The sequence below is a fragment of the Hippocampus guttulatus genome, chromosome 9 (assembly GCF_054856545.1).
Source record: "Hippocampus guttulatus isolate MCC_2025c chromosome 9, RoL_Hgut_1.0, whole genome shotgun sequence".
In the NCBI taxonomy this organism is placed as follows: Eukaryota; Metazoa; Chordata; class Actinopteri; order Syngnathiformes; family Syngnathidae; genus Hippocampus; species Hippocampus guttulatus.
In genome coordinates, this window is record NC_141269.1 from 15,134,340 (window position 1) to 15,396,326 (window position 261,987).

Below are 261,987 nucleotides of genomic sequence, written 5' to 3' on the forward strand. Positions count from 1 at the left end.
GGGAAGAGCATGCCAACTCCACACAGGAACCATGCACCTCGGCACTGTGAGGTGAACGTGCTCAGTCACCTAAAGATAAAACACAAAACAAAACAAAATAATTCATATTGCAAACAAGGATACCTATGAGACTTACGCTTTTCAAGTATTCTGAATGCATTTAGATTATCAATCGGCATTTATGTGATTTTTATTTTATTGTATCAAGTGATTTGAAATGAGTATCAATTTCAAATAAAAAAATGTAAACAACGGATTTGATTTTAGAAATTTACACTTATGGATATGAACTCTCCCCGACAAAATTTACGAATTACATACTAAGTAAAAAGTAAAGTTTTTTTTTTTTAATTTGATGGCTTTCCAAAACGATCGAATCCGGCGACCAATCAATGAGAGGAGGCGTTCCCACCCGCACCTCTTCAGTTCCTGCTTCACAGTTAGAATAGTTTCAATAGCGTGAGTATTTTGTCATCCCTGTCACTTTAAAACATGATTCCACCGACTGTTTCATTTGGAGTCGTGTGATGCTTGACACGACTGCGTGCACGGAAGATTTTTGTGTAAAAGCAGCTCCAGCAAGCAATCTTTTATGTAGAGTTTGAAAAAGTAACAGTATGCATATGATTTGTTGAGAATGACGGGGAGCGTTTTGTTCATTCTAATCGGGGACGCCCTTCGCCGAAAAAATGCAATATGAACAGGAACATAACGATTATGAATAGGAGTGTTCAGCCAAAAAAAGGAGGAGACCTTTCCAGCACACAGCAGCATCCACCCACAGTCACGCGCAAAGCCAGTGCACAGCCCCACTCAGCTCTACATGTGGCTAAACAAAGCTTCGGGAGTTTTCATCTGCAAAGGATTGAAGAGCACGCAGCGGTTTTCCCAAAGGAAGGTGAATATAATGCACTCTTATTTTTATTGATGTAAAATGATCTCATTCGTGTTTACTCTGACGTGTAGGCTATGTTATTTTGATTTGTTCTACTCTAATGTGTAGGCTATTTCAATGTGTTCTTTATACGTTTTAAAGAAGTATCTGTCATGTTACTAGTAACCTACTATATCCTCCTGACTACCAGTAGTTCAAATTTGTCCTCTGTAGAGGACATTTGTGAACCTAAATATCTCCCACTCAGTGCCTCCAATCGCATTAACTCCTTTTGTTACTCTAAAGAGGACATTCAGTGCTTTCCAATGATACCAAATTTGTAGGGGTTAGAAAAGTAAGAAAATGGCTTCCCTCAGTGCAAGCACTTTTTATGGGAAGAGGAAAAGTAATACTTTTTATCAAACACATTTTGTCTTGAAATGCTGTTGGCATTTTAATTATAAGACTCTTATGAACACGTTAACGTGTTGTTTGAGTTGTTTTAAGTGTATTTGAGCCTGTTTAAAAAATGTAGTGGGATTTCAAAAATTTCTTTTGGAGTAGTCCAATTACTTCACATAGATTGGGGAATGTCAAAATAAAAGTGATTGGACAACAATTTTTTTCCTGGTAGTCAGAGGTTAAATACAAAAAAGCATTTTTTTCATGTATTTATATGATCTCTCAAATTTGATATTGTTTAGAGTCTCGTGTATCTGAAACTACGTAATACAATATGGTTTTACTGTATTGGTATTTAAGTGTCTTGGTTCAATTATTTCTTACCTAGTTTTGGTTTTGCTTTTACATTATGTGCTGTCATTAAAAAATCTCATTCGCGTCATTTTTATGAAAAAACACTTTTGTGAAATCTATTGCTGCGTGTCACATATGGTCTCATGTCAATGCAGCTGATTATACATATGATTAGATGTAACATTTATTTTTATGTAATAGTTCATGCTTATTCACAGTTCTCAAAAGATGAGAACTAAATTTGAAATAAGGCTCACACGCAATTTAAGAGAGGGCTTCGAATTCAACCATTCATGTAAACAAGCAAATTGGCTGAATTTAACATGAATGTTACACTCGAGCAAAGGATAATGTGCAAAATGGCGCCACACTATGTTCTTATCTTTTTTTCCCTCCAGATGAGGCATCAGGTGTGGGTGAGATCTACCGAGGCGAGTGGGTCTGCGTGGCGTGTGTGACATGGTGTGGGAGATGAGGACCGTTCTTGCGGTGAGCGTAGGCAGTGATGGAGGGGAGTCCTGCTGCCGCCGCATAAAGGTGGGCAGGATGAAGAAGCTACTGGGGCTGAAGCAGAGTCACTCGGCGGACGCACACGCTGACACAGTGCCTGGAGTGTGCCTGAGGAGTTTCCAGCTGTTGGGTTCTGATGAACAATGTGAGGTGAGCTCCACCTGAACAGAAACAGACCATTCTGGAGAGGTATTAACTTGTTGACTTTCTCTCATGTTGCTATCAGTACTTTCATTACAGACATACAGTAGTGTAGAGTATATCTCGCGTAGCTAAAGCTAGTCTTCATTTGTAAATAAAGTTTGTCCGATTTTTCGTACGGAAAATCCTGCGGTTCTTTCACTTCTGCACAACATTTCTTTTTAACTAAGAACGTCATCACAGCACGAATGGGCACGCTCGCTCCCTCGGGAAGACATAACATATAACGTTGGGTGTAAGGTTTATTTTCGGCTCAGGCAAGTCTGGTAAGCAGGTGGAATGTTTGAGGAAGCACCACTAACTTTGGGAAATTTGTTGTTTGCTTGTCACCATTCAAGTGACTAATCAGCAATAATTGCAGTCTTTTCTGGCTCGGTCTGCCCTTTTGTTTGCAAAGAGCGCATGGTCAAGCATGAAAGAATGATGCTCGATTCATTTGTTAATTCATGGCCGGAATCTCGTTAGGGCAACAAAAGGCTCATTCTTGGACTTACCATTGGCCTGCCTGATTAACATTTCATCTTGTCTCCTTGTCAGTGTCGTCATATGTGTGGCTGTGTAGAATTGCTTTCATTTTAAATGGACATATTCAAGGCATATTTACGCAGCAACGAGCTAGCAAAAAGGTGAATGTGTTTGAAGGTATTTTGATGTTGCTCATTCGAAAATCCCCTTTGAATAGAAGCAGTAGCAAGTAATTGTTGGAGAGATTGTTCGAAGCGCAAATGCATTACCTGCGTTGACTACAACATGACTCCTTAAAGAATTTTCTCCATATGCTATATATTTTGATTCTTTCAAGTGATGGGGCTAAAGTTCCTTTTGCAGATGGCAACAGACCAGTTTCATACTGTGGGTGTTTCCCCACCACTCCCCTGACACCACAGGCAGGAACGCAAGCTACTACCTGGCAGAAAAGTGTCCAAACTGGATTCTTGAGAGGCAGCAGTGCACTAAACCTAGCAAGTTGACGTTGGCCTGCTACTGGCATGGCCAATGATCACGGGGTCCACATACTTTGATGTACAGTGCATCTTCAGTCTTAAACCGAGAAGTTTTTGAGAATAGGTGTGTGTCATTATTTTCAGGCTTCACATATTTGGTCACCGTTCTGTTTTCATTTTCATTTGGTTGTTGTCTTAATTGTTGAATGCAAAAAATAATTGGGGGGGAATCGCCCTAATCTCATTACGTTAGGGAGATTCCCTGATTGCAGTGGTAAAAAGGGCACAGCAAGTGATACACAAATAACATGACACTGTTTTGTCTTGTTTGAGAACTAGTGCAGTTTTTTTCTCAATTAAAAGAAGATATAGTGCTTTGGTTTTGTGTTTGATACCAACAAATTTACTGTGTGAGCTCAGATCTGTTGGTCTTAACTGATTTCCAACAAAAAGGTACATATCTGAATATTTAACAGTCCGAGTCCATCCATCCATCCATTTTCCAATCTACTTATCCTCACAAGGGTTGCGGGGTGTGCTGGAGCCTATCCCAACTGTCTTCGGGCAGTAGGTGGGGTACAACCCGAAATGGTTGCCAGCCAATTGCAGGTCACACACAGACGAACAACCATCCACGCTCACACTCACAACTAGGGACAATTTAGAGTGCTCCATTAACCTGCCATGCATGTTTGTGGAATGTGGGAGGAAACCGGAGTACCCGGAGAAAACCCATGCAGGCACGAGGTGAACATGTAAACTCCACATAGGGAGGCCGGAGCCAGTATCGAACCCTGCACCTCTGCACTGTGAGGCCAACATGCTAACTAGTCTCCCTCCGGGCCGCCTCACAGAAATATCTATCACATATTAACTGCTTAGCAGTTTCATCAAGAGATTATTTGGAATTGTTTGTAATTTAAATATTTAACAGTTTGAGTTATGGCACTATCAAATACTGTTTAGCAGTCTCACAGAGAGATATTTTTTTTAATAATAATTAAGTTTAAGACCTGATGCATCAGACAGTTCCCAAATAGTTTGTAGTACAGCCTTAATTCCAGGTTGTTTTGTATTTATAGACTCATTTTTACATTTCCTGTGGTCAGTATTAGTCCGTTGTGCTAGCCCCGCCCACACCTGGCACTTCCCCGTACCGGCCTCTCTCACTCTGGTCTCTTTTACTAGTTTTGTCTCTTTCTCATTTGCTACCTGCTGTTTGCAGCCAAGATGTATATTCGATGTATTTTAGAGTTTGTCACTTGTCGGAGCAATGCGCATCCCCTTTTTGGCTAAACGTGGGCGCGCCCCATGCAAAAATGGGAACTCCGGGAAAATGGCAGTTGACTATGGTGAGTTGAGCAAAAAATACAAATACTGTACCGTCATTATTCACGTTCTCTCTGTTTGACTTGCCATGATCGTGAAGAACTTTTTTTTTCTTGCCTGTCTGTGCTCGATTCACATGTGTTAATGCCGACGAACCGTCGTTTCATCACTTAAAACAGAAATTGAGAGGAATTAAATTTGCCTGCGTTGAGGGGCTGGGGAGGGTATAGCATCATTTTTCGAAAACAGCGCCGTGTTTACACTTCCCTGCAATCGTGCTTATTCCAAGGCTTTCTCGTTCATTTTATTTGTACCTCATTTGGAGTTGCAATGTTATTTAAATTAGTATGTGTTAATTTGATAACCTTGGAATTAGCAACTTAATCAAGTATAATTTGAGGTGCGACATTGTTATTGCCAGTTGGAAAGAACGTCTGTTAGAATTTTGACAGTCGGTCACTGTGGTGACCGCTTGTTCCTGCACAAATGGTGCACTCATCGGACCAGGTCACAAGCTAAATCGCAATAATTGGTTGAGATGACACGCAATTCAGGCGTTGTCATGACTGAGTCAGTTTGTCATGAGTTTTGCGCTGCACACGAGTAGGTTTGTCACTATGTTAAATTGTCGCTCACTGAAATGGTGCGTGGAAAGCATGTAATTGTTACTTTTATCATTTTGAGTTTATTGCTAGTGTTTTTTTAAAAGGGGGAATTAAATTTTTCATTATTTTTGATGGGAAAAACTATGTTTCAAAGTGTTTTGAAAAAAACACTTTGCAAACATTTGCTTATTCTTTGCAAAGGGAGCAAAACAAATCTGAGAAAAATCAATGTCGCCGACCCCACATGTGTATTGTATCTTATACACTAACATGACTGCTTGAATTTACCCCGACAGGACCAAGTACAGGAATGGGGTGACGAAGAGGAGAACGGGGCTGTGTTTGGCATCACGGTGCGACGAGAGCCCGTCATGGCAAGCCCAAACATGGCCATGCTGGCCGACCATATGGCCTGCAATTCTGTCCAGTACCACACTGTGAAGCTGCGCAGACTCAAAGCAGGCACCCTGGAGCACTTGGTCACCCACCTTCTGGATCCCGAAAGTCAGGAGCCTGACTACGTCCATGTTTTCCTCTCCACTTACAGAGCCTTCACCTCTACCAATATTCTCATTGAGCTGCTTTTTCATAGGTGAGACTCTTTCTTTTTTTCACTCTCAGGCTTCTGAACTTTGGCAAACGGAAACCAAAATGTGGGTTTAATATCTGTCTACATGTCAACGTATTCACTCATTGTTACCATTTTACACAGAGATCCTTGTCTTGTGCTAATGTGCAGCTAAGACGAGAGTGTCCATTTCAATTGCTGTGATGAATAATAACAAAGCTCCCACCCGTTTTAAAATTTTAACACACACTCACTGGGCATTTCATAGGGGTGCACCTGTACAATCTTAATTAGGTGCATTCCGGTTGTGTCATCTTTCAAACCAATCACCAAAATACTAAACAGTAGTAACCTTAGTCTGAAGCAGTCTCCTAACACAACACTACAATTTATAGCCGGGCTGATGAACAGTTAAATGAATCCAACTCTGAGCATTATTTTTTAGGCCTGTACCTCTTGTTTGTGCAGATGTGGCAATACTGTAGTTTCACCCTTTGTGAAATACATAATGAAACATACATCAATAGTTCACTTCAAACAGTCTTTGTACATGTATCCTATATAGTGTGACTTCTGATTAGCATTAGGTAAATGTTACTTCCCCCATTTAAAGTAGGGTACTGGAACCTGGAGGTTGAGTGCAATCTGATCTGAAACAATGGATTACTTAACATGTGTTCGGATTTCAAAAGTTTTTCCCCCATTGTGAATTTTCACCTCCAGGGTCTAAATGTTTAACCATAAAATTCATTAACTATGCAGACTTGCTTAACCACTCTTTAAATGTGTAAAAATATGTTAATAACTTGCATATTAATGCATTCAAACACAATTCTTTTTTTTTTTTTTAACATTCACTATCACACAAGTGTAAAAAGAAGTTAATCACGAATGTAATACATATGACCTGACTTGAGGCTAGTAATCTGGGTATGCCTCACCTGGTTGGACTGCCTGGCAGGTGACTCATACAGTACATCAAGGTTGAAAGAGGCTATTGGACACCTAGCGACGTCACTCGAGCTATGTGCAACGAAACCTCTTTTGTAATGTTGAATGGATCAGTGACGTTTATTCTTGAGGCAAATTTTTACAATCTTTGTCCTCATGTCACATTCCCCATAGAGTTTCCTCATAGAAGCTCAGGAGACAAAAATAAACTGCCTGGCTTCAACTATTTTCATGATAATTTCCAGCCAGTTTGAGGTACTGTATATATTAAAAAAAAAAAAAAAAATCCAGACAAGTTTGCTATTTTTTTTTTTAAATCTATGTCGCTATTTGTTTTTCGCATGCCACAAGTGTAGTTGTAATGTTATTTGTCAAACAGTCACCCTCATACCTGTGCTGCTGGTGGCAACAGGTTTGCCGTCACTCTGAGGACACTTTTGGAACATTAACTCCCTCCTTTGACTCACAGGACAAACTGAATGACGCCCAAGTTTTGCGTGAATAATTTTTTGAATGAAAAAAAAAAAGATTTTGGAAGTGATTTCCTTGCTAAGACGTTTATTGTTTCATTTTCCGATGGCCTTAAGTAAGACAACAACATGGAGCAATCCTATAGCCTTATGATACCTTTATTGCGGACGGAAACCGTCCGTTAACAGCCTCAAGGTGAAGGGCTCGCTTGGGAAATGTTCTGTGATGGTCTGCATCCTGCTGACTGGATGCAGAGTAATGCAAGGTGTTTCCGGACAATCCTGATTGATCAATCATAATACATTGTGAACCTCACAATAAGTTGTGCAGTCGCTCAAATGGATTTTAGGCACTACCTAGCTAAGTTGTGACTGACGTGCTGACCTTCCCCTTTTAATTTCTTCTATTTTGAATGTTAATGCCGTATAACTAACTGTTAAAAGCCAGGGAAAATGTTAGAGCAGAGGAAACATGAAAAAGTTAAACCTCTCAGTTAAGTGGATTCTGTATGTGAGATGAAGACAAAATGACAAAAATGTGTTTTTATCCAAATAACGCAGACTGTTTCCCTTTTTTTAAATTCCCAGAGATGACACAAACGTCACATGCTCGCATAGGTGAGTTCATTAACTTTGTTCACTTGGATTTTCCATTATTCCATGCGAATCCGGCACTTCGAGGCTTCATTGTGTCTCTGGATTCAACCCCCCCCCCCCCCCAAAAACCAAACCCAAATCTGATTGGATTCATTTCCCTCAATTCCTCCTCAGTGCTTTGCATCCGGTAATCAAGCTCTGGTTGGGGGAATACGGCGCAGATTTCCGTGAGCCCTCTCAATACCAGTCTCTCCGACTCTTATGTGCCAACTTGCGCCGGCGCCTCTGCTTTCGACGCTTGGCTCAGACCGCAGAGAGTCTGCTCAAATCGCTCAAGGAACAAGGTAGAGGAAACTTCAAGTTCTGTCACTGGCTACTGCTTATTCACTCACAACCACAGCAACCAACACACAGAATACAATCACATTCTGCCTTTGTGGGGTATGTAATAGTACCGTATTTAACGCAGTATAAGGCACTTCAGATATAAGGCGCACCTTCAGTGAATACAATACAATACGATACAATATAGCTTTATTTATATAGAGCTTTCACACACGCTGCAGCTGTAACAAAGCGCTTTACAGAACATTTAAAATACTACGTCCAAGAAGTCAGAATATTGATCCATACTTAAGGCGAATCGAATTAAATCAAAGTTGGCTGTTAAGCGGCGAAAATATAATTCTTTTAGGCGCGCCTTATAGGGCGGAAAATGCAGTTTAACTTTGCTGGAGAAACATTTTCAAGAGCAGTATCTTCAGAATCACACATGCATATTATTTCCTTTTATTTTAATAACTTTTGCCAGAGGTCTGTGATTTACTTTAAGAGCTTTTATGTCTGGTACATATCTTGGATCACATTAGGCTGTGTAGGAGTGCCTAATTTCTGATCAGAGTATGCGATGTCTTTTTGTCATGTCGATGAAGTAATTATTGTCCTCTGTTTCCTCTTGGTACAGCCTAATTGCATGTGGCCTGTTTAATGTGTTTTTTTTTTGCCATTCGTGCTTCCATGTGTTTTGACAGATCACAGCCAGTTTGTGCCAGTGGATGACAGAGCGCTGCTCTGCAAAGAGAAAGACAGAGACATCTTTTTGAACTTCCATGTCACTGACGTAGCGGAACAGCTCACCAGATTGGACAGGGTGGGTTTGCCTTACTGCTTATTGCAATGTAGTGACAGATAAAGTATATGGCAATTCCCGGGGTTGTTATTCATGGTTTATTTTTTTCCAGGAACTCTTTGTCCAAGTGTTACCGTTCCACTGCCTGGGCTGCGTGTGGTCACAACGCGACAAGAAGGAAAACCGCAATCTGGCCCCCAGCGTCCGCGCCACCATTTCCCAGTTCAACGCAGTCACCAACCTCGTTATCACTTCGCTGCTTTGCCCTTCTTCTCCGAGCCCCTCCACTTCCTCTCCCATTTCATCACCCAACTCTTCCTTGAGCTTCCTCTACCCTTTGGGTGCCTCAGGGCTACCTCATTCGTCTCACACCAGTCCTTCCTGCAGAGCGCGCATCCTTGAGTGGTGGATCAATGTGGCACAGGTCAGTGGGGGAAAGAAGCATGCTTGGATGACATACTGTAAACGACCTTGTCAAGCAGTCCTGCTACAGTCATTTTCTCATCCTGACTTCTTGCAGGCATGCAGGCAGCTGAAGAATTTTTCTTCCTTACGGGCCATCCTGTCCGCCCTACAGTCCAATGCTGTGTATCGCCTCAAGAAGACTTGGGTGGCTGTCAGCAAGTGAGCAACCGTCAAAACGCTTCAACTGCTCCATAAGAAAATACTAATCAATACATTTCTAGAGGTTGAACATGTTAAATGGGATTTTCTAGTGTCATTACAACCGCTGATTTTCTCAAGACTTTATTTCCATTGATAATCTGTCCAAAAAACATGTCATTATAAGAATCTGATTATGTTAAACAAATACAGATGTAGTAATGACCACGCAAAGAAAAAAAAATTACCCTCACTGAAGAAAGCCCTTAATCTTGTCCAAGGTCATATATGGAGGTCAATATGATAATACAGCATTCTAAGCTTTCATTTTACAGCTTCAGTCAAGTAACACAATTATGTAAATTTACGGTGAATTTATAATGCTAACTTGCTGTTTTGTTTTTCATTTTTTATAATTGTAAAATACTGTTAAATATTAATCCTTGGCATATAACAGTTCAATTATTCACTTAAGAAGAATGTTAGACAATGATAATTTCTCAACATAAAACTATGGGTTGCTGTAAATTTTCTGATGTTAGAACAGTATGCAACTGTATTTTTTTAAATTGTAAAATGCCATTAAATAGTCATCCCCACGTGTAAATTGACAAGTACCGTTAATGCTTGTTTAAGAATAACAAACTGTAATACATCAATATAAAACAGTATTTTTTGTCATCGCTGATGATGGGAAGATGAAGCTTCAAATTTGCTTAATGAACCACTTGTATTTTTGATTCCTCAATGTAGCACTCTGTTCAACATTTTGCTGAAAGCACGCTTGCACGCCATTTCAGGAGCCCATTTATTTAAGCCAACATTCCATGCTTGTTGCTGGATGCGTTTGTGATTAGTTCACACTGGAAGCACAGGAAGGTCCACAATTTAAGTCAAATACAAGAAATGTCAATCTACGCAGCGGCTGTGTGGGTCAAGAGGTCGAGAGCGTGTTGTCAAGTGACCGAAGGGTCAGCTTTTCGAATCCCGCTCGGTCCAAGTCACGTGTCGCCGTGGCAACCTACAATGTTCCGCCACACCAGTGTGTGAATGTGCAAGTACTTGAATATCCATTGTGAGCTATTTTACTGTTCCGTTAAAGTAGGTGCATGATAAAATAACAGTCAATTACTGGCGTCCCCATTAGAATTTTTTTACACTGCAGGAAAGCACTCAACAAATCTTTATGTTCTGTTTTCAGGGAATGCATGGCTAACTTTAAGCATCTGTGTGAGACATTTCCCGATGAGAACTGTATGCTGGCCAACCAAGAGATCCTAACAGAGGCAAGTAACATTGTGTACTTGAATATTACTACCAGAATGGAAATTGTGTTCATTTATTTGTTTGCTCAACAAGTGTCATGTGTGAAATTTTTCCTTCAATGTCGTTGGTTATGAAAACAGACTTTTTATACATGACCAATTTTATAACATTTATTATTATACAAGTAGAATACCAAAAAGGAGACTTGAAATTGAACCTTCGCGGTGAGCGGTTCTTTTAAACTTATCTGTGCAAAATGTTCCAGATGCATTATGTGCCTAATCGGTGTGTGGACTGCAACTGTGTGCACATTGCCACTTGCCAGCTGATCCTCTTGTCCACACAACACCTTTTATGTTTGACCTTTATTTTACATTGTTTGGTGAATGTCCAAGCTCCGGTTTCAACCGCTTCTCAGCCTCTATTATTCTCTCTCTCTGTCGGGGCATGTGAGTAACAACTTAGGCTCGAGTATCTCATGACGATGCCTTTCTCAGCAGCCCATAGAAATATCATAACCCACAAACACTGAATGTGAGTCCCTTTCATGGCTCACCTTTTCACACCCAGCAACAACCCTGTCATCAGGTGCCCAACCCGGGAAAGAACACTTATGTAATATGTCTGCCGTGTTGTTCGGTGAGCTGAGTGTCATTATGGTATTCAATCAAAGCGGACTTGTGTTTTGTTCCAGGGTGCGAGGCAGCAACAGGTCAACGCCAGTTCTCGGCCGCCCCTGCTCTGTTCCAAACAGAGGGTAAGTAAGGGCCTAATGTTTCATCCACTACATTGATGTATTGATTTACAGTATATTCTGACAATCCAACTACATAGATCCATGCTCATGCAGCCAGTTGGCCTTCCAGATGAAAAATAACCAGTTTACCAAATGTGTGCATTTTCATTTGAAAATACACACGGACATTTTGAATGGGGAGGTCAAAGCCGCATTTGGTGAATAGTTTAAAATTGCAATGTTTTCTGGCCCTAATATTCTGGCCCATTTGGCCACCTCATTGTTTTTGGGGTTTTTTTTGCTTTTATTTTGAAATAATTTTTTAAAATGCTTTAGGGGTAAGATGAATAGTTTACAGTTAGAACGGATTGAACCGGTCAAAAAATTGTGGAAATTAAATTATGGAGAAAAAAAAAAGAATCCATGTCCTCCTTGAATTGACTCGGGCAAACACAAATCTTGATACGAGTCGAATCGTTGGTAAAAACAAATTGCTTTGGTCACAGTCTTTGCCACACAAACACACCAGTCATTTGTATTTCTTGCAGAATTTTCATCAAATGGAAGAAATAAAGCATCAATATAATCAAAGGGCGATTCTTTGCTCAAAGTAGTACAGGTGCATTTGTGTAGATCTGAATATCATGGACAGCTTAATTCATTCCAATATTTCGATTCAAAATGTGTCTTTCATATTTTAAAGATAGTTGCAGCACACAGAGTAAATATTTTATGGTTATATTTTTAATCATTTGTATTATAATATCTTACAGCTAACACTGGTGTCGTCCAGAAACCTTGCATCTCCAAAACCAATAACCGTACTTTTCAGACAAACCAAAGTCATCATCAAAGTGCGTCAGACCCCGGGGGCTGTAGTTTCGATTTGAATTTTAATCTTTTTTAAATTTTTTTGCGATACCAGTCCTCAAGCTTTTCTGATGCATCCCATGTGCTGGAAGTACATAAGACCTGTACTAGTTGTCATTTCGTAGGACTTTGTGTCAATTTTCGTAACATTATATCCACTGCAATGATTTGTGTCTCTTCTGAGCAACGAAACATTGCCTTGTTGTCTTTAGAAGTATAAAGATGGAATTGTACCTTACCTGGGCTCCTACCTGACTGCCCTCACGATGTTGGACACGGCTCTCCCTGACTCTGTGGAGGTGAGTAGAAATCACGCCTGCAAGACAACCTGTTTGGACGTGTCCTTTTCATGCAACTGCAGCAATTGAACACTTTCTGTTGTTTCCTGTCCAAAGGGTGGACTGGTCAACTTTGAGAAGCGCAGGCGGGTACGTTTTGTGTGATGGCTTACTCTACTGTGGTTTTGTTTTTGTTTTTGTTTCTTTCTTTTTTTTGGTCAAGTGGCTGCTGAGTTCTCAAATTGATCCGGTTGTCTTTCTCTCTAATATCTGCTTCAGGAGTTTGAGATTCTTTCTCAGATTCGTCAACTGCAGGCTTCCTGTTCTCACTACCAGCTCCCGGTGAACCCTCGCATAACCAACTGGCTGCAGGCGCGCACGCTGCTCCTCACTGATCAGGAGAGGTTAGAACACTTTGCTGTCATTACAACGCACAGACAATCAAGGGACGCGGTCATGCTGATGGATCATCTTTTTCTTCTGGCCTGAAGCTATGAACTGTCTCGTGAGCTGGAACCACCCGTTGATCCGTGTCCCACCTCTCCCAATTTATGGAGCGGTCGATTACTGACAAAGAAGCTCCCCTCGTAAGTATGGTGCTTTATCTTCAAATGTTGTGCTGCAGCCTTCACATCCGTCCACAGTGCAGACCAAATGTCCACCCACATGTTTCACATATGATCATTTTCACTCAATAAGAGATATTGGAGTTCGTACTGTACATGGGTCAAAATAAAGTTTTTTGTATTGCCTTTTGCAAGTCAAAATGAGCACTTTGCTCGTCATTAAATCACATTGTATAGCAAAACTGAGAATGACAGATTTTCTAGTTGTTAATCGGAGACTGTCCCTGCACTGGACTGGAAGTCTGATTGGTTGAAAACCAGGAAATGATTGATAAGAACAAACGTCTCCTCTTCTCCTGCCTTGCCGCCCAGTGTAGAAAGTAAATACTGTAGTACAATGCAGGCAAACTACCGGTACATGAACCATGTCATATGTTCATTTTAGTCTCAGCTGCAGGCTCTTAAAAAATGGATGGCCATAGTTTGGGCAACCAATACTCAGCTTTCCAAGTGTTCATTAAAAATGAGGCAGAGGTTTTATTGCTAAACATTATATAGTGTTTGAACATTAACACTGCAACTGCAATATCAATACAAGAAAATACCGGAAAATAATGAACGGTTATCAAATGATGATTCAAAATGTAGAGCAGAGTAAAGGTTAATTAAAAATGGAACCAAAATAATTGTTTGAAAACAAAACGTTATGAACGATTAAGTGCAAATGTATTTGACTTTCGCATTAAAAACAAATCAACTGTAATTAACAAATCGATTGTACTGATTTGAAAAGATGTTTTGTGCCCTGCGATTGGCTGGCGATCAGTTCCGGGTTTACCTCGCCTCTTGTCCAAAGACAGCTGGCATAGATTCCAGCACACCCACCACCCTCGTGAGAATAAACCGTACCGAGGAATGGATGGATGGATGGATTAAGCTACTGAAACAACAACATGCATGGGTTGAACTGATTTTCTTCTTTTTTTGAGCCACCAGAGGGAGACTGTTTCACACTTTGAAAATTCCGGGCATAGACAAAATGTCTTTAGTTTGGCCACCTGAGCCAAGCAGCATAAATGCTAACTTGATAGCTCAGTGCCAATCAAAACTGAGCTTAAGTGTCTCTCTAAACGTAGCACTTATATGACGGCATTGCTCAAGCTTTGGATTAGATTGCCTAAAATGTCGTCATGACGCTGCGGTTGGTCAGTTGTCCTCATCATATCTTCATCATTCTTTGAAGAGAAAAGCAAATATTTTTATGTGCAGGTCACGAGCAACCAGTGACGGTTCCCTGGGGAAGACTCACGTTGACCAGATGAGTGTGTCGTCTTCGAGCTCCAGCGGCTCGGACATGGACGACCTCTGTGTCCCTCATTCGTCACCACTCAGACTCAAACTCAAGGTAAGAGCACTTAATAATGTATCTGTGTGTAATTTTATGATAAGGATTGAAACATTTGACATTCAAAAGTTTACACAAGGTCAAATGAACTTCAACCTGAAAGGTTACAGGGCGTTTTTTTTTTTTGTTTGCTTTTTTTTCTGTTTTGCATTTTGGAGCACATACCCTTTGTTAAAAATGTTTTGTGTTCAATTTCCTCTTTTTGCAGTCGCTCTCCAGCTCAATGCACAACATCACTGAGGACTACGCCTCCGTGTCGTCGTCCTCCTCTCCCATCCTCTCCAGCTCCTCCTGTAGCTCCTCCAATCCCGACCTGAGCAGCAGCTCTTTGGGGCTGAGGCCAGACTCCTCATCATCCTCATCCTCCTCCAGCGTCTCTACGCAGTCTGTGCTGCCTGTCTACAACAAACAGCTCGCCGACTCGTGTATCATAAGAGTCAGCATGGAGTGTGTCAACACCGGCAACATCTACAAAAGCATTCTGGTGAGGGAGAGCACACAGCTCCTCCTACACAGTATTGGGCCACCAAGAGCTCTTTTTGTTTGTTTTAAAGACCTTTTTTTAAATCTGTTTAGACATCGTCAAACAGTGAAGTAGAACACAAGGTGTTAGCAGGATTGTGCAACAAACCTTTGCAGTGTGCCAATAGTGGGGATCCACCGTATGTCGTTTAGAAAAGCACAAATAAAACCTACGATGTAGCAGCTTGAGCAGTAAAATTAAAAGCAGCAACATCAGGAATGTAATCAGAATCATACAATGAAGTGCTTGTTGCAGCCACTAAAATGTAATACAATGTGTCTTTTTTTTTTTTTTACAACTAACTTTGTCCCTCAGCTGACCAGTCAGGATCACACACCTCAGGTCATTCAGAGGGCTCTGGACAAACACAACCTGGAGGACACGTTCAGCTGTCAGGACTTTAGCCTCTGCCAGATGCTCAACAATGGAAATGGTACGCTTCAAAACAATATGAGAATTGATAATCATTTCAGAACAGGTGCCTTGACTTTGAGTTACGTTTCACAAATTTGCATAAGCTTCAGAAAGTCTTATAATAGTTTGGAATTCCTCATTATAATTCATTCTTTTTCATTTCATTTTGAGTTTTGTTGTTTACATTTTTTTAGTTTTAATCAGTTTTCAGAGCGGGTTTATATTAGTCTTATTTTTTTTAAGTCTTTCGTTTTAATTCATCACAGTAAGTATTGTGTAGTAAAAACTCAACAAAGAATATTGAATTAAAAATAACCATCCATAAATCAAATCTGGAGCCATATAAGGTAAAGGTCACTATAACCTCCTTTGCGTTTCAGAGCTGCACATCCCCGACAACGCCAACGTGTATTACGCCATGTGCACCACCTCCAACTATGACTTTATCCTGCACCAACGCTGGAGGAGCCACAGGAGACATGCGGGCTCCTCCTCCAGTCCCGGAGCGCCTCGTGTCCGCCACGCCAAGTAACAAACGGCTGTCATTCAAACTAAATCTGCCAAGGAGAGCCCAAAACTCACAGTCACTTTGTTTGGCTTCACGCGCGAGCCACCCTGATGCCTGCAAGCTTTGCCCAGATGTCTTCTGTCAGTGCCTCAGCTGCATTTGAAACATTTGGACATCACACCTGCTCCTCCCCAGCATGCTCCAGCCTCTCAGAAGGCATGTTTGGAGCTTTTGCACAAGTAGAAGATGTGTGAATGGAACGCAGCAAATGGACGCTCGCTGCAACCTGCGCTGCGATTGGAAGTCGTGCACATTGTATTAGACAAACCATCCCGACCTTCGACATCTGCTTTGGGTATTTGTCTTCTTTTTAAAGGTTTTCATATAACTTCAAATCAACGTAAGAGTTGAAATGATATCAGTATTCTGCTTTGTAGCGAATTGTTTTATTTAAATTTGTTTGTGAGCACCCTTTCAGTTCATTTTGAAACAGGAGCCGAATGTAGTACAAAAATGAAGGATGAAAGCTTGAGCAGCCAAGGGAAGGTGATGATGTGATTTTGCAGTGTTGCTCTTAACGGGGTTGGGACGGTGATGATGGTTGAATGGGGGTGATGTCACTAATACAAGATGGCATCCTTCATCTGTGACGCTGTCAACGTGGTTGGCGTGAAGGATGGTTTTCGTACGTGAAGGATGAAGCGTCCCAGTAAGTGAAAGGACATGCCAGTGATGTTCAATCCTTGCTGCTTTTAAAACTGTTTGCTGTGATCGCTAACCTTTTGTTTGCAATGAGTTTTGAAACGGTGGTGAGTCGCACGCAGAGTTTTGTGGAGGATTTTGCATCACTGCCAGAAGTCAGAATGGTCCCCCCCCAGTAGTTTTGATCTATTCGCGCACTACTATTTTCAACTCGTATCTAATATTGATGTTTTATTTCCTTTTTACCTTTTCCCAAGCTCTTAGTAATTTGAAATACTGTCTAATAAAGATATTTTTTTATTTATTGCACAGATTACATTGTATTGACAACTTTGATCTAAAAAGAAAGGCTTGTAGACTAATGACATGATCATGAGTCACTGCACACTATTTAGGCAAGAATAAAGGGACATCTGCCTATTACGGCAACTGAAAATGGAATTCATTACTGTGTAGAATTGGTGAGAATGACAACTGAGAATAAAATTGTTTCAAGTCACATAACCCAAAAAGTCTTTGGGCACATAGCCATTACAACTTCGGTGAAAACAAAGTCACTGATTTATCATCAGGTTCCATCGATAATGTTCTGATGGGCAGATGTTGCAGCACCTGAAGGTGAATAAACCAACACGACAGTGACCAGAAGCACACAGCCAAGAGAACAAGGGAGTGGCTTCAGGGCAAATCTGTGAATGTCCTTGAGTGGCCCGGCCTCAGGCCAAACTTGAAATCCAATTGATCGTCTCTGAAGAGCTTTGAAAATGGCTGTGCACTGATGTGTCACATCCAACCTGATGGACTTTGACAGGTCCCGCAAAGAGGAATGGATGAAACTGACCAACGTTAGGTGAGCCAAGCTCTTGGCATCATATTCAAAAAGACTCCAGGCTGTAATTACTGCCAAAAGTTGCACATCAATCATAGTCCCAGGCTGGATCTCATCATTGGCCAACCACTGGACCAGAGACCCTGGCATTTGCTTTCTTGAATGTACTCAGTAAAAGCAGTAAAACATTTGTCGACCTTGAAGTGTGCCGAAACCCGCAAGCAGCAGGAGAGCCAGTGAAACTCCAAACATGTTGGGATATGATTCGACCATCAAAAGTATGAAAGTCAGGCTATTCTACACAGACCACCATCGGTCTACCTTCTACCTATTCCAGGGACTACACTCCACTCGAACGGTGACGCATTTCCACCTGCACAACTGCTACCAAGTGGAATCACCTTGCAGCCATAGCCTCTGAAATGCCCCCATGAACGGCTTGTGGGGTTGGATTACTGATTGGCCACGACTGCTCCAGAGCACGAGCATCACACCAAGTTATTAAAAAAGGTGACAACAAGTCTTTCGCTGACTGTGAAAGACTTAGGCACCTGAAAAACAAGGTAAACAAGAATCCTAAAATTAATCATGATGATGTGAACTTCATGGAAGGCCCCCCCCCCCCCCCCCCCAAGAATGGTGAGGCAGATAGTGAGTCAGCGCTGGGAAATGTGTGGTATACCCCACATCAGGGGGTCTGTCACCACAGGAAGCCGGATAAGATCAGAGTCTTTTGCGACTGCTTTGCTAAGTATCAACGATCACCCTCTCACCGGACTCGATCTTAAATTGCTATACACCTAGTATATCTTAAAACGGAATTAACGTTTTTTTTTTATACATATTTATACAGTGTGTGTGTGTGTGTGTGTGTGTGTGTGTGTGTCAGTGGTTGTACAATTTTGGGTCTGTGGTGTAACTGTAGACAGATGGGAGAAATGGCTGAGACTAATTGATAGAGTATTGACAAACTCAAAGTTATTATGTTGAAAAGTTTTATTTTGTTGTATGCTTGATTGGCCTCGAACGCGTGTGTTCACAGCTTGTACACAATTAGAGCTCACAGAAAAAAGGGCCAATTTGAGCTGAATGGAAGCCTTGTTAACTGATAGTACAGACAGGAACTTCAGGTGGGCAGCACGATAAGATGTTTTTGAGTTTGTTACAGTGTCTCAATTCATGCGAAATATACCCATTGAATTCAGAAGGTATCCATTGTTTGTACAGTGTCTTGGTCTAAAAATGTCTACCGAGGGGCTTATCGGAGGGCCGGCCGAAAAGCGCGACATGCAAATGAGGGAGAATGTTTTTCTGATGTGTTACTTATCATTTGCAAATGTTCCCAATAAAAGTTCGGCATGGAGCACAGGAAGTCGAGTTTCAGTTGGAGAAGCGAACAGTGAGTGGCTTCATCGATAACTGAGCTCCCTGCCGGCAGTAAAGACAATCTCTTCCTGAGTCTGTTTGTTCAACTTGTTCGAGGCATATCTCTGACACTAATCCAAATGGGTTAATCCACTCAATGCCTGCGGGTTTCCTTACTCATCTTCTGTGTGTTGTTTGTCTGTTACGTCTTGAGGAGGATCAAGACAGTGGACAGGACAGGACCTTGTTGTGGCATCTGCCCTGAAGACCTCCAACTTCAAATTTACTCCGCTCATTGTGACACAGATAAGAATACAAATACACAGTCACAGGGAAAGCCTATACATGCACCCCTTCAGGTCGTTTAAGAGAATTCAAACAGTGCGGGGTTTTTGTTGTTGTTGTTTTTTATGAGTCCATTTATTAAAGGTGGGGCTCAAAGGCGAGTGCATGGTGACAAAGCAGAATGGGATCCACCTCAAGCTGAAGGAGTCCTTGGTTCTTTTGAGCCTGTGGTACTCCGGAGGCAGATGATGGGTACCAGTTGGGCAAGCTGAATGCAGCTTGTCCACCATCCGACATTGGGAAATTTTAGTGTCTTCAGTTAACCTAAGAAGCTTGTTCTTGAAAAGTCGCTGGAGAAAAGAAATAACCAAACCCTGACGTCTCCTCATTGTGTATTGAAAATTTTCCTTAAAGATAAAAAATAATTAAAAGATGCTTTGTGCTTTCCTTTAATCCAATGTTTTTGTCAGTGCACATGCACACACGCGCCATCCGTTAACGTGTGTTTGGAAATGCTTTAGCACTGTGTAAATTTTGCTACCAGATGATGGATTGCGTGCCAAAATGTTGTTATCCACGCTTCCCACTTGTACAAACTCACATAGATGAGCAGGTCACTTCCTGTAGCACAAGGCCACAAGATATGGTAATAAGGCCTGTGGGATGGTTTCATATTGCGTAACATGACGGTGATTCATCTCTCTCTCGCTCTCTCTCGCTCTCTCTCTCTCTCTCTCTCTCTGAATGTAGTGGCCTACATTCAATTTAGAGGTGCACAACTCTATAGCCTATTTCTGTCATGAATTGAGAGAGGTCAGTGTCTGTCCATTTGTGTGAGTGTGTTTGCCTGCACGTCACTGAGATCACGCGTCCTCTAATCATTTTTCTACACAGATCCAGAGCGATGTGCGCACACACCGACACACTGACCTAATTTTACAACGCCGAGCAGAACAAAGGCAGTGACTGGATGGGTCAGGACAGGCAACATAACTCTCTGCTGAAACAGCCAAGCGACCACACAGAAATTATTACACAGCCATCTGAATTGCTCTTGGTTCCAATGTAAAATAATGATTTACAGTGGGCTTTGCTAGATTTAGAAGAATAATCACTTTTATTTGACATAATCATCTACTCAGTTCTTATTACAGGAGATGTCGTGATCCACTCACTGGCCATATCACGTTCGATGTCCAACCTGAGAGGATCCAATGCAATTGTTATATCAAGCCTTTCCAGAGAGAATGATGGTCAATTTTGATTGACACTGACAGTGAGGTATTCGATTAACATGGTTTTTAACAATGTGGTTATAGTTTACAATTCTAGAGCACACAGGCCTTAATCATACAGGCCTGTTTCGAAAATCGATGGAATGTATTGGGGGGGGGGGGCAAATAAAAAGCAAATCAACCATTCGGTTGCTTTGCAAGTTCCACTTGAAGAAAAACAGCTGCCAGCATGATGTAGTTGCACAAAACAAGCATAGACTTGTTGCGCTGTTCCTATTTAAGACTGTTACGTGCGATGTCACTGCTCGTACCCTCATTAGGGAATGAAATGTTCCCAGCAGTGTGATGGCATTGCAAATCTGCTCGACATAAGGACATCGAGCTTGAATAACACTCAAGGACGCGCAAGCACGCACACACACACACACACACCCACATACGCTTCTCACTTACAGCTTTACCCTAACCCTGCCTCTCCTTGTTCTGCTGACCTACATACTGCAGCATCCTGGTTACATAACCAGCCTGTGCTGTTGATCACTGCAGGCGATGCAGCGCAAACACGCTCAAGCTCCTAAATGACAACCCCCACCACCACCAACACCACTCCCCCCCTCCCCCCTCTGTCATACAAACTGGCGATGATACGGCCTCCAATCTCTTCAGCTTTCTTTTTAACTATTCTCGGTCAGTTCATTCAACAGGAGTTAAATGCGAGTGTGGAATTAATGATTGAAAAATGTTCCAAACGTTGAAGTATATCATGGGTCAGTGTGAGTTCAAATACCTGTACGGAACATTTAGGCCACGTTCCGTTCCCAAAAGGTATGCCACAAAAATCTAGCATGTCCGAGGCTTTGTTCCGCTATAACCTGCTCTCTCAAGCAGCAACAACAGGACTCACTTCTGAATAGTTTGTCCGAATGTACTCTGTAGAGGCAAATGATGTAAGCCCCCTCTCTCTCCTCCATCCTCCCCCTATCCCTTCTCACTGACCTACTTTTACTCTCTTAGCCCTTTACCCCCCACCAAACAGCCTCTGCACAATGCACAGCACCATGGTGGGCTGGAAAAAGGAGTGAAGTGAGTCGAGTGCAAACAAGCGTGGAGATGATGTGAGAAAATTCACTGCTATTTTCTGGAGTCACCGTAATAATGGGCAAAGTCATATTGTTTGAATAAAGTTGACCTGGCACTGTTCTTCTATGACAATCCATTACTGTGCGTGAGAAAGGGAAAGAGATTGTAATGTGGGTTTGTACTTAAAAAAATTGAATTTGAAACCCGAGACAAGGATGTTTGCTCAGTGTTGTAACAACACCTCTGCCAGTCTTTGCCTCACATTCCTGCACTGACTCGTATGCGAGCTGTGTCAGTGACACCTCGGCCATGGCAACAGCTACTGATCCATTCAAGCCACATAAGCGTTGCGTGATCTTCACAACGCTTGTGTAACTCTACTTGTTGCTCAGCTACAGCGGGCGGTGGGACAATATGTTCATAGTGCTGAGCAAGACCGGGCAACTCAAGACTAATAATAAAAGTTTCAATTTCTTTCAAGCCTTCTCATTCACCAGGTTCCGTTAAATCCTAGGGACATTTGTGTGTTGTGTGTGTGTGTGTCTTTTTTTTTCAACTAAACCTATTTTATTTCAAATGGATCTTTACCTTCAAATATGAGTTGAAATGTAAATGGCACTTTCTGTTAGATTGTATCAAACATTCTCATTTGCTCAATGGCGAACCAACTAATCCCTTTTTTTTTTGTGGCCAGATAATCCTGTAAAGATATGAAACCATTAATATAGCGATAATGTTTCAAGATTGTAAGGGTGTGACTTTTATGCTAGGAAGAAAAGGTTTAGGAGCATGCCAAAAACTGTTAAGGCAAATATTGACACACAGACAATAAAAACATGCTGATGGCCTGAGAACTTGAATTTTGGATTTGTTCTTCTCTTAGCAAATTAGTACCGAAGCACAACCATATCATATTCATTTTTGCAAAATCCTTCTACCACATTTCTAAAAACAACAGTATGCTTGTTTGCGTTAGAATTAAGTAAGATGTTGTGCAAAAAGTAATGTAGCATACAGTAATGTGGAGATACATGCTTAGGGTTCATTCATGTTTTTCTTTTTCAGAAATGAATGTTAATATCCGAAGAATTGGCTGTTTTGTAAAACACCAAGTTTGTTTGCTCCCAGAAATCCTTAAAAGCAACTTATGTGTTATGGTCAGTGTATACCAATTTATGTAATATGCACAGTATAATATCTAATAAAATTACCATCGGGTCGCTGTCACTGACGGTTCACTCGCCCGACTTCAATGCAGTCAGCTTGCGTCAGTTCGTTGCCACTCAGTGATCTACAGAAGACTGGCTGATTGACAATTACTGTGTTTTTGACTCTCAGGAGTTACTAGTCAGTGGGGTAATATATGGCACTTTTCAGCATCAAGTTGGGACAATTTAATTTTACTTCAGGGAGTTAAATTAGTTGATGAAAAAAAAAATCCTGTACACCTCTGTTAAAATGCCAAGTTTTTCTTAAGAAAAATGGAAGCCAAGATAAAATTTCCAATCTTATATATTTAATGTCAAGTCATGCAGATTGCGTGTACGATGATGCACTGAATTGTATGGCTAGTATTAATACAGTATTTTGTCGATAGAATTAATATTCTCCTTTGCTGCAGGAGCAGTCGTTGTTTCATGTATGAGATTTACCCGACCCCAACTATAATCACAGTCAACTCAAAAAGTTCTGACATGACAGCTGACGTTTCAACAACCTTTTATTCTTCCCCATTTTCAACCTTTACAATCAAAATAAAGCACATTTTGTGTTCAACCATTGCACATGTCCATGTGAAGTAGAGCCAAACATTTTCACTTATGGACAAGCTTGGCTTTTAGGGGGGGGTCTCATTTCCGCACAAGGTTTAGGCCAACGATACTGGTTATACAGTAACACAGAGTACAAATCGTTGCATGGGGTAGCATGAGCAAATACACAGCACAACCGGGAAGAGCAGAGAGCAAAATGACACAGAGGACGACAATAAAATTACATATAATAGACAAAATATTAACCAAATATAAAATATTAATAAAAATAGTGACCGCAGTATACAAGTGATCAAGACAACTTTACATTTATACATCGTGGCCAGAGGCAGGCACCTGGAAGGGAAACTGAAACTGTTGAAAAAAAAAGTTGTACGATTCAGATTTTGTGTGGCGGCTTAAGCTCAGTGCACAGTGGGCTTTGCTCAATCGTCGGCCAATGTGACGGCACAATAAAAGAGGCACCTTATGAGGAAAAACAGCGCAGCTTTCCTAGTTTGGGATGGGTGAGTCATCTTTTTATTCGACAAATTGTATCCATTCTGTTGTTGCAGCCAGGAAGGCTCGCCTTGTGCTTGTCAACATCGTACGACTGCATACCCTTGACAGTTAGGGGACTCAAATGTTTGGGCCGTTTTTGGTGTTGTATTCAGATTCAGAAAACTTTATTTATCCCCGTGGGGCAATTAGAGTGTTTTGATTGCAGAGGCAATTGTAGTGATCAAATCACCCAAAACAGATACCAAAGTCATCCATATAACTAAATGCGTTTCGTTTTAAATCAGGGTGTCCAAGTTTGGTCCTCAAAAGCCCCCTATCCAGCCTGTTTGAGATGTCTCCCTCCTCCAACACGCCTGATTCCGAATTTGAAATAGCGGCTCTTGAGCACCAGATTTGGGCACCCCTACTTTAGATCTTGGAGGAATTTGCTTTGTAATTGTCCGAACAATTTACCACATTAAAGTTCAAGACAGATGCATCCGACAGATTTTTTTTTAATTATTTTTGCCACATTTTCTTTTCAAATTAGATACCTTATCTATGCAAATGAATGTCACAACATTTTACAATCTAAGTGCTTGAAGTGAAAGGACTGACTTGTTATTCAAAGAAGACCAATATACGCCGTTACTGTACCAACAAAAGGTGACATTAAAGAAAAACGAATATTCTTTGGTCAAAGAAATGTTCTTATAATGCCACAATAAAATGTGTCCGCTGGCCAGAAGTAGCTCAGACTCAAACTATTTCATTCTGTTTCCTCCCTCAGTGAGTGATGTGATTTGAACTGGAGGGACATGTGGGAGGTAGGAGAGAATAAAGGGAAACAGGTGACAGTGAAAGTGGATGGAAGTCATTTCCAAGCTCGGCCTCATTTTTGCTGACAAGATGAATGGGGCTGTAGTTGCAGAAACTAGAGCACCTCCAAACTGTACTTAAACAGGCCTCTAACCACTGCCGGCTGCCTTTTGTGAGTCCAACCTCTCATCCGGCTGAGGTCTGACCTCCTCGGTGTACTCCAAATCATTCTCTGCCTCTCTGCTGACCTGGCTGCTGTTAGAGTTGCTTGGCAGTGCCAGGTAAGGGTGCTGGGGCAGGGTGGGGGATGGGGACATGGAGACGCCCACGCAGACCTCCATCTGTGCTTTTGTCGCCCCGGTGGACATTGCTCGGTTCTTGAGGCGCAGCTTGTGGGGCAGGGCAGTCGCTTTGACCTCAGCTTGGCACTCTCCGTGGGGCCCGGTGGTTGCCGAAGCTTTCTGGTGGTAGCTGCTAATGTCTGAGGACGATGAAGAGGGGGATTCGTCATCGGTCAAAGCCTCCTTGTCGGAGCTCCGGGGGTCCCCGTCACTAGATGACGTATCTTTAGCAGAGGAATTTTCTTGGTCAAAGCCATCGTTTCGAGGGCCTCCCTCATAGGTGAGAACTGGAGGCTCTTCGTCCATTGTGTTGAGGTAGCCATTGTGCTGCGAGAACACCGCCATGCCCTCCTCGGTGCTGTGGATCAGATTGGGAGCAAAGGGGTTCCGGCTCTCAGCTTGCTCAAGGCTGTTCTCCTGAGTCCGAAAGCTGTAGTGGGTCTCATGCTGTTGGCCGTTGTATTGTGCCTGCAGTTCCTCAGAATATTCATACTGCTCACAGTCCATCGTCTTTGTTCTCTCCAGCTTCTCGGCGACCTCGGCGATGGTCACTGAACATTCGGAGAACTTGGAGTTTGAGGAGTGCTGGCCGTAATGCGTCCTGCTCTGTTGCTCATCTGGCCTCTGGCTCTCCATGGGGTAACACCCGCTGCTAGAACGATACAGAATGACACTCCTTTGTGAAGAAGTGGCCTGGGCAGTGGAAGAAGAGGCCTCCATGTGGCTCGGCTGCTGCTGCTGGTAGTCTATGACAGCTTCAGCCAACTGTGTACTCTGCTGGTGAGGAGACATCAAAGCAGGATGAATGTCATGGTAAGCACGGCTTGGCAATCCATTGGATATACCACCAGAGAGTCCAGTGCCTTCCAATCTTGCCATCTCCATGTTGGCAGGCTCCTTCTTTATGCTGTAGCCCAAAGGCTCGGGGCTGTCCCTTGAGGAGCCATCAGACAAGTCCGACACAGATCCTCTGGGAGAATACTTGGGGAGCGCCGAGTGGCGCTCACCGCGGCTGGGCTGTTCGGTTTCCGAAGAGTCTGAGTTCAGCATCACCTGGGATGCGCTGGAGTAGCCGCTACTTGAGAGGTAGGCGTTATTGGGGGTGCCACTGGTGCTACTCCCATTGCTACTTGCGTTCCCAGCAGCCGCGCTACTAGCGATCTGCTGGCTTTTCTCCATGTAGGACGCTGTGGTGATGAGTCCAAAGCGCAACTTGAGCTGAAGTAGTTCCGTTTTTAGACGAACATTCTCCTCATTCAGGGCCATGACCCGGTTCTCTAGAACCATGTCATTCAGGCGACGTTTTTCCCTTGAGCGCTTTGCTGCTTCGTTGTTCTTCCTCCGTTTTTCCCAATATGAATCATCCTTTTTCTCATCAGAGATGAACTCCCGCTTGCGACGGGACGCCACAGTCGGCTTGGAGCCTTTAGCCTGGCGGCTGGCCCGTGCCCCGCTCTCAGGAAGAGGGGATGGGAGATCGCTGTAGGAAGTAAAACTGTCCACCTCCATGGCATTTTTGTTGCTGGTGGTTGAGATGTGTAGATTCAGGTTTTCCATTTTTCCAAGGAAAGGCCAGAGTGGAAATAGAGCAAGTGTGTCGGGAAAGATGCACAGGTATAACAAGACTTTGTGATGCAACTTTTGCCACTATGTTGCGGGATCAGCAAAGACTTCACATCTAAGAGAGAGCCTCATTGATTTCTCTTGCCAATTGTTTACTCGATCAGAATATTCAAGTGTCCAAATTAGCCAAGAAGATTAAAAACAGGTGGAACTCCATGAACACCTTAGACATTGAACTTATTTTCTCAACAAACAATCCGTCAAAAAAAATGATCAAGCTTGTGTTTCAAGTTGTTTGGTTTTCTTGGCACACCGCAAGTCTGTGGAGTCTCTCGGCAGGTGAACTGGAGTTTACTGATGTCTTCCCAAATGTTCTGCACAGCTGCGGAGCATGTCAGGCCACAGCGCTTCTCATCACAGTGTCGTACAGAAGATGTAGGTCAGGCTGTCTACTTCGGGTCTCCCTGAGGATCCGACTTGAATGCCGTTGCTGTTATGTAGAGAGAGAAAGAGGGAAGGGGGATGGGGGGTGGAGTACAAAAAGAGTTAGACTTGCAGTAATTGTCTGAGTGGTCAGAATAGTCAGTGTATCATTGTAGTCTATCAAAACTAATTTTCAAGTCTTGTTGGTGTTTACAATAGAGCTGGCCGCACAGCAGAGAGAGGAAGAGCACACTTCCCAAACTTGATGCGACTCTTTTTTTTTGGGGGGGGGGGGGGGGTTGAACACAATACTGCCTATAATATATAATTAAGTGTCAAATATGTATCATTTTATCACCTACTATTCATACCGCAATCAGAGCAAAACATTTTTTATTTACCGACTGACACGAGACCATAAGCTACTAGATTTCCTTGTACTGGCTCAACATGGTTACTCAAACCACCCAACATGTCTTACACCAAAAAGGTAAAATTGATGAAGGGCTGGATAATAATTTAATAAATATGTACAGTATATGTAAAAAAGAAAACACACACGAAATACTTATATCATTCTAGCCTTCCAACCATATCGTCTAGCTCTACATTGAATGCAGCTTACAAGCCAACTGCAATTATTTGCTCTGATCTGCAAAGTGCACAGTGGTCTGCAATAACCAGTTGACTTCATCTACCGTACTTACAATTCAAATAGCGGTCACCGCTGTAATTGATTTTGTGGCCAAATTAATCACTGGGTGCGTTGTCCATCTTGATGAATAAACACCGCACTTTAAATCAATAGGAAGAAAATCACTTTCCTGACAAATCTGTTGGCGTGTACTCAATCATGCTGAGGGAGTTTACCGGAACTATTGTTTGCATTATGTTTTCTTTGTTGAATAATAGTACACAAAAGATCAAGTCTATGCCATGAAGATGAGATATGAGGCATGAAAGCACGAGTACATTTTTTCCATGTTTGCATCACCGGGTGACTTTCAAACTCAAAGCATCTCATAGGTTACTTTCTATCTCTTTTAATGTCTTAGGCCTTTGACTGCATTTCTTTGATCAACTACGGGGAAAAATGAATGACAAGCAAATAACTTTACATTTTAAATCGTAAAAAATGTCAGGGAAGATGTTGAACAACTTCTCATGGAGTTTCTTTCGGCAGCAAACAAGTTGAGACTAACAATGCTGCCTCAAATTCTTCAAGACACGATGATTAGAATTCCACACACTCAACAAGTTTTAAAGAATCAATTATAACACTCATGCCGAATGACGGCTTACAAAACATATCACTTTGGTACTTGTATTGTGCCACATACCTATTACATGTGAGCATCAGGTTACTGCATCATTCTACTTAAGACGGAACACGATGAATTTGTTACATCATCTAACAGCGAGGGAGGGCGGAGTGAACAAAACAAAACTATGCAACCTTGAAGCTTGTGTAATCCCAATACCGCAGCACTTGTTTACTCACACCTGTTTTCTTCATAACTAGGGGCGAAAGACAAGGTTTGCTACCAAACCAGTATGACTGCCTTTTATCAGTCGCTCTTCCCCCCACCCCCTGATTTTTTTCTTAGATGAACTTGAGTATTGCAAAACAGAAGAGAGAGAGATTTGGTCACAACAGATGTGGAAATTTTTAGGGGTCAACCCCTCCTCCCCACTACGAATCATTTTCATAAAGACCGCAGAGGGAGGGGAGGGAACAAAGGCGGGTGGGAAGGAAGCTTGCATACGTCTGCGCTGTCCCACTGACCTAGAAACAATGCTTAGCAGTAAACACTCCTCCCGTCTTTGACAGTACGCCATAAAATAGGTCAGTAGGACTGCAAGAGAGGGAGGGCGCGTGAAGGAAGGAGTATTAGAGTGCACTCTATAAATAGTCCAAAAGAAAGAGGGGGGCAGGGGGGGGGGGTGGATGACAGGAAGGAATCCAGGAGAACGATATTAAGAGACAAACTGAAATCTGTAAAAAGCATAACATCCCGATTATGGATCAATTTGAACGCAACACCAATCCCTGGGCACGCTACAAAGAGCCAGTAAAGCAGCACGGAACAATGAGCATCAGAGGCAGATGAAAAATTGTAGCTGGAGATGGCATTGACGTCAGAGCACACACCCATCTCCGCAGCCAAACTCACACATAACAGCCTCTCTCTGGATTGCATGGGGAGGGGCTGCTTTTATCCCTTCTTGGGTATGTGCTCTGAATCGCTCTTGTGTAATGTGGACATCACGGCAGTTACAGTTGACTGACTTTAAATTCCCCGCTACTTCCCTCTCAGCGCAAGTTTAAAATCGAACTGTTCAGCGGTCGCGCTTAACTGCTGTAATGTCAGCCCTAGCACAAACAGGACATGTTCTGTATTTTTGCTTCCGGCCTCATTAAACCCTAAAACTATTTCCAGGAACTTTCTACTTCGAGAGGAATGCTTCACCTCTGACCCCCATTGGGACGAATGTGAGTCAACAGTGAGGTATCCCTGCTCCCCTCCTCCAACTTGTTAAGAGATCCAACCTCACACGTGGAGCGTCCATTTTGCCCCACGGCTTTGTGCCTATGGATTCAAAGGAGGAGATTGGATCGAGAGACTGTCACCACTACTGGAGAGCGAAAGCACCCCTGCATGTGCTGATTTGTGGCAGCCTGTAAATCACTAAATTGTTTAAATAATTGTACCAGATAACATGTCAAACAAAAAAAATAACATTGGGTCCTCTTTATATTAACATTTTCTTTGCAACTGATGGCAGATGTGCAGCATTTGAATACATCCTCAGAGAAACAGTTGTAAATCTAGAAATGCTCATAATATGGCTCAGGAGGACTTAATAAAAACTAGATTGGACATGATGGGAAGATTTTAGCTCCACATCTTTTACTAGCTTGGGCACAGAAAAATTGTTAATAAGAATCGCTTACAGTTGTTAAACGCACATCACTTTGTACAGCTGCACGAGCCCTCCAGAAAATGTTTTTTTTTTAAATTCAGTAGAGCAACAGACTGAGAGGTCAAAGCCAAAGTCTGAGTAGCCTTGTATGCAGTGTGTACCGTCACCCAAATACAGGTCTGACCTACATTCAAAAGCAGACTGGGAAATGGCAACGCAGACGCTCTAAAAACAGACCAGCTGGCAGCAGGCAAGCTGAAAGGGCTCACCAAAACCCTGCCTGCCAGACAGGCCTTTTTCCATGCATTGCATCACATCCTGAATGTTCACTTGTTCCTTTCTTATTTCAGTCAAGCCACGACAATGCCATGTTGGGAGTCTTTGGGTGGCCGGCTATTGTTTTAACTCACATTTTCACTCAACTAAAATGCCTCCCATTATTATTCCGCATTAGCACAGGTGTGCTGACTTGTTTTAAACGTCTCCTCTCATTATCACATCACGAATAATAGACAGGGTGTAAACGGGAATCAATTATAGGACCTTGTGTCCCAGGAGAGAAATTTGTAGCTCCCTGCTGCGTGCCGGTTATGTCATCCCTTCCGACTCCTTAGCAACACTTTGCGCCTTACTTAACAGGCATTTTGAAACGAATTAAGTCATTTTGGGGGAGCTTTCTGGTGAATGGGCAGAAAATTAACCGACTTGTATTTTCTGCCGAGACACGTTTCTTTCCGAGGACACCGTTTCGCTTCGCTAAACATCCTCATGCAAATTTATGACCAAAGCTGTAACGTGGTGGTACTTAAATGATCTCCATTACGCTAGCTAAGCATCATGTGCGGGGATCAAGTGCGTATTATTAGCATTATTAGCCGCAAAACGGCAAACGAGCTGCTGCCTCGGTCGACTCGCTGGAAAACACCACCGGGAGGAAATTACCTCATCTTGACTTTGAACATACACAATTTGACTTTGAACATACACAATGTGGGACACGCGTTTCCAGTCTATATTTGGTCCAGCTAATAACGCAGGAAAGGGAACAGAGAGACATAAACTAGCGCGACAAAAGAACCCAACGTGTTGTTTGCCCAATGGAACGTCTCGAAGTGACGGGCGGGTTGCCGGCTCAGTCGCCATGTGAACAATAACCAGCGTGTCCTTCTCGCTAAAACCAGTGAATAAAGCATGAAAGCACTAACATTTAGAATTGGTAATTATTGGACGAATTGTTAGACATAGAAGGCAAGAACAGAAGAAATAAAACAAGAGAGAGGGTCGAGCCGTCAAAACATACCTTTGAATGGTGGAGGAGGGGAAAACAACCTTCAGGCTTCCCCGACACAAAAGCTGTCTCGCTCCCGTTTCCTCCTTTTCTTTAGACAAAACCTATCCAGAAAAAAAAGTTGTTCCCTCTTTGGTGTCTGTGCGCGTTCGGGTCCCCGGTATCTCTCTCCTTGGTCGAGTCGCCCCGTGTCGTGCGCCGGCGGACACTTTGCTCCACTTTGTTGCAGCAGCCTTTCTAGAAATATGTGTTAGTAGGTCAATGGTTGCGTAACAGCCCATCGGCTGCCTCGTCACGTTTGTGTCCTCTGTGTTTCCACGCGAGAGTATGCGTGTTACATACACGGCACCCGCCGCGTGTTTCTCTCTCTCCTTCAGCCGTGGAGCACATCCATTTTCCAGCGTGGAATCTCTTTACAACACGGACAGTAACGCGAGCACACGCGCCATGTGAGCCACTACGTGTGGTTGGGGGGGCACTGTGTGTTGTATACAATCCTTATGTAATTATTCGACATAAAATAATAGTCACAACATGAAATAGAGCGTCATTGTGTCAGAATATATTGATAGACAGGTGTCGACCCCCCACACACAAAAGCCAACCATTTTTATAACGTTTTAAATAAATACAAAGAGCACTCTATTGTAACATATGAATGATGATTCTAAAAACACGATACAAAGACAACAAAGAACTAGTTTTATAAAGTGTCATTAAGACGGAAGTCTCAGACACATAAACACATTTGAGTTGATGTGGGCCTTTCAAGGGTGCCATCGAGTACGTGACGTCAGAAGATGGAGCGAGTTGGGTCAATTTTTTGCATTCCAATGTACTACATGTAAATTGTAGTGACTGATATTTGTTCTATACAACACCAAAATGCTTCCAGAAAAATGAAGTCTGAGAAAAAATATCTACTCCGACTTTGTTGCTTCAATCTGACGTCACTCGACAATGGCGACCCCCATGGACACACAGTTCATGCAAAACAATTTATAAGATTAAAATCAGATATTTAAACATCTTTATTTATGACTACAATACGTTAGGTATTCAACATGACTTCACCTAACTCATTTTTTGGATTGCTCAGATTTGTTCTGATTGTGTGCGTGAAGATATTCTGTTATCTCCATGCATGAAGTTATTCGGTGAAATCTATGATGAAATTCTTTTAAGATATTGATTTATTTGTATAAATAACGCAAGCTATGCAAAAGGATCAGAGAACAATCAAGTGCAAACTGGCATATGTTACACTGGAAGTAACCTTTCATATTGCTGGCGTTGGTGTACCTCCATAATAGTCACTTTTCAGAAAACCCCTAAATTGACATGTTTTTTCAATTATTAATATTGCATCCTCAATGAGAATAAGCCCTTTTCAACATTTTAGATCTGATTATACTGTATACTTTAAATTTAGGGCATTTGGAGGTGGGGCAGTTTGTTTTATTTTAGGTTGGCGACCGAAATCAATGACTTTACATAATAAACTGGAGTGCTGGCACAGATTCCGTAACAAGTATTTTTTGAATCAGAATCCTTATTTCCTAATAAGAAATTGTGTTGTTAAGACATAAATGATTGATTATTTGAGGTATTGCCTTTTTCAATACACAGTACTATCTCACATTAATATATTCTGAACCTTCATCCTTTCCTCCTCATACTGACCAATCAGTGTCCACCCAAGTGGTTTCAAAGTTAAAAATAGCTTTTCTGTGTCTGACGTGATGTTATGACTCATGCAGCGTCTTGTTCCTCTCCTCATGTCTTTGCACCATCACTCACATCTACTTCAATATCAGTAGCAAGGTTAGTCGAAAAATAAATATTGTACTGTGGAACATTACGAGGAAAACGTTTCCACTGACAGATCATCTGAAAAATATGCAATTTTTGTCACACCGAGCCTCTTTTGTTTGAATGAATGAATGACAAAATATTTCAATGAGTCAATCTTGCTGCTGAAGACTGCAAATTTCCCCAGTTTGGGACAAATAAAGGTTATCTTATCTTATCTTATCTTAAATGACTCATTGAGACTATCCCAGCCATCTTTGGCCAGTAGGCGGGGGACACCCTGAACCAGTTGCCAGCCAATTGCAGGGCACACACAGACGAACGACCATCCACGCTCACACTCACACCTAAGGACAATTTTAGAGTGTTGAATCAGCCTGCCATGCATATTTTTGGAATGTGGGAGGAAACCGGAATACCCGGAGAAAACCCACGCAGACCTGGGGAGAACATGCAAACTCCACACAGGAAGGCCGGAGCCAGGATCAAACCCACGACCTCTGGACTGTGAGGTCGATGCGCGAACCACTGGACTACCGGGCCACCAGCTTTGCATTGAAATGTTAAATTCAGGTACGTCTTTGACGCAGTAAAAACAGATCAGAGGAGGGAGGAAGCATTTCAATGAGTGCCTGTTTGTGTTGAATTCATCGTGCGTTTTGAATGAGTCATTGAGATGGATAAAAATGACTTGTGAACACACTTTCTTATAGTAGATCTTTTTCGTCACGTGGTTATAGGCTAAAATGAGGGCTCAAATTTGCTATAATTGATGTCAAAACACTACTGTAGCAGCATGCAATTGCATAGGGTACAATAAAAAAAACCTCAGTTCAATCAGTACATAGATAGATAGATAGGTAGATAGATAGATAGATAGATAGATAGATAGATAGATAGATAGATAGATAGATAGATAGATAGATAGATAGATAGATAGATAGATAGATAGATAGATAGATAGATAGATAGATAGTGAAGTGTGTCCTCTACCCATATTTAGTCATGCCTGTATAACTTTCTCAGGGAAACTGTTTTTTTAGCCAGATGTATCATTAACTTTGTTACACTGCTTACTGGACTTTGTGGTGACGCATAGGGCATAGTGCGCGAGTTGATACAAACTAGAATCAGTGTAGACAAAAACGAAAGTCCCGATGTCGCACAACAGTTTGGATAACGCCCTTCTGATCATATAAATATGGTGTGAGTCGTGTCTTTGCACTTGTGATCTACTGACTGTAGCTCACGTGCCCAGAATATTCTGCAAATAAAACCTTTGAAGAAACTGTTCAATATCTCCAGCCTGTATTCCGATAACCAACATTCTCACTTCTGAAACGAACACACAGAGGAAGAAAAAGGCCACCTTCCTCCAACAGTAACAAGGTAAGAAAAGCAATTTGCTTTTCATGCATAATAGCAAGACTTCATGATTGCCTGTTATTCACACCTAGTCAACCATTTTTTTAAAAAAATGTATGAATTTCATGGTTTTTCTTTCTCTTTCGGGTCGAAACATGGCTAGTATGGGGATGCCAAGGGGAGTATTACTGTTTCTGACTTGGCAGCTCATAACAAGAGGATCAGGTATAGTGTTAATATTATCCATCCATCCATTTTCCGAACCGCTTGATCCTCACTAGGGTCACGGGGGGTGCTGGAGCCTATCCCAGCCGTCTCCGGGCAGTAGGCGGGGGTCACCCTGAATCAGTCGCCAGCCAATCGCAGGGCACACCGAGACGAACAACCATCCACGCCCACACTCACACCTAGGGACAATTTAGAGCATCCAATCAGCCTGCCATGCATGCTTTTGGAATGTGGGAGGAAACCGGAGCACCCGGAGAAAACCCACGCAGGCCCGGGGAGAACATGCAAACTCCACACAGGGAGGCCGGAGCTGGAATCGAACCCGGTACCTCCGCACTGTGAAGCCCACGTGCTAACCACTGGACTACCGGGCCGCCGTGTTAATATTATTTTTATATTATTTGGTTAGATGTCCTCTCACACTCAGTGACAGAAGAATAGAAGTACTTCAAAGCAAATTCACCAACTACAGTATACAAACAACAATAAATGCATTCTTCCAGGAAACATGGGGCCTATCATTGTCACACCCCCTTTAAAAGGTTACCATAGTTTTTTTTAATGTACTGTATGAGCAAATAACTGGCGTCAGTAGTAAAATTGAAAACAATGTGCTTTGTACTTTGCCTAAGTCGCTGATGGTGTAGTTGTACGGACAAAGATAATCAAATTTTAATGGTCTGCTGGCGTAAAAGTTTTGTGGAGTCATTACACAGTCTAACAGAACTCTTTTGTTCTCAGCGGTGAATGGAAGTTATTTTACCCCACCTGAACCTGATGGTTTTGGAATGGAGCCAACAACAATCGCCTCTGAAACAACGACCGGTGTCATGGGTACAACGACAGAGGGTCACAGTCATTCAACAACAAGAACAAGAACAACAACAACCACTTGGACAACACCTCCTTTCCCAACACCACCAGCACAACCAGTTGATGAGGGGGAGGTCCGTCTGGCGAATGGTGCAAACAGCTCCTGCTCCGGCAGAGTGGAAATCCTCCAACGCGGACAGTGGGGAACGGTGTGTGACGACATCTGGGGCGTGAAGCATGCACAAGTGGTGTGCAGGCAGTTGGGCTGCGGCAGGGCTCTGGCGGCCCCCCTTCGTGCTCACTTTGGAGAGGGCAGAGGGCCCATTTGGCTGGACGACGTCAGATGCACCGGAAGTGAAGCAAAGCTGGGAGAGTGCAATCACCTAGGGATCGGGTCGCACGACTGTGGTCACCACGAGGATGCTGGAGTGGTTTGTGAAGGTAACTTCTTATAGTTGGATTCCATTTTGGCATTATTGCACTGAAACCTGGCGTAAAGGGTTTGTGGAGTCATTCAGTCTAACACAACTCTGTTGTTCTCAGCGGTGAATGAAACAAGTTATTTTGTGACTCCTGAACCTGATGTTTCTGGAATGGAGCCAACCACAATCGCCTCTGAAACAACGACCGGTGTCATGGGTACAACGACAGAGGGTCACAGTCATTCAACAACAAGAACAAGAACAACAACAACCACTTGGACAACACCTCCTTTCCCAACACCACCAGCACAACCAGTTGATGAGGGGGAGGTCCGTCTGGCGAATGGTGCAAACAGCTCCTGCTCCGGCAGAGTGGAAATCTTCCAACGCGGACAGTGGGGAACGGTGTGTGACGACATCTGGGGCGTGAAGCATGCACAAGTGGTGTGCAGGCAGTTGGGCTGCGGCAGGGCTCTGGCGGCCCCCCTTCATGCTCACTTTGGAGAGGGCAGAGGGCCCATTTGGCTGGACGACGTCAGATGCACCGGAAGTGAAGCAAAGCTGGGAGAGTGCCAGCACCGAGGGATCGGGTCGCACGAATGTGGTCACCACGAGGATGCTGGAGTGGTTTGTGAAGGTAACTTCTTATAGTTGGATTGAGTTTTGGCATCATTACACTGAAACCATGTAATTAATGAACCCATGCATTTTTCTTTTGTTTAGATGACCAACCTTCACCCAGACCTTCACACCTTATTTGTGGTCCTGACAAAATCCAAGTGGGCCTGAATTCCGTTAGCACAACAAGTGCTGGTTACAACCCACTTTCTGGCAACCTAGCAGTCCACAACTGTTCCTGGGTCAAGGTGCAGAGTGGCATTGTGTGGTATGAGGCCGACACTAAGGCAGATGCCTGCGGAAACACACTGACGGTAAGAACAAAACAAAACAAAAAACACTACACCATAACACATCTATCTGGTGGGTCTCTTGTTGTGTTGTCTTTTGTGATGCTAAGGACTTTGAGGATTTTGTTTGGAATGCAAAATTTTCAGTGAACGAAATGATATGAGTACATGAACAGAAGTACCTCAAGGTCATGGTCCGCATACTCACGGGTCGGCGCACGTGGATTCACCTTTTCGCAGATATTATTTTTGTCAATCTTTTAAAATATTTATATAAATATTTATATTTTTTAGAGGGTAGCAATTCTTGTTTTTTGGGGGAGGGGTGGGGGCAGTGTAGTTTTTGCCTGCTTATTCAAGAATTTTGGGGGATATATTTATTTTTTCATACATGCATGATGACTGTCAATTATATGTGGATTTCACGATTCATGTGCTAGCCCGATGTTTATCATCGGCGAATAGCGGGTTTTTCTGCACTCAGCTTCAGGGGATGAATCTGTTCACTTTGACACATCCCCCGAATAATTAATTCACTTTTCCTGTGTATGATGATACAGCACTGATGACAATCGTCTCTTGTTAGTGCCATACAAATGCTAATTTTCAAGAAGTACCGCAACACACGAAAGTACTTAGTCAGACTGAAGTCCTTGTTTTTCTTGAACTCTATCACCAAAAACAAGGCTGTGATTGAATGAAATGTTAATCTTCTATCTTATGAATATTTGTCTTGCAGACCAACCAGACACACGCCATCTACTCCAACAGTCTATTCATCTACCCATTGAACAACGCATCCTTCTCTCCTCCTCTGAAACTTCCTTTCTCGTGTGCCTATCCCCTGGATACAGACAGCAGGCTAAATGTAGCCGTCAGGCCGTACCTGGAGTGAGTATATCATAACTAGGGCGATCTTTGCTGTGAATTAATTGATTCAGCTCTCATTTAGGAAACTGTGATTTAATAAGAAACAATGTTGCAGGTGTACAGTTATTGCATGTCTAGTCAGCGTTTAAAATGGGAAATATATTGATGGAAGTGTATTTCTATTTGGCTGCTTTTTAAGATAAAGCAAAAGCATTTCTATGTTGTAGATATGGTCAATATTTCTTGCTGTAAAAAGGTAATTGTACTATGGGAAAAGACAAACTCAATGTTCTCATGTTTCAAAGTTTCATTTTGTTATATGCTTGATTGACCTCGAACGCGTGTGTTCTCACAGCTTGTACACAATGGAGCACACAGAATCAGGGCCACTTTTGAGGTGAATGGAGCCAAGGTGCTTGGGGTGGACAGGATGTGCTCCAGCATGATAAGATGTTCTTGAGTGAAGTTACAGTTGTCTCAATTCATGGAAAGAGTAGCTATTGAAATAACAAGGTATCCATTGTTTGTACCGGGAGGTGTCTTGGCCTCCAGGTGCGGACTGAGAGGCGTATCGCAGGGTGAGAACCACGGCATGCAAATGGGGGGGGGGGGGGGGGGTGTTCTGATATGTTACATGTAATTTGCAAAAGATGTGAATAAAAATGTTCACTGGGGGTGCAAAGTTGGGGCTTCGATCTGAGAGGCAAACACAGCTTGTGCTGCTTCGAGGAACTCCGCCCCTTTGCTGATCAGCAAAAGACAATCTGTTCCCGAGTCGAGTCTCTTCATTCAAACTGTCCGGGTGAATTCCCTGACAGCAGCGTATTGATATTGTAAATCAGTAACAATTTTTTGTGTTATAAAGATTTAAGTAAGTCTCATAAACGATGTTAAGGGCTGTCGAATAGTCGCGAAGAGAGACACTATCTTGATTGATGATATGTACTCGTTCTCGACAGTCTGGAAGGTGCTCTTGTTGGCTCGGGTGACAAAGCCAGAGCCTCCATGGTCTTGTTCCGCAACTCCAACTACACAGAGCCTTCTGCAGCGGGTGCAGTTTTCCTTCCAATGGGCTCACCATTGTATGTGGGGGTCTCTGTGGACAGAAGAGATCAAAGCTTGGCACTTGTTTTGGAGGATTGCTTTGCTTCTCACTCCCCAAACCCTGCGACCGCTGAGCAATACTCTCTCATCCACAACAAGTATGCGTCTCCTCAGTTGGAATGACTATAGATTCATGACTAAAACAGGATGATAACCAATGATGTCCCCTCGGCTGTTTTAGATGTCCCGCTGATCGCCAACAAGTGTCGGTGGTCGAGAGTGGCTCATCGCTTCGGGCTCGTTTCGCTGCCCTCTTCTTCCTGCTTCAGGGAGCATACCGAGATGTTTACCTCCACTGCAGCCTCAGCCTGTGTGACCGCAGGAGGCACTCTTGCATTCCGGTCAGTAATATACTCTATTCTATTTGATTCACAGCATGGCAACTACTTGTCCATTGTTTATTAACCACTTGGTTGCAACGTTTTCTTATTGCTTTTCATATACTCCCACCACATAGACTTGCACAAGGAGGGCACACCGCTCTGTCTCAGACTCTACCCGAATGAAGCCAGTCACCATTGGCCCAATCACTTGTAAGCATACTCATTCGGATATCAGGCTATACAGTGTGTTGACAAAATAGAAATAATTGCAAAGGCCTTTTCTCCCTCTTTCTTTTTTTTTTTTATCTTCAGGGAATAAATCATCTGAGTGACATCCACTAAAAAAGAATGACCTGGTTCGGAGGTGGGGTACACCCTCGACCATTCAGCAGTCAAACACAGGCAACAAATCATTCACACTTTGATTCAAACCTATGAGTATTTCATTAACCGAAGAAAGTTTTCGAGATGTGACGGTGGGGGCAGGTGGGACTGGAGAATCCGGAGAAGATCCACTCAAGCATGAGGAGAAAGTGGAAACTCCACACAGAGATGTTCCAACATCGATTGGATTCGGACGTCCTGAGTGTGAGGCAGAAGGGTTGAGCACAAAGGTCTTTGAAAGCAACTCATAATAATCAACAAATCATCTTCAAAATAAAGGATACAATCATTTTGAAAAGAATGTCTTGTGGTCTTCATTAAAATGAAAAAGGGCGTGTGAAGCGTGTTACTTTACAAAAGAAATGCTAAATGATTTCTTGGATGTGATAATATTGCCATTGCCAAAAGTGGAAAATAATAAATGTCAGTACTCCCCTTATTCGCCTTTTGCCAGATAAATTAAAGCAGGGGTTAAAGCAGATCATAAAGTTAACCAATAAATAAATATAACAGATAACAAATCAACACATACAGTTATCCATCCATCCATCTATTTTCCAATCAGCTTATCCTCACAAGGGTTTTCGGGCAGTAGGCGGCGGACACCCTGAACCGGTTGCCAGCCAATTACAGGGCACACACAGACAAACAACCATCCGCGCTCACACACACACATATTTAGAGTATTCCATTAACCTGCCATGCATGTTTTTGGAATGTGGGAGGAAACTGGAGTACCCGGAGAAAACCCACGCAGGCATGGGCAGAACACGCAAACTCCACACAGGAAGGCCAGAGATAGAATCGAACCCGGTACCTCTGCACTGTGAGGTCGATACGCTCACCAGTCGACACCAGGCCGCTCATCGATATAACTCCTTCAGTATATTCGGTACCTCAAAAAAATTAAATTAAATTACATATAAAACAAATTGAATCTTAGCAATAATAAATTTATGCCAATGCAATCTGGAGAGCCTCCTCTCCAGATCTCCCTGATCTGGAGAGGGGGCTAGACGGCGATGACCCAATTGGATGTTGCTGTACGGATTCTGCTCCGAGCGAGGTGGACCTGACTTACACCGACTGAATTGGACATGAGCTGGATTGACCACTCGGAGGCACTGTTATGAAGATTTCTTCATACATACTGTTCAGGTGTCCGGCTCTGGCCTTCCTGAGTGGAGTTTGCATGCCCCTCCTCCCCTCCATGCCTATGTGGGTTTTCACCAGGTACTGCAGTTTCCGCCTACATTCCAATAATAAGCATGGTAGGTTGATTGAGCACACTAAATTTTCCACATTTGTAATTGGGAGTGTGAATAATCCCCCCCACTGCCCCTGGCAGCACCCCCCCCCCCCCGCCCCTCCCTCTCTCTCTCTCTGTCTCTCTCTCTCACTCGCTCTCCCTCACACTCTCTCTATCAGCTCACAAAGCCAACAACTAAATAAATTATACATTAAACACCACACGAAACTGGGTAGTGGTACTTCAGTTAAAAGTGGTATCAGTCTTTATTGGAATATAAACAATGAAAGCAAACAACAATTTCAAGCAAATGTAAATATGAAAAAAGCAAGATAATAGTCATTTAATATCTAGCATGTAAAACTTGTTAATAAATACGTTAGTCACTTGACAAAAGATACACATTCAATGTGCATTTTTCTCCATTCAGTCAAGATCCTTCCAGACAAACGTAATATTACACAACCTGAGTTAAATAATTAATCAAATAATTCAAATCTAAACAGCTGCGGTGGAAGGGAAAACTGAAGGAATTGAGAGAAATGGAACATTCGGATATCATCTCAACTGTGGTCAAGACTTCATGTGAGTGCCTAATCTTAAAACCTACTCACCTCTCAATAGGTCTTGTGTTAGTGTTCAAGTTTACTGTCTACATGCACCATATACGTGTACAGTGTTTGCTCATGTTGGGTCATTCATCAAATCGACTGCAGCTTAAATAAATGGCTCTGCTTTTGGGCCTGATAAATATGGGAATTTAAAAAATACAATTGTTGAATAAATTACGCATACTATGTATCACAGGAAATGTACAGGATGCAAAGATGTGAAAACAACATCAAAGTGTATTCTAGCAACTACACAATCGAAAGCCATTTTGCAATACATCGCATTACAATTTTCATTGTCTTGTCAACCAGGAAATCAGAGACAATGACGTTGACATTCAACAACATTATGGAAATTTAAAAGAAATAAACAGAACACACATAGGGCCCGATTTTTGAAAATGTTTATATTTGTAACTTCTCTAACTGTGTGCAGGGGTGGAGTTTTCTTTTTTTTGGGGGGGGGGGGGGTTCCTTGACTTGGCACAGGTAGAACAGGCCATAACAGGGCATTTGTGCTGTTGTGGGATGGAACATAGCCGATTCCCAGCCAATCGAAGTGGCTCTGCTCAGCGCACATGGTGGTTGACATTGCATGACAATGGCGCGTGCAAAGTGCGTTTATACAGGTAAACTGCAAGATCTCCCCTTGCAAATCATGTTGTATTAAAATATTCTTAAGATGACCATGATTATAATTCAGTCATTAAATTGATTTCTATAATAATCCGCAGGCATTGTCCCACGCTGTTGTCATATTTATGAATGAAATATAGTCAATGAAATACACCACACGTCTGCGGAGCGCCGAATCTATCTGTCTGGACACAGATCAAATACGCCAAAATCACGTTCCACCACCTGCGCCACAAGTTAGACTTTGGTTTTAGTCTAAAATTGTGTATACTATTTCCTCACCAAATTGGAAGATGTGCTAGAACACCAAATAACAAGCAGTACGGTCTAGCAAATTCACACGCATGCTAGATGTGCCCCATTACAAAAATGAAGTTGCCGGGCAAGAGCAGTCTACTTTCTGTGGCTACATTGTCAGGTGTGCCGGGGGCAAAGTAGCCCCGTGCACCGGGACTCCCTGTGAGGTGCAAGGCAGTCCCAAACATGCTAAACTAGACTTGCCCCAGCATGAAAATGAAGTTGCGCCTCATTTTACGCCAAACGAATGGCTGTCTGTCGACTAAAATAGGACCCATACTGGCTGGCTGATTAGCTGAACCTGTACATATCTCAAAGAAGTATGTCTTTGCCTAGATAATTACAACGCTCCGTTCAGATTGACACTGCCAGAGAGGTATTAATTTAGAAAATATGTTTATTTTAATCATAATTATAATTATTGGTTTAATATTACAGTGGTGTTGAACTGAAATGCATCATACGCAGAGATGTATATCTTCCCCATTTTACGCAGTTAAATAAGGTAATGCTGTTGTAGAAGTGCCTCTCACGATGATGTAGTTGTACATCTGTGGAAACTACATCAACAGTAATGTTCCTCTCACAATTCGCTACATGTGATTTCACCTATTCGCAAAGTTGTTTTAAGGGGGAACCTCAGTTATTTGCTGAAAACTCACCTACTCGCTGTTTCTGTGCTCTTTCAGGAACACCCTGAGATGCCAAATGTTAGAGCCAATCCATGTTGAATGAAAAAGTAGTGCTTTGGCACCCTCCTGGGGCCATGTATTTATGTTGAACTGAGGGGAGCAGTTCGTTCAGCCTAGGAGGTGTAAGGAGAAGAAATAGGCATGTACGCTTGCACTTGGAGGCAATTTTTTCCACAATCAAAACATTTTTGAAGGGTGCTGCTGTAAGGTGAATTTGAAAGGTTATTAAACTGCTTTGGGATTATAGTTTGTTGTCCTGTATATTAACAGTATTAACAATTAATAAAGGTGGTTCTAAACCTTTCTTTGGATGTGTTCATCACCCATGTTTTTTTTCTTACACAAGTAATTGACCTTTCTTGGGGGGGGAAAAAACTTTTATAATTGCTTTTATTAATACTTTTAACCTTGAGAGAATACCTCTCTGGCAGTGTTGATTGGAATTTGCCATTATTATCTTCGTAGAGGAAAAAGTGTTGATTTAACTCCTGTATAGGATTTCATTCAAGAAGTGTACCTAAGAAAATGGCGACTGAGTATGTATCTGGATGCCATACTGAGCATCAGGCGTGTCTCTTCATATGCAGAGCCAGGTGGTCTGAACGGGAGAAGGCCCTCTGACAGAGCACACATTCGTAGGGTTTTTGGCCCGTGTGCTTGCGGTAGTGACGTGTCAACTCATCAGAGCGGGCGAACTTCCAGCTGCAGCCTCCCCATGAACAATGGTATGGCTTCTCCCCTGGAGAAGTACCAAATATATGATACTAGTCAAGAAAGTGACGATAAGGAGCTCTGTGACTGAGCCACTGAACTTACCAGTGTGGGTGCGGAGGTGAGCCTTGAGGTGCGAGCTCTTGGTGTAGGTCTTGCTGCAGCCAGGATATTCACAGCTGTGGATGGCGGGTTTCTTTTTCCCGGTCGACTTTCTCCCGCGCTTCCCTTCCGCTCCTTCAGGGGGCAGCTGCGGTCCGACCATCTGTTGCTGTACGGCCAAACGGCCAGTGGCCTGGCTGTTGGTGTAGTCACAGAAAAGGCTAGCACCGTGGGTGAAGTGAGAGGGGTAAATGTAGTGTCGGGGGTCGGAGGTCGCTGCTTGGAGCGGGATGAACCTGCCGTCAGGGAAAGCCACTAAAGAAGGATGCTGTGGATGGTAATAGGAATTGAATTCCCATGACGTGACTTCATTAAGGCTCCCTGCGTTGTGTCTTTCCTGGGAGAAGCCAAACGGCTCGACATGACTGGTAGCTGACCTTCGACCTGCTGTGTCGTTATTGTAAGCTTGGTGGTACACTTGTGGCTGGTATGATGCAGTCGGGGACATGAACTCGGCCATGAAACTACAGTCCATCTGCTCCTGACCCATTTGGTCCTTAGGCATGCCTGGCACCTGGTACACTCTTTCTTGGTTCAGGTGTTGTTGGCAGTTCTCATCACTGCGGTCCAGGGAAGGGCTGAGGTCCGGCGAGGGGCTGCTCCACTCAGACAACAGCATCTCTATGTCCCAGGAAGCCTGGCTGTCGTCGTCGAGAAGCTCCTCGCTCATTTGCTGGGAGAGATGCAGCTGCTCGGGGCCTAGAGGTGCTGATCCGTCTTCACACTTCCACACCTTTGATGTTTTTGGCACATTGAGAAGAAAACGTTAAAATAAAGCAATGGAGTGCAAGAATTTAAGAACATTTCGTGACACCTGCATGATAGATTTGCTCACTTTTGTTGTCAAAACAAAACTGGTAGTCGGGGAAATTGGGGCGATTCACCATCACATATAACTGCAGTGGCAACATTGTGTCTTTGATATGGACCAATATCAGTCGTGTCTCGGGGCCCTCAGCTCGGCATGCATTTGGGGCTGTGAGCACATTGCCCCGGGGCCACCAACACCATGTGGCCAAATTATGCTACATTATATCACATCACATAGTAATGCAGCTAAGCAGCAAATGACCATGCAAATGTCGGACATGACATGACGTTAGATTATGTTATTTTGAATTATGCTGTATAGTGAGTTCAAATGTGATGCTGACCTGAACAATAATGTTTAGCTATTGTTCTCTGGGGAATTTTATAACATTTTAACCGAAAGACAAATCGGAATATAACGTTTCTGTGCGCAACATGTCACACCACTAGGTGAGGTTAATGTGCTCCCCGGTGCACATTTTAACTCTTGAGAAGGCCTTATTTTTAATGGCGTGCTTAGCTGCTTGGTCACTAGTTGAGCATTATTTCCAGAGCAATCACATGTTCAACATTAAACAATCCTCTCTGAATTCCAATTCTCTCTATTCGATGTCTTTTCAGAGTCCCGAGGCTTTCCTGTCATTATGTGTACCGGTGTTATGTGTATAACAAATGAGGTCCAAGCAATACTTACTTTCATGTCAGGGAGGTTTGAAAAGGAGCTGAAAGAAGGGAGCACAGCCTGGGTGGCAGCCATGAAGCACTTGGATAGACAGTAGTCAGCAGAAGCAGTTTTAGTTTTCTTTCTTTTTTCTTGTGACTTTTTCTATGCTTTAATATCCTCTTGGCCCTCAGCTAAACGACATTCACTCACAGGCTCCCCAAGCTGCTCATGGCAGTTACAGTTCACGCAGTGACCTGAGAAGCAGTTTGTTAAAGTTGCCCCCTTTGCACCATTCGTCTCTGCTATCTCTCCCTCCTCGCTCTTGTCTATCTCTGTCAGCTGGAACTCACACTTCAAATCTCTCTTTTTCATGTTGCTTCAGACCGTTAGGAGGTGGAGCAAGGCATCAAGATTTGGAATTGCACCCCCCCAAAATGTATTTCAATTTTACATCTACCTGTTCTCTGCAGTCGAGATGCTTGGATGCGGCCCAATCACCAATTAAAAGCGATTCCCGTCAACCAAATTATGCACGTTTTGAGTGAGTTTTATTTTGTAACTAGCTCTAAATGTCGTACTAAATACTGTCGGAAGTTATGTTACATGATATTCGTAAATAATACACTTTATGAATAAATGTATAACCACGACTTGAAATTTATAGTTAATTTGAATGCTTTTTGCAAGAGTATTCTATTTCAGGATCCTGTTGGATGATGTAAATTTGCATTTCCTCCAAATTGTGTGAAGTCTCATTTTCAAGGGGCGAATAATGTCATATAGTAGATTTGCCATTTAATACGGATGTTGTTGTTACTCATTCATGCAATCATTGGGAAATAACAGATGACTGGCAATAAACGGTGTGATTTGGCATAAAGTAGTGCACTGTGAAACTTGTGCACGTCACACAAAAGTTGATCTGTTGGTCATGAATTCGCATCTCATCTTGAAGATATAAAAGGTAAATAGGCAGACAGTTCATGAGCCATTATCATAGCATCACCAATAATAATACTACTAATAATAATAGTAATAATAATAATAATAATACTTGGTGTTGGTGTTATTCCACAAAACAAAACACTTTTGATGCCACAGGAACAGCGACTCTTACACACAGCTTGGGGTTTACTAGTTTGTTAAAACAAAGCAGTTGTACAAAACACATCAAGTTCTATGGTCGAAATGATCGCATGTTCGTATGGTTAAAAAAAAAAAAAGAAGAAAAAGAAAAGTCGCTTCTATCATGAGCTGCTTCCTCTGCACAACATCCAGCTCGGTCCCAATCAGCTTACACTATCGCTAATCACACAAATACTTCCAATAAAGACACATAATAACACATTATCTCATTGAATTATTTTAAACAAAGGAAATATTATACTGTACAGGTATGAAATAATCGGGACAATGTGCAAATATGAATGTTGTGTATGCATATGCATATATATATATATATATATATATATATATATATATATATTCCTTAAATAATAACTTGTACAAACACGAAGGTCATTTAACTTTAATTTCTGAGAAGTCGTGTGTATGAAAGGTGATTATATTTTCGTAGTATCTGTCTGCTGGCAGACAGCTGGCTCTGCACAGATAATGCATGACCAGCCCATCACTGATAAAGACTCCCTTTCTCTCCCCCCAGGCCACGACTGCACAGACATCATCTTCAAGGTCCAAAATTGCGGTTGGTAGCCTCACTCAAAACCTTGATTCCAAGAAAAAGAGAACATTCTTTAAGGGTCTTAAGATCAAAGGACTGTTTTCAAAAAAACCTGAGATCATATGTGGTTTATTTTCTTATGTACCCAAAAAAATGACTTTTCAAGGGAGGAATAAAAGCCGTCATTTGTAAAAGCCGTCATAAAGTAACTCAGAAAGTATTCGTGTGGAACCCTTCGTGCATTTATAAAGAGTGGTGAGACCTGTGAAAAGTACTTTTTTTGTTTTATGTGCCCACGTGTGGACACTCGTACGTGGAACGTGGGGATTCGTTGGTGGTTGATGGAACACGCTTTTTAAAATGAGAGCGCAGGGTCGAGACTGATTTCTACAAGTTCGCTTTCACTTTTCACACGGCAGCTGCAGCACCATACATTCTGACGCACACATTCATCTGATTAAAATTAACTAATGAACCAATGAAGTTGCAGAATTTAGGCAGATGCAAGTGAATGAGAATAGCAGATTCAAAACATCAACTCAGCTGCTTGCACAACATGGAGAATATGAATATGAGTGTATGTGTAAATTTAATTCTGCAAACCCAAGTGTAAAGACATTCTAACACATTAACTTAAAAATATGAATGAACTTTGATTTTTCGTTATTGTTAAACCTGATATTTCTCAGTATACATTCATATTTATTTCTGAAACACAAGAAAAGTAGCGAGCAAGAGTTTCGACTCGTCTCCAGTGTTGCCATCGTAGAGAGATTTTCGCTATACTTAGTTAATGTTCTGACACCTCCACCAACTAAAAACATCACATCGAAATGTGAACCTAACCTGTTAGTCACAATTTACAATGCTGAGAAAATATACTCTGAATAGTCGATAGAAACAGTGAAATACCTTCTTTCACGGGCTCTCATTATTCTTATAGGGATCCAATCGTAAAACACGCACCCACAACGTTTTCAGCAAAAAACGAACAAAAGTTGTCAGTGCCAGTGGCAACGTAAAATGGCTACCCTCTGGCTTCATCCGCGTTATTAGTCCGTAATGCTTGCCATACAATTTTTTTACGTGTTAATTTTTTTAACTAATAGTACGTGTTGTGTGGCGTCCATTGTGTACGAAACGTGCATGTCACAGGTGAAATTGTCTTTCAAAAAAATATCAGGGTTTAGTCTAAACATAGGCCTCACGGGATGTTGCGTATTGTTTCTTGGTTGCTATGGATCCCGAACACCAGCACATTCACGCCATGGACGCCTGAAAATAGGTAAATTACAACTGATAGGTGGTTCAGAAAACATATTGATGGATGTAGCTTTTTCATAACTTGTGTGAGCGTGTTCAAAAATTGTCTTTTCTCCACACGTGAACCCATTTAGCATGGATTATACAAAACGCTATCTGTAGCGAAATACAACAGGCCGATTTAATGTGAATGCTGTATGCTCAAACTGTTATTTCCCCATCTAACATCTATATTGTCCTGCCTGTTTTAGATCCCTCTCTACACCAACGCACCTGATTCAAACGATCAGTGCATTAGCAAGCTCTGGAGAAGCCTGAAATGATCATGATCAATTGAATCAATTGTTTTGGATTAGGGAGAGCTCAAAACATGCAGGATATGGCTCTTAAGGAACCGGAGTTTCCTACGCCAGTTCTACAATGACAATAAAGTAATTAATGTATTGAGTACATCTGTAATCATAAACTCACAAATTCATTGGCTTAAAGCACATACTCGTATATTGCAGATGTGATTTGGAGGGGGAAAAGACTGAGTCGAGAAGTGTAACGCACAGATGGAGATGTCGTCACACAGCAGAGTCAGTGGAGGGCTGCGGAAGCACCCTAGAGCCATACAGTACAGCAAGGAGACCCGGGACCTACTGACATGTAAAATACACAAAAGACATGCGCTGTTTTGAAATCAATACATTTCGTATCTATGCAGTTATATTTGTGGTGTCACTGCATGTACACCATTTGTATTCATCCCATTCTGTGCACAGCAATGATGCAGGAGTTCACTCTCAGCAACCTCCAAAGAAAACAGATCAGTGACTGTCTGAAGGGTAAGTCTTTTGAAGAAGCCAACAGCAGTGAAATCGTACTGGTATAGTTCATGAATGGGCATGGTGAGTCCACCATCCATCACTACAGCTGTTTTTCCAAGTCGTCTGCCTCATGAGGCCGATGTTCTGTGAACATCAAGTCGGAATCCTATTTTACCTGAAATTCACCATTTGCTTGACCTAATGGTGTCTTGATGAGAAGCCAGGAGTCTCTTGTCTCATGTACAACTAACTACAGTCTTGGATTGGAGGCGCTGGCAAGCGATGTCTGCCATCTAGTGGTGAACACTGTTGTTGCAATTTAAGATTGCTCGTCTATTGTAAACATTTTTCATCCATTCGTTATCCAAATCCGCTTATCCTCACGAGGGTTGCGGGCGTTTTCCCAGCTTTCTTCTGGCAGTTGTACGTATAGCCTGAGCTGGTTGCTAGCCAATCGCAGTTGTAAATATTCATTCATTCATTTTTTTCGATCCGCTTATCCTCACAAGGTTCGCGGGGGCTGGGGATGCCGTAGCCTATCCCAGCTGTCTTCGGGCAGTAGGCGGGGACACCCTGAACTGGTTGCCAGCCAATCGCAGGGCACACACAGACGAACAACCATCCATGCTCACACTCACACCTAGGGACAATTTAGAGTGTTCAATCAGCCTGCCATGCATGTTTTTGGAATGTGGGAGGAAATCGCAGTACCTGGAGAAAACCCACGCAGGCCCGAGGAGAACATGCAAACTCCACACAGGAAGGCCGGAGCTGGAATTGAACCCAGTGCCTCTGCACTGTGAAGTCGACGCGCTAACCACTGGAACACCGGGCCGCCCGGTTGTAAATATTTTTTCTTTTAAAAAAGTAATAATAATAATAATAATCGAGGGCCACAAGCACCACTTTGTTGACCCCTGCTATACAGTGCGCTAGAATCAAAATATACACTTAATGGCCTGAATGAGACACATCAGAAAAGTACTTCTTACTGAGGTTGTACAAGTTGTTTACAGAAGTGTGAAACTGCACTGTGATGATGCCAACTTTGCACTTTTGATGCTAGATTTGGCAACATTTCAGGCTAGCCTTGCACTTCCCAAAAGCGTTTGACAAATGTAGCTACTTTTAAACATTTTGCCACTTTTAGGAAAAGTGACTCAAATGCTAAAATACGCACATTTCCAATCTAAATGACACTATGAGTTGGGTTTCAAGTCCTTTGTGTCAAATCCTCTAAAAACCTTCAGTTCAGACTCAGAATATAATTCTTTGGTTAAGACGTCGCAAAGTAACAGAGTAAGTAGCATTAATTGCAAAGGGTGAAGCCTTCAATGAATGATACTCGCTAGTTACTACTAAATGTACTCGTGTTTAACCCTTTCATTTTTTATATTTCATATTTGATCTTTCCTACTGATACAAAACAATGACACAGTTACAGCACTCCTTACATTCGTGGCTGGATTTAGGAACCCTGTAATATTGTTGCAATAAAATCTTAATCTTTCACCCACAGATGGCTCAGCTTTGCCACCGATCACTGAGTCTTTATCATCATCGTCCTCACTTCAGCTGAAAGCCAGTCAAAGCTGCCAGAAACTTCTCCCCGTTCGGCCTCTGAGACGGAGTGCCGTTTCTTGTCGCTCTGCAAACAACTATGTCCGAGAAAAGTTCTGTCCTGCTCCCACCAGTACGTTACCGAAGCCGCCCCCCCCCCCAAAAAAAAATCGACACAGGAAGCTATAATAACAAACAAAAAACATGAAAATGCATGTTCAAATGTGAATTTTGGGGCGAAAATAGTGAACATATGAAAAGTCTCCACCCCTGTTCAAATACCAGATTTTTGGGATATAACAAATGAGACCACGATAATCCATCAATTCATCTTTAATCTGAACCGCTTTCTCCTCACGAGGGTCGCGGACGTGCTGGAGTCTATCCCAGCCGACTTCGGTCAGTAGGCGGGCTAGACCTGAATTCTAAATGCCGTTAACCTATAACAAATCGGAGGGTGGATTTTAGAGTGAGGAAGTAGAAATAAACAACGGAGATAATGCGGTTCTAAGTGTGCACACTCTTATAGCTTGAGTTATGGCCATGTTCAGAACTAACCAATCATTTTCAAACTCATGTAAATGGGAACCAGCACACACCTGTCACTATTTAATGTGACTGATTCACCACGAGTAAACTTCCTTTTCTTGACATTGTGTCCTCTTTTGACGAAGTCTGAAGGTTTTGTGCGAATACTGGTATTTTGGAACTGTTCATAATTCCCTCTCCAAAACAGCCCCAAAGCACGATGCTGCATCAACATGCTTTATCGCAGGTATGGCAGTGTTGTGTCTGTTTTTCGTTGTAGGATAAAACTCCCATCTCACCACTCGAACCCATAGAACTGTCACGTACGTATTTGTCAGACTTTGCTATAGCTCCTACAGTGTTGCTGTTTGTGTTTTTGCAGGCAGCATCCCTGACTCGTCTTTTAGTCCTCTCATCAATTTTGGAGACTTCTCCTCTCAATTTTTTTTTTCCAATTTAGCTGTACAGATTATAGGTTACATCAATGATGGGAAAGGTTCTGAAATGATTTATCTCTTTTTTACAGTATATCACAAAAACCTGGCATTTGAACAGTGTGTAGATTTTATTCACTCTAATAAGTGTTACTGACTGGAGATTATGAGAACAAACCATTTCATCATTTCAAAAAATGCAAAAAAAAATTAATGGGTTGTGGGGAATATTTTGCACCAATTAATTTTCTGTAACTCCTCCAACATGATCTAGGAGATTTAGAAAAAGAGAAGAAAAGGCTTCAAAACATCTTGGCAACAGGACAAGAAGAGGAATATACAGCCTCCCAAAATGTTGCTGGGAATCGGAAGCCTGGAGTGACAGAGGAGACAGACCACTATCAGGAAGGTAAAGATGCATGCACAAAGCATGGCTTCATGGAGTACGTTTTAACTCTCAAGTTAAAACTTGGACCGTGATCGCAAGAGCTGCATCATTCTGGTGCTCAAGTGTCACGAGTTCAGAAATATGAGAGGGTGGCAATTCGTGGCGAGCTGGGAATGTGACGTGTGCGGTCATGCTGCTGCATTCTGTTCAGCTGCATATCATCGCTGAAGACAAACGGAGTAGGAGGTCCAGTAAGGCAGACTTGCGGTTGATGGTAAAAATGTGTTCTCTTGTAGTTCTGGATGAGATTCAGGAAAGAAGACAATTCCTGGTTGATATGGCCTCATTAGGACAGGAGAGGCAGTATATCCACATCATGAACACAGAGATATCACAGGTAAACAATTCAATGTCAAGATGCATCCATTTAAACAATGACTTTATGAATGGCTTCCAAGTAGTTATTCATAAGAAATGCTTCTGAACTGTATTCTAGAAAATCAGGGAACTGGAGCTGCTGAATGGCAAACATCCAAATCAGGAAGCGGTGTCTGAGCTGAATGTGGAGCAGAGATTGTGACATTTGCAAAGACAAGTTCACAGCGGCCAATCCGCTGTGTCTGAAGTGTGATATGACATTTACAAGAAATAAACAATTGTAATGTACTTGTATCAACTTGCTTTATTTGTCCGCCTTCCAGTCTCACCATTATTTGTATTTTCTTGCTGCTGAAATTGCGGTTTAAAAAATAAAAGGATATACGTGACACGGCAGAAGCGTCTTGATTCACTGAGGGAAATGATGTATCCAGTATAAACAGTTAAATACATGGCAGTTATGCACCTTATCTTTCCCACCTTATGCCAAAACACACGACACACATTAAAATATAAATTAACACAGGGCTTTAAAAAAAGAAAGTGTTGTTTTTCCATTTCTAAAAATCAGATCTGCATGTGCGACATTTCAACACATTCATGAGAGTTTCGGAGAACTTTTCAACACTGTTTTGTGTGGATCAACTGTTGTCCTTGCGAGGACTTTTTCCAGGTTCTCCTTTCTGACTCAGCCTCTTCAGAACCTTCATGGGTTTGAACTTTGCCCCTTTTTTCTTCTGGTGGTCTCCATCCGATTCCTTGTGGAAGTCTGATGAACGGGGGAGTTGAAAGTTAGTGAAAGTTAATGAAGGTTAGAATTACGTCATCTTATTGAGAAAAAATGTTTCATTAAAGAAATATTTATGGTCATTGGAAATGGCGATTCCTGGGCAAAAAACGGAGAAAGAGCTTTTTGTAAAAGCACGCATTTCAATCACATGAGGCACCATTGCCACCTACTGGTCGCTTTTTTACATGATTTACAATGCAAACGGCTTATTCTCATTCACAGATTGCATCAGACCCTTCTCCTCTCTATGACGCAAAAAAAAAAAAAAAGACTTAAGAGCACAAGTGCATCCTTGGTAGGTGGGGCCTAATTTTAAAATGACGTACAAGTACGTCTTGTGGAATGAAAGAGTTAAGCATTCCATTTTATTGAAAAACTTGGGAGAGACATGATGTGATAGGAGTGGCTCTTAAATTTCTGAAAAGCTACTTGGACAGTATTAGTTATCACTATACACTTTTACTTTCTCTTTTTTTTTTTTTTTAAATCTAAAATGTTCAATTTTATAGAATTGATTTTGGTTATTATATACGACCTGCACATTTACGATGATACAGCATCATGCGAGTAAAACAAACAAATTCATTGATTAAATATTTTTTGATCCACAGCATATCCACATAAGCACAGAATGCCATCCTGTGCTTAATTCCCCAAAACGTTGGTATGCCTGAGCCAATTGTACAAGTCCTACGGAAGGGTTTACGAGCCAAATATTGGCTGTAAATCCATCTTTAAAACTACAACAAAAACTGCAGTCATTGCCATGACTATAATTCCGTATCGATGGCAACACAACACATCAAGCAGGTGTGCGATCCTACCTTTTTTCTTCAGCACGGCTTCCATGAACTTATCTTCCTCTTCTTCCCTGTGAGAAATGTGCTGTTAGATTTGAGAGTATAGTGGCATGTCATAAATCAGCAATTGACAAACAGGGTGCCTGCTCAGTTCATCTATCTATGTCAGCGACATGCAGTTACATGCTCCTCCAATCAACTTGTTGTGCCTATTGCCAGTCAGACCACGGAAAAAGTCCAGGCTTCCTTAGAATTTGTGTATCAGTTTTTGTTCAATTAAACAGTCTGAGCATTCACACTAAGTAAGCAAGTTTTACCTTTTTTTTTTTAAAACATTTTGTTAACCTGCAATGAACTTAGATGTACAGCAGAGGTCACTATTGACTGACCAACACAGTATCAATACAGTTTGTGTCAATACACTCCTTGAAGTATTGTCGACTCATCACGAGCGCCATGGCTAAATAAATGCTGAAAAACACTCTAGGACAGGGGTGCCTAAACTTTTTGGATCGAAGATCTACTTTTCGATCAACTAACCTCTACCCTTACCGGCACGCGCGTTTCACGCGCATTTCATTTCCTGTCTCAATGTCAATGATACACACACACACACACACACGCACATGCACGCCATGATGAGAAACAGCCTGAAACGGAGGCATGCGACGCACTTTTGCAGCCTGTTAACTATCGTAGCTCACACGTACCGTTTTAAAGTGCTTCCCTGGGCCCTCCTAGATTCCTATTCTTTGCCCGTGCCCTCGGTGAATTGTACACGAAGCAAACTCTGAATGAGAATCATGACGATAAAAGATAGAGCGCAACAGTTCTGATCACAAGCTGCAATTGCAAACTGCTGAGCGCTAACAACTTCCGGTGACGTAATCACGCGCCACCGTAAATGTAAGATTTACCTGCTTTTATTTTATTTTTAAAATATTTTTTTGGTGAAAATGAGACTGATAAGATGATTAGGGTGCAGTGTACATTAACACAAAAAATATATTACTAACATGTACAAAGACACACAAATGGTTGTTTTGTTTTTTTCTCCTCGACACTCCTCGGATCTACTTGGGACCTGTCTTAGATCTGCTGGTAGATCAGGATCGACCTAATGGGCACCCCTGCTCTAGGATTACCTTTGCCTGTCCTGATCCATGCTGTTGACTATCTGGTTGCGTTGTTCAATGATGGTGACCAGCTCAGCCATCAGCTGCTGCTCTCGGCTCTTGTCCTCCTCAGTCCAATCTTTCTCTGAGGGGAGGGGCAACATGGACTCATTGTAACTTTTTTGTACGGTTGAATGAACATAACTTGGTCACTGAAAATGGAAAACACTTTAATTTTAAAAAAGCCAGTCTGTTTCTCACCTGATTTATTTTATTTTATTTTTTAATGAAAGATGATATAATGTATCATAATTATTTAAGAGATTTTTTTTTTTTGGTGTGTCAAATGAGCAGTTTATTTCTCTGCACAGCAGCAGAAGCCAAGTGAATGCTTGGCATGGTACATCTGGATAGCATTAATGTAGCTTATTTCATATTTACATCAAGCTGATATGATATTAATAAACACAATAGGTACATCCTGTGCTGCCACACAGGAAGGCTGCAGTCACGCTCAGATGGAGCAGATGAGCTTTGCGCAGCTTTGAAACCCAAGCAGATGGATAACAAAGGAAGGCTTCTCTTGAGCCTTCGGACCAACCTGGTTTGTTGAGAAGACACCTCAGCTCGTATTCCACGTCCGCCTGTCTCTCCTCCAGGTTCTGCTGCTTCGCCCTGTCAGGAGCATTCAACACATTGAGTCGCAAAGGGTAAAAAAGAAACACAGCCTTTTCTGACAGGAAGCAGTTCAAAATGTGGATGGTGGTTTCATACTGAGGTCACAACATTCTAACAATTGCATCTTGCTGCATTCTGAGGCTTACGTGTAGACCAGCTCAGCTTCACGCCGGACTAACTGATGTTTCTCGTGAATGAGTGTGAACCAGTCAACCAAGAGGTGCTCCTCATCCTCATCTGAAAGCACAGACAATCACCCCGAAACTTCTTCAGAATCATCAACAAAATCATAGACACGGCTGAATTGAATTTGACCTTCTGGAAATATTTCAATCCGTATTTCCAATAGTTCCACATTTCAGTATTTATTTATTTATTTTTTTGCACAACTTGTTTGTTGAAATTTTCCCAGGGTGTCCACGTTTTGCCTTTCTCTGACTCTTCCAGTCTTTTTGCATCTCTGTTGCAACCTGCTGATGACACTCTTAAGATCAGTGGCCACTTCCCTCTGAGAACATCCTGTTGGAAGTCTTGCAATGGCAAGGTACAGTTGATGAACCGTTAGGCTTTGTCTTAGTCTCATGATCTCAACATGTGAACAGCATGATGAAGAGGAAATATATCACCCTATTCATTTCTCAAGCACCCGTTCAAGCTCTTTGTTGGAGGACAGCAAGTTGAGCAAAAAAATGGCCAAGAATTGAAACATTTGACATGTGCATTCAAAGACTACAGAGGGCCCAATTATTTTAAACTGCTAAGTTTATAGTGCAGTTTGGGTTCCTTTTGAAATGTCAGAGCCAGATAGCCCTAACTTTTTGTGAGTCGTGTCATATGTTGTGTTCTAATCTATTTTTGTGACAAAGAAAATCTTTGTGGAATGTTCCTTTTGCACAGCCTCAGAACAAATTGTTTCAGATCAATCAAATCGCTGAAAGCCACTGGTTTCATACCATTGGGGTTGTCTCTGAGCTTCTTCTCTAGTTCCACGCCTCTTAGTTCCAGCTCATCCAGCCGTATCTCCAGTTGACTCATCTCCCCGTGGATGTCTTCCACTGGGATGTACTGATCTGATTGTACCTGGTCAGTATTTGCATGGCGACGACCACTTCAGTGCCACGTTTGAAATACTCTCTTTAAAAAAATGTCAATGTTTTTGTACCTTGCGTTTAATGAGCGGGAAGCCATGACCTGGAGCTGGGGGTCTGGAAGGACGAGGACCTTTTGGGGGTTTGCTTTTGGATTTACCACAGGAAGGAGAAACTTTCCTGTTGAATGGATTTTCCTTACAAATGCGCTAAAAAAAAAAAAAAAAAAAAAAAAAAAAAATCAGTAGTCTTCATGAATGGTCTGTATTTGTAAATGGTTATGTTACCTTGTTGTGCGAGGAGGTGGCCCCTGAGGCTAATGGGCTGGGAGTGGTTGCTGGCCGTGGGGGAGAGGGTCCAGTCGCTTTGGTCTCGTGGCTGCGACTGACCTGCGGGGTGGCAGGCGCGGAGCTTGCATTTGATGCCGCGGGAGATGCATTGGGGCCCAAGCAAGAATGAGGCAGGCGCTCAGTGGAAGAGGAGGAAGGCAAGGCGGTCGATGGCGAACAGATGGAAGGTTCAGAAACGCTTTTGGTGAAACTGGGTTCCTGGTCACTGCCTCCACCGGAGGCCGAATGGGGTTGGGAGGAGCTGTGTTCGGAACCAGAAGACAGACTCTCCACACTGAGAGCTGGAGAGCAAGAAGATTGCAGAGAATGTGGGTGAACTGAGAGGTAAACAGGGAAGGACGAGGAAGAAGAAACCAAGGGAGCAGAAGTAAAACAGGTTTGAATGTATATGGAATAGAATGGAAAGATTTGAGGGGGCAGAAACACAAAACACTGAAGAAATTTCAATCAATTGAAGGAATTTGACAGTAAATGCCCCAGGACGGCTCTACAAGTGATCCTTTAGCAGGCTTTTGAAAAAACAAAAACACCCTTACACAGAATAAATTCACGGGAAAAGTATACAAAGATCGCCAAGCGTCATCAGCGGGGCAATGACAATGAGTGAAATAATGTATCGTGTGCATGCTGCATTATAAGATTCTAACCTTGGTTAGCAGCAGGTGGCTGTGGCGCACGAGGGGCCGGTCGTTTCTTGCTTTTGGCACTTCCCGGGCTAGCCGAGCGGGAGGAGCTTCCTGTGCTAGGGGGCGTGTCCGCAACAGAGGCGTCAGCCACCTGTGTGATGCTGTACCACGGATGACTTGCCGCCAGGGCTGTTGGAATCGCGCTGCCTTCCTCCTCGTCCTGAGCCTCGTTCTTTTCATCCTCTTCATCATCAAAGGGGTTGGAGGGTGAAGAGGACCTGGGGCCCTCCTCTTTAAGAGAACAAACAGAGCCGGTGTTGGGGGGTGTTGGCAGGCCTGTGGGGGGAGGGGGAGGAGGTTTCTTCTTCTTGGTTTCTGATTGCACCAAGGCAAGCCAGGGTGGGTCTTTGGGTTTATGCGTGCCACTGGACAAGCTGGGCAGTGAGACAGACACATGGAGGTATCACAGACAGGAAGACCACACGTCAAAAATGAAGGCATGAAGTGGTCAACGTTTAATATGATGCGGTTCAGACAGGGAAAATGAATCATGATGTGATCACAAAAAAACCCCAAAGAGAAGTGGGTTTCAGACAAACTCACATACCTTCTTGGAGATTGGGATCTCTCTCTGGGTTTTGGAGGGGTGGGTGGCTTCTGATGTTCACCTGCCATTCCAGAACAAATGTAAGCATCACACATTTGCACCCCTTAATAGTTTTTGCAGCAATCTTGATCACGCACCAGCTGCTTGAGTGTCTGCTGTCCGGGGTAGCTTCACCCGTGGGGATGGGCGGGGTGGAGGGCTGGGCTCCGAAACCCGGCGGGGCGCTGGCACCGGTCTGGTGACAGTTTCATTTTGATTGACAGGTTTAGTGGGGAGGTCCCCATTAGCCTTGTTAATGGTTTGCGTGTCTTCCACCATTGCTTGTTCATGATCTTCCTCATCACTCTCGTCAAAAGGGTTAGGAGGAGAAGAGGGGCGGTCTTTCTCTTCTGCTTGTCCGCTGTCATTGAGCAAATCTGCGTCTTCCAAGGAGACCTCGTTCGTTGGTACAGGGGTGACTATAACAGTCATATTAGCTGGGATGTTATTGTCATTCACTTCCCCCACGGGGGATGGAGTATTAAGCTGGTCTGTCTCAGAGGCTGAGATGTGGGGGATCTTGCTGCGACCCATCCTCATTGATTGGACTGCAATGGGGCTCTTGCTAAGGTCTGGCCGGCCATTCTGGTTTGCTGAAGCTTGCCTTGTAAGGTGGTGGGTGCAAACCAAGGCCCCAGAATCACTTCCTACTTTGTAAGATCCAGGTAGCAAAGTGCTGCGACACTCAGTGCATCTGGAAGAACAGACATAGGAAAAGGCTAATATTCACATCAAGATATGAAATAATTGAATGAACTGAACTCAACTCTATCATGTGTCACATGTAAACACTGCATATGTGCGAGTCTTGGGAAATGTCTCCTGGCCAACTGATTTATTAGTGAGCAACTGATTTTTGTCACAAACCTTTTTCTGGTCGTAAGCTTGCTACATAGGAAAACTGCCAAATATTTTTACACTAAACCGGGAAAGCAGGATACACCAAGACATGTTTGAACAAGTTCTGTGTGGAAGAACTCATGAGACCTGGCCTCGATTGCATCATACCTTTGGTATGATCTTGAATAGACATTGTGAGCCAATGTTTGTTACCTCTGACCTCCCAATATTATACAGACACTACTAATGCAAGAGTGGACGGTAACTTCATACATGTTTCAATTTTCTATCCATCCATCCATTGTCCGATCCGCTTATCCTCACAAGGGTCGCGGGGGGTGCTGGAGCCTATCCCAGCTGTCTTCGGACAGTAGGCGGGGTACAACCTGAAATGGTTGCCAGCCAATCACAGGGCACAGGTAGACAAACGACCATCTGCGCTCACACTCCCACCAAGGGACAATTTAGAGTATTCCATTAACCTCCCACGCATGTTTTTGGAATGTGGGAGGAAACCGGAGTACCCGGAGAAAACCCACACAGGCCCGGGGAGAACATGCATACTCCACACAGGGAGGCCGGAGCCGGGATCAAACCCACGACCTCTGCACTGTGAGGTCGACGCGCTAACCACTGGACCAACGGGCCTCCTGTTTCAATTTTCACTAGCTGTAATTTTCAGGTTCTAATTTAATTCGAAGAACTAAATGTTATTCAGAAGAAAACAGACATGCACCAAGCTAAGATGAATTAAAACAAAACTTTCGTAAAAATTGTAATTAATCATCATAAATTCATTATTGCTGTAACCCACATTTGTAATTGTGTGATATTTCCCCAGAATTAATTTGACTCATGGCAGGTCAGTGCTTACCTGAAGCAGTTTCGATGGTATAGCTTGCCGTTCACCAAAAACCGCTGCACCAAATGAACGTGCTGCTGACAGGCAGTGCAGGTGCTGCTGAGTGTTGCCCGCTTTGACTCTTCCAGCCCCGCCACCACCTTTGTCTGGCCCGGCTAGTGCAAGCAACCGGAACGTATTTCGCAGGCAGAGGACAGGGAGGAGATGTCATGGGGTGGTGGGAGGGGGGTGCAGAGTAATGAAGGAGGGGAAGAACACACATGGAGTCAGGATTTGAGGATGTGGATTCTTCATTGTATTAACTTCACTACAACTACTTCCTGCATCATCTACTGCTTCATCAAACAGCATTATCATTTCAAATGTAAGTAAATAAATAAATAAATACCAACACTTGGTTTTTAAAACATCCCTTAAATGATATGAAATACACCGACTGTATTTTAATTATCTGAAAACGAGTTTAAAAAAACCATCACCCAGCTTGAGTTAGTAATGGTAGTTTTAAATAAGATCATAAATTAATAAATTTGCATTATGAAGGTCAAATATACAGTATTATTTGAGGGTTTTTTAGATCGGGGTAGAGAAGATTAGTGATTAGCAGCAGCCACTTCCAACGAATGCCACACAGTGTTAGGGGAATACAACACTACTATATTATCTACAAGAGCAGGTTCAAAAGACTAACCTATCTGTTTTACTTTCATCTCTTAGCACCCCCCTCCCACCACCACGTTCACCACACATCTTACTCCCCAGGCTCAGGAACAGAATGTGGAAGGAGGGTCATGTTTGGGGAGGGGGAAGTACATGAAGAGGGGGTGGAATGGCTTTCCACCTGAAGAAATGATGGCGCCGGTACATGGGAGTGTGGGATGCAGGAAAGCAGATGATGGCATGCCACAGAGAAGAGAGACAGGATACAGAAACTATCTTTATGGACTACTACTCTTCTTGCCCTCATAGAGAACAGGGAAATATGAAATACACATTTATGTTCAGAAAAAGGGAGAATGGGATTTTGTATATCAGAGTTAATGATATCACCCACAAATACCCACAAAACAATATTGCGAACCTCCTTGGTATGCACTAAAATATTGGACAAAGATTCAGTGTGTTTATTCATCTACTCAACGACACAACTGACCTGAAAAGTAAAGCGGGCAGTTTTAGAAGAGAACCAGATTGGCCACAGAAATCACAACCAGCACATGCATGAGGAGAAGTCCTATTTGTCTGTCTGAACATGCTGTCACATTTTCCTCAGGTGTCGCCCTTACCTCAGACTCAACTTCTCTGTCCTCTAGTGGAGTCGGAGGCCTTTTCGGGGCAGGCTCATTTGGACTAACAGAACCAAGCCTCTTCGTACAGGGAGGGTTGGCTGTAGGAGTAGATGATGAGCTCATCATTTACTGTAAACTGTATGGTCATCGAGTAAATTGTCACGGACGGCTATGAGTTGTAGCATTCCAAAGTACAGCACACGGGGCGGGAGAAGTGAACCGAACCAATCTCTTTTTTCGTCGATGTGCGCGACAGCTTTGTGTTTCCTTTCAAACTTAGCTAGTAGCAGCTGTGAGCACATTTTGAGCATGGCTTGTTCTGATTGGATGACTGTGTCTTTAAGATATAAGATAAGAATGTGTTATATTATTTTGTTATGTTAACTGTTCTGTCAAAGCGCTTTGTTACAGCTGCAGTTGTTGTGAAAGCGCTATATAAATAAAGATGTATTGTAATCAATATATCGGCAAATGATCATTTACACTGAGGTTCACGCCAATGGACAGTGCTTCAAGTCTTAAACCTAATCTTAACCTAGAGTGTGTGTGTGTGTGTGTGTGTGTGTGTGTGTTTGGAATGTCGGAATGTAGGCATGTAGGAGGAAGCTGGATTATTGCTGGGACAATATCCATGTGAGTGTGTGGAGAACTCCGCTCAGGAAGGTCGCATCTAAAATTTAAACCCAGACACTCTCGATTGTGAGGCAGACATCCTAACCACGACTCTACCGTGCTGTCACCTCCCTGACCATGTCGTTCAAAACGAAGCATGATCGTCTCTTTAAAGGAAATTTTTCTGATGTACTGTAGCTTTTATCATATGTGATGTCATGCAGTTGTGCTTATGTACAGAAGAAGTTGAAAAACAATGTTGTACTAACCTTGAGACTTGTTATTGAAGAAGTTGTAGTACTGCGAAACATAGGTGATGACACTGAGCCGGTCAGGAACCTTCATGGATACCATGTCTTCTGGGTCCAACAGCGCAGGTATCCCGAGCTGTGCCTCAGCTACTTCAAAGGCCTATGGTACCAACAACAAAATGGCCAACACAAGTCTCTCATTTGTCTTAGGCAACGATTTGTAATCATCCTGGAAGCAGGCCTATAAATGGAAACAATCACACAAGCTCATTCTTGGCCAACAAGCAGTAAATACTTTGGACTTCGAAACTACTTTGCGAACCATTAGTGTGTTACACAACTGTTAACTGGTCATAAAGGCGTGCTTTGTTCTTAGGCTACAAGGTGCTCTACAGTAGAAATTAGAGGCCTGCTCCTGTTACATAACATCACAGATACCGTGTGATCCTGGGCAGGCGTATACATACAGAAAGTAACACACAAGCCAGTAAACTACTGCACACAGAAGTACAGAACGGGATTGTAATAAAATGCATTATAAATATTTTACAAAAAGGATGCATCTCTCAGCAATGGATGGGATAAATTCAATCATTTCTAGAGAGTAACCACCTAACCTAACAAATTGTATGTGAGCACACCAAACCATTCTAAATGGCGGTCGCATGATGACAAGACATGTGACAGCAATCTTATGAAAAGGTTGAATATGGGCCTATTGTTTGTTGACACGATTTGTTGGGAATGATAACCAAGAAGGCAGGAGTTCATGAAAGCTAGTACAGAAAAGGAAAAGACTTAAATAGTTGCATGTGCTCCTCGTTTGCAGTCATAAATGACTTACTCATGCTTAAGCCTCTGGGATAAAATGAATGACTCGCTCTCACTTAGTCATCAGATTTTGTTTCTGGTTCTTTAGTGAGCTTCACTCTCTGAGGGCTTAAAAAAGAGGTTGGTGGCAGCAAAGCCCTGCCAAGATTTAGCTCACACAATGAGGAGACTCCAATTTCAGTACTGTGTATTCTTGGTTGACTGACAGAGTGAAACATCTTCACAAGAAAAAATATGTTGAAAGTTTGTGCTGGTTTCATTGTCCGCAGTAACGTACAAAGTTTAACCGCTGTATTTTTTCGGACTTTCAGCCACTACAGTACTTCTTTCCCCAAACGGAACCCTGCAGCTTTCCATGTGACGTGGTTTATTTATGATTTTTTACTTCAAGCAATCAATAGTGAAGTCAAATCAAGTCAATTTTATTGTCAAATGTGCTCTATGTGCAACATACAGCACGGATGAAATTTCTTTCCTCTCAACCACAGGATAGAGAGGAGCCATTAGATTTACCCATTTCCTCATCACATCAGACCAATGAAATTACCGAACACGTCAGTGAACCAATAAAACTGTCCAAGTCCGCCCTGATACTGAATATTCAGAAGCCATTTCCGGGAGGAGGGTGCACGCGAAAAGAAGAATCTTGAGTTGCGTTGAACGAGCATCGGGAACAGGTGCCATAAATACAGGCATCTCTGCAGTGCGACTCCCATCTCTATGTTGTTTGTTTGGCGAACGACTCCCACCATTACTGGTAACAGATGACAAGACAGCAAGTCTGGCCATGGAGCGACAGCCCCTCATCGAGTTATATACAGTATGATAATTCCCTGCATCTTCCAACACGTAAGAAACTGGTTTCCAAAGGCTGCGTTGCATTTGCCTCGCGTGACTAAGAGAGACTAAGAGAGACTAAGAGAGGCTCTGGGACATCACCGTGTAACTTGCTGTGATTGGCATAGTTTGGGATTTTTTTTAAGTGTTTATTGATGTTTAAGGCCAATAAAGGTTTTTGAAAAAAATACATCTGTGACCACTTTCTTTGCAAATATCCCCACGGCTGTAACGTGGAGATGCACGGTTATAATAATTTTTCTACGTTGCTTTGGTTCATTTCACAGAAACAGAAATGACACTCTGAAAATAACATGGACCAATCCCCAAACCCCTTGCAAAGGAATTTCTCATTTCTTGTGACATTTGATAAATGTTCATGGAATGCACTAGTTACTACCACCATACTCTCCTTTCCTCAAGGCAATTGAGGATTTTTTTTTTCTGCTTGGAGGTGGAGAGTGTATGGCTTAACAGCAAACATCCTCACACAAGGAATTAACTTACCAGTCGGTTGTTCTCATAGACGTCATCTTTAGACAATGAGTCAAAGTCTCTGCAACGAGCAACACACACACAAAAAAAAAAAAAAACATCAGTTTGTCAGACAAAGTATAACTGGGGCAATTTACCAAGAGAAAAATTACTACAGCGGCTATTTCGTGACCTCATTCTATTGAGAACCTCCTATAAAGGTGTCTGAACTGCATGATGGACAGACCTGCTAAGCAGTTAAGCTTTGGAACTGTGACCGTGTGATACTGCAAAACTAAACTACACAGCAATGATCCAGGCTGAGAAAAAGGACAAAAGGGAAAAAGTGCCGGTGGTGCCATGATGATTACAAAGGGCCAGGAGCTAGGAAGCCAGGCTCTCACCAGTAAACATCCTGCTTTCAAGTTGAAAATATCTGAAGTGTTCCTGGACCATGGAGTTGAGTGTAGAAGTTTAAATAACACTTAAGCTGGAAAAAAAAAAAACAGTGAGAGGACTTTCAGAGACTACCGAGGTGGAAATCCCAGGAAGGCCAACGCCCCAGGACAAGCTCACACAAGTGACCTGTGTTCACAAGTCAAAACTGTTCACAAGCACAAAAACACAGCAAGCGGCATCACTGATCAATTTAAAGGCTAGTCTTGATGGGTCTTTTTCACATTCTGTTACGATGCCAAATCTGTTCATGATAATGGAAGAGAATCAGAATCATCTTTATTGGCCAAGTATGAAGAACACACAAGGTGTTCTACATACTTGGCCCATAGTGAAAAGTGTCTTTGAACACACAGATGATGGATAATGAAACCAATCCACCATGACTGCGCTTCATTCCAATTTATTTTAGGCGGCGAGTGGAAATGGTGTTAATGCATTAAGATTTTTTCACACTGGGGGTTAGGGGGTATTTTCACCCATGTAGGTTTCGTTGTAGAGGAGTTTCACAGTAATCGACAGATTTGCCTATTTTCTGATTGCTTATCGCCCAAGCCATGAAGATGAATCACAATTAATGTTTGTGCATTTTTCTGCACTATTAATTTGAAATAATCTCCAGGTTTTTAACAGAGGGATGGAAATGAAACATTTTTTGAATCCCATTCATTGACAAAATAAGAACAGATCAATCGATTATGAAATGATCATGAGCTCCAGCCCCAAAATAATCCTATATTGTATATCTATAGTGATGAAATTTTTTGCTGTTCTTTGCACTTCCCAGGAGACCTGTCAGATATTAATGGGGATGTTTGTATAGATTTTTAAGCGGATTTTGATTCTGTGTGGATGACTGAAAATCCCAAAATAAACCTCAACTCGTACACTTAATTCTTGTTAACTTTAATATTTGCAAATGTGTGATTATGATCATTCCACCTAGGAAAATAAACCCTTAAAACTCCCAAACTAATAGAGAATATCACACTCATGTCCATGACTTGTGTAAACATCTTAACACAACTGTGTAACTCCATGAGAACATAGTAGCTTCAGAAGCTCACTATAATGGCCACCCCCCATATTAGAGAAGTAAATCCAGTTTGACAGGCAGAGGCCTCGGCTGCAGATTACCCTGACAGGCTGTCTGGATCAGAGCGAGCCGGTCTGGGTGACTGCAGCTATTACACACGTTGGGGGGGCAAACAGGGAGCCATGCTGGGACACAAATGGAAGAGACCGAGCTCAAAAGATGACTACTTAATTCTTCTAAACTGCATTACTTGCAGAGTTCAGATAGTTTCCATTTCATTGACTTAGTCACCCGGGGGATGTTTGCTCGGTTTTCTCGTTTTGTGGACCACAGAAGAAACTTCCTTCGCCTCATATTTCCCTATAGAAGACCAGTGAGGAACTATTGTGGACTCATTTCATACAACACACCAAAAACAACTGGTAAATGGGCTGCATAGGCAACACCTTTCACCTTAAATGCTGCCACGTAAAGAAAGTAACCAGATAATGCACACGTGGAGTAATTACCGTTATAGTTGTCCCAATCTGATCACGTAATCAGAAATCGGAGCAGATTAAATAATTTTCAGAAAAATGGTATTGGGTGAAAAAGGCCAGTTTTTTTTCCCCCCCAACTCAGTATTTTTTAACACATTTAATGCCAAAACATAAAAATAATGCTTGCACAAACCCAATCGTTAAAGTGCCAAAACGTATACAGACGTTTTGGGTGTTTTTTATTGAAAAATCAATAAAGGCCTTAGCGCACCTCCTCAGTCAGTATCGAAGAATGATTTCAGTCATAAATCGCCACTAAATAGCAGGAATGGTTTTGATCAGATCTTGGTCGCACACAGTGTGAGTGGACGTGTGGGCTGTGGGATGGTGATCCTGCGTTCGGAAGCAACGCCACTAGAGAAAACATGGATAAATACCGGCAGCTGACCCGAAAAGCTTTTTCATATCAAAGAAGTTGACCGTGTCCCATCGTCATCCTTGACGACCACGTGTGCGCACACGCACGCGCACACGCGCGCACACACACACACACACACCACACACACACACACACACACACACCAAATGCAGCAGAGACTGTCACTCAAGAATCATCTTGCACAGTCACAACAACGCCGCTTACAGAAATAGAGACAACTTCTGGCACATCATCGCATTGTCCTCCAGGACTGCACTGCCAAGATACATATCTATATAAAACAATTATTTCATATTATTATAGTACTGCATTTTTACACATTGCGGCCCGCAATCAACATTTTACCCCCAATTGACGTCTAGTATTCACTGCAGCTGAATAATGAATACTGAGGACATACTGTAACAGCAGATCGACTTGCAATCAAATAATTGAATGTGTGACTAACACATTAATTGGTGGTCGCGTTCCATTTAGATGAGCCAGTTCACAGCACATGACTGCTGACTAGGCTGGCTGGGATTATTAATGGAATGGAGTCCTCTTTAACACTCTGACTCACACCTTCACGTCTTCTGTTCCAACAACTCAGACACGTCTGATGCGGAAAGGGCCAGCCATCACAAAGCTCTCAACACTGACCGTGTTTTTGTATTCCATCTAATGTGGGTCTGTGTGTGTTTATGAAGGCAGAAAGTGGTGAGTTGTTCCGGGCAACACAAAGCTTGTCAAGCTGGGTTAATTACAGCACATTGAGCTTCCAACCAATGTGTATTACAGTTCATGTTGGTGTGTCAGGTGATCGGTTACACACATATTCAGAGTTCCAAAAACAATGGCAAAAATGTGGCACAGATGGTTCCATATCCTATTTCAGAATTACAACTAATATATAATCATTTGGGTTGGGCAAGTACCATTACTAGGTATCAGTATCGGCCCAATACGGGCCGATACTGATACTGATAGTTTTCGAGTTTCGTGGGGGCTGCTGATACCAGCCACTAATACTTCAGCCCAAAAAATCTGACATTGAGTAGGTCCTCCTTGGCAGTAGTTGCCGTTAGACTGCGGCGGTTTGACTCATCAGCGAATCTATGTCTGCGTTGGAAAGAAAGGTCTTTGTTCACAATTTTTTGTCATTGTGTTAAATGAAATCTTACACATCAAATGTACTACAGGTATAAGTATAGTATTGGTGAATACTCAAACTATGTATACTCATACTGGTGTTGCTTTGGAAAAAAAGTGGTATTGAGCATCCCTAATAATCCTCACAGCAATTCCAAACTTCCCTAAATGTGTGGTTTAATAGAATGCACACAACTGTATTCAATTTGTACAATGGTAGGAGTGTGTATAGTACTTTACATTTACACTGTCCTGTAGTGAAGGGTGGCACCAAACACTAAGCCGCCCTGAAAGGCTGTCAAAAGAAATCACTGTCATTTATAGCTGTTCAAAAAGGTGTATTCATACATTAGAAAATCTCATACACAACCAAAACCACCAATGACACCAAATGGGACTAGTACTTTCGGGACCTACTTCACAATGAACTTGATTACATTTTTTTTGTCCATCGTTTTCAAAGAAAAAAAGTCATCTCATTGCAGACTTGTGCAAAATGTCTTCACACTGATCAGCTTTCACAATTTTTACTGGCTTAAACTGTATTTGTATTTTGCATGTTTTCACACCAGTCCCATGCTTGCAGTCAGACTTCTGGCTCACGAAATCCACATTTCTCAGGAATGGGACTCCCGAATCATTACAATTCCAAACTGCGCCAAATGGCTGGTTGAATAAATGCTGTCCTATTTTATTTGCACAACCACTGGAATGTGTACTTACATCAACTCTGGCCTGTAGCGATGTATGATGGCACAAAATGCCAAGCCGTCCCGAAAGGACGTCGACATGTCCTTGATTTCCACATTGTGATAATTTTCACACTGTATCCGACACCACTCCTGGAGAGCCTTCAGAGATCCCATCATCGTGCCGAAGTGTTCTTGGGGTCAGTCATCAGAAGAGTTTCGCCAAAGGCGGACGGAGGTGGAGATACGTCACTTTTAACCAACGATGCGACGCTGCGTTAACGAGCCAAATAATTGCCAACTTTTTGTCAATAGAAATTGCATTGTACTTCCCAAATCATCTGAACTCCGAGGTCATGGTGACAATGATGATATCGTCACTGAACCTTACATCCGAACAAACAGATGGAAGAACACCGCTGATATGCCAAATTGCTAGCTCCAAGCTTACCGGCAGTAAAGTTCTTAGAGCAGGCAACTTTGCTAGCAGGCTAGCAGCGTCCCAGACAGTTCACTGTGCTTCCTTAAAATCACAATTCAGCATTAGAACAGGGGAATGATCATTCAATTCCAATCCAACCAGGGCTCACAAGTTTGCTCACACTGTTCGAGCTGCGGACCGCAACACGCTTTTTTCTGTTTTTCCACCGTCTCCCGCAGCGGCGATTATCGCGTTGACTGAAAAGAAAAGTCCATTGTTATTGCAAAGAAACGTTGTTAAAAATCGCCACAGAAGCTTGCTGCCGATGCCAGTCCATCCTCGCTTGCTTGGATTGCAGCGTTGGCAACCCTTAACCTACACAATGTCACGCTGTTTGATTCCGCACCGCACCCCACCGGGGGCGCTACGGAGAAACAAGACGCCCATTGGTCATTCACGCGATATTACAAAACCACGCGAGATCAAAACCTCCCGCTTGGGAACGGTTCCCGAAAGATGGCAGGGCCCCCTCCGGAAGAGGAAATCATTCAGTCGCGTATCAGAAAGTAAATAACATGCACATCTATAAACATATCAAAATGACGTACTACTGATGCAGTAATTCCTAATTTGTTGCTTTCCAGTGTGGCTTTATCGGAAATGATTGATGGCTAACCTAGAAAGCAAGTGTGAGCAGCTGCATTCTACAATAAATCAAAAATAAAATAATTAGACTCGTACAAAGTTACAATTAAACTTAAATCCTTTAAAACACGACACTATAATTCACTGTCATCCGTAGTAAGGTGTTTGTCTTAGAACAGTCTGAAATGAATCTGCTTCCTTTACAAACGCACACGTCAAATGTTTTTGTGAGTTACGCGAAAGTGAACCTGAAGAGTAAGCAATTTAACCATTTGCATCCGTCCAACAATTTCCACATAAATTGTTACTTAATTGCAAACCATTGTGCAAAACTTAAAACTGTCACATTAAAGGTCTGAATTTCTGTATTTGTTGAGTCCTAATATGTGACTGCGATCATCACATTATTAGGTTTTAGACCATCTTTTGTAACATTTCACAAGAAAATTCACAAAAATTGTCATTCAAATATTGCACAGGCACAAGTACATTTTTTTTTTACAATTTTATACCAAATTTTACATCCAAACATTTCACAGGCAGATAATACTGACCTCACCTGGACATTGTCCCAAACCCAAACAGTCCTACTATTGTGAGGCCCAACAAGAGCAGAATTCCAGTTATCCCTAAAGAGTGAAAACACAACAGTGTGTGCAGAGCTTGTATCAAATCATCATGATATATAAATGATGAAGGCTACAAAAATAGATGATTAAAGTGGAATACACTGATCAAAGACATAATAAGTACAGGCGTGACTTAAGATAGGGATGACAGAGTCCATAATAACTATGTACACAACACAGCCAGGTTTGAATGTCATATTTGATTGACGAGTTAAAAACAAAAACCAAACATTAAAATGTACTCTCTGTTGCACATATACCCACACACAAAAGTAGATATAAAAATAAAATGTTGTAAATGCTGCGAATAAGTAGTGTATCAACTTTGGTAAGACGTGAGAGACATTAATGGAATGTTCGTAAGATCTCTCTAGGCTGCAGCCCTGTGGTTGGAGATGACTGTTCAACATCTACAGACCAAAATATTTTTGGGGGATGGGCGAGAAACTCCATACAACAGGAAGTGCTTGCAAATATGACATCTTTTTCAACAGAAAATATAACTAGAGCAAAAATCATACCTGAGATTTTAAGATATTTTTCCTTTTTAAGTGTACTCTGAGCCAAATTCATTTGAACTAGAACTGTACTCTCAGCAGAGGGCAAACCTCCACCATGGCTAAATAAAGCTTAATAGACCCCCACCCTCGTGCGTGTGCATAAAGGTTTTAATTCATGGCATACATAGAATGGTCACCATCCCAGCGCCCTATCCCTATGTTCTTTTAAGACCATTCAAATCTGGCATGGTGCTGGATATACAAACCTCACTCACCATTGTGGAAACATTTCTTTTTGTCCATGACGTTTTAGTCGAGACTAAGAAAATTGGGTAGCCACAGAATCTGACCAAAAGTTAAAATGGTACAAAATACCGAAAGGAATTAAAACTACTTCAGAAAAAAAACCATGAAGGACTATTTGCCCCGAGCTTTGAGATCAATGTACCAGCTAGTTCATTGACAACCATGTTGAACCAGACCAGGAAAATACACGGGATGACGCCAATTCCTGCAACGACTCTATTAGACACGTTATTGCAGTTTATGTTTACTGAATAAAAGTGGTACAAACTGCATAGAGTGGTGTAGATATGTTTTTTTAGATTTCACTGAGGTCTCGGAGTAGCTTAATACAAACTTCAAACAAATAGTCCCAATCATTTTACTACTACAACGATTGGCTCGAAACCAGTCCATGGTGCACCCCATTTCTCACCTGTGACCCTGAACAAGCATTCTCGAAAATGGATGGATATTACTATTAATGGGGAGAAGGGTCAGAAGGAGGGGGATGAAACTGGTAAGGCGGTTGCCCCACGAAGCCCATTAATGGGGGCTGTGGTGGCACATACTGCTGAGACATGAGAGGCTGTGGCCCAGCTGGCGGCACAGATGGAGGAAGAGGCTGGGCAAACTGACCCTGAAGATGACTCGAGTGATCCATCCCTCCACCCGTAGCAGACGGGCCTCCACTAGGGTCGGAGGTGCAGCTGCCACTGTAGCCCTGGTACTGATCCGAACTGTGGCCATTCCTGCTCCGATCTCTGTTCCGGTCGCTGTAGGATGATGAGGGGGTGTCATCATTGCGGTCGGTGCGGCCGTAGCCAGAGCGGCTGTCTCTGCTGCTGCTGCTTGCCTCCGCAGGACGCATGCGACGTTGACACTCATCCTGGTACATCGTATTGGGATTGTTGGAGCTGCTGCCACGGTAACGCATTCTGCCACCTGTGAGCAAAAACAGGAGCATGCAAAAACCACAGTGGAAGACAGGAGCGCAGATTCAAACCCCCAATCTCAGAATTGGGAGGAAAATCTGTTTATGTGCCACCGACAGCAAATTAGTCGAAATTAAATCAACAGTTGGTCACAGCCAAGTAGTTTTCATTTTGCTTCACGACAAATATCCATTGCACAAACTCAACCGAATTTTAACATCTAACATAATTATTATGTTGTTTCCCCCTGCCCCTCTCGTTACTACTCACTCAAACAATGGTTCCCCACCAATGTGCCAAGGATCGTTCTCAAATTTCCTTTTATTGGTCTGAAAATCATTAACTCCAAATAACATATATGTGTTCAGACCAGTGACATATCGTGAAAGGCAGAACAAATATATATTCTTCCACCAGGCAAAGGGTATAAAAGTAACCTACAGTGCTCTGAAATCGTTTTTGCCCACATCTTGATTTCTGTGTTAAGGCACAAAAAAAAATTAAAATCCTGCACAGCGATGTGACAGACTCATCACCAATTATGGCAAATGCTTGATTTCAGTTATTGCTGCCAATGATGGCACAACCCATTATTAATTTCAGGGGCAATTACTTCTTCACATCGGGAGAGTTAGTTGCCTAAATAAATTAAATTGGCACTTAGAAACAACATTTTGTATTTCCTTGGGTAGTTACCGTGTCATATTAAAATTGGTGTGATGAACTGAAATCTTTGTCTGTAGTAAGTATGCAAAAAACACAGCAACACAGAACACAAATCAGGAAGAGGGCAAATACTGTATGTGTGCACTTTCTTGATATTTTGTTTGGTGGGGGGTTGTCAGATTTTTCTTTTGTAATATGTGCACTTTGGGAAACGCTGCACCACAAATGTTTCTCCAAACCAAAAGGTTTATATTTACCACTTCCTCTTCCGTGGCCCGAATCCACCATCTGAAGCAGTTTAGGGTTGATAGCCTGATTTGCCTCCTGCAGAACTCGGACAAGGTCACCGGCCTGCCGTGCATTACCAGGAGTGAAGAAGGTGTAGGCAGTGCCCTTGTTGGTACTGCGGGCTGTCCGTCCAATACGGTGGACGTAATCTTCAGAGGAGTTTGGATAGTCAAAGTTGATGACGAACTTGATATCTTCAACATCTTTTGAATAAAAAAAATGTTTTAGAAATTGGCAGATATCAGAATATTTTTGCTGCATTCAAAAGATGATGATGATGACACATTTGTGGATATTTTGCATCAGATTTAGATGATTGTTGTTGATGAACTCACTTCTTGCAAAACAAGACAGAAATTACTTTCACTCGTGTCTCCTTTAATAGAGTTTCCCCTCAGTGAGTGTACAGTGATTTAAAATCTAGAAATCATTCATGGACATAGCACACTGTATCCAGATGATATCTTGCTGACAATTCGCCAAATATTTTTGAGACTGAATATACGGTAGTGTTCAGAATAAGTTTACAAGATACATACACCGAACTCTTGCTTCTTTGCCCACAATCAACACCCAATGGCAAATGTGTATGTTGTTCTTTGTTGCTGTTATCTGTTTTTTGACCATAATCTTCAAGCAAGTGGCTTTATCTTTACTTGTGAAGGAGAGGCAGTGCTTGTAATGCTGCACCGACCCCCACTGGGATACAATAATAATTTAAATATGTTAAAATTAAAACAGAACTGTCAAATCACTGAGTATGGTTGTAATGAGAATAGGATAACTATCATGTCTAGTGCACCAGCTAGGAATAATGTTACTGTTGTGTGCCTATTTTTAGAAATGATAACACTTGATACTGTGTAGCATGTGCAGATTTTTTTGGCATATCAAACAGATTTAAATGTTACTCAAAGACAACACATGTAAACACAAAATGCAGTTTTTAACTGAAGGTTTATATTATGAAAATTATGGGTAAAAACAATGGACCGTTGGCTTCTGTAGTAGTCAATGGTAGTTAATGATTTAAGGGAAGAAAAAAAATCAAAACCTATATGGCCCTATGCGAAGAAGTAATTGCCACCCAAATCTAATAACTGGTTGGGCCACCCAGCAACAGTCTGACTTTGACATTTTGTTGCAGCCTTTTGAGAGCTTTTGGCCGACTTCATGTTGTCAGACAGGTTCTATTTAGATGATTTCTTGATTGGATGGGTCTGGAAGTAATCAGGATTAAGTGCCGTCAGTGAGAATGAACTGAAAAATGTGATAAGGCACTGTAAATTCATGATTTAACAAGTAGGGGTCGGGGCGGGGTCAAAGTACTATTTCACATCGGGTCAGGAACCTTTGAATATTTTATTCCCTTAATGAATCAAATCACCATTTCAAAGCTGCATTTAATGTTTATTGAGGTTGTCTTAATTTTTTTTGGTTGATCTTAGTGGGGAAACTGGAAACTGCAAAATAAAACCCATCACGATTTTAGAAGGGGGGGGAAATACTTTTTCATGGCACTGTAGATTATGTTTCTTTAGCTTCGTAACTTCACAAATGAATACATGTTCACAGTTCATTTCTGGGTCAACCACAGGAGCTGTAACAACATAAATACACTGAATACACAACAGTCGGGGGAGCCCCGAGTGCAATAAAACAACTATTATCGCCTATTGTTGCCTTGAAGTGAAACACTAGCAATAAATTCAACTTTGATTTTCACCTACAAGACACTAACTTCCCAGCACTGGCCAATCTGTGTGAACACAAATTGTCTGTTTCTCATTACAGAGTACATAGGGCTCTGACCGCACTGCTGAGTCTGATCAAGAAGTCTCCCCTCCATTGTAACCGAGAGACCATTTTATCAAACAAACAATAGCTAAACTTAGTTCAAGTATTGATTCAAAGACTACAGAAGATGGATGGAGGTAGCTGTATGTCGCTCATGGTGGGGTTAAGAGAAAGGGGCGGTGCAGTACTTACCCCCTTTGTGTGGTGATCAGTCCTGGTTCAGAGGGAGGGGCTGAGGGTGAGGGAGACCGGATTCTTCCCTCACCTTCTGCACACACCAGCAACGTCAGACGGGAGCAGAACCGCTAAACCTCAAGCAACACTAACGCAGGTTCTGTTGCTCTCTCGCCACATTGCAGGACCCTCCTCGCGGCCCCAGGACTGGATCCAGACGAGCCCATCTAAACGCTCACTGTCTGTCTGCTTTTTTTGGGGGACGGGTCGCACAGCAGACAAACAGGCACCTCCGGCGGCTCCAATGACAGGCTCGTTGGATTCACACACAGACAGTATCGGGCTGGGGAAGGGGCTCTATGTTACCCATGGGAGTAACAGGGGCTTTAACCCCACAAAACTAGACAAACATTTACTTTTAACGGGACTGAGCGTGCAGCGACAGCAGCGGCGCAGACTGTTATAGCTGCCGCACGCTGCCAAATCCTAAGAGGAGAAGAGGGGACAAAAAGGAAGAAAAATATAATAATGGGAATTTTGGCAAGTCAGAAACCCTTCACTTATTCCCCCCTTCTCACACATATTGTTATGTCAACAAAGATCACCACATCATTTTCTTCCCGTTTGTCATTTCACATTTGTACATGCAGTACCTGTCCTCGACACCACACACATACACTATGTATGAGTGAGTCATGTTTAGCGCTTTGGCGTGTCTGCCCAACATAGACACTCCATTGCGTTCAGGCCGTGTGCCAAAGAGCCCCGCTTAAAGGATGCTTTGTAGCTATAGCAACAAGAAACAGACCAGTGGACCAGAAAGCCAGCAATCTCCATAATGGACACTGGAGAGCCCTTAAGATGTCAGGCTCTAACACGTTGCGAACCTCCTTGTGATGCCTATCAATCATTGAAATTCGCATGCTCATTCTTCAATAAAGAGGAATCCATCGACAAAAAAAGAAAACAACTCTAGACTTTTAATAGGAGAGAAATTCACAGAGTTGAGGCACTGATCAACGGCAATACAATACTGTAACTCTTGTTCGATCTGCCACTCTATTCCACTGCTTATTTACCTAGTGATCACACTCACGGGGGTGAAGTGGGGTGAGGGAAGTGAGTGGCTGGGGAGGGACCTTAGATAATTAATTTGTCTAACAGCCTCGTGTGCGGGTGAATTCAAGTCAATTCTAAGACAACAATAGAGGTGAGAAATGATTTGTAAATGTGAGAAGACATACCCAGACCGCGAGAGGCAACATCTGTGGCAATCAGGATGGGAGCTTTCCCACTTCGGAATTCTGTCGAAATTGAGAAACAATTTGTGAGCCAACTCACCAGCAACTGCCAGATGAGGTCTAATAATAACTGATGATGTGTTTGTTCAACCTGTGAGCACCCAGTCTCTTTCTGGCTGGCTCTTGTCTCCGTGGATACACATGGCTGGCCACCTAGTATAGAAAACAGCATCAGTACAGTCGCCTAGCAGGATGATAGACTTGCAGGGTTCCTACAGGTTTCCTCAAGTTTAATGTAAGGCTTTGTCATAAAATTATTATTCTTTTTTAATGGCTTAGATCGCTAAGACCTTAAAAAGAAATACCTATTTCAGTCATTTGGCAAATAAAAATAAAACGCATGAACTTGGACAGTCACAGTGAAACACCATAATTTACAACCTGGAGAAAACCCACACAGGCAAGGACGGGGAGAACATGCAAGCCCCACACTTGAAGGACGGAGCCGGAATCGAACCCCCTGACCTTTGCACTGTGAGGCGTACGTGCTAACCAGTCTACCATGCCGCCGGTATTATTTCCAAATTCATACATTCAGTGCTTTAGAGACCGTTCCAGCCCCTGGGAATTCTGCGTTTGACATCATCACGGTAAATTGTCAAACGAGCAGTAATATTGCTCACCCATCCCGTCGCATCCTTCTCGTTAGCTCATCACAGCGTTTCTTGGTCTCCACAAAGATGATGGTTTTGTTCTCCTTTTCTGCCATAATCTCCTCCATAAGCTGCACAAGTCTACAGTACACACAGGTAGGGAAAGAAGCTATATTATCCATCCATCTATTTTCCTCCACTGATCAGGCATCGAGTCACAAGGGCAGCAGACTAATGAGTGAGAGGCCCGGGCTTAGGGTATTTGCATAATTTCTTCTGCTAGCAGACAAAATTTGAAACATTTTTAAAAGGGCTTCCTCATTTGGAAAAAAAAAATGCTATGAGTTGCGGAAACAGCACTGCTTCTCCCCAGCAGTTAAACATTTTTAAACAGACTTTTTTGCTCATTGTCCAACAATGCAAACCTGTTCCATTAACAATTTACTGTTGACACTGTGGATCTTTTGCAAAAGTGCAGCATCTTTGGACTACGGAAGACGCTGAAAAAAACCCCGTCCCAACCTCAAAACTCTGAGTTAACCGATAGAATCAAGGCTGGCCTTAAAAGGAGGGTGAAAAGGTCAACGCAATGGCATAGCCATAGATTTTCCCCACTTCCTTACTTGTGGTCCTTTTCGCTGTCCATGCAGACATCAACAATTTGCAGGATGTTATGGTTGGCACTGAGCTCAAGGGCTCCAACGTTAATCTGGATGTAGTCCCTCAAAAAGTCTTCAGCGAGTTGACGGACATCTTTGGGCCAAGTTGCACTCCACATAAGTGTTTGTCTGTCAGGCTTGGATGCAGAACAGAGGAAGATGAAAGATGAGTAAGACTTGTAACTTACCGGTAATCATATCAAATCCGCCCATTACAGCAGTCTTTCTCCTACCCTGATTTGTTCAACTATCTTGCGGATCTGTGGTTCAAATCCCATGTCCAGCATACGATCAGCTTCGTCAAGCACAAGGTAGGTGCAGCGGCACAGGTTAGTCTTCCCTGACTCTAAGAAGTCAATCAGGCGACCAGGCGTGGCAATGCAGATTTCAACACCTAAAAGAAGAACGCAAACAAAAACTAAAAGCAAAGAAAGGACACACACTCCACGTGGGATGAAAAAAGGCATGGAGTTCAACATGCAAATCATAATGAAAAGGGAGTCATGAATGAGCTGAACTTTTTGATATCGTTCTGTTGTTACGACTGTATTATTGTCAATGTTTTATGTGATGTGTTCAGTTGTACTGTTATTTCATGTTAAATGTTTTCAGAGCGCTTTGTTACAGTTGCAGCTGTTGTGAAAGCGCGACAGAAATAAAGATGCATTGTTTTTCAAAGTCGCCAAACATCATTAACTGAAAGGTTAATTACAAACTTCTTGCATGGCGCAGCCATTGTCCTCTCACAGCATACCCACCCCTCTCTAGCTCTCGAATCTGCAGTCCTTTGGGTGCTCCACCATAGACGCAGGTGCTTTTGATTCTGGAAGACTTGCCATACTCAGAAGCCACTTGCTGAACCTGCTGGGCCAGCTCTCTGGTCGGGGCAAGGACCAAACACTATTTTAGGGGGAGAGACTTAGTTAGAAACTGCCTGACAACAAAAAAGAAGCACAGCGGATCCCTCAAAAGTCAAACGGTGTTGAAGTGGACAAAGTTTAAAATGTGCTGCCAATGTTGAACAAAAACACAAAGCCCGAGCAAAAATTACACACCATAGTAACGGTATTGTCTTTATGTGCTTTTTGAAATATGTTTTGGCCTTGTGTGTGTTTACCCTTTCAAAGGTAACGGTGATGCTAAAACGAAGAGGAAAATGCATGGTAAAGACCACAACAGAATTAAAACCTGGGTGTCTTACGAAAGAGTGTGCAAATTAGCCACATGACAGTCGTAACAGAAGACCCGGTAATAAGCTGCCTTGGCCTTTTACACGAGCCAGGGACGCGAGCTATCGTGGCAACTGTGCATACTGCTACTTCTATACAGTAATGCGGCATCTTGTCTTGTAATCAGATAATCAGATGGGTGATGACATCAGAGCCAACTTCAAGTGTGACAGTGAAAATAGTTGTCAGACAGAAACAATGCTTTCAACGGAGAGGGTCAAGTACTGAGCCTTCATTTTGCATCACAGATTGTAAAATATTAGCGGGACTGTAAAAAGGTTGACAATTTTCATTCATATGCATTCTAAGTAAAAATGGATCGAGAAAGCAGTATTCCTCAAAGATACATTTTGCCAACAATATGAACAGCTATAACCATTTTAGCACGTTCCTATATTATCATATTTTTATTTCATTATAATTTGGTTATATTATGAATGCCCTTGACTTTGTGACCAATTTACAGTGAATACCCTTGCCAAAAAGTCAGCGGGGAAAGGTTCCAGCTCACCCGCAATCCTGAAGAGGATTAGCAGTAGAAATTAGATGAATTCTTCAGTATTTTCATTATTTCATATGGGGAAAATGACATTCATATAGAGAAACAGCCTGTTATGATGGATTATGTTTGATCTGCCTTTCCAGCAGCTCCTATATTTTGTTGTTCTACTTCTTCCTTTCATAACTTTGCTGCTGTGAATTGGGAATTTCTCCATTGCGAGACTAATAAAGGTTTTCTTATCTTATCTTATCTTATCTGTGAGGTCCACTGTATTCATTTCGCAAAAACAAAGCAACACACGAAGCACATGAACTTACAATAGGACCATCTCCTCTCTCAAGATAGGGCTGATGATTAATGTGCACAATTGATGGAAGAAGATACTAGAGACAAGAGAAAAAGAGAGGCAAGTGCAGTGTCAGGAACTACATGAAATCAAGCACACGTTGAAATTCAGCAGTTGTCTGAAAATGTTTGAGAAATGCAGTTGAGTTGACAACAATATTGAATTATTTATATTTATGATTAGCATCGTGTATTAATTAGTAAACAAAAACAATGGTTGCAGACATTCTTACAGCGAGAGTCTTTCCAGAGCCAGTCTGCGCTATCCCCACCATGTCCTTGCCACTCAGAGCCAGAGGGAAGCCCTGAGCCTGAATCGGTGTGGGCTCCGTGAAGTTCTGCTGCATGAGCACGTCCATCACATATTCTAATGCAGGGAGGGGGAAAAATAAGTGTTACTGGACCAACTCCTTTGGTTTATAAGCAATAAAGCTGACATGTTTTGCTGATGTAACACGCAGTTTACAGCTGGTGTACTCACGTGGAAACTGTGCCTGTTGAAAAGTGATTACAGGTTTTGGACAGTGAGAGCCTTTGATGGTGATCTCTTTCTTGCTACGAAACTCTTCAATTTCATACTAGAGGTGTAAAAACAGGATGTGAATTACACAATAGTGACTGCTCATGTGACACTAAGTTTGATTTATGTTTTTATGTGTTATTTGTTTACTCTGTCCTTAAACTTAAACAGCACTTTGCTTCAACTTTGTTGTTTTAAATAGAGTGGTATGGTACAAGACTGAGTTTTTAGCCAACTATCACATGTCATTTCAACAAAGCAAATAAGGGCAGAAAGATGATGCTGAATTCAATCCAACGAAAAGGTATGTACCTGAGTCAAACGTTGGACTTCTGGGTGCTCAGTGTAGAAGTTCTTCTCAAATTTCGGCAGCTCATCCAGATTCCACTTCTTCTTGCGGAGACGGTCGCCTAAATTCCCAATCTTCATGGGCGGGGGGCCAAAACTGCGACTCCCAATTGGTCCAGAACGAGGCCTATGAGGTTATAACATATGAGTCGGACTGTAGAATCAGTCATACAGCATGCAGCGACAACGTCACATCATTTTGGGTGATTTTGCAAACAGTTTTTACTTTAAACAATTTTCAAAAGCTGAATTTTCTGGATTTGACTGTACAAAATTATATTATTAGCATAGGGAAAAACGATGATTACACGAGTAATGTCTTAAATCATAATCTTAAATCACTCGTAAAGTTATTTTTAATCTATTCAATATTGCAGTTGCGTTTCGCGCCAGCAGGTGTCAGTAGTTAAAGGTCTCAACATTAGACTACAAATATTTGCGAAAAGAACACAAGTTTCCACTTTCCAGGCCTGAGTGCATTTAGCAGAGGCTCAAGGATAATGACTTGAAAAAATGTCATTAAACAAATTGACGATTATTACTACACGTTTTTCTGTCCCCAAAAAGAGTTTTCCCCACTGAATGATTACGTTTTGCATTAAGTTAAACGGCATTTCATCTAAAAAAAAAAAAAGTCATCTTGTGTGTGAGTGTGTTTCTCGATAATATACAATATTCAGATTAGTTGAACTTTAAACGATCTACGCCCGAGACACCCCCCACCCTAAAAAAAGATCAACAACACCGAAGACTGCGAGCCTTGCAACTGAATTTATTGAAGTAAACTTGAAACTTCGACACAACTACGGGATCTGTTCCAAGTTCCAGCAATGCAATTGGCGTAATAAAACATTTCATACATGATATCAATACTGTACCAGATTTTAAGATATTAAAATACCTGTCTCGTCCACGATCCCTGTCTCTGTAGTCATAAGAAGAACCCCGCCTCATCGTTCCAAAAACAAGTGCGTGGAACTTTGGCTCGTTAGTCTTTTCGACAAGTCTTTGCGCCGTAATTTAGCACAGAAGCACGCTTGTCGACCAGTAAACACGTGAGACTAATTTGGCACACAAATAATACACTTTGTGACCAAAATTACGATTAAAATTTGTCTAGGTTTTGACGCGTCACGTAACACAGGCTAAACGCAACTTATCTATACGCAATTATCCCCGCCCTCTTCTGAGGCGTAATGTCAACTGGTCATGCAGCGTATCTCGAGATTTTGGTGAATTGCTGCGTGACAAAATGTACGTAGTGATAATGCTGAATATAATTTGTTGTTTCGTTTCACAAGGGAGAGGTGTCACTGTAGGGGTTAACTCTCAGACATTAATTTCCGCGTAGAAGAAGAGTCTTTCCGGGTAAAAAGGAAGTTATCGGGCCCAACAGTTATTTTAGACATCAAGCGATGTAGTCGCTCGTTATTAAAGTACCAGTATGTCAATCCATCGATTTTAGGGACATGCCTTTGCTAATTCAAAACATACGAGTCGAGCGGATAACTTCGACCGGAGAACTCTTCGACAAATATCCAAATTTACAGGTTGGTCTCCACAGTTTGGCTAAAATAGCTGTCATCACCAAGCAATAATAACCTCGACTTTTTTGGTAGACGATTACCTGTACTGATATATAATTTGATGTCTCTTATCCCAGCAAGATTTTAAAACATTTGCATTCATCGTATGTCACTGATGATCAGTGACATACAGTATTTTGCGCATTAACTAAATTGTTTTAAATGTGGTTGAGATGATATAAGATGATAAAATCATGGGGGGAAAAATCAAGGATATTTACTGATTTATATTACTTGGGTAATTTGTCTTTCTGGTCTGTGTTATTTGTACTGTACCTTGCATCATAACTAGGGCTAAAGTGAACTCGAGCTCCCTAGTGTAATGTACTTTGTCAAATGTTCAAAAATTCTGACTACCTTACCTCTAAATATTTGTTCTTGTAACAGGAAAATGCTAAAGCCTTTCGTTCTCAGCCGATCAGTAATGTTGACCCCAAGTGTCTCCTGTACGTCCAACAGAGAGAGTTTGCTGCAACGACACCGGCAGATAGTAAGGGGAAAACTGTTACTCTTAAAATTGTTTTAGAAAACAACATTATTTATAAATGTTTCTTCCAGAGACTGATAAAAGCAAGCCATGAAAACATATTGATCGCACTGAAAGTAAATGGACTTAAAACATGACTACGGTAAAAAAAAAAACATTTTTGTGTAGACCTGTTTCATGATTTTTAAAAAAAATTATTCTATTGGAATCATTGGTTGAGTTTCATTTTTTCCCCCCATTAACAGGGGGACAAACCCTTTTGTCAATGTGTGTAATTGGACGTGTTCTGTGAGCCTGACACCATGATAGCAGCTGAAATGCTAGACTCTACCTTAACACCTGTGTCTTATATACCTTGCCAGATAATGTTTCAGTGATTGGGTCTGACGATGCCACCACCTGCCATTTGGTTGTGTTACGGCATACAGGTGAAACTTGTTTTCTGGTTTTCTCACTTGTGTCCCTTTTCAGCCTGCATCCAAGTTTAAATCATGTTTCTCATTGTCAGGAAGTGGAGCTGTTTGCCTTGCACACTGTGATGGTTCCAACACTTTTGCTGAAGTCCCCCTTCTAATCAAGTCAGTCACATCACTGAGTGCCTGCTGTAATGAGGGCAGGTATGAAGCAAACAGGCAGTACAATTCACAATGCATTTACTGAACCTCCTCATCCCTCCAAGTAGACTTGAACTGCATCTTGTTGGTGGATTTAAGGATGAGGCAATGACATCCCATGAACTCAGCCTTAAGATACTGGGTATTGTCTAATTCCCTGACCTTAAGTTGCCCTGCTAAATGAGAAAATAAGTATGCTGAATTTAACTTTTCATTTTCCAGCAGCTTTCCAGCAACTGAAAGATGATATCCATCTGCAAACATGTTGCATCACAGGTGACCTAATGTGAACACTACATCTTGTTTACAAATGTCATAATTCCTGTTGAATCCATTCTTCTCTGCTCCTTTTCTCCCCAGAAATGAATGATGTAGTCGTCAATGCTGTTCATAAACCTGCAGTTTATGGTGTTGGTATGTGAATGCTGCCCAAGAAATTATGCTGTTCTAAGTGCACGCTGCTACTTCATTTTCCTTTATTTTTATGTTTTTAAGGTGTAAACGTTAAGACAGGCAAAGTGTTCCCTGCTACTTTTCCTTATAAAGGCCCAGCAGAGGACCTGCGGTCAGCACGCACCTTCACAGGGGGACAGGTACCTCCAACACACCAATTATGATGTGTAAACTAATAAACCATCAAGAAACCTTTTGCAGGGTTTCCACGTGCTACTGAAAAGCATGAAGTCATTAAATGTATTTTGCAAAAATGAAGGCCTTAAATTGCACTAAAAAGCATCAAATGCGATGTCCAGAGGTATTCAAAATGAAATGCAATTGATGAAAAAACATTGTTACCAATTCAGTTGCTTCTTTAGATATGAAGCACATTTTATCGAGCAATTCCAGAAGGTTGCTCAAAAAGCAGAGCATCATCTGTTTTATTTGTGGTTCGTCTGCTGCAAAACTGTCACTAATGACAATGAACAACCCTATAAAACTTAACAAAATTGTGCAGTGAGTCACTATAACACAATTCAGCTATAATGAATATGCTAAAATTATTTATAGTTGTCGAGATTGGTGAATAGTTGTAATTTACAATGAAGAAAATTGGGCAGGGGTCCACATGTTCCATGTGTTTGTTTGAGAAAATGAAACCACTATTTTTCTCCCAAGATCGACTGAATCAGGTTTTTATTCTTGTACAGATGGTTGACATTTATGACTCTAGTCGAGGACTTGTAGAAGTCGGCCCTTGGAAGTGGTCACCTAATATGGAAATTGCCTTTTGGTTGTCACAAGACGATGCCGTCATTTTACAGGTAAATGATCTCGAAACGGCTCTTATGATTAGCAATTCAAGGTGTGCGGGTTGCTTTGCAGTGTATATTAAATTCTGAATTTGTGTGTCCCAATTAGTACTTGTCCACATCACCAAAGGCTGAGCCACCGCACTTTGTCCACCACATCAAATCCACCATCCAGTTCCTCCTAAAGCACCCAAACTCTGACCGCCTCTTCCCTGGCGGTCAGCCGCAGCTCTACCACAGGTCTGAAAATGGAGACTGGGAGAGGTTTGCCTCTCAACTTGATTCTTGATTCTCAATGACCATCCATTCACCATCTGCTATCTCATTGTGTCTTAAACTCTACCTTAAGTCTATTGAACGGCTATAATAACTCATCTGGCTGGCCCAGTAGAGAATCAGACACAAACTGCATTTTGTAATTGTCTGCAGAAGGTAGATTATGTTTCCACTCATGCGAGCTGATGGAAAACCTGCACCTTCCGTCTCCTTCTGTGTCAGATCAATGTCTCACTATGCCTCATTAGTGTAATTACATTATTTGTGAAACCTTATTGTCTTTATTGCAATCAATAAAATTATTTTACGGATGAGTGCAGATTGATTTAACAAAACCTCAGGACATGATAGCAAAATTACACACACTGTCGAGATGTAGTAAATGATGAGATGAAGAGACGAAGGCAAATTGTATCTGTTACCACACAAAACTGACTGTTTTCACAACAAGCGATTCCATTCCACCCCTTTTATCCCTTTCTACCCAGAAACGTGTCTACTATCCCCCCTCCCTTAAAGGTGCGGGTTCTGGGTTTTTGACTTTTTAACTGGACTTTAGAATATTTTCAATTTGTGAATTAAAAAAAACACCACTTCAGCTTCAGCTGACGACCCTCCCAATTACAATGCATATTTTGCATCTTTGGCTATCAGTGGCAGTGAATTGTTAAAACACTTCTACATATTAGTGTACGTACTACGTTCATGAAGGGCAACTGTGGTATCAACTTTAACTTGTGTGGTGATCTAATATATCTGTTGCCTCTATGTATCATTTCATGAATGGGCTAGATGAAGAAACAGTTCTTTCATGTCTATATCGTATTTACGATTTGAAAGAAATGAGTACAGTATAAACTACAGTCCTAAAACGTGACATTGAAAGTAACGTGACACTTTCCTGATGGAGTATACGTTCATTTAAGTTACCGATGCAATTAAATTCGCCAACTTATATAAACATTTTCGTCACGTAGAATATAATGTCAATATAAATACTGTATATAGATGTGATACTATAAATAACAAGACTGTTATTGTGAGAATTTCATCTGTCAAACACGTGACGCGTTTTTAAATGCACACATCTCCCCCACTCAGCACCCCGTGAATTGATTTAGCCCCGCCCAAAAGAAGATCCAGCCAATCAAAATGTAATATGTGCCAGGCCGCGCATCCTGACACACCCCTCGAGTACCCACCTCGGTGCCGAAACGGAGAGTGCAGAAGCGGCAAGGGTCCATCCAGCTACTACATCTGTGGACGATTCAACGAGTGACTGCTGTATTACATGAAAGGCTTAACATTTACCTAGCCAGATGTGTAACACAACATGTCGTTTGATCATATTGTGAGCGTTTTCCATCGGAAATAATTCTGTTGTTTGGATGCCGGGAAGCTCCTTGGGTAAATACGACGCACGCCATTTGTCTTGTCATGACCGAATAGCATTGTGTGAATGCTATGCCGGCGTACACTATTTGCATTTTGGGGTTGATGTAAGTCATCATCTCCCTCCACGATGCAAGTTAATTGTGTAGTTGTCCTTACCGTTTTCACGTAGCACCGTGTGCCTTCAATATAAGGCCCCTATGATGATAAAGGCGTTTATTAAACATGTCCGTCGGTTCCCCTGGGTCACCAATGTGACATTGTACGGTTGCCTGTTTGCTGGAGGGGACTTTGTTCACCAGTGGTTTTCGCAACGGGACAAATTGGATTGGAGCCATACACGGAATGTCGCCGTAGTCGCGTTCAGTTTCCATGGCAACTTCAATTTCTTCTGGATGCGCTTTCTGGAGCGCAAATTCCCGGGCTATTCCGCCGGGATGGTGATGAAGAAGCTTTTCTTGGATCAGACCACGGCTGCGCCCTTGGCCACCAGCGCATTTTACACAGGTCAGTTAATGGCTAACTTGCAAATGCATCGCTCTTTGGCTGCTTACTACGCGATACCAATATGCCTCGTTCTTCTGTCCCTGCATGAAGTCAAAGGAATTGGCGGGTGTCCTCCAAGACTTTGGATGGGCAAATGCTCAAAGTTGAAACATGTAATAGTTTAACTCAACTGCCAAGACTTGTTTGTTGAACATTAGATCAGCTCTTTTACGATTGGCTGGCAACCAGTTCAGGTATAGGCCGCGTCAACGTAATGACCACAACAAAGCAGACTATGTAGAATCTCTCAAATTGTTTCATCTACAACATGACTTGAACTGGGACCCTCAGTTTCCAAATCCCTTTCCTTCTAGATGAGATACTGCCACCCAAAACGTGTGTTTCAAATGTGTACTACATTCTAACAATTCTTTGGAAAACTGTGACACGGATGTTGTTTAAAATTGATACTGTGGGGCAGGGGCGGTTCTGGATCAATTTCACTGAGGGGGCCGGGCTGGGGCCAGGGGTTTTGATGGGGGGGCACATTCAACCCAGGGCTAAAAAGACAAATTAGAAATCTTATTTGACTTTTTATTTCTTCAGACTTTGAAATTGTAGTCATAACATTACAGTGATGAGACAAAAAACAGTACTAGGAGGGCTAAAATGTGCAAGCGTAACAATACGTCTGTTGAGAATATTCAAGCCAGGGCATGATATGGTACCAGCCTGCCGGGGACAAAAATTGCAAATACACTGAAGCTACATGTTTTACATGCATTTAATTATCCAAATTTTAAAAGGCAATGTCTTATATATTGATCCTGTTAAATAAAAATTTAAATAAAAAGGGAGACTAAAAAAGTTACACACACACACACGCGCGCGCACACACACACAAACACGCGCGCACACACACACAAACACGCGTGCACACACACACGCGCGCGCACACACGCACGCACACGCGCACGCAAATAGCACTCGTGTGGTAATTTCCTTCTCTGCGAACTGCTTCTCATTTTCCTGCTCATTTTTAAATGGCGCAGCGCACTAAAGGGTCCGACTAGAATGTTAAATCACGCACTTTGGTTCCACCTTTCGCGTCGGCGACTCGGCACGACTGCGTAATCTGCGCTCGGAGGGGGGGCCAGAATCGGTGCTACAGGGGCACTGGCCCCCGTTGCCCCCCCCCCCCCCAGAACCGCCACTGCTGTGGGGTGTGTTGAGAAATGGTTTCTTTTCACATCACATACCTGTTTTTGTTTTTTTAATATATTTTTTTAGCACGGGATCCAAAAATGGCCACAGAATTTTATCAGTCATGATACAAGCGATAAATACCCTGTAAAATAGATGATTCTGAATAGGTGTATGAATATATATGTGTGTTTTAAATTTGTCAGTCTGATAGTGAGGTTTTTTTTTGTTTGTGTTCAACAGGTGTCAGTTTTTTAGAGGGCAAGGAGGATGTCATGGAGGACTGGAGGGACAAATTCCTGAACACTTACAAGGTGAGTAGAAAAAAACTTATGTGGGCACATTGTAATCACCCAATTTGTGATGACATTGCTGCTTTTCTTTTTCGCCTTTGATTCTCATGAAGAAAATGTCTGGTAATTCAGATCTGATAACACTCTAAGACTGAGAAACATACAGTGGAATCTCCGAAGTCAAACAGAATCATTTTAGTGACCAGGTCAAAACCTCCGGACTTAATTGTATTCAGTAGTTCAATTGTCTATGTTTATAGGACTATTTTTTTTTCTGTACAGACACATTTGAAAGCAATATTTTTACCCCTGTTAACCGTCATTCACGTGAAAAAAAAGATTGGCCGTGATATAATAAAAGTAAAACAAAATCACTCCGCTTTTCATGACGCATGAAGGAAGCACATGTGCTGCTCATGGAAGTAGAGAGAGAGAGAGAGACAGTTGCAGAATCCGTGTTGACCTCATGCGTCACACTTTAATTATTCTTGACTGTCATACAAGTGTAAATATGAAAGCAACTTGTGTATGCACTGCTTACAGATGACAATGTGAGTCTCTTCACATTAGCGTGAAACAGAGTCAAGTAATTGTCGCTTTAGCCACACCGTATTATACTGAGCAGCCAAGACTGCGACGTTGATATCATTAGTTTGATTTCCCGTTCAGTGCTCGCTATCATGTTTCCAATTTTCTAATTCAGTTGCACCTCTGTGTCGGTTTCACGCACACGCACACAAACACAGAGCTCATCAAAAGTAAAAACACTTTTGTGCTAATCCCTGCGCTTCAAACTCATAAAATAGGTCCCACTGTAATTCTTCTCTTGAATGAGCCCGTTCAGTGATAACATTTTATTCTCTGCTTTCATTTCAATTTGTTGAGAAATTGCATAACTTTAAGACTGTTTAGTAACTACACACAGATCTCGCAAATTGTTCGGAATGACAATCCCAGACAGTATCTCTCAAATTTTTGTTGTAGTTTTTTTTTAACTTGAAAACGAATCCTTCTCTTTGCCTTTCCACAAGCATGGATGGTTCAATTTGTGTTATTTCTCTTTCCAGACTGGGTTAATGTTCTGGCCCTTCATGCAGGTAAATATTACATCTCCTATTCCAGGGATAGAATTTAACTCTTGGCCGTTACTGGCAATATATGACCACGAGCGGTGAATGCTTTATAGCTCCAAGTTACATCGCTCTGCCTCGAGTTAAAGAATAATGATCAACAATTACCTGTCATACTTGTCTGATTGATATTAACCCTTTCATGCACCCTGTGACCCGATAACATGATAAACTGTCCACTGAAAGGGTTCAAATTTTTATAGTCAGAGTGTTTGACAAGAACATCCTTTTAAGTTGTTCACAATATTCAACCAGTGACCCACATATTTAAAAAAAAGTATGCTAATTCCAATCTCTTCTGGGAAAATTCAAGAGTCTATTCTTCAGGGGTGTCAAACTCATTTTTATCATGGGCCACATTAGTAGTTATGGTTTCCTGCCGAGGGTCAGTATGACTGTGAACCCAAATAAATAATCGCCTCACCTTCCATGTACGGTACCAACAAATTGATAAATGACTATTTTTGAAATCAGAGCCCACCTGGGCTGTACTTATGATGGATAAAATTGTCCAACAAAAGTGTTTTAATTCTGTATTTTTAAATTATTATTTTTTTAATCCTGGAGAACCAAGAACCCTTTTCGTCTTTGGAAAATGATGAATTATACATTAAATGACTGCTATATGTTCAGTGAACACCAAAATATATGTATTTTCAAATATTCAATGCTTTAATCCTAATTTAGGATTAGGGCCAGATTTGACCCTTTGGGATTTAAGGGTAGCATTTGAGTAGCAGAATTTATAGGGGCCAAATTTGAACCCGTGGGTTCTCCAGGGTTAAACTAAAGTGTCAACTTGTGTTTACGTATAATAATGCAACAGTAAGAAAAACTAAATCTTTGTTTGTCTCCCCCAGTTTCTGAATTTCGCCTTGGTGCCTCCGTACGTGCGAACAACCTTCAGTGGCTGCTGTGCCTTGATTTGGGCCACTTTCTTGTGTTTTTCGCGTCAGAGTGGCGACGGCACCGCCGGTGCTGCCCTCGAGTGGATGTTCCCCTCCAAAGGGGACAGAGCAGAGCAGACAGACAAGGTGAAAAGTAAGGTACTTGCTTCGAAAGAGGCAGCCCTAAATCCTTCATCCAAACAGAAGTGAAAAAAAAGAAAATGATGGAAAATACAGTGGGAGTCATGGTAGAAAGCAGCTCATGAATTACTCAGGGGGTCAACGTTGGCCTTAAGTTGCCACGGTCGTTCAGATTTCGAAGCCACACTCTCGGCCGCAACATAAGGGACACATGGACAGCTAGAAATAATTAAACATATGTCAATATCAATACAAAATTCATCCATCTATTTTCAACACAACTTATCCTACAATAATCTTTAAAAGCGTCATCAGTCTTGTTACAACTTCTGTATTGTATCTCATTGTGGCGGTGTACCTAATGCTGTGGTCAGCGAGTTAATGGTCAGAAAGTGCTCGGCAATACGATAGGAGATAGTCTTCCAGAAACAGGGTGAACAAGCATCATGTTTTAACTGTCATCATGTCTGCGAGGCTTCTCACTCTCACTCGCATTTGCTCTCCAAAAAGGCTCGAATCACAGGTCATAGGTCATCTTGGTGGCTGATACTTGAAAACTGTCCACAATCTGCTTGCTCTATTGTGACCAGAGCATATCATCATATTTAAGAATGAAACAACTAATAGCAAAAATATGTAGTCATGAGACCTGCCACAAAGTTCTTTAAACGGTACACTGGCTTGTTAAAAAGAAAAATACCATCTCCCCTATCGCCATGGTGACCCCTGATCACCTACTTGTTGTGCAGGGCTCGTGCAAAGTTGCTCCACATCAAAACAACCAGACATTATTTATTGCAAGCATTAACGTTTACCACATACATTTAGAAACTATTTTTACTTCTGATCTTTGAAGTTCAGGTAATGAATATGCAGCTCGTGGTAGATACACTTCTCAACTGTAGGGGAAGCCCACAAAACAAGCTGTTGATGTGACCCTCTTTTTTATTTTTTACTTTATTTTATTTTTTTGTCCGAGCAGCTCAGGCTGTCATGACGATGATCATGATTGTTGAGCCACTGAAAAAGAAAAATTGGAAACGTGAAACTAGCTTGAAATGGTTGGTGCTAATATCTCTTTGCATTCGATCTGCTACTGTCACATAATAGGAGCATGGCTGATTATCCCCAACAATATAAACGCATCGACGTTACCTGGGGCTGCCACCACAGCATATATTGGAGACAAAAACATTTACAGACCCTTGTTCAAATGCCACGTTTTTGTGATTCAGGAAAAAAATATGGATCTTGATGAATCATTTCAAAACATTTTTCAACCATTAATGTGAACAATTGAGATAATGTGGGCACCCGTGTTAAATGGGAGTCAGAACAAGGTTATAATTGTTTCCCCCCACCTTTTTTTAATTTACTTTTGACTTTTGTTTTTCAAATTAAGTTTCCGTAATCAGTAAGTACTTTTAAAAAATATGTTTTTTCACCCTGCATAGCATTACGGGCTGAGTTGAGTGACAAAAGAGGAGCAATATCAAAACACGACAGGCATCTCCAGCTACATTTGTATTTGCCGATGATGTCGCTTTGAGGCGACACCTCGTAAGTGAACGATGATTCCCAATATGACAGTTCAAAGAACTGCGCATATTTCCAGAGCTGATGGAAAGCGATTCAAACAGCTGCCAAGTGCCCGACACCAAGAGGTTAGAAGAGGAAAGGTTTTGATCTAATTCTTTTTTCTATTTGTATTTATTCACATCTTTTACATTTTTTTTTTGCATGACAAAGAACTGGCATTTCAGCAGGGGTGTGCAGACTTTTTGTATGCAAAGTTTGTGCTTTGGCACATGTTGACATTCATCACAACCAGGTCACAAAAACCTATTAGTAGGCGCGATAATGTAGGAAGTATCATATGCTTTCCACTGTGTACCCCTTTTTGAAACTGAAAACTACGTCTAATTAATGCGAAGGGCTACCAGTCCGACACACACTTCTGAAGTAGCAAATATCCTCAATTACCTTCAACAATTTTACCATGATTCGGTATGGTATGAATAAGGAATCGCATTCATTTTTTTTTGTTGTGAAGACACTGATCATGTTAATGAATTCTCAAAATAATAAGGAAACGACTGAATATCAGTAGTCTGTGACACCTCATTTCTAATAAACCTCTGCCAGTGTTTCCATTTTCAAATGATCACATTCTTAGAAAATCACACTGTCCTACTCATGTAGACATTGGTGATCCCCTGATATCCAGTGCGTGCATAACATATGGTAAGTATATACATACACACGTATTTATATGCAAATATCTACCTGCATATATACCGTATGTATGTAAATGAATGAACACGCATACTATATATAATAAAGACATACACTTAGGTTTGCAAAAACGATGCTCCTCTCTGTGTTGCATGAATGTAAAAATATCATCTTTGCATCATTCCCTCATTTCATCCAATTTTTTTTCTTTGCATTCCACAATGTTTTTTCATGCATGCTGTTATTTTGAGACAAATCATCATTTGTACAAACATCACTGACTACTATGTAAACAAGAATCTGTTTGTGCGTAAATCGTAAGCTAAGACCTCTGCCAAAAAGCTTTTTTTGGGGGGGGGGGGCATGAATCGCCGCACTCGCGTGTTCGCTATCATATCACAGGAAGAGTTGGTGACAAGTGTCCTTTTACTACAAAGTATACTAATGGGATTAGTTGTATTTGATTTGTCTCACTGACAGGAAGGAAAACCTGTTGATTGATTGTGTTAAATGTTGATGTGAATTTCATTTAAAAAAATAAATAAGAATAATCCTTAACACTATTTATCAGACACCTTTAAACTGTGCTGGAATTTACATTTTTTGTTGTATTTATAATTATATTGCAGAAGGTTAGATTTGTTGTGTGCTAATGTCTACTACATAAGTCAAATGACTGAATTGTTTGTTTTATTATATCGGCTGGTGAAGCTAAATAAATGCTGGGTTGATTTTGATACCACAGCGACATTTTTGGATCAGTGATGTGGTTGGTGATCATATTCGAAACTAGTTAAGTGATTGTGACTGTGATGAAAAAAATCATTTATATTAATGAATAAATACAGATGAACGTACTACAGCACTGTGCATTGTGTGAGTTTTTACAGTATATTGGAGTACTTTAGAAAATGCCAAAACTCATTTGGGTCCCAGGTGAGCTGGAGTCTACTCCTGCCGCTGACTTTGGGCGAGAGGCAGGTTACATCGCGGACGAGTCTCCAGCCAATTGCAGGGCACAAACAAACATTCACACACACACACACACACACACACACACTTACACATATCTATTGATAATTCAGAGTCTTCAGTCAACCAAACATGCATGCTTTTGGAAGAGCGAGGAACGCCAGAGTAACTCACAAACATGCCAATACCTCATAGGAAGGCTGGAGCCCAGATTTGAACCCTGAACCTCAGAACTGCATGACGGATGAGTTAACCACTCATGTTTTTGGAGCCAAAAGCTACTTCTTGGGTATAATAATGAATGCGAGGGGAAAACAGGTTGAAACACAAAACAACACATTTTCCGAAATCATTAATAATTATTGCTATCCATTGATGTGAAAAGATCATGAATATTGCTCACAATACTGTACATCGATAACGATTTAACAAGTTAGGAAACAAATATCAATACACCAAACTTTATTTCTCTGAATTTCTGCAAGTGTTTGCATTTTTAAATGACTATCACAATGCCCCTCACTGGTGAGCTGCAGTATTGAACAGGCTAGTGGGCAACGCATATGGTGACTACAACTTGAAAAGATTTAGAACCAAGCAAGTGGAAGCTTAAATCAACTGAGCGGACGCTTTGAGTGATGAAAATGAAGACAATTAAATTTAAAAGCAGTTGCCAGCAAACACACAGTTGTTATCGAGAACGAATAGTGAATCACTTGCTTTGGATTCTCAACTCCAACTCCGGCTGATTTTATATTTATATAACACTTTGTTCCAGCCGCTTTATTTAAAATGGGTTATACACGAAAAAAAAAACCTTGTGAGAGTCCTCTCGAAGCCAGTGGGCGTTTCCCCGCTTTTCGTTTCCTCGTCTGCAACGCGCATGCTCCCTGCATCCCCCTCCATCCGCACGTCGAGGGACCGAGGAGCTCGGATAACTATGCTCGGCGTCTCAGGCTCAGCCGGCTAAAAACTCGGCTCCAGAAGGCATTAGACTTGCGTAAGACGTGTACATTTAGGGTCAGGCAGTTCTCGGGGCGAACATGGAAATGAAGAAGTCTTTTTCGGCCACAGAGCGGGCACTCAGGAGCTACGGCGCGGTGTCGCAAACGGCGTGGACGACGGACAAAGGTGAGCAATTTCTCGAAGAAACACAGTAGTGCAAGGAGATGGGCATGTAAGGTTAAGTCCGATCTGTCGTTTGAAGATAGCGGCGCGTTGTTGTTGTTCAAGGTTGCAACGTGCATGCTTGATTTAGGCCCATGAGTTCGCCTGCACGCTGACATGCGCGATTTGACACACTCGAGCGTGTTTGCTGTATCGGAAGGTCTAGATTTCACATTGAAAGAACACTGGTGTTCAAGATTGATTGATATATTGCGGATTCATAAAAACGTAAAACTACAGGTTATATTGTCAAACCAATTCGTCCAACGCAGTAGCATTTTGGGGTTCAATTAATATTCTTCAACGTCAACCTATTCAATAGTTTTTCTAGCAAAAGGAACATATATTCGTGCGCTACCAGTGGACACAAATGTATTCATATTATGGGGATTTTTTTATTTAATTTATTTCTATATGCATGTGCTTTAATAGCTACATGGCGAAGAACTATGGAGAGCAAGAAAATAAAAATAAAATAAAAATAATAATAATGTCTCACAGGCTCATTATGATGAAAGAGTCCATCTCTTTCATCCAACTGAGTAGAAACAACACGCATATGTTATATTCCACACACAATGCAGACAATTCTCACCTTAAAAGAAGCCATGAAACTACACTTGTATGAATATTGGCAGTAAATCAATAAGGACAATAGTTTCAGACATTATAGGTTCAAAATGAAAACTACTTTTTATTGTAGTTATAACTCTTATAGGTGTTATTATTTCCACTGCATACCATGTTTTAATTTTTTTTATTATCATTATTACTCAACCCGAATGATGCAAGTAATGACACCCAATGCGATAATCCCCACTGAGGACAAGTCATCACGAGGGAGCCTGGTGTGAACTTTACAACAGAAAAAGACGCAGCTACATTTTCCACAGACTGTCGATCGAAGGCTACCTTTCCTCTGTGTATATAAACAAACAGAAGCGCTGCCCCCTTCCCTGGGCAGTTCTCCTTCAAAGAGGTGGGAGTGCGGTCCAGTGTGTGTGTGTGTGTGTGTGTGACTGCAGGATGTGTCATCAGCTTGATGTCACGCAGATGCTGACATTCACCTGTTGTGGAGCCCCCCCGCCTGCTGCCGACCTCATTAAATCCTAATCCTGGGCTACACTGATAAGGCGGTTTGCTTAATGACTGCAGCGTGGGATGTATTAATTAGCAAGCACATACCGACCGACATGTGTCTGCAGCTTCTCATGCTGGCGTCAAATTTGTTTTATTGTAAATCTCGGAAGTGGTGACAGTGGTCATTCCTTGTTGTCTCGGCTCTTCGTGTGGAGTGTTGAGCAGGCTGATAGGCAGCTTTAAAAAGTCCATTCAGCTCAGCGGGCAAAAAGATGTGGAAAAAGCGTGAGTTTAAAAAGCACTCGGGCTTGGTTTGCGTCGTGCCGCTGCTGGCTACCGTCAAAACTTTGATCTGCTTTTCAATGCTGGCGACGGAACAAACAAGCCCTCCTTTTCTGTTTGAGGCTTGTTTGCTTGCCTGTGGTGAGTCAGCTTCATACTCACTGACTGCAGTTAGGCACCCTGCAGGAGCCCCAGCTGTCTCACCACACTGATGTGACCCACCAGGAAACATCTCAGATCAGCACTTGGTAAATTTGACATTTTATAATATTGACAACTGGTGTCAGTGCCAATGTGTGCATTGACTTTCCTTTTTCTCTTTATCATGTTACGGTTTCATTATTACTGTCATTGAACTAAGGCAAGGTATTGGAGTCTCACATTCTAAAGGTTCCAGATTTAAAGCTCAGCTCAGGTCCCTCCTTTGCAGATTTGCGGATTTTGGATTTGCATGGGTCTGCCCCAAATACTCGAGCTGCCTCCACAGAAAACATGCTTCTTATTCCTGGATTGTTTTGATTTGTATTTTAGATTTTTTTAAGGAATTTTTGTCAAGGTAAAATGTTGTGTTTGGGCATGTGATATCTTTTTTTTTTCAAAAAGTACACAAAATAAATATAGTATGTAGTGATGGCTATCTCCTTCGTGTATTTTGTGAGCCATGTCTGTGAAAAGCGCTGTATAAATTAAACCATCGAAATAATATTCCCTCTACTTGCTTGGTTACTTTTCTAATCACTGCTATTTGTATTTTTCACCGACTTTTGTACTTATTTCCAGCATATCCATGATGGGGCCTGTCTATGAAAATGGCCAATTTGGTGCTGGTCCAAATTAGGCATGTCCATTCTTGACCGAAGTCTGTGCTCTACTCCGACATGAAATTTTGCCAAGTGTTCCCGTTACTTTGATTGAGAAACTCACTTTCACTGCATCACCCATCACAGGATCTTACGGATCATAGTACATGCAAAAAAAAAAAAAAAAAAAAAGGGGGTCATGAGATGGTTGAAGGGAAGGTCAGCATTGCGGTCACTGTTGCATGTGGTTCTGCGGCATTCGAGTATCATGAACGCTTGCTTGGTTTAAGTGTTTCATAGCTGAGGCGCTTTGTGAAGTCGAAACAAGACAATCAGTGTGACGACACAGCTGTTCTCGTCGGTCCACAACATCAGCAAGCCTCTCTTTAGTGCATCAACACTTAAGCAATCTTATTGAACAGGCGTACAAGTTAGCGCCTGCATGAGTCCATAAGAATGGTCTTCCTTTATTCATGTGCATATTTTGGAGAATCACTTACCTCCTCCCCTTCCAAATCCGACACTCCCATTAGCAGGTGGCATATTTTGGAGTAGAAACCAATGTTATTTTTGACTTCTTTTTGGTCCAATATTTTTGTTGAAAGTGATTCTTGAGTGTGTGATGAAGCTGTCACTCTCTTAATAAAAGTCTGTGAAAGGCGCGACAGTATGATCGTTTCCCGTTTGTGTTTCCCAGGTCACTGTGACGTTTCAATGGCTGAGAGCACCATGTGTCCGGAAGAGATTGAGGTGGAGATGGCTCGGATCCAGCGCCTCAGGGAGGTCCTGGTGCGTCGGGAGTCCGAGCTACGCTTCATGTGAGTCGCAAAATGTTTTTCGGAAGATCGGATAGAGGGGGAGCACTGCAAAGATCTAATCACACAAAGGTCATCAAAATGCCAACCTCTGTCCTTGGCTGCTGGATGAGGCGGCATCCTGCCCTGACATGCCACACTCATTTTTACATTGATTATCATTGGTGAGGAGTCACGCGTAGCAAGGCCTTCTGTCGGCCTAGATGCCATCACAAGCACTGACCTACATTTACAACCCATTTCTTCCATGAAACTGTATTCCTTTATTCTCACCTTTCTATTCTCTTCATTTCATAGTGTTTCTCTAAACAGTAACAAACGTACTGCCCACCCCAGTTGAGTATACATGCAGTTGTATGAAGAATTTACTGCATCCTCATTAACATGAGCTTCAAGGATTGCAGTCGATTTACCACCCTCAATCACCACATCATCCCACTTGACTCTTTGGCTTCACAGTTTTACAGTTTATTGAAGCAGCTGCATCGTTTCCTTGTTCCACCCACTCTCCATTTCTTTTGCTCAATTTTAAAAACAGATCACGCCGGCACACAGAAGGCCCTTTACCTGAAATATATGACTCAGACATGAATCAATGTCGGATTTACAGGAAGATTAGAAATGTCGGTGTTTAAAATACATGCAATTTGATATGTTACATTGTTTCGATTCACTCCCCGGCCATGTTAGATACACCAAAACAACAACACAAACATCGTATGATATGATGGATGTACAGTACATAAAATATTACATTTTGCCATGAACATTGCATGGTCAATATACATGATCTTTTCATTAAATACATTTTTCTACAGCACTTATCTTCATTAGTCCTGAATGGAATCTTCACATGACCTTACATGCAAAGTTTTTGCAATCTGTGAAGAAGCTGGAGGACGCAGAGAAACGTCGCGCTAGCGCAGGGACAACAGTCAGACTCCACATTGGATGGCGGCAACCGCGATCTGAGCCCGGAAGCACAAAACTGCAAACCATACATTCTCGCCGCTAAGAGATTGGACTGCACAAAATATAGACTCAATTATCACGTAGGATTGTATCAGACATGCGTTGTAGGTTGCGAATGTATGAATGGCCATTTTTGTTGTCAAATTTAAGGTAATGGAGTGTGAATCGTTGCTTGTAGTGTGCCCTCACGTGACACCGAGTGATTTTGTGGAGAGTTCAAGACGACAGAAAGGCTTCACTACGCTGCTGCCGTGCAGTTTCTCTCTCCCTGTGTTGGACTCCAGCTGCCACACAAACACATGGACACGTGTGTAAAACTGGCATTCGGAGAGCGGACGCTTCTGGAATCCGCTGATAGCACTGAGAGACTTCAACACCCAGGCTGCGAGAGGGAGGGAGGCTGCGAATAGAGCAGCACAGAAGGGAGGGGCGACTGTGCATGAGTCATCAGGCCGATGTATCACTGGCGCAATTAAATGTGTGGCATCCCTCACAGAGAAAGAGAAGCGAGGGGGTTTGGGGATGAACGGGTGTTGATGCCGAGGCCCTGAGACGTCAGTACCGCGTGAAGTGATCGGTGGTCGCATGCTCTCCATCTGCCACGCGGGTTGATGTCATGACGTCTTCATGACAAGCTCAACGGGCATTCGAGCTCACAAGTCATGTCAATCTGACAAGTGTCACCTATGTTTAGACACGCTAAAGAATCTGACATCCGCTATGTCGAAAGGAAGTAGAAGTGGACTCATGGACAGCCAATTAGGGCCAATCGTTTACTGTTGGCGCTGCAGTTTGCAGTAGTGTAGAACCGCTTTAAATCACAGTAAGAGCTGTTTCTAGTGGGCACATTTTGCTCCTCCTCATTAAGAATATAACCCTACATTATATGTAAGAAACACAATATAAGAGAGGTATCCCTATCTGTTATGTCGTCGCTATTCCACTAATAAATTGCCATCGCTAGAAAGATATAGAGTCAAATATTGCATCATATTATAGGATGGTGTTCTCCATACCGTACAATGACAATAAGTCTATTGTAATGGAAACATAAAAGATCCGGTTTCTCCTCACTGGAAAAAAACAAAACAAAACAAAACAACTGAAAATACATTTAAAACCCGAATGAAAGATATTCAATTTGGGTTGCATTTATCACAAAATCATACTAATAATAAATCACATTTATAGGGCAGGTTTCCGGACACTCAACTGTCTATATTTACTCTTAAGTGTGATGAAACCAGTAAATGTCTCCTTTTCTTGTAGGATGGACGACATCCAGCTGTGCAAAGACATCATGAGTTTAAAGCAGGAATTGAGACAGATTGTTGCAGTACCAGGTACATCTTCAGCCCAAACTGATGAATGCATACCCTCTCTTGTCAGCTTCTTTGTGTGACACGGTACAACAAGAGTGGAAAAGAATGACAGCGTTTGGCAGAAAGCATGCATGCATGCGTCACAGTGATATATAAATAGGACATCCACGGGATGGATGCGAGTGACGCGCACGGGCGAGCCTTTTTCCACACCAGAGCACAATTTGAGCTGCTTCGTGTTGATTGCGCTGCCGCCGGTGAACGCAACACAAATTAGATGTCACATTCATCGGCACCTTTAGGCACACCTGTGTGATCTCATGTGATCTGACAAAAGCTGTACCGTATACTCAAATTTTTCAAAATGATAATCTTCAGACTTGTATTCATATACCTTGCCTTCGCAAGCCTCATTTAATGCAACTCTACCGCATCAAACCAAGAGCTGAAACTTGTCTCCCGATGATGCAGTGCAACATTGCTCCTAAATTCATTAGTAAAATTGCGAGAGCAAAGTTTAAAATTGTACTTAATTAATGCATATATTCTATTATATGCATGTAAAATGTTGATACTAATACAACAATGAATATAGAGACACTTTTCAGTGTAATCATTCAAATTTAATATCTAAGTGTTATAATAGTTTTGGTAAAGGACAATTTTTTTTTTGAATCGGATTCATCAAGCATCGATGCATTATTTTTGCTCCAGCAAAATAAATTGATTAAAATTGATTAATTCATCGGCTAATGTTCATTGATTTGTTGTGAAAATGATTTAAACATATGCAACCCCCCCCCCCCCAATTTTTAAATGTGGTTAATAAATTATATTTAATTACATAATGAAAACTGGGATACCACGTGAATGGTTATGCAATGAAAAGAAAATCATGAAAACAATTATATACTGTACATTTTAACTATATTTGGCCTCATCTACAAATGACCTACCTGGCCCATCTGTCTGATTTAAAGCACAAAAGTTCACCCACCCGTGTGTTAGATGGTGTTGATGTAACTAATGAAATGGCCTGCCAATGTGGTAACATGTTTCAGAGAGAAAGTGGAAGATTGCGAAGCGGCATCTTATAGTCATTCCAATAGCCAGCTTTAGAGGGCCTAAATCCAGGACCTGATTGGGTGGTTGGCATCAAAGGGATGCATGAAGCCTTATTTCAGTTGGAGGCGCGCTTAGCTTCCCTGCAACCTCAGCACACTATTTCCTGCAAAAGATTGGGCTGCATCATAAATGACGCCAAAAAGCCACTGGGGCCACAGCAGCCAAGACCACCTCCGTTTGCTGCTTCACGCAAGAGAGGTGTTCAGGCCAAGGGGCGACACATTTGTGATGTAGACATACTTGCTGAGACTGCAGGAGTTCCCAGCAATGCGACTGCACTTTTCCAGTTCCATCTCTAAGCTCTTCAATTGCTACATCCCTCTGGCAGTCTATACTCATTTAAAAAACAAACAAAAAAAAAAACTTTGATGTTTATTTCTGTGTACACACACACACACACACACACACACACAGAGTTGGCAAGAAGATACAAAAACCGGGCATCTGTGTCATTTTCAAGGACACAGAACACACACACACACAGGCACACGCACGCGCAACCATTATACAGGGTGTTCCAAAAGTCTTGGGCACATTTTGACATTTGACATTGACATTATAAAAATGCATCTGGTACATTCAGAAAGCGTGTAATCTCAATTTTTACAGGGAATGTTCAAAGATGTTCAATGTGAGCACCATTGGTCACACGACACAGATCAAGCGATAGTCAAATTCTTGCCAAACGCGTCCCAGCATTGCATTGTCAATGGTTGCAACAGCTTCTGTTATTCGTGCCTTCAGTTTAAAGCATAAGCACCCATCCGTTATGAATTTACCATGCCATCTCACTATGGACTTCCTCTCTGGTGGCTCCTTTCCGACTTTTCTGCGAAATGCACGTTGAACAACAGTCCATGATTCCGTTTTTGCAAATTCAAGCACACAAAACACCTTTTCTGGTTGAGTGAATGCCATTAATGGGTCTAAAAAAAAATAAAAAGATCAATAGCCTTACGAAAAACTTAATGTAATTAGCTTTAAAATGACACGACTTTTATCTTGCTACCATTTGTAGTTAAGGAAATATGGATACTTCAAATGAGCTCAAGACTTTTGGAACACCCTGTATTATTAGTGAAAGGAATCAGTTTCTTTTTCGAACCATTTTACCCGACTCGTAGGTCAATTACTTGATTGTCGCATAAGCCACATATAGAATGTACTCAAGCATTGTGGATTCGTTGCTCTGCTGGCAGATGGCCGCACTCATTTTTCAAGCTACCGGTAAGTTAGTCAGTAGCAGACACTCAAACAGTGGCTGCTGAGCAAGGCTAATTATTCCCAATTCATTTTCATACGCACGGAATGACACAACCAACAGAGCTTTCATATTAGCATTATCGCAAGCTCTTCTAAGGTCATTGAGAGGTCAATTCATCTTTGGCAGCACAATGTTTATTTGTCATGGCGACATATTGCGGTGACTTACCGTCTCCTGTTCCTGCAGAGAAAGACAAAAGTAAGAAAGACAAACAACAGGAAGAGGAACTGATCCTAAAGATCCATAAACTGGTGCAGAAGAGGGATTTCTTGGTGGATGATGCAGAGGTGGAGAGATTAAGGTACCGGTAGATCTAAGAGGGGGGAAATGCAAGCATGCGTGTGCACTTGAAATTCAATGTTAATATCACTGCGATATGACTCAGGGAGCAGGAGGAGGACAAGGAGATGGCAGACTTCCTCAGGCTGAAATTGATGCCACTGGAAAACAAACTCAAAGTCAAACAAAGTGAGTGGACATATTTATTTACATACAAAAGCACACACACACCCAAACCTCCCCCCCCCCCCCCCCCAACAAACAAACAAATACACACAACTGTAAATGTTTCTCTTCCATTCCATAATTAGTACACCAAGATCCTCCAAAGCCCAAAAGACAAGTTCCGGAGCCACCATCCAACAAACCCTTCGTCACGAAATCAGGTGTGGCCATCATTAAGGACTGCTGTGGCGCCACCCAGTGTTCCATCATGTAATTACCGGAGACCTTCAATACCCCCCACCTCGCCCACCAACAAATTCAGCAAACATCACTTCCTGTGAATAAGGTGAACCTGTCCAGCTTTATGCTCCACTCGAAGGTGTCTATAAGTCGAGTCGTGTTTGCAATGCAAGTACACAATGTCAGGGAGGCCAGTGTTGATGCGTTCCGTAGTTCATCGGGTACAGGATACCATCCAGTAATCTCCTGCATATTCGCAGTTCAATATTCACAAAACCACCACTTGATCCCCCCATGCGGAATCAATCCTTAGCCATTTGTTTAAAAACAAACGCAGATTGTGGCAAGTCTACAATACCTCAAGACAAATTCCCATCCAAATAAGAAAAGCTGGGAAGTTTTAGGTATGAAGCATGTTGAAGAAATCCATCGACATAGAGACCAGCTTTGTATGTCAGGGCGGAGCCAAGTTTAGCTTGGGTTGTAAGTGGAGAGTAGAATCTTCGCCAATATCAAATCATTTGTAATTCATTTATTGATGAGGGTAGTGTTAGATAATGACTTTGAAAATAGAACAAAATCTTTTTGGATCATAGTTTGTACTTTAATTTTAATGGTTAAAGCGGGACATTCTAAACAGTCTGCGGAAAGGCTAAATTTTTATCCTTTTCCAAAAGTGGCGGATTACTGTAGTAGGCTTACAATTGTAAAGTCAAACATGAAAAAAAGTTCATCTCCATTTTTCATTTTGCTGTACAGTGGCAATAAAATCTAGAATCAAAAGACGGGACTACAAGCACAATGGCCATGTAGGGAATTTTATTAAATACTGTATGGGGCTTTCTAGCTGAGCATGTGGTGAAAAGAACAAACAAACAAACAAACAAAAAAAAAAGTCAGCTGCACATTGATACAAATGATGCCCTGTGGATGCTTGGTACTAAAACTGACTGAGCAGCACCTCCAACGTCCTCTGTTGTCAATCAAAGTGACATTAGCCATCATTATGCAACTTAAAGGGATGCTTTACAAATTTTGCCATATTCAACACAAACAAGTGAATATTTTATCGATAATGAATTTGATTAACTTCAATACTTTTCATTTGACATTCACAAATTGAGCCGTGAATAGTCTTGACCCGACCCCTGAGTATGTGAGGTCATTTTCAGTCGACACCAAGTGGCAAAAAACTTGTTTGTGAAGGTGTTAATTGTAGATGGAAGATAATAAAGTTATCAAATTCATTATAGACAAAATATTCACATTTTACTGCCGAAAATGGCAAAATTAGTAAAGTATCCCTTTCGAGATTTGCTTGAAAGTAGGGTCACATTAAGCCAAGCTGTTTTGATGCTAGAGTGACGACAACGACGAAAGATGTTGATTCACGATTATTGTGCTCGTTCCTTTTCCTCAGGTGATGAAAATACTAGCTTCCCCACTCACAAAATTTTACAAATACAATTATTTATAACAGTTAGTGCAGATGCGTGTGTATTTTCCCAAACACTATTCTCTAAATGCGTAAATTTAAATTCTAAAATGTGCCCGGAAAGTATTCCCAGCGCTTCACTGTGCACTGATGCGGCCCATCCAACCTGCAAAGAGCAATGGGCAAAGCTTCATATTGAAAAAGACTTGAGGCTATAATTGCTGCCCCCCCCAACAAAAAACAACCTTTTTTTCACGATATCATTGTAGGGTGTTGCGTGTAGAATTTTAAGGGAAAAAATGAATTTTATCTATTTTTGTAAGAGGCAGCAACACAAAATGTGGAAAAAGTGAAACGGGAATACTTTCTGGATGCACTGTACTTGCAGCTTACAATGAATGACTGTCGGCCACCTAGAGGTTTATAACAGTTGTCCTTGGCAAAAGAAACCTTCAGGTTTAAAAAAAAAAATAAAATAAAAAAAAAAAAACCCTTCCTGAACAACACTAGCTCACCCATGACTCTCAGTTGTAGCATTTTACTGCAGACTGGTCGTCAGGTTTATGTATGCTTCAGTAATATTTTGAATATTTATTGTACGCGCAAAAACAACAAAATATTGCGGGTAGGAAGCACGGACAATTATTGCTTTGTGCACACCTAACGAGCCACACTGACATTATAATCCGGAGAATTACTGATTGTGATAATCACAGTTTGCCTGCTTTCATCTGACAAGAAGCAACTTGATAATCAGATTTGTTTTAATGATGCACATTACCTATATAATGCAATCTTCTTGTAACTACCAACATTTCCATGTATGTTTGAGTGTTATATGAACATCTGCCAAGCCGTTTGTCTCTTCTTTATAAGCATCTATCGTGCTCGTGAATTCATGAAGCTCCTCATGTTGAAAATGCAACACACATGCCAAAAGTAAGCTGAAACTTCCTGTACATACATGTTGAAATAAATGTCATCTTTCAGGAACTTCCCAGTAGATTGCATCTTACTGTCAACCTGAACCAACCAAGAAACTTAAGCCGAGACGTAATGCTTAGTTAAGTTTATTAACAGAACTGGATTGGTCCCTTAAACGATGTTTGACAGCAACAAGTTGTGGTGAGGCTTTCGAACTGTAATAGATTGGGAGCTTGTGTGATAGTAAGAAAAAAAAAAAAGATTACAATGCAGCAGTTTTAAATGTCAGCTTTGAATTAAAACTACATTTTTCTTTTCAGTTCTTGAATACAGAACAACTGGTGCACAAATGGAAAAACTTAAGCAATACAAATTGTGTTAGTACAAGATGGCTAAGAATTCATGAATTTCTTTCTTCAAACATATTCTCGGACTCCAAATAATTGCGCATTTCAGAAATCAAAACTATGCAGATAAGCATATTTCAAGAGCACTTTACAGATGAGACCTGCACAAAGGAAACGCTAAATGCGCTACTGTGTCCATTATGAGATAGATGCCACTGCACAGAAAAAGCTCAGATTTACTTAAAAAAAGTTTGAAATAGATGTTTATCGGAAGCATTAAAGCTATTGGTGTCAAATCGAAATCAGTAATTCGGTGAGCTCCACATTCCTTAATCAAAGAGTGTTCAACTGGGTCTGGAAAGGGCAGAGGAGCCGACGCTGCAGCAACTGGAGTTAAAATAATTTGGATGAGTGGTCAACAGTTGGGGGGGGGGGGGGACTAAAAAAAAAGTCATGTCACGACGCCAGGCGAACGAGTCAACTGGTAACGGTTGCCCACTGAAGTAATGGGCTCTTACCCATTCTCTGAATGTTTTTCTCTGAACGTAAACTGTCACTCGTCACATCCGCGGCGCATAACAAACTGACAGCAGACTGGAAGCAAACCAAGCAGCCAGCAGAACCAGAACACAGGTGATGGCAAAAAGGGAGGAAACCAACACACGGGGACATCAAAACATATTGGCTGTGGAGGTACTATGGCCATTCCTTTGTCAACGTGGCAAATACAAGCCATTGTAAAAGCCAGGCAAAATCCAGAGAGCCACAGAGGGTTCTCTACGTGGATGTGAGACACACATACAGGCTTCACACAGCCCCTGTGCCACTCCACTAACAAGACCACCTCCTCCCACCTATGTCTATATCCCGAAAACTAACACCCACAGTGCACCTTTGTCATAAAAATAAAAAAAAATCTCCCAGAGTGCTCAGACAGGAGACCACGACAGATGCTAATGGCAACAAGGCTGAGAGGGAAATAAAAACTAAAAGCCTTGAGTACATCAGTAGCGGCCACAAAGGTGGCCCCGCCTCCAAGAAGCCAAAAACAAGGTGGAAAACGAAAGACTGATCACAAAGAATGTTTGTTTTTCTTCTTGTATACGTTTCCCGTCCGCTGCTGCTGGGCTTATTGCATCAAGCGTCAACTCATGTATGCACACCGTGCATATGTCAGACTGCCTCCAGTGGAGAACCACACACTAACAGCTAAAAGAACACAGAGACACTGGCTGCTGGCTTAAAAGCTTGTCCAAATACGCACATCCTGCCTTAGGGCGGGGGACATTTCACTTTCTGGCGCATAACCGTTGACCAAACTAGCACCGACTTAATCAAAACGCAACAACCGTTCACTTGGTGATAATCTCTAAGAGGCAACCTGTCATGACACCCACAAATGGGTGGTGCTATTCATCTTGCGCATCTCTCCAAAAGGTCGGTGCGCTGTATACAGTGGCATCTAACTCGTCGGGATTTCCCATGTGCACGTTCTTGGGGATAAAATTTAACTTCCTTCAGGATGGAATGAATTTCTAATAACCATAAGTGGGGTTTACGTTTGTAAATTGCAGAAAATCTGCAAGAGGTAAAAAAGATCAAAGCTCTGTGAGAACCACTGAATGAAATAAACGATTGCGAAAGAACAGATCCAAAGGGTTGCAACAGAGAAATGCTGAAGATTATAATGCAACGGCAGAAAGCAGCAACGCCAAATGCCCTTCGAGAGTGGTCATTCTGCAGCGTGACTAGTAACGCTACTTACTCAACTCTCCTTCTCAGAGTTGCGCTCTTGGTTCAGCAACCTGAATTGAATGAAAAGTTGGCAGCTAGCTTGATTCTATTGCGGGGCCCTCTTCTGCCGGGACTGTCCATGGACAAAGGGGGCTCTGTCTCCGTGGGTGCCGCAGGCTCGCCGTCTTGGGCAGCAGATCCCATGTGGAATTCTTTGCTCTCTGAAGACATAAGCACAGATTGAGAAGGAACCTGATGAAAGGTGAAAAAAAGAAGTGTGATATGCTCATCCAAATGTGTTTTTGTTCGCTTGTTACAACTCGTCAACTTTAATCTAATGCAAATCATTATTGAGTCAAGGCACGAGGATTATTATAGTTTGGGAATTTTAACGACAGTTCATTTTTATTTTGTTTTGAGTTTGAAATTTGGCTGTTAGTTTTTTACGAGTTTTAATTTTTTTCAAACACTTCGTATTAGTTTTTGTTTTAAAAAAAATGGTAACTTGTGTAACAGTTCAACAAAACTAATATTTTAAAACATTTTGTATAATACAGAGTACAGTCGACAGACTTTGAATTACAGTAAATGCAGTGCAAAATACTGCTTCTAATGATAGATGCATGCACACTAAAGCTAGGATGCCAAATTCTAAACTGGATTTGTGGCTTGAATTCTTGGTGAGAAGTTTCAAACCCAGTTGTACTACGGATTTTCTTTGGATAATGTGTGTGTTAAATTTATTTTACTAAGCCAAGGCACCTACATGGCATTCGGAAAAATCTCACTGCCTAACAAAGGTCACAAAAGTTTCATCTCCTGGAAAAATTATCTTGTCTCAACATCATCTCATATTTACTCTCATTCTAGTGTGAATCTGGGCCTGTTTAGATCCACACAAAGCTATTATTATGTTCTATGAATGGCAAAAGGCACGGGTTAATTGTACCTTCTGTCATTTGGGGGAAAAGCATTTCATTGTTATGCCGATGCCCCTGGCGTAGATAGATCAACAAAGATGCATTTGTAATAAATGATATTCGCACCAATGGAATGAAATATTGATGATCTCTCACAGCACTTTTTTCCACACTAATGCTGACCTGATGTGTGGGACAATGGCGGAGTTTTCTCCTCAAAATAAATCAGATTGGTCTGCTGCATTAGAACAGGGTCAGGGTGGAGCTGAGGTGACGGCAGGCAAGACGGTACCGGGCCGCAGAGAAGGTCGACTGGGGATGTCAGACACAGTAGCTCAGACTCAGGTGTTGTGGCGGCGCCTGGAAGGTAAGGAAGATGTGCCTTCATTATTGCCTATTATTGATGGTAAACTAAAAGGGAATACGTTTCGTCAGATGTCTTTTTGGAGATTAGAATGCAAATGTTACAGACACAGCAACTGTATATGCCAAAATACAACATGCTTCTGTTACTGTCTTTTGCGGCCCTGCATCTCAACATATTATATACGCTTGACTAATATGGGGCAAGTAATGTGAAGTGATCAATATGGTAGGTATCGAACTAGTATGCTTGGAACACAAGCCGACCAGATAACGTTTCTAATATCTGCTTTTACAGAAGGTGAAATCTCAATTTAATAGAAACAGATGAAACATTGCAAAACAAGGCACAGCAGACTGATTTTTGGTTGTTGTTGATCCCAGGTATGAAGGGCAAATTTTTACTTGGACTGTGTCCTTCAGAACGGGTGGTGATGGTTGGGCTGTCTCTGGGGCTCTCCACGTTACCTCCGGACTGAGGGCTGCTGGTGACTGAAGCGCTCACCCTCTCTGCATGAGACCAACACACAAGCCTGTTATCATTGACAGCACACAAAGATCGCATTAGCGCAATGAATGGATATGCACTGAAGCTTTTGCCTTTCATATCGTTCTTCAAAACGATAATCCTCTTGTGACCGTGCCCTTTGATCCAGACCACCTGATGATGCCACAAAATAAAAGGTGAGGGGGAAAAAAAAAAGATCCATTTATAATACACTAAACATATCAAATCCAACAGCAGTGCAATAATGGGATCGTAACTGAATTGGCACCTGTGGAATGGCATTGAGCAGCTCATCAGTGCTGATGTATCCATAGGAGCGAGACTCCAGGCCACAGCCAGTAAACTTTCTATAAGCTCCTTGGAACTCGGACAGGAAGATCTGGTTGTAATGGTAGGTGTGGAGCAGTGCACGTACGTTACGGGCAAACTGGTAAAGCCTGGTCAGCCTCACCCACTCCTCACCGGGACCGCTTGTAGTGCTGCCGGCTTGAATGCCTCCGTCAAGCCCTTCACAGTAAAGCTATGAAGGAGGACAATTAAAACACGGCCCGGTCCGCAGGAAAGGATGTGATGTCATTGAATAAACGGCTTCTCTCACTTCCACAAGGTAGGGCAGACTCTTGAGTAGCTCGCTGAGGGAGAGGAAGCCATATTCACAAGGGTTGAGTGGGGCTTTGTAGACCATCTGGTAATGCTGGCGCAATTCATCCACCCTGAGACCCTTGTCGACATGTTTCTCTTGAGACATAAGCAGTGCCAGAAGTTGCGATGTCAGTAAACGTAGAGATTTCCTGTTGATAAGCTGAACTTCCCGTCCGTCTGTGCCATCCACCACCTTGAATAGTAAAGAAAATAGTTTAATAGATGACTGGACTGATGTTTGCAAACCTTTATTGAGCAAAAGGCACATATTATACATAGTAAAATCTCAGCGTATCACCAAACAAAAATGACACGTTGTGCTTGACAGGAGAACCTATGCAGTTAAACAACTCTTTACCTTCACAACATGGCAGAGTTTGCCGAGTAAGGCCGGCAGGGAGCTGGTGTCGTAGTCCTGCAGGCGTACACCATAACCAAAGGTCTTGCTGTACTCTGTGAGCAGCTGGCTCACGGGAAGGCTGCAGTTCTTCTGAGCTCGAAGCAGCTTGACCAGTTGAGCTGCCAGAGCTTTAATGCGCTCCACCTCTGTGAGAGAAAGCACCTTCTCCTCGCCACACTCCAACACCTGGCAAGGAAAGCGGGAGGGATGTTAATATTCAGAAAAGTTGACATGAAGCGCACACAATCACACGACTACTAGTGCCAATCAGAAGTCTAGCATACCATGAGCACCTCAGGGATGGCCTCAAACAGCTCCATGAGCTTGTTGAAGCCGTAGTAGCTCAGCTTACACTGACGTCCAAAGTGGTGGTGGTAGGTGGGGATGAACTTGCTGAAGGGCATTCGGCAGTGAGGTTGGTGACGGAGGAGGTCGACGACCTCCTTTCCAAACTGCCTAGTGCGCTCTATTTCATCCCCAGTACGCTCTGTGGTGAAGCAGTTTAGTTGCGAATATCCTTAAGGTTTTCATCCATTTTAGACAGAGTATCATCCGCATATCACCGACTGAGCATCAACGGGGGTTCCACAAGTTTATTCCCCCCCACCTTCGAGCTGCTCACAGTACACGTAATCGTTTCTATCGGCTGGCTGAAGGAGAGGCAAACTGAGGGGGTTTTTTTCTTTTTGTAAAAAGATGTATGAAGCCGACCATACATTGAACAAAGAATCAACTCACACCCATTCTTCTAACAATTTGTCACTGTGACGTATTTCTGAAAAATTAGAGTGCGATCTTACCGGTGTGAAAAGAAACTGCTGAGTGTATTAAAATAACTGCAGGTAGTGAATCTAGCAGTACCTCTCTTGGGAACAGAGATGACTGTGTCATTGTCATGATGCGTGGTGGTAATGGTGGTATCGGGAATCTCAGAGAGCAGGTCAATGAGGTCACACGCGCCATAGTCTGCTATATTCCAGTCTCTGGAAAAGCACCTGATGAACATGGCATTGAATACATTCAAACCGGTACCACTCTGCATCCCCAAACCCAACTTAGAATTACAACTCGTATGATATGTTGACGGACCAGTGGTATGCTTGCATGAAGTCCTTGACAGCCACTTGCTTGCTGGCTTGAAATTTGAGAAGTTTTAACAAGTCTTGAGTGAAACGTTTCACTTGGGCTCGATGAGTAAGGGTCAGCAGACGTTTGGTACCCATGCCCAAGATCTGAAAAGTAAACATGTACTGGGTCAATTATGCAAGATCAACGACAAGGGGAAAAAGCCCTGATCTGCAGTCTGAATGAATCTATTTTGGCTCATTTTCAACCTGTCAGACACTCAGCCCTACACAACGATAGTGTTATGCTGGTAAGGTACATAAATATCACTGTAAAGCAACCTCGGACCTGTTCGAAAACCGTCCGAACTTGAGCTTTATTTGTATTTAGACGAAAACAAGAAACTTAAAGTGCGTAATGATATAGCATATCGGACACGAGTAAATTTGTCAAAAACAATGCGGTTAAGGCACTCCTGTACAGTACCTGCAGGACATGCGGCACTGCTTCCAGCAGCTCAAACAGCTTTGAGTAGCCATAGTCAGAGACGCGGCACTGCTTGGCAAAATGATGATGGTAAGAAGGTATAAATTTGCTGATAGGCATGATGCAAGATGGTTGACTCTTTAAGAGGTCAATAATCTCTCTGCTGAACTGAATGAGTTGAGGGTTGCCAACGGGACTCTTGCATCGGTGGAGCCACGGCTCTGGAGGCAAACGAAGATATTAATCATATGAGATGGTAGAGAGTCCCTTATCCCTCTCTCTCCAAAATTGTTCAGTGCATAGAAGAAAAGCTGTCAAAAGTTTGATTGAGCAAAAGTTCTCACCGGAGTTTGGTGCTGGTGGTTTGTTGTGAATCCACTTGATGACTTTGTAACCGTTCTGAGCTGTAACTATGGTTATACTGGGAACACATGCGATGAGGTGCTCCAAAGGAACACCACACTCCAGAGTTTCATTGCCCAGCTCCAGCCGACTGAACTTTGCTTCATAGCAGTCTGGAAAGCTAGAAGAGAAAAACAACACATTGATTTATTTATTTTATACTGCGAGAGAAACACGTTGCAACTAACCTCAAATATTTTAAATGAGGTAGAATAAATAAAAGCATATGTTGTCACCTGAGGAGGGGAAGAGTTCCTTCGTGTGATTGAAGCAGTTCACGAACCTCAGAGGCCAAAGTTCTGAGAGACATCACCACAAAGGGAATTGTGTACGAGTCTGGGTCAAAGTCTGCCTCGCTACGGAATACAAAGGAAAAGCACCAGAAATCACTCATCGGCCATAGCTTCTGGGCGGCACGGAAAAATCAATCACGATAAAGGCAATTTTATACCACGATAACAATATGCCATGACATATTTTCAGTTATTCTCAAAATAATGATAAAATAAAAATTTTCTCACTTTAGTTTGAAGTAACATTAAACAGACTTGCATCAAATAAGAAATGCATCCAGTAGTGCTGCTGGATAAAATTGTCAAATTAAAGTGCGCACGGCGACGCTTGGCTATTCTGATTGAATTGTTTACATGACGCTCATTCAGCGTGGCAAAATGAATATACCACCCACCCTGAGACCCTTGTCGACATGTTTCTCTTGAGACATAAGCAGTGCCAGAAGTTGCGATGTCAGTAAACGCAGAGATTTAATCAGAATGAAATTCCCTCCGAACTCGCTCTTTTTATTCAGACGGGTGCTTAATCGAAGCATTTTCATTCTGTTTAGTCACTTGAATTTGCTCTAATTGAAAAACAGAGCTCAATGTAAATCCGGCTAAAGAAATAGCAAAAACAAACATTTGCATGCGTGCACGTGCAGTGTGTCATGTAAACCAGATTCTTGCCTGAAGTTGTGCTGGGTGTAGTGTTGTCTGCAGATTGGGTCATGGTACTCCAGCTCCTCAAACACAACAGGGCTGCCGCTTGCTGTGGAGGAGCTCCCCTGTGACTGAGAAGATCCAAGTGGACTCTGACGGATTTGGCTGCTCGGAAGAAGGCACACCAGCCTCGTGCCGCCCTGTTCCCGAATAGCCACTACATCCGGCAGCCTGTGCAGATCGCTCATCAAAATCTTACGGTGGTACCTGGAGGTAGGAGGTATGGAAAAGCAGTCCATGTAAATGCGGCAAAACCCAAAAGCTTTTGTTAGTTGGCATGGTTGATTATGTTTACGTGCTGGGAGATTAAGATGCTTACTTCTTCTCATAGATCTCCGTGAACTTGAAGAGAGGAAGGCAATTTGCAGGTGCTTCCTGAAGAATGCTGCTGATCTCGGAGCTTGAAAACAATGACATTATCAAATTAACCTCCACACAGGTCCTCAGCAATAAAGCAGAGTGTCCTAACATTTGTACCTGAGCATGACCAAGGACTTGTTATGGGCACCTGTGATCAAAGACACTTGGATGCGCTTGCCTCCAATTTTGTAACGGTGAAGTCCACTGACAGCACTGATAGCCTGCTGTAAGGACAGCATCTGGATTGTAGCCTTAAGCTGATAGTCTGTGTGGGGACTAAGCTCGACTCCTTTCACCTAAAAAAGCAGAACAACACTAAAAATAAACAACTCTCTAAAAGTTTTTGGACTCAAACCAACTTAAAAAGTGTTAACACACAGGGTTGACTATCGATAATATTTTATCGATATAACTGCTCTTAACAAGAGCATTGAATTGTCTTGAACATGATATGTGCTAAACAAATAAACTTGCCTTATTTTATCGATCCGGTGTAAGTATTCTAATAGATACCGTTTCGAAAAACACCCAAATCTTTTTTTTGTTTTAAATAAATGTACTTGTCATGATTGAATAGTCATGCCTACAGTGAAATACTCAATACTAAAATACTATATAGACGACAACAGCTTGCACTCTGTGAGTGTACGTTCTTAAAACCTCATTCCTCAGCGCCTGGAAAGCTGTCGACTTCGCCACCCATGCTCTCAAACCGGTGGCGCGGCTTCGAAGCCCGAGTACATGGGACTTGGCCAGCAGAGTTAACGACGGAGACATTTATCCAAAACCAAAAGCAGGGACGCAACTTATCGATACTGCAGGTCCCCCCTCCCAGCCACGGGGCCAGTTTATTACCGGGGATCGGTACTCATCAACATGTTTATCACAGCGATACTGCCAATTATGACGGACATACCCGCCCATATCGGAAGAAGGTGTCACGTAGAGTCTGTTGTAGCTCCTTGCGGGACATTCTGTAGTCAAGGTTAGCCACCTGGATTTCAGCTCCATCTGAAAATGGCTCTGTTGGGTACTCTGGACAAGGGCTTCGAGGAGCAGCAAGCATGGGAGAAGAGCGGCTAGAAAGGCAGGGTGATGCAGTCCTTTTGGAGGGGAAAACAATCAACATTATATCTGTATGATGTACTGTAGGTCGAGATACCGTGTATGTTCAATTTACAACCATTACTCGCACATGGGTAGGGTTTGTTCATAATCGGAGCGTGCATATTCAATAAGATCACCTGGAAGACCAAGAACCCTGGGACAAGACAAGAGGGCTGAAGCTTCTGTGCAGGTTCAGCTTGCTGAAAGCAGAAGGAGTGCTGATCTGAAACTCCACTGATCGTCTCTCCCTTCCAACAGGAGACTCTGAGTCACTGCGAGGATTGGAACTATCCCTTCTACATGGACGAGACCAAAACATTGAGTCTTCAACACTTGTCAGGCAGAAGAGCTCATTTTAAATGTGTTTTACAGTCACCAAACAAAACCTGACACTGCACGCGTTGCTTTTCTCTTTCAATGTGTACCTTTTCTTGTGTAAGGTCTCCCCAGGGAAGCCAGGTTTGGAAAGCTGTTCCGGCGATTCCGTGTTACCATTACTATGAGGGGTGGAGGAGGCTGGCCGTCCTTTATCTAGGTGGAGGAAACCCGGTTTAGGTTTGCTGTCTGCACTACTCAAATCCTGCATCAAACAGAGTGGAGTTTGGTGTTAACAGATACAGAATGAAGGTATGCATGCACTGTTGGCATCGGCTTGAAATCAAAACAAACAAACAAAACAACCAAAGAGTATAGAACGGTCGTTTCTGGGAACATCAGTCGTCATCAATGAACAGGTTTTTTTCATTGAGAAGAACTGCAAGCATGAGGGTCAGCAGCCAGAAAGCTAAATGCAGTACACGAAGCAGACTTTGGCTAAAACACAAAGAAGGCCTCACACACATACACACAAAAAGGACCAATATACAGTACAGGCTTACGCTTCGTCGAAACTGTTCATTTTTTAGTTTAATTCACACATCAGTACAACAATTCCAAATGTTAAAAAAACAACAACATGCAGGACATAAGATGACACACAAAGCCATGGCTACGAATACATGCCAATACATGCCACAAGAGATGCATGAAGGAGCTACAAGCTGTTAGTCAAGCCAGCACTTAGGAAGACAGGGGCGGGTGGAAAAACCTGTAGTGCACAGCAGCAACTACAGGGAGAGAGGGCAACGGAGGTGAATGGAGAGCAGGCACTGACGAGTCTGCTGACCTGATGGGGCTTTGCAGGAGCGCCACCCGGAGGCCCCGAACATCCCCTCTTGGGGCTGTAGGGCCTTTCAGGCAGGGGCCTGGGGGTGTAGCATGGGCGGGTAGCTCGCCGTGACCTCCTAGGCGACCTGGGCTTCTCCAGTGGCAGAAAGGAGGAGGATGTGGCTACAGGAGTGATAGACATTGTGTCCTGGCTTTGATTCGAGAGGGGCAGTGTCTCAGGCAAGGGAAAATGACGGGACTGAGACTGAGGGTCACGCTCAAAACATGCGTCGTCTCTGGGCCACGGGGAGACGGAGAGGCTGATTCGATGGCCAAACACGTCCTCATTTTCCATTCGCTTGCGGGCACGTGATGCTGCCTCGGGGCTGCCAAAACGGAGGACGGCTGTGCCATGGGACAATCCCAGCACCTTGCCACCACAGTTGTCTGAGAGGCGGCGGAGCCTGAGCTTCACAGCGTTCCACAGGCTCTTGTCACAGTTGACAGGAAGGTTGTGCACATAGAGCAGGTTGTAACTGGGCTGAAGGAGGGGAGGAAAAGACAGCGGACCCGTCTGGATTTGTAAGGTTTACACTTAAATGTTGATGTCCTCGTGGGTAGAACGAAACGGGCGACTGTTGAGCGGTTCGTAATGGGACAAGGTGTAAATCGAGGATCAGTTTTAGAAAAGAAATGTCCTCTTTCGAGTCTACACCATGAGTCTCCTTTGTTTGAGGCCATCACTTACCTTATTCAATACCAAATACCTGTCGTTCAAAACAGCACATTTTTAATGCCTACCTGCATTTCGAGAGGCATGCGCGGAGGCAGGTCAGCTGTGATCTCTTGAAAAGACACATGAACGTGGGCGTGCTGCAGCAGCGCCTGGGATGTATGGTTTCCATGGACCAGGATTACCTGGAAACCATGGCGATGGCGCAGGTCGCTCAACTCACTTGCAAAGTTTACATCAGCTGTTGAAATGAAGAGATAAGTGTTGGTGAAACCAAGCCTTATGAATGTTTACTGAGAATGTGACCAGCACGCACATGATACAAGGACAACAGTTGCCGGTGCAGTGTGAGTCTCAGCAAAGCGCCGTAAGCTCTGGCGGAGCTTGTCATCAGCAGCATTCTTAGCTGTGGCATTGATGTGTGCCACAGTAACCTGACGAAGAAAAGTGCATTCTCATGGTGTCCTTCTAATCAAGCAGTGTTTTCCATGGTTATTTATGACATGTTACCTGGCAGTTGTTGAGCTCTTGGATGACTGCTTTATTCTCCTTACTGATATCACACACACACATGAACTCTGCCTCACGGTGGCCCTGGAAAAAACGGCTGCGTATACGCTGCACCACCTCTCCAGCAGATTTTCCACTCGGCACGCTGCAGTTCTCTATGTCCCAAAACACTCCAACTGGGGGATTGTTCTCTGTACCACCATTTTCTGGTGAACCTGCCCAAGAGATAAGACGTTCCTCAAACAAAAAAGAGATCTCTTACAGGAATGCCATGCATTGCTCTTCAGTCAAAACCTGGAGAGAGATTTACAAAGTCAAGTGTTTCAATATTGTGAAGTTAACACCATTCACTGTTCATTTTGCTATGCGTGTTTTATCCGCTCTTAAAACATGCTGTGTGAAAACAAGCAACGCAGGATGACCGTGCAGTGGTGATTTTTTTTAATAATAATGTCACATATCACCCGTTTGAAAAATATCAAAGTTTTATAATCTGTTTTAAGTGACGCTTCAGTCGCCTGTGGATTGCAGTGCACTGCAATCCACCAATTTATGTACATACATGGATGTATAGATCACTCACAGCTGTGATGTTTTTTTTTCTACAAGTTTGTCAAGCGTTGAGGAATTAAAGATTTTTAAATCAGGGGGTGATCAAACTTTTTCCTGAGAATCACATCACAAAAAAAAAAAAAACCCCCGCCCCACTAATATTATTTGACTTTAATTTATAAAAAATGCTAAATACAATTGTATATTGTTTATACAGTGCTGGTTGCTTTGAAAAACTTCTACATCAGTTTTCTATTAAAGTTGACAACGCTAAAGCTTTAAGATTTTGGGGCAGCCAGGCAGCACTGCATCCCACTAGAATAGAGCCACCGGCGCACTGAACAGCAGCCGCATCCTCTCTACATTCAGAACTAAAGCAAGAGCAATTTGTAGTAAACTGAACGGTTTTAATGGAGCAGTTTTAATTAGTACATGCTGGAGGAAGAAGTGGATTCAGGGGGGAAAAAAGGCAAGATTACCATCCATCACAACAATGTTTTCAACATTGTTAACTGGGATTCCATTTTACAGTTGATGACTGTTAGCTATGTTTGTCAGTTTGTGTCACTAATGAGTTTTCCATGCATGGGAAAACAAGTGCGGTCCGAACAATTTGCTGTGAACGCCAATGCTTGTCTTGAATCATGAACTGCTGACTACACTTTTGCATTCTTAAAAACAAATAACTGCGAAGATTACAGACAAAGGACAAGTGAATTAAAAAAAATAAATTCAGTTTTAATGAATGAATTCAAAAGTGCACTAACCATACTTCTGGCCAGTTTTTCCCTGACTGAGCGCTGCATTATCAGATGAGGTGCCACAGCCGTTACAAACGGGAATAGAGACTGGAGCTGTTTGGGAAACTGGAATATTGGGCCACACCTTTTCTGACTTGGACACAAAACCATTCATGGGCTGCAAATAGATGTAAACACACACACACATCAGGAAATACAACGAGACTCCCCAATAAAAAACACATCTAGGTTACCTTAAGTAATGTTCAAGAAATAACCAATGTGGAACATCACCAACCTTAAACAAGCAATCCTGGCAGTAGTGCACCCCCTTCATAGAAACTGTTTGCTCAACATTTAGGTGCATAGGATTAGAGTAGAGAAGTGCTGACGTGGATGTGGTGTTGATGGGGGTACTAGCAGGGTGATGACAGAGTGCTGCACTTGTCTGGGTTCTTCTGACCATGGGACTGCAGTCATTACCACAGATATAATGGTCAGAAGAGGCTAGGCAAGAGTCATGCAGAAAAGTGTGACTAGCAGAAATGGGTGGGAGTGAAGAAGCCAAAAGGGGGTGAGGTGGGAAGGAGACTGGGTTGATTGGAAGAGCTTCAGCTGGGTGGGTGTTAAGAAGCCGTGGGCAACAATGAATGTGGGGCTGTGCTGAGATGGGCTGGGAGGTGGTGACTGAAGAGAGCCTCTGAGGTGTGCAGCCACAACTGAGCAGCGGACCACAAGCATCATCTTTAGGTCCACAGCTCTTCCCGTGTTTGTACTGAATAAAAGGTGAGGCTACAGAGCAAGGCCCAGATCTGCCAGTGTCACTACTGCTGTAGATGGGTGTTGTCAATGAGTCAGAAGCTGCATAGTGTGGGACAACACTTGCTATGCTACAACCAGCAACACCTCCACCATCTAATAATCCATAGCCTTCTGTGATGCAGTAATCACAGTAGGCGCATGCGCTTACTTTGGGGCTAGGCCCCTCTTGCTGCTGCTGCAGTGGAGGCTGTTGTTGATGGCGGTCTTGTGTAAGCTGGGGAGAAAGCAAACGAGAAGGAGCCAAAGGGAGAGGTGGTAAAGGGAAGAGCGGGGATGGTTTGGAGGATGAAGCATAGTGCATAGGGGGAGGAGGAACATCCTTCAATTCCAGCACTGTTTTCTTGCTGTCCATGTCATTGCCCTAGCAGGGAGGAGAACAGTACATTTACATACATTTATGCAGTACTTTGGCAAAGCTCTGGGTTTCTGACTTGAGTAACATTGTATTACAATCCGAAATAATAAAATAAGAATACATTCTTTAAAAAACGGTGCTACTTTCTGGACTTCTGAATTGTGCACAGGTAGGTAACTACATGCTGTATACCTTTTTATTCGTTTCAGGAGGGACAAGTGTATCATTGGTCGTAAAGCAGTCTTTAACTTTCCAGAGAAGAGTCGAGGCTTCTTTTTTAGGATGTCCGATCCACGGGGAGGTTTTTGGGCTGCATACGGATCTCTCCTTTCCCAGTCCTTCCATCGTCCAACCTCGAGAGGTCTCTCACCATACCTGGATCTCCCTCCTCTCTCATGCTTTCGTAATAAAAGAATCGAAAGTAGGCGAGTTGTACAAGTCCACTGATTACACAATTGCGACGACACTTTAACGCTGGATAATCTGCAGTATCGTGCATGTCGCACTTTTAGAAGATCACGTGGATGGTCGCTGGCGCCAATCGTGTTTATCAACTTAGTAAATACGTTGTTTGCGCCTAAGTTAGCAAAGTAAATTGCGCTTGTCCTTGTGCATTTACAATTAGCTAACGTAAACGACGAAGCCCAGCTACACGTCACGGACAGTTTTATCGTTTACTTGGCGAAGCAAAGGTTTCGTTTGAGCTAACGATGGCTAGCTTCGTTATCGGCTATCACACAGCTTGGAGCGCTTCCCGTTTCATGTTGTATTCATAATGGCACGACCGTAACGACCATTTGGCAACGGCGGTGTCCATCTGAATACCTGATAAGGTCTCGTTTGTCACATCTTTCTCAGGTGGATTACACCATTCCTGCCAGCTTCCAAATCGAAACCCCGAACCTTTTTGTAACCAACCTCTGCCAGAAAGCACTCACAACCGTCGCAAATTCGTTCACAAACACTTTTAGATACAAACGTTAACGACAGACAGACAGACAGGCAGACGGACAGGCGAACAGACAGGCAGGCAGATAGATAGATAGATAGATAGATAGATAGATAGATAGATAGATAGATAGATAGATAGATAGATAGATGTTTTCTTTTAATTCTTTCAAATCAATTAAACAAACAACTTCGATTGATTTCATTGATCAGATTGTGTGCCCTGCGATTGGCTGGCAACCGATTCAGGGTGTCCCCCGCCTACTGCCCGAAGACAGCTGGGATGGGCTCCAGCACCCCCCGCGACCCTAGTGAGGATCAAGCGGTTCGGAAAATGGATGGATGGATGGATTTTTTTTTTGGGGGGGGGGGGGGGGTTGTGGGGGAATATATTATTAAAATAATAGGCAAAAGTGTCTCAAACCATCACTTACCACAGCTACACTGCACACTTTATGGCCAACCTTTATTAAAATGGATATGCTCCTCTTCCTTCACTTCATCTTTGGCATACTGCAATTTTTGTTTGTTTGTTTGTTTTTTACTTGATATAGTTTGGGGGATGTTTTCATTTTAAATCACGCAATCTTGGGTGTAAATTATAAGTAGGCTACATTTCAGCAGATGCTGGAACTCAGGGGTCAGCAACGTGGGGCCTGCAGATACCAGGTAGCCCCCAAGGACCACATGAGAAAATAGTCCACTGGGGCATTGTGATTTTCTATGAATGGTGTATAAATTATCATTTGAAAATGGAAACAATGGTGGAGATTCGTAGAAATAAAGTTTTGCATATTGGTATTATTTATGTTTCCTGATTCCTTTGAGAAATCATTCACATGATCAATGTCTTTACATAAATTAATATCATTAATCCTAAATAATATCTAGAAATGTCACTAACACATTATTTAAGAATTGACAATCCTATCATCGTTAGTCGGGTAATCGACCTGCCCCCTGTTTCGAGACAAACGTATTTGTCAACCAATTTTGGTGTTTGATGTCACACGTTTTTAGCTGTAGCCCTGTCAATAAAAATAAATAAATAAATAATAATAGTAACAATAATAATAATACATTATCTGATCTGGTTCATCCTCACAAGGGTCACAGCCGTGCTGGAGTCTATCCCAGCTGTCTTTGGGGTACACCCTGAACTAATTGCCAGCAAACCTTTGGGTACACATTGAAAAACAAACTTTAACACTCACAATCACACCTAGGGATTATTTGGAGTGAGCAAATAATTTAGCAAGCATTATTTTTGGAACGTGGGAGGAAACCAGAGTACCCGGAGAAAACCACACAGGTACAGGGAGAACATCCAAATGCCACACAGGAAGGCTGGGGCTAGGAATCGAACCCATGACCTTTGTGCTCTGAGGCGGACGTGCCAACCAGTCGATACCATGCTGCTCAGTGGTAATGGTGATGATGATAGTAAGAATAAGGATTAGAATAAGAAGAATTTGGTGGTGTAATAAATAGCAACCGGTTCAGGGTGTCCCCCACCTACTGCCCGAAGACAGCTGGGATAGACTCCAGCAACCCCGGGACCCTAGTGAGGATAAAGTGGTTCGGAAAATGAATGAATGAATAAATAAATAATATTCAAGATAATTTGAGCACATTTGTTGTTTCAGAATTAATTCAAATAGGTAGGCGTTTCTCGCTAATCAGCAACTAAGTGGCTTTCAGTTTCAAAAAGGTTGGTGTCCCCTGCTCTAAATAGTATTAAAATCTAGACGTCAGCTGGTGATTACTAGCGCTCCTGGTGTCTGTGGTGTGGGGGCGACAATAGCGGGACAGCAGGTTCAACCGTCATCCCACCGGTGAATGGAGATGCGTGAACAATAGCGGCTCACAGTTCGATGCCTTATTGGTTTATTTCGTCTTAACTCAGGCACATTATTTAAACTATAGCTACTTTTTTTTCATCCAATTATTACTGTCTTTGTGCGCCATGGCGATTGCCCACGTAGCAACAGAATACGTTTTTTCGGACTTTTTGTTGAAGGACCCCACGGATGCAAAATACAAAGGAATGCGACTGGAGCTGGCCGCAGACAAAATAGTGACGTTCCTGGCTGTGGGACTACCTTTGTTTCTTATCTCGCTCGCGTTTGCTCAGGAGGTTTCCGTGGGTAAGCTCCTCTGAAAACGCGTGCATGTCTTTGGAGTACAGCGTTGTCGTGGAAATTGTGATAAATAACGGTGTTAACTTGTATCACATATCCTGCTATCTGTTAGGGTTGCTATGCAAGCTCTTGGTTTTCCTGTGCTCTAGACACGTCGCTGCAAAACAGAATGAGCTGCAAACAGATGTCAAAATGGGGGGCACCCTCCCATCTGGTACTCATGTTTCTCAAAAGTCGAATATGTATGACTCATGACAATTAAGTACTGTATAACATTACCATATTGGCAACATGTTTACATTTGTTTTACACTTTAACCCCTCCCAAGAAGAAAAAATAGTATAAGAGGGGCCGCACCCCGCTGCTTGGGGAGTCGCTCCTTCACAGATATGGAAATGGTGTTTCTTTCAAATTAAATTAAACCAAAAAATATATAATCGAAACATATTGCATTGCGTATAGCAATACAAAATACAGCATTTGCGTGTCTTTATAGAGGTTTGAATGAAATGCTAGTGTGACGTAATGCTCCACCCTTTTCCTTAAATCACGCCCAGTTGCGGGACGCGTTTCAGCTGCAGTTTGTCCCAGTCCCAGTCTAGAAGTCGAGTATGGAGAAGTATATCACGTCGATCGTAAAAATAAGACATGCATTTCCACACCTCCGTGAACTGTTCAGCCGCACTTTTTTGTAATGCCCACAAACGTGCATTGCCAAATTGAGCAGATTAAAACATAATCTAAGCAGCATCGCCTTGCTGCTTCATTCCACATTTTCTCATGAATTCGTCATTATGGGTCTGGCTGGCCTGTATAATTAATTACTTGTCAATCCTATTTCTTCAGTTTACCAAGACATTTTGACAAATGTATGGTTATTGTATTCCCGCTTTGTGGGGCTAGACCTATTTTTGCTGCCACGCTTCATCAAAGCTGGTCGATAATGAATTTGGTATGGGAAAAATTGAGAACCCTGACCTAAGTCTCACCATACTTGGTCAGTTTTTCTCACTGAATGGACACAATTTCCCACAGACACATGCCATCGTATTTTATAATGTCTTCCTAGAAGATTGGAAGATCCAAAGTGGAGACCAACTCTATAATTTTAATGGTAAGGTGAGGCAATAAATGTTTTATATTTTATTTGTGTGTGTGCCCAGATGTCATGGCAATGTGGCTAGGAACAGCAATTACCATAGCTTGTGTATTTCAGTGACCAAATCAGCATAGTTTTGTATGTACTAGGCTTGATGTTCTCACATTTTTCCTTGTAGGAGTGCAGTTTTATTTTGTGTTGCATGAACCAAGGTCTCAGCAGATACTGTAGCTACATTGATTTATATCATCCATCTGTCTTGTATATTGCTTTCCTGTTCAGGGTCACAGAAAAGCTGATTTGAGCCAGGGTCTGCCCTGGACTCACACGGCTGACACTACATAGTGACAGACAGCTACCGTAATCACCCTCACATTCACACCAACTGACTATTGAAAGCATTGAAATGAATAACATGCATGATTTTTTCATACTCTCATAAGAAGATCAGTATGGGACAATCCAGTTCAACACCATTGCACAGCACAATAATAAATATATTTATAAATCAACCACCTAGTATCAGCTGGATGTGTAAAGAGAATGTTTTAATGTATGTATTCAACTTTCTTACTCTGTGCTTTTTCAGGTACACAAATCAGCTGCTTTGCTCCCACTAACTTCTCTTGGAGACAAGCAGCGTATGTGGATTCCTTTTGCTGGGCAGCAGTACAACAACAAGATGACGGTTCACCATTATGGCTTCACAAGGTACAGTACCTGCCTTCTACACAACATTCACAACAGGAAGGGGAATCATCATTGCTGCACCCATTAATGCCACAATGTCAATCTTTTGTGATGGTACAAAAATGCTCATGATTACCTCTGCTTGAGGACATGCAAATTCCAGAAATGTTCCATCATGACTCCGAAAAGTTAAGTTTATATGCTCTCTCTCTCTTTATTTGTGTAGTTCTTTCCATATATCCTGCTCTCGCTGGCCATATTTGTATACATCCCTGCGCTTTTCTGGCGCTTCACTGCAGCCCCACATCTGTCCTCGGATCTCAACTTCATAATGGAGGAGCTTGACCGCTTTTATAATCGTGCCATCAAACTGGCAAAGAATTTGGCATCCTTGGATGCTAAGGATAAGGATGTTTCACAGGACACACAGAGGTAAACGACCTAATATTTCCATCTTCACACTGAATTTGAAAAATGTTATGTTATACAGTATTCTGTGTATTTCCATAAGGTTGCTGATGATTGAATGTTGTTGTGTTTTTTATGCGGACGAGGGCATGTGCAATTTGATTGTGTTTTTCTGCAATGAGAATAAAACGAAACTGGAACTTGAAATATTAGACAAGAAAACATTTGCATGCAAGGTATGCCATGCCCTGACCAATGGCAATCGGCATGTTTTTTCTCTTTGGTACTATTTTAAATCCATCATTTTTGTGTTGTACTAGCCTCATCCTACCTTAGCGCTAAGGTAGTTCATCTCTCAGGTCTGACTTGAGTTTGCGAACTCCCTTTCTTTTGTTACTTGGACGGCGCTCAGCTAGCTGTTAGTTGGCTGACAGCTATGCAAATACTTCAAAGCGGGCCGCTCAAATGTAAGGCGTACAGCGCTTTCACTCATGTGCAATCCCCACGTAGACACGTCAGAGTTAGGGAGACGGGATGTGGTATCCAAATATTCCTGCCTGACTACAATATGACTCTGACTCGAATGGGAAAATTCAGATTCACCATTCATTTCCAACATTTTCTATCCTGCCAAAACTATTGATCTCAGTCTTCTACCTGAGGTCCTGCCTTCTATGTCTGCCTGAGGCAAAGTGCAAGTCGCTCCTTGTGCTGGTCTGTATGCTCTCTATTACCCATACCATGTCTACTAAACATCTGTTCAGACAAACTACTTTTGCACATGGGGTGGGGTGCGTGGGAATGCCCAGGAAATTGGGGGTGCTCCGGGTGGAAGGAATTTGATGTCTTTTTCTATACAGTACTTGTTCTGTGAAGCACTTTGTCTTACATTTTTAAGTGTGAAAGGTGCTACCGGTATGTACATATATAAAGATTGATTGATTGGTTGGTTGATGAATCACTAGTGGTATAGTGGTAGACCTGGTCTTGGGTACAGGCAGCATGAATCTCATGGGCCCTGCGATTGCGACCAGTCCAGCATGTACTCCACCTTTCACTTGAAGACAGACAGAATATAGGCTCCAGTTGACCTGTAAATGATAAGCTGTATATAAGCAGTATAGAAAATAGATGACTGGTTGACAGATTTTGGTATTAGAATATACTGTATTGCAAGCGGGCGGCCCGGTAGTCCAGTGGTTAGCACGTCGGCTTCACAGTGCAGAGGTACCGGGTTCAATTCCAGCTCTGGCCTCCCTGTGTGGAGTTTGCATGTTCTCCCCGGGCCTGCGTGGGTTTTCTCCGGGTGCTCCGGTTTCCTCCCACATTCCAAAAACATGCGTGGCAGGCTGATTGGACGCTCTAAATTGTCCCTAGGTGTGAGTGTGGGCGTGAATGGTTGTTCGTCTCTGTGTGCCCTGCGATTGGCTGGCAACTGATTCAGGGTGTCCCCGCCTACTGCCCGAAGACGGCTGGGATAGGCTCCAGCACCCCCCCGCGACCCTAGTGAGGATCAAGCGGTTCGGAAAATGGATGGATGGATGTATTGCAAGCATTCACCACTGAGAACCATAATTAAAACACTCAGGGATAAGTACTTTATCAAAAAAAAAATACATTGCATCTTGATATGCGCTAGAAGCCACATGTATTTAATTCACTTGTTTACACTGGGAGTGTATGGTTTAAAACATTTTTTTGTGTGTTCTTTGTAGCAATGCTCTGGAGCTGGCTGAGGGTTGTTTTAAATACCCTTTAGTTGAGCAGTACCTAAAGACCAAGCGGTTCTCTCACCGCCTCGTCATCATGTACTTGGCATGCCGGGGCTTGACTCTACTCATCCTGCTGCTCGCCTGCCTCTACCTGGGATACTACATCCGCCTGGCCTCCCTTACGGATGAATTTCCTTGTGACCTGCGCACAGGGGTGCTGACCAATGACAGCAGGGTACCCTCAGCAGTCCAGTGTAAGCTCGTGGCAGTGGGAGTCTTCCGGCTTCTCAGCTACATCAACCTCGGGGTATATGCGCTACTCGCCCCAATGGTGGTGTACGCCGCTGTTGGACCTGCACGTCAGAGTTCCAACTTCCTCCGGCCTTATGAGATGCTGCCAGGCTTTGGAGCTTTGGGGGTCATCACTCCCTTCTACAATGACCTCAGCATATATCTGCTCTTTCTACAGGAAAACCTAAGTGAACTGAAATCCTTCAAGTGCCTGCAGGTGAGTCAGTTTGGAACAATAATAACAATTTAAAGTTGAACTCATTTCACACGCCAAATTAATAGGTGCTGGAGTTATTGCAAGAAGCTGCTGAGGAGGGCTTTGATACCATGTGCGTACTGCGAACTCTGGGCCAGGTGAAGACAGATGTGTTGGATTGTAAGAAGGCATGCCCTCGAAACAAAGATAAAGAAGTGACATCATAATCCCGTTGAGGTACGCAAGAATATAGTAACAAGTAAGAGTACAGTATGAGTCCACATCCTCAAGGTGCAATATATTAACGTATCACTTTGTACTCCAAGGTAGAGCGCTGTCTACCTCATTAACCAAGTCCTGCTGTGAACAACAACTGACCTGATCTCCACTGGTGGTTTGAAATGTGATGAATTTAAATTACAGTAACTCATACAATGTATTTTCATCTCTTAGAATTACTTGAATTGACATTCTTTTCCATTATTTACACCTAATTCATTATGAGAAAAAGCCACCAATTACATTTGCAACAGGTTTATTACATCATATGCCTCCGGCTGCAGGGTTTTACATGACGGCCTCACATTTCAGAGGTCTGGGGCTTAAAGATCGGTTGTGGCCTCCCGGTCACAAAAGACCTTTGAAGTACTTATCATCATCTGAACATGCTGGCACGTACATACATTTGGTTGGTTTTCACAAGTTTCTCTCTTTTTTTCAGTCACTGCACTTAAATGTTGTTTACTGTAATAACACAACTGTTGTATAACACAAAATCGGTCTTAAAGTGTCCTTTATGTGTTCAGTCTTTCTCGTTTGTTCTAATCTAGACAGTGATGAAGTCAAGGTTTTATAGATAATTTTTCTAAATACATTTTCTTTGGTATTTTATGACACATTGCTTTTCTCAAGCATATTGTAAAATGCCTTTTTAGCATTTGTGAATGTGAGCAATACTTCTGTTACAAACTTTCCTGTAACTTATATGTTGTGTATTTCCACTGTACTTTGTAGCTAAGAGCCCATAGCATTACTTGATTAATAATGTTGATTTCTTTATTTTATATTTGGACAGCGCTATATTCAATCTTAGGAGACAAAAACGGAACATTTGTTACTTGCACTGTAACAACTACAGCCTTGATGGGATGTTAAAAATGATAGATTTCTTCAGACATGTAAAATTCCACGAACAATATGTGCATGTTAAAAAAATATCCTGGTACAGTATTGGACATTACATTATTATGGAAATGAAATGCGTTAAATGGCCAGTTTATACTGGACGCTCAATAAAACTGTTATTCACTGTAATGGCATTTTCATTACCAAATCCAGTACAGTATACAAGGAAATATATGCTGTCTCGCACACATTTATTTCACTCCACAACCCTTGAAAGATGACTCCAAACTGTTCGTTATTGCTAAATACACCGATCACTGAATTTTTAGAACCATGCGAATAATAGCGATGTTGATCTCATAAAATATCCCACTGATACCCCTTTATACAACACTAGATAGAGCCTGGACAAGAAGAGCGAATAGGAGCTACCTGCAGCGTGGTCGTCACGTTGAACCGGTAGTCCCGCTGTGGTCCCTCGCCTCAATTTCATCACAAATCGCTGAATTTTTAAGCGATTTTCATGCGTTTTATTTTGTTGAAATCGTCAGACAAGTGGATGCAATACAAAACAAACGGTGTGCTTTGAAAATGTTTCTTCATTCAATAAGGTTTACTTTAATGAAATAGTTAGCAGTCCAACAGACACTAGTTAGATGCGAGACCCGCATGTACCCACTCTTATAAAATATGCATTAATATATATACATATATTAATGTGTTTGATTGTAGATGTATAGTATTATCTAGATTATTTATATACTATTCAATACTGTGCAAATACATTGGGAATTTCTCCACTGTGAGACGAATAAAGGTTTTCTTATTCTTATTATCTTTTGCTTCCCGACAGAAACACATGGACAATGCGCCAAAACAAGCGAGACATTTAAGCCGTACAACTGTCAGCAACGCAATACTACGGCGTCTTTCAACCTCAGAAGTCCTTCACGAAAAATTTAAGTACAGTGACGTTATGAGAGCCCGGTTCAAGATGGCGGCAAGGTCTGCATGTCCTCAACCAGCCAAAGGGTCTCTACTTATGTCTTTGGAAGCCCCCCCCCCCCCCCCCATTGGAGCCGTTACGTCAGAACGACTCCTCCACTACAGCTATAAAAATGATTGGGTAGTCGCTTGTTGTCGCTCTTCGCCTCGACCAATCGCGTCTCCGATTTCAAGCTTAGTTTGTAATTTATTGGTCGCTGAATGAAACGGCAGTGTAGTTTTGAGCTGGCGGGGAGCGAGCTAAAGTAAGTTTGTTCGAGCTACACACATTACAAGAAAAAGTGCATGAGAACTCCTAACCAGGACTATAAATATAAATTTTAATACCTTTTAACATTTCCCTTGCATGCAGGTAACTCTATTTAAAACATCAATTTTCCTTATCTTGGGATAGCCTGATAGTTTAGCTTGATTAATGTACTGGCTAAGCATGTTTACTTGTAATTTGAACAATCATCATCTCTTCCAAACACTTGTCAACATTTCCCTATGTTTTACATTTACTTTATGTGTTAAACGTGAACCATTGTGGCAAATGTTATGTGGATATCTCTACTTCTATTAGCTTGTTAGCATCAGCAAACAGCAGTGACGGTGTTGTGAGATAAAAACATTGGTAAGCGTGTTGTGGGATGCAGGTTTTAGCACGGACCCATACACCCGAGCACCCTGAGGCATGGGCGATCCAGCAACACGCAACTTTGCCACCCAGCAAGAGGAGTTGCGCTTCTGGAAGGAGCAAGCGAATGGACACCAACAGAGGTAATATAGTTCATCGCTAATCCCGTACAAACACCGCCTTTCATAGATTATTATGATATGGTTTTCTGATACTCATTCACTCAAACGCTCTTGTCTTCATCTTGAATGTAACAGTCATAAGTGATGCTTGGAGGTTGATCTTGTTTTGGAAACGCGATGTCTTTAGGGCAGATGAAGTTCAGGAAGAGCTGCAGGAGTTTCAGCAGATGAGTCGAGACTATGAAGCAGAGCTGGAAACTGAGCTAAAGCACTGTGAAGCTCGGAACAAGGAGCTGCTACAAGACAACAGCAGACTCCGCCTGGAACTGGAAAACATTAAGGTTTGATTGATACGTGAAACTGGATTGGATGATAACAGTTGTCGAAATGCTGCATTGATGATCAAACTGATAGCAGACCGTATCTGAATGCAGTCAGTTGTGACCTGAGAGTGACCCAACTTACAATTATTTGTACTAACAAGCTGTCATATGGTGATGTGAATTTTTTTACATGCATTTGTTAGTTTTTTGTTTTGTTTTGGCCAGGATTCTCTCCATAGTCTTTATCTTCTACGCAAAAGCCGTGCTGATTTCAAATCCAAAGCGATGCAACACGATGCATCAGCAGGGATATGTTCATCATCATAGTTTTTTATGAACTTGAATTTTACTGACAAGTTAGGAAAGATAAAACACCTTTCAGATCTGCATTTCCTTGCATTTGTTCATTTCAGCGCACTGTGACTTCACAAGCCCACAGATGACAAATCTTAGCATCGTCCCTGATTTAAAGACTGACTAATTTGCTCAATTAATTCACAAATCAGATTTTCCATCCCTTTATTGGAGAACAGGATATATTTCAAATTGAAAGTGCAGCAAATGGATAAACATTGATTATGATTCAATTACTGTTCAATTACTGTTTTGGTCCATAAAATCCGTCAGAAAATTGGCAAAAATGTTGCTCATTGTACTCGAAAGTAGAAGCAGATGCTGAAGACTGTGGTTACACTTGTATAGTAGTTTGATAGGCATTTTTTTTCCTTATCATTGCAACAGAGATGTTGAGTGTAAAAAAAAACAACAACTAATAAAATCACAACCTATTTTTGCCAGATGATAGATCACAGAACATCTCAAAAATATTTTTTGCAGGAGAAATTTGAGAGTCAGTACACTGAAAATTTTAAGCATATCTCCAACCTGGAGGAAACTCTGGCAGAGACAACAGCAGTTAAAGATCACCTGCAGAAATATATCAGAGAACTAGAACAGTCCAATGATGACCTTGAGCGAACCAAAAGGTCAGTACTTAAAACTCAATGCTATAGGTTTACATACATACACAGGGCCACAGTGATCATCTCAGTTGCTCTACAGGGCTACCATCATGTCTCTGGAGGACTTTGAGCAGAAGATGAACCATGTCATCGAGAGGAATGCTTTTCTCGAGAGCGAGCTGGATGAGAAGGAGAACCTGCTCGAGTCTGTTCAGAGGCTCAAAGATGAAGCCAGAGGTAAACACATGAGCTGTCTCAGTGGGCTTCAATTTCAGCCTTATTAGACAAGATCCGTTGTCGTGTCCTGGCTGATGAAGTAGTCGCAATGAATGTTGAGTATACAGTGTGCTACATTTCAACAGATTTGTTGGAAAAGCTTGCTTTTTTTTATTTCAGAGGAGGCTGGAACAGATGAATGGTATTTCACTGACTGATATTAATTGCATAAATTTGAATATTCATCAATTGAGTTTTGAGCTTAGTCACAAAATTAATTAAACTTGTACAAGGTACCACAGAAAGGCAACCAAATTCCTTAAAGGTCACTGAGAAGTGGATAAAAAGCTTACTTCTCAAAGTGGATGGTCTCATTTGTTGCACTTCTGCAATGCAAACGGGTTCTTTGGTCACATTCACACTCGCTCACACACTTTGCCGTCGGTGTTGGCATGACAAAGAAAACGCAAAACAAGTATTTATTCTTTCAGATGCTCACTGAGCTGAAGTCTCCTTATACGAGATCTCCAAAGTTGTCTTGGACTCCAGGAAGGTTTTGACAAATTCCGGATTGTACCAATGTCAAAGGCATTTGACTTGACACTCTCGAGTTTGCACATTTAAGGCTGTCCAACTTTCCTTTTGGTTGTCCTGTTTGACGCAGATCTTCGGCAGGAACTGGCTGTGCGTCAGAAGGAAAGGCGGCCATCCAGCAGCATGTGCAAAGACCCCGATCGACCAGACCTTCCGTGCCCCTCAGCTAGCAACCCCACCACCCCAGTTACTCCGTCTAAGCCATCCAGCTCGTTTGCCACACCCCCTGCATCCAGCATCTGGCGAGGTGAATAGGGATACTTATGTTTTACGAAAGAATTAATGATATGCTCCGTATTTTTTTTTTTTTTCCACCGATTGTTTTTCATGTGTCAGGTGATGGTTTAACAGGTACTCCTCTCACAACATCTGCAAGAATATCTGCACTGAACATTGTTGGGGAGCTGCTGAGAAAAGTTGGGGTAGGAGATGCATTTGTCTCATTACTGCTGTACTGCGCCATGTTCGTATCATTCTGAAGTTTGTGATTCATGCATTTGTGGTGTGTCAGAATCTGGAGTCCAAGCTGGCCTCATGTCGAGACTTTGCGTACGACACATCGAGCACCCGAGTGGTGCTGCCACCCGCACATGCTAGTCCATGTGGTCTAGATGGGGGGGCTGACATCCAAGCCAGCAGCATGAGCCCTCCGCCACAGTATGACAGGTGAGAGGGATTCAGAACCATTTAACCTTGCTTTTATGCAGTTTAAACTAGGGCTGAACGACTTTAAAAACAAATCCAGATGCGATTTTTTTTTCTCTTCAATGTTGCAATTGTCATTTAACGATGAGGAAATGAATGATGCAATGACATCGACGAATCGAAGATGAGGATGTCTTACAAGTATTTGTGCTTGTCTTGTACGTAGTTTAGTGAAGCGGTTAGAGTTTGGACCAGCGCCTCCGCGGGGTGTCTCTCAAGGTGCGCAGTCTCCACAAGGTGGAGTCAAGATGCTGCTGTGAGGAAACCGCACCTCCTTCCTTCACCTCGCACCAACTCCCTCCCCGTCACAACTGAACTATGAACATTGAGCTCGTTGAACCTGAAGCCCGGTTTCTTTGCTCCTCGCTCCAGATGATATGTGGAATTCTGCTGCCTAAGACACATTCGTATTATATCACACCACATCATGGGACGCAAAGCACCGTTTCATAAGCGTTAACATCCATGCTCACTCATGTCCATGTGACGAGGAGCTTCAAAACAACGCTGTATTGACTTGCGGCCTGAATGTGAGGGATCACTACCATTTAACAAACGTCACAAACACGTGAGGGACCCGAATATCAGGACCATTAAATGACCTAACAACAATACCAAGTTGCTGTTTAAGTACAAACCAAAGCTGTGATAAGGGAAATATATATTTTTCACAATATTTTAGTTTTGCTTTTAATCTTTGAAACATAAACATTAGGACTAATCAACAGTGGCATCATTTAATTTGCATCTGTGTGATGCCGCGGAGCTTGATTTTGGAGATAATTTAGAAAAATGATGCTGCCGGGGTTCGGTTTTAAGCCAATGCTGCCTTCCTCCACATTTTCTTGATTGGACGTGACTGTTTAATTTTGATTAGCACACTCACTCTACTGAATGTAATATAATAGCTCTCCTAATAACTCTGGACTCATCCTGTGGGGAGGGGGAAGAAAAAGCAATAATAAATCAGGTTATTGAGATGCACTGTTTGTAGTCTAAGTTGTGTATATTGGAAAACACTTTACCTACTTTTTGGGGAGAGATTGTGAAACGGAATTAGAATGAATAAAGCTTTAATGTAGCTGTTTCCCCCCCTTTTAAGCAGTTTCTGGTTATACTGGAGTCTTCGGTATGACCGCTTAGTAATGATCTGTGCTGTGACCACTGAAAGTACTCTATGTACTGTTGCGTTCGGTTCCCTGGTGCCTTGTATTCATCTGATGCACTGCACCAAACCATGAACACTTTTGTTTTGGATTGTTTATCCTGTGAAACTGCTTCAATTTGACTTGTGAAGTTACTGACCTCCACTTAAACATTAAAAGAACAAAATGGTTGGTTTTTTTTTTGGGGGTATAGAGTTTTATTTTTTGTGTGCAGGTGGTTCAACAATTAGTAGGAAGAAATTGTGCAATGTAAACACAGTCGGTTACATAACTGTATGGGACAGGCGCAGGCATGTCCAACTCCGGTCTTTGAGGGCCGCTTTGCTGCATGTTTTATATGTCTGCCTACGCCAAAAACCCTGATTCAAACAATCACCTCATCAGCAGGCTCCGAAAAACCCTGATCCTGATCATTTGAATCAAATGTTTTGTCATACGGAGACCTAACGCAGGACAGCAGCCATGGTCTAGGGTGATTAGCAGGGAAAAAACTTTCGAAAGCAGATTGAGTTGCTGACAATGGTTCAAAAATGCAGCAAATTTGACAAGGATATGACCCTAAACCATTCATAACCTTTTACATGTTAAAGAATGAAGTAATTATCGTACAGAAATGTGATAGGCTAGTTTGGGTACAAAAAGCAAACTGGGTGTAGACCCCCCATCTACATTTTCAATCTAATAGGTCAACAGCAGTCACAGGCAAGAAGACAAACGTAGCTGTAATAGTTCTACATTTCCACAAGGTGACAGACTATCCAAAGAGGTGATCAACAGTGTTGGCTCTGCTGGCAGGTTAGCACAGTAATTAGCGGCACCTTTTGCGTACAGAATGTTGCATTATTAGTCATTCAGTGCAACACAAAATGGTGTAAATAAAACCAGTAAATCACACAGCCGTGATGCCACCAAATAACCCCCTTGGTTGATATTTTGTTAAATCTATGCGATTTGTGTCAAGAAAAAGTGCTCTGAAACGAGAGGACAGATGAGTTTACTACTGAAAATGGCAGAAAAATATACGCTACCTGGCCCCTTGAAAAGAAACACATTGGGTTGCACTGAGCATCGAGATTAAAGCAGTGCATCAGATAATTACAGGAGAAATATTTGATGTTTAACCCTAACTGATGCAATTAACAGCTTCTCGATTCTAGATACAAGAGATTGCGGATAAGATATTCAGATTTCGTGTCCAAATATGAGATCAGCTGACTACATGAATTTGCTGAATGGACATGTTTTAATATTGATGGATTGTTTTTTTCTTTTCTTCCATGGGCACATTCCAAAATGACGGGTACCATTTGGCACAAATACTAAAACCTTTTCACACATGATTGATACCTTCACCCAATGAGGACCTTTGACAGCTCTCCCATAGTCAATACAAGAGCTTGTCTGAAAATACATTTCTGCGTGGCAGAAAATGTTGTGAAATTGCATGAACTTACTTAAATGCGAACAAGTGAATGTGAATTCAAGGCTAATGGCAGCCAAACAAAACAATGTGTAACTTTTCTTTGGCCAGGTACAGTGTATTTTGAAGTCAGGGTGAACTAGGGTGATTGGGGGGAGGGTGTAAAAAGTTAACCTCCATTTTCAAGAGGCAGTATTGTCGGGAGATTCTAAAATCCGCTTCGTTGACGTCTCATCTCTCAGTCTGCTGACTTTCCGTTGAAGTCACTTTGGGAGTCCGCCTCCTCCTCAGACGCATCCTCAACTGCCCTCCGGCCTCCACCTAAACGCCGAGGTGTGCTGCCAAAGGAGGGCTCGTTCCCACGCCTGAAAAGTCACCGGCACAAGAAGAAACAGCGGGGACATGAAAGAAGTTTGCTGAGCTGTTTTCCTTCGGGTGTGTCACATGGTGAAGGAAAAAAAAGGCGGTACGCAGGTAACGTGCATGGAACATACTGTACATATTTGACTGTTTATGGCATTTCAGAAAAGCTGAAGAAGGGATGTTTTCAATTTGAAAGCTGTTGACAAATTCTCTCGGGCTCAATAAGCTGGAAGGAAAAGTGTGCATTGGAAATGAATAGAAGTTGGGGATTTCTTTGAGATAATGAGGAGAGAGTAACTTTTAGATGTATCGGTACCTGCTGTGTTACTTCTTCAATTAGAGGTAGCCTCTGGAATACAAAAATAAACACGTTTGTATTGCCTGGAGAGGTGACTTGAGGTACTACTGTGTACGTTACCAGAAAATGTTTTCATCCACTCAAGGAGCTGTATGAAAAACAATTGTAAAACTTCTTTGCAGGAGGCAAAATAAGGTAACCGCGTTCGAAACAGTTCTCGGCAGGATGCAGTGCAGTTCTATAATTTCACCACTGCAAACTACAAACAAAAGAAATACATCGCTGTCTATCGACCTTGAACAATATTACCGCTACACTTGTGTCTTCGCAGATTGTGCAGTTGCATCTAATGAAGAAATCAGTAAGCGTATAGCAGGCAGGATGATGGAATTGAATTTTTTCTAGTGTTGTCCGAGATGTGCTGTCAGCTCAGCGGTGTATTTCAAAGGCGTACATTTGACTCTCCTCATGACATCGATTACGACGCAACCTTGACCCACTGCTCCGGCAGTGCAAAGAGCAGCAACTAGGAATCATTTGTTCATGACACAAAACTATTCGCACCTGAGTTTACTCTTGAGAGAGTTGACCTCGCGACTCATGGCATCGTTGGCCTCGGTGGCTTCATCCAGCTCCCGCTGCAGTTTCCTGCGGGCGGCTGTGGCTCGCTGAGACTCCTCCTCCGACTCCTCCAGCTGCCGCTTCAGCTGCTTCATGCGTGTGTTGGCCTTCTCGGCCTGGTGGGGGAATTGATTGAGGAAGCATTCATGTCAAGGGTGCGTCACATCCGCTGCCGCAAGGAGTCTCGAAATTCTTGGAAAACTAGTGATCCTACCTGGTCTTTGTACTGTTCTGCCTGTTTCCTTTCATCCTCCACCTGCATCATCACATCCTTGAGCTTCTTGTCCTTCTGGCGCACACTCTTGGCAGTAGCCTGCTTTTCCCTGGAAAGAAAGACAAAATGTTTTTTGATGTGATTCACGTCAAACTGGACAGCGGGTCTTGCAAGGAATTGACATTGGACTGCGGGAGTTGCAGGTTAAAGACCAGCTGCTGATCAAAATACGGACTTAACATGCTTACGTGAGAAAATTAGCTTTCTGCTGCTACGATATTACAAAAGCAGGACAAAAAAAAAGTCGTACAGTATGTTGTGTCACGTTGTCATATTTTTAAAAATCATTCAAAATCAATAAAATAATAGTAACATGTCCTTGGTTTTCCTTTCTGATTGCTTTCTTTCTGGCAGAAATAAATCACAGAGTACTTTTTAAAGTTTATAGTTTGATGTGCAGTGTCCATTTTGACTAAAGTTGAAGTTATAAAATGTTATGCTATGAATCATCACCGTGCTTCTGGGAACAGTAAGTGCAGCATATTCTTTTGGAGCCTTGCCCAGATCTGCAAGGATACCACAATATTGTCTCGGAGCTCTGGTAGTTGTTTGGTCATCATGGCTTTGTTTTTGCTCTGACATTGTAGTTCAGCAAAGGTTTAAGCAAAAGACTTGTGTCCAAATGAAGTTTAATTTTAAAAAATGGAATACATTTAGAAGTGGGACAGGAGAAGTGAACTAATCTCTTTTCGTCAATGGACGCTACAGCTTCATGTTTGCTTTCAAAACTTAGCTTGTAGCAGACGTGTGCACATTTTCAGCATGGCATCTCTGATCCACTGGTGAAAGGACACTTTGATCCTCTCCTCTTTCATCTATAACTGCTTCAGACAAGAAAGTGTATGCAGAAAAGTGGTGAAGATTGCACGACTGTCTGTGTCCTATGTGTTGTGTTGTGTTATTTTGACTTCAAAATGGCGCCGCGAGAGTGGCTGCCTTTCCAGCAGCTCCTATATTTTGTTGTTCTACTTCTTCCTTTCATAACTTTGCTGCTGTGAATTGGGAATTTCTCCATTGCGAGACTAATAAAGGCTTTCTTATCTTAGCATCCCAAAATTACAATTTTGCTTGGCCATTTTTTCAAAAGGCTGTATAATGTCAACAAGTAATTGCGGCAACAATACTTTCTGGATGCCGTATGATGATGGACGGATAATTAATCTCTCTCTCTCTCTCTTTCTGTCTCTCTCTCTCTCTCTCTATATATATATGTATATGTATATATATATATTTTTTACTTATTTAGGAGCTTCCCCGTCTCTGACCTGCTCTCCTGCTCCAGCTGCTCCTCCAGTTGGGCCACCTTCGCCTCCAAAGCGGCGATGGAGGATTTGAACTTGGACTTGACCTGGTTCTCCATCTCGCTGAGCTTGGCCTTCATCTCCTTGTTCTGGCGCTCCATCTGTTGCCGGGCGCTCTCGTTCTTCTGGGAGGCCGAGCGCTCTGTTTGCAGCTCGTTGTTTATCTGATCCACCTGTCGGGAAAATGCAAGCTTGTACCAGGTGCGCAGGCCGTTTGGTGTGGCTGCTGTTGATGTGATCTTGCTTCTGCGGCAACCTGTTGCGTGTTCTTCCTCAGCCTGTCGTTGAGGATCTCCATGTTGCTCTGCTCCTCCTCGAGTTCCTCTTCCAGCTGGGAGATCTTAGCTTCCAGGCGGCGCTTCTCGTCGGACAAGGCTGACCTACACACGAGAAGCGCAAGTGTGGTCAGATCGGATCATGTGATTCTGACTCAGGGCAAAACATGACTGACTTTCCGGAGGAGTTGCTCGCCAGCTCATCTGCCATCTCGTCCCTTTCAGCCTCTGCTTGCTTCCGCGCCCTCTCAGCAGAGGCCAGTTCCTAAAGAAGCATGACATGAAACATGGGTTCGAGCCATTATTTTGCACCCCCCCTTACAAACAGGATGATGTCTTATTACGGGAAGGGCTTTCGGAAATTATTTGCTATCCTGGCGGTCCACTGAGTTGTCCATGTACTAGTATGCTCTTTGTCCTCACTTGTATGACATTTCTGCAGACATCATGTCGTAGAGGAAGCCGGCAATGGAAAAAATGTCTCTTGGAAGACAGTTGCTGTACGAGTGTGCCCTCGCTGTTCTATTTGTGGACTGTAGTTTTTCTACTACAGTGTCCACGAGTGTGAAAAAATGTCATACAGTCGTAGAAGGCAGTAATGGAAAATAACATCACAAGACAGTTGCTCAACTAGTGTGCCGAAATGTATTAGTAGTGCGGATAAAGATAATTGAGAGCACCGGTAGGACACTGAATAAGTGCTCAAAAGCATTCCATAGTCTTGTTGCCTGCCACCGGTATTACCTCTTGCAGCTGCATCAACTCGGCCTCCAGGCTCTTGGCTTTCCTCTCACTCTCCTTCGCCGTCGTCAGCACTTCCTCACGGGCAGCACGGGCATCCTCCAGCTCCCTCTGGAAATCTTTCATTTGGGCCTGGCGAAAAAGGAGAATCGCACACATCAGCATCAGTACAGCATGTTTTATTTACACACATGTACCCATGACGGCCTTAAATCCTTCGACTGGAAAATTTAGACAACTTTCAAAATCGATTTGGGGAAGGCCCTTGCTTTTTGAACACATTAAATGTTCGGTAAATAAGTCTTCTACTTCTGTTGGGCAAAGAAAACAGGAGCCCGAGTGCAAAGAGGTAAAACCATGAGCGGGGAGATAGGGGAGAGGATGTCAATTTTCACACAGCAAAGGCCAACACCTGTTTGTACCCAGAAGCTTCACCAAATTGAGTTCAAATATTCCGGCCATTATTTAGCTCTCACCTGAATCTTTCGGAGCTGCTTTATGGCTTCATCTCGTCCCTTATTGGCTGTATCGATCTGGCCCTCCAGATCTTTCATGTCCGTCTCCAACTTCTTCTTGGCTGCTGCTGCTGAGGCCCTCTGCTTACGTTCATCCTCCAGCTCGGTCTCTAACTCACGGACCTGCAAGGTGCGCAAAGTATCTCCATTTCTGATGTCACCGGAGTAACTTTCGGGGATAGACGCTGCAAGGGAGACAAATGTGTTTGTTCACCTGCTTGACCAGCTGTCTCTTCTTTTCCTCTCCCATCTCATCACGCCCTTGCAGATCCCTCTCAAATTGGGCCTTCAGGGCCTGCATGTTGACCTCGAGACGCAGTTTGGCATCCTCGGCCGCCTGGAGCTCATCCTCCAGCTCCTCCAGCTGAGTTTTCATCTCCTCCACCTGGGCCTCCAAGCCTCGCTTGGACTTCTCCAGCTCATGGACCTGACAACAACGTAGCATCAAATTCACAACCATTGATTCTATTTAGGCTCGAGGGTAAGCCGGAGCTCATCCTAGCTGAGCGTGGGCGAGAGAAGCACTGTCGACAGCAAGGCGGTGATGATGCATTCAACGACATTCTGAATCCTAGCCCGTACATTTTTCCCAACATCATCCTTTGAGCTGATCAGATCCTCCATTTCCACCCTGAGGGCTTTGTTGGCTCTCTCCAGCTCCTCTCTGGCATCCTGGGCCTCATCCAGAGCCCTGGTCAGGGACAGAGCCTTTGTCTCCTTCTCTCTGGCCTCAGCCTCGGCTCGGTCTCTCTCATCTGCGTATTTACTCGAGATAGATTTCTCCTCTGCCAGCATCTGGAGGCCAAATAACCACAAGTAAATGACACAATATGTCAAAGCTTTAACAAAGCTCGTCAGGTACGATATAGCGGTACAATGGCAACAATAACAACGTGGACAAACCTGGTCAAACTTCTTTTGTTTCTTCTCGAGGTTTGAAACATTCTGCCTCTGGTTGTCGAGATCCATCAGTGTGTCCTCCAGCTCCTGTTGCAGGCGGTTTTTAGTCTTCTCCAATTTGTCATAGGCAGAAGCTTTCTCCTCAAACTGGGTGTTGGCTGCCTCCAAATCTCTCTGCAGGCGTTTCTTGCCTTCTTCCAGTAGCTCAGCGTTTCCGCACATTTCCTCCAGCTTTTTCTTTGCATCTGACAGCTGTCAAAGAAGAAGAAGGAAATGCACTGTTTGGATTGCTTGACAACATTTTGATACCATCTCAAACATCAGTCTAGGTGTAAACTCATCTCCGACCTGGATGTTGAGGGTGGAAACGTGTCTCTCAACATTCCTTTTGGCCTCCATCTCCTCTTCGAGCTGCTCCTGTAAACTGTTCTTGTCGTCCTCTGCCTGTCGAAGCTTCGTAGAGAACTGCAGCTTCTGTCGCGTCTCCTCAGCTAGCAACTCCTGTGGGTGCCAAGCAGGTCAAAGGTCAGAACGAAACCCTGCTGCTTACTATCTGAATCCTGAAGTTCAACTGCAGTGACCTGTGTATCCTGGAGTTGGGAGCTAAAACTGGAAACGTCTTTGTTCAGTTTGATGTTCTTGCCCTCAGCGTCATTCAGTAGATTTGTCACACTCTCCAGTTCAACCTGTTTGGGGGGGGGGGGGGTGAGCATGTGTTTTTATGGATTTCTACAGTTTTACATGATTAGGATAGACTTCGTAAAGCCAATTACAGTGATCTTAGAGCAGCGTTCTCCCAGTTCAGCTTTCTGCTTCTCACTGTCACTGAAGCGGGATTGTAAATCTGTCACTTGACCTTCCAACTTCTTCCTCTTGTGCTCCCCGTCTTGTTTGGCTTGAGTGAGCGAGCGCACCTCCATGGTTAATTCAGATGTCTCCTTCTCCAATGCTTGTTTGGCCTTCTCCAAGTTTGACTTGACCTGGTCGTGGAGGCATGTTTTTGCTTTATTTTAAACAAGGCAGCCGTACATTACGCACATCAAATAAATCGATTACAAATCATTACTCGTTTTGACTGTTCCAGTTGCTCTGTGAGCTCCTCCACAGCCTGGGTGTGTTTCTGTCTCATTTCATGTATTTGGGCTTCATGGGTCCGGTTCTCCTCCTCTATGGCTCTCTTCAGTAAGGTCACCTCCTGCTCACGTTTGGCTCTGCAGAACAGACGACGAGATTATATCGACTCTACTTTGTACTAGGGAGAAGAAAGTGACACTTGGCTTCTCCTCATTTGTGTCTAAACATCGTTTTTTTTTTTTTGCTTTTGCTTTCACTGCATGTAGGTTTTTGTGAAAGTCTGTGTGACCTGAGTTCCTGCTGGGTTGCAGTGCTGTCCAGGGTATCTTCAAGCTCTGATTTCAGAGCCTCCAACTCTTCTCCCAAGTCACGTTTGATCTTTTCTGCTTTGTTCCTGGCTGCTCTCTCAGAGTCGAGGTCTTCCTGCAGGTCAGAGATGTGGCCCTCCAGCTCACGGATTTTCTTTAGAGCGTTGTTCTTTTGAGCTGTCTCATCTTCTAATCTATACAAAGGAGGAACCTTGTTAAACACACTGGTAATTTAATTAGAGTTATTGTCAAGTGTCATGGTTCATAAAAGTGATGCTCATTGGATAACATGCATCATTCTTTGCCCTGTAAATTGTGAGCTGTCCCAGACAATTTCAGAAGACTGTTCATTTCAAAAGGAGATGTTGCTTTGTTTTGATTCTGCCCATGTTAAAATACAGACCATTTGATAAAGAACTCATAATGAGACTTGACCTGGCCAAACAATTCTGTAGCTCCTCCTCTTTTTTTGCCAGCTGGGCTTTGAGGTCAGCAATCTGGGCCTGCAGGTCCGCTACCTGCTCCTGAAGATCATTTGACTCGGCCTCTAATTTACGCTTCACCTTATCCAGTTCCTGCCGAGTCTTTTCTTCCTTCTTCAGTCGGACTGGAAGGAGAGCAAAAGGCAAATTACCCAACAGGCTATCGGTTATAGGATAGGGCTGTAAATTGTGATGTTTCTAAACAGTGATCACCCTCCAGTTCTGATATCATGGACTCGTGTTTATTTTTCAGTTTGGTGAGGTTCTTTGACTTCTCCTCTTCTTCAGCCAGATTAGCACTGTAGTCTGCTACCCTCTCCTCCATCAGCTTTCTCTCCTACAAAATGAAAATGCACGTGTCTCAATCGCTGAGCCAAAACTAGCACTTCAACTTCATTGTTTGTGTTCTCATTTACCTTCAGCAGTTTGTTGTTATGATCTTCCATCACCAGGATGTCATCTTCAAGCTTTTTGATCTTTCCTTCACAAGTGACCTTCTCCAGCTGCAGCTTTTGTCGCGCATCCTCCTCCTCTTCTAAATGTTCTTCCAATTCCTACACCAACAAGGCAATAACAAGATACTGTGTGCATGCTTGCTTTTCCTTGGAAAGCTCGATATCAGATAACTGACAGCAACAGTGGACACACCAGAAGAAGAAAGCCAAATTCACTACCTGCATCTGCTGTTGCATTTTTTTCTTTTCCACCAGCAATGTCTGAGAACGTTCTTCCTCTTCGTCCAGTCTTGCCTCCATCTCATGGAGGATTTCCTCCAATTCCTGCTTCTTAGCTGACAAACGCACCCTCATCTCCTCGGCTTCCGCATACAACTCTGTCTCAGCCTGAAGTTGCTCCTGCAGCGCATTTCTCTCCTCCAAAATCTGAAACAAACAGTCAAAATCAGAGTCAGTTTGAACACTTGAAATGGAGCAACCCTGCAACTGAGTGGCAATCTGTCTTGGGCTTGGTTGGCAAAATGTTAAAAAATGGATGAATAGACAGTACATCAAACGAGAATGGGATGTCAATTGTCATGGAATTTAAACCTCTTCATTTGTGTCATTTATCATTTACCGTTGTGTGCTTCAAGGTGATCTCGTTCAGCTCTGATTCATACTTTGCAGCATTTTCTTTTGATTTCTGCAGCTCTTCCTCCTTTAGACTCATCTCCTCCTCCTGACGTGTCACTTGCAAAAGAGGCTTAACCTTTTGCGGAGTGGAGGAAAGTGGTATAAATATAAAATATCAAGAACTCTAACGATAGAGGAGAAGAACCCAAGTTACGTGGGCCTAGAAGGACATGCTGACCTTTGTGAAGAGTCTCCACCACTGCCAGTTTCTAAGTTTGAGGTAGGCGGCACAATTCCTTTGAATAACTTTCATGGCTGTAAGTTGCTGCTGCCTCTTTGCAAATGCCCTTTAAGTGGTCAACAAAACAAATACCATCATTACCGTCATAATATCATTTATGGTACAATACATTCACACACCAAATACCATCACTTATACCAGGACCTCATCCAACATGAAAATATTTGTCAAATCAGTGCAAATCCCAAAATTGAACCTATTAACTTTTTCCCCAATCCAACAGAACAGATTTAATGAGATACCACAGAGGAAAGCGTCTGAAAATGTTTCATGGGATTTTCCATCCCAATTTAAATTGCTGCCAAATGGGCAGGCTGGATTAGGTCTGCTGATGTTACAAGCTCTTACCTTGCATGCACATAGCTACTTTTTGTTCAAATCAGATAAGACCTGATGAAAATTTCATTGGTAGTGATTCATTACAACTGAACGCAATCTTGACTAGACATTAGCATCATGCTACAAGTCGTTGGCTGTGAAACATTTGTGAGAGCTTGCATGTACGTACTTTCTCGCCAGGAAGCCTCGAGCTTGGGCCTGGAAGGCAATGATGATCACAGTTATCTTCAAGTCTCTCTCCTCCTCCAGCTGGGCCAAAACTCCTGTGCGGAAAAATATCTTGCTCTGCCCGATTCTGTACAGATTTGGATCCAGGTCCAGATGTTTGATCTATATTGAAGGACATTGATAGCTCTCATTGTGACCTTAAATTCAAAGCAGCAATTATTGACTGAATAATACCACTTTACCATGAGGCAGCAAGCTTGTTTTCCATCCATAAAACCTTTGGGAATGGCACTTGCTGCCAGAATCTCATAGCTATAAGGAAAGGGTTTACAGAAACGATATTTGAATACAAAATGCATGCAGTGGCACAATACTGTTTAGGTACAGGCACATCTGATCTAACTCACCGCTGGCGAAACTCCTGGAAGACAATTCGATTCGGGAATCCTTGTCGGCAGATTCGAATCCCCTCCAGCACGCCGTTACACCTGAGTTGCTCCAGAACCAGGTTGGCATCCAGCTTCCCCGCCTGAGGAGAAAATAACTTGTAAGATCAGTGACATATTTAAAGACTTGATATACTGCAGAACAAGGGTCACCGAAGGACCACCCAAGTAGCCCACAGGCCTGCTTAAGTCAAGTTCACCAGTGATGGGACAAGGTGATTTTCGAGGAATGTTGTAGAAGTGATCATATGAAAATGCAAACACTGGCAGAGATTTAGAAATTTAAAAAAATATATGCAGTGTTCGATATCAGCTGTTTCCTAATTATTGTGAGAAATTGTTTACATGATGAGTGTCTTCATATAAATGTGTATAACAACATACATCAATAACATTATTCAAAATAATCCTAGCAAACTTGAGTGCGGATCAAACTGGTAGCCCTTTTTGTTAATCGGTACCCAAAAAGTACCTCTCTATTTCAAAAAGGTTGGTGACTCCTGCTGTAGAGGGACACGTGCACATTGTAAAAACAAATAAAAACAATATATTGACAAAATTCAGGGGCACACTCGAAACATCTTCCTCTCCTCCGGGGAGACATTTAGTAAAATTTAGTCATGCATGTAACCATGTAAATGTTGTATCTTCATGAAGTCATTTGAGAGGTCAGAGGTTACTGAGGTCACTGAACTACAAAATGTTCCCAGAAAGTTGGAACCACAGATATCATGAAGAAGAATTGAGACTGGTGATGAAGGGGAGTGTGACTAAGAGCATTATGGGCTTCTCAAACGACACGACTTTTCATGTCACATTACCGTATGTGGCAAAATGAACAACATTTGTGATGTGTCAGACTTTCGTTGAGTATGTCACACAACATGGGCTACGGTGCGTCAAGGCAACTCAAAATGGGCGATGAGACACTACATTTGTTTGTGTCACATCTGTCAGCTCAAAATCGGTAATGATGACTTTGTCGGAATGAGTGGTGTGTTCCAAGGCAATCGTCCACAACGACGAGTTGGTTCAACAAATACGTTTCTATTCATGATAACGGGGATATGAAGTAAATCATGTTTTAATTTGAAAAAAAAACCCCAAAACACTTGATGTAAATATTTTTTTTTACCCTCTTCTCGTGGTTCGGAATGATGCATCTGACAAAGTTGGGCTGGGTGTTGTGCAGTGTGGTCATGAGTTTGGCGAGGGACTCCTTGTAGAGTTGTCCCACCGTGCGGAACATTCCCTTCTTGGTCTTGGATCCACTGGCCATCGAACTGTCGGACATCTTGGCAATGGTGTCAAGACCCACCACTCTGTCAGCTGAAGCACACAACAAATCAGTCACTGAATCATATACAACAGACCACCGTGTATTTGATCATTATTCAGGACTTGATATTATCTACGAAATGTACACAAATCAAAGCTGAACACCTCTACAATAACACATAAATTAGTAATATTGTGTAACACCACTGTATAGACATCTGCTGAGGTAGGAATTTGCCCAAAGCGTGTATGTCAGTGATCTCACAATCTTTCCAGAGGTCTTGCACAAATGAGCTGGAGGAGTTGTTGAGAAGTGCTGTGACATTGTCATTCAGAGGGTCCATGTTCTTTGTCAGCCAGGCTGTGGCGTTATAGTCCACCTAAAACAAACAATATCGGTTTCATTTTATTCAGCAGCCCTGCAACACTTATTTCAGCCACACCAAAATGCATAACCCTAATCCTATCTCAAACGTAATGTTCACGGAGCGCTTTTCCTCTTATGCTCACCTTTCCAGCATAGTGAAGAAGAGAAAACTCTGTCTTGTCTTTTAGTTGTTTTGGTTTTGCAAATTTAACATGGTTTCCTTGGGTGCTCATGAGTTTCTCCACAAAGGAGACATCTGTGGCTTTGGGGAACCAGCACTCTTCATCCAGCAAGGCCAGAATGCCTGGAGGGTTGTTCTGCAAACAAGATGTACAGATTTACACGAAACCACGCCATGAGGAAGAAAAGCTCATAGTCACTCTCTCAAGGCCACTTACTGGCCTCTCGATGAGCTCTATGCAGGGCTGTAGGTCCAAACCAAAATCTATAAAGTTCCACTCGATGCCTTCTCTCTGGTACTCCTCCTGCTCCAAGATGAACATGGTGTGGTTGAATAACTGCTGCAGCTTCTCATTGGTGTAATTGATGCACAGCTGCTCAAAGGAGTTGTCCTGCAACAGCCATGAGACAGAGTTGAGAATGCCCATCGTCCACAAAAGGTTTTACCTCGTCACATTGCACATGAAAGGCTCATGTGTCCATACCTCAAATATCTCAAAGCCAGCGATATCGAGAATACCCAGGAAGGAGGCCCCTTGACGTTTGGTCTTGTCCAGGGCTTTGTTGACTCGGCCTAGGATCCAGCGGAACAGGCGCTCAAACACAGCCTTTGCCAGGGCTTCAATAGCAAAGTCAGCCTGTGAAGCGCACACACATGCATCAAACACATGAAATATCGTTTATTTTATTCCGAGCATTGCACGCTGTGTACTACCTGCTCTTTGGTCTGTGCTTTTTGCACCACCTCTCTGCCAACTTTGATTCGAGGCGTGAGGATGGCACGAGTGAAGTCTGTCACATTTATGCCCTGCAGGTGACACACCTTCTGAGCCGCTACAGGGAGGAGGAATATCTAAATATTAGACAATAATACCATCATACCAGAGTGCTCTGCTTTTGCTGCTTTTCTTTTGTTACATTTTTAACAGCATTTATTTTTTCATCTCATGTTTGTTTGTCACTATTTAATTACCGTAAGTGGCCTCTAATGTAAAGCCACACACATCTCCATAACTCCGTTTCACACTACAAAAAGGTAGAAAAGACAAAATACTGTATCTAACCTGTGTTGTCAGGCATGGTGGCCTGCTCTTGGTTCCTTTCTTTCTTAAACTCAATGTTTCCCAGCTGCATGACCGTTGAACACACCTTCAGGATATCTACAGTAACACAGTGACAGTCTTGGTGTGATCCATCCATCCATCCATCCATCTCCTACAGCGGCCGTCCTCATTTGTGAGCTGAGTCCGATCCCAGCTGACAAACTATCATTCATGGTAACAGTCACGCGCAAATTAGAGTCCTCCATGACTCTAAGAAGCATGTTTGGAGAATGTGGGAGGAAAACTTATGCAAGGGGAGAACTTGCAAAGTCCATGCAGGGGAGGCCTGAGCTGATAGTTGAATTTAGACCAAGTATAGACAAATAAAAGTGTTACAAATATGAAATCAGTTCTGCAATTTGTTATCATTAATTTATGTTCCAAGTTGCTGAAGCAGTAGTCACCTGTTAGCAGGTGAGCAGGTTACTTGGTTTAGGCTTTAATCACATTCAATTTGCTTGATTAGATTAACAGACTCAAAGAGGCAGTTGAGCCCCACTTAGAGCCAACTATATGTATGTGAACGAGTGGGCATTATCATCCTTCTGCATCCTTTTATAAAGCAAACTCAGGTTGCATCAGATTTGTGATACCAATTCGCTCCTCATCCGTAAAGCCCATGATTGTCATGGCCTCCATGGTCTCCTCATACATCTCATCATCCTGCTGGCCCGGGATCTGGACATGGCCCGCAACTAGGAAGCGGTAGTTACTGAAGGGCTCCAGAAGAAGCTCCTCTGTAAGGGCAACAATAAATTACATCAATCTTTTTCAGATTTTGATCACCAAATCTTAATGTTACGACTTCACAAATGAATTACTGAGAAGTATTCATAGTCCACAAAAAGTCATTAATTTGAGTCATAATTGTCCCCGATCAGAAATCAAATCCCCAGGGCACATTTGAAGTATGTTACCTCGAACTTTGTCCTTGGCACCAGCAATCATATAGTAGAAGATATGGAAGGCTCTTTCTATTTTTGCCTGTCTGATACAACGAGACTTCTCCAGGAGGTCTGAGAACTCATTCATTAAAGAACACAAAGTACTTCTCAAGTTCATTCTAACTAACTCTAATTGTGACAATGTCTTCAACCTTTGTGTGTTGCCTACCTTGTAAATCCTACTGTGCTAATTAGCTAGATGAGCACTTTTATGGCCATATCACCAAGTCCTAAACTAAATATGACTTAATTTTAAAGCTGCAGATCTCAAACAAGGTAGGATACAGGTCTCAATATTGGCTCCAACAATGTAGCCTGTCACATCAAAGTTGATTCGGATGAATTTGCCCTGTGTTAACAAAAAAGGAATAAGAAAACGAGGAGTTAATGAAGAAAATAATCAGTCTTATAGAAAATACACAGTTAAAAATTCATGTAACTGTAGATATGATTTTTCAGAGCTATTTTAATCATGACATCTAATCTTATCAGGAAAACTCACGAAGCGGGAGGAATTGTCATTTTTGATGGTCTTGGCATTCCCGAAAGCCTCCAGGATGGGATTGGCCTGTAGAAGCTGCTTCTCTAGCTCTCCCTGGTGACAACAACACGTTGGCACAATTAATGGCCACCGATGTGGAATGCAGACGGGATTGATGGGTTAGGTTCCCAGAATATAATTCATGAGTATTGAGATTAAGGACCAAAAAAAAAGACTAGCATAAATAAAAAAGCATAAATAAAGCATAAATAAAGAGCAGAAACTATCCTTACTAATGCACTTCAAACTACCTGCATAAAGTCAACAGCTCAGCATTCCAGTAAGTTATGTAACCAACATCTGACCTGAAGTTTGGAGGTAAATGAGGGGAAGCTGATATATAAACAGATAAGGAGGTCAGGTTGGTTCAGCTGAAATTAATATTACCAGCACATACTTCTGAGGAATCCTTCAAGCGACTACATTTGTATGTGCATGATGCATGCGTAGGGAAACTACAATGATCATGATCCGAAAATAAAGAAGGTTTTCTCTCAATTAGCATCGCTGAGCATCTGTGGCAGGGGTGCCATTGCGGAAAAACTTCGACGCCAATGCGTTAATTTGAAAATATTATTTTTCCAGTGACTCAGTCATCATCATCTCCTTCACGATGCCACTGGTCTGCAGGCTCGTGTGTGGAACCAGGTCAATGAAAAATGAGGCAGACCCCTCCTTAATGTGCATTGAGCTAATTCACTGCATCAAAAATCTCTCTGTCACCTTTGAGGCAAGGTCAGATCCTCCACCTACACCTGAAATCACTGTTTCTATCTGCCCAAATTGGCTAAGACTATCTATCAGGTGAGGAGACGGGTAGCAATGACTGCAGCCTGAATGAGAATAGTGACATGATAATGATGGAACACGTGCAACATGGTGGTAGATCCTGTAAAGCTGAAAAGACTGACAAGATACAGACCAGCTGATGTACTGAAGATCAGAGTTATCAAAGCAGAAAGGATTGTCTTGCTCTTTTAAGCTCCTGGCATAGGTCACTGGAGAAGAGAAAATGAGAAATAGAGCACAGCAGAGCAGCAAGAAAGGGAATGAGGTAGCTAGCACACAGCAAAGCTTTTTTTGTAGGTTTACTGCATATTAAATTCAGGGAGTCAAGCTAGAGAAGAGAGACGAAACAATAGTTTGGTTAAGGCGAGGTCTATGGGAGACACCGACAAACCAAAAAGAATTGCCCCCAAATTAAATTGAAATCACTTTTTTCAACGGGTATCAGGAGGGTATGGTGAAAAATAGTTTAAGTCTTTGCACACGCTTCCAGCAATTATCTTCAAACATAAAATGAATTTATCAATTGAATTCACTGTACAGAGTCTTATGTGTTATGTTGTGTTATTTTGTTATGTTATTTTGACTTCAAGATGGCGCCGCGAGAGTGGCTGCCTTTACAGCAGCTCCTGTACTTCTACTTTCTTCCTTTCATAACTTTGCTGCTGTAAATTGGGAATTTCTCCATTGTGAGACGAATGAAGGTTTTCTTATTCTTATTTAACACTCTCTTATTAGATTGTGCACCTTATGAGCACCAGTGAAATCATGTTGTGACCGCTGAATGTATATAATATCGCAGGGCGGCTCAGAAAGAGATTTTTTTTTTTAAGATGTCCAACAATGAGTGATCATTGTAAACCACAAGACTCAACTAAATGCATCGGGGCAAACAAACAATTCTCCTGCAGCGTCAGGGCAAAGAGAGGGAGGTTGGATGAAGAGGAAGAGCAGAGGGAGAGGACGTGTTGGAGACATGGGAAGAGGAGATGGGCATGCTCACACTGTGCACGTTGATCAGTGAGAGACCCTTTAACTGCTGGGGAGGCTTAATCTCATCACCACCGGCAGTAAAGGGTGTTCACTGAAGATTAATACCAAACTCAACATAGTAAACCAGCAACGCTAGTTGTCCCTCACGAGGCATTCTGGAGGTTTCAAATGTGACTACGGAGTACTATGATCATGCAAATCCACTTTCACTGGGTAATACAGCAACAACAAATGTTAGGGGAAACACTCTCGACCGTAAGGGTCTGAACCTTAGTGTTGAAAATGGACGTCAAAAAATGGTTCTTTGGGAACTGAGTGACACTATCTTCATGCACGTTTAAATCTCAGGAAGAAACAGCAAACAGAAAACCACACTTAAGGCATTCCCCTTTACTCACGTAGGCAAACTGTGATCCTGATTGTTGCTATTTGGAGGAAACGGCGATATACAGAATTAAAGTGTGCAACATCCTAAATACATTAAGAGTGAGGGAACTGGCTGACAGACCCTTACTTTTCATGACAGCATGGTCACTTTGCATGCATACTTACAGCACTGCTGTCTTTCTTGCCTTTGTGCGACGAGGCCACTACAGCCAAATACTGGATGACTTTCTTGGTGTTCTCTGTCTTGCCAGCGCCAGACTCCCCACTGAGGAGTAAAAAGATGTCACGGTGAGACAGTCAAGAGGATGAAAAAGGAGAGCTACCTCACTAGAAAGGAACAGTATCATCCTGGCTCAGATAAGCAGTTCAGGATTAGTCTCACAGTAATTCATTGTATAATTGTGATGCTTTTAAACAGAGGCATACGCTCATCCCTTTTTCCCTCCATAAAATGCGGCCTGTGATCTTAGATCCTTAAGACAAAGTCTGAGTTGAACAATCGCAGAGCCATCAGCCATCTAAGTCCATGACGATTTGTTGAGTTTTCCCGATAAGATGAGATGTCACGATCCAAAAGTCCATAAAAGGCATGGGAGGCTCCGTATTAGGGCTTGAAAGCTCGGAGAGCATTCAATCTATTTTCTCCTGTTCTCATCTGGCATGGAGCCACAACATCCAGTCCCCAACTGGAGGCAGTTCTGAGTGCCGGATAGATTACAATGGGACTTATACCTCCACTTGGTCCATCAAACAAAATTCATGTAACGTTCAGTATCAGAACATTGCTCATAAAATAGGAAACAGACAAGCTGGTCACAGCATCAATTTGAACTTGTTTAACGATATCTGAGAAAAGCTACAACAGAAACCCAATTAGCGGCATCAAAAGACTGCCTGCCACATTGAATTTTTGAAAAAGTGACCATGCTTGGAACACAAAGTGCAATATTCTGCTCAAAATCCACATTGACCTGTTCCACTTTTGTTGAAGTTTACAGATTCACGGCCTTTCTGAGCCACTCAGGGCCCAAATGCGAGAAAATATACAACTGTCTTACGATACACATGTGCAACATTTATTAAGGTAAAATAAGTTCCATGAAATATTGTGCACTCATAATTGATGCTCAATTTGCAATCTTTTGAAAAGGATCTAACTCTAACCCTGCATGTGGGAGCAATTCAATTACATGAATTCAGGTACAACCCAAAAGCAGATAGTTATCTTTCACCTTTCGCTTCTGTTGCATGACTTCATCATCACATACATCTGTTTATGTCTACTTCTACAACCTGCTTTGGTCTGACCGATAAAACATTGAGTTCACATAGAGCTATGTTTCAATGGGAATTACATCCAAATTAGATGCAAAGGCTTCCCAAGTGACAACAAACCTTATGAAGCCACCTTTGGCATTAATACTGTAAAAATAACGCTGACAGTGTACATGCAGCGCACGCCCACACACGCACGCACACACACACACACACACACACACACACACACACACACACACACACACACACACACACACACACATCATACATGAATTTCCATGTACTTCACCAGAAACATTTCTACCATATAAGGCAGGGACTGCCTGCTGAGCTTCGGCGCAGTTGTAGTTTTAACTGAAATGGTAATGTTGACTACTGAGACATTACTGGGCAAGCGTTCAGCTCTCTTGTGTCATTCCATGTTATCAGTTTAAAATATTATTAAATCAGACGTCACACGGATTGGATTTTCTTCCACTAATTTAACCTTGTGTATCCCAAACTGTTTACACTTGTGAAAAAGCTGTTTTCTAATCTGCCTCGCACATATGGGGCCTTATTGTGGTAGATTGGAGCATGTGCGCTCGGTGTAAAAAGGGGCATAACTTCATTTTCATGCCGGCACAAGTCTAGTCTAGCATATTTAAGGCTGTGTTGCGCCTTTCATGGCATTACGGCGCACGGAGTCATCCCGCCCCCGACTCAGTCGATAATTTGGTATCAAAATGTAGTCTGCGTTTGAGGTAAAAACAGGTGCATCGTCATTTTCAGGGCAATGTCTTCTTTTTTTTTTGGTAAACGCGCTACGCCTCATGGAGCGTTCTTATCGCGCCGACCGGTGCCTCTGCAAATGTGGTTGCAAAAAGCAAATGACATTTTGGACCCACAATAAGCAGGTTCAACTCTTTAACTCGACAAGACGTACTTGTACGTCTTTTTAAAATTAGGCCCCGCCTACCAAGGACGTACTTGTACGTCTAAGTCTTTTTTTTTGTGTCATAGGGAGGAGGAGGGTCTGATGCTATCTGTGAATGAGAATAAGCCGTTTGCATTGTAAATCATGTAAAAAAGCGACCAGTAGGTGGTGCCTCACATGCTTGAAATGCATGCTTTTACAAAAAGCTCTCTTTCTCCGTTTTTTGTCCAGGAATTGCCATTTTCATGAAACTTAGCCATCTTGAAATACCGATTGCTGAAGAATGGAAAAACCAATTTTTTTCTGCTGAAAGAAGAGCGTCTAAACTTTATTTTGGTAGGCTCCATGTTTATATAGCATTAGAACCAAATATTCTGTGGGCCTTGCAAGATCAGTCCAAATCCAGTAAAACACTGGGATTGAGGGGGTTGCTCCAGTGAAAATGGCTGGGATTGAATGAGTTAACTCGAGATGCAGGTGGTGCAACGCAATTTTGGTGTACAGTATTTGATCGAGGTGCGGGCAGACAAATTTAGAGCTCCGCAGACATGTGTGGTGGAAGGCATCAGATTTCATTGATAAATATGATCACTCTGAATCACTGTAGAAATCAATTCACTCATTACTGTATAGTCATTATCATCTTAAACATATTTTAATAGCATCCACGTCACTGTTGCTAGGGGGGGGTGGGATATGCAATATGACGTTGAGACGCAAGATCAAGGGTGCAATGCGGTCTCCAGTTGCCTGTGTCACGTGCTACGTCAACCGCAAGGGGAGAGTGTGCAATTTAACTGCCAACTGATCCCAGTGAATCTGTTTCGTTTTTCGTCTACCTGGGCCTGTGCATACCTGTGTTTAGAACACCCTGACTTTGATGCAAATGGGGAATAGCGGTAGGATTGGCCAAAAAAAAGACTTATTCTTTTCCATGACGGCTCACAAAGGCGCAAAATGCTCCATTACGCCCAATTTTACCAGTGTAAAGTTTCGCAAAATGTCAAAACACTGAAAACTCCACCCATGCGCACATTTAGACTGCACTTTGCGCCACACTTGCGCTCGATATGAAAATAGGCCCCATCGTGAGATGTAGACAACCAAACGCAACAAATCCTGGAAAGGGTGTGCTAGATGAGGAAGTGGTCTGATTTTTATCAAAGTTTATACAACATCCTGGCAACAGTGCAACCATTTTGGATTAGAGGATGCCTAGAGGGCATCACGGCATGGGGAGAAGAGCACTTGGAATGCCCAGATGAGAGTATTTGCTTTGGCTCCTTGTGTGCAGTTAGGTATTTGGATTAATGACTAGAGTTCTACAGGGATTTTGCCTTATTGTGTCACCACAATGGATTGGAAATAAAACAATCAAGAATGTGTTTGAAGTGTCACCTTTTAGCCATAACTCGAGAGGCTTCACCAAAATATGACATTTAACATTTTGGAATTCGATCCTTTTGGTAGCGTGCATTTCTGAGTAAAATACTTTGAAAATGTACAATTGTAAATGAAATCATTTACCAGACCAAGTCTATAGTTCTTAGACATGAAGATGCTTTTCCAGACCTTCACTATCAGCAACTTCACCTTCTGCTTGTTTGTGCTCACTTGTGTTTATCAAGAGAAAATGTTTCCTGTATTAGGTTGAGCTTGCGTGACTGACTTGGCCATTGAAGAATATTACATTTGACTCAAAAGCATACAAATTATGGATATATTTAGAACTGCAAAATTTTGTTCAAATAAATGGAGCCCCGTAAAATTGAGATAATCTGCATAACATGTCTGTAATTTCTCAAAGACAAACCCCGCAATTTTTGTCAAATCTACGGTACTCCTAAAATTTAAAGTTCCAGCTTTGCCAATGCTGATTATTGTACACAAATGCAAAAATAATCAAAACGTTGCCATTGTCCTATCCATACCTCTGGTCCTAATTGCACATATCATCCATGTTTAAAAGCAAATGTTAGATAGTAAGCCATAAGCCAAATCATAGACAGGTGTTAAGCATTGACACAAAATACATAAAGAGATTTGCTCAAATTTGATTGAGAACTTTATGCCGTTTAGCTTGAAGCAAATAAATAAGTAACATGGAGGTCAAACTTTAGGGAGGTTAATCTGGTTTTCCAATCATTATAAAGGCCAAACTTCCGGACCAAAGGTCTGAGCGGAAAGCCAGCCCACAGTCATCGGGGACCACAGCAGTTGCTATAAAGCATTTCCAAAGGGACTCTATGGATTCAAATGGCATCGCAAAATGTAATATTTGTTGACAAAATTTCTGACCCCTCTATGATTTCAAGCTCACAGTTACACAGTATTCCACTCCTCTTTTACCTCTTGAAGGGCAAAGAGGAGTTTCATTTGATTGGATTTGAATACACGCAAGCATTTTGTAACAATCCAGTCACGGAAAAAAAAAGTGACAATAGTGAGTTGAAAGGTGCCAGATTTTCACTTACGTGCAGAGAATGGATTGGTCCTCCCGATCTGCAGACACAGAAATGTCATGAATTTAAAAGTTTGAAAAGGATTTCTTTTTTTCCATCCCTTATGCTTGGTAGTTGTATGTGTACATTGCTTTTTCCTTGCACACAACAATACACGCTATAAAATTTGAGAGTGTCTTAATGACAATGATCCATTTCAGAGAATGAATATATAATACTCAATACATGTAAAAAGGCCAACTCCATGAGCAAATTTCACATCGATTCCCCGAGCATGAAAGGCTGATGCAAAAATGCAGCAAATTGGATCACAGTCACGATTGAAGTGTTTCCACAGCTTCATTTGAGTTATGCACCACTCTAACTACTCTCTTGTATAAATTGTGAATAGTTTGGCACTGGGTGGAAAACATTGTTCACATCATGATAAATTTCACTGGTTCATTGAAAAGAACAACATTGAGACAGCTGTGCCTTAAATGAGGGCTACTTAAAGAAATGGCTGATTTATTAGCGATGGGAGAATTGTGGACTGATGGCAGAAGTAGGAAACGACACTGGCCCCCACCCCACCCCACAAGAGGGTGTCATTTTACATCAGGACAAAACAACATAATGGTGTTGGTTCAAAATGAAAACATTTTCTCCTACCCTCAATTTGAGCGATAGGCAGAGCACACCCTAAACAGGTCGCCATCCAATCACATACATACCAACTCATGTTTTATGAGACTGTGAAAGTCTATCTGATGGTGCTGACAGGTCCACTTTTAATCGTGAACAAGTTTACTGGGTTGTAACGTCTGAAGACTTAGATGTGTATTTAAGGGATGTGCCGGAGAAAAGAATCTCATGGGGTCTTTTTGTCCAGTAACCAAACACCCACGCAAACGTAAATCCAACCATTGTGATGTTTATGTTGCACAGCTGTAGCAGTAAATACAATACGATGACCCGATGAAAAATTTCAGTTCTCTACTTGTGACAGAAAGGAGCTTGATCTCTCTGGTAATGAGTTGGATTTTGTCCAACAGATAAAGTACATAGGAGGATTTGTGTGAGACTGGAATAAAAAATATATACAATGAGACTGAATTAACCCTTTCAGGGACAGCGTTTACCACAGTGGACAGCTTATCATGTTATCGGGTTACAGGGTGCATGAAAGGGTTAATAAAATTTTTATGAAATTCTGTTTCAAGAAAAAAAGTCATCCGTCTATCTATCGATTCTCTTCCGCTTATCTGAGGTCGAGTCGCTTAGCAGATTTGGCAGGGAAGTCCAGACTTCCCTCTCCCCAGCTACTTCTTCCAGCTCTTCCTGGCGGATCCCGAGGTGCTCCTAGGCCAGCTGGGAAACATAGTCTCTCCAGCATGTCCTGGGTCGTGCCTCCTGCCGGTGGAACGTGCCCAGAACACCTCACCAGGGAGGCGTCCAGGAGGCATCCTAATAAGATGCCCGAGGCACCTTATCTGACATCTCTCAACATGGAGGAGAAGCAGCTCGACTCTGAGCCCCTCCTGGATGACTGAGCTTCTCACCTTGTCTCAAAAGGAGAGCCCGGACACCCTGCGGAGGAAACTCATTTAGACCGCTTGTATCCGGGATCTCGTTCTTTCGGTCATGACAGAGAGTTCGTGACCATAGGTGAGAGTTGGAACGTAGATGGACCGGTAAATAGAGAGCTTCGCCTTTTGGCTCAGCTCCTTCTTCACCACGACAGACCGATACAAAGTCTACATCATAGCAGACGTTGCACTGACCCGCCTGTCGATCTCCCGCTCCCTCCTGCCCTCACTCGTGAACAAGGCCCCAAGATACTTGAACTCCTCCGTTTGGGCAAAATCTCATGATCTCTTGACCCAGAGAGGGGCCTCCACCATTTTCCGACAGAGGACAATGTTTCAGATTTGGAGGTGCTTATTTTCATCCCAACTGTTTCACACTCGGCTATAAACCGCTCCAGTCAGAATTGGAGATCCTGGCTTGAAGGTCATATTGGGAGAAAAACTCGTGAAGGTTACGAGCACAAACTTTGCAGAAGTAATGGCACTCTTCAAATCTTGTCAAGTTGAACAAATAAAAGTTAAATGATAGTTCGTGCAAAATCCAATCACTTTTTTTCAAATACATTGTTTTTAAATACAAATCGCAAACAAGCACAGAGGAGAAAACTTCATACGTTGGAAGAGAGAGAGATGGCCAGTGTGAAAGCATGTAGGTTTGTAATTTGGCATCAAGTTTAAATTTCTTCTTCCTTTTCTGGGCTGTATTCATTGTACCATTAAATGCACTTCAGACATTTGGCTGAAAAGTTAAACATACAGTATATTCCAATTCATTTCCACTTAACTTTCACATAGCTATTTTGCTGAAAAAAAACCAAGCTTTTTTTGTTGTTTTTTTACTTTTTTTTCCCTTTAACATACACCTTACAAAAACATATGTTTGCCAAATTGGCAACAATGTCATTCCACATTCTTACACTATTGATTTTTGTCTGCCAAATAGCCAGGGTTTAATGAAGGACAGACAGACTGTTGGGACAGGAAATTCTTCACAGACCCCCCACCCATCCCTCAACATAGATGTCAGCTCCTCAGAGAAAACACCCTCACGTCATCAAGCGTTTCAGTGGGCACGACCCCCCCCCCCCCCCCACTGTCCTCTCCAGGCCCACACAAAACGGATTCCATGGGAAAGCGGCCCATATGACGTCGCACCGGGGCCGATCTAGCATAGATTCATTTACTGTAATCACAGCTCTGCCACCAACACTCCTGCCAACTCTACGAAACACTGACTCTCCAATAGAGCGGTACATTGACAGTGCTCCTGCCAAGATAATTTAGGGTCAGATTCTCACCAGTACCGTGCTCGTATTGTCTTTTAACCATTTAATCCTGGTAAGACACTGGAATAAAGACCCTACCTTGCATCATGTTTCTGTAGGCGTTGTCTGTGATGGAATAGATGTGTGGGGGAACCTCATGCCTCTTCTTCCCTTTGTACATTTCAACGATCTTTTCGGAGTAAATGGGAAGCATCTTGTAGGGGTTGACCACCACACAGAACAGGCCCGAGTATGTCTGAGAGCAGAGGCCACGAGGAAGGATGAGATGTTTGCGCATCTTTGATAACCATCCATATTTGATTTTGTTTTGTAACGTGATCCGAATCGCCGATCAGATTAGGGTTAGGGAAGTCAATGAAGTTGTTTTGAAAGAATGCGTTTTGGTGCATACTTACATAAATAAGGCCTGAGAAGTACCTCTCGCGGATATTATGCAGCACCGAGGCCTCGTTGAGGCAGGTGAGCTCAGCCATGTCTTCCACCTTGCTAAACTTGGGTGGGTTCATCTTTTGGATGTCATCCTTGTTGACTGTCACCTTCTTGCCATTGTCAGCCAACACCACCAGGACCTCGTCACCGTGCTCCTCCTTGATGCTCGCAGCCTCAAAGCCATGTCTCTCCGAAGGAATCCACACCAGTTTCTTGGCGGCCCAGTCGGCCTGAGCCATGGGGCTGTTCAGGAAGTCCTTGTCAACAAAGAGGAACTTCTCATCCTCGTTTGGGCCCTTCTTGGACATTTTTGGACCAGGTGGGGGAGGGGGCAACTGGTAAAGCAAAGAAATAAACAGCATTGAAACAGAAATTAAACAGAAGTGAAGCAGAAAATGGGAACTGATCTTGTTAAGTAAACATTTGGTTGTGGGAGAGGTTTTAACACACTATTGAAACAATACGTAGGTAAGTGATGACTAGAGTGTTTATCTATTGTCGGTAACAGTCCATCACCACTGCATAGAGTACAGAATTGTGTAAAAAATCTGTCATTTTGCTACAAGAAAAGTGTAGGATGGATACAGGCTTTGGCAATGTCATTCGGTCTAGGTTACATTCCATGCAGGTTTTGGAGGCAGCTTCCTGCTACTGTGTGTGACAAATTTTGTGTGTTGTCTGTATTTGAATAAAAACATTTGAGAAAAAATATTTGTGTCATTAAAGTGTTGCTAAAGTTAAGCAAATACATTGATATCAAAGATATTTGCACTGTACTTTAAATAAAGATTAACCACAATAATTTGGGCAAAAGACTAATAGCATTCTCTGATCGTCTTTGTCCAGGCAGTTTCAACATATCCCATTCACTCGGACTCCATTTTCAGACAAACACAGTCAATTTCCCGTGAATGTTGCAGATGTGGAAGTGACTTTGTCCTTTTTTTAAAAAACGGATTTTTCCACGAAAACTCCAAAAACAACCAAGCTCCATGACATTTATTAACTCTAAGTCATCATTTAATTGACAATATCCATTTTTACCCCCACTCTCTCCCCCTCTCCGTCTGTCTGCTTGGAGGGGGCTTCAGTCTCATGTTGTGATGACCATATAAGGGCTCCTTCTCTGGAGCAAGGTTCTTTTCTGCCTTCTTCCTAAACAGCAAGGCAAGCGAACTCCCAAACAAAGCCCATATAGGGAATAATATGCCTCCAGCTGCCCTTGTCCTTTACTCCAAAATGATAGTAAGGCAGAAAGCTAGAGGCTTGCAAGGGCCTTTAACAGTCAAGCTTCATGAGAGCCGATGGAGGAACCCATTTTTATATGAATCAGTCAGAGATTGAATTAGAAGGATCATGAGAGCATTACTGGAGAATGTAAAAAGCTCGACATATGTAACACTCCCCTCTGATCATACTCCTTTGGTCCAGTGAGCATCTGAGCACGAGCTTTACTGAAGTGTCAAATGAGATTGGCCTTTCGACTCTCGAAGACAATTGAGTGATTCTAGGATTATGTATGTAGAGTCAGCTGTCCACGGGCTGTTGCTTTGACCTCCTTCCCCTTCATCTCTCTATATATGACTGACACTCTTTAATAGAGTGGGAACTATGCACAAAAAGCCCCTAAAGCCTTTTGAGAAAACAAAACTAGACCTCAGGGACATGGCAAAACAAACCAACCAAAAAGATGTATAAATATTAACAAGAGACGGAGACAAGCAATGAATGAACATGCTCGTCAGGAAAGCAATGATGATGCTTTGAGCTGATAAGACCAAACAGACTTTTCCTGTATGAGCAGCCCGCTCCTCACACTCTTGAACTGTCCTCACCGCTGTGACTTGCGATAAAGTCACCCCTTGCTCTATTGTGTCAACATAACCAGTGTATGCTGAGGACAGATGTCTGGAATAGAGCTGACAGGAATATAACTTGATATGACGGATGGGCAGATTCAGTGTTTTTCAACACTGACTCTAATGCCTCAATAGGTGATGCATCAACAAGACAAGAAAACAACAACAAAAATAAAATATAAAACCAATATACCACCAATGCCTATGTTAGATCACCAAAGAACGGAACAGGTACAGCTGCCTTCAATCACGAGGATTGGCAATTACCCGCACAATTGTTTTATTTTTTTGGGTGTACTCACGTTGAAATTCCTCATTACTTTTCAAAATGACAAAATGCTGAGAGTTCAGTGCAATCGATTCTGCTATAAAACGTTTTTTGTGGTTACGATGCTCTCTTCCCATTTTTATGACAATCAATCCAGTAAATTCGTGAAGCAATATAACTTCATGTGTAAATTAATGTGAAAATTCAGGTAAATGCAGGACATGGGTACCTGTATGTTTTTGTGTATGACCTGCTGAATTTCTACTGATTGTGTTTTATTGCTTTAGTGTTTCTAATGATTATAAATAATCAGAGAATAAAATTAACAAATTTTCTCTTGTATCCAGTTGGTCTCAATTAAAATATAAATGAGAATACAAACAGAGCGATGTCAAACCAGGGCATAAGGTGAGACATTTGTGTGGTCTTTGGGCCATGTGAAGGATTTCACTCATTTCCTGTTTTCTGAACAACATTCCTCCTACATCTTTTTAATAAACCTGAAAACAACCAGATCTAAATAGCTCTGTGCATAAGATGACACATTTCAGTTTGGGAAACACTATTAATTAATGAGCAGCTGACCTTGAACTCCTGAGGGATTACAGTATTACAATGTCTTTAGGGTTGCAATATGTTCGTGTCATAGTATATTTGTGCAAAGTATTTTTTTTTAATCCTTGGGGGTGTCAGTGTTTAATTAGCTCATTTATGTAACCGGTCTCCAGGAAATTGAGTTTCGTGACTGCACAGTCATTGCCACAGTTGTTGGAAAAAGCCGGAAATAATGCCAATAATAATGATAATGGTAATAAATATTTTGTTATGGTTTAAAAGTTTATAAAGACACTTCACTTATGATTGGTGGGGTCACATTGCAATTGGGAAGTAACTATTAGCACAAATGCAACCACATTCGAACAGACATTTCTGTATACATTCACTTAGACCAATCAAGTTTGTCACAGAAGAAATAGTAGAAATAATAACGTTTTACTTTCACTGAATATATCCATTGTGTATCGTGTCTGACACCAAAACAGTCTCGTGTTTTCCTTCAACAACAACGAGGGCTTCTCATTTTGTGTACCAGAGGAAATTAGTGTTCAATATTACGACAAATTTTGTGTTCCTCAAACGTCTCACAATAAATTCGCTTGACAAGAGCATGAGCAGCTGAGCTGCGACGCTCTAGAATGGAGTATACTCACTGAAAGGGAAGAAGAGGTGTGCCGAGGGCAGAGTCGGATGCAGAAAGCGGTCAAACTGACAAGGTACTCCGCTCACGAACAGTCCAAAAGACCCCTGTCAAATTACGAGCCCTACCATTTAAACTCGCGAGATGCGCGCGTGGGAGGAGCTGCGCGCGTGGACTGACCATCCTCCTTGGGTTTTCTTTCCTCCACCAGGAAGTCTCATCCCCAAGAGGCAGTGGGCATGCGCACTGGTCACTTAGGCAAGATGGAAAGTGATGGCATGAGCCAGGAGCTGAATGGAGACAAGAGTCTTGTCTCCATATTTTAGCTCAAGTCTTGTCACAAGACTTGAGCTAAAATATGCAAAGGTGGCAAAAGTAGAACAGGCGAGCTTGTAAAAAAAAACCTAAACGAAAAAAAAAGAACAACAAAAGCAAAACTACAGATTCAACAACTCGTACACTTAAGTAAAAGTAAGAAGGTCGACTTGAAATAAATACGAGTTAAAAAATGTTTTACTATGGATTACACAATGCCCGTTATGATAGGAGTCTTTAAATTGTCCGCTTGAATGTGACTGTGAATGTTTGTCTATTGTGCCGTGTGATTGGATGGTGACCAGCCTGCAACCCAAATTCCGTTTAGATGTAAAATGTATCATATTTGTGAGACTGAAGTTTTTAAGAGCTACAGAACTTGAGTTACATGAAAACACCGATCCATCCACTCATTTTCTGCATTCAATTCAGGATTGAGGGGAGCTGGAGCCTATCCCAGGTGAGTTTGAAATGGCAGACTACAAATCACTGAGTGGGAATTGAATCTACACTGCATGTACAAAACTCAGGCAAATGAACCACTACATTATCAGTGAAAAAAAGACTTCCTTTTTTCATCATTCTGAGATTTGACTGACACTCCTACAAAAGTACAGATTAAGAACTTCAGAGAACATGTTGACATGACCAGAACACTGGTTATCTAGCTAGGGCATTTTTCATGGCAGCGTACAGGATTCAATCTACAACGTTGAACTTTCTCATTAGAGAGCGCTCAATAGCCGCGACAGTATGTATACACAGTCTATAGGTGATGTAATCAACTTCCACTCCTCATAAGGCAAGTCAGTTGTCCCCTGCACAGGAATCCCCCTTGACTGGAAGTCCAGAAAGACCTCAATAAACAAACTCATAATTTAGATGGTGAGTCCACTGTGTGTGTGTGTGTGTGTGTGTGTGTGTGTGTGTGTGTGTGTGTGTGTGTGTGTGTGTGTGTACAGATCTTTCAAATTCCACCACCACAAAGAGTGGGACCCCACCTCCTACATCCCACATTACCTCCCCGCCCTCTTTCCATCGTCTTTCCAGTGGAACTTCCTATATAAGGACACCATACTGTTTGCTCCAATAAATCAAGGTGCGAGTTGATAGCTCGAGCCTGTTCTGGGCCAGAGAGTGGAAGTGCCGGTGTGTGTGTATTTGTGTGTGGACCTACATGGAGGACCTCAGCGCACCCTCTGGCAAACATCAAGGAGGCAGCGGTGATGCTCTTCAATTGGGAAGGCGGGTCGAGCTACGAGACGATGGGGCAGGGCGGCGGAGGTGGAGGCAAATAAAGCAGGAGATACACTGAACAGGAGTTCCAGTGTGTGCCATATAAGGAGAGAGGTTCTGTTTGGAATCTCGGCAGCTTTCTGTGTTACTGTCAAAGTGGAGCACAGACAAACACGAAGAGCCCTCGTGACTAAATATGGTCCAGTGGCATTTGTGTTGCAATAGTACTGGAAATTATCTTACATCAATGGGGAGAATTCTTTTGACTTGGAGTTACTGGAGGTGTGGCAGACAAAGGGTGTATTCTGTCTCACATCAGCTGTGATGTCTTTTTCTCCCCGTGTCCAGATTTGCATTCACTTAATAAGTCAAGAGGGTGTCATTTTTATTCAGTGATTCCCAGTCAGTGTGCGGTGAGATGATGATCAATGATCAAATTTCCTTTAATTTGTCTCAAAATTATATATTGGCTAATTGCTACATGCAATGCATCTTTGTTCCTCTACACTGCAATAAAATGCTGACATAATTAACGCGTGACATTTTTGTTTGGTCAAGCGCCATGAGATTTTACTCATGTGCCTTGGCTCAGTGAAGGTTAGGAAACACTGCCTTTGTGACTCATTTCCTCCAAACAAAATTTTATCACTATTAATGTCGGCTTTCTAGTAATTTCCTCGATGAATATGTTGCTCTATAAAGATCGCTTCATCATCTGAACTACGCACAGCAGCAGTCCAATCTAGACTAGAGGAAAATGTATCCTTCACATTGGGATTCACCAAACTGACAACTCCATGCAGTCCATACAATTCCTAGACATGTTCAAGTGCTAGGATGATGGCAGTTGTTGGAGTCCATCCCAGCAAACTTTCGTTTGAGAGGCCGTCGTTGAGAGGCCGACTTTGAAGAGCACAAGAAACGGAAATGGACTCAATCAAGGTCAGCTGTGAGCCTTGACACTGCCAAATACTCTGAAATTTGTCAATTTGGTGTTGCACAAACAGCTCCTACGAACAAAAAAACATCAAGGTGCAAATATGGTGCACCTTTAACTCGATTTTGACCTCTAGTTCCAATTCCAGTTTGACTTCCATCATCCACCAATTGGACATGGATGGCTAGTATTACGTCTTCTTGGGCATTAGCTACGAATTTGTCAGCATCTTGCAGTTGACATAAACTGCTAAATAAATGGTAGCATGATGGTTTAATGGTCATGTCTGTCTGACAATCTATAGGTACTCAAAGTCTTCATAATAGGATAAGGATTTTGTTGCCATGCTTGTATGGGGTTTTCCCAAGGTAGTCTGGCGTCTTCCCACGTTGCAAAAACATGCATTTTGAGTTAACTGAAGACTGTAGGACTAAATCTCATTTCTTGGACAAAGCCTATAGAAAACGAAGAGATTGGTGATAAATGGATGTCTCCTTTTTTTCCCCCTCACCATCAAAACCATAAATGGCCATCTACTAAATATATTTGTGAATATGTCTGACCCCCATGGAATTCATTCGAGCCCAAGGGCAAACATGAACATACTGTTTTATAGTCAAAGAACACTACATTTATTATTTATACAACTGTCTGTTTCACACAACTGTGTTATAGTGTGGAGGAGCAGTCCCATCAATCATACGGCTTACTGCCAACTGACCAACCGCTGTTACTCTTCCTCCACATATATAGCCATTAACAAGAGAGCCCTCATCTCAACCGCCAATAAATTAGGCGACTCTGCCACTTCAAATAAGGTTTGCTCGAAAGATGCTTGGGTCCACATGAGAAGCTTGCAACAACTCAATGTCGATTTGGCCTTAGGGGAGAAAATAGTTTTGGACATTATGAGGCCCCCAATGTACAATGTTGTTCATCTCAGAGGTGTATGATGCTGTTGAGGTCAGAGCTATTGATTTCTATTCCAATGAGCTCCTCTATATCCATACACGCTCAGACATCGCAAATGAGGAAAATGCAGCAAAGGCATGCTTAATAGGATTGCTTCAAAACTCTTCACAGTTGAATGATGTTAGTGAGGGCAGAAGTCTAGTGTCTCCGTTTACAGCTGATGATCAGGCCCTGAAATAAACGGTCCTCTCTGTAAATAAGCAGTACCACAAGTTGTGCGCGATAAGAATGTCAGGTTCCCTTAAATGGCGAGGGAGGAGGAAATGCAAAAACTGTGAGCTTGTTGCTCTCAGTGTTTGTAATGTGCAGCGTCACTCTTTGCCATTCACTGTGGCTGTTTTTTTTAATGAACGTTTTGCAGATCTCATTTGGATTGAAGGCGAGCAACTAGTCAAAATCTCACGTTCCCATCACAGGAAGGTCAAGCTGATCAATGTGAGAATTTTCCAAAAGGGATTTTGAAAGGGAGGCACAGTTGTAATGGTCCAGTGGCCTGACTTAGTTGCAGGCAGATGGGTGCTGTTCCCACCGAATGACAGAACGAATGTATGAACGGTTGGCTGTCTCTACACATGCCCCCGTGACTGACTAGTGAGCTGTCCGGGGTGTAGTTTGCCATTTGCCCGATGTTAGCTGAGACAGACTTCAGCTCCCCGCAATCCTGAAAAGGAGAAGCGTTATAGAAAATGCTGGGTGGATTCCCAGAAGGCATTCACGAGCTTGAAATAGAAGAGGTTGCTTATTGACTGATTTCCGTGTTTGAACAGGGGGCACAAACTGTAAGATCACAGCAAACAGAACGGAATGTTAAAGAGACTATGAAATTTGCAACCTATCCAATGATTGTTTCCAGGTGTACACAAAATAATTTCACATTTTTAGATTCAACTAAGATAAAGAAAATGTGTTGCTCAGGTGTTCAAACTATAAGCTCACGTGCAGTGAATATCAGAGGTCAAAAGACGAGACTCAGTTCACTTCTGTCACCTAGAGGGAAAACTCAAGATGACTTATTTTCTTCATAGATTGATTTGTTTTTATCATAAATTAAAGAAGTTTGACAAAGGTGACACGGTGAGGGAATGGTTAGCACATCCGCCTCGAGTTCAAATCCAGGCTATGGCCTTCCTGTGCGTAGTTTACATGTTCTTGCCATGCCTAATATTCTATTCTAAAAAAAGGATGGTAGGTTCATTGAAACCCACAACTGTCCGTAAGTGTGAATGGTTGATTGATTATACAGTACATGACCTGTGATTGTCGGGCCAGGAGTTCAGGGTGTACCCTGCCCTTGCCCAAAATCTGCTGGGATAGGCTTCTGCACACTCGTGATCTTAGTGAGGCCAAGTGGTACAGAGAATGGATGGAATGGAAGTCTGATGATTTCCTGAGCATCAGGTACGTGAATGTTACAGCAATACTATCGTTTGAAAAGTTTGGAAAACCTGCTTTTGCCTTATCTTGGGTAATAGTGCCATCGTGTGGTTGGACTCAACAACAACAGAAAAGCTTTGAATGGCTTTAAAAAACAACAACTTTATTTTAAATAACAAAATGGAAAAACATGAAGGGAGCAGAAGAGCACAAGCAAATAAATAAAGTGTCAATTTGAAAGTACAAAGCTGCACATCAGCACGACTTGTGAGCTCTCTGCTGATGAGATTCGAAAAAAAACAGGATGATGATGATGATGATGATGATTGAATGGTGTGAGTCTCAGTGTCAGCTGTCAGTTCTGTGTCCTGTATTGCTCGTACAGGTGCCCTTGAGGAATACCTTGCTTCCATCATCACCACTATTCAGGAAGTGCGACACCAAACCATACAGAAGAGGCCTGGAAAGTCAAGAAAAACAAATATATTAACGCCGTATATTGCTGTTTTTTATTCTTCAGAGAAAAAAAAATTGCTGAGGTTTGGTGACTAAACTAATGATCAGTGAAGTACAAAATCGAACTGTCGAAGAAAAAAAATGTAATGTGGCAATGACACAATCCCTTAGCTAAGGTTGGAAGCTAAAACAAAGATGTGGTAATGTAATCTGTATGTGTGAAAATATAACAATGGTGACGACTCACAGATCTCTCCAACAAATGACCAAAGCTCCAAAAGATGCATACTGGGAGTTTTTGTGTCCTGGCAAATTCACTTACACTGATTTGGAGCTCATATCCTCAGCGACTCTCAGCTCACTCGCCAGAAACTGTCTGTCCAGGGGAACTTGGGGTTGGCCTGACTCTGAGATAACAAACAGAGCAGAGTTTGGAAATTCTAAAAAAAAATAAAAAACCCTCTTCTCAACAATAGAGATTGGTCATGTTTCAAAAAAGCGCAACTGTAATTTGAAGTCAAAGCCCTGACAAGTTTTGTTCCACTCTGTTTCCTACTTGGCTTTGCATGTTGCCCAGAGTGCAAAGCATCCAGTAGGTTTCATAACAATCTTCTTGAGCAAAACAAGTCAATTGTGACTCACAGTTTCATCTTACCAAATATGCAAATAAAGACAAAATAAAAATAAACACCCCCTTCCCCTCCCCCACAAAAAAAAAACAAAAAACATTCAGTGTACCCCTGCTAGTTGCAAGGGATAGGGAATGGGCCGCTCCGCAAATAGCAAAAATCTGTGGATGGATGGAAGGATAGGCAGAAAAAAGACAATACAGAAAGGCTAAGTCAACAACAGATGAGCTGTTGGTTGATTGTTTAGTTGCGATCTTGGGTAAAAGCAAAAAAATAATAATTTTAAAAAAAACACACGGACGGCAGCAACCTGAACCAACATGCATTAGCGATCATAACACAACAGATTTGGAGAGGCAAGATATTCACCATCAATGGACATACATGAATACTATTTGATGTTGTCTTCTTCTAGAATGCTTTGTGGCTACTATGTCTTGTATCACCCTGACAACCACAGCAGCTTCTGACATGCAAACAATTCCCTTGTCAAATCTTAAAGACAAATACAAATAGGATGTTTTCTTTAAAGTTGTTTATCATTTGCTATATTAATTTTGCTTTGTAATTTCTTCACGCTACCAAAGCATAGGGACAAAGTACAAGCATAAAGAGGGAAACTATTTTGTGTGCAGACTAGAGAAGGTTCTAATATGTCCATTCTGTTAAGTTATCAAAAACAAGTATTGTGTATAATTAACTGTATGAATAAACGTTGACATTTGTACTTTTTGGACACTCTTTACTTAAATCTTGTAGCCTTAGGACAGGAATCAGTACGTCTACTCTTGAGTATCTGTACTTCCAGTACAGAGTGTGAGTATTATACCGTATTGTATATAAGTGTATAAAAGTGTAAAAGAGCTGCGGCTTACCTGCTATCAGAACCGACGCTGTGTGTCGGTATTTGTTGAACTCCAAATACTCCCGGATGAGCTCATTGATGAGCAGGTTTTCGTGGGACAGCGGCGGCCGCTGTTCACGTTGGTCATCGAGAGCACCGAAGACTTCAGCCCGGATGCGTGCCTTCAGTTGTCCCAGCACGCCGCGACGCTCCAAAGTTTCTCTCACGGCTGGAATGTGTGCAATTCAACGCAAGATCAACATCATATAAATATTCCACATTGAAACTCGTTTTCATGATAGTGGCACAGGCATGTTGAAAAGCTGCTAACTTTCTGATGCGTCATAGCGAGCAGCTTGGCACAGTCGTATGGACAACGAAGTACGATAACAGCCAGCTGCGTTTTTAGCAGTTGCTCCAAGGAAGGGGCAAAGATTAATAATTTAAATTAAAAGCAACCAAATAATAACAACGCGCACATACCACATTTAAGTTCGGCGATGGTAGCCATTACAACAGAAGTAAACAAACCACCAACTTTTCTTCGTGTGTCTGCAATGAGACTAACTCGACGTCTTTCGCCATCTATCGTCTGTTATAGTCTAGTGCTACTAAAAGAAAAAAAAACGTTTTCTGTCATTAAGTAGAACAGAAACTTGTGTAAAAGGGTTCTGACACAAGCAGGACTGCTTTAATTCTTTAAGTACCAATAAAACATTGCAGACCTCTGCACAACAGAGTAAAAAAGCAGAGTAAAATTAATTGTTATGAACAGTCATGTACTATATTTATTGTGATAATTTATCACCCTCATCAAAAATATCCATCCATCCATTTTCCGATCCGCTTTATTCTCACAAGGGTCGTGGGCCTGCTGGAGCCTAAGCCAGCCGTCTTCAGAATCAGAATCAGAATCAGAATCAGAATCATCTTTATTGGCCAAGTATGTAGAACACACAAGGAATATGTCTCCGGTAGAACACGCTGCACTAGTATCATCATAAACAAGGACATGACAAATAAATAAGGAAGGACATTCCGTAATGTAAGTGTACTGTTGTGCGGTGGTACCACCCAATGACAACTGTGAGACAATGTGCAAAGTATCAAACAGTGCTAAAGTGATCAGCGGTAGAATACATTACTATGACAGTTGTACAGTTGGTGCAGAAAATCAGTGAACCATTTTAAAGTGACCAGTAGCAGTATTTGGAGTACAACAAGTGTGCGATTATGCAGATGTCCTTGAGCGCTTTACAGTGTCTGGTGCTGTGGAATATAGATCAGTGACAGTGGTTCATGTGAGTACAGAGCTGGAGCTACAATGATTATAACGGTAATGCTGTTCCACAGGACAATAGGCGGGAACACCTTAAACTGATTGACAGCCAATCGCAGGGCACATCGACAAAGAACCATTCACGGTCACACTTACACCTAGGGACAATTTAGAGTGTTCCATTAAGATGACATGCATGTTTTTAGAATGTGGGAGGAAACCGGAGTAACCGGAGGAAAATCCACACAGGCACGGGGAGAACATGCAAACTCCACACAGGAAGGCCAGAGCCGGAGTCGAACCCTGCACTTCTGCACTCTGAGGCCGACGTGCTAACCAGTCGATCACAGGGACTAAAGGTACAGTATTAGATGTTAAATGCCTGAAGTAAAAATAAAAAAATGTCGAATAAATACTAGTAAAGTGCAGATACCTTAAAAATCCATTTAAGTACAGACTTCCCACGATTGCTAATTATTATACAGTAAATTAGCATGACAGACTTTCAGAGTAATGCTTAAAAGCCTCAGGCCATTACATTTTATTTAGTATTTCCTTTCCTTGATGATTCATTGTTTTAATGAAGTTATTGATGTTCTTTAACAAATATTAAGTGCAACACACTCATGCTGTTGAATCAAATACATGTTTATTATTCAGCACAACGCATACAACAATACATTAATCGTAATTAGTCAGTGAAAAATGAAAACAGCTTGTTATAAAAACTATAAATATAATACAATCCTCTGTATTGTAAGGACAGGTTTTTGAAATACCACATAAATAAACTATATGGTTTCTCTTTGAAAAGATTGTCTAAACCAGTAAGACAAAAACAGCATCCTGACTTTTCTCCGCAAAAAGCTCATAATTCTTTGAATCAAGGATAAAGGTCGTTGAGTACTATCTACACTTTGTACCGTCAGCAAAAAACAAACAAACAACAACAACCAAAAAAATAGAACAATAGTGAAATCTCTCTCCACATATACAGTATATATATGTATGGCCTGAGTTGTGCGGTGGTGGAGAGAAATTCACTCACAGAGATTTATTACCATTGTTGAGAAGAGACATTCTCTTCATTCAATGTGGGTTTTCACATATAGGCATCAGGTTAAATCTGACCAACAACATTTCTTTGGACTTTATATGTTTACTTTGACAGAAATAAACAACTGCCTGCGCAATGACTTGGCTCACCCAATTGTTTTCCTCCTATTCTCTGATATAAAAATAATCTAAATTGGCTACTTCAAACTCATTTCTGAAGGCTCTGAAAACCTCAAATCCCTCACATTCGCAAGGTTGAACCCTCCAGTTGGTCAGTATGTCAGAGTCATTTCTGTCCTCGTTCTTGAAAAACAAAGCAGTATATAAATGCACATGACCTCTTTTTGGCATTCAAGGCTTAGTAAACATCAACATCAAAGCCTGAGAAAACATTAAATATGTGTCATGTGCTTAATGACACGTCAATAATACTGCTCCCATTAACAACAGGAATAACAATCCATATAAATTGTGGTCCTCTCTCATTCCAGGCTTTGCCTTAAGCCTTAAATAGAATGAACTCTTTGCATCCATTATTTATCCCTTGCACGCTCCCAGCAATCCACTGTAGCTTCATTTAGAGGTTGATCATCTGAGTTGTTTTTTTTCCCCCTGATTCAGGACAGCATGTTCATATGTTGTCAGAAACCTGGTACTATATTGGTAGCATCTCTGGACCCTCGTTGACAATGCCCTCAGTTGAGCTGCCACAAAGCTTGGAAGGGCCAATTCAACTTTTGTTGAAAAGCCATGGGAAAAAAAAGGTGCCGAGTTTGCACACAAGCACCATGGTCCTAGACTAGCCCAGCTTCCCGGCACATGCGGAAGAACTGTCCCTGCTGTGCAATCAGGTTGGTTGGAGAATCCATCTCAGAGATGTGGCCTCGGTCCATAACAATCACTCTGTACAACACAGCAAGAAGGGGGAACGCTTTAAGTGTCACCAACATTTACATTTACTGGCCAAATGATATATTGTAATCAACCTTTATTAATTTTATGATTTTATTTATTGAACAGCAGCAGAATCAGGACTCCACATTCAGAACCAAGAAAAAAAAGAGCAATGTACATTAAGATTGACTTGTTAGAGAGCACAAAGTGGAACAAACAATGACAATTGATGCTATTTACTGCTGTAACTGAATTATTTGTATGGAATGAATAGAAATGCCCCCCTCACCCCCCAAAAAGATGCCCGCCCCCGCGCCGTACTTTCATTACATTTTTACAAAAGGTAAATTGTGTAAAAAGACCACTTTGTCCTGCTTTTGAGATCAGTTACAGTTACCTGACAGCTTAAGTTCACTAACTCACATTTATCACAATTTTTAAAAAATATGTTTCTCACCAACTAAACTGTATGAATTAGAGGATTTTCTGGGTATCTATTTCGAGTGCCCTTAAACTTTTCTTGAGGATTATTATGTAACAAGTGAATCATCCAAACACTGAGAACATCAATCAAAATTTAATATAGTTTACCATCTCACCTGTTTCCTCTTGACATATCTTTATTGTAGTTTGAACACTTCCAAAACTATATTTAAAGGATATTTGTCTTATTCGTATTCCTAGTTAGCTGGTCGAAACTCATAAACGCACAGCCATGAACCTTTTGTTTCATTATGTTGCATGCTAATGCTAAAATGCTAACTACTTAAGTGATAGTGGAAAAAGGATGTTTAAAAGCGTTTTTAAAAAAAAATTAACACCTGTTTTTGATACAAGAAATTTAAGTTTAAGTTTAAATATGTATTTGTTTAAAGTTGTGCCGCTGAAAACATTTTTATGCAATAAAATACAGTTTGCTGCAATACACAATGTTAATTTCAGAAATCAAACTGTTGATTTCATTAAAAGAAAAGGAAATATTTTGTTTTGCTGAATACACAATTATTGAATAGAATTTCAGTAGGATATTCAAATGCTGAAATATTCGATAGCTGCAGCCCGATATTCAACATCCCTTGTTATGCAGTATGGTCGTATTTTTATTGTTGAATAAAACCTTTGCTTCAGGTCCCTGGGGTTAATTTTGTGAAATTAGTAAATGTCGCAGGCCTCTAAAAAAAAAGATTGTTGGATAGTAATTTGTTCATCCCGGATGGAAAAGACAAAATGTGTATTCTATTTTCATTCTCCATGAAATTGATAGCATACCTTGTGTAATCCATGATAGTGTTAAGGCGATGAGCGATGGTAAGGACAGTGCAGTCTTCAAACTGGGTGCGAATTGTGGATTGGATCAGAGTGTCAGTTTCCAGGTCCACAGCAGCTGTTGCCTCATCCAAAACCAAGATTTTTGTTTTCCTCAGCAAGGCTCTTGCAAGGCAGACCAGTTGGCGCTGACCCAAGCTACACAGATGATAACGATTTGGAGAAGGTAAGAACCCATATTAACTGGGTTATGCAACATGTAACATTCACGTGTACCTGAGGTTTTCTCCTCCTTCTGAGCATTCATGGTTGAGTTTATCAGGAAGGTTGGACACAAAGTTCTTGAGGTGAGCAAGCTCTAATGAACTCCAGACTTCTTCATCGGTGTAAGTGTCAAACGGATCAAGGTTCATCCGGAGGGAGCCCGAGAACAGCACAGGGTCCTGAAAAAAGACCCACAGATAATTTTGGTCACAGATCATATCGATTTGTTATTATTCCTTTCATATAGTGTCACCGTATTTGATGTAATGTCAACAGTTCATGTGCGGGAAGACAGAGCTCAGTTTCAATTGTTAATAACTTACCTGGGGAATGATAGTTATGCGTGACCGAAGATCATGGAGTCCAATGTTGGCTATGTCGACTCCATCAATAAAGATCTTTCCCTTTGCTGCTTCTAAGATTCTAAATATTCCCAGGGCAAGTGAGGACTTCCCAGCTCCCGTCCTTCCCACAATGCCCACCTGGAACACATTAGACAGGTTTAATGTCTCACAAAGTCCCATACGAGCTTCTTTAGGTAAAGATCACATGATTTAAAAGGACTCACCTTCTCTCTTTCATGAATCTGCAAGGTAATGCCTTTCAAAGCCAACTCCAGGCCTTTGCGGTACTGTAACCCGTAGTCCTGGAACTCTATCGTGCCTGTCTGGGGCCAAGACAGAGGCAACACACTGTCTTCTATACTCCAGCTGGCCTGTATGATGTGAAGAGAATGAAATAAGTCACTGTGGTGCATAATTTCATTTTTGAAAAAAAAAAGACAAACAAAAGCCATTTTGAAGAAAGTGCATGTGTGGTGGAAACGCTGACCTCCTTCGCAGTGTCAGCATACTCATTTACTCTTTCCACAGAAACAATGTTGTTTTCCACATCAGTCCACGATCTAACAATCCAACTCAGGATTGCAGTCACCTGCAAAACGCAGCACAATCAAATCAGTTTATTATCATTACAACTAAGAAACATTCACTGATTCTGAAAATGAACATACAGTATTAGCCTTACAGGTATGTGTTCATTACGTTTTTTGCTAAAACAAAAATTCCGGGTGGCTGTCCTGAGGCTTTTAATTTAACAGTGAGCGTATTTCATCCGTAATTGCCACTTGCTGCTCGACCTCTGTGGTTTATGAACATATTATTAAGACAGTACAGCAGAAGCAAAGCCTCTTACCTGGAGGGAATGGGACACAGCCAATCCCACAATGCCGGGACTCAGGGTGTCCCTCCCCATTACGGACAGAATGGCAGCTGCTAACACCACTCCATTACCAACAAACTCCAAATTGACTGCCAGCCATCTGTGGATGAAACACAAATTGAATTGTCCTCATTGACTAACAATGAAACTAACCAAGGTATGCTTGAAATAGTTTTAGCCCTAAGTATTACCGCATTGGCCCGAATATAAGACGGGCCCCCTCTTTTTCAAGACTCAAGTTTGAAAAAAGACTTTTTGAACACCAAATTAATTTTTATACAGAAAATAATTACAGTACATCTGAAACAAATGATTCTAACAATATAGTTGAGAGAAAAAGCATGTTATTTTGCTTCATTCAAATCTTAATATCTGAACATTTAAATATGTAAACTAAAGTGCAATCACATTTGTAAATGAATGGCTTCTGATTTTTGAAATGTAAATTATATCATAACTTCTCTTCAGCTGCCGGTTAACCTGGCCGATCTTCGACCCATTTTTCTCCAGATTGTCGCTACATTTCTCCATTTTCTGTTATCTCTTCTATTTTTTTCTTCTCTTTTCTTCTCTTCTATTTTTTATTTTTCTTCTTCGTGCTACCGCTATTTTTATTTTTATTCTTGTGACGGGTTCGCTTTGGCCTGGGGAGTCAAGTTCAGCATTCGCTTCAATGGTATCTGGCGCCATCTAGCATCGTGAATGGGTATAATGTCTAGACCTCGAATATAAGACGACCCCCACTTTTTCAGTCTTATTTCAATGCCAAAAACACCGTCTTATATTCAGGCCAATACGGTACTCAAAAGACAACAAGGATTTACTGCACAGCAGCAAAGGGGCATTTTGGGTGTGAGTCCAAGCTCTACTGTTCCTGGTCTTGTTTTTTGTGATATACATTTTCCCCAAAAAGCAATTCATACTCTGGAGTGACTTATATCTATATTTTTTCTTCTTCATGATGCATTTTTTGACTAGTGCGACTTATGCTGTGGAGCAACGTATAGTCTGAAACATGTGGCAGTCATTGTACTTCCTAAATTTTTTTTAAAAGAGACAGCACATTATATTCAGGACGGATACTGACCGGGTGGCAACAAATCGGGGGAAGTAGGAGGTCTGGTTGAAATCTACCCTGTCATTGGCCTGCAGAATGAACCGTGACTGATCGCCAAAGGCCCGGATGACGCTGGCGCCCTGGACCGTCTCATTGAAGTGGGTGTAGATGGGGGAGCGGCTCACAGCTTCTAGCCTCCTCAGCTGACAGGATGTGGCAACGTAGAAGCTCTGTAGCCCACAGGGGGTAAATGAAACATATTAATAACAGCATCAAGATAGGGCGCTTGGGGGTTCCCCAGAATTCACAGTGAACTCGTGCAATCAACTTTTCTATAACACGGTAAAACGTCTCAGTCGTGTGAAAACTCAAAATCCTGAGTTGGGTGTTGAAATTTGGGATGGGACGTTACCTGCACAAAGGCGTAGAGAAATGCGAGAGGCAAGATGATCACAGCAGCAAAGGGTGTTGCCATGAGCACAATGATGCACACCTCCATGAGTTTAAAGACGTAGCTCAGCATCATCTTCAGGCCCTCGGGCACCATGCAGTCAATAGCGTCAATTTCTTTGGCAAAGCGGTTGAGCAAGTTGCCGCTGGGCGTGCATTCAAAGAAAGACATAGGTGAATGCAGCACATTGAGTAGTAGGTCCATGTGCAAGTGGCGGGAGGCTATGATGCCGCAGATGGAGATAGCTACAGTGGTACCAAAGACCGCAACGCCTGAGGAGACAAAAAATATGTTTGGTTATGTTTACTACAGAACATTGCTTCCACAGTACAAAACAATAAAATAAAAACGGAAATAACAGGATTTTTTAAGTTTTCAGTCAAATAATGGCACATTACCTTGAACAAAGCCCAGTGCTCCAAAGACAGACAGTTTCAGGTCGGCATTAATCTGGGTACCGTTAACTATTGGGTCATCAGCCCACATGCTTAGCCAATAGTTGTAGGCCAGCGAGGCTCCCTGCTGAAATGCGTACAGGAAGACAATTGGAATGATGATGGCCAGGCCTATTGTCTTAAAATACTTTTGGTACATCTCCAGCCTCACCTGTAATGAGGGGAGGGGAAAAATCATCAGTCAACATTTTTTTTAAAGGAATCTTTGAATTATTAACCAGTCTTACTCGTCCAGTGTGAGCCTTATCAACCTCTGTGAGCTTGCCAAGCTCCTCAGGAACCTGTTCCTGCTCTGTTTCAGACACAGGCTCCATATTCTGCAAGTTTGTATTTGTTGTGTCACCCCTGGGCCGAAAAAGGAGAGAGCAGAAGTCAGTTTCATTGAATTGAATAAGAGCCTTGCTTCGATTGTGTCAAAGCAAGATGGCAGTCCTGTAGTTTTAGGGTGCTCTGCTTTTCCTACCCAATAAGCTGCTCCTGAGACAAGTCTCTGGAGAATGGCATGAAATCAACCATACTCAGGCGAGCATTGGACCTCCTCGAGCCAGCTATGAGAAAGTCATGTTTTGCATTATTATAGGTTACAGTATTTGTGCTATTACATGCTGATCAGCCACAATGTGAAGACCGCTTGAACATTCTAATGGAATTCAAAAACTATATTTCAAAAACACCTTCGCAAAGATGATAATGCTCAGTTTTGATTGAAACCACTGTATTAATATAAAATGGTTCATTATTGTCGGTGTAGTTTACAGCTGTCAAACTGCACTTCATCATACTGAGAGCCGATATCTTAACTCCCTCATGAAGCTAAACTGCATGTTGTTCAAGTCAAACAGTAAATGAATTGCTTTTTTAGGCTGTACAGAAAGACACATTTCAAATATTTTGAAGATGGCTAGACTTGTCACCTCTTTGTATGGCACTTTCTTTACGGTCGGTGCTAGCAAACGTATGGATGAAATATGCAAAGGCGCCGCGGCGGCTGAGGAGTTCTTGGTAAGATCCGCTCTCTGTGATTTCTCCGTTTACGAGGACAAGGATGAGATCAGCTTGCGGCAAGAAGCTCGTCCCATGGGTCACCAGGATACGGGTCTGGAGAGCCACACAAGTGAGAGAAATTGGATGAGTGCAACAGTACACTGTGGCTGTCTGAAGACTAAATGCTGCCAAAGTGGCGGTTTTTGTTTTGTTAGAACAACAATGAAGGCCACATTCTTGTTCGTGGTTGAGGTGTCGTGGAACCACAATCTCTCTACGGGAACTCAGTTGGACTCTACCTTGTCTCTAAGCACTCCTTTGGGTCCGATGACTTTGTCAAAGATGTGCTGACCGACGTGTGCGTCAACAGCAGAAAGTGGGTCATCCAGCAGGTACACATCTGCCTTCCGATAGACAGCTCTGGCCAAGCTCACTCTCTGCTTCTGTCCACCTGAGAGGTTTAGCCCCTGTAAGGGAGGACTGTGAGGCAACGCTCATCGAAATTAAGAGTACAATAAATCATCTTTACCTTCTCTCCAATTTCTGTTGCATCTCCAGCAGGTAGGATGTTAAGGTCAGGCACCAGGGCGCAGGCCTCCAACACACGGTGGTACCACGTCTTCAGCTTTTCACGGCCAAAAATTATATTGTCTTGGACTGTGGCATTTTGTATCCAGGCTTGCTGGGGCACATATGCTGTCGAACCCTTCAAAGAGATATATCAGAGAGAGGCTCAAGGCATTAACATATTTACAGATACAAACACAGTGAGGGCTTGACTGTGGAGAATACTGTGTCATACCTTCACAGCGACACGGCCGCTTCTCTTCTCTGTTTCTCCAAGCATGGCAGACAATAAAGATGACTTTCCGCTGCCCACATGTCCAACCACAGCCACAAGCGAACCCCGCGGCACTTGGATGGAGATTCTGTAAATAGCAACAACAAATGTCCTGTTTGTCACTCCCGAGCCTCTTATGGATTTTGTCTTTTTTTTTTTAAATTAGCCATGTTGATAGCTCTTACTTTTTCAGACATGGAGGGCCCTCCGCAGACCAGCTAAAAGTTCCATTTTCAATCAGCACATCTTCCCCGTCTAAGCAGAAGCAAATAAAATGTGCAATCAAACGCTGAATACCTGTCATGATCTTTAATCCCAAATACCAAAATAAAATGTTTACAGAAATGTCCCTTCAAGAGATTCATCAGCTGTCTCTCAGGCTGTAATTATAAGTAGATTTACTCCAGCGTACGAATTCCAGACTGTGAGCGAGTGTTGACAGATGTGAGACAGAAAAGTGGAGCATGTTTGTCTAATTTGTCTCACCATAAATCAAAAGTTTGAAATCTTGTGCTGATTTATGTTCGACCACTAAATGGGAGCATCCTGTCATTACTTTGTCTGTCTGTCATCCTGGAGGCCCAGGAGGTGACAGTGCACATCATTTATGTCAAACTGTTGTGCTCAACATAACACAAACAACTAAATCTTGCGGCATGCCCACGTTTATTTTAACAGTTTTTATAAGGAAAATAGCAGTTCATTCATCCAGTTTAATCATTCAAACGTAGGTGGGGTTCTTACCAGAACCTAATGAGGCCTTTAAGACATTGTCCTCTTTGAGTTCCTCTGAGCACAGATATTTTCCCAGACGTTTTAGTGAAATCACAGCCTGGAACGGAGAAAATAGTTTATCCTTTGACATACACGGGCCGGCCACAACATTATGATCTCTTGTAAAATCTATGAGATCTAATAGAGCTGTTTCAAAGTTTTGAATGGCTCTGCCGGAGATGTTTTAATTTAGCCAGAGATGTTTAAAAAGTTCAGGGGTGGAAACCAGTTAAGAGCATAATTATTCAGCAATTTTGTTTTACGCCACTTGCCTTCAGATTTGAGTCAAGCTCTTTTCTGCATTTTTCCCGGGTACCTTTGCCTTACCAGAGGCTGTCTCAAATTCGTATGAATTGAGTTCCATCATCCAAAATTTGTACTACAGACCAATTGAAATTATTGACACAGTGACCGAGAAGAGATTTGATAATTGCAGTCGGACTGTTGTCTGGCAATGTATCTGTTGATAAAATCATTCAACATACTGTGATGCAAAAAAGTGTCATTTGATGATTTAGATGTAGCCACATGTTTAGTTAATATAGACATATTGTAGAGGATACATCCACATTTAAAAAAGCAGAGTGTTAAATTGATAACTCAGTAGTTTATTTATGAAAGCATTATGGGAGCCTAAAAACAATGATCTTGACAATAATATTATGCCTACCTGCATGGTTGTGCTTATTGCAAATGGAAGCTGGCTTAGTGGGGTCTTCAGAATGTTGATAAGTGCCATTGAAACAAACACTTTCTGCGCATCCAGGATGTTTTTGTCATCAAGCATTACGTAGACTCCAAACATCGCAAACGCAATCTGGAGGACGGCAACACATTCGATTTAAAAAATGTAGTTGCAGCATTTTTGTTTCATCATGAGCAGCAAATCAAACCACTAACCAACAGTCCATCAAAGATACAAAGGTAATGTCCAATAACATAAATACGCAAATAATAAACATTTGTAGGCATGTGTGGAAAATAAAAAGGAACATGATGGTGTGAGTAGGCTTGGTCAAAATTCTTTGCTGCGAATAGTTCATTCATTTACACAGGTGGGCTTTCCGTCAGTATTTCAGGCTGACCCACGAGAGCCCTTGTTAGCGACAGCCAATTGTCATTTCATGGCGGTCTGTGAGACTGAAAAGTATACAATTTTGTTTCTTTTATTTATTGTTTTTTGTATTTGGCTGCCTGTCCCAAGTACGGCACCTAAACTGAAAACGCCACCCCCCTGTTATTTTCTGAACGCAGCCTATGTTTTAAACCAATCAGCAGCTTGTGCTTGAACTGTTTCCATCTGTACTCTATGAATGCCCTGGCATCGGGCACTCCTTTTTTGGGGCACTCCAAAAAACTGAACGGCACATTTGAACAACGCGCTCAGTGCGTATTTCCGAAAGCACCCACAATTTGGGGACGGGGATTTGGGGTGTGAGTCCGAACTCTGCTATTCTTGGTCTTGGTTTTTGTCAAATAAATTTCCTGCAGAAATATGTAACTTATACTCCAGAGTGACTTATAGAAAGATATAGGGTGTGTATATTTAATGATAGGGCAGCCTGGTGGTCCAGTGGTTAGCGCGTCGACCTCACAGTGCAGAGGTACTGGGTTCAATTCCAGCTCCGGCCTCTTTTTGTGGAGTTTGCATGTTCTCCCCAGGCCTGCATGGGTTTTCTCTGGGTCATCCAGTTTCCTCCCACATTCCAAAAAAAACATGCATGGCAGACTGATTGCATACTCTAAATTGTCTCGAGGTGTGCGTGTGAGCATGGATTGTTTGTCTGTGTGTGTCCTGCGATTGGCTGGCAACCGGTTCACCTACTGTCCGAAGACGGCTGGGATAGGCTCCAGCACTCTCCGCGACCCTTATGAGAATAAGCGCATCGGAAAATGGATGGATGGATGGATGGATATTTAATGATGGCTTTTGTGTTTTTGCGGTGCTTTGTTGACAAAAAAAAAATACCATCTGTTGAGTCCAGTGCTCTTACCATGAAAGAAGAGGAATTGAAAGATGCAATGGAGATAGAATAAAGGATCTGGGACTTCTTCAGGGCCTTTAGCTCTTTTTCTCTATAACCCAAGACCTGCTCCAGGAAGGCCTTCTCCCAGGCGTAGAACTTCAGAATCTTTATCCCATTCAGGATCTCGTTCATTAGTTTGATTCGGCCATCCATGAACTTCATTTGAATCTCCTGTTAACCACAAAAAAAAAAAAAAAAAAAAAAAGAGGTCAGGGAAATCCAAAGAATCTTTGTGAGCATAGATCTATTGTCACAGTTGGGTGTCACAGGCTTTTCTGAATATAATTAAATTTATGAATATTGTAATAATTCATGACAAGTCTCCAATCAAGTGCCAGAAATGTGGTCACAATCTGATGCTGGTTTTCCTAAATTACGACTTCTAGCTCTTAAAACCACATGTCTCAGAGAAATTCAAAGTCGTGTGTGACTGCATTTTCCAGTCATTGTTGTCGTCACGGTTTCAAGGGTGGACTGACAAAAGACAAGACAAAGTGGCCCCAAACCCACATGGCTCCTCAGCTGCTATCTAAACCAGCTGTGACAATCTGGACCCAACATGCAACACTAGAGCTGCTCTGAAAGAAAAGAAGAAAGATTCCTATTTTATTATTATTCAAATGATAATTTTACCTGCAGCTTGCTTCTTTTCTTTGCTATCAGTCCATTCAGTGGGAAAATGAGGATGACCGTGGCAATTCCTGCCAAAGCTGATGGTCCAAGGTGCTGCCAAAAGGAAGGTAAACAATGGTTAGTAGTAGTAAAAGTATCAGTCCGACAAACCAGACACATAACATTCTACATTCACATACTTGCCACAGGAAGAAAAGACAAAGGGCAATTTCAATAGGGGCTAGCCAGACAGCGTTGAAGTAGACGACAAAATCCATAAGCTTCTGAGTATCTGCTGAAACCAGATTGACAATTTCTCCAACAGTGCAGGTCCTCCTGGCAGCGCTGTTGATCACCAAAGACTGCATTGATAACAAAAGAGACATTATTGTTGAATACACTGTCATACAGGTACTTTTTTTTTCAAGTGAAGATTTATGCTGATTTATGGATGTGAATGGTACCCTACATGGACAAGTGTCTTGGTAAAAATCTCTTGTAAATGAATGAATGAACGGGTTTGGGCGAGACATCTTGACCGCACATCACATTGAATGCTAAGTCTTCATTTGGGCAACACGACGCACAGTGCAAATATCTTTGTCCAGATAGTGTACAGTGTGCACTGTAACCTTTTCGTTACAGTACCTAGAAATCTGTCTTAATCTGGTTTAAAGTTGTGGATAAGGATATACAATGCTCACCTTCCTGTAAACCAGGCCCATAACAGCTGTCTTGACCCTCATTCCCACTGTGAAGCAAGTGTACATGTACTGATGGTTGAAGAGGGACTGGAGGCATGAGAGCAGGAACATGAGAGTGGCGTAGAAGTAGCCCTTCCACAATGGCGCTTCCTCATCTCTCATAAAGCCCAGGAGAAGACTGAAAACATAGAGAAGATAGAACTGGATGGCTCAAAAGCAGAATTTGCACATTTGCACGCACAGCTGACACAAATCAAAAAGGAAGAGATACGGTTTCACTATCAACATGATTCTGATACAGACTTCTATGTGACGAGTGACTGTCACACAAATTCACTTCAATTCAATTAAAACAAAGCGGCTTTGTTTGCGCAACATTGCTCAGCCTGCAGCCAGCCTGCCCTCACACCATGCCAGCAACTGTCTTATTGTGGTCTGTCTGTGTCTGTGCCACTCCGAGACCTATGCTGTGTAAGTTACTGAGGCAAAAGGCCTGTGGTTTCGTCTACTTCTTGCTTACAAATCCATGACCCTAATTAACACTTCAAATAATTCAGTCTTTGTGCCTCAAAAACAACATTCCAGTCCCACCACTGGAATACAGTATGGTCAGAGGGGGCCTTGACTTGTTTTCATTGTTGCCAGATTGCGGAGTTTTGTTTAGTTGTCTTTGACACAAATAGCTATAAAACACAACGATGACATTGGTATCCGGGATAAAATACGGTAATTATTTATATCCGAGTTTAAATTTGAACGTGATATTTTTTGCTCGCTGTATTTTGATAAATCCTCATAACAAGGACATCTCTTTCTATCCAATTGAATCCCATCCAGGTAGGTTCAATCCAACTTGCGGTTTGGAGATTTTGGCAGCTGCTTTACGCAGCACATTGAACTCGGTGTCACTGGGTTTGTGGGACGCAGGCACTGGAAATGTGTCTCAACAGCACTAAGTCAACAGTTTCTATTGCTAAATATAATGACTTACATAATTGCAACATTCCGCAAACCTTATTTTTGTTTTTTAACTGAGACTTGCTCCTCTATGTTGGACAGTGAGTTAACAACATCTCCACAACAGATTATTATTATTATTATTATTATTATTTGTAATGCTGGAGCCTCCAATGTCTAAGAGCATTAACTTTGTTAAGATACACTGACATATGGACAAAAGTATTTGGACACACCTCTGAATCAAAATTAATTAAATAATCAGTCGAGGACAGAACCCCCTCCTGCCCCCCCCCCCCCCCCATCCGTAATTCTATGTTGCTAGTTTTGTGAGAACATCCCGGTGCACAAAGAAAGGTCCATAAAGGTATGCTTGGATGTGTTTGTCGTGAAAGAATGTTCAAGTTCTAACCTCATCCTCATCAAACACCTCTGAAATAGGAGAGATTGTGAAACAGGCCACCCCTTGTAAATGTTATGAGATGAATGGATGGACAGAAAAATGCCACGGACAAACTGTAAAACCATGTGCAAATTCAGTGTACCCGCATGTGTACATCCAGGTGTCCAAATCCTGTACTTTGATGCATATAGTCTATTCCAAAGTTCTCATGTAAGAGAAACTGCTGTGTCTTACCTCAACACCTGGGGAATAGCAAACATGAAGGCATCATGCAATATGATACACATGGTTCCAGTAAGGAAGTATGGACCAAATTTGCGTGCCAGAGTTCTTAGCAGAAAGAAGCCAGAGCTCTGCTCTTTGTGAAGCTTCCTGAGGAGTTGAGCTTGGTCCGGCAACCTGCTCCCCAGTGCCACACCTGATGTCAAGGCCTTTTCCTGCCTGTCATAGAGATGAAAAACATAGTTACACACATGACCTCTGTTGCTGGGGCCCAGTATTATTATCTGTTATAGAGCAAATTGGCTCCATCTTTATTTATTGGACAGGATGAATATAATCTTAGCACAGCCATACTTTGCCGGACCACTAATTCCAAATGGGTCAATTTAACAGTTGTCTCTTTTAAAAATGAGAAAGATTCCTTTAATTGAGAAATTGCTCTTCGAGTTACGGTGTGTAAAATGCACCTGCCATCAAGTGATGAATTACCAGAATGAAAGTTCAAAGTGTATGCATTTTGAAGCACGCGCGCCAGGGTGCCTCAGAGGGACCACTCTTTGCAAGCCTACTACCATTTTCTTCAGCAGAGGTGCAAGCAAAATGTCATGGCAAACGACTTCTAGTGTTCTCTTAAGTGACAAAGTAAGTGCACTGGATTTGCTACACATGTTGTAGTCATTTACCCAGCAAATTTGTGATCGGGTGATTTATCTTCTCACTTGCTTATTAAAATTTTTATTGTGATATTACAAGGAACTACTGCTTACACTAATGCCAGGGGCTAATTACGTCCACCAAACCAAGCATACAGAGAACACATGCTGAGTCGTATTAGTGTTTTATAACACATTTGGACTTTCGGGTGTATTGCGACAAACACCTTTCCCTTTTGGAGATGAGGAGAGGGTAGAGGTGCAAAAGGCTCACCGAATAGAAATCTCAGAAAACTTGGCTGCACGCAATAAGCAAAACGGCTTTGAAAATGCATTGAGGAACTCCGCTCACTAAGTATGTCTATTTTGGGTATACGTAGCAGAACGATGGCAGTGAAACAATGAGAAGTGTGTTTTACAAAATGACTGAAAATTGACAAAACAAGAATTGCTACACTGTCCCTTTCACATTGATGAGCATTGTCTGTCGCTTTTGCCTGCAAACTGGATTTATCTAATCATTGGCATAATGCGGGGGTCGGCAACACGCGGCTTCGGAGCCACATGCGACTCTTTAGCGACATCTAGTGGCTCCCTGGAGCGTTATAGAAATGTTTGAAAATGGAAAAAGATTTTGATAGTAGGCTAATATAGCTCAAATAGATATAGATACATGTTACAGCTCCGAAAAAGGAGAACTGTGGTGGTGTTTTTTTTAAACCTACACTTTATTTATGCTTTAACAGTCTCCACAAACACAGACACGTGTGCCTGACTCCGTGCCTTCTCTCCTCGTTCGACTCGAGAGGCGTTCAAAGACAGCCTGAGAAAAACGGAAATTAATGATCACTTCACTGACACTAAGAAAAGCCAGAATGATGCACCAAAACAAAAAATCAAGCGAGGAAATTACAAAATATATTCTATGGGGGCGTTTGTGAACACACAACAAAGGAATGAATAACAAACAATTCTGAGACAGTCCAGCCTCCTACATACATACAGCATTTGTTTCCTTCATTGTAAGTTTTATAGAAGGATTTTATTTTTTTGCGGCTCCATACATATTTGTTTTTTGGTTTTTTTGGTCCTATATGGCTCTTTCAACATTTTGGGTTGCCGACCCCTGGCATAATGGGAATTGAATGAAGTGTTTCAAAGCGGGGAAATGATTGTACTGTACATGTGAGTTAAGGTGTCTTCATGCAATATGAATGTGTTTTTGAATCTTGCTCATGAATACAATTTGGGATATCTTCAGTGCAAGTTATCTCACTTTTGAATCTTGGCACATTCCACTGTCCAGTCCTCTTGCAGCACAGAGATAATTTTATGGGACGTGTCTTCCTCTCTCAACGTCCACAGGTCCTCCGCTGCCAGAGGAGTGCGATATCCCTTCACAACAAGTCTGAGGAACAAATGTGAAGATGATTCATTCACACATACAATAATCAAGAGAAGACACTCACACACACACACACACACACACACACACACACACACACACACACACACACACACACACCCACACACCCACACACACACACACACACACACATACACACACGAACACGTGTAAACAAGTACAAATGTTGCTGGGCTGAGTGAAAAAAGGGAGACTTTGAGGACCTTACCCAGTAAACCACCAGAAGAGAATCTTGGACAAAAAAGAAGCGTCTTTCACAGGGCAAGGATTCTGCAACACAATCAAGAACCAGAATGACTTTTCTTTGAACAGCAAATGCTAAGGTGACATCCTTACTGAGTATGATAGCAAAGGGTGTATTTATGAAACGCAAATAAATGGTGTTTCAGGGTAGAGGCTATGAGCTCCACGAGTCAGCATCCTGTAAATAGAGCCCAGTGTTAGCAGACAGTAAAAATGATGTTTGAGGTCAAAAACAGCAGACGGAGCGGAAATGTGTCATCGCAAATGTCCTATACGTATGCACACACACACATAGAAAGTTTGCCTGCTCAACCATATGTTTCTCTCCATCCTGCCACCCCCTCACTAGTCTGTTTGCTCTCTTTATACCAACACTCCAGCGTTTCATCCTTCATTTCCTCTCTGACTGTGAGTAAGTCTAACCAGAGGAGGAGAAGGAAGCGGAGGAAGAAGACGAGGACACATCAAGGAACGACCAATGGGTGTGTTCACCACGCCAGTCTGTGGCTTCTACACCACACCACCGGTCGGAGATCTGCTCGGGACTTTTCCAACTGTTTTTATGGTTTATCACCAGGGAAATACTTTGTATTACGTCACAACTCCGTTTGATTGATGAGGGTCTCACTTTCAGTGTCCTGGAGGAGGTGGTTTTGTGGGCAAAATAGCAGGAACAGCTCTCAGTATGACACTGTGCAGTCCTACACAACTGTAAACTACAATAAAAAAAGATAATGTTTCATTAATAGCTCAAATGAAAAAAAAAAGCTTTTGACATGGGAGCTGTGTTCTACGACAAGTCAATGCTAATTGATTGCAGATTTTCAGCGTCCATTGGACAATGGAAGAGAGTACATGTGTCATGTTAATGGTATGCGGGAGGACAAGGAAAAACATACACATGGTTGTTCACACTCTCCTCACAGGAAGCTAAAGCAATGAGGTGAGAGGAGAAAGAGGTGAATCACATCGTGCCTCCAAAAGGTTTGAACCACAAGACGCTCAGGTGGGAGAACACGGCAGTATTTTAACGGAAGTGGGCTTCACCCTGCCCCATACCTTTTCGAAGGCATTTTTCCCCTCTGGAGGCAGGTCGGCAAAGCAGCACAAGAAGAGTTGGACCAGTTGAATGGTGACGTAGGAGAAAAACGCTACGTATCTCACAGTATCAGAGTCAATGCCCTGTGGAGTAAATAAACACCAACTTTTAGAGACCGTGATGGCAACACATGAGTCAGTGAGTTTATTTGGTTTAATCTATTACAGGCACGTTTTCCAAGTCTGAGATTTTTCTTCAAAGCCACAAAGATAATTAATGGTTTTGTGGCTGGAAATGCCCCAGCAAAACTAGGATTGCATAACCAACAGGTTTCAGTCTCATCAATATGTTGTTTCCCTTTTTTTTTCTGCTTTCCCCATATGTACACACTTTATAGCACAGGATATGGTTTGTACAGTCACGCCCAACACAGCTGCATATAGTCAGGATTTAAAACACAAAATCTTTCATGATGATGGTAGACATATAAATGCAGCAACATCTACAGTCATTCTGGCTTTCGGCCACCCTGACACACAAGTGTAAATAGGGCAAATGTGGTTTTAAAATCCACCATGTAGCTGTAAATTAAGGGACCAGATGTGATATAAACTACTCACTCATAATTGTCTAAAATATTGAACCTTTTGCGTGTCATGATTCGGTTTAGAGACCAACAGGTGGCACTGTAGGGCTCCCCCGGCAGCTGCACACCTGTTGGTCATAGGTAATTAGGGCCTTAAAAGGGCTCCCAGCCCAAACACTCAGTGTCGGGTCATTGTTTACTCTTGCTACTGTCATGTTTGTTTGTTTGTTTGCTGTTCCTTTGCTGCTGTCATGTTTGTTCTAGTAGTGTTTTGGTTATTGATAGTTTTTGTTTAAGTCATGGTTTTTGTTTGTTACTTTGGACTTTGTTTTGGATTTAGTTTTCTTTGGTTTAAATACAATTCGTCAAGTACACCCTGCTCCTCCCTCCTGCCTGCTTTTTGGGGTCCACCACCACCACGCAAGGTGACATTGCAACGCTATCCTTATCATACAGAACCTGTTTATTCTGGCACATTATAACACTTGGGTCAGCGCCACAGCCACAGCTAGTTTGTTGTGCAACAGTATGTATGCAAGCAATCCAGAATTACAGGGTAAACACAAAACCTTTTTATCTGAACTCTATGGAGCTATGCCCAGAAAGGGGATATAATGTGACCAAATGGATTTTTCCACTTAAAGAAAAACAAGGTCAAGCTGGTTGAGAATGTGGGTGAGAAAAATGTAGGTCAAGTCAGAATGGCCAAGGGTCAACAGACAGAACAACCTCATTACAACCCCCTAAGCAGTGGAGGAATCTCACACTAAGGGGGAGAAAACAAAATTATGGATACGTGTGTGTTTGCGTCTTTTCTCTTTTTTTTAGAAATGCAAATGAAACAGACCAATGGCTTTGCACACCTAAATATAAACATAGCCCCATTCTACAATGATTGCAGTGGCGCACAGTAGGCATAGGACAAAAAGAAAATGTAAACGCATGCAAGGTCAACCAGAATTGGCAGTGTCATCCTCTCTTCCTCCTCTCCATAGTTAATGTTCACTTTTTTTGGTTTCAAATGGAAGATGAAATAACACTTTGCTGACATAGCATATGGCTCAAGCTGTGCGTCTCGACTATGGGCAGCAGCTCATTTGACTAGATATGACTGCATGGTAGTTGACATTACTGGGGACAAGCCTGACCAACATTTGTACATTTAACGGACTATAAAACAAACATGATTAACAATTATTGGAATAAAGACACAACAAACCTCATCTATGGCCAGCTGGATCTTTGCTCTGAGTGGCACGAGGGAGCAAACAACAGCCAAGACCCAGAAGAGGAAGAGGAATACAGAAGACCGACAACCTCGTATTCTTTCCAACTGGATGATACATAAAGCCAGGATCTGAACGGAAAGAGAGAGCGAGAGAGAAGAAAATGATTTACACATTTATAGGATGGCTTTCTGCCATAGCCAGCAAAAATAATCCCAAAGTGATTCTAATTCTTGGAATTCTATTGTAGTTTCGACTAGTTAAAACAAACAGAAACCCCCATTTCATTTTACCATAGGCCTACTGTAGTATTTTATAATATGACATGTATTGATCAGAAATGCCAAATCCAGGTCCAGAAAGTAGAAAAACCTGCCGCAGTTGCCAGGTGCTTTTAATTGACTGGCAAGTAAACAAGCTCCCCAAATGGGTTTTTACTTTTTTGGACCTGGATTTGACACCTCTGGCTTTACGAGACCAGAGAGTAGGCAGTATGCTTCACTGATTCAGTGGAAGAAAACAAGGCGCTATCTGCCAATGTTACGAACAAAATTGCTGAAAGGTTGGTGTGACCAGTACTGGCTCATCCCTGCTTTAAAAAAGAGAAATAAATAAAATAAATATGAGCTGTTAGACCTACTATACACACAGATAAACCCTCTTAACACATGCAGCATGTTGTTTCAGACAAAATAAGAGTCAGTGTTCGGTCACAGATGTCCTCAATGGAGTCATGCGTTGGGCGTTGAGCCTCTATACAATCCAAGTGGTTGGCCAAATAAGACGTCACACCATTGGGCCAGCTCACCGAGTGGGGAAAATGTAAATTTAAGTATCCAAAAGAGCACCACATTGGTTAGTCTGGGATGAACCACAGTACTGCCTATTAAAGACTAGTGGTAATAGGACTTTCCCATCAACAACTTGATAGGGGGAGATTTCTGTGTGCCCTCACTGATGTAAACAACATTGCAGGCTTCTCATTCGGTGGTCTAACGTTGATGGTTTGCTCTTTGGCTGTTCTTTTCCATTGCAAACTTGTTGTTTGTGTGGTAGTGAGTGTTGCTCGGCGGCCGCTGGGAAGACAACATGTTTTGCCTTTCTTTTGCATCAAAAGTATAATCTCCTGCATAAACCTACTAGAAGATTGGATAAATGCTAAAGTGTATCTAGGTACAGTCAGCACGTTAACCCTAACCCTCTGTGTTGTGTTGGTTCCTTTATCTTTAATGATTATGATCACAATCTAATATTTTGCTCTATGGATTGTGCAAAATTTATATGTGAACATGCATTAACTTTCAGAGGTCTTCATTCAGACAGGTATGAAATTCTTAGGTCTATGTGGCTAAGAGGCAAAAGCTTAACAGAGAGGAGTTAAGTCCTCTTGATTTTAATACCATTAAGACGTATTTATTATGAAAGCATTTTTAAAAAGATAAGAAAATGGGAGGTCAATAGTTGCATGACATTTTTAGTCATATTTATTTTACTTTTTGTTATCCATCCATCCATTCCATCCATTTTCCGAACCGCTTGATCCTCACTAGGGTCGCGGGGGGTGCTGGAGCCTATCCCAGCCGTCTCCGGGCAGTAGGCGGGGGACACCCTGAATCAGTTGCCAGCCAATCGCAGGGCACACAGAGACGAACAACCATCCACGCCCACACTCACACCTAGGGACAATTTAGTGTGTTCAATCAGCCTGCCACGCATGTTTTTGGAATGTGGGAGGAAACCGGAGCACCCGGAGAAAACCCACGCAGGCCCGGGGAGAACATGCAAACTCCACACAGGGAGGCCGGAGCTGGAATCGTACCTCTGCACTGTGAAGCCGACGTGCTAACCACTGGACTACCGGGCCGCCCACTTTTTGTTATATGGATTATAATTTACAATTCAATACATTTGCAGTAAATGGCCAGTATTTGTCTTATATTTTGACTTAATGTGAAATTATATTTCAAATGAAAAAAATCCCAAAACAATTTCAGCAGAATTGGTATTAATGAAATTGCAAGAAGTAGTGACAAACCCAGAGTGGGTAATCTAGACAATTGGGCGGTTTCCCAATTTTGGCACACAGCAAGAAACAACACCACTATCAGTGTCACTATATTACACCCTGTCTGTAAAAAATAATACATTAAAGAGGCATACTGCAGTCACAAGAGTTGCTTGGAATGCAACAAAATACAGAAAAGTCAAGTCAACATCAGTCCACAGTCCACTAAATTGTGCATTGAAAGTGGTGTAAAAAGGTTTCAAATAAGAGGGCTAAAAGGAAGTGCCATATGAGAAGCCTAATTGTTGCTGGCTTAACAGTGTTTGATAAATCTGCCTTGTTAAGTGGAACTGTTATGTACGCTTGCCTATTGGTCCGTGCCTGCCTCACAGTGCAGAGGTCGTGGGTTCGATTCCAGGCTTGGGCCTTCCGGTGTGAAGTTTACATCTTTTCTCTGGGCACTCTGGTTTCCTCCCACACTCCAAAGACATGCATGGTAGGTTGATTGAATGCTTGAAAAGTCGAGATTGACCCAAAGAGTGATTGTGAGTATGAATGGTTGTTTGTCAGTAGGTGTGTCCTGCGATTGGCTGGTTTGTTTGTTTATGTTTGTTTGTTTATTGAACATAAAACATATATACAGTAATAATTTGACAGAAAATAAGGTAGATAAAAAAAGTAAAAAGAAAGAAATCAATCTTCATTCAACACAGTTATTATGTTCAAGGGAGTAGGAAGAAGTAAAAAACTTATCTAGTCCTACCCCGTTATGTGATTGTATCTAATAAATCATTTTTATATCAATCAGAAAAGTAAGAAGAAAGAAGTCTCCATTAAGGCTCATACTTTACCCTTAACCGTGATATTTTTACAACTTTTGGTTTGTATCGGGATTATATACTTCCACACCCTGACACTCTTGTGTCAATTTTCTCTTAAATTCATAATGGATATTTATATACCTTTCTCTATTTATCAACTTAGTTCTGATTTATCATTATATTTAATGTTTTGAATTTATCATTTTAACTCTGATTGATGTAGGTTGTTTGTACTATTTTTTTGAATTTGTTTTTTAACTCGGCAAGCGATTTACTCATTTTCAGGTCCGTTTCGAGATTATTCCACAGATTAACACCTTTGATAGATACACTTCTTTGCTTGATGTTTGTTCTTGTTTTGAGTTTTTTGAATAAGTTGGTACCTCTTAAATCATAGCTGCTTTCTCGAATTTCGAAAAACTTCTGAATGTTTTGGCAGAGCAGGTTATTGTGTGCTTTGTACATTAATTGGGCGATTTTAAAGTCAACCAGGTCATAAAATTTCATCGTATTTAATTTGATAAATAGTGGATTTGTGGGTTCCGTATATTTTGATCTATTAATAATTCGAATTGCTTTTTTTTGTAGGTTGAGAATAGGGAGTGTGTTTGTTTTGCAGGCATTTCCCCATATTTCCACACAGTAGGTCATATATGGTAATAATAATGAAGTGTACAATGTGTACAAAGATCTCTTATTTAGCACTTCCTTGGTTTTGTAGAGGATCCCTACGGTTTTGGCTATTTTTCTTTTTACGTTATCGATATGTGGCTTCCAACATAGTTTTGAGTCTATTACTAATCCGAGAAACTTGGTTTCATACGCTCTTTCTATCTCAATTGAGTTTACCATAATTTTAGCTTGGTGTTTGATTGGTCTTGTGCCAAAAACAATTAACTTCGATTTTTTCAGGTTAAGTGACAATTTATTTCTGTCGAACCCTGTGTACCCTGCCTCCTGCCTGAAGACAGCTGGGATTGGCTCAAACATGCTCAGCATCCTTCTTGTGAGGATAAGCGGGTCAAAATGGATGGATGGATGTTCTCATGCATGTTCAAATAAAAACTGATCATTATTTTATAAACACATCCATCCATCCATCCATTTTCTAATCCGCTCATCCTCACGAGGATCGCGGGCGTGCTGGAGCCTATCCCAGCTGTCTTCGGGCAGTAGGCGGGGGACACCCTGAACTGGTTGCCAGCCAATCGCAGGGCACATGTAGACGAAAGACCATTCGCGCTCACAATCACACCTCGGGACACTTTAGAGTCTAAATTCAGTCTAAATTTTAGACTGTTCCATTAATCTACCATTCATGTTTTTGGAATGTTGATGTGATAAATGATATCTCACCTACCGTAAAATAAATGACCATTTCTGTGATTAACCCTCAATACAAGCGATGCGTTTTCATCCAAAGATGTGCTTGTGTTTATTCAGGAGTCTGCAAAGACCACATGTGGGCAAGGCAGTCTGGGTTGGAAGGCAAGAAACCAAAAAATGCCTGCAGAGAGTGGGAGCTTTGTAACAAAAGTGACTCACCAGGAGCAGTGGCTCGCTGGCCATCTGACAGTTCACTGCATTGTGATGTATCCATCAACCTTTGTCTTGTCAAAGTTCTGTACACAACGGTCATGCTGATTGTGCAGCTTAAAAGCTATGTGCGTTTTTCATGAGTGAGACCCCGGTCATATCCTGTAGTGTGCTTGTGAATGAATGCAATGTCCATGTCTGACAATTCAACACCTCACTACCACACTTGAAATGAACTATGCCTTCACGTCTACTATTCCCACATAAAACAGGAATTGATGTAGGGATAAGTCTACTCTGCACGCTGATGATTGATGGTCAAATATCAGCACGTTTACAGGGGAATGCAATATTTGCATTGACTGCAACGCTATAAATCTGTCCTTAGTTATTTTTCTTTTCACCTCAGTGTCTTGCCAATGAATGATACGTTCTATATTCTTTCATGTGTTTGCACGTTAACGTGTCAGCCACATTCCCAGAAATTTCTTGTTGCCCTTGGCAACATAGAACAGGAGGAATGTCCGATGAGGGGTTTGAGGTCGAATCAATAGTTTTTACTCACTCACGCTGACTAGGGACCCGCCTTGACTTACAGAATCCTGTTGTATTGCTGATTGTTGTGATTGCATTGATGCAAATACCTTCATGGTCTGGGTAAAATTATCAAGAAAAAGTTGGTGCTTTAAGAAAAAAAGTTTCACATCAAGACGACAACAATTCCCGTTCCCAAGGACTTGCTAAAATGCTGTAATATGTATGCCAGGTGAGAATTTGGCAACGTCACTTTGTGGGGGGGGGGACACGAGGCACGTACGCACTAACTTGTACTCCGGGTCATTTCTGAAACTGTCTTGTGTATTACCGCCAGAGGCCTTTCACATATGTACGCAATGAAACTCCTCTGGTTACAGTAAGGGTCTAGGACATTGTACACTTTGCTAGGAGAGGAATGGAAAGTAGTCTTTTGGCTATAATTAGGTGTATTTACATTTTAATCTTCATTAATGTACATTTGCCCTCTATAACAAATCATGAAAAAAAAAGAAGGAAATCCATTGTTTTTACCACAGTCATGCTGCGTATGATGGGGCTGAGAAGGAAGATCATGTGCTGCTCAATCTCCTCGCTCCTCTCCAGTAAGATGTAGAAAAACTCCACAAAGCCAAAGAACGCCAACAGAAACCCGAGCACCTAAATAGCACAGTGAGATCAGGTTGAGGCTTTATTTGAAGAAAAAAATCAAATATATCCTCTCCACAAACAACAGAGGATCCCCACGTATTCAATGCAAGACTCACCATCTTGACGATGCAAAGGGAGGACACCTGAATGCGTCCATGGTCATGGCAGTAAAGGTGAAGGCAGTAGAGAGGGGCTAGGAACCACAGATAGACGCATGGGACCCATACTAAAACTGTGTTCTGAAAGCACTGGGTCAAGTCTGGATTGGCTGTGTACCATGTGCGGTTCCAGTCCTGCAAGAGAGATTAAAGAAATGATCAACAAACTACAAATATTACACAGCAAGATAACAATCTTCTGAGAAAGTCAGAAGACTCGGCCCAAATCCAGAGAATGCAGAGAACGTTTCAGCATTCCTAGCAGCACAGAGTGAAACCACAAACAGTTTTCAAAATTGTGAGTGAGTCCAGGCTGGACTGTGTGAGGAGGTCTTCTTTCTTTCTTTGAAAAGATGAGTTAGCCTTAGCCAGTCTTTGACCTTGCCACTGTCTTTTTTTTGAGTAGGACAGAGCAGGTCAAAGAGATCAAAGATCATACCAAACACCAAGTTTATGAACACAAACCCAATAAACCATTTCTTGGTATGTTTATTTATGGATTACATAACATTGGGGACAGCATGGTGGTCAGCTGGTTAGCATGTCCACCTCACAGTGCAGAGGTGCAAGGTTCGATTCCGGCTCCAGCCTTCCTGTGTGGAGTTTGCATGTTCTGCCCGTGCCTGCGTGGGTTTTCTATGGGTACTCTCCAAGTTCCTCCCACATTTCAAAAACATGCATGACAGGTTAATGGAACACTATCAATTGTCCTTCGGTGTGATTGTGAGCGCGAAAGATTGTTGGTCCCTGTGTCCCCTGCTATTGGTGGACAACTAGTTCAGAGTGTACCCCGCCTTTTGCCCGAAGACAGCTAGGATAGGATCCAGCACGCCTGCGAAATGGATGTATGGATAACATTGGCAGAACCAAAGACTTTTGCAAGAAAATAACATAGTACGTGGCTTGCTGTTGTCGTTTTGCTTTTTATTGTTCATCACCTCAATAGCCTTGAGGGTGTCTGGCTCTGCTAACAAGATGCCAAAGGAAGTGGTTTAAAAGTTCCTCATATGGCAGCAGAGACTGGCAATGCTAAACAAGGGACAGTGGCTTGAAGCCATAATGTTGTTATATAACAGCCAACCATGCACAGCTCTGTCATTAAGCCCTTGACGGTGCACTATTTCAACAAACGTGGACTGGGGCCTACGGGGCTCATATGGGGCCTAATTTTCAGTCCCAGCGCCACTCTAGCACCAAGCCCAGCCTAACTGTGCTCTTGGATGGACTTATCTATTTTTTGGTGTTTTCTTGTATCAAAAGGGACATTTGCGCCATTGTGGGAGTGAACACAGTTGATTTGATTCCTTGTCAATCGAAGCAGCTCCTCTCATTCCCTTTAGATCAGGGGTGTCCAAACTCGGTCTTCAAGGGCCGCTGTCCTGCCTGTTTTCCAGCTCTCCCAGGAGCAACGCACCTGATTCAAATCATCAGGATGGTTCTAACGCTGCTTCAGAGCTGGCGGGTAAGCTTATCATCTGAATCAGGTGTGTTTCAGCCAGGAGAGATGGAAAACAGACAGAACAGTGGCCCTCCAGGCCCGGAACTGGACATGCCTGATTCATTCATTTCGATTCAGCACATGAGAGGTGTGCGTTCTACACGGCCGAGGCATAACGGACTCGCTGGAGTACATGCAAGAGGTCGACACGCACAAAGTAGGTTTATGAGGAACTGCAAGAAAATCTCCACTTGCGGATGATGTTAAGTTGGCTGCTGCGAAGTGAGACTGCCTTTCACCCTTGACCGCGCATCTGCGTGTGAGCGCCCATAGTTGTGCTGCAGTCAGCGGCGTGCTTTTAAAAATAGATAAATAAAATATGATAATAGATAATGATTCAAAGGGTTCAAAACACGCCGGTGTCATATTTATGAACAAACTACAATAACAGTGCAGGGCAGAATCTCTCTGCCTGCGCTTTGATCAAATCTACCAAAATCACCCCAGACTGCCTGCGCAACAACTGAGAACTGCTTGTAGCTCGTCTCACATCTTGTCTACTTTCTGTCACCAAATTATCACGAGTGTCGCGGGTGTGTAATAGAAAATGCTCAACTACACTTGCCCTGGAAAGAAAATGAAGATGCACCACTTTTTCCGTATGTGTCTATGAAAATGGATCCCATGGAGTTTGTCCCACCTTTGCAACCTTTAATATTAGAACCCTCTGGTAAGACTTGTGGAAGATGTTGAAGTCTGTGGAACTCTTTGGTGCATTCATCCACAATAACATTTATAAGGTCAAGGCTCACTTATGTTGGCCTGGCTCACAATCTTTCATCTATTTCATCCCAAAGCTGTTCGATGGGTCTGTCAGGTCAGGGTTCTGTGCATTTTCTTAAACGCCAAACTGTTCCAAACATGGGTTACTTTAAAATGAAATTCCTGGGAGAACAAATATGTCCACCTTGACTTAATTGCTAAATTGTCTGATATTTTTGTTGTTCAAAGAGTGTGTGAACATATCAAAAGGATGAATGTTCCAGCCTGAATGGTGATTAATCACTGTTTACCATAAGTTGCCACTGTTCATTGCCTCTGGAGCCAAAAGGGTGTGAATCACAGTCTGACTAGCAGCTACCTGTTTCACTTTGAATTACAGCCGTATATTTGTCTGTCTCACCACAGAGTCGTATAAGTACCCCAGCAAAATGTTCAAAAATAGAAAAACGACCAAAAAGAAAATCAAAGGTCAGTGTTACGTAATGAAAGGAGTTGCACTCACTGTGCATCTGTGGACTCTGTAAGTGCATTTAGGTTCATTTAAACAGTATTACTCTTGAGAGCCAGTGAGTGGGCGACATCTTTCACAGACTCTTCTGACTCCTGTGGTCAATGGCAAAGGGATGAACAGAATGCTTTCATAAAGTCACACTCCAAACATTTTCTTGTACATTTCACGTCTTATCTACTTTTTCACCCCTGACTGAAGTGGTTTCAGCAACCCAGCAACTTGGATGCCACGAGGTGTCTTTTTCATATGACAAACACGCAGACGTGAAGGCAAGGCTACTAAACTCTCCTTACACCATATGGATTTAATAGACTGTGTCCAGAATGCTACAGTGCAAGAAATGTGTCAATTAAAAGGTGGCATTGACTCTAATGTGTATGTATATTGGATATGGACATTTCCAAATTTCCATCTTGTTTCTTCCAGACAGCTCGGCTTTGTATGCTTTAGAGAAATTCCCATCACTACCTCAAGTCTGTGACCAAAATGCCAGCAATGACGTTGTTTCAGAGGTATGTGTAATGTTCATTACGACTACAGTTAAAAAGTGAAGATACTTTGCAGCAAACAGAAGAGAAATGCAAACATAAGAGCATTGCAAAACATACACTTTGCTCTTACAGAGCTAAAATCATTCCATTTTCACTTTAATGTGAAACCAGTCATACTTTACTTTCATTTTCACAATTGATGGTTGTTTAAATGCTTGCAGGAGCAAAAAACAGAAAGTGCTGTAATGAGAACCAGAAACATCGAGGGGGCGTGATGAAAGAGAAGTAAAAAGAGGCAAATTCGGACCGTGAACATTCCTGCTTAATCGCAGACATTGTTTTTAGTTGAGATATAAAATCCAGATCTCTACAATGTATAGGAAGCCACATCTCCGCCTCTTACATTTATTCCGGCAGGCTGCAACATGTGGAGCTATTCTCCTGCCACACGTAATGTGCAAAACAGTCTGTGAAATCCTGTCATGGACTGCAAGAAACGAGACTAATTGACAACATATTTGATTCTGTGCGGGCAGAAAGGCCTCGTAACACCCAACATTCAAGATGAGAGTCACAAAGTCGGACATTAATCTACACGACCAATAGCAGAGAGAGAGCGAGGGAGAGCGAGAGAGAGAGAGCGCACGGTGGAGAGAGAGAAAACACAAAAGGCCTGTTGAGACTCACCCACAGAGGGTCCAGGCCACTGAGTCGGCAGAAGGCATCCATCCACTCGCTTGCTGCTTCCTCTCTGATGCGCCACTTGTTGGGCTGGAACAGTCCTGCTCCTCACACTAAGGTAGCACACCTTCAGCACACGTGTGTGTCCGAGTCAGGATAAAGAATTCACTGTGCGTCCTTGATGGACCTCTACTCTCTCTTGGATGCCAATATTTCCCCCGAAGCCTGTCTTTGCGAATGTGTCTGAATGGCTCAGTGTTTTTTAGCGAGTAAGAGTTGGGAGTGCGTCTGTGTGACTTGTCCTCCTCTTTAATAAAACATCAGCTCTCAGTGAAAGTTTGCATAGGTTTGAACTGCTGCTGCCCCGAGAGCTTGTGTCTTTCTGACTCTCATTCTGTCTGCCTGCCTGTTTATGAGTGTGTCTCCTTGTTAGGTGGGTGGAAATATTTCTTTTTCTCATGCGTACACACCCCTCTCCTCTGTCCCACATCTGCTAGATTTCAATCAAAACACCAAAGCTACTCCCCTCAATGGGATGATGGTCCCCCACCCTGAAAAACTCCTCCCACTTTCACTCACTGCCTCCTCTCAGAGTCCTTCTCCCAGCTCTTTTGCCCACATCTCACACATCACCACGTCTGACCACACAGTTTATGCAACTTATACAATTTAAAGTGCGGCTAAAGCATCATTCACAAACTGTCAAAGTCCGTATATGATGACCTCAGTCGCCGTTGGGTGACATGTCTTCATGTAAAGCTGAACAAACTTTCACATTTGTCCGGTAACCACTCTATGAGTGCACAGTTGTAGCATAATGGTATTGATCATTTTTTCAATCCAAAGAAATTTGTGAACGTGTGTTTTTCTGTGGGATTTCTAATGTCACATGAATTTCCAAGTATTAGTTTAAAAACTGCTGACACAAGGCGAATAGAGGACAAAGTTCATTAATAAGTCATCTAAGCCAGTTTGGGAAATGTAGCTGTAGAAGTAGAAACCTTAAAATCATCATGATACATTGTCACAAATGTTAAAAATGGAAAATGCAACCGCACAAACATAACCAGTGAAGGAATTCTTCCTTTAAGCATGTGCACTTTCAGTCTTGTAGTCCAGCGAGCCCTTTGAGTGTACATAGCTTTATCGCAATTGCATGTCATCCTTAGTGGACAGCAAGGTCAAAGAAGGACATTTGTTCTTCACTCTGCCACTCTGGCCAAAGACTGCAGGGCCATAGGAATTAGTGAGGGACAGCGAGAGTGTGATTACTTTGTGAATAAAAAGGCCACAACATAAAACACTTTGTTGTAGCCTGACAAAACTAATGTCCTGTGCATCTTAGTTGACAGCGATTGTATTTCTGTCTTACATGTAATGTGTAAACAACAATGCACTCAGTTTTGTCTGATCATAAAACGTCAACACTTCAACAAATATGCATGCCATGTCTCCTTTGTGGACCTTGAAAACTAATGCAGTCACAGGACATATTAATAGCCCCCACGTATATTGAAAAAGGGCAAAAATCTGTCGTCCTCCTCGTGGTCGACTGAAACGCGTCCTCCCATTGCTCAATTTTGGTCACTCTGGTCGAGACACAAGGGAAAAGTACAGCACAACAGCTGTGCAGGAAAGTATGACAGTATTTGCTGGGACTAAAGCAAGCAGCATCATAGCCGCAGAGAGAAACATGGAAAGTTTGGCACGGGGGCCGACCACTACCTGATCCTATGTCTGGGCGTGCAAATATGAGATAATTATTCTGAAAATTAGTCATCAGGTTATGTTCTCCACCAGACTCTGGAGTTTTTATTCATTAGGCCCGATGCTGGATTCCAAACTGTATGTTGTATATACAGTATGTTGTTGATGACTGACAAAAAAAAAAAAAAATGGTTGATTGAAATCAAATGGTCAAATATTTTGACAGTTAAAGGGCTCTTCCGGCTGGGTTGTTAAATTTTTTACTAACAAGCTCAACTTTTCCCCCCCTTTTCTTTTAAATCAGGAAAGTGAAAATGCAAGTTAATGTAAATGTTATCAATTTGTTTTGGAAGAATCAGTAACTAAACCAGTGTTTTTCAAACTTTTTTGAGGCAAGACACACTTCTTTCATTGAAAAAATCTCGCAGCACACCACTAGCTGAAAATGTGAAAAAAAAAGCCCGCTTATTTGAACAATTAGCGCGTTAAAAGTGGTTAGGACTGCACGACTGTCCGTGTTTTATGTTATGTGTTGTGTTTATTATTTTACTTTATGTTAACTGTTTTGTGAAGCGCTTTGTTACAGCTGTCGCTGTTGTGAAAGCGCTATATACATCAGCATGTATTGTATTGTATTGTTATATCGTTACTGTAACCGTTTTTAACATTGAAGAAAGATGTTATAACAGCTTGAATTGGAATCAAATGAACACAAAGAAAAAAGTATTTTATCATCTTTCATATTTATTATTTCACCGTTATCCTGCATTCATACGTCACAAATTTGTTTGTCTCTCGTCGAAACAGAAGGCAATTGGCTAGCTGTTTCTGCACCCTAGTGGTATGGGAGGGTACTACACGATTACTTTCTGGGCGATAGACCGCACAGGCATACAAATTGGATATTTCCCCGCGGCACACCTGACAATGTTACACACCTGACAATGCCGCGGCACACTGGTGTGCCACGGCACATGGTTTGAAAAACACTGAACTAAACAACTACCGGTACTCTCAAAACACCCTTCCTAGCTAGCAATAAAACCATGCTCTTACTCTTCCCATGTCTTGGTGGGAGTCAGGGAAGGAGCTGGACAAAATGTATCTATTCAAAATCATTGTAAATACATTGCGAATAATTTTCCAAAGACAGTGATCAATCGGCATTAAAATTCATGTGTCTAAAAGGTGGCCGTCCATGACAAGCTGCTCCTTACATCGTTGACGATTTCGGTCTGATGTGTCAGTCAAGTACCTGTAGTCTCCTCCCAACTAAAAACTTAAATCACGACAGAGACTCTCAGGGGCGTGAATTTTAAGTCAGACATCATTTTTACATACGTATGGGTGCCATTGTTCAGCCCAAGTGCTCATTTAAGATGGCTAGAATACGGCAACATTAAAATCACATCAGCTGTCCCCAAAGTTTATTTTGTCTTCCAGGTTAATGTAGCTGTCAAACGGACCTAAACAAAAATAATACCCATGCTTCACACAAATGTTGTGTTATGTCTCAGTCCGTCAGGTTGTGATACAGGATGTCAACCGTTGTTGCGACCAGCAAATGGTCCGAAACACCTCAGGCATGCATGTGTGTGCCTGTTAAACATGCGCAGTGTACAATACAACTTTTGTCAAATGACACAGGGGAACACTGACTGTGTCTTGATTTGTTCTCTTTTTTTTTCTTTCTTTCGTTCTTTTTTTTTTAACAATTGACATATTGTTGAATGTTTATGCACAAGGAGTTTTTTTTCCCTAAACAAAACTGCAAAGTATCTCGCCAGTGCTTGGCAAAAGAGCACATTCAAGGGTCATGTGATAACGTTTTCTCAAAAGGACTCCCTGTGCACAGCAATGAAATAGATTTCATGCGTAGAGGACAAGATGGCATTTTTTTCCTAATAAGTATTTTATTGGTAAAACAGAAAGGTGACTCCATTGCGAGATTCTCTGTTGAGTAATTTACATCCGAATTCAAGTTCTTGATGACTCTCTGTCAAAAAGCTTCATGGGAATGTTTTACCTGAATTTTGGGGGGAACTCACGAATTGTGCTCCGTGTATCCTGACAAACAACAAGTCGAATGTTTAATGTGATCAGTTAAAACATGGATTTATCTCATTTTTATACCCATTGTACTAATAATGGTCGCTGGTCACCTGGAGACCACTCAAGCTGATTTTTGGGTGAGAGGCGATGTACTCCTGAATTGGACCGCAGTCAGTTGACGGTGAGATTTAGACAAAAAAGAAATATAGATGTCAATGGGCAGTATCGTGCTTTGAATTCACTTAAAATGCACATTTTGGGTAAGTGGGAGGAAGCCAGAGTACCCTTAGAAAGGGAGTACATGATATTAGCACAGGCGAGGGAAGCTTGAATCAAGATTTGAACTCAATATCAGAGGCTTTCTACTGTGAGGCAGACATCTAATCACAAGTGTTGCCCTGAAGGAAAAATGTTCGAGCAAATCTGTTGATCTAATTGCCATGCCTGTGCAAAAGCTCATAATGAGTTGTGATGTTTCATAATGAATCATAAATGGTATGCATAGCAGAGGAGAGGAGAACCTTCCAGAAAGACAAGAATTTCTGCAGCACTCCACCATTAGGCCTATATGGTAGAGTGGCCAGACGGAAGCCATTCCTTAGTAAAAAGCACATGGCTGCCCGCCTGGAGTCTGACAAAAGACACCTCTAAATGACTTTCAGACCATGAGAAAGAAAAATCTATGATAAGATAACGATTGAACTCTTTGGAGAGAATGCCAGATGTCATGTATGGAAGAAACTGTTAGGGTGGTTCTGTTTGTGACCAACAGGTGGCACTGTTGGGCTCCTCCTGCAGTGGCACACTTGTTGGTCATTGTTTCATTAGTGTGTGGTTAAAAGGACTCCCTGCCCGAACAGTCAGTGTCGGATCATTGTGTGTCTCTGTGCACATGTCATGTTTTGTTTTCTGTCTCAGGTTTTTGCCATTTTGATTTCTGGAATTTATTTGAGTGAGTTTTTTGAGTTAGTTTCTCCAATGTATTCCTGTTTGCATTTTGTTAAATACTTTTTGGTCAATCCACCCTGCTCCTCCCTGCCTCCCTGCTTTTTGAGGTCCTCCAACTACCACCTCGCAAAACGTGACAGAAACGAGGCACTGCATAACACCTGACCAATACTATCCCTACGGTCAGGTATGGTGGGGATGTTTTTCAATGGTAGGAATTAATAGACAAGCCAGGATTGAGGGAAAGATGAATGCAGCAATGTACAAAGACATCCCGGATAAAAACCTGCTCCAGAGTGTTCAGGACCTCAGAATTGGGCGAAGGTTTAACTTCCAACAGGACAATGACCCTAAGCACAGAGCCAAGACAACAACGGATTGGCTTTATGGCAAATCTATGAATGTCCTTAAGTGGCCCAACCTAAGGCCAGACTTGAATCTGATTAAACATCTCTATAGAGATCTGAAAATGGCTGTGCACTGGTGCATCACATCCAACCTGATGCAATTTGAGAGGTCCTGCAAAGTGGAATGGGCAAAACTGACCAAAGCTACAGTTGGTGTGTCAAGCTTATGGAATCATATTCAAAAACACTTGAGGCTGTAATTACTGCCAAAGGTGGATGAACAAAGTATTGACAAAGACTTTGAATACTTACAGTGTGTATGTCTGAGTTGTTTTTTTTTTTGGGGTTGTTTTTTGACTTTCCAATTGAAGGGAAGCTAAACTTTATCACAACTGCGGCATCCAGAACAAACTTCACAACAGATCCAATCTGATCATTCCCAGAGAACGTCAGGTTAAGTTAAAAAACAAAACAAAACAAAATTTAATTGGTATAAAGTTGTGCACAACCAAGACCAAGAAGTGTGCAAACTGCAGGTACGGGCCAAAGAGGGGACAATGTAAACAACCCAGTGCACGTCTGGTCTGTAAATATAACCAAAACAAGGTTGGTGTCAGCGGATGGCTCAGCGACAGACTGTTTACAGCAGCAGGGAGCGAAAGACGGCCCAGTGCAGAGCTAGTGGGAGGCTGGTAAAAGCTGGGCTTTTTGTGGTCATGGCAAGTAGTAGTAGTAACGTGGCGTTGGCAGGCGCTTGATGCAGAGGTTGGCTGCGGGGGTGGCAAAGCTTGAGCCAGCCTGTGGTGGTGTGGTGTGGTTAACCAGTCTAGGTCATCTACACTTCCTCTGGCCTCTGTTCCTGGGAGGAAAAACAGTCTAGTCAAAATAATGGTGTCATTTTGGCTTCGTATACATTCTAGCAAGGGAAGACAAATTTAGCAACAGCAAAGACAAGGAAGGCGCCCAAAAGCAATGAAGAAAGTGAACAAAATATTTGTTCTGTTTTTGCTCTGTCTCAATTGTTAAAAAGGGTCTTAAATTCGGAGCGCAACGTCACCGTTGCTGAATTTAATGCCTCATTAATTTGGAAACTGAAACTGGATTTTGACACAGGAGCTCTAGTATGTTGGGCACATCATACACAACACTATTTGTTTACTATTTGGGTGTACCAGACCCGTTTAATTCCTGTATCTGGACTGCAGCCTCACCTCACATTACTCTGTCAGTGATATCAGGCCAAAGGTATTTACCACCTTTCCTGGCTTGGTACCTGCTAAGATGCTCACTCACAAGTCGAAAACATTCTCAGGTACTGTGCCAAGAATAGATTTGAAACAACCTTACATGCTCATGTTTACTATAAGCTCATATCACTCACTATCTTAATAATAACAACAACAGGTGAAAGGGGCCCTTACATAGAGCGACACTACAAATAAGGTACCTAAGTATAATTACCTAAGTATAATTTTACTTATCTCATTTAAGGTCACAACTTTTAGACAATAATGTGTGCACGGTGGTTGTAAAATTTCTACACAGAACTCATAAAATTCCAGGTTTTTGTGATGTAAAAAAAAAAAAAGTGAGACCAGCATAAATCATTTCAGTATTTTTTCCAACATTAAAATGAACTATAGAAAACAAATCTTAATCAATTATGGGGGTCCATAGTATTCAATGCCATCATCCCAGAACTCCTCACTCCAAGCTCGTCCAGCTCAGGCAGGAGTCAGTACACAGCAGGTGAGGCTGAGGGAAACTACCACAATTACACACCCCATCAGCATCATCACCGCACAATGATGTATCCTCTCTCTGCTGCTCTTATTTCCTCATACAGAGTACTGCACCTCAACTCATCTGTCAAACTCCCAACGTTTGCAGACGAAAACTCAGTCATTGACCTCATCAACAATGGAGATGAGTCAGACCGATACTGGACCCGAGGGGACTCAAAGATCATCTGATGGTATTACCATTCCACATGCTAACAACAGTCAGAGGGAGCGGTTCACATGCATAGATCAAAAGGACGCCTCCTTCCACATCCATCTTACACTTCTACACAGACCGTTTATCCATTATGCCTACAGAGGCGGTCACTGGCAGTTCTGTGTGCTCCCTTTCAGGCTGTTCCTCGCCCCAAGGGTCTTCACCGGATTTCTGAAAGCTGCTCTTGCACCGATAAAATGTGGGGACATGAAGGTGTCAGACTAATCTGCACACCGTCACAGGCTCAGATGGTTCAGGATACTTCTGCTTTCTCATGTGGCCCAGTTAAGCATTAGAGTCGATTGAACCTTGAGCCACTGCGAGGCAGTCACCGCAGAAGCCAGTCTAGCAGGGTGGGGTGCTGATTGGCAGCGAAGGATAGCTGTCTGTGTGGGACAGGGCCAATCATAGCAACGCTGTGGCGGCGTGCAGTGCACCTGGCTCTCATGCACTTTCACCTGAAAGGGAGGCATGTGCTTGTGCTGCCGGACAGCACTGCAACTGTTTTCCACAGAAAGCAGCAGGACGGTATGAAGTCCATCTGGCTTTTATAAGCCTCCCAGCACCTTCTCTGGTGGGCTGCCCCCCATTTAACCAGTCTACAGGCCATACATCTGCCAGGGGATCTGATCCAACTTGCGGAGTCTCTCTCCCAACAGGATCCTCCTCCGGGTGAGTGGTGCCTCCACCCGGAGATGGTTCACACGATTTGGAATTGTTTCATCTGAACAGTGATGGATCACACTGCCAATTTTGCCCATCACTGTTGTTATTTGCTTTATTCTTCATTGCAGTTGGTCACTCTGCATCATTTGCACATTTGTTGTTGTTTCGGTATTACTGCATTACTGAGTCTCTGTACTGTCTTTATGTCTTAAATGTATGCTTTGTCATCGTGACTTGATTGCTGTAGTACTCGAGTGGCCGACTAACGGAGACAACTTCCTTGTATGTTTCAACATACCGGTACTTGGCCAAAAAAGGTGATTCTGATTATTCTGATTCTCGGCATTGGTGTGCCCTTTTTTTCTTGTCTTTACAATTGCAGTCATTACTGTGTTCCAGGCAGTGGTGTAAAATCCAGCTCCAGAAAATAAAAACCTTCCCACAGTTTAATTTTGCAGGAAAAGAAGCTACCCAGGAGCTCCTTTACCTAACCTGGATGACTGAGAATATACACAGAAAGTTTAAGAAACACTTTTGTCTGCTTAACCTGAAGTCAGCAAAGCTTCACACAGTTATGGATTGTGTTGGCATGGATGTGAGTGGGTAGAGGATGTCAAGAGAGGAATAAATTAGAAACATCTGCTTAGACGCGAGGGATAATTTAGCAGAATTCCACGCAACTTGTGTGAAGGGATCTTCTGTCTTCATCTGCCTCCTGTTTTCTTTTCTTCATTTCAACAAAGTGTGAGGTGTGAGATAAAGGGTCAGGAACAAGAAGTGTGAAAATTGGCAACAGAGACATCTGTTGGATAACAAATTAAATTTCTTTTTCTCAGTCTTCTTACTCTTTCTTTTAGTTCATTGTCTCTAATCTGATTTGAATATCTAAACATCTCACACACTGTGTTGATACTTTATTTTCCTCCACTAACATTATATCACCTGGTGAAACTTGGTAGTGATAATCCGACACAATTTGTAGTTTAGTTTACACTTCTTTCTTCTCTTGAAATGATGTAAACTGACTAAAGTAACTACCGTAACTAGCTAACTAACTTCCTCAGTGCCAGTTACCGCTATGTTTTAATTTTATGAGACTATTATCTATTCTGTGATTAATTTAGGTTACATAATCTTTAAACAACTTTTTTTTTTTGGTCTTCCTCAATGAATCATTCAGGAAAGGTCTTAAGTTAGGTAACAGTAATGTGGCTGAATGTGTCTGGATCTGGGGGCGGTTCCTCAAAATAACATCATTTCTTTTGACTTGGTCTTGTTTTGTCCACGTTTTCAACTTGCGTCATGGACACATTCATCCCCTGTATTTTTGTCAATTCTAATTGTTTTCTTATTTTATACTTCCCCCAATTCCGGTGGATGAGACAGTTTTTTCATTACTTAATGTCAGCTTTTTTTTTTAAGTGAATGAGTGCGTGAGTAAGTGAGTGAGTGAGTGGAACTGACACGGATGTACCACTCACTGAAAATGACGACTAAGGAGACTGGCTTTTGAATAGATTTTAGAATATATTTTAGAGGAAGGACTGTGTAAACAATTTATGGCATGCACTGTAAGTATTAACAATCTAACGGTAATAAGGTTTCTTTATGTATCCATGACCACTTTCATAGCGTATCTGCAGACACTTGAGATTAAGTGAAAAATTCAAGTCTCCACAGTAAACACTACAAAAATTTTTTTACGATGTTCGTCAGGATACTGTGGCTTCTCCCTTAACTCAAAACATAAGTTCTCCTACCCGAAAATAGAAGTGAGTGGAAATCCATGGAACAGTGCTCTGTCACTAGTTTCCCATTCATGTGGATCGCTGTCTCCCTAACAGAACTTGGAGCCAGACTCCCACTCAATCTGGCTTCCAGTGACGCACGATGATATTGAATCATTCCGAGTCCCCACATTGGAGTGGTAAGAATGGCATAAAAAAAAAACAACAACAACAACAACAAAAACCTGCATTTTCTGTTAAATGATTGCTGACAGAGCACTTATAATAATATCAGCAAGTAAAACTGACAGGACCAGGACTGCGGTTATAGCATTCATAAAGAAATGATCCTCTCCCACGGAGCTGTAATACATTGTCGTCTTCGGGGTGGGGTACAAATAGCATATGTCAAACATAATAAAATCCTAAAATGATAAACTGCAGATGTTAATGGTCAAAATTCCACATGAACAAGCCACAGTTCACTGAGTTTTTTTTAAACTTACAGTATTTATTTAAAGTTTTTGTGTGCAGGCAAAACACTTTTTTTTAATGGGATTCAAACTATAAGGTATTTGAGAGGACTACAAAAACGAAACATAGCAATCAAGAATATCTCCCTGTTATATCATTAATCATTTGCCAAAATTTGTCAACATTTACCAAACACTGCCACAGTGTGCATGCAAACTTATGAGACAAATGTAAGACTTTCAAGTAAGCCAAATTAATGCGAAATATTTTGGAAACAAACTATTTAATCGACTGTATATTCATTTCCCATCATCTACATTTAAAAGACTGAATACCACTATACACTAAATTATACGTCTTCCCGCATGGCATATAAATAGTAGGACATGTCACTTGGCAATTCAAGGCCATTTCACCTACAGTACAGTATGTACTGGTACACAGCTAACCCACAGTTTGCACTCTATAAATCAGAGAAATGTGAGCCACATCCTTGAGCTAACAGGAAATCCTGTTTAAATGGCATGGTTCATAAATGAGATTGCCATCACTCTTTAAATGGATTGTTGAGCATTTCTGGGCTTGCTCAAGCTCTGGGTGAAATGTTCTATCGTAGTCAATGCCCGTTTTGAATTGAAGTGCTTGAAAGCAGATACAATAGATGCAAGTTCTTTATCTGTGACCTGACAAGCAGCTATAGAAAATGAAAAGCAAAATAACAACGTGACTCTCAAAAATAAGTCCATCCAGGTTGCACAGCATAGTGCTGTTGATCAGAAAACACCAACATAGCAATATTTCATGCCTTGAGTTGACCACTAATTTGTGCAGATTTTGGGTGCAAGTTGAATAAAGATTATTTTAATGACAATGAATTTTAAGTATACATCTCAACACGTCATGTCTGCAATGTTCTGTAAAGCTACAACATATGTGAATACGTGTATAAATATGTGGTTTGCCTGTTCGGGTCTAAATTAGTCTTGACTCTGAAAAACATGCCTGTCCCTAGCAGCTTCAGTCTGGAATCAATATTTTTTGAGTCATACTTTGCAATGCTGGGCGCTCTAACAGTTTGAGGGTTTTTTTCCGTTGACTTACTTGACTTGACAAAAAGTTTAACACCAACCTGTTCCTGGTCTGGTTGATATAATTACATTTTTAATGAATTTCTACAGAATTCCTATCCGTCACTTTAAAAAAAACAGTTTCATCCCCAAGTCATTACAGGGGTCTCACTCAATAAAGACCACTACAATGTGCATCTTTGGTATGGAAAAAAATATATAGCAAAACACAGAAACAACTATGCCAGACAGACATGGGCCATTTAACTTGGACCAGACGTCGCTATACTGTATAAAGTGCACTGCCCTGTGTCCATGAAAGCACCAGTTTTGACTGTGTGGCATTCTCTTCACTGCATAAAATTGTGGAGTGTAAACAATCCAATAATGCAAGAAAAATCACTTTCCTCTGGATCTATTTGAGTTCACTGTGTGAAAAATATTGGATGGCATTTAGCTAAACACAAATCTGAAAATAAAATCTTTTTGGATGCCTTTCATGAGATCTCATGCTGTTAGGCTTTTGAAAACAAAGTTACGCAATTTCTTCTTAACCCAGTTTTGTCACAATTTTGGATGGTGATTGTAGAAGAGTTCTGTTTTCAGGAACGCGTGCCATTTCATTGTCTTTGCTCCAATGATATTTCTGAATGTCAGCCTCTCTCTCGCTCTCTGACCACCCGCCAACTCCCATCCGCCCCATTCTCTCTCTGTTATTCAAAACAATGACTTAAGACAAAGTTTCTAAAATGCGAAGGGAGTATTAAAACCTTTAGCTGATCCTTTGTTTTGATCTCCTGAACCATTCTCATACCAACAGATCTCAAAATAGAAATCAAGAATAATTGAGCAATTACAGGCCATAATTTTATGCTAAAATAATTTAGATAATTTTGCTGAAACACTGTCTCGTATTAAAATAATACTGAAATTTTTTGGACTGATGAGTTCTGGACCTTGAGGACCTTTTTTGTGATGCCACTACAAAAGGGTAAGAGTGACGGCAAAGAAGAGCCTCAGAATGATGACCGCAGAACTGGAAAGTGAACAAATTCTGATGAAGGTAAACACGAAATGCAGCTGGGTCATTACGGTACTGCTCAAAATCAGTGACGAGCCTTTCGGTGCGCACTTTCAGTCAGCACTTTGTAGACTTAATCCACTTCCTAATACCACCATATCACGTTGCAATTGTAGGAAGAATCAATACCGTATAAAATGCAATATAACAGACAGGCAACTGTGCCAAGAACATCAGCTGCAGCTGTCCAAAATCAACATCATTCTAATAAAATGACAACCTTCTGAATAAGGAAAAAACAGATCATGCTCACCAGATGCTGATTAGACCGTTCAACAAATGCTTACTATTCTTTTTAATCAGAGATGCAAGTAAACATTACATGATTTTTTTGCACTGATTCTGTATCTTCACTCATTTTCCCCTAGCACATCAGGTTTTCATAATAATAATAATAATAATCCTAATCATAATAATTCATCATAATGGCGGCACGGTGGATGACTGGTTAGCAGGTCCGCCTCACAGTGGAGAGATGCAGGGTTCGATTCCGGCTGCGGCCCTCCTGTGTGGAGTTTGCATATTCTCCCTCTGCCTGTGTGGGTTTTCTCTGGGTATTATGAATTCTGATCGCACACACACACACACACGCGCGGACACGCACACACACACACACACACACACACACACACACACACACGCACACAAAAACATCTACATACATGGACTGCAAGCAGTGCAGACAAGAAAAGAAATGGGAGAATAAATTAATATGATTTAATGGAAGAAATATTATTTATAACTTCTGCACAAAACAACATGTCTAAATAAACCATCATCAACAATAAGCCAACAATGGGACACACACTGGTCAGCCAACAATGCACAGCAAATCTGCTGCCGTTAATTCAACACCATACAGTGTTAATCTTGTCTATATGCATCCGCACTACCCAGTGTTAAAGTAACGTTTACAAAATTGTTAAATGTTTCACACTCACTAGTGTGTTAGAGCAACAAAATGTAGTGTTGACAGTGGAGTAATAATGACACTACCGAGTGCCATCATGCCAATCACATCAGACATACCAATAACAGTGTCAAATCCTCCTCAATTCAAAATGCAGTAAGGTAATCATCAAAACCCAAGGTGTGGATAATGTAGCATCTGTGTGTGTGTGTGTGTGTGTGTGTGTGTGTGTGTGTGTATGTGTGTGTGTGTGAGAGAGAGAGAGAGAGAGAGAGAGAGAGAGAGAGAGAGAGAGAGAGAGAGAGAGAATATTGCCTTCATTTTGGCACGTGGGCAACTAGCAGACTCGCCAAACGTTGCCGTAAAATAATTGGGAGTAGTATCTTTTTTTAAAGGTTGGTTTTTAAAGGTTGGTCAGCAGTATCCTGTGCTAAAGGGGGCTTAAAGGTTTCATCAAACACCTTTCCTATATCATTTGTAGAAGTACTCTCCTCCAAGTACTTCCAGGTCATCTCTCTTGGTAGTATAGGAAAGGATATGCAAAAACCTCGACCTTAGTGAGGATAAAGCGTTTTGGAAAATGAATGAATGAATGACATGCAAAAATGAAAATTCAAAGCGAACCCATTTTCAAATATGTGTGAAATGTGTGATACGCCCTCATGAACACAAAATGCCTACTTTACCAACAAAAAAGTTAATATGTTTTATTTCAGGAACCTGTTAAAGCCCAAAAGAGAGACCAGCGTTGCTAAATGAGCAGTTCTAAACAATATTGCATACAAGAGAACAGACACTGACGTGCAACACACACTTAGGTGTCCTAGTCAGAGACCAAATGAGACAAGACCTGTCACGTCTCCTTGCAGTGAAAGCAGACATTGTTGACTCACTGTAGTCTAGGGGCTCTTTGCTTGTGTCCCACCACAGTTATGCACTTGTCTGACCAGACCCTCGGAGCAAGGCTGCGCAGACTTACATTTGTCCACAGAAAGCATGCAACCATTACACAAAGAGACATGTGGTGAAGCACAGACACTCTTTCTCCAGGTCTCTGGGCTGCTCTTTTATTCACTCATCAGTCAAAACAATCTAAAAAAGCAGGAAAACATGTACTTTGAGGCTTTTATTGCAAGGTTAAAATTCTAACCTGCTTCTTTCATTGTATTTGGAGAATGTTGACACTTTCAGCCTCTCTCCACACATCCTCCAAATACGTGACTAAAAACCATTTTTTGGCCCCAATTTTGAAAGGATGTGCATATGGCGGTTTAGGAGCTGCGGGGTCGCAAGTTCACAGGAATAATTTGGAAATTGGGAATGGTTTCTGATGATAAGTCTCTTCACTTTCAGGGGACTTTCACTGTGCCACTGAACGAGGCTTTGGAACCGTGACAAGGCCTGACTTGAAGACTCGAAGTTACTTTTTCACTAGGATGTTGTTAAAAAAACAAAAAAAAAACCCCAGCAACACACATGGGAATATCATCCCAGCCAAGTAGCAATCACATTGTTTGTTCGGCCTTGATGGTTATGTGTAGTTATTATGTATTATACTGGTAATAGGCTAATAGTCAGTGTTGGATCTGAAAGACTTCAATGAACTAGTTCATATATTTGGTGAACGTCAACTGGACGTAGTGTATTTTTGCTTCGTGAATGCTTCAGTGAAAGAGCTCATTCTGAGGCTATATCTGAGGTATGTGCAGGTGACTAATAAAGAGAAAAAGAAAAAAATGGTCATTTCCAACCCAAACATCATCAAAAACATAATTGGCATAAATGAACTAGTTCATTTTTGGACCAATGAACTGAGTTTAGTTTTTGTTCAGGATCATGGCAGAGAGAAAGTCAAATGCAGGGCAATGAAAAATAATCTATACCACGTCATCTGCATACTGCACTTAGTCAACTATATTAAGGACATCACTTCCACTGGCTGTAGAGTCACAAATCTATGTATACAATTTCTTTTTTTAAATCAAAGAAAACGCAGACGTCTTGAAGTCAGAGCTCTCAAGCCTTTCTCTGCTGGCCCAAACACTGTCAGAAGCCAGGGGACACCAACCTTTTGGAGATCAGAGCTACTTCTTGGCTACCAGTTCAAGAGTAATGTGAAGAGCTACCAGTTTGAAACACACTTCTGAAATAAAGTTTCATAAATGGCCTTTGATAGTGTTATTACTACATGTAATTATTCAAAGGTAATGATCTATTCACCACCGGTGACAGCAACAGTTACGTGAACTTCCAAAAACCACGAGACATTTTGGATTTCAAGGATTTTTGTATACCTGAGCCTGTGTTTACCAGCAGGGCGGATACCTGTTGTATACAGTACAGTCAAACACACACACCGCTGCACTGCGGACACATCAGGCAACACACATTACCTATGCAGAGCCACAAATGCGTAACCACCCACAGTCAGACAGACAGTTTGGGAAACACATAACCGGTGTCTCACCACAAACACACACATACAAACACAGCATACCCCACCATTTACCGATGATGTTTACTCGTGACCATCACCGCTCTAGAGCAGTCGAGCCGTCATTCCATAGATTCCTGTGTAATTGCACTATTTCATGTGTTTTGTTAAATGCAATTTCTGCTCTTCAAAGGTAGCACTCAACTGAGTATTCCATTCATTATCTGAATCATTATCCTCACGAGGGCCTGGGGCGTGCTGGAGCCTATCCCAGCTGTTTTCGGGCAGTAGGCGACGGACGCCATGAACAGGTTGCCAGCCAATCACAGAGCACATGCAAACATTCGCGCTCACACTCATACCTAGGGACAATTTAGAGCAGGCATGTCCAACTCCGGGCCTGGAGGGCCTATTTCCTGCCTGTTTTCCAGCTCTCCTGGCTGCAACACACGTGACTCAGATGATCAGCTCATCAGCCAGCTCTGAAGCAGCATTAGAACGATCCTGATTATTTGAATCAGGTGCGTTGCTCCTTGGCGAGCACGAAAACAGGCAGGACAGCGGCCCTTGAGGACCGACGTTGGACACCCCTGATTTAGAGTGTTCCATCAACCTGCCATGCACATTTCTGGAATGTGGGAGGAAACCGGAGTACCCGGAGAAAACCCACGCAGGCACAGGGAGAACATGCAAACTCCACGGAGGAAGGCCGGAGCCGGAATCGAACTCTGCACCTCTGCACTGTGAGGCCGACCGCTCACCAGTCGCCCACCAGGCCGCGCAGCACACTATTGTCCCACAAAAATATTCCATAATAACCATAATAAACATGACTGACAGATAAATTTACTGCCAGAACTTAAAGCAAATGGGCTACTTCCACTGTAAAATATTTTTAAAAAGTTTAATTTTAATGAGACAACGGGTCATTCCGAAGACACAATTAAATCCTCTTTAAGGTCAGTCTTTTTGTGCAACAGTGCCATCTGCAGACCATTTGACAATTATTCACTTTGACCCACAAACCTCTCTGCAAGTCAACTTCAATTCCAGTGCCATATTGTCAGGATTTGTCTTACATAACAATCCTTGCCAAAGGTTTGACTCTACATTTGTTTGACCTAGAAAAGAAGACGGTGCACTGCCAAGCAGTAATCATAGTATTTACTGTATTTAGCTAGATGCGTGGTTTCCTCCCACGGACCAATGCAAAAACTAGGCCAACAATGTGAACTCTAAAATGCCTACGGTTTTGATTTATTTGTATTATAAATGTCATGTTCCTGTTTCTCTGCCTGCTTGTTCTGCCATTTAGCTTGTGTTGCCACTGTCTCCTTGGTGAATGGTGGTGGACCGAGGTTCTTGCATCTCTCATGATGTCAATGGCGATCAGCTGGTGATTGAGGCAGCAGAAGCGAAAGAAAGTTGCCATGACATTGATTTTCACCATTTGTCACTACATTTCTAGATTTGTCCCTCGTCTGCAGTTCATCTTGTACCATCAAGTCATACTTACCGTTTGTACTTAAGATCTTGTGGTGACCCAAAATAATTGCACCTCTAAGTGCCTCCCATTTCTACAACTTGTCATGGAATTGCTTTATTTGTTGGACAAATATTGATTAATTTGATAACAATTTGGTCCCAAAAAGTGGAACTCTTCAGTCCATGTGGTCTAGATTTTATTGCCTTTGCAACATGTTCTCCAAATATCCACCTTGGCATTGTGTGTGAAACTGACCGAGGTTGAAGATATCCTTTACAATAATAAATTCTACGCGCCCATCCTAATCCAAACACGGCATTCTGATTAATACACTATTATCAGTGGGTGGCAGTAATGAACTGTTTGAGTTTGCAAACCGCCGTCAAATGGTACAAGAAGAAGAAGAGGGGAAAGAGGAAGAGGAGCAGGAGGAAGTGCAGAAAGACTTGCCGTGATATTGTGACGTCATCAAACAGCGACAAGTCGAGCCGCTGACATTTCAATGACAATTTGCCTGTATTTTCTTTTTGCTCTGTTTGATAGCTAGGGGCGCAGGGCCATAAAACGGGGTAGCATGCAAAGAACTGTATACACAGTGTTAAATGACTGGGCAAACACGGCGGTCCCATTGATTGCAAGGCGTAGCTCAAAAAGCAGAGGTAAGCAAGCAGTGCATGGTTTTAGAACGCACTGCTAAAATGCTAAACAGGCTAAAAACAAACGTCCTAAACTACCGTAGCTTGGTTGTCACCTTCGAATAACTCTTGTTATATTTGGCACTAGTTTAGCAAATGAGATATGTCATGATGGGGGAAAAACAACAGTTGTTTGATAAGGTTTCTCCGTTATGAAATCGTGTCTTGTAAGAACGGCGAGAACTTGCAGATTCATGGGCGCACCTTGGGCCTTCCGAAGAGAGCAACGTTGCTCATGGTTAACGTGAAGCTATGTGCCTTCATAAATTTTATTGCAGCGTCCCTATGGAGCTCCCGTGATTACAGCGTGATCCCGACCCCGCGTGACAGGACCGAGAAGGAGATGCTTCACCGTATCCTACGTGTGGACCATGCAGGTGAATATGGTGCCAATCGCATCTACGCCGGCCAGATGGCAGTATTGGGCAGGTCTACTTCTGGAGCTCTCATCCAGGTCAGAGAAGAATCTGCCCTCGATCTCATAATGCAGTCAGAATTCCTTCTTGAGAGGACCGATGTAACAATATTCATAGTTTAGTTCACGACTATCATGACCAAAATTGTCAAGGTTATCAGTGTCATCGTGCAAACAAAAATCACTGACACATGCTCTGAAAACATTTTACATTATATTTTGCATGCTAAAAATTAAATATCAACAGCCCATAATTGGAGGCTTTGTTACTAATTATTTTCATTTTAATACAAATAAAAATGTTAACCAATAATCAATGTTTCACAATTCAATTGGATTTTGGTCAACGAATAAACATAAATGTAAACAAATACAACAACACTGAGTCAAAAATTATTTTCCATCAGGGACCAAACATTCACTTTGATTTTGTGATATGTTGTTTCTTTCTTACAGGAAATGTGGGATCAAGAAAAAAAACACCTAGAGAAATTTAATGAAATACTTGCTGAGAGCAGAGTCCGGCCGACAGCACTACTACCACTTTGGAATGTTGCTGGCTATTTATTAGGTTGGTACAGAATGGAAAATTAAAATAGGAATCTAATAACAACATTGAGCAAAAGTGGGATGTTTCAGTGTTAAGTCTTATGCTTTTACCTGTATTTAATTTCTAACTGAATACATGTGAAGTTGCACATGCTGTAACAATTTCATCTTTATGTGTTTCACTATAGGTATATTAACCTTACTGTTCAAGGTGTGCTATTATGCTCATCCCAAAGAATATTGTATTTGTTTATGTGATTATGCTTTCAGTAAATTTGCAATCTCCTTAAATCTGAACTTTTTCATAGGGGCATCTACTGCAATGTTGGGCAAGGAGGCGGCCATGGCCTGTACTGTGGCAGTGGAGGAGAGTATCTCTGAGCACTACAACAGCCAGATGAGAACTCTGATGGAGGAGGATCCTGACAGATATACTGAACTATTAAAAGTGAGTGCTCTCTCTTGATATAGTTGATTACGAAAGAAAAAGAGAAAAAAAAAGCCTGATATTCATTTGTGCATAGAACACAGGCCGCTGGTTTATTTGAATTCCTTTTACGTTTTATGTGATATTAACTGCTGGTGATCTCACCAAAAATGTGTTCTCTAAAATGTTGGTTACGGTGCAATCTGAAATTTTTAACAACGTGTGAACTAATTTCTTAAAGTGATGCCAACCAATTATTTCAAGCAGTCCGAAATTGAAATACTGTAATTAAGTTAGCTTTATGCATATCTGTTTAATCTGATGTAAAGGCTATATTTTTTAATCTATTTCAAATATTATTAGAGGCTCTTGTAATTAAATGCTTTTTCCACAGTGTTTATTCCCCAAACAACTATTACACTCACAATTCGGTATCTTCAATGAACCTAAAATGCTCATTTTTCAAACACCGGAGGAAACTAGAGTAGCAGGAGCTTGGGTGTGAACCCACAACCTCTGAACTATGAGGCAGATGTGCTACCAGTCACCGTGCCGCCAATTTAACTTGTACAAAATTCAATTGAATGAAAATACTTAAAATATATTTTGACACAAGCACATTCCTTGATTAAACACATTCTTGTTTGTGGTTCAATGATCATTGTTAGTTGATAGTGCACTTAGAACCATTAAGATGAACAGTCTTCAGTCCACCCTCAACATTGCCCTTGGTATATGAAAGATCTGTCCTTGCTGCGTGGAGTTGGCATGTGCTTGCCAAGAACTTCCAGCTGAAGCGGAACGGACTGCATTAAGTACTTTACATTAAGTATTAAAGCCAACTTAATTATTTTAATTTCGTAAACTTGAAACAATTAAGAAATTAAAAGAAATTAGTATAGACAGTGTTATAGATTTCAGGTTCCACTTACTAAATGAATTATTGAAATGAATGAAAGCTCAAATATAGGTGTAATGGATTACTTAAGTGTTTTTCAAATTCATCAAGGGTTTGATTTTTTTTCATTGTAGTTTTGTTTAGGCATAAGAAAGATGCCTGATGAAATAGCATCCATCTTCCCAGGTTGTATTTTATTGACAGTTAACAGCTGAGTGTGGTGTGGTGCATACACGCCTACGATGTTTCAGAGCAGAGACAATGGTATGATTTTTCACAATTCTCAGCCCTTATTTATGTGCTTGACGACTTTTTTTAATCCTTCAAAAATTGGCAGTGTTGTTTACAACATTCTTCTCTGCGGTGTTTTACATTTAATTTAACATTTAAGACATATTTCTTGTCATTTTACAGGGACTTTAAATTTTATATAATTCTACTGTCTCGACAAGTCTAATTTTTAGCCTTGTTGAACAGCAGGTGACAGCACTGTCTTCCCTGCTAGCCCTGCAAGTTTCTGCATTGAGAGATTGTAACAAAAAATGTTTCCGCATTTTAAAAAGGAAGAATGACTGCCTGACAATGGCCAAACTTCAAAGAACAACTGAAATTAGGGCTAATCAGATTTATTTGACACTCCACTCTATTTGAGGTTGACGGTTCAGATAATGGATGGATGATTTGTACAAGCGTTGGGTGCAAGAATATTCAGAACAATGTGCAAGTATCCTTGTTATTTTGTTTTTTTGTGATGTCCATATGCATGAAATGTGCTGACATTTTGCCCCCACTAACTGAAAAGCTCAAAGAGGCACGTTGTATCTACCTATTTTCTTATCTATAGTACCGGATCGCAATCAACCGGTAGCCCGCGGACTGGTCCCAAGTTGATTGAGAGGGGTAGGAGGGGAAAATGGGGGGAAAAAAGATTTGTGTGTCTGTAGGTTTCGGTTAGGTTCCTTTTCGGGGCCATTAGCTGTTGCTCATCGCGGCGTGCGTGCATATGCATGGTTGCGCACCCGCGTGTTTGTCTGCTTGCACACTCGCGATCGGATCGATTGCGGGAGTTTGGCCGCTTCAAAAGTCGATATTTGGTCAAAAAAGGTTGGACACCCCTGTAATAAGATACTGACAACAGTGGTTAATACTGGCATCGGCTGCCCTCATTGGGCCATTTTACTAACAGAATCTAAAAGGCATACATGCCTGACAGTGACTTTCTGAGTAAAAAAAAATATTCTAAACATCGTTTACATGTTGACAAGCCACTGCAGGATTTCAAAATGTTTTGCGCAGCATAGCAACTTCTTGCACTATGAACATTAAATCTACCGCCCCCTGGTCTTTGTATTCAATGGTGTAACTGAAATGAATCCAAGTTGGAGATTTTAATGGTGCCAGATATTTTTCAGCGGGATGGCCAGGCTGACACAACACCTCAGTGACTGCTGGCCGTACGCGCGTCTGTCTTTCTTTTTCATACCACCCGCAGTCAAGATTTCATGAAATAAAATTCGCACATATACGTAACTATGCCCATCACACTCATAGTCAAGCAGGAACAAATCTGAGTCAAAAAAACAACCTTTTACTGATCTTAATTTATTAGATAATGCCATTTTCTCTGAAGTGGCTTTACTTTTGTGTACTTCAATCATCTCGTTGTGCACTAAAATCTAATGCACTGATTTGCTAGTGGCGGCACGGTGCACAACTGGTTAGCATGTCCGCCTCACAGTGCAGATGTGCAGGGTTCGATCCCGGCTCAAGTCTTCCTGTGTGGAGTTTGTTTTTGAATACTGGTTTTGTTGTCTCCTAATGGGCTTCAACCGACTTGGATCTCCCCCCCCCCCCCCTCAAGACTAAGCTGACTTGGGTTCTGTGTGTTGTCTGTTTAGGTTATAAAAGAGTTCCGAGATGATGAGATGGAGCATCACGATATAGGATTGGAACATGATGCTGAATCAGTAAGTATGGGTATCTGTTGGAATAGTAATGTAGGTCGATATGTACAGTGGATTTTTAAAACAAATCTACACGACATATATTTATATGTGGTGAGTCGGGGGTGAGGCAACTTTGTGCACGAAACACCATGAGAGGTGCAACATGGCCCTAAATATGCTAGACTAGACATAGGTTATTGTATATTTGCTGTTTTTTCCCTAAAAAGATCTGTGTTTTTCACATTAATTGGATACGTTAATTAACATTAAAGTTTAAAAAAAACTGTTTTCAAACGATTCAATTTTCTTACACCACAAAAACCCAGCATTTGCACAGGTCTGTGTAGACTTTTTATATCCTCTGTGGAGTCAAACCTCGGTTTTCGAACGTCTCTGTTCTCAACCAAATCGGTTTTCGACCAAAATTTTTTTTATGCCTCGGATGACGATCGAATTTCGGTTCTCGAACAAACTGAGCGCACTTGAATGCGTCACTTGACTTCTCTCGCCTTCCTTACATGAGGAAGTGACGCTTCCTCGTTTAGCGTTCCATGGTGAACAGACGTGTTCAATCAAGATTTTTTTTTTTTAAAAGAGTGTGGTTTCGGTTTTCGAACAGCCTTCTGGAACGGATTATGGTCGAAAACCGAGGTATGACTGTATTTGACTTTCAAATACAGTATAGTGAATACCCCCCGCTATTTATGCCATACAGTAATCCCTCGTTTATCGCGGTTAATGGGGACCAAAACCACCCGCGATAAACGAAAATCCGTGACGTAGCGACCAATAAACATATACAGGTAAAAAAACATTTTTTTTTTTAATTTTAAGTCTGCAAAAAGTCCGCAAACGGCCCGCAAGAAGCTGCAAAACAACAGTGAGTCACATAGAGCAACATATACAGTACAGTACTGTACTCCATGTATATATTCATTTAAAAAAAAATTCTATGAATATGTTTGAAAAAACCCGCGTTGCACTGAAGCCGCGATAAACGAACCGCGAAATAACGAGGGATTACTGTATATGAACTGTGCCATTCGTTAAAAAACAAATCCATGTAAATACACTGAGGAACAAAACAAACAAACAAAAACATAGTAACCCTAGAATTATTGAATACGTGGGTTGGGGGGTTTTCCATGTAAAATGGGGGTTGCCCCACCTCTCCCCCAAAAATCCATGATTTAAAAAAAATAATGAAAAAAAAACAGTGAATAGGTAGATTCGTAGATGTCGAACGAGGAGTATGCGGTGGGCGGTGTGTCAAACTGTATATTTGTTTTTATTGGACTTCTGAATTTAGTGCTTTCGTGTGTGTGTGTGTGTGTGTGTGTGTGTGTGTGTGCATGTGTGTGTGTGTGTGTGTGTGATTACTGTGCTTTTGATTTAGGTACCTGGATTCTGGCTACTTAAAAATGTCATCCAGCTAGGGTGCAAAGCGGCAATTTATGCTTCTCAACGTGTGTAACTTTGTATACAGTATATATCAAAAAACATTTCTAATAAAGTGCTTGTTTTAATATTCTGACTGATTTTGCAATTATTTTATACAGTTTCAGCAAGACAAATTAAGACAACTCTTGGGATTTCCTGAATTTCTGTCATTTCAGGTTTCTGAATTGGTCCTAAAATGTGATCTGATATTCACATAATTCACAAAAACAGATCAACGTAGTTTCTCGTATGACTTCGATGAAGAACAGATCACGCTTTATGATCAGTTTATGGAGAACTCCAGCTAACTCTAATGACGTCATACTTTTTTTTTCAACTGTAAATTGTGCATCTGAAACATCAACATTCTATTGGTGTCGTTTGTGGAGATTGGCAACAGTTATGTGAGTTTATGGCACACGTGACACATTCAGTTGTGCTGCTATCTAGCCCTCCAATCGATCATTTAAGAGGTAAACATCGTTTCAGTATTCATACCTATACCGTATGTACTGTTTATGTGTACTGTGTATAAAAGCTTCTTGTATGGGATTCCATTTTGAGTGCACACATGGCCTATGAGTTTATTTTGACAATCAAGCAATACTATTTTGACCTCCAAAGCCACTCTTAGTTTACTGTACTTTTGTATTTTTGATGATCAATCAAACATGAACTTTTTCACCCCCAGAATTAGTCCACTGAGCTGTAGCCCAAGTTTGCAGCCTTTGATCTATTTTTTTTGCATGAGTACAGAAGCTGAGGTGGATTGCACGTCAGATATGACCTAAGGGTCAACGGGTCCTCTGACGCCCCCCCCCCCCCCCCAACCTTTGCTTAAAATAATTTCTTCACTGTCTATCTTTTCAAGCAAACACAATGGTATGCTTGTTGTGGTAACTTTGGGAGGGAGACAATGGAAGGGCAGTGAGTGAATGATTGAAATCTGCGTTGAATGCATTGTGTGAGTTGTCAATATTTCTTACATTGCAGTGAAAAGAACTTTCAGATTTTTGGCAACGGGGTATTAAAAAAGTGCTATAAAACTGAAATAAACCATGAATACTTGTCATTGTGAGTTTTCTGCCGCGGCAGTAGTAAAATTTTTCAGATACAGGTAGTAATGGCCTTTGGCTTTAGGCTCTGCAGACTGTTCAGTGGCTTGTCTGCGGCTTATAGTAACTAATACTCCACATCGGTTTTGCCTGAAGCCCTGATTTATATGTTATACATTGTTTTACATGTCTGACAACTTTCATTCTTTGTGAATTCACTTTTTTTTTTTTACAAGCTTCATCTCATACTGGCCCTAAAAATGATGGATTTTTTTTTTATTGTACAGTAGACTTTTTGTTTTATGTGCATTGAACACGAGGACAAATTTCTCACAAAGTAAAAGCAGATATATGTTTTAAGTTCCAATATCAACATCAGTCCACGTTATACACACAATTAGCGGTGTGTCAACAATTCTGCCGTTATAAAAAAACCTTAAGGTGTGATGCAGTGCAAATGACAATAACAAACACATTGTAAAGTTAATACTTATCTGATAAAATTGTATCTTTGAAGTTATGAAGCTCTTGTATTGGATGCCATTAAAAAGTGCAGTAATTCCCAGTGTTTTGGCCATTTAGCATTGTAGATAGCAATAAAGGCCCTCTCCAAGTAATCTTTTCATTGAAAATAGTGGCGCATACCGACACAAATAAATTTGGTGAGCCTCCTTGACTCTGGAGGGAAATAAACATGTATCCTATCAAGCCATCATAAATTTCATCTGCACATACAATCATGGAGGTTCCCAGAAGTGAGACGCCATTCGCTTGAACAGACTCCTTCAAGCTTCTGAAACATTTGGTCAAGTATTCACTTTGAGCAGCAGCGTGGGCTTAGAAACCACCCACACTCAGTCGTCAAACTTTATAAATAGTAAACAGTCCACATTCTACTGTCCACTTTGGCATGTCTGGAGCATACGTACCTGCTGCATGATTTCACCAGATGCTTTAGTTGAGGGATTCTAAAGGTGATGTAACTGCATTACTGCACATGTGAGTGGCCTGGAAGACATAGGACCATAGTTTGTGACAAATATTGAATACTTTTGTTACATTTTTGAACACATAGCATATTGCATATTAAATTTAGTAGAATGAAACTCTTATTGCTTGTCCGGTCTGCAATACAGTTTTCAAAAAGGAGGAAAGTCCTCCTGATGAGTGTGTTCGTGTCTTCAGTATGGTGTGATATCCTGTTGGTTATATTTATGGTTGTACAGAATATATTTATGTATCAATGCAGGGCTGTTGGTCAACGAACGTGACTACAGGACCACTTTGGGGCTTGACATCGTAGAGCCAAAACACACGTCATATAGTGCACTGGAGCACATTGTGTCCCCATGTCAGAATAGTGGCTCGCTCCAGCCACATCAGAATGCAAACTGGGATTACAGCCCTTCAGACACCATGTGAATTGAGGAATTTGTGGAATGAGTTGAACATCATGCCATTTTTCCGGGGGGGGGGGGGGGGGGAGGTGATGTACTGTGCCATTGTCATTTACAAAACTCCACTAAATGCTTTTTTCAGAACAGAGCAAAAATGAATCAGAGGTTGTCTTAGGCTATGTCGATCAACACTGCAGGTGTGATATGCTGATCATAAGTATGTGAATAGGCCTTCAGTTCATATGCTATATCAGCAGTCAAAATGTGTTGTCTTCAAACTTGGCAACAACATCGATCCTAATCTGTTCTGGTTAAAAAGAAAAATGGCACTCTATCCAACCAAATAAAGAAAATCTAAATAGCAGCATCGCCATCTCTTGGTTTGTGATATTCTGTTGATCTGCTGATACGGTTTCAGCAGCTTCTTTCATTTTTTTTTGAAACGCGTTTTGGGGTATCTGTTAAACCGATTTTTGCACTGATTTATTAGAAGATGGTCTAGACAACTGAAGGAATGAAGAATTATTCAGCTTGGGGGATCAAATTCAGTATAGTGATGTCTTTAGGGTCCATTTTTTTACTGCATTTAGGTGATATGATCTCACACGCATATTTTACGAGCTCTGTTTTCTTTCTGGCCATAGTTTAAAATAGCATGAATGCTTGAAACTAAGTCAAGAATTCTGTTTTTGTCTGCCAAAGTAAAATACTTGGTCAACTGTTCTGTCTTGTTTGTGCTGTATTTTTTGGGGTTAATTGCAATGGTCTTCGTTGTCTCAAAACAGAATGGCCACTGTTTGAATAATAATGGTAACAATGAGCAATACTCATTTTTGCAAGTTTGACTCATATTAGAAAATGCCTTGAACTTTGAATGCGTAAGGACTCTAGACTTTTAGAGGGAGCTTAAGTCTGAGGGTTTTTTTTTATTGTTATACATTTATGAGTGCCTCACTCTTTCACTCTCCAAATATGCCGCATAGACCCCCACTGCCTTTGTATGCTTGGCCTTTCAAGCATCCATCATTTGCTGTGATTGGCATGTTAGGATGGTGTGCATTTCATTGATGAGAATTTCAGAACCCCAAGGCTCGTGATCAGCGCTATGTCACCATTGAGTCATCCCATGAGTACGGCAGAGGATCAGTTTCAAACAGTTTGTCTGTCTTCATCAAACGCACTCTCCAAGAGTCTGCAGGCTCCAGACTGACCTGGATCCAAACGCAGCCACAGGTAAAAAACCCGTATGACACTATGCTTCAAATGTCTCAATCAAAAGGAATGAAAGAAATCTTTAACTCTCAGTATCTATTTCAAATTCGAAATGGAGCTAAAACAGTCAAATGCTGAGAACTGACAGACCGGCCACACACGTGCCACATTTAAACAGGGTCCAATCAAGAAAGTGTCAGAATGATGTCGATAAAAATGCCCACTTCGTAAGTTTACTATGAGAGTGATACCATTATTTAAAAATACAGTTTGCTTTTTTTTGGGGGGGGGGGGGCAGACCACAACTGCGCAGCAAGCTACTGCTATATCTTTGTAATAGTTTGCCCTTCTCATTTGTCAAAGTGACTAAAAATGTAAAGAAACAACCAGTAGCAAGATATACTGCATCAATATAAACTACAACCAGAATCACAAACCCATTGTTACAAACAAATCAAGACAGAAGGTGTTGAACTTGATAAACCTATAATAATCCTCAGATTTTGCAACTGTACCTAATGTTACGGCTGGTCGTGTGTTCGTCTCCAGAAAAAAAAATTTTGCCTCCTTTCTACTTTTCCGTTATTATAACAAAATTAACTACTATAACTAATGGTGTGCTAACATCCACAACGCTAGCATAACAATATTCCTTTTTGAATGAATTTTCAACTATGAAAAAAAATACAGATTTCGATGCTTGTTTTTGTATCATGTCTTACTCTAGTTTGGTGATTTGCATAAAACATGTTTTCATTGTAATCTGTTAATAAGTTATGTCCCATCTCGACCGCGGCTGGATATTCGAGCAATCTGAGAAGTATGGGGGGGGGAGAAAGAACGTGGGGGGCAGGCGGGGAAGCATGTTCTTGAGCTGCGCCCAGATGGCAAAGTGCTTTGCTTCTGAATGCGCGCAAAGCAATATGTTAAGGAGATCTTTTCTCCTCACCGCTGGTCATCCAGTACCTCCCCTTGATGTGTGTCGTCAGTTGGAGCTAAGCTTCAAGAGAAAAATGGGAGGAACTCTGATCCATATGATGGCACTATAAAGCTCAGGGATGATTTGGAGGCTTCATCAAAAACATGGTCAAATCTTCATTACAACTCAAGACTGACATCATCAATTTTTTACACCTGCTACCGCTCACTTCATCATCAGGCCAACTTCTTGGCAACTTCAGACACTGTTTTTACTTATTTTTGAAATAGGTATGTCCACTCTTCATCTGATTCATCCTGTAATGAATGAATAATAGTGAATTGCACTGTATCATCAGCAGACATGAAGATACTTGGCCAGATTGCTTTCTTGCTTTTGCTGGGGGAGAGTTGGAGTAGGAATACAAAAGTTCAGTCCTCCAAGAAATCTCCACATGGGACCCAAGCAGGCGACGGCATCCAGCCTTCACCTGAGGCTGTTCTCTCTGCTGGGAACATTTCAAACAATAGAGCTACTGGAGGTATCAGAAAAGGTGAATCGGCAAGAGACGTTGCTGCAGGAGCTCGAGTAGCTAAACAGCAGACAGATGAAATGAGGTTGCACTTTCTCAAGAATCCGCACGTGACGTGTAATGATGGGACAGCAGCTGGGTGAGTTGCTCATTTGAAATTGACGGCCACCTTCATCTCATTTGTATTCTTTGAATATACAGCAGAGTGCAATTTTTGAATTCTCTTTGAGCGATTATAACCACTAAAACAAACCTAAAAATGTGAGATGCTTGGTGGCGATCCACATGACCACTTGTGTTACATTTCTTTACTTAAAAAAAAATGATTCGTGGTTGTGCAGGTTTTACCTAAGAGAGATCAGAGGAAGCCGCAGATGGCTGTTATTTCTGGAAGGTGAGTATATTAAAAACACTCTGGTTAATTTGGTCCCCAAGAGGTCAGCTTGTTTGCAGTTGACGCCCCCTTGGAATTTAGATGCAGATGTCATCTTCGGTGTTTCTCCTTTTTCAGCCTTCTGTGTATTTCGGATTGGAGAAACGCATAGATGCCGCTTCAACTAGATCTCTCATGTCGTCTATCTGATGTGTACTTTATGTTAGTGATCGTGGAATACATTAAGAATGGCTTTAATAAAAATATGCAACTTCATTACAGCATTCCTAGCTCTTTCAAATTAAAGGATGCATGCTTGATTCAAGGCTGCAGGTGCATTGCCCTCCAACTCATACGCGACACGGGCCTCTCTGCTGGAGTCGCGTTTGGTTCTTATTCCGCGTGCGCCTGGATGTTTCATATTAGTCTTCCCTCTTTTTAGGCGGCTGGTGCTGCTACAGCAAAGAGACCTGTGATTCCAGGTACCAACATATCCCTCGACTGATGAGCTCATCGGGTTGGCCCCTGACAAAGACTGGTAAGTCAACTGATTGTACGGTACTTGGTCATATGCACTCCCATAATCAATGATTAAATCATGGATAAGGATGCCTGTTTAATTTCCGATTGCTTGATTTACAGGGCGTGGCATATTGTCATCCCAAGTAGCCGAGAATCCTTATTGGCACAACACGAACATTGTGTAAGAACCTCTATCATCATGTTTGGGTAACCGTGGGGTGGTTTACGGCTCGTAGGTTCATCGGTCAATGTGTCCTTTTCTGTAGATTCATCCCATACTGCTCCAGCGATATTTGGAGTGGCACTGGGCCTGCCCCGGCCCCTCCTCCAAGCCAACGACAAGGAAGAGAGAAAGAAAGGAACCGAAATACAAATGCAAGTGTGTCTCTGCAGAAAGAAAATGAGATTTACTACTAGCATGCCTGTACCGCTCCTGCATTCCCTGTCTGTATTCCTTACCAGCTGAGTATGCTTTCATGGGATCGCTCATCATCCGAGAGGTCATCAAAGACCTCATTCCCAAAGGAATCAAGCAGGCCAAGGTTGTTCTGTTGTCTGGCACGAGGTAAGCTCATTTCACTGCTCAAGATGAGCGGCTGACTGCATCTTTTGCAGACAAATCAATTTCTGGCTCTTTCCCGACCACTTTTGCACAGCACGGTCTTGACAGCCAACTACGAACAGTGATAAAAATGCTGCTTCAACAATACTCCTGCCACCTGAAATGGAATCCGATGTTAGTTTGAGAGTTGAGATGTTGGACTACATGTAGTGTAGCGGTTCACATTGCTGAATGCGTGCAGTTGCCACTTCACGTTCTCAACTGCATTGTGGCTGACTGTTGATCAGTCCATGTGTGATTTGCCTTTCACAAGTTTGTGAGGATAGGTTCCAGCCACTAACCCTTGACAACGAATCGAACAAGTGGTACAGAAATGGATGGGTTTGATATGTCCATCCATTTGCTTTGAGCCCACCCAAATATTGCGGACGACAGTTTTCCTGTAAAAGCGACTAAGTGATAATCGTAATCTTCCTGCAGTGCTGGCGGAACAGGAGTGTTGCTGAATATCGAGAGAGTGGCCAATTATCTGGAGCAGCTTGGTGCAGAGGCACAGGTCCGAGGTCTGGTGGACTCTGGCTGGTTTCTCGAAAGTAAACACCAGAGATCATCAAACTGCCCTGAAACGGTCACCTGTTCACCTGAAGATGCAATCAAGGTCGGCCTAAGGTAAAGCGATCCAAAATGGATGTAGGGTTCTCTGCAAAATGGTAATGCTTGTCATCCAAACTTGACAGATCTGTCGATATTTATTATATCAATCATTAAGCTCGGTCTGTGTTGTATGGTTTGTCAGGTTGTGGAATGGTGCGGTACCTGGTAGGTGTCGTCGGCTCTATAAAAAAGGGGAGGAGTGGCAGTGCTTCTTTGGCTACAAGCTGTATTCTACCTTGACCTGTAAGTGACCTTCAAAATCAGATTCACCATTTCGTATAGCTCAGTTTCAACAGTGGATATGTCCTTTTTATTATTTTATGCTTTGCAAGGTTGTCAATGCATTGTGCTCCTGTGTGACAAACTAAAGATACTTTGTTTGCACAAATATAAATTCATTATTTTTATGACCAAAATCACAAATTCTGAGACCAATAGCCACCGGAAGTGCTTGTTGTTGCATTCTGTTTTATTTTTTTTGTTTGTTTGTTGCATGATACACCTTAAATGGTAACAGGCATTAATTGTTAATTATTATTGGGGGAAAATAAATCAAATATTTGTTGATATTGTCATTTTCTATGGTATTTGAGTGACCCGGGTTTACCCTCCTTTTACGGTTGGATTGCATTTGTTGGTTGCGCAATACCTGCTGCTTTCTTCAGTCGTGTCTTGGTGTTGACAATAAGAGAAGCAGGATGTAGAATGTTTGGCAGAATGTGAAATTTCATAAAATACAGGATGTAAAGACTGGGCCAAAACAATCAGTAACCAAGCAAATAGACTGTAAAGGTAAAAACTGCTGAATCGTGTTGAATTGTGTACCTTTGTTTCTGTTAGTTATCACCACAAATTCAAACTCATGCCAAGAACAGCATGACTAACTTTTTCAGCATTCATTTGAGGTGTTAGGTTCATCAGTCCAAAGACTTTGGAATAAGTTCTACAGAAATCCATATTAACAGTAAATTCCAAGACAGCAAAGCAAAAGAGGGTGATAGTTGTCGAAGCACTGATGTCCATCCAGATTGCTCGAGATTTCTCAATTCATTTCAGCTCGGTGATCGCATTCTTCAGCATTACTTTTTCTGAGTTAAATGCCAGTTGCGGTTACAGTACCTTTTTGTTTTCTCTGCAGCCCCTCTATTTGTTGTGCAGTGGCTATTTGATGAAGAACAGCTGAAAGTGGAGAACATCTATATTGGAAGACAGCACATGAGCAACGAACAGTGGCAATACATACAGAACCTAGGCAGAGAGTTGAAGAACTCCCTGAGAGATGTTACGTATGTTCACAATGAAGAATTTGCTGAAGCATAATATAATTTAGTAGCAACCTGACAAATAACGTGCCCTTTTTTGTTTCTGTGATTCTTCAGATCAGTATTTGCGCCTTCCTGCCTTTCCCATACAGTGATTACTAAAAGGTATGATTGGATATGTGGTGATTTCATGTGCTCCAGTTCCATAGGCTTGTACTGAAAGAATATTAATTCTTAAACACCAGAGATAGTTATTGAGACATTACAAGTTGTCACTACTCATTTTTGTCCTTACTTGCACCCACCTGCTTGTTGTTCTCTCAGCAACTGGATGACTTTCCAAGTTCGAGGCACTTCTCTACCACGGGCCCTGCACTGCTGGGACAGGAGCTTGGAAGCCACTCGCAACAACAGAACTCCAGCCAAAGGCTGTCCATTTCACCTGGTGGACAATTGCCACTGGCCTCAGTGTAACCCCACCTGCCCCACCCTGGTGGACCAGGCAACGCAACAGGAACTCACCTTGCTCCAGATGCTGGTAGCCATGGGTCTTGATCTTCGGAAGCTTGGCTTGAATCCTAAAAAAGACAAAGATTTCCTTGCAAGCATAGGCGGCAACAGTGGCTAATGTTATAAGTGCAGAAGAGAGGCCAAGTCAGGTGTTGATGTATGTAAGCATCAAAATAGTAAAGAAACACGGGTCATGCCATATCCTCCGTGTATCAAGCTTGAGATCCAATTGTCAAGCTTTTGTCTCTTTCTCTTTGTTTTTCTTTCCTTTAGTCTTGCGCAGGGTCAGTGTTTCCATTTCAAGCAATGGGAGGACAAACAATACACTTTAAATCTTGAACTGAGCATGGTGGAAATGAGGGTCACATTTATAAAAGACTTGAGGATCGCACAACTGTCTACTTCACTCAAACAACAGTTTGTTTCCTTATAGTTAGCAACTTTTGTCCTTTTTTTCCCACCCCAACTAGCTGCGTGGAACATGTATTTATTCATATAATTTCTACCCAGTCATTTGTCAATTTAGTTGTGGATTTCACCAAGCTACCATTATTTAACAAATGTTGATGAGCATGAATTAGACGTATCATTCAATGTATGGGCATAAAATTGCTCCCTGTTCTAACTGTAAACTGTACACAAGCAGCCCCGACACACTGACAAATTATTTTTTTGTGACTTACTCATCTATAGCCCACAAGGCGACACTAGCATATTTATACACATATATTTTACTGCATGTTAAAGTAATCTCTGTCCTACATGTGTTCTCTCTGATGTGTATCACAAGGGTATTATGATTCAATCAAATTTATTCCCAATAAAGAGTCCATTATTTTGAAAAAAAAAAAAGAATTCCTTTTTCTTTTGCATGAACAAATAAATAACTAGTCAATAATTTAAACAGACATACCAAACAAATTATGGTGCTATCCTCATTACGGTCATTGATGAGCTGGACTCTCTTCTAGTTGACTTCAGGTGAGAGGTAGACCCAGACTTGTTGCCATCAAATTGGAGTGCATGTACAGACAAAGAACCATTTATGCTCACATACACAAAATCAACAAACCTAATGTGCATGTTTTTAGTATGTGGGTGGTACCCACAGAAAACCCATGCAAGAACTGAGAACAATTGCAAACGACACACAGGAAGGCCAGAGCCCAGATTTCAACCCCCAACCTCAGAACTGTAAGGCAAATGTGCAAACCACTACCCGCCAAGGCGCATGAAACAATTATAACATATCAAAAGTGAAAATGTTAATAAATTGATTAATCGTGTTCTTCAACTTAAGTGGAATTGTTCCAGCAAGAAAAAAAATAGAACGTGTAGTTATTCATCCTCACCACACGTAGGCGCTAAATTAAATTTGATAATTGTCTTATTTGGAAATCGGGAATTACAGCAATGCTTTAAAATTAGAATATAAACATAAAAATAAACAAAATACAATATACAATCAAAAGAAGCCAGAGTAAATGTCAAGATCATTAGAAACGGGGATTTAGTGATACATGATGGACGGTTGCACGTTTCCCATAATGCATTGCAACTGCATTCCACTTCCTCTTTCCGCCATATTGCAGAGCCGGTGAGATGTCTTTTAATATTGTCACATACAATCCATTATAAATCTACTTCATCTTATTGTGAATACTTTAATGTTGATAATAGTCTTGAAGTGTATTTATGTGGTAACTTTTTGAAGTGTTCATCGTCCCTTTCTATCGCTTCACGGCATCATATGAGCGACTTTTTCTACATGCCATCCGTTCTGCTGCGGCCGAGCAGTGCCTACCTCGTAGGCGCCTTAGAAATCGTGAACAAACCCATTTTACTGAGCATACGCAGACGGTGCTTCGTAAGATGTGCGGCGAATATTTACAAGCATTGTACGCCATAGAGAGCGTCTTCCGAATGTTCGCGTTAGGACGGCGCTTAGAGCGAAGCGCAGCTCGTTTACCAACCTCTGACAACGGCTCTGTGGTGTGTCGTGCACTGCTGGGCTTTTCAGCCAAATGTGTAGAAAGCTTGCGTTTACACTTTCGTGCTTTTGTCGAAGCCACTGGCTATCTCAGTGGGTCCGTGTTGGTCTTTGATGCCAAATGTCAAGAATGCTTGCTTGTGTGTGAATTTATATTTCTATTATTGTGTCGGTTTTCACCCTTACGCAAAAAAACCGCATTTCTGTTAATACTCAATTGATTTGTGTTAGAAGAGTTGAGATTGTTGAATCTTCATGTGAGCATTATTAAAAGACAAAACGAGTGAAGCTGTTCCCTTTCTTGATTTTTGAAAGTGATTTGAAAAATTGGTCTCTTCACCTAGCATTTTGTTTTCTGTAGGCATCATGGTGCGCATGAACGTTCTCGCAGATGCTCTGAAGTGCATCAACAATGCTGAGAAGCGTGGGAAACGACAAGTCCTCATCAGGCCATGTTCCAAGGTCATTGTGCGCTTCCTGACTGTCATGATGAAGCACGGTACGCGTTCATTGTCCTGGTTTTGCATTTCTGATTTGACTCGTTGACCCAAAAGTCTTGTCAGTCAGATGTTCTTTAACACAGTATTTCATGTCAACGTTTTCCCAGGTTACATTGGTGAGTTTGAGATCATTGATGACCATAGAGCCGGGAAAATAGTCGTCAATCTCACGGGAAGGTTGAACAAGGTAAAGTTTTGGTCCATTCCACTCAGCAGCTTATTACTCTGATATTAGTAGGTTAATGATTTGTTTTTACACTTGCTTGCTTGGTGTCAATTCACGGTCCAGTTATAATATATTTATCTGGAGTAGCTGTCCGGAAATAAATTGGATTTGATATTTGTGCCTTTGTTTTGTGCAGTGTGGCGTGATCAGTCCACGTTTTGATCTTCAGCTCAAGGATCTGGAGAAGTGGCAGAACAATCTTTTGCCTTCAAGACAGTTTGGGTGAGAATTGCACACTTGGCCTCTGCATTCCACTACTGATTAGGTTTGGGATGATACAGTTCACAGTTTGGTATGGACCCTGTTTTTTGAGCCATGAATTGGTATGTTTTTTGTGCATAAACAGAATATATATTTTTTAATTCTCCAAATTATCTTTCTTTTGCTTGTCAGCAAAAATTGTGTTTTGTAGTGTGTTTCCGGTAACCCGACTGACCGAGAATTTCTACGTCGGAAAAAAACGTTACGGTCGGCATTTTTTTTTTTTCAAACAACCCTCTACATTTTTGTTGAGAGGGTTTACATCGGCGCAAACTCTCACGATATTCAAGTTGAGCACGTGCGTCGTTTGCCCTGTCGTCTGTCAACAACATTGAAACATGGCGGCGGCCGCGATGTGCGACGACAGTTTAAACCGCGTTTTCTGTGTTACAGTTGCATGCTCGCACCGCAATGTTAAGAAAGTAGCATCCATTGATGTATCGAAAAAAATCAGCGAACTATTTGATGAACACCACGGGCCGAGTAAACACCAAGGGCGGAGGAGGATGTTGGCGGCGGCGCGCCCCGGCCCCCCGAGTCCGGAGCGGGGAGAAAACTAAATAGGTGGCGGCGGCCGCGTGGCGGCGGCCGCGTAGCGGCGGGTTCAATGTCTTCTTGTTTTATGGTTATTTTGTTTACATTTTTGATGGAAAAAAAAGATTTAAAAAAAACTTTGTCCGACCTACCGACCCTATGCTGAAATTTCATGTTACCGGAAACACACTACTTTTTTTTTTCTACGCCTTAACTGTTGTGGAAACACAACTCTTAAATGGTAAACTGCCTCTTATTCCTTGACAAATTGTGAAATAATTTGATGTATGACATGTACGTCACACTAAAATGTAAACACAAATTTTCTCTTGATGGGTAATTTTATATCCTGATAAGATATATCCCAGTGTAGTATTTTCCCTGAAAATTACATGAAATGAATGACAATTATTTTCTCATCTCTTTTCAGTGTATCAATTAAAATTTCAAAAACACTAAACCTAATAAGATTAATAAAATAACACAAATAAATCCAGTGGCCAAATAAATATCATTCAAAGTGTCTGAAATTGCAACCAGCTTTCAAATAATAAAGTTGTGAAGGTTTCAAATGAAGTAACATTCAAGAAAACCCTCATTTAACCAGTGCAGGTGCTCATAACTAATTAAGGCCGTATTCCACTGCGTGGCGAAGTTTTGCGAGCAGTTGTGAAAGTTGCACATGTTTTGTTAGATTTGGTTCATGGTCTCAAAGACATTCGCCAGATGCTCACAGACAGTATTAATGGTCGCAGGCAGGTTTTCTTGTCGCCCAGTGGTTGTGTTGGCTGCTAAATGCCATCTTTGCAACAAGAAAACATCTTCAAATTTTGTTTGCGACAAAAACTATTTGCAACCGTTACAAATGTTGGCGAAAGTCTTTGCAACCTTGTACCAACCCTAACTTTCACTACATTTGCAAACCTTCACTGCTCAGTGGGAGATGAGCTGAATAGGCTGAGTTGTGCCTGTTCTGAAGCCCATGGCTTATCTGACTGTGGTCTCGGTCTAAACACTAAGGGCTCTATGCAAAAGGAATATATAGACGAAGAAGAAATGTAGGTAAGGTTGTTTGGCTACTAGCTACACGTAGATCTATGGATGCCATGCTAGCTCAATGTGTTGAGCTATAAATAGGGCTAATAAAAACAAAGACTTGGAAGATAATACATTAAACAGTATAAAAAATGATAGGGTTATATGGCAGGATATACATTTTCTTTTAATACTGTGAATCATCATATGATCGCACAACACTACGTGGGCACAGGAGCCAGCCAGCCGTGCCTCTCGTGCACAGCGCTGGGGTGGGATGGCGCCATCGCCTCAGACTGTGAAAATGATTCATAGACGGTTATTTTTACTGCAAATTATAAACGAGATTGGAGTGGTAAAAGGTGCACAAATAACGTCCGTATAGCTGATATAAATTACAAAGAAGTTTTTGTTATTGCTCCAAGATTCTTAACAGAACGGTTAATGGAAGAGTTTATGGATACTCCAGTCTTTAATAATTTAGTCCAGGGGCCAGTTTAGCACTGGGGTTTGGGACCCATGTCTTCTACTTATAAGTGACACACGCACGCTATGAGAAATTACAGTCGATACAGATAACAGCTAATTTCCTGCTCTGTATGGCCGATACGATAACTGATTATTATTTTTAAAAGAATAAAACCTTTCAGTCCCACTTTGTAATGTAGTGGGGTTCAAGGGTGTTATATAATGTTTTGCTACAATCTGAACTATTGCCGTTTCAGATGGTGAGGCAATGAGCAAACTCAAAAGCTCTGATGAGTATGGTACCTGTTCATAAAGTTTTAACACCCCAACTACTCTTTTTATATATATTTAATATGTCAAAACTAAAGTGATGAAATGCTGTATTTTCACGACCTTACAGCACACCATATTAAAAGGCATGTCAGTTACGGTTGCTATTTCTATATTTAACATATACATGACTCATTGTATTAAAGGATACAGGTATGGTAAAACATATGCTAGCTTAAAAAAAATACGATACCATGCATGCACGTTAGCGTATGTTTTTTAAAAGGCAGCGGGAGCAAAACTGAATTTGGTTGTACTTCAAGTATTTAACAATGAGCTCGCATTATTTATTTTTGATCAATCTTCCTCAAATCATCAAAGCCCTAATCCTCTGTATCCGAATTGAACAGCGGGGCAAGTTCACTGTCAAACACACCAGGTTCCCTCGCATCATTGTCAGTCAGCCATTGACCGGGTTTCGCCGAAGGATACCTCGGCTGCGGCTCTCATTCAAGTGAATGGGACCGTGCACCTGTGAAAATGTTAGCCTTAATTTTCAATTTTGAAAACCGATAAAAGTGACATCATAGTTTTCAATATCTGGCTGATAAAATTATTGGTCCGATACATGCTATGCATCCCTACTACTATTCTTTAGCGTGCATTCCATCTTTTTGTGGTGTCACACCACAAAGTGGTCCAAAATTTTTCATGTTTCTGAAGCCACTCGGTCCTGTTCAGCTTGCCCTGGTGCATGGAATTTGTAGTGGGGTGCCAATAGTTGCATCAACTGTCAAGCTTGTCTTTGTGCCCGCCGCAAACAGACTTTACTTTTGAATCTGATGTACTCTAGCTGCATTTGCCCCCAAACTGTGTGACATTATATCATTGTGGCAATTCCACTGGTGTGGTAAAGGCTTTTTTCTTTCTGATGCATTTGATTGAGTGCATTATCATTATCTTCCTGAAGTTCTTTTTGTATGAATGACATCAAAGTGATTTGGGTCTGAGGTCTTCACTTCTGAGAGCAAAATTCAAGATGTCAGAGTGGTAGTTTTGGCGTCAGCATCCTCGTCTTCCATCCTTGCTCTGGAAACTTGGGTGTCCAAGTATCCATCTGTTTTTTGTTTAACTACTTATTTATCATGCAGGGAGTACAAGCGGGGACTCGGATGACAAATGCCGTTTTTAAGACAAATATTGCTTTTGTTGACAAACTGCTTCTGTTTGAAAACAGCCTAACGTGTCTCACACAGATGCACGTTTTTGTTCATAACTACCTTAAATATGGCTCATGTGAAGGAAGCCCTGCCGCCATGCATTGTTTAAATTGTTGCTTCAGCAGAACTATTACCGCTCTTCTGCAGCATGTAACACCTTGCCCCTAATGCATTGCCCCGCCGTCTGCTTGTTGCCATGTTTTTGTTCTGGCCGCGGTTTCTCGGGCTGCAACAGATGAAAGCTAGACAATTGTATTCACATTCATTTTTTAACATTTGGTTTGAGCTTACGGTTGCAGAACATGAAGTTTGTGAGCTGAGATTCTGCTGTACTTAGGTTTGGTGTGAAAGTTGTCAAGTTAGCGCAGTGACACACTGTAGCATCCAAGCTCAACTGTATAGTACTGAGGATCCATTGCTTTGATGCCAAGTAACCCGATTTTGTACCCAGTTGGTACACACTAACTTCACAACTACTGTACATCATCCGTGGTGCCACTGAAAATTGTTTAATTTGTCTGATCATTAAATACAAAATAGCTTTGTTCATCCGATCTATTATTCCATCGATTACTTGGGGAACACTGCTTTTTGTGTATCTTGGGCATTTCAGAAAACGGCCATTCACACAAGCATCATTTGCAAAATGAATACAACAGTAGTGTACCCACCATTAACTATTGTGCCAATAAATTGTTTGAGATGAGGAAATTACCAGTGCATCCTTCTACTTAAATGTCCCACCTTCATGATGTATCACCGAAGTGAGAACTTTTTTTTACATTTTCCATAAATTAGCAAAACAGGCATCCATCGCGAATGGAGCTTCCATCCATGCCCACCTCTTGGAAAAAGTACTAAAATATGCGTGTTGCATCATAGGTCAAGCTACACCTAACCAGAAGCCCTACTAGTGTTTGGTTTTGAGTTGTAAAGCTGATCAGCTAATGTTGATGTTCTGTTGGTTAGTGTTGTTCAGGCCTGCTGGGTCTTTTGCCATGTTTGTTTTGGAATTGTTTGCTTGAAATGTCATTTTCTTGTGCATCTATTGCAGACTACTGTAACCTTGTAATTTAACAGTTTGGGGAGCTAACAAATGCGGAATGTACCAGGTTGAAGTTCAACTTTTGTGATAAGTGACGTTATCTCTAGCCTTGGTGCATATTGTATTGTTAGAGGAATCTTCAGAAGGTCAACGAACAAAGGTCAACACATTTACTATTTTGTTCACTTCTGTTAAATGTGAATGACTTTACTGAACTCTGGCCTTTATTCCAAAAAATGTCCACTGGTGTCTGTTCGTACAATTTAGCAAAGCATGTAAATGAGGCTGTACCAAATCTTTCCCGACAGCCTATAATGCTTGTGTATTTATATTTGCTGTGTGGAGGATTATACTGACGAATCCTGAATGTTTTCCTTTCTTTCTAGATACATTGTACTTACCACCTCAGCTGGCATCATGGACCACGAAGAGGCCAGACGGAAACATACAGGAGGCAAAATCCTCGGATTCTTTTTCTAAAATGTAAACAGAAAATAAAATCAACCAAGTAAAGTTCTTGGTCCTCTTGATTATTTCATTTCACTTAGCAGCATTCTTCTGAACTGACTTTATGTAAAAAGAACTGGGTTGAATTACATTAGATTACAGAGTGGAGATTTCATTGAAGAATTCCACCATGTTTGCTGACCAACTAATTTCTTGAATATTACATTCACCCCGAAAATCAACCTCAACCACTGATTTTTCTTTGTAGTCCTATTTTACAATCCGATCGGCTGGTATCTGCTAAAAAATGGTTTTAACTACAGTAGCTCCATAGTCATTTGATATGGGTATTTCCAATCAGGCATGCAAAAAATGCATACCACACACTGAGTTGCGTGCATGAACTACGTTAAAATCACAACTCTATTTTATGTACATTTGCAGCATTAGAAAAATACATTCAATGAAAGTTGTTTTTTTCCCAAAACCCCTACCTTTTTGGGGGGGGGGGGCAAAGTTTGATGAGTGAAAGTAACCGCTACTCACAGCATCTGTTCTGTGTTGATTTTTTTCCATTTAACTAAATTGGTCACACACTGGTTCAACATGTACATACATAACCGGTACATTTAGGTTGCTCTCAAGTGTGAATCGTTGCAAAAGTTGTGCATCTTTTACAATGCGACAAATGTGTACCCCTGCGTTCCTGTGATCATTTCCAGTTGTCCTCTGTGTATTTTGTCTTGTCTCCAACTGCCTTGTAGGCATCTGACCTTACAGTAGAGGTGAACCAGCGAGCCACTAATGGAATATCGCTGTGCAAAGCGCCCCTTTTGGACTTTTTAACGCACACAGAGATGACGTCCCTCGTGGGTTTCACATCACGACACACTAATAATGCTTCTGTGGATGCTGCTTCGGTGCTAGCCTTTCTGCTCTATTGCAATTTATTGCACTCATAATGTACCGTGAGCTTTCATATTTAAGTTTGACTTAAGTAGTCTTGAGACTGACCAGTTTATAGCCCTTGCAGGACCCCTGGAAGCAACTACTGTAAATGCCATCACTTTTTTTTAAAATAACATTTTCCCCGAAAGACAATCCCAGAAAGCAATCAGCTTGAAATGTTTGACTCCGGAAGAAACGTGTATTGCTTACAAGGTCTTGAATTAATTGATTCCCATTGAGAGATGTAACAAAAATTCCCTTAGTTTGGCTAAATTAACATCGCCTGGAGTACCTCTTTATTTTTTTTATCACGTCGGCCTGTAAACGAGAAGAAACTGAAAACATCTTGACGACTATCGCCCGCCACCCCCGACCACCTCGTCACTGTTCATTCATGTGCGGATCAAGGTGCGCGACCTGGCAGCCTCGAAACCGTGGTTTTTACGTTGAAGGTCTCGAGCGATGCCCCCGAAGGGCTCAAAATCCTGGCAAAGTTAAATACATTAACGTGGAATCAATGTTTGTTTGGCCTGTTTTGACAGTAAGACAGAGGGGACCAAATTGTTCGCCTAATCATGGCATAAAACCAAGTGTTTCCACTCAGGTTCAAGCTTTTGACTGGATTTTCTCAAAGTGGCCACACGATGGCAGTAGAGACCCCTTGTACAACAAGCATCGGACTGCTCGGCAAGGACTAGGATTTAACGGTCATAGATTTAGAGAGATGACTGAATTAAAATCGGAATCGTGGAAAAGGTCTGAAACGTGGAGTTAATAGATATTTTAACCTCCCTGTGGTCCTTTGATGTAATAAATCAACAATGAGGGAAGGAAAGCCGAGATCAAACAGAAAAGTGATTTTAGGCAGTTTTGGGTTTGAAGTATGCTTAACATGCTGTGCAAGAATGCATACAATTAATCTTACTGTGGCAGCATCTTACAATAGCTACTTCTTGCAGTGTGCATTCAAGCTTCTTTTGGGAGTACATTTAATAATTTGCTCATTGTCACTCTGACAATGAAGTTGTGGCAAACAATAACCACGTTATGTTGTCTATTCCAAACAACAGAAAGAGAGATTACAGTGAGGCAAAGCAAACTCACCCTGCCTATTACAAACAGCCTCTGTAAGAAAACAATGCGTTCACCTTTGCTCAGCTTGTAAATGAATCAAAAATAAATAAATACGCTAAATTCACTAACGGTCACCAATTGGGAGGGGGGGGGGCACAGTGTTATGTTTTTTTTCAGTTTAGAAATAGGAACGTTAGTGTATTGTGTTCATTGTGAATATTCATGCTTATCAGCTAAAAAAGTGTGAAGTTGAGAAAATGTTCCTGTATTCTGAGCCAGCTGATAATGCCCTTGACAAATCAATTTAGAGGATTATGTAAAATGTGTTTCATACCAATGCTTTTACAGTAATTGTATATAACTACAATATAACTGTAATTCCTGTATAGTTTACCATTTTGACTGGTTATATATATATATTCGTGGTGATAGTCGTCACGTGTTTCACTTTACACTTCACCTCGACTGCATTCTCCTTGCCTGCCACTGCTACAACTGATGCAAGGGTGTCTGGCTCTTGCTGTTGTCAGTTTCGCACATTCGGTGACATTGTGGGAAAAAAAGTGGACACCTCCGGTAGTTGTATTGTGGTCCCTTCATAAAGTAAAGGGATGGGTTTGACTGCCAGATATCAGTAAAGAGTGATGTTTCGAGGTGAAATGGCAGGCTATTCATTGTTGTACGATATTACGCTGCTAAACTCAGTGTACATATTTCACTTTTTAACGTGCTCTCTCTGTCCATCTGCCTAATTTAACAGCTTGATCCAGGGTGGCGGAAGGTTTGGCTGTAGATGCACGCGGGTGCGATATGATGAATGGGATAGTTAGGACATAGTGAATTTATAGCTGCGAATGCAACCATCCATTGTTGTGTGCATCCCGCAGCTGTCCTCAAGGGCGTCACGCTCCTCCAGAGTCCCATCTTGGGTGGCTAACCTGGTGATCCCTCTGCTGCCGCTGTGGAAGCAATCCAATGCTGCAGCTGTCATCAATGCATGTTAAGCAACGGTTAATTAGCAGCCATTGAGCACAGGCTGTACACATAATATATAATGGGTGACAGCAACTGGCTCAGTTTATTTATCAGGCTTCTCATGTGTTGGCCATAGATCACCTCGAGCATACAGTACAGTCTGGCCATCTCCATGGAGAACGTCGGCTGTTGAGGTGTCAAGCGCAGGGTTAGAGGTGCGAATTGATGAACGTACATTGACATTGAATAAAAAATACTTCATACTGAGGTCACGGCCAGCGAGGCGTTCTCTGCTGGCCTAAACATGGAAGCATTACTTCCAGTATGGCATATGGATTAGGGCTGGGCAATATAACTATCGTATTAAATCAAGAAATGAACAATCAAGATATTAATAGCGAAATGAGGACGCCATCAGTCAAAGTGATCTTGCCACGCTTGTGTTGCATAAAAATATCAGTTCACCCAACCACATTCCTCCTTCCAATTTTGGCGTTGAGCGACAGCCGATGACAATCATCTTGCAGAGGGGGACGCGCGGAGTGAGCGAGGGACACACGCAGCCACTGCTGTCTTGACAGCACACACACAAAAACTCAATTTCTGTGTTTGCTGTCAAGTACACACGGACGGTACACATTTTTTGTCTTTTGGAACATTATGTTGAGTGGTATTGCAGTCTTTGGACCCCCTTCAAAATTACATGGCACCAGAACAGACAGAAGAATATAGACACAAAACAATCTCTATGACGTACGCCTTTGGGCTCAACGTCCTCTTTACCATGACAGAACAATTCAGTCCACATCACGACAGATGCTACACTGATACAACTGTCGATCTCGTGCTCCCTCCTACCCTCGCACGTGAAAAACATCCCAAGAAACTTGAACTCTTCCCCTTGTGGCAGGATCTCATCCCCGACCTGGAGAGGGAATTCCACCTTTTTCCGACTGAGGACCAGGGTCTCAAATTAGGAAGTGCTGATTTTCATCCCAACCACTTCAATAGTCGGCTGCGAACTGCTCCAGTAAGAGTTAGAGATCCCAGCTTGAAGAAGCCAACAATACCACATCATTTGCAAAAAGCAGAGATGTAATACTGAGGCTGCCAAACCGGACCCCATCAACATCATGAGGGAGTCCGCAGGGTGAATGCTCTCTCGCCCAACCACCAAGGACTCCAAAAAGCATGGAAACTCTGAACTGCTGTTTGGTGCATATTAGCACCCTCAACATCGGATTCCACCCTGGGCCGTCGCTCACATTGCCCACAAACACTGGCTTTGCTCACTTCAACAGTTGGTTGGTACAAAGGTACCACAGGAATGCTGCAAAGAATGACATGAAGCTCCTAAACTCCTCCAACAGCACTGCATGAAGCTCTTCAACTCACTGTAGTTTTGTAGGTTGCTGGCACATGATGCCACAGCTGCAAAGTACTCCCATGAAGCTCCTTCACTGACTTCAACATAGTTCCTTTGCAGCAAGATGGCACCAAAAGCATATTAGACACGGCTTTGGCCTTAACATAAAATTATTGAAAAGCTGAGTTTTTCGAGCAAATGAAGGAGGATACCCCCCCCCCCCAAAAGAAAATATCTTGCAAACAGGATGACTCTGCAAGTATGTAATTTCAACAGAGGATGTTGTCTCATGCTATAGTGTTTTACTTTTTGAGTCACCTCTCAGATATGCATGTATTTTCCAACGACATCATCTTGTCACCGCATTTGAAGTTGAAACATAGTTGACAGTTCAACTATACCACAACGTTTACGTTTCAGAGGGGCAGTGTGATCAGATATGGGAAAATACAATACCAATACAATATAAATCAAAGTGTTCTGGGGCTTACGTCGATGCTTTTAAGTTTCATTCAAGCATGTGAGTGTATTTGTAGAGAGATCACAGCTGAAGGAATGTGGCTAGCAGCGTTGAGGGGATGTATGGGTGGTGCCGGTTCTTGGAGATGTCTGAGGTCAGAATGTGTTGACAGCTTCCTGAGGCAGATGAGAGAGCAAAAGATGCTGTGCCTCACAACACAACACGTTGTATTTGCCGGTAAATAACACTTCCTCGGGGTTTGTTGGAGGATAGAGGTGTTTGATGGAAGATAGTGTGTGTGTGTGTGTTCATGTGGCATCCATGCATATTGAAAAAAAACCCCGCAAATGTATCAAAACAGAGAAGATTAAATGTTAACACGGCTTTCAAACGCTGTTGAGAGTGATGATGCGTTCAAGTGAATGACTATGATGAAATTCAAATTCTCACCTCTCCCTGTAGAGGCAATCATTACTTTGCTCCATTCGGTCATCTGTCCACCATCAGCATCACTTGGCCTCATCCTTTATAGCTTGCAGGTGCAAAGGTCAAAGGAGCTGCGATCCAGACAGCTATTCCATGATGTCGGTGCCTCACTCTTCACTTGGCAGGCTCTGTATTGATTTGATTAGTTGATAATTAAAACTTGGCAGGTTTGGTTGGGTGCAAAGACGATCGCTCAATTAGCAGGGTGTCGGAGAATCTAATCTCCCCCCGTCTTCTCCCCCCTTTTCGTTGTCTCCCTGCTCTATCACACATCTCCATGCTGTTTAATGAGTTTAAAAGATGAAAGAAGAGGGAGGGTGTGTGTGGGGGGGCGTAACTCAGAGCCAAGACACAGAGCATTCTCCAGGAGCTAAAAGCATCCAGCCCTGTAATCCTTATACTAATCTTTGCTTAAAGATGTGGTTTGTACGTTGTAAAGAAAAATACCAGCTTCCAGCGGGCGTTTGTTTGGGCACATTGCCTCCAGCAAGCCTTGATGCTTACGCCATTCTCCTCGTCTGGCATAACAACTGACTAACACATGGGCTGTTGCAGCTTTAGAGGTGCGCCTCTGGCAGCAGCACGTATGAGCTTAGACATCCTCTCTTTGTCTCTGTCAAGAAATCGCTTTTATTGTTGTGTTCTTTTCAAAAAAGAGGGTAATGGTGGTTGGTTATGAAGACAATTTGGTTCCATTTCCACTGAGCAGGCCAGCAAAGTACGTTTCAGTTTCATCATTTGTTTCTATTGCAAAAGGAGATGGAGAGCAGTCCTCAACTGTTGCCACCGCGAGACCCGCATTTTTCTAGTTTAAAGTTTCAAGTTAAGAACAAACAAGAGAAAATATTTTGTTTAACAGTTTGACAGCCTCTGAAAACACATGTCCCGTATATTCTATTTTTAAATGATGTTTCAAATAAATTTCACATCACACCAAAAGTATCTTACCCAAGATGTCCACTAGCCGCAGGCTGAGCTCCCCAATATTTTAAATGGAGTAAACTATTGACAAGAGTGGGCAGTTACACTTCCAATTGCTTCCCTAATTGTTTCCGTGTGGGAACTTGAAAGGTCTCAATACTGTATTGGAAAACTGAAAAAAGAAAGAATTTGAACACAATTTTTTTACTAGCCGCCTGCAACATGATCCACCAAGTGAGGATCATGTCCTTTTTTTTTCTTATTTTTTTGCAGCACTGCACTTCACACATAAAGCCCATCTTTCCAATCAACTCCCCACCATCTAAACAGGACAGTCATTGTCAAAACGGATTAGCTGCTGTACGCGATTCTAATCTTAGTTGACATATACAATCACTTACGGCGAAACAATGTCTTCTCTAAGAAGTCTTTTCAGATGGATAAAATTCATAGCCCACCATATCTGGTTTATGTAAGATGAATATTATGTTGAAAATGAACAACACTGCCAAACTCATGCCTACATTTACCAAAATACAGGACATAACAGCTCTCAAAAATGTCTTCAGTGTCAAGACTGGCTATGACAACCCCAATAACCCCCTGCTTTTGCTAAACCAGACAGGCAGGCCCTGCATTCATTAGTTAACTCTACACGTTGTATAATATTTACAAGTAGTAATTAATGGGACTGCAGAGATGGACCAGATTTTGGCAGGGGAGCTGGCAAAGCTCAGACCTGATCAACCATAGCTTTTATGCAGTCCATTTGGTCGGTGAGCAGCTAGTCTAAAATGTCAGCAACCTGCCAACTGTTGGTGCCAGTGGAAGTTGATGGAGGGCCTGAGGCAATTCTCTTTAAATTAGCCTGAAAAACAGACTATCTATGGTAGGAATACAACTAGTTGGTCCTTGTGTGTGCATGAGAAATACTTTCCCCTGATTTGCATGGATAACATGTGCAGATATGTACTCATCATTCAAAGACGGTCTAATTATTATAGCGTGTTGTTTCCCAAACTCCTACAAGCCAAGGGACATATTTCACGGATTGAAAAATTTTGTCTACAAGGGTGGAGAGGTTGGGGGAATGATGGGGGTGACAACGGAAGAATCTGAAGCATTTGCGTGAAGACAACGAGCACGATGGCTATCAAATCTTCGACATGACAACTTTATACCATCGCAACATACAAGGATATGCTCCGATTAATTTATGCCAGGTCCTTTTTTTCCTGAGCAGACGTTCTGTTCGCATTGCTGTTTAACATTAATTTTGGAGGAATACAAATGTACTTACTTTAGCATATGTTTTGAGATACAGTACTGAAAACCCAATGAAGTCAACTGATTTTCGGTGTCCCTCAAGCACGTCTCCTTGTTCGCAGCTAGCAAGCTAATGTTGCTTGAAAGGCTCCCATGTTGTTTATCGGGACACAGACGAGTCATTATAAGACGCCAAGCTTTTGACAGCATCGAAGTCCACGTGTCGGCACTCTTCTTCATCAAATAATTCACAGTGCTGTGATAGCTCACTTCCGGGAACAAACTGACTTCATTTGATGTGCCTGATTTTGAAAGTTTACCCAAGGAGTCAGCGTTTTCCTTTCGTCTTACCCTCCAACCGACCAACCAACCTTTTCCTCCCAGTTTTTCAACATAGTGACATTGAAGGAGTGGTTCCAAAGTGTCGAAATAAAATCGAGGTGTCCGAATAGGGACCCTTTGAGAAACTAGACATAAGTAGACCGATAACGCGAACAATGGACGAGGCTTCCCTTAGTGTTTTCTTTTTGCATGTGTGCCCTCAAATAAAAACAAAAAACGATTAAACCAAACCCAGTTGATCACAATCTAATAATAAAAAGAGGAAGAAAAAAAAGAAAAACAGCCAGTCCAAGTGATACATAAAAACTAAGCCAACAACAAAAATAACCCCAAACCTAATAAGGGGAAAAAATAGCAACAGGTTAGCCTGTAAAAAATAATGAATGAAGGGTCAAAAAGACTCGTGTATTAATGTGAGCCTTCCAGGCTTACCATCCTTGATGGCTTCTAGGAACATACTGCGTTGGAACTGGCACTAAAAGAGATTGCCTTTCAGTTTAGCAACGGAATAGTTACTTGAGAAAAAGGAGGGGGGAGTGGGAAGTGGACATTGTCAAATTGCTCGCACACAGCAAGCATAAGCTCACCGAAGAAGCAGCAGCAAAAAGGAGACGATGTGTGAAACAGGTGGCTTAAATAAACCTACTAAATTAGGAAGGAAGAGCAAAGGGGCAGGGACATCAGGAACACTAAAGAGGCAATCTGGAAAATAAGCCATCCCACTACAATAGCATTGTGGGTAAAATGACGTCAGCGGTGAGCATCGATACAGTAGCGCCTCACTGGTAATCACCACATGTCACTGGCTCAATCAAAGCATAAAGCATGGTGAAAAGTGTGGCTTTCGCATTGTTGCAGTATACTTCATGGATTGTATTTGTGTAGCTTGGCACTGGAAGCTGCATATTCAATTCAGAAATACTGTACATTTTTAATGTTTGTGAGCGTGTGTGAGTGTGTTCAGTCAGTCCGCTTATGTGCGTGAGCTGCTTCGCCATGGAAAACTCTTCCACTCCTTCACAGTCACAACTTAGAAAGATGCTCTTTGAATCCGTAACACTGTACCGTTTTATTTCAAATGAATTGGTGCGATGTAGTGCTGACCCAAATCGGTCTGTACCAATAAAAGTACTTTGGTACCCATCCCTAGAGGTTGAATGCAACTCCATGTCAGACAACCGATCAACAAATGTCAAAATGTGACAAAAAGCTGTTACGATATAAACACTGAAATAATGATCTCATCTGAGTTTATTCACTTATTGTTTATCATGTGACATCTCGGCCTTTTTAATGTTCAAGAATCTGAAAATCCACGCAGGCAGCGATGAGAAGGATGTGTGTGTTAAAGCGTGTAACGTGTGTGTGTGTGTGTGTGTGTGTGTGTGTGTGTGTGTGTGTGTGTGTGTGTGTGTGTGTGTGTGTGTGTGTGTGCATGTGCATCAAGTGACAAAGAAGAATGGGGACATGGGCAGGTCTTAGTAATGAAGGACTGATAAGTCCTTATTTCCTGGGCTTGGGTTAATTGTGCCGACAGATAAAGGGTAATAAATTGTCACGGGGTAATGGCAGGAGCCTGGACTGGGCCCTGTTCCACATTCATCATGACTGGTGACGCCTGTGAGCCAGAGAGCAGACAGGTCTGAAAGGCTAGGAGAGCCTGGCAGGAGTGTAGGGTTGGGGGGGGGGGGGGGGAAGAGCGAAAGAGACAAGCGTGTGATCATGCATTTTGGTCGTTGTTTTTCAAGTAATTGAAAAAGAAAGAATTGTTTTTATTGTTAAGTCCCTCAACTTTTCAACATGACCCAATTAAAATTGGAAATGGTTTCATTGAAATAGTTAAGAGCATCAATATTTTATAAAGGACTTTAGAATGAGAATGCCCGGCAACCCATGGGATGTTTATACAGTATATTTATAAAATACGGTGGGGCACACAATGAGTAAGGTACCTCTAATCCATCAGCCCGTAACATTCAATATTTTGTCTTCATACCTGAGGACAGTGATTCTCATATTCAGCGACAAGCCAGAGTGTGCTTGTTTAACTAGCCACATGAGGTTTGTTTATGACACTGCACTGTACTCTTCATTTACATGCACCCATCATTCTAGTCAGTCTGAAAGGGAAAACCAAATACTACACAAAAGGACAGACAGAGACCCCACCGAAAAAAGTCTGCTTAGCTGGCCATGGCATACAAGGAGCATTTATCCCCTTTGGAGAGCCAGCAGACACATGAAATCAGACTGACACAAACCACGAAAATACAGTAATTCCCAGAGTAGCACTTTAAGTATCAATTATTTTTAGACATATTAATTTTGCAGTTGATCCATCCATTCATTGTATTTTTTTCATAGCATAGTGAGCTGGAAACCCTGACCTCTGCAATGTGAGGGGACATGCCAAACAGTTGACACCATGCCGCCCGGACTGAATGCTGGTCTTGCAAAAACATGCACGTTAGGCTCATTCATAAACTAAATTGTTCTAAGGTGTAAAAGAGTGAGGATTATCGCCATTTAAACATTATGCGCCCTGAGATTGGCTGGCGATCTGGCCAGGGTGGTCACCGCTTCTCGCCTAAAGTCATCTGGGATAGGCTGCGGCATGCCTGCGACCCCAATGAGGGTGAGTGCTCCAGAAAATGAACGGATGGGACTTGCTCTTCCCGAATTACCTTTATTTGTGCATTCATGTATGAATGCACAGAAGGAATGCAGCTGCAGGGATGGGTGAGGCTTACTATATGTTCAAAATCATACAGATGATGATGATGCTGATCATTTAGCTGTGTTCAGATTTCTGCTTTTAGCACACTTCACCGGGGCTCTGTTAAAGCCAAATATGCAAAGAGTGATGTGTGATAAATTTGGCTGAGAGATATCGTTCTCTGCATAAAGAAAACAATTTACTGTGCATGTTTAGCGCAGCTCAAGGTGCTGCCCCGCCTGTGTGACAGCTCGCTTTTTCACATTGAGAGATTGTGCATGTTGGAAGGTGCTGCAGTGGCTGAGGAATGATGCATCCCTGCCATTAAACAGCAGTGCTGCCCCGACTGAGGAAGTCGATGTTGCCTCAGTGCAATGATGACACTCAGTGTGACGTGACGTACGATAAGTGTACAAACGGTAAGCACATTAGGGGATGGCTGTTGTTCCTTTTGACTGTTTGATGCGGGTCACGGGCAGGGTAGAGCACGGCGAGGTGGAAGCGAAAGGACATTCTTCATGCAATCCATAGGCGAAGGAAAAACTGCACCCTTGAATTATCACGTCTCGTCTCACAGGAAATGACCACGCAGAGTTATGGGGTACAGCGGCAATGATATTAACCTGTCAGAGATGGTGAACTTCTCCTTAAAACTCGTTTAGCGAACCCGGAATGTTTGGAAGCCAGTTCACATAGAGGAAAAGTTGTTGTTTTCCCCCCCCGTCTGCCATAACATTCGTTTAGTTGCTCAGTGAATGAAAGACGACTGAAAGAGATTATTGGATGCCATTGTCACAACCTCACAGATCAAAACGAAACAATGAGACAGAGTTCCTTCATTATGTTCTGACGTTGTCTGTCACCTTGAAATTTTGCATGTGGGTACCGAGTGCACTCTCATTTTTTTCCACGACCTGTTGGCAACCCACCCAAAATGGCTCCACAACCCACTTTTGGGTTACAACTCATCTGTTACGAATCACTGTTCTATTATAGTTGGTTTTATATTCATTCGAGCAAATCATGTTTCGTTATATTCTCGTAATCTGACCATGTTGTATAATTAGTTTTGCTGTGAGTCCTGCTTCTATTTGAAAACTACAACAACAAAAAACAGGTGTCAAATCCAGGTCTGGAAAGTAGCAGCAGGCAAACGAGTTCGTTAGAGCAGAATTACAAGTGGCTGAAACCAAAATGTGGTAGCTTTTTTTTTTCCCTTTCTGAACCTGGATCTGAATCTAGACAACATAGTGTCAAATTAATACCGATGCCGAGATATGAAAACTGAGCAATGTTTGGCTAAATAAGAATGACATAGCCGAACACTGCTCAGTTTTCATATCAGATTCTAAATGGAAGTATTGATTGGAAAGTGAAAGTAAAATGCCAGCATAAAGATGGGCAACTACCCAATGTCCATGCTCCCCTCCTACCCGGATGTATGCGCCGCCTTCTCCACTGCACCGGTCAGTGTTCAAGGCTCTAAAACTTAAAACGACATTTTGACTGCGGAGTGCCTCCTACATGTGGAAAAATGTCAGTGAGAAAGGCAGAAGAGGTTGATGGAAAAAGAGGGATTATTGAGGCAGTCATGCCATCGCATTTAAACACAGCCACCATCAGTTTTGATATCATCTATCGCTCCATCCCTCTAGACACAACTGATGAGGCACACACAACCGACTGACTCAGGGGATTTCAGTCATTTCAGCTACTTTAAAAAAAAAAAAGACAGCATCACCAATACTATCAAGTTTTCCACAGAAGTAAAGGAAAGTTTTGGACACAATGTCTACCAGTACTAAACAGCTTTGACCTCCACAATCATTTTTTTCTTTGCAATTTCATGGAGCAAAGGGTGATAAAGCACAGGAGGGTTTCAAAAGCGACACTTAATCACGAATTAAAACCAAAAGACCCTTCAATTCTATCATTCCCCTGCTCCTTATTTCCCTCACATCTCTCTCTTCCTCATAGGCAGTGAATTGATTTCTAAATGAATCATTGGTAAGGTCTAGTTAACTGCCCTTTACACACCTCCCCATCCACTTCTTTGATGAACTCCCTTTTTGTCATTCTCTATTACAATATATTTGCTTTCCTTTCGTTTCCTTTTCAGCCTTGTGATCTAGCTGTATCTTTATTAGTTTGTAAGAAAAAAAGTCACTTTTTCTTGATAAAAGCGTAAACCTAAAAACGTGCTTGTAGAGCAAGCACACTCAAACAACATGATGGGCATGTGACTCTCATCTTTTTTTCCTTTGATACTGCACATAAACTGGTGACATTTTTAGATTTATGGTTAACTTGACCAACAAATCGCATGCATTAAAATAGGTCACCACTTCCGAGACCCATCATTCCAGCATGGAGCATTTGTGTTCCTTTGAGGCCCCTGTAGTTGATGCTGATGTTTGGCAAGGCAGAAGCAGTCAAAAGTCTGCACGTTTGTTTGTGTTGTTGTTAATCGCTCTCTCACCATGACATAAACGTCTGCGGAGAAAAACATGACCTTGGTACAAACTTGGGAGCTCCTATGTGGCTATGGCTGCGACACACAGGTGCTCGACATCTTAAAAGGGAAGTCAATTCAGAAAATGTCTCGACAATCTGTTTAACTCATTCGGTACCAGCCAATTCTGGACCAAGTCTGAAAAGACGTCTTTGGGAGTGAATGAGTTAATGCAGGGCCGCTTGTTTAAGCATAATGAATATTGTGTTTGTGGAATATTGATTAAGCAGAAAAATGCACTCGTTTTTATCCAGCTCAGAGAGCGGCCATTTTACCACTTGCTGTCGACAATCACAGTTGTTCAGGGCTTGAAATTAGTGTCATGGTTAAAAATAGCTTTTTGAGAAATTCATAACAAAGTTCACAAACAGCAAAGACTTCATGAAAAAAAAGAGAAATTCAAATGACCCGTCCCTCCCAAAAAAGCAAAACAACTGATTAGCTCACTCATTTAAATCTTTTAAAAAAAAATCTTATTTGTAATCTGAATTGAGACCGTTAGGATCCGAAATCGAATGGAGGTACCTCATGTTTTATTAAAATAGTAGTTTTAACTACCGGTAATTGAAAACATTTTCTCAACATAGCCTTCCGTCAAATAGAAATGGGGCCAATGTTACAATCTCATATTCAAAAGTGACTTCATTTGTTTGTGCTTAATTAAGCGCTGAAGTCTTTTGAGAAAATGTGGCTCTATTCCTTTCTTTGCCTTGTGCGGCGGATGTGGATCTTAGGTAGCAGAGTCGTTCAGGAGAGAATGGACTGCTCGCATGGCTGACCAGCCGGCCTCAACGTATCATCCGTCAACAAGACGTGTTGTTGTGTTGGACTTCTGCTGAGAGCTGTCTCATTGTCTCTGTCTTTTTCTCAGCGCCTCGTGCCCTGGCACGTATACGCACACACACACACACACACACACGCACACATGCGCACTTGGAATATCCTTCTGTTCAGTTGTACATCTTAACTAAAACACTGCTGATCGACATTTTATAATCCAAACTTAATTTCTTGATGCAAGAGAATTGATGCCTTGCCCCTCTTAGCATTTAATTATTTAATCCAAATATGTTAATTCAGCACAGCGGTCTTGAAAGAAATATCTGTTTGTCTTCAGATACACTGTAAAAGCTGTTATTTCATGTACAGTAGGTTCTTTATCTCACCGTTTGCTTTTTCAGTAGGTCTAAAGACGACAAGGCATATTTACTAGAATTTTCCAGGACATTGGAGTGGCACATTGGGGTGGCCTTGGATGTCACAAGAGTAACAGCAGCAGCAGCACTCACAGAGAGAACAAGCAAACTTCACATTGGAAAGCTGGAATCAATCACTTTATATCATGATTTTGATTGGTTTCTGTTAATTTTCACCTTTTGCTGGAGTGGAGGGCGTTCCCTCCAGCAGCACACCCGTCATGAATCCTAATCACTATTTAAGGACACGCATGTTAATATCTTGCTGTCAGATTATTGACCTTGCTCACGACTTATACAAAGTGATAATTCTCTTGACGCTCGTGACCTAATTCTTTCCGCTCTTTTTTATGCCATAGTTTGTTCACTATGAAAGTAGTGTTTAAGTTATGTAAAACATGCATGAATGCGAAGATAGAGCATGCTCAGACCGGACCAATCCAGCCAAGCCAACTAAACATAATTTGAGTTTGTTTAGCGGCTTTTGCCCACGGTTATAGTCTTCATTTTGGTGCAACGACACATGAGACGGAGACAGAGGGAGAGAGCCAAAGGCAAAACAAGCACTTGCCAGTGGCTGCCACTCTGATGATTGTTTTTTTTTTTTTTTTAAATGTTTGGAACTACTGTATCTCGATGTGTGACGGGTGTAACAAGTTAGTGTTAACTCAAGAGATTCTGTAGCATTTGGCAGCTATGCGTTTTCCCCCATAAACGCCAGCCCAATCACAGTTTTGCATTTCAATGGGTTCGTTTGGGGGGCAAAATACACATTTTACATTGCAAACGGCGATGCAAAACTGATTATTTCGAGTCTTGTTATCATTGACACAAATATTAATCAAAGGCATTAATCTCCCACCATAGAGTCGAAACATCTAACATTATACCCCACACTACATAGTTAAAGATCCTCAATGAGTGAACTTTATCAGCTAAAGTTGCATTTTTAAATAGACTATAGATCCACTTGACAAAATAAAACTGAGCAAATTCAAAACACAATTTTTTTCAATCAAACTTATCTAGTTTGAGAAAAGATACTTTTCTTCGATTTTTATGCAATCAAGAATTATTTTCTTGAGCTTTTCTTTTTGGAATAAGGATAGCAGTTCCTAATAAGGGCATAGGTGCAGTTATGAGTCAAAATGATGATATAAAAGCCCCCCCCCCCCAAAAGAAAAAAATAGAGACACACCATATTCAAAGAAACATTCAACAGCCTCTCTGGCCGATGGCTCACTTCCAGCTCTTAATGTTCTGCTGCTGTTAGCTGTCGTTTTTGGATGTTTTCTGGTATCACACCCACACCAACCTGTCACCTCTCGCTGCAGCTCCCTCAGTGGATTGCATTGAGCCCGCTTCCTTCCTTCCATTGCACTTTCCTCCCTGTCTGTCAGTTGTTATTGAAATATTTAGCAACCACTCAGGCTCACACGAGTGTCCTTTTTTTCTGCATGGCTGGAAATACACTCACTGGACACTTCATTAGGTACACACAATCTCCATCACAGAGAGGTGTTGGAAATATTTTGTCTTTTTCATGGAGCCAAATAAGATAATCAAAATATTAGCTGCAGTCCTCAGTGTGGTGCTGTGTGGACATCTCCACACACTACAAACAACCACAATAATAAACAGTGTCGGATTATTACCCCTCGAAGAGTGTCAATTAACTGCGAACAACCTCCACTAAAGAGTTTTAAGGTTCTGTTTATTGTATATGTTAAATTGCTCCATGTACAGCACTTTGTATGCAGCGATGGCTGTTCGAAAGTGCTCTATAAATACAATTGAATTGAATTGAATTGTTGCATAACACAAAAAATATTATATGGCTTAGCACCTTCCTTCCTATCTTGCCAATTTACCTGTAATTAACAACACTAATAATAATAATAATAATAATAATATATCTTTCAGCACTCTGTTTTTTTCTGTTTGAGTCATAGTGGAAGCATTACCCCAACGCCAGAATAAAATTGTCCCAACATCTGGTCATGCCATACATAACCCTCATGATGATTTGTGTTATTGTGATAGGCTTCCTCTTTAAATTGACTGATGTTGTGTTTGAATGAAATGATTTATGTTGCATCAAGACCTATCATTGTTCTACTGTGGCTTCACAATAAAGTGAAATCTTTGTCATCTATTGTTCAAATCTTGTCGGAGCGCATGTTGCTGATTGCAGTGTCTGCCACTCACCAAATTGTGCTATTGTGGTTACCTTTGCAAAGGGAAAATGCAAATCAAGTTCTTCTCCCAGATGGCATTCCACTCAGCTGATCTAATAAATGAAGTGTGTGAAAGTGTATGGGCAAACCTGGAACTTGGACCTCACTGTTTAGTTGGAGAGGAAGAGCTGCAGTGAGTCGACCATTAAAAAAAAAAAAAAAATCCCTGAGAACGTGGTCAGTCTATCAGCCGGGGAGGAGAGTTATGGCTTGTTTAAATGTTTACTTATTCAAAGGTACAGTATGTAGAATTTAGTGACACCCAGTGGTGAACTAAGAGAATGCAAGGATCAAAACTCGGATTGTGTGGATTTTGAAGCACGACGGTGCCCCAGAGAAACCATACTTTGCAAGTCAACCACTAAAGTTTTTGGCATAGGTGCGAGCAACATGTTATCCCAAACGATTTATAGCATTCCTTCAAGTAATTAGTATTTTGCATAGCTTTGCTACACCATATTGTGGTCCATGTGGTCACCATATTGAGGAACTACGCTTGATAAATTAGGCTCCTTCGGGAATCTAGCAGAAAAATGGTAGTGAAACATGACAGCCTCCTGTAAGGGAGGGGTGACTAATTAGCGATTACTTCACCTACAATTACATTTAAAACAAAACAAAACAAAACAAAAAAACTTGCAGTGATAGAACAGTTTTTTTTCCATATAATTGAAATTAATAATGGGTTTTTGATGTAATGAACACTGAAGAATCAACAGCTTTTTACACACGGACTCTCAAATATTTTATGTTTCAGTGATGTTTAATGCTGACTCTGACCTTCCTGTGTGACGTTTTCATGTTCTCCCAGTGTCTGTGTGGGTTTTCTCCGGGTACTCCGGTTTCCTCCCGCATTCCAAAAACACATATATGGCAGGTTTATGAAAATGTCCAGAGGTGTGATTGTGAGCGTGAATGGTTATCCGTCTATGTGTGCCCTGCGATTGGCTGGCAACCAGTTCAGGGTGTCCCCCACCTGCTGCCCGAACATAGTTGGGATGTGCTGCAGCACGTCCGCGACCCTTGTGAGGATTCGAAAATGGATGCACATATTTTTTTATGATGCAGCATAAGCCAAAGTGCTTATTCACATTCTGCTTAGAAGCAGCCGGTTCTATTATTTGTTGTTTTCAGCCACGCACAACCATAATCACTTTTTTAAAATTATCTTACTTACGCGGGCAAACTTTACATACTGTTATTCTTTTTTCTTTTGACAATGAATTATTAATTATCCCCATCCAGCCTGGAATTCTATTGCATTGTACAAAGTACAATTATCAAGCTGCAAATTGTGCAACTTCTTTTTTAAATGCCTGCAAGAAAATTACTCTTTTGTTTGCACTTGTGTCTATTTGTGTCCATCGCTTTGTAGTGCCTTTTCACTTTACCCTTTGGGATCCCGGAATAACACATGGTTCCAGTTGTGAAATATGTGTTTATGTCTGCACACCTCCAGCTCATTAGAAGTTCAAATACTGAACCCGTCTTGCATGCAGCAATTGCATCTGAGAATATTGGGGGAATCAAAATGCTTCTCTCATTTACTGTGTGCCGAGGAAAACATAAAGCTAGAAGTTGTCCACTTTCATCTGCCGTCCACTTGAATTCAACCTCATGTTTTATTTTGTTTATAGAGAGAACATGATTGCAGCTTCAGACGTAGAGAGTCTGCTGGCTTTAATGGTGTCTGAAATCAGAGAGGTTGTCGCCATGGTAAATTATTTTTCAGACAAGGACAAAGTGTCCATCTGTGTACTGTATTGGCATGACAACTGTTGCCAGTGGCCAGATGGACCCTTTTTTTTCTCTTTTTTTAAATTAAGATGAAACTTGATTCAGTACAAAACTTAACAGGAACATGGTGGCAAACGTATACCGATAGCGTCTTCACAGCGTTGTTACGACTGGCTATCTTGGAGAGGGAGACAGGCACATTGCTTTTTAACAATAAAGGAGCACTGTAAAATATTTATATTTCAAATCAAACAGTCCATATTTATTCTAAAATATGACGTGGGCAAAGTCAGTGACAGTGTAGTGATATATTCACCTGACAATCATTTCCCACCCAGTGATGTTACGAATATAAGAGTGAATATAAAAGTGTAGAGGCGGCCCGGTAGTCCAGTGGTTAGCATGTCGACTTCACAGTGCAGAGGTACCGGGTTCAATTCCAGCTCCGGCCTCCCTGTGTGGAGTTCGCATGTTCTCCCCAGGCCTGCGTGGGTTTTCTCCGGGTACTCCGGTTTCCTCCCACATTCCAAAAACATGCATGGCAGGCTGAATGAACATTCGAAATTGTCCTTAGGTGTGAGTGTGCGCCCTGCGATTGGCTGGCAACCAATTTGGGGTGTCCCCCGCCTACTGCCCGAAGACGGCTGGGATAGGCTCCAGCACCCCCTGCGACCCTAGTGAGGGTAAAGCGGTTCGGAAAATGAATGAATGAATGAATGAATGAATGAATGAATAAAAGTGTAGTTGTCTGTCTCTATATGTGCCCTCTGACTGACTGGCAACCATTCCAGGGTGCAGTCCTCCTTTCACCCAATATCTGCTTTGATAAGCTCCAGCTCCATGCCACCCTGAACAGATAAGCAGTGTACAAAATTGATGGATGGATGGACAACAAGAGCCCTCACAATGGTGGAGTCATGGTATGCACGTTTACCTCACACTTCTGTAGTTCAGGGTCAAATCTTGGCTGCCACTTTTGTATGTTGAGTTTGCATGCTTAAATTTGTTTTCTCTGAGTAGTTCAGGGTTCCTCTCACACTCCAAAAACATGCATGTTAGTACAATGAAGACTCTATGTGAGTGTGAATGGTGTTTTTGTGTGACCTGCAATTGAACCGCACCAGTACAGGGTGTACACAGTCTCACACCAAAGTCAGCTGGGATAAGCTCCAGCTCAGCTGTGAGACTGATGGGGATAAGCAATATAAAAAAATGGATGGCGGGATCATAATAAACAGTAAAACATATATCAAGTTTGATAGTTAATGGCCAAGAATAAAAATAAAATAAAATTCCAAAAAGGTGCTACCATCATCTATCTCTCTGGTTTAGATTGTGATAATGATCAAGTTTGATGATTGGGCATCCATCTTGTGGAAGCTAAAATCTCACTTGTGGAAGAAAAATGAAGTATACACAAACATATCTTATCTTATAAGAACACTGTACACACTGTGAAATGTAGGACTCTTTTTTGTCAGGATGCGAATTTGCATCCGGTGCAGTTTCTTGCTTCTGCACAGGGCCCAAAATCAGAAGAGCATCAAGGTATTCTGGAGAGAGGCTCAGTCCCAAGTGCAGGCCATGATTCCTTTATTCTAATAGATTAAAGCTCTGCAGGACAGGGGTCAGCAACACTAAACACTCAAAGAGTCATTCCGACCGTCTACCACAGAAAAAAAAACAAAACAAAAGGATTGAAAAGTACGGATAACACTGCTAACAGTCTATATTTTTTTCCATTTATGTATTGAAGTTATTTTGTGGTTGCAATTATTAATTTAATAAATTGTGACAGACAATACAAATGTTAATTTCTGCATGTAAAAAAAAAAAAACTCGAGCCAATTAATAAATCTTTCTTTCACCTGATAGTTTTTGCTCTTGAACCTCAGCACACAGCATCGGCACGTCAGCGCCATCAGAAAAGAGCCTTGCTTTTCTTGATTTATCCGTGGTTTTGCTACTGGGATCGAATGGAGAAGTCAAGCCAAATTACACTCATAAGCTGTTGTGTTGCATATTTTGAGTGACCAAAAACAAAACAAAACAAAACCTTGATATCTTGATATTATAAGGCGCCACATGCAGCTCTGAAGCCACAGCTTGCAAACAACCGCCCTAGAACATGAAGCTAAAAATACCCAACAATGACTAACAGACTATTGTGGAGTGGCATTTAATGCGCCCTGATCTAAATCTGATTCAACATCTGTGGAGGGATTTGAAAGATGCAGTCAGGAGATGGCACACTTAAAGCCGCTGAGATCACTGGAGCGCTTTTCTCGCCACGAGGAGCAATACAAAGTACCTGCCAAACATTCTCATTCGTTCACAACAAGCATGAGGGATAGACCAGAGTCGTTCATTTATTTTCTTTAGGACCACACAAAAAAAAAAAGCTTGACAGAGGATACCACAATATTGTCGCTTGTAAATATGTGATTGCCATGCAACTAATCAAGCAGTACAGTATGTGCTAGCGTGCGTGCGTGCTGAAAATGATCATCAGCGTGTTTGACTGCCATCAACCCGAGTCACTCGGTCCCAGGGTCGGTGAGACAGCTTTTAGTTGGCTCACATCACAGTCGAGCAAACAGACGCCGAGCTGAGCGGCAGCGCGAGGCGTGCAACGAGCTCTTTTAAACGTGCCTTCATTGGCTCACGTGCGCGTCATCTTGCACGCGATGTTTTGACTCACTTCCTTGCCCACTCAGGAGACACGCATGCGGCCCACAGGACTAATTATCGCACACCTTTTGAGAGAGTCGATGAAATGTGTTGACACTGTACCGGTGCTTTGATCAAGATGCGTCAAACACTCACCGGTGTGAGGGACCCTCTGGGGAACGCGCATACATAGTGAAGAGTAAAATGTGTTCTGCTCTATCCAGGTCTCAGTTTTGTTTTCACTCTCGGTGCATCCCGCAATGTGAGTAACTTTTCATCTTGCTGTGTTTGCTGGGAGTTCTCTTTGAACTGTTCATTGTGTAAGCATATTACTGAGCTGTTACGGTGTGGGTGTTGTGGTGAGAAGCTCAGTGGGGGGGGGGGGGCACATTTGTGGGCGGTGATTTGGTTAAAAAAAAAAAAAAAAAAAAACAACCTTGGAAGAACTTAAGTGGTCCAGTTAATGGAACAGTAAAACTCCAGCTCTTTGTCTTGCGTTTCAATGCTGTGCTGACTGGAGAGCTGTATCAATGAGATAAATAGTGCAACATCTTATACACGTTACGACCTGCAAATGAATTCATCAGAGCAAAGAATTGATCAACAACACAGTGAAGGGTGACAGTGGAGGTCACTGGAGAACATCAAGTATTTTGCAGTGCTGCCGTGACAGACCTCTTAATTTTTGATTGCGTTTTAACAAGACACCCTCAATCAATGACTGTATCCATCCATATCCACTGATGCCCTTCAAAAGTGTTAGAACGGAAAGAAAAGTTACACCATACCACATAGTTCAGCTGCGACTGTTTTTGAGCAGTACCTTTTTGTAGGCAAGGGGCTGGAACGCTACCTCAAAGCCGCATTGCCATGAATTACACGGTGCGTCCTCCCTGTGAGGGCGGCCCGGTAGTCCAGTGGTTAGCACGTCGGCTTCACAGTGCGGAGGTACCGGGTTCGATTCCAGCTTCGGCCTCCCTGTGTGGAGTTTGCATGTTCTCCCCGGGCCTGCGTGGGTTTTCTCCGGGTGCTCCGGTTTCCTCCCACATTCCAAAAACATCCATGGCAGGCTGATTGGACGCTCTAAATTGTCCCTAGGTGTGAGTGTGGGCGTGGATGGTTGTTCGTCTCTGTGTGCCCTGTGATTGGCTGGCAACTGGTTCAGGGTGTCCCCCGCCTACTGGCCGAAGACGGCTGGGATAGGCTCCAGCACCCCCCGCGACCCTAGTGAGGATCAAGCGGTTCGGAAAATGGATGGATGGATGGATGG

General features: G+C 41.9%; 19 protein-coding genes and 1 long non-coding RNA gene across 43 annotated transcripts; 12 read left to right on the forward strand and 8 right to left on the reverse strand.

The window, feature by feature from the left end:
• Nucleotides 1–507: 507 nt before the first annotated feature.
• Nucleotides 508–17,241, forward strand: rgl3a (ral guanine nucleotide dissociation stimulator-like 3a). Of its 3 annotated transcripts, none has more exons than XM_086120405.1 (18): nt 508–898; nt 2,029–2,290; nt 5,516–5,811; nt 7,797–7,826; nt 7,980–8,149; nt 8,837–8,955; nt 9,047–9,358; nt 9,455–9,558; nt 10,739–10,823; nt 11,498–11,560; nt 12,622–12,708; nt 12,805–12,837; nt 12,967–13,091; nt 13,179–13,274; nt 14,523–14,658; nt 14,867–15,142; nt 15,497–15,614; nt 15,976–17,241. In XM_086120405.1, the coding sequence occupies exons 2-18, from the start codon at nt 2,090–2,092 to the stop codon at nt 16,125–16,127; spliced, it is 2,403 nt and encodes an 800-aa protein (XP_085976531.1). In that variant the 5' UTR covers nt 508–898; nt 2,029–2,089; the 3' UTR covers nt 16,128–17,241. The 3 variants fall into 3 exon arrangements, with proteins under 3 accessions (XP_085976531.1, XP_085976532.1, XP_085976534.1); XM_086120406.1 differs by having other exon boundaries at nt 12,625–12,708; XM_086120408.1 differs by lacking the exons at nt 508–898; nt 2,029–2,290 and adding an exon at nt 4,457–4,637.
• A 6,060-nt stretch (nt 17,242–23,301) lies between these two features.
• Nucleotides 23,302–31,517, reverse strand: nfil3-5 (nuclear factor, interleukin 3 regulated, member 5). The gene is given in 3 exon segments (XM_086119913.1): nt 23,302–24,842; nt 24,844–27,064; nt 31,223–31,517. Coding segments are annotated over 2 exon segments (1,782 nt in total). The 5' UTR covers nt 26,569–27,064; nt 31,223–31,517; the 3' UTR covers nt 23,302–24,785.
• Nucleotides 31,518–34,183: 2,666 nt separating this feature from the next.
• Nucleotides 34,184–39,740, forward strand: LOC147200521 (uncharacterized). Of its 2 annotated transcripts, XM_086119910.1 has the most exons (10): nt 34,184–34,411; nt 34,551–34,612; nt 35,357–35,869; nt 35,972–36,487; nt 36,574–36,782; nt 37,498–37,649; nt 38,588–38,830; nt 38,914–39,073; nt 39,190–39,265; nt 39,368–39,740. In XM_086119910.1, the coding sequence occupies exons 2-10, from the start codon at nt 34,552–34,554 to the stop codon at nt 39,385–39,387; spliced, it is 1,950 nt and encodes a 649-aa protein (XP_085976036.1). In that variant the 5' UTR covers nt 34,184–34,411; nt 34,551; the 3' UTR covers nt 39,388–39,740. The 2 variants fall into 2 exon arrangements, with proteins under 2 accessions (XP_085976036.1, XP_085976037.1); XM_086119911.1 differs by lacking the exon at nt 34,551–34,612 and having other exon boundaries at nt 34,185–34,411.
• Nucleotides 39,741–40,930: 1,190 nt separating this feature from the next.
• klf1 (Kruppel like factor 1 (erythroid)) lies at nt 40,931–45,612 on the reverse strand. Of its 2 annotated transcripts, XM_086120837.1 has the most exons (4): nt 45,302–45,612; nt 43,741–44,530; nt 43,442–43,663; nt 40,931–43,037 (listed from the first exon to the last, which is right to left on the reverse strand). In XM_086120837.1, the coding sequence occupies exons 1-3, from the start codon at nt 45,362–45,364 to the stop codon at nt 43,488–43,490; spliced, it is 1,029 nt and encodes a 342-aa protein (XP_085976963.1). In that variant the 5' UTR covers nt 45,365–45,612; the 3' UTR covers nt 40,931–43,037; nt 43,442–43,487. The 2 variants fall into 2 exon arrangements, with proteins under 2 accessions (XP_085976963.1, XP_085976962.1); XM_086120836.1 differs by having other exon boundaries at nt 40,931–43,663.
• c9h22orf23 (chromosome 9 C22orf23 homolog) lies at nt 44,362–52,603 on the forward strand. 5 transcript variants are annotated; one of them, XM_086120842.1, is made up of 10 exons: nt 44,362–44,502; nt 45,654–45,812; nt 46,935–46,976; nt 48,467–48,646; nt 48,725–48,866; nt 48,983–49,045; nt 50,547–50,720; nt 51,824–51,958; nt 52,234–52,334; nt 52,434–52,603. In XM_086120842.1, the coding sequence occupies exons 5-10, from the start codon at nt 48,773–48,775 to the stop codon at nt 52,515–52,517; spliced, it is 651 nt and encodes a 216-aa protein (XP_085976968.1). In that variant the 5' UTR covers nt 44,362–44,502; nt 45,654–45,812; nt 46,935–46,976; nt 48,467–48,646; nt 48,725–48,772; the 3' UTR covers nt 52,518–52,603. The 5 variants fall into 5 exon arrangements, with proteins under 5 accessions (XP_085976968.1, XP_085976966.1, XP_085976967.1 ...); XM_086120840.1 differs by lacking the exon at nt 48,467–48,646; XM_086120841.1 differs by lacking the exons at nt 45,654–45,812; nt 48,467–48,646 and having other exon boundaries at nt 44,369–44,502.
• On the reverse strand, nt 52,602–69,492 carry micall1a (MICAL-like 1a). 5 transcript variants are annotated; one of them, XM_086120830.1, is made up of 17 exons: nt 69,086–69,492; nt 68,669–68,907; nt 64,438–64,486; nt 62,281–62,422; nt 61,397–61,497; nt 60,123–60,265; nt 58,507–59,102; nt 58,370–58,430; nt 57,784–58,196; nt 57,074–57,453; nt 56,861–56,995; nt 56,652–56,778; nt 55,845–55,935; nt 55,622–55,695; nt 55,051–55,165; nt 53,930–53,976; nt 52,602–53,084 (listed from the first exon to the last, which is right to left on the reverse strand). In XM_086120830.1, exons 2-17 carry the CDS (start codon nt 68,812–68,814, stop codon nt 52,957–52,959), a joined length of 2,748 nt encoding a protein of 915 aa, XP_085976956.1. In that variant the 5' UTR covers nt 68,815–68,907; nt 69,086–69,492; the 3' UTR covers nt 52,602–52,956. The 5 variants fall into 5 exon arrangements, with proteins under 5 accessions (XP_085976956.1, XP_085976958.1, XP_085976957.1 ...); XM_086120832.1 differs by lacking the exon at nt 69,086–69,492 and adding an exon at nt 64,809–64,894 and having other exon boundaries at nt 68,669–68,815; XM_086120831.1 differs by having other exon boundaries at nt 57,074–57,417; nt 68,669–69,492.
• A 442-nt stretch (nt 69,493–69,934) lies between these two features.
• On the reverse strand, nt 69,935–81,642 carry LOC147200525 (putative ATP-dependent RNA helicase DDX17). 2 transcript variants are annotated; one of them, XM_086120835.1, is made up of 14 exons: nt 81,370–81,642; nt 80,433–80,595; nt 80,082–80,178; nt 79,834–79,967; nt 79,573–79,638; nt 78,283–78,424; nt 77,758–77,918; nt 77,489–77,661; nt 76,896–77,006; nt 76,364–76,425; nt 76,216–76,275; nt 72,970–73,203; nt 71,968–72,056; nt 71,660–71,887 (listed from the first exon to the last, which is right to left on the reverse strand). In XM_086120835.1, the coding sequence occupies exons 1-14, from the start codon at nt 81,420–81,422 to the stop codon at nt 71,804–71,806; spliced, it is 1,629 nt and encodes a 542-aa protein (XP_085976961.1). In that variant the 5' UTR covers nt 81,423–81,642; the 3' UTR covers nt 71,660–71,803. The 2 variants fall into 2 exon arrangements, with proteins under 2 accessions (XP_085976960.1, XP_085976961.1); XM_086120834.1 differs by having other exon boundaries at nt 69,935–72,056.
• Nucleotides 81,643–81,822: 180 nt separating this feature from the next.
• On the forward strand, nt 81,823–84,992 carry ntan1 (N-terminal asparagine amidase). 3 transcript variants are annotated; one of them, XM_086121119.1, is made up of 10 exons: nt 81,823–82,018; nt 82,442–82,544; nt 82,904–82,969; nt 83,050–83,158; nt 83,224–83,297; nt 83,381–83,431; nt 83,516–83,569; nt 83,651–83,748; nt 84,304–84,417; nt 84,515–84,992. In XM_086121119.1, the coding sequence occupies exons 1-10, from the start codon at nt 81,938–81,940 to the stop codon at nt 84,692–84,694; spliced, it is 930 nt and encodes a 309-aa protein (XP_085977245.1). In that variant the 5' UTR covers nt 81,823–81,937; the 3' UTR covers nt 84,695–84,992. The 3 variants fall into 3 exon arrangements, with proteins under 3 accessions (XP_085977245.1, XP_085977246.1, XP_085977244.1); XM_086121120.1 differs by having other exon boundaries at nt 82,514–82,544; nt 83,378–83,431; XM_086121118.1 differs by having other exon boundaries at nt 81,824–82,018; nt 83,378–83,431.
• Nucleotides 84,993–85,903: 911 nt separating this feature from the next.
• Nucleotides 85,904–93,310, forward strand: LOC147200527 (mpv17-like protein). 2 transcript variants are annotated; one of them, XM_086119222.1, is made up of 4 exons: nt 85,904–86,580; nt 88,006–88,076; nt 89,123–89,152; nt 90,046–93,310. In XM_086119222.1, the coding sequence occupies exons 1-4, from the start codon at nt 86,274–86,276 to the stop codon at nt 90,280–90,282; spliced, it is 645 nt and encodes a 214-aa protein (XP_085975348.1). In that variant the 5' UTR covers nt 85,904–86,273; the 3' UTR covers nt 90,283–93,310. The 2 variants fall into 2 exon arrangements, with proteins under 2 accessions (XP_085975348.1, XP_085975349.1); XM_086119223.1 differs by having other exon boundaries at nt 90,142–93,310.
• Nucleotides 93,311–94,325: 1,015 nt separating this feature from the next.
• bmerb1 (bMERB domain containing 1) lies at nt 94,326–105,359 on the forward strand. Its single transcript, XM_086119224.1, has 6 exons — nt 94,326–94,551; nt 97,447–97,567; nt 99,806–99,879; nt 102,434–102,548; nt 102,633–102,715; nt 102,838–105,359. The coding sequence occupies exons 1-6, from the start codon at nt 94,464–94,466 to the stop codon at nt 102,963–102,965; spliced, it is 609 nt and encodes a 202-aa protein (XP_085975350.1). The 5' UTR covers nt 94,326–94,463; the 3' UTR covers nt 102,966–105,359.
• A 61-nt stretch (nt 105,360–105,420) lies between these two features.
• marf1 (meiosis regulator and mRNA stability factor 1) lies at nt 105,421–120,409 on the reverse strand. Of its 2 annotated transcripts, XM_086119220.1 has the most exons (27): nt 120,303–120,409; nt 119,670–119,875; nt 118,599–119,483; nt 118,328–118,478; nt 117,009–117,223; nt 116,815–116,932; nt 116,567–116,739; nt 115,785–116,306; nt 115,045–115,199; nt 114,757–114,915; nt 114,429–114,615; nt 113,630–113,808; nt 113,472–113,552; nt 113,120–113,359; nt 112,394–112,513; nt 112,100–112,278; nt 111,756–111,976; nt 111,294–111,436; nt 111,066–111,199; nt 110,489–110,691; nt 110,163–110,390; nt 109,761–109,997; nt 109,431–109,682; nt 109,255–109,315; nt 109,060–109,164; nt 108,475–108,651; nt 105,421–107,592 (listed from the first exon to the last, which is right to left on the reverse strand). In XM_086119220.1, the coding sequence occupies exons 2-27, from the start codon at nt 119,820–119,822 to the stop codon at nt 107,435–107,437; spliced, it is 5,436 nt and encodes a 1,811-aa protein (XP_085975346.1). In that variant the 5' UTR covers nt 119,823–119,875; nt 120,303–120,409; the 3' UTR covers nt 105,421–107,434. The 2 variants fall into 2 exon arrangements, with proteins under 2 accessions (XP_085975346.1, XP_085975347.1); XM_086119221.1 differs by lacking the exon at nt 115,785–116,306.
• Nucleotides 120,410–122,212: 1,803 nt separating this feature from the next.
• On the forward strand, nt 122,213–128,268 carry LOC147200530 (pannexin-1-like). Of its 3 annotated transcripts, none has more exons than XM_086121112.1 (6): nt 122,213–122,572; nt 124,255–124,376; nt 124,582–124,787; nt 126,479–126,983; nt 127,049–127,199; nt 127,289–128,268. In XM_086121112.1, exons 1-5 carry the CDS (start codon nt 122,392–122,394, stop codon nt 127,187–127,189), a joined length of 1,155 nt encoding a protein of 384 aa, XP_085977238.1. In that variant the 5' UTR covers nt 122,213–122,391; the 3' UTR covers nt 127,190–127,199; nt 127,289–128,268. The 3 variants fall into 3 exon arrangements, with proteins under 3 accessions (XP_085977238.1, XP_085977239.1, XP_085977241.1); XM_086121113.1 differs by having other exon boundaries at nt 127,293–128,268; XM_086121115.1 differs by having other exon boundaries at nt 122,442–123,680.
• Nucleotides 128,269–129,267: 999 nt separating this feature from the next.
• On the forward strand, nt 129,268–133,617 carry LOC147200531 (nuclear distribution protein nudE homolog 1-like). Of its 2 annotated transcripts, none has more exons than XM_086121072.1 (9): nt 129,268–129,337; nt 129,731–129,854; nt 130,021–130,174; nt 130,994–131,142; nt 131,219–131,355; nt 131,999–132,175; nt 132,265–132,350; nt 132,440–132,594; nt 132,800–133,617. In XM_086121072.1, exons 2-9 carry the CDS (start codon nt 129,769–129,771, stop codon nt 132,891–132,893), a joined length of 1,038 nt encoding a protein of 345 aa, XP_085977198.1. In that variant the 5' UTR covers nt 129,268–129,337; nt 129,731–129,768; the 3' UTR covers nt 132,894–133,617. The 2 variants fall into 2 exon arrangements, with proteins under 2 accessions (XP_085977198.1, XP_085977200.1); XM_086121074.1 differs by having other exon boundaries at nt 129,269–129,337; nt 132,280–132,350.
• Nucleotides 133,618–133,972: 355 nt separating this feature from the next.
• LOC147200532 (myosin-11-like) lies at nt 133,973–162,678 on the reverse strand. 3 transcript variants are annotated; one of them, XM_086121069.1, is made up of 42 exons: nt 162,552–162,678; nt 159,180–159,548; nt 158,863–159,019; nt 155,943–155,970; nt 151,440–151,539; nt 151,286–151,312; nt 149,070–149,162; nt 148,853–148,916; nt 148,541–148,639; nt 148,217–148,360; nt 147,585–147,680; nt 147,236–147,354; nt 147,006–147,158; nt 146,739–146,912; nt 146,484–146,657; nt 146,239–146,353; nt 145,831–146,024; nt 144,657–144,778; nt 144,492–144,561; nt 144,251–144,411; nt 143,680–143,788; nt 143,446–143,577; nt 143,046–143,252; nt 142,788–142,925; nt 142,585–142,708; nt 142,325–142,496; nt 141,871–142,083; nt 141,574–141,718; nt 141,281–141,487; nt 141,089–141,193; nt 140,856–141,008; nt 140,511–140,759; nt 140,190–140,402; nt 139,822–140,034; nt 139,569–139,730; nt 139,096–139,224; nt 138,528–138,616; nt 138,333–138,456; nt 138,041–138,249; nt 136,716–136,824; nt 136,445–136,617; nt 133,973–135,584 (listed from the first exon to the last, which is right to left on the reverse strand). In XM_086121069.1, the coding sequence occupies exons 2-42, from the start codon at nt 159,519–159,521 to the stop codon at nt 135,458–135,460; spliced, it is 5,934 nt and encodes a 1,977-aa protein (XP_085977195.1). In that variant the 5' UTR covers nt 159,522–159,548; nt 162,552–162,678; the 3' UTR covers nt 133,973–135,457. The 3 variants fall into 3 exon arrangements, with proteins under 3 accessions (XP_085977195.1, XP_085977196.1, XP_085977197.1); XM_086121070.1 differs by lacking the exon at nt 151,286–151,312; XM_086121071.1 differs by lacking the exons at nt 133,973–135,584; nt 136,445–136,617; nt 136,716–136,824 and adding an exon at nt 136,832–137,596.
• Nucleotides 162,679–167,514: 4,836 nt separating this feature from the next.
• cep20 (centrosomal protein 20) lies at nt 167,515–169,879 on the reverse strand. Its single transcript, XM_086120185.1, has 4 exons — nt 169,785–169,879; nt 169,333–169,530; nt 168,151–168,235; nt 167,515–167,832 (listed from the first exon to the last, which is right to left on the reverse strand). Exons 1-4 carry the CDS (start codon nt 169,810–169,812, stop codon nt 167,721–167,723), a joined length of 423 nt encoding a protein of 140 aa, XP_085976311.1. The 5' UTR covers nt 169,813–169,879; the 3' UTR covers nt 167,515–167,720.
• A 1,339-nt stretch (nt 169,880–171,218) lies between these two features.
• Nucleotides 171,219–199,965, reverse strand: abcc6a (ATP-binding cassette, sub-family C (CFTR/MRP), member 6a). Its single transcript, XM_086119480.1, has 31 exons — nt 199,557–199,965; nt 195,605–195,781; nt 195,372–195,497; nt 189,935–190,072; nt 188,150–188,272; nt 187,056–187,117; nt 186,698–186,829; nt 184,781–184,987; nt 183,187–183,364; nt 182,683–182,844; nt 182,504–182,596; nt 181,838–182,041; nt 180,514–180,660; nt 179,814–179,901; nt 179,255–179,324; nt 179,031–179,157; nt 178,758–178,934; nt 178,528–178,695; nt 178,159–178,342; nt 177,708–177,792; nt 177,472–177,589; nt 177,188–177,395; nt 176,751–177,061; nt 176,369–176,568; nt 175,255–175,381; nt 174,892–174,993; nt 174,629–174,775; nt 174,384–174,542; nt 174,073–174,239; nt 173,800–173,994; nt 171,219–172,539 (listed from the first exon to the last, which is right to left on the reverse strand). The coding sequence occupies exons 1-31, from the start codon at nt 199,596–199,598 to the stop codon at nt 172,431–172,433; spliced, it is 4,533 nt and encodes a 1,510-aa protein (XP_085975606.1). The 5' UTR covers nt 199,599–199,965; the 3' UTR covers nt 171,219–172,430.
• On the forward strand, nt 199,510–210,916 carry LOC147200535 (uncharacterized). Its single transcript, XR_015101783.1, has 3 exons — nt 199,510–199,668; nt 206,451–206,579; nt 206,740–210,916. It is a non-coding gene; the product is annotated as an uncharacterized LOC147200535 (long non-coding RNA).
• A 5,950-nt stretch (nt 210,917–216,866) lies between these two features.
• On the forward strand, nt 216,867–222,903 carry coq7 (coenzyme Q7 homolog, ubiquinone (yeast)). Its single transcript, XM_086121085.1, has 6 exons — nt 216,867–217,106; nt 217,421–217,596; nt 218,014–218,128; nt 218,415–218,554; nt 221,330–221,398; nt 222,774–222,903. Exons 1-6 carry the CDS (start codon nt 217,022–217,024, stop codon nt 222,849–222,851), a joined length of 663 nt encoding a protein of 220 aa, XP_085977211.1. The 5' UTR covers nt 216,867–217,021; the 3' UTR covers nt 222,852–222,903.
• Nucleotides 222,904–227,763: 4,860 nt separating this feature from the next.
• On the forward strand, nt 227,764–231,933 carry notum2 (notum pectinacetylesterase 2). Of its 2 annotated transcripts, XM_086120295.1 has the most exons (12): nt 227,764–227,970; nt 228,001–228,071; nt 228,274–228,326; nt 228,748–228,843; nt 228,948–229,008; nt 229,094–229,206; nt 229,290–229,392; nt 229,870–230,058; nt 230,186–230,286; nt 231,182–231,329; nt 231,423–231,470; nt 231,630–231,933. In XM_086120295.1, the coding sequence occupies exons 1-12, from the start codon at nt 227,764–227,766 to the stop codon at nt 231,931–231,933; spliced, it is 1,494 nt and encodes a 497-aa protein (XP_085976421.1). The 2 variants fall into 2 exon arrangements, with proteins under 2 accessions (XP_085976421.1, XP_085976420.1); XM_086120294.1 differs by having other exon boundaries at nt 227,764–228,071.
• Nucleotides 231,934–233,379: 1,446 nt separating this feature from the next.
• rps15a (ribosomal protein S15a) lies at nt 233,380–239,877 on the forward strand. The gene is made up of 5 exons (XM_086120587.1): nt 233,380–233,412; nt 234,167–234,304; nt 234,413–234,492; nt 234,668–234,753; nt 239,751–239,877. The coding sequence occupies exons 2-5, from the start codon at nt 234,172–234,174 to the stop codon at nt 239,842–239,844; spliced, it is 393 nt and encodes a 130-aa protein (XP_085976713.1). The 5' UTR covers nt 233,380–233,412; nt 234,167–234,171; the 3' UTR covers nt 239,845–239,877.
• The last annotated feature ends 22,110 nt before the right edge of the window (nt 239,878–261,987 follow it).

Coding starts and splice junctions, on each gene's coding strand:
- klf1 (XM_086120837.1), bottom strand. CDS start 45,364: ATGGCTGCCACCCAGGCTGTGCTCCCTTCTTTCAGCTCCTTTTCAAAC. Junction 44,531..45,301: donor CAAACCTCCCTGACATGAAA/GTAAGTATTGCT, acceptor AAAACATCAAAG/GTGTGGAAGTGTGAAGACGG. Junction 43,664..43,740: donor TCACCTCCGCACCCACACTG/GTAAGTTCAGTG, acceptor GTACTTCTCCAG/GGGAGAAGCCATACCATTGT.
- rgl3a (XM_086120405.1), top strand. CDS start 2,090: ATGGTGTGGGAGATGAGGACCGTTCTTGCGGTGAGCGTAGGCAGTGAT. Junction 9,559..10,738: donor ACTTGGGTGGCTGTCAGCAA/GTGAGCAACCGT, acceptor TTCTGTTTTCAG/GGAATGCATGGCTAACTTTA. Junction 12,838..12,966: donor ACTTTGAGAAGCGCAGGCGG/GTACGTTTTGTG, acceptor TATCTGCTTCAG/GAGTTTGAGATTCTTTCTCA.
- abcc6a (XM_086119480.1), bottom strand. CDS start 199,598: ATGGATGCCTTCTGCCGACTCAGTGGCCTGGACCCTCTGTGG. Junction 178,343..178,527: donor AAGGAGTGCTTAGAGACAAG/GTAGAGTCCAAC, acceptor GTGGCTCTCCAG/ACCCGTATCCTGGTGACCCA. Junction 172,540..173,799: donor ACTATCATGGATTACACAAG/GTATGCTATCAA, acceptor TGTGTTGTACAG/AGTGATTGTTATGGACCGAG.
- ntan1 (XM_086121118.1), top strand. CDS start 81,938: ATGCCTTTGCTAATTCAAAACATACGAGTCGAGCGGATAACTTCGACC. Junction 82,019..82,441: donor ACAAATATCCAAATTTACAG/GTTGGTCTCCAC, acceptor TTCTTGTAACAG/GAAAATGCTAAAGCCTTTCG. Junction 83,159..83,223: donor GCCTGCTGTAATGAGGGCAG/GTATGAAGCAAA, acceptor CCCTCCAAGTAG/ACTTGAACTGCATCTTGTTG.
- marf1 (XM_086119220.1), bottom strand. CDS start 119,822: ATGGAAGGACTGGGAAAGGAGAGATCCGTATGCAGCCCAAAAACCTCC. Junction 115,200..115,784: donor CTCCTGCAAAGCCCCATCAG/GTCAGCAGACTC, acceptor TGTTTGATGCAG/GATTTGAGTAGTGCAGACAG. Junction 113,360..113,471: donor ACGGAGATCTATGAGAAGAA/GTAAGCATCTTA, acceptor TCCTACCTCCAG/GTACCACCGTAAGATTTTGA.
- LOC147200527 (XM_086119222.1), top strand. CDS start 86,274: ATGATGATAAAGGCGTTTATTAAACATGTCCGTCGGTTCCCCTGGGTC. Junction 86,581..88,005: donor CACCAGCGCATTTTACACAG/GTCAGTTAATGG, acceptor TGTGTTCAACAG/GTGTCAGTTTTTTAGAGGGC. Junction 88,077..89,122: donor AATTCCTGAACACTTACAAG/GTGAGTAGAAAA, acceptor TTCTCTTTCCAG/ACTGGGTTAATGTTCTGGCC.
- rps15a (XM_086120587.1), top strand. CDS start 234,172: ATGGTGCGCATGAACGTTCTCGCAGATGCTCTGAAGTGCATCAACAAT. Junction 234,305..234,412: donor GACTGTCATGATGAAGCACG/GTACGCGTTCAT, acceptor ACGTTTTCCCAG/GTTACATTGGTGAGTTTGAG. Junction 234,754..239,750: donor TTGCCTTCAAGACAGTTTGG/GTGAGAATTGCA, acceptor CTTTCTTTCTAG/ATACATTGTACTTACCACCT.
- bmerb1 (XM_086119224.1), top strand. CDS start 94,464: ATGGAAATGAAGAAGTCTTTTTCGGCCACAGAGCGGGCACTCAGGAGC. Junction 99,880..102,433: donor ACAGATTGTTGCAGTACCAG/GTACATCTTCAG, acceptor CTGTTCCTGCAG/AGAAAGACAAAAGTAAGAAA. Junction 102,549..102,632: donor GCAGAGGTGGAGAGATTAAG/GTACCGGTAGAT, acceptor GATATGACTCAG/GGAGCAGGAGGAGGACAAGG.
- LOC147200530 (XM_086121112.1), top strand. CDS start 122,392: ATGGCGATTGCCCACGTAGCAACAGAATACGTTTTTTCGGACTTTTTG. Junction 124,377..124,581: donor CACCATTATGGCTTCACAAG/GTACAGTACCTG, acceptor TTATTTGTGTAG/TTCTTTCCATATATCCTGCT. Junction 126,984..127,048: donor AATCCTTCAAGTGCCTGCAG/GTGAGTCAGTTT, acceptor CCAAATTAATAG/GTGCTGGAGTTATTGCAAGA.
- LOC147200521 (XM_086119910.1), top strand. CDS start 34,552: ATGGGGATGCCAAGGGGAGTATTACTGTTTCTGACTTGGCAGCTCATA. Junction 34,613..35,356: donor GCTCATAACAAGAGGATCAG/GTATAGTGTTAA, acceptor TTTTGTTCTCAG/CGGTGAATGGAAGTTATTTT. Junction 37,650..38,587: donor GCCGTCAGGCCGTACCTGGA/GTGAGTATATCA, acceptor CGTTCTCGACAG/TCTGGAAGGTGCTCTTGTTG.
- notum2 (XM_086120294.1), top strand. CDS start 227,764: ATGAAGATACTTGGCCAGATTGCTTTCTTGCTTTTGCTGGGGGAGAGT. Junction 228,072..228,273: donor AATGATGGGACAGCAGCTGG/GTGAGTTGCTCA, acceptor GTGGTTGTGCAG/GTTTTACCTAAGAGAGATCA. Junction 230,059..230,185: donor GCAATCAAGGTCGGCCTAAG/GTAAAGCGATCC, acceptor ATGGTTTGTCAG/GTTGTGGAATGGTGCGGTAC.
- LOC147200532 (XM_086121069.1), bottom strand. CDS start 159,521: ATGTCCAAGAAGGGCCCAAACGAGGATGAGAAGTTCCTCTTTGTTGAC. Junction 142,709..142,787: donor ATAACAACAAACTGCTGAAG/GTAAATGAGAAC, acceptor TTCATTTTGTAG/GAGAGAAAGCTGATGGAGGA. Junction 141,488..141,573: donor AACTGGAACAGTCAAAACGA/GTAATGATTTGT, acceptor CTCCACGACCAG/GTCAAGTCAAACTTGGAGAA.
- cep20 (XM_086120185.1), bottom strand. CDS start 169,812: ATGGCTACCATCGCCGAACTTAAATGTG. Junction 169,531..169,784: donor CATCGCCGAACTTAAATGTG/GTATGTGCGCGT, acceptor CACACATTCCAG/CCGTGAGAGAAACTTTGGAG. Junction 167,833..168,150: donor GATATGAGCTCCAAATCAGT/GTAAGTGAATTT, acceptor TTGACTTTCCAG/GCCTCTTCTGTATGGTTTGG.
- c9h22orf23 (XM_086120842.1), top strand. CDS start 48,773: ATGGAGATGTCGTCACACAGCAGAGTCAGTGGAGGGCTGCGGAAGCAC. Junction 50,721..51,823: donor GTTCTGTCCTGCTCCCACCA/GTACGTTACCGA, acceptor AACATGATCTAG/GAGATTTAGAAAAAGAGAAG. Junction 51,959..52,233: donor GACAGACCACTATCAGGAAG/GTAAAGATGCAT, acceptor GTTCTCTTGTAG/TTCTGGATGAGATTCAGGAA.
- LOC147200525 (XM_086120834.1), bottom strand. CDS start 81,422: ATGAGGCGGGGTTCTTCTTATGACTACAGAGACAGGGATCGTGGACGA. Junction 79,968..80,081: donor TCAACAGGCACAGTTTCCAC/GTGAGTACACCA, acceptor TCCCTGCATTAG/AATATGTGATGGACGTGCTC. Junction 78,425..79,572: donor AGAGAGGAGATGGTCCTATT/GTAAGTTCATGT, acceptor CCCCTAAAATAG/TGTTTGGTCCTTGCCCCGAC.
- LOC147200531 (XM_086121072.1), top strand. CDS start 129,769: ATGGGCGATCCAGCAACACGCAACTTTGCCACCCAGCAAGAGGAGTTG. Junction 130,175..130,993: donor TGGAACTGGAAAACATTAAG/GTTTGATTGATA, acceptor TATTTTTTGCAG/GAGAAATTTGAGAGTCAGTA. Junction 132,351..132,439: donor AGCTGCTGAGAAAAGTTGGG/GTAGGAGATGCA, acceptor GTGGTGTGTCAG/AATCTGGAGTCCAAGCTGGC.
- coq7 (XM_086121085.1), top strand. CDS start 217,022: ATGCAAAGAACTGTATACACAGTGTTAAATGACTGGGCAAACACGGCG. Junction 217,597..218,013: donor CTTCTGGAGCTCTCATCCAG/GTCAGAGAAGAA, acceptor TCTTTCTTACAG/GAAATGTGGGATCAAGAAAA. Junction 218,129..218,414: donor TGTTGCTGGCTATTTATTAG/GTTGGTACAGAA, acceptor ACTTTTTCATAG/GGGCATCTACTGCAATGTTG.
- micall1a (XM_086120830.1), bottom strand. CDS start 68,814: ATGATGGGATCTCTGAAGGCTCTCCAGGAGTGGTGTCGGATACAGTGT. Junction 56,779..56,860: donor TCCCGCTCATTAAACGCAAG/GTACAAAAACAT, acceptor AATACTGACCAG/GTACAATCAGATCAGTACAT. Junction 53,977..55,050: donor ATGGATCAGGACAGGCAAAG/GTAATCCTAGAG, acceptor CATTTCTCACAG/GGAAGAAGAGGAAGATAAGT.